The sequence below is a fragment of the Mus caroli genome, unplaced genomic scaffold (genome assembly GCF_978045245.1).
Source record: "Mus caroli unplaced genomic scaffold, Mus_caroli_1 scaffold_11, whole genome shotgun sequence".
Taxonomy (NCBI): Eukaryota; Metazoa; Chordata; class Mammalia; order Rodentia; family Muridae; genus Mus; species Mus caroli.
Window position 1 is genome coordinate 108,795,746 of NW_028227266.1, and position 285,723 is coordinate 109,081,468.

Consider the following 285,723-nt stretch of genomic DNA (forward strand, 5'->3'; position numbering starts at 1 on the left):
CTGTACTCTGTACACACATACACTCATATATATATATATACATTTGTATATGTGTGTGTATATATATGTCTTAGGGTTTTACTGCTGTGAACAGACACCATGACCAAGGCAACTCTTATAAAAATCAACATTTAATTGGGGCTGGCTTACAGGTTCAGAGGTTCAGTCCATTATCATCAAGGAGGGAGCATGACAGTATCCAGGCAGGCATGGCGCAGGAGGAGCTGAGAGTTCTATGTCTTCATCCAAAGGCGGCTAGTGGAAGACTGACTTTCAGGCAACTAGGATGAGGATCTTATGCCCACACCCACAGTGACACACCCATTCCAACAAGGCCACACCTTCAGATGGTGCCACTCCCTGGTCCAAGGATATACAAACCATCGCATTCCACTCCCTGGTCCCCATAGACTTGTTCAAAAACATGAGTCTATGGGGGCCATACTTAAACATAGCATAATGGAAAATGCATTTAGTCCAACTTTCAAAGTCCTCATAGTCTATAGCAGTTGCAACAGTGTTAAAAGTCCAAAGTTCAAGGTCTCTTCTGAGATTCATCCAACTTAATTAACTGTAATCCCCAAAGTAAATCAGGAAACCAGCTGGGCAAACTCCAAACTCTGCATCTCCATGGCTGATGTCAAAGCGGTCTTCAGATAGCCACTCCTTTTTCATCTTTGTTGACTGCAACAAACTGCTTTCTCCTGGGCTGGTTCCACTCCCTGTTAGCAGCTTTTCTCAGCATGTATCCCAAGGCTCTGGTATCTTTAACATCTTTGAGTCTCCAAGGCAATTTCAATGTTACAGCTTCTTGTTTCAGTGTCTGGGATTCCACTTGATCTTTTGGACGCCTCCTAAGGGCTGGCATCACTTTTCCATCTCTGCCCTCTGTAGCCCTCTAAGCTCAGGTTGATCTACTCCACTATGGCTGCTGTTCTTGGTGATCATCTCATGGTACTGACATCTCCAATACACTGGGGTGTTCCATTCCAACTAGGCTTCACCAATAGCCTCTCATAGGCTCTCTTCACAGTGCCTAGCCTCAAATCCTTTGCATGACCCCTTCAGTCCTGGGCCATCAACTACAGCCTAGGCTTCACCTTCTCCAATGGCCTTCCCTGGCCTCTCACAGTGCTAAGCCTCAGCTTCTCTCCATGATCCCTTCATTCCTTCACAAGCAGTACCACCAGAGTGACTCTTACACATTACCAAGACCAGCCGCAGCATGAGGTACAACCTTGGCTATCTCTGGAACACAGCTTCTTTGTGCTCCCAGAAAACAATTTCCAGAAGATTTCACCTCAGTGATGCTGGTCTCTTCTTAATCACTGCTAATTCCTTAGTTCCAGCTAACCAGCAACAATTTTCGCAGTAGTTCCTTCCATTCTTAACTCTAGAGCCAGAGCCACATGGCTGAAGCTGCTGAGTTCTGCTACTTGCAGGAACTTTCTGTTTTCTAATTCCTTCACTGCCTAAGCTTGGCTCTCCTGGATCTTTCTCTGTAGATTGGCCTTGAACGCAGAGATCAGCGTGCCTGTCTCCTGGGATTAAAGGTGTGTACCACTATGCCTAGATTTAATTTAGCTGGGTAGGATTTTGCCCCAAGGTCCCACTCCCTTAATCTGTTATCTCCTAGAACACAGAATTTTGTTCCATTTCACTTCCTGGTACCTCTTTAATACTCGAACCATATATTTTATATTTTTCCTTTCTAAGCTTGCTATGCTTGTTCAAACTTCTCTTCATAAGATTTAACCAGAGAACAAAGTCTCTGCTGAGATTTTTTGAAACTTCCTTTGTCAGTGCAATTAAACTGAGTCTCTTCGCCTTAGCTTCATGGCAGACTTTTCAGGCAAGGGCAAAAAGTAGCCACATTCTTCACCAAAATACCACAAAATCAGTCTTTATGCCACATTCTGAAATTCTTCTCCTTTGAAATCTCTTGGGCCAGGTCAACCCAGTTCAAATTACTCCCAGCAACAGTCTTCCATATTCCTACTAGGATGACCCATTAAGCGTCATTTAAAGCATTCCACTGCTTTCCAAATCCAAAGTCCCAAAATCCACATTCTTTCAAATAAAAGCTTGGTCAGGCCTATCACAGCAACACCCCACTCCTGGTACCAACTTCTGTCTTAGTTAGGGTTTTACTGCTGTGAACAGACACCATGACCAAGGCAAGTCTTATAAAAAACAACATTTAATTGGGGCTGGCTTACAGGTTCAGTCCATTGTCATCAAGGTGGGAGTATGGCAGTATCCAGGCAGGCATGACGTAGGAGGAGCTGAGAGTTCTGTCTTCATCCAAAGGCTGCTAGTTGAAGACTGACTTCCAGGCAACTAGGGTGAGGATCTTATGCCCACACCCACAGTGACACACCCATTCCAACAAGACCACACCTTCAGATGGTGCCACTCCCTGATCCAAGGATATACAAACCATCACAATATATATATATATATATATATATATACACACACACACACACACTTTAAAAAAAAAAAGGAATGTCATGTTAAGAGATCTCCCTGGGGCTGGAGAGATGGCTCAGTGGTTAAGAGCACTAACTACTCTTCCAAAGGTCCTGAGTTCAAATTTCAGCAACCACATGATGGCTCACAACCATCTGTAATGTGATCTGACGGCCTCTCTGGTGTGTCTGAAGACAGCTGCAGGGTACTTAGACATAATAAATAAATAAATCTTAAAAAAAAAAAAAAAAGAAATCCCCCTGGGTTTTATTTCTTTTTTTTTTTTCTTTTTTTTTTTTTTTTTTTTTTTTTTTGGTTTTTCGAGCCAAGGTTTCTCTGTTGTAGCCCTGGCTGTCCTGGAACTCACTCTGTAGACCAGGCTGGCCTCGAACTCAGAAATCCGCCTGCTTCTGCCTCCCGAGTGCTGAGATTAAAGGTGTGCGCCACCACTCCCGGCTGGGTTTTATTTCTTTGTGGTGGCCTTCAGCATACACTTTAATACTGAACTATACTAGCAGACTCTCTTCTTTTTGGTTTTTGTTGTTGTTGTTGTTTTGTTTTTCTTTTTTTTTTTAATTTATTTTATATATATGAGTACACTGTAGCTGTCTTCAAACACACCAGAAGAAGGCATCAGATCCCATTACAGATGGTTGTGAGCCTCCATGTGGTTGTTGGGAATTGAACTCAGGACCTCTAGAAGAGCAGTCAGTGCTCTTAACCACTGAGCCATCTCTCCAGCCCGTTTTTTTGTTTTAGAGACAGGGTTTCTCTGTATAGCCCTGGCTGTGTAGACCAGGCTGGCCTCGAACTCAGAAATCCTCCTGCCTCTGCCTCCGAGTGCTGGGATTAAAGGCATGCGCCACCACCGCCCAGCCTAGCAGGCTCTTAAATGCAGGCTGGTTAGGCTCCAGTCTCACCTTTTAGATTGGTTGGGCGATAGAGCTATATTGGCATCCTCACACCTGGACCTGCCTCTTTCCTCCACCACCCTCCCTTCTTTTCAGACTAGAGATTACCCCAGAATCTCAGTCAAGCTACTTATGTGCCTTAATCACCAAGCCACATTCCCCAGCCCTTTTGATTCTGAGACAGGGTATCACTGTATGGTAGACCAGGCTGACCTTGAACTTAGAGAACTTCCAGTGTAGGGAATGGAAGAAGTCCTGAGTAACTGTGTACTATTGACACAGGCAAGGACAAGGACTCAGCTCCATGGAAGTGGCAGAGCCTTAACCTGGGTGAAGACTCGACAGAAATGCCAGAGCTTTCCTCAAGGGAACAAATATGAGTGTACATGAACAATGTCCAGTGAATGCAAAGACTAGCAACTGCAGCTTCCCCTAGATGTTTATAGCCTCAGAGGTCTCCTGCCAAGACTAGCCAACCCTTCTCCCCTTCCCCCGTGCTGTACCTAATAAACATGCTGAGTTTCCAGAACCCTGCCTCATTTCAGCTTCCCTGTACCTAAGTATGTATGCCTATTTTCATTCCCACCCTGCTTCTAGTCAGGGTTCCAGGCCCCAGGCTGAGTGGCATGTGGTACACCTACCTTCTGCCTCCCTGGTGCTGGAATTAAAAGACGTGCCACACCTGCCTGTTCCCTTCACCCCCACCCCCATGAAGTGTCAAGCTATTTACCATTCTTAGTGCTTACTGGCTTCTGAAAACAGTATAGAATTAGCCACTTGCTCTTTGCCCCATTGTCACAGACAGAGCCCAGCAGCTGTTCCTGCAGTGCTGACAGATCCAGCACAGCATCTGGAAGGCTGCTGTTTTTGTATTTTCAAAAACTGTTATGGTATACATATATGACATTTGGGAGGTGCAGGGGATATATGCACGTGCCACAGCATACTGTGGAGCTCAAAGAACAAGTTGTGAGGCTTGTTCTTTCCTTCTACCTTTATGTGGGCTCCAGTGATGAGCTCGAGTCGTAAGGCTTGTGTGAGAAGTACCTACCTACCCACTGAGCCATTTCTCTGGCCCTCATGCTTTAAATGCATGACAGGTTCAAAGCCCAGACATTGAGGTTTTTGTTTTGTCGTCATTGCCATTTTTACTTGTAGAGAAGCGTGTTTCTCACCCCGTTACCTATACTTCATGAGGACAGTTCTCCTGCTCCTTGAGACATGTTACTTTATGGGTTGTGAAGGCCAAATTGACTCTGCTTATTTCTGGATGTGTAACTGGGCAACATCATAAGACACTATGTTAAAAAAAAAAAAAAGAAAAAGATAGGCCTGACAGATAGAGACACAATAGTGGATTTAACTTGGTGTTTGCGTATGTTCAAAACAAAAGCACAAGTCCTCAGAGCAGACCTGCACAGTAAATGATGTGCAGGACACATGAAAATGAATACACACCTGGGTTCAGTGTCACAAAGCTACAGAGAATCAAGGATGAGAAAACCTTGCCAGGCATGGTGACACATACCTCTGGTTCCAGTCCTCAGGTGGCAGAGGCAAGTGGAACTCTGTGAGTTCATGGACTCATGAGCTCTAAGACTGTGAAGAGACCCCGCCGCAATAACCAAAAGAGTTGAGTCACAGTTTAAGCAGAAATTTAGTTAGCAAAGCTAAGCAAAAACAGTACTCCAGGGCTGGTGAGATGGCTCAGTGGGTAAGAGCACCCGACTGCTCTTCCAAAGGTCCGAAGTTCAAATCCCAGGAACCACATGGTGGCTCACAACCATCCTGTACTGGCTATTTTTGTGTCAACTTGACACAGCTGGAGTTATCACAGAGAAAGGAGCTTCAGTTGAGGAAATGCCTCCATGAGATCCAACTGTAAGGCATTTTCTCAATTAGTGATCAAGGGGGAAAGGCCCCTTGTGGGTGGGACCATCCCTGAGCTGGTAGTCTTGGGTTCTATAAGGGAGTAAGCTGAGCAAGCCAGGGGAGGCAAGCCAGTAAAGAACATCCCTCCATGGCCTCTGCATCAGCTCCTGCTCCCTGACCTGTCTGAGTTCCAGTCCTGACTTCCTTTGGTGATGAACAGCAGCATGGAAGTGTAAGCCAAATAAACCCTTTCCTCCCCAACTTGCTTCTTGGTCATGATGTTTGTGCAGGAATAGAATCCCTGACTAAGACACACCCATAATGAGATCTGACTCCCTGAAGACAGCTACAGTGTATTTACATGTAATAAATAAATAAATAAATAAATAACTCTTTAAAAAAAATTCTCCAATGAGAGTGAGCTGCCTCAAGACAGAACAGCGTGTGGGTTGTATGTTATGACCTTAGAAAAAAGAGTTGAGGGGGGGGGATGGTATGGGGAACTTTTGGGATAGCATTGGAAATGTAAGTGAGGAAAATACCTAATAAAAATATTAAAAAAGATAGGCCGGGCGTGGTGGCGCACGCCTTTAATCCCAGCACTCGGGAGGCAGAGGCAGGTGGATTTCTGAGTTCGAGGCCAGCCTGGTCTACAAAGTGAGCTCCAGGACAGCCAGAGCTATACAGAGAAACCCTGTCTCGAAAAACCAAAAAAACAAACAAACAAAATATTAAAAAAGAAAAAAAGAAAAGAAAAAAGATTTGAGATTGCTGCGCAGGTTGCCAAACTTGGCAACCTAAGTTTTGTCCCCAGAACTCGCATGGTATAAGGAGAGAGCCATCCAAATCTTAGCCTCTTGTAAAGTGTGCACCAAAATGCCCATGTGCATTTTCATAAGTAGGTGGTATGCTCATAGGAGTAAGGTGACACATGTAAGGGTGGAAGGAGAGAACCAGCTCTACAAAATTGTCCTCTTACAAGCATACCGTGGCCCACCCACATATGCACACACATCATGTACACACACAGTAGTAAGACTTTTAGGGCAGGAGACATGGCTCAGTGGTTAAGAGCACTGACTGCTCTTCCTGAGGTCCTGAGTTCAATTCCCAGCAACAACATGGTAGCTCAAAACCATCTGTAATGGGATCCAATGCACTCTCTGGTGTGTCTGAAGATAGCTACAGTGTACACACATTAATTAATTAATTAATTAATTAAAAACGCTTCTAAGTGAAAAAAGACATAAATTTGAAGAGAATACAATAGAAGAGACAAAAGGAGGAAATGAAAAACAGGTAAAAATGATAAGATGTGCAAGAGGGCATAACTGTATCAAAACATATGTATGGGCCAGTGAGATGGCTCAGGGTACAGATACTTTCAGAACCATTCCAGTGACCTGAATTAAATCTCTGGATCCTATGTGAAGGGAAAAATGGAAAATTAACTTCACAAAGTTGTCTTATACATTTGTGCCATGTGTGTTCATGCCAAAACACATAATACACACACACAAAACTAACCAAGCAAGCAGCCAACAAACAAACAAACAAAAACCCAGGTATTTATGAGCAAGATACAGTAGAAATTTGCCTATAATAGTAGCAGTTATTTCAAAGGCCATGGTGAAAGGACACTTGAGTCAGGAATTTAAGCCAGCCTTGGTAACAAAATGATACTCAGTCTTAAAAAAAATTATTATCTAAGGTGGTGGTGGCATATGCCATTAATCCTAGCACTTGGGATGCAGAGATAGCAGGAAGATATCTAAGTTCAAGGCCAGTCTGGTCTATGGAACAAGTTTCAGGACTGCCTGGGCTATACAGGGAAACCCTGACTTAACTTACCAAAAATAGATAGATAGATGCCTGACCCTAAACCAAAAGGTTTAAATTTTTTTTTTTTTTTTTTTTTTGGTTTTTCGAGACAGGGTTTCTCTGTGTAGCCCTGGCTGTCCTGGCACTCACTTTGTAGACCAGGCTGGCCTCGAACTCAGAAATCCGCCTGCCTCTGCCTCCCGAGTGCTGGGATTAAAGGCGTGCGCCACCACGCCCGGCTCAAAAGGTTTAAATTTTAATGCCACTTATTCAGGGTACTTAGTGCCCAGCCTCTCAAGAAAATATCTGGGGGCTGGAGAGATGACTCAGCCAGTGGTTAAGAGCACTGACTGCGGGCTGGTGAGATGGCTCAGTGGGTAAGAGCACCCGACTGCTCTTCCGAAGGTCCAGAGTTCAAATCCCAGCAACCACATGGTGGCTCACAACCATCCGTAACGAGATCTGGCGCCCTCTTCTGGAGTGTCTGAAGACAGCTATAGTGTACTTACATATAATAAATAAATAAAATCTTTAAAAAAAAAAAATCTTTAAAAAAAAAAAAAAAAAAAGAGCACTGACTGCTCTTCCAGAGGTCCCGAGTTCAAATCCCAGCAACCATCCGTAATGAGATCTGATGCCCTCTTCTGGTGTGTCTGAAGACAGTTACAGTGTACACATATAAAACAGCTACAGTAAGCGGAGCGTGGTGGAGCACGCCTTTAATCCAGCACTCAGGGGGCAGAGGCAGGCTGATTTCTGAGTTCAAGGCCAGCCTGGTCTACAAAGTGAGTTCCAGGACAGCCAGGGCTACACAGAGAAACCCTGTCTCAAAAAACCAAACCAAACCAAAACAAAAGAGCTACAGTGTACTTACATATAATAAATGAATAAATCTTTAAAAAAATGTTGTAGGGTTTGTGTATGTTTATATATATTTATGTATGTGTGTATGTATGTATGTGTCTATGTCTATGTATATATGTAAGCAGAATGTTTTAAGGTCTTTTAGCCTTTTTAATTTGTTTTCTTTTTGAGTGTATAAATATGTAGGCATGCACCTTTCATGCTATGGCATGCATGTGGGGATCTGAGGAAACTCCAAGAGTCAGTTCTCTTCTACATGGATTCTAGACATTGAATTCAGGTTATCAGCAACCTTACCAGTTATCTCACGGATAGTCTTTTTTTTTAAAAAAAAGATTTATTTTTTTATTATATGTAAGTACACTATAGCTGTCTTCAGACACCAGAAGAGGGAATCAGGTCTTGTTACAGATGGTTGTGAGCCACCATGTAGTTGCTGGGATTTGAACCTAGGACCTCTGGAAGAGCAGTCAGTGTTCTTAACTGCTGAGCCATCTCACCAGCCCTCCCAGATAGTATTACATAAATATTGAAATTTTGACTTTTTAACCATCTGTTTATGAAGCTCAGGCTGGATTCACATTCTTTCCGTGATTACATGATTACACTTGTATTCCCATAGTTGTAGCTAAACTACAGATAACATGCATAACTTAGTGATAAAATAGGTACACACACACACACCAATTTAGAGGAGAAAATGGTTATTTTATCTAACAATTCCCGTTTAGTGTCTATTGTTGAAAGGGAACCACAGTACTAGGAGCTTGAGACAGCTGGTCAAGGGCAAAAGGAATGAATTTATAGTTGCTACCTTGTACTCAGTACCTTGGTTTCTGTACTGTTATATAGTTAAGGATTTCCACTGCCTAGGATACATGGTTCCAAATTACTGTAAGTTGTGTGAAGTTGACAAGGCTAACCATCACATATGGGAATGTACTCATGAATGTATATAGAGGTTCATTTTTTGACATTGTTGTAGATTGAATTTAGGCCTCATGCTTTGTAGCATGCACTCTACCACTCTACCACTTTCTTAAAATTGCTTTTATAAGCCGGGCATTGGTGGCACACGCCTTTAATCCCAGCACTTGGGAGGCAGAGGCAGGTGGATTTCTGAGTTTGAGGCCAGCCTGGTCTACAAAGTGAGTTCCAGGACAGCCAGGGCTATACAGAGAAACCCTGTCTCGAATGAATAAATAAATAAATACATAAATACATAAAATTGCTTTTAGTTGACTTGCCATGATGCCATATTCTTTTTTTTTTTTTAAAGATTTATTTATTTATTATATGTAAGTACACTGTAGCTGTCTTCAGACACTCCAGAAGAGAGCGCCAGATCTCGTTACGGATGGTTGTGAGCCACCATGTGGTTGCTGGGATTTGAACTCTGGACCTTCGGAAGAGCGATTGGGTGCTCTTACCCACTGAGCCATCTCCCCAGCCCCCGCCATATTCTTTTTAATCCAAAACAACAAAAATTATATTGCTTTATCACGTGGTCACTCCTGTGATCATGTGGAGGTCAGATGTTAGGAGTCAGCATTCCATCAGGGATGCAGGGATTGAGCTCAGATTGTTCTGCCTGGCCGCATACACCTTCATCCAGTGAGTCATCTAGCTGGTTTAATACCTTTGGGATCTTTCTGGATTTTTTTTTTTTTTTTTTTTTTTAAATTTATTTTACGTATATGAGTACACTGTAGTTGTCTTCACACACACCAGAAGAGGGCATCAGATCCCATTACAGATGGTTGTGAGCCACCATGTGAACTCAGGACCTCTGGAAGAGCAGTCAGTGCTCTTAACCACTGAGCCATCTCTCCAGCCCAAGTATCCAGCCCAAAGCATGTACTTTGATATCTTTTTTTTTTTTTTTCCGAGACAGGGTTTCTCTGTGTTGCCCTGGCTGTCCTGGAACTCACTCTGTAGACCAGGCTGGACTCAGAAATCCGCCTGCCTCTGCCTCCCGAGGTATTTTGATATCTTGTCTGCAAATTATTTTGGCAAATTTTCACTCTTATGTGGGAGAATATGGAGTAAGACAAGGTTGGATTCTTTAAATTTTTGGAAATAGGGTTTCTTTGTGTGGCTTTGGCTGACCTGGAGTTCACTCTGTATACCAGGCTGGCCTCAAATTCACAGAGATCAGCCTGACTCTGCCTCCCAAGTGCTGGGACTAAAGGTGTGCGCCACCACTGCCCGGCTAAATGAATCTTTAAATTACTTGCCACACTTTTTGTGGGAGCTTGATATGGCCTTGCCCAACAGATAATGTAGATCACCAAGCTATTAATCACTACCAATTACCAGCTTTCTGGATGAAAGAATATTTACACTTTTTCCATTGGAAAGACAATCTTCTGTGCTTAACATTCCTGGTTTCTTTGGAGATTTGTGGGTACAAGGACCTTCAAGCTGTGCTCCAACATTACACTATGCCCAAGTAAAAACCTTGGAACCTCTCTCTGGGGTCTGTCTCATGTATACTAGGCTGGCCTTACACTAGCTATATACCTAGGTTGGTCTTGAATGCCTCATCCTTCTGCCTCTAGTTCTCCAGTGCTGGGATTACAGGCACATGCCAACATACTCTACTTTCTTTTTTATTTATTTATTTATTTATTTATTTATTTATTTATTATATGTAAGTACACTGTAGCTGTCTTCAGACACTCCAGAAGAGGGCGCCAGATCTCGTTTCGGATGGTTGTGAGCCACCATGTGGTTGCTGGGATTTGAACTCTGGACCTTCAGAAGAGCAGTCGGGTGCTCTTACCCACTGAGCCATCTCGCCAGCCCCCTACTCTACTTTCTTGTTTGTTTGTTTTGTTTTGTTTCAAGACAGGGTTTCTCTGTATAGTCCTGGCTGTCCTGGAACTCACTTTGTAGACCAGGCTGACCTCGAACTCAGAAATCTTCCTGCCTCTGCCTCCCAAGTGCTGGGATTAAAGGCGTGCGCCACCATTGCTTTTTTTTTTTTTTTAAAGATTTATTTATTTATTAGATGTAAGCACACTTTACCTGTCTTCAGACACTCCAGAAGAGGGCGTCAGATCTCATTATGGATGGTTGTGAGCCATCATGTGGTTGCTGGGATTTGAACTCATGACCTTTGGAAGAGCAGTCAGTGCTCTTACCCGCTGAGCCATCTCACCAGCCCCATACTCTACTTTCTAGAAAATATATTTTATTGAATTTGTGTAGTTGTGAACGTTCATGAACCTATATGTTAGCATATGTGTTGGTACACTAGTGTGGAAGTTAGAGGACAACTTGAGGGAGTCTGTCTTTCCTTCCACCATGGTACTCAGGTCATCAGATATGGCAGCAAGAGCCTTTAGCCACTGAGCCATCTGTCTACAATACCCTCCCTCCCAAGTTTCACTTTTAATTATTTCAAGTATTTTTGTTGTTATTGTTGTTTCAGTTAGCCTTTGTATCACCATGCAGCCACAGCTGACCTTGAATTTAATTTCAGTGACCTTCCTGTCACACACACCTCTTGCTACCACACCTGGTGTTAATTTTTATTTGGAGACAAAGTTGTAGTCATTTGCCCACATTGACCTTGAACTCACTTTGTGGCCCAAGGTTCACTGCAGCCTTCAATCTTATTACTTCAGCCTCATGAGTAATTGGGGTTACAGCTCTGTATAATAAGGTCTGTGCCTTACCATAGATACATACATGTATGTATGAATGGCTGTGTTGCCTTCACAATGCAGTTCAGAACCCCTGGAACTGGAGTTACAGGAGGTTATGAGCCACTGTTTAGATGTTAGGAATTGAACTAGGTTCTGGTAGAAGAGCTTATCTCAGTTATCTGATTGCTCTTCTGAAGGTCCTGAGTTCAAATCCCAGAAACCACATGGTGGCTCGCAACCATCCATAATGAGATTTGATGCCCTCTTCTGGAGTGTCTGAAGACAGCTACAGTGTACTTACATATAATAATAAATCTTTGTGGCCGGGCGTGATGGTACACGCCTTTAATCCCAGCACTCCAGGGGCAGAGGCAGGTGAATTTCTGAGTTCCAGGCCAGCCTGGTCTACAAAGTGAGTTCCAGGACAGCCAAGGCTACACAGAGAAACCCTGTCTCAAAAAACCAAAAAAAAAAAAAAAAAAAAAGAAAAAGAAAAGAAAAAAATCTTTGTGAGTGAGTGGGGTTGGACTTCAATTCCCAACAACCATGTGATGGCTCACAACCATCTGTATAGCTACAGTGTACTCATATACATAAGATAAATTCTTAAAAAAAAAATGACAGGATCTCACTTCAGGCTGGCTACTAGCTCACAAAGATCTGCCTGCTCTGTGTCCTTGTGCTGGAATTAAAGGCCTGAGCCACTATGATATGGCAATTTATGTGAGTTTTTTTTTTTTTTTTTTTGAGACAGGGTTTCTCTGTATAGCCTTGGCTGTCCTGGAACTCACTCTGTAGAACAGGCTGGCCTCGAACTCTGAAATCTGCCTGTCTCTGCCTCCCAAGTGCTGGGATTAAAGGCATGGGCCACCATTGCCCAGCTGTGTGAGTGTTTTTTTGCTTTTGGTTCGGTTTATTTGGTTTTATGAGACAGTCTATCTACATAGCTCTGGCTATCCTGGTATTCAATCTGCTTATCTCTGACTCTGAGTGGTGGGATTAGAGGCATTTGCCACTATATTGAGCATTTTAATTTTTTTTTCTTCGAGACAGGGTTTCTCTGTGTAGCCCTGGCTGTCCTGGAACTCACTCTGTAGACCAGGCTGGCCTCGAACTCAGAAATCTGCCTGCCTCTGCCTCCCAAGTGCTGGGATTAAAGGGGTGTACCACCACCGCCCAACATTCGTATGCATTTTTATGTCTCTATTGTACTATCAACAAAGAACACAGTGTACTTGAAAGGGATGTTTACTTCAGATATAATTTCTGGGTTATTCAGTTATAATTTCTGGCTCGGCAGTTAAGAAGAACACTTGTTCTTCCAAAGGACATGGGTCTGATTCCCAGCACCCACATGGAAGCTTACAACCATCTCTATGTAACTCCATTTCTAGCTGATGCCCTCTGCTAACTTTCATGGGCACTAAGCACCCATGTGGTACACAGGCGCATATGGGAAAACAAAAGATTTATACACATATAAAACCAAACTAGACTCTACCATCTGGCACTAGTTATTTAACTTCTCTATGATTGTTGTTCCATTTTGTCCATGATTCATTTTTCTTATTTGCAATAAGTGTGCTTAGTGCAAATCATGGCACAGAAATCCACAGTGCTTTACAAACACCAGCTATAGTAGTTCTAGTTACACTCCGCAGCGGCATAATTCCCTTTTTTGATACCAAAATTTTTCTTCCTTTTTTTATTTAGAAGATATATATTTTTATTTGTATGAACACACTCTAGCTGTCTTCAGACACACACCAGAAGAGGGCATTGAATCCCATTACAGATGGTTGTGAGCCATCATGTGGTTGCTGGGAATTGAACTCAGGACCTCTAGAAGAGCAGTCAGTGCTCTTAACCGCTGAGCCATCTCTCCAGCCATTTTTTTATTTTATTTTATTTTATTTTATTTTTTTATTTTTTGGTTTTTCGAGACAGGGTTTCTCTGTGTCACCCTGGCTGTCCTGGCACTCACTTTGTAGACCAGGCTGGCCTCGAACTCAGAAATCCGCCTGCCTCTGCCTCCCGAGTGCTGGGATTAAAGGCGTGCGCCACCACGCCCGGCATTTATTTTATTTTATTTTATTTTATTTTTTGGTTTTTTTCGAGACAGGGTTTCTCTGTATTGCTCTGGCTGTCCTGGAACTCACTCTGTAGACCAGGCTGTCCTTGAATTCAGAAATCCGCCTGCTTCTGCCTCCTGCCTTTTATCTTTTTAAAAGAACTTAAAAAAATTATTATTAAATGTAAATACACTGTAGCTGTCTGTGTTCAGACACATCAGAAGAGGGCGTCAGATCTCATTAAGGGTGGTTGTGACCCACCTTGTGGTTGCTGGGATTTGAAATCAGGACCTTCGGAAGAGCAGTCAGTGCTCTTAACCGCTGAGCCATCTCTCCAGGTCCTTAAAACAACTTTTTTTTTTTTTTTTTGGTTTTTCGAGACAGGGTTTCTCTGTGTAGCCCTGGCTGTTCTGGAACTCACTTTGTAGACTAGGCTGGCCTCGAAATCCGCCTGCCTCTGCCTCTGGAGTGCTGGGATTAAAGGGACGCGCCACCATGCCCGGCTTTAAAAGAACTTTTAAATTACATGCATGCATTTACTTTATGTTGCTTATGTTTGTGGGTGTGAATGTGCCATGACAAGCATGTCATTCCAGGCTGCCTGTGGGAGTCAGAGGACAAGGTGGTCGGTTCTCTCCTTCCATTGTTCCAGAATTGAACTTAGGTCCTCACTATTGGCATTACTCGCTGAGCCATTTCACTGCCCTGCTCCATTTTGTTGTTGAGACAGGGTCTCTGTATGTAGTCTTGGAACTCACTATGTTAACAAGCTGGCCTAAAACTCAGCGACCTCCTGAGTGCTAGGATTACTATCACCCAGAATTAGGTATGGGTGATGTATGTGTGCCACAGTACACAGTCAGGGTATAACTTCGTGAAGAATTTCACCTTCCACTTTTATGAGAGTTCTGGGTTCCAACTCAGGTTGCCAAGCTTTTAAGAACTGAGCCAAATACATAACCTGAGAGGACTAGTCTCTTGTTTGTTCAGGCAGGGTTTCCTGTAGCCCTGGTTGTCCTGGCTTTCAAGCTGTATGCACATTAGGCAGGCCTGGAACTCAGAAAACCTCCTGTTTCCCTGCACACTACCCCTTCCAGACTATCTCCATTTTTTTTTAAAAGGTCTATAAACTCATCACACCTCCTCACTTGGAGCTTCGTGATCATATCATGTTCACGTTTCCAATACAGCCAATACATTGTTTACAATATAAACTTTCAGCCTTCATATAGCCTTCGAATGTAGATAAAGCGTCCAGTTCCCAACGCCGATGATAAAATAAAAACACCAGGTTGAAGAGAGAGCTACAAAAAAACCGTTGGGTAATTGTGATCACCTGTTCACTCAGGGACTGGTTTTCTGGATGAAAACCAGTTTTTAGTGATGAATTTGAGAGTGCGAATCAAAAGGAAGATAATGTCCAGGCCTAGCTGTTAGCTAGGCCGACCAGGCAGAAGCCATCTGATGTGGTTAATGAAGCCCCAAGGAAGACTAGGTCTTTAATGCAGATCCCCAAACCTTCGCGGCCTCCGGGACTAGCAGGAATTGCTTACTAGCGCTGGGGGGAGGGGGAGGGAGGCTCGGCTCGCACTGCACATCCTAGACGGCTTTCTCCAGCAGATACAGAACCCCCTTGAGATTGTTTTTTTTATTTATTTATTTATTTTTTTTATTATATGTAAGTACACTGTAGCTGTCTTCAGACACTCCAGAAGAGGGCGCCAGATCTCGTTAGGGATGGTTGTGAGCCACCATGTGGTTGCTGGGATTTGAACTCTGGACCTTCGGAAGAGCAGTCGGGTGCTCTTACCCACTGAGCAATCTCACCAGTCCCCCCCTTGAGATTGTTAACTGCCTAACGAATAGACAAACGGGGCCCGGGAGAGTCATTCGTAGGGTTTACCAACAGCCGAGGCTGAGGCTCAGTTCCGAGAGACCAGAGGAAAAGGCGGGCAGCCTCTGTCTATAGCGGACTACCGGCGTGCTGCGCATGCGTACGCCCGCTCTCAGCGCTGGTTCGTTGCAGCTTCAGGGTCCAGAAGGGGCGTGGCCGCGCCTCGGCGCCGGAAGAGGGTTGGCTGGGCGGGGCTAGGAGGAGGAGGAGGTGGCATCTGCGCGCGCGCGCGCGGGTGCGAACGGGAAACGCCGCGAGGGCCAGGCTAGGCCGGGCGGTAGACACGACGGACGGTGACTATGGCCGCGACAGCGGGTGGCGGTCCGGGAGCAGCAGCAGGCGCTGTGGGTGCAGGAGGTGCGGCGGCGGCCTCCGGGCTGGCCGTGTACCGGAGGAAGGACGGGGGCCCGGCCAGCAAGTTTTGGGAGAGCCCGGACACGGTGTCCCAGCTAGATTCGGTGCGAGTCTGGCTGGGCAAGCACTACAAGAAGGTGGGTTCGCGCGCGCCCGTGGGGACCGAGGAGCCACGCGAAGGGGGCTGATGGTGGCTGCCCGCTTTGCATGCCTGGGGCCGCCCCTCCCCCCCCCCTCCGCGCGCCACGAGGGACAACAAAGGCCGTCTAGGCGCTTGCCACGCCCCCGCGGGCGACTAGGCACGCGGCGACCTGGCCCCAGCTGCTAGCTCTCTGGGGCCCACGCACTCGCGTGGGAAGCCCCATCTCACTCTCTCTTATGTGCAGGAGAGGTGGAGCTGGACAGAGTCGCAGAGCGTGTGTTTCTGTTCTTTTGTTAGCTGCCTTAGGTGTGTGAACAAAGAGCCCATCCTAATAAAAGTATCTTGAACTTTTGTTTAGAGGCCAGTTGTTGAGCGGCTAGGTAACTGAGGGCTTGCTACCCTGTGTGGATTAGTAGGGGACCTTGGATGACTGGCCTTGTGGATTAATGTAGGTTTAAACCTTGTATTGTACGATTGATATAGGACTATTAAAAGTGTTGGTTTTCCACTTCATTGTACTTTAGGTGGTGTGTAGGGATGTGAGTCAAGCGAGAGCTTAGTTTTTATCATCTATATTTTTTTGCAATGTTAATTTTTGGGGGAAAAATCTTGTGTTTCCCGTACTTTAGAACGCAAATTCTGCTGAGTCAGTTGTTTTACGAAGTCGTGAATTAACCCTTTGTTGATACTTTTAAAAAATTACAACTGTTTACTTTGGAGGGGTACACACAACTCCTGTTTGCATGTCCACTTAAGCAAATCGATTCTCCTCGAACACCATACTGGTCCAGGAATTGAACTTAGATCTTTTTTTTTTTTTTTTTTTTTTCGGAGACAGGGTTTCTCTGTATAGCCCTGGCTGTCCTGGAAATCACTTTGTAGACCAGGCTGACCTCGAACTCAGAAATCAGCCTGCCTCTGCCTCCGGAGCGCTGGGATTAAAGGCTTGCGCCACCGCCGCCCTGCTTGACTTTAGATCTTGATGCTTGTGACAAGTGCTTTTACCCATGTGTTTCCACCTCACTGGCCCCAATAATACCTCTAGTAAAATTTCACCTTTATATAAGTGTTGAAGAATGAATCCCTTAGTTGATATGATGAAACATCCAAAACACTTCCTCTACTCTTAAATTAAGTAGTAGTGGTTACCCCATTGCGGACCCAGAATGGGTGTTGAGATTTGCAAGTCTGAAAATGCAACTCCATGTCCTAGCTCATAGTTGACATTTAACTGTCTCACCTTTCTTAATAGTTGTTTAGTGTTTGTTGAATGAATGAATAGTTAAACTAGGACCTGGGGATTTAAATCAGTTTGTAGAGTGTTTGTTTAGCATGGGTTAGGTCTAGAGTTTGAACCCCAGCACCCAGCAGAGAGCCACCAAAACCAGGCATCGGTGGCTCTCTGCTGCAGTCTTTTGAGAGGTGTGAGCGAGATCAGAAGTTCAAGGCCATCCTTTGTTAGGTAAGAAGGTTAAGACAAGCCTCAAGTACCAATATGGAACTCTGTCTTAAAAAACTAAAAAGGGACAAACTAGTCTGAACCATTTCATTCAGTGTCTGCAGCTTAGTGAAGCCTGATGGGCTTGACAGGGATCTTGGGTTGCTTTGGTAATACACTGGTGTTTTCAGAAGTGGTCATGTTGCTAAGGCTTTGAAGTCAGAAATAGAGTTGACTCATTTCTGCTTGGTGTACCCTACACTGTGTCCTCTTCCTCCTCTCCCTGCTCGCCCGTTTCTGACACCATCTCACTATTTAGTCCAGACTAGCCTCAGACTTAGAAAGAGCTGCCTGCCTGTCTTCGCCTAGGATTGTAGGCATGGGCCACACACTGGTTCATTAATTATTTCTATTGCATGTTACAGTGTATTTAGGACACACAAAGGTAAAGGTTTCTTTGTGTGCAGAACGTGCATGTCAGTGTCCACAGAGGCCAGCAGAGGGCGTCTCATTCCTTGGAACCGGATGTAAACTGCATGATCCGGGTGCTGGGACCTGAACTCTGGTCTTTGGGAAGAGCAGTGAGCAGTCTTTTATCTTCTGAGCCATCTTCAGCACTAGAACAGAAATTTAAATATCAACAATTAATATGAAGCAAATGAGACATGAAAGGTCCCTTTTCTTTCTGCCTGGGCTACATAAGACTTCACTTCCAAAAACAAAACAAAAAACCAAAACTCACTGCTCCGCAGCCCCAGAGCTCTTTTTGTGGGCGAGCATGGTCTTCAGTGCCTTGCAGATCCTGCTTTCAAGTCTAGAGTTCTGGGATTATGAGGACTCCAAAAAAGTTTTGTTTTTAGTTTCTCTGTGTGGTGGTTTTGCCAGCATGCATGTCTCTGTACCACAGTTTGCCTGGTGCATGTATAATCTAGAAGAGAGCTTTGGATCATCTGGACCATGGTTTTGAGCTGCCATGGAGTGCTGGGAATCGAATGTAGGTACTCTGGAAGAGCAGCCATGGACTCAAGTGCTGAGCCTTCCCTCCAGCTCTATCAAAGGTTTTGTAGTTAATTCATTAGTTACACTTCCCTTGTCACAAAACTACTTCCTGTCTTTACCATTGGTTTTCCTTTTTTTTAATGATTTATTTATTTTTACTTTATGTGTATTGTTTTATAACTTGCATGTATGTCTCTGTGAGGGTGTTGAATCTTCTAGTACTGTAGATATAGATGTGAGCTGCCACTCTGGTGCTGGCGATTGAATTTAGGTCCTTTGCGAAAGCATCTTAACCACGGAGCCAGCTCTCCAGCCTGGTGTGTCATGGGTGATTTTCCTGCATGTATGTCTGTGTACTCCATACATGACTGGTATCCTCAGGCCTGAAGAGGTGGTAGGATCTCTAACTGGAGTTAACAGACATTTCTGAACTGTCATTTGGGTGCTGGTAAGAGCATATAGTCTTAATTGCTGAGCCATCTCGTTAGCATTTATGCTCTGCCTTTAAGTCTGTACATGATGTGATTTTATGATTCTTTATAGTGGAGAATGGACTTTGTACACCTAAACTGTGGTGCTATGGCACTGTTACGTAGTAAGTACTAGGAACTAACGTAACATCTCTTCCTCTCCAGCATTAGCTGTACCGGGTTTTAAATCCATGTCTTTCTTTATCTTGCAGTACGTTCATGCAGATGCTCCTACCAATAAAACACTAGCTGGACTGGTGGTGCAGCTTCTACAGTTCCAAGAAGATGCCTTTGGGAAGCATGTCACCAACCCAGCTTTCACCAAACTACCTGTAAGTGCATGAACTTGTTCGTAGGCATCTCCAGTTTCTGTACTTTTAGGTGTTGCTTTTAGTTGATTTCCCTTACTATTGCCGGGCAATATAGGGAGAAGGGAGAACAACTTGTACAGAGGAGGTTTTTGTTTGTTTGTTTGTTTGGTTGGTTGGTTGGTATTTTGAGACAGGGTTTCTCTGTGCAGCCCTGGCTGTCCTGGAACTCACTCTATAGACCAGGCTGGCCTTGAGCTCAGAAATCCGCCTGCCTCTGCCTCTGGGAAAGGCGTGCCCCACCACGCCCTGCTTGTTTGTTTTTGAGACATCGGTCTCACAGAGCCCAGGGCTGGCGTGCAGCTGTCTGTATTAGAGGCTAGCTGTGAACTGTTCCTTTACTTCCTGAGCTGGGATTAGTGGAGTGTGCTGTCATCTTCAGCTTAGTGGTGGAATTCTTTCGGGCTGTGCCATTTAATGTCTTTTATATTCTGCAACAATCATGGAGAAGTAATATTTTTCTGCTATGGTTGCTCTTTGCTGTGTGGTCTATACTGATACTTGTCTGTTAAAGTACTCTATGTGTCTATGTGTGTGTGAATTAAAAATTTTAAATTTATTTACTTGTGTGTGCTTGTATGTGTATGGACACATGCCTGACACAGCAGGCTTGTAAAGGTCAGGCCAGCTCCCAGGAGTCGATTTTCCCCACAGGGAGCAAACTGCTTGGTAGTAAGCGCCTTGACATGCTACCTTCCTTCTCTACCACATGAAGTATGTTTATTAATTTACACGGAGGAAAACATTGAACAGGATGAGTGTCCTCGGCAGTCAGATAACTGGAATACTCTATTGAAGAGCCACAGCAAAGAATGCTTATACAGAATTGGAGACCCTTTTTTTTTTTTTTTTTAAATTGGAGACCTTTTGTTCTTTCTGGTTTTAAGCCTAGGGCCTTGTGCATACTAAGCAAGTTCTGTAACAGTCTGTGACTGGTTCACACTAAAGGTCTGTGATACTTTCTATACTTGTAAAATTATATCAAGGGACAGTGAGGTGGCCGAGCAGATGAAAGCACTTGCTACCCTGCTCTGATAGCCCAGAGTTCCATCTTTGGAACCTGCACAGGGGAAGGAAAGAACACAGTCTCTTAAATCCTCCTTTATGTTAGCGCTTGTGTGCCCTCCCACAAAATAAGTAAATACAGTGTTGTGTTGTGTTGTGTTTTGTTTTTCACACAGGATTTCTCAATGTTACTAGCCCTGGCTATTCTGGACTCACTTTGTAGACCTCCAACTCACAGAGATCCGCTTGCCTCTGACTCCCAAGCGCTGGAATTAAAGTCATACACCACCATTTCCAGCTAATAAATACAAATTTTGTCAATTAAAAATTTTTTAAATGACTATACTTTTAATTTTTATGTACATGTGTGTGTTTCTTTGCGAGGTATGCACATAGTGTATGTGCATATATGCAGGCAAAATGACATACACAAAATAAATCTAATATATATAGCAACATAATATTCAGTGTAGTTTATCAAATGTCACATGATTTAGAGTAAAATCTGTGCATATGTAAAGTACTTTTTGTTTCTGAGACAGTCTCTAGCTATGGCTGTTATAAAGCTTTTTATTAGGTTTTGATTTTGTCTGGTATAATGTCTAGTATAAAGATACACACCTTTAATCCCAGCACTTGGGAGGCTGGGGCAGTTGGATCTCTGAATTCAGGGCCAGCTTGGTCTATATAGTGAGTTCCAGGACAGCCAGGGCTGCACAGTGACACCCTGTCTTAGAAACAAAAACAAAAATCAGATGTGTTTCTTTTCCTCTCACAGTCAGCGTTTTCTCAAATGAAAGTTTTCTGGTTTGTGATTCTTAAAAGGAAGCTGCATGAGAAAGACAGTTAACAGTGTCAGTACTTTATTTTTGGTTTTTATTTTTTTGAGACACAGTTTCTGTTTTGTAGCCTGGCTGTTGTAGAACTCACTCTAAATCGGGCTGGCCTATGCCTTGAGTGCTGGGTTTAAAATTGTGCATCACTGCTAGGTTCCTTCCTGCCAACTATTTATTTACTTTTTTTTTTTTAACATTTATTTACTTATTATAAGTACACTGTAGCCGTCTACAGACACTCCAGAAGAGGGTGTCAGAACTTATTACTACAGGTGGTTGTGAGTCACCATGTGGTTGCTGGGATTTGAACTCAGGACTCAGGACCTTCGGAAGAGCAGTCAGTGTTTGCCTGCTGAGCCATCTCTCCAGTCCCCTATTTACTTACTTCTAAAAGTCTTAAACATTTTTAATTATTTTATATACCCGTGTGTCTGAGTGTATGTCTGTGTGCTTGACTGCAGGGTTTATCGAAATGAGAGGAGAGCCTCGGACTCCTAGACCTGGCATTTTAGTTGTGAGTCACCATTTGGGTATTGATAACCTCAAAAGTAGTGAGTGCTGAGCCTCATTCCAGCTTACTAAATGGGATTTTATTTTATTTACTTGTATATTTCCTTTTGGTTATTTTAAATAGGATTTCTTCCTGCCCATCTGTAAATATAATTTTAAAGGTAAAACCACCTTTCTTTTAGCTTGTTTTGGTAGCTCATTCCTCTGTCTCCTCAGTACTTAGGAGATGGAGGCAGAAAGATTAAAGTTGAAAGTCAATTTCAGCTGCATTGCTCATTTGAGGCCAACATGAGCTACATGTGAGCCTGTTTCTTAAAAAAGGAAGCTGGGCAGTGGTGGCACATGCCTTTAATTTCAGCACTCAGGAGGCAGAGACAGGCGAGTTTCTGAGTTTTAGTCCAGTGTGGTCCACAGAGTGAGTTCCAAGATAGCCATGGCTACATAGAAAAACCCTGTCTCAAGAAAAGAAAACCACAAATAAGATAAAAGTAAAAGATAGCACTATGAGCTAGCCCTTGTGGTTGGAGTGTATAATCCAGGTTACTAGGAGGCTGAAGTAAAAGTTTTAAGGCTTCCTTGGGCTTCAGAGTGAGCTTGAGATTAGCTAGGGTACCTGGACACCAGACCTAAAAAGGAGGCCTGGCAGCATAGTTGACTGGTAGAACTTTTTCTTAGCAGATAGGAGTTTTTAAGCATAACACGAATGATGTTATCAGAACCTTCCTTTTCTTATTCTTTTGTGCAATTTGTGGTTTTTAGGCAAAATGTTTCATGGATTTCAAAGCTGGAGGCACCTTGTGTCACATTCTTGGGGCAGCTTACAAGTACAAAAATGAACAGGGCTGGTAAGTGTTAATTCATTTCTGTTTTGATGTGATGATGATACTTATGTGAAGTCATTCTTTTTATGTAGAGGATTCTGTAGGAATATTCCTGTTAATGACAAGGTAAGGCCTTTTTTTTTTTCTTTTTAATAAGTTTCACTATTTCAGTTTAAGATTCTTTTTCTCAAGTCAGGTGTGGTGGTGTGAACCTTTCATCCCAGCACTTGAGGCAGAGCCAGACAGATCTCTGTAACAACCCCCTCAGACAAAAGCAAAACTGTCTTTCTTAGGGAAATAGTCTGTTTTGGTTTTGGGTACTAGAGATTGAATTGAGGGCCTTGTGCATGCTGGGAGTGTGTCCCTAGCTACAAGGAAATTATGTGCACACACACACTTAGGATAGTTTGGTTGTTTATTTTTTGTTATTGTTTTCAGATGGGGTCTCTAGTAGCCTAAACCCCGCTGTGTAGAGCAGACTGGCTGAGTGGGAGTGCTTTGTAATTTAATTGCACACTTGTGAAGAATTGTACAACTTCTTGTCAGAAGTGGAGTGCCGAGAGGCTTATATATCTGCATGTGGCAACATTTCTTTCTCTCTTTTTTAATGAGCTATTTCTAATGAAATAGCCTTTGTAACACAAACAAATATCAGTTGTTTTTTTCTTTAAGATTTATTTATTATATGTAAGTACACTGTAGCTGTCTTCAGACACTCCAGAAGAGGGCATCAGATTTTGTTAGAGATGGTTGTAAGCCACCATGTGGTTGCTGGGATTTGAACTTGGGACCTTCAGAAGAGCAGTTGGCGACCTTAACCACTGAGCCATCTCGCCAGCCCCGCAAAATTTCTTTCTTTTTTTTTTTTTTTAAGATTTATTTATTGATTATATGTAAGTACACTGTAGTTGTCTTCAGACACTCCAGAAGAGGGAGTCAGATCTCGTTACGGATGGTTGTGAGCCACCATGTGGTTGCTGGGATTTGAACTCTGGACCTTCAGAAGAGCAGTCGGGTGCTCTTACCTGTTGAGCCATCTCACCAGCCTCCCCCGAAAAATTTCTTAGTAACTTGGATTTCTTCTGAAGGATAGAGTTGACTTTTTTGTTTGTTTTTCGAGACAGGGTTTCTCTGTATAGCCCTGGCTGTCCTGGAACTCACTTTGTAGACCAGGCTGGCCTCAAACTCAGAAATCCGCCTGCCTCTGCCTCCTGAGTGCTGGAATTAAAGGTGTGCGCCACCACGCCCAGTTTAGAGTTGACTTCTTTTAAAAAAAAAAAAATCTTGGGCTGGAGAGATGGCTCAGAAGAGAGCACTGACTGCTCTTCTGGATGTCCTATGCTCAATTCCTAGCAAACACATGGTGGCTCACAGCCATCTGTAGTGGGGATCCAATACCGTATTTTGATGTGTCTGAAGATAGCTATAGTGTACTCCTATAGATTAAAAAGAAAAATGTCTTACTTTAAAAGTTGTATTACATTTTTGGGTTGGAGAGATGGCTCAGAGGTTAAGAGCACTCACTGACTGTTCTTCCAGAGGTCCTGAGTTCAATTCCCAGCAACCACACAGTGGCTCACAGCTATCCAATGCCCTCTTCTCATGTTTCTGAAGACAGCTACAGTGTACTCACATACACACAATAAATGTAATGTTCTCTTCTGGCATGCAGGTAAACGTGCAGATAGATCACACAGATACATAAAATAGACAAATGTTTAAAAGTTTTATTATATTTTTATATATTTACATATGGCCATGTGCCTGCCGTGGTGCACTTGTGGAGGGCAGAAGACAATCTGGGAGTCAGTTGTCTTCCACCACATGGGTTTCAGGGCTTGAAGGCCGTTCTTTAGGCTTGGTGCCAAATCCTAAATCTACTGAACATCTTCTATGGCTCAAAGTTAATGTCTGACATTGTTAGCTGAAAAATACCAAAGGGAATTCTTTTTACTGTGTATATAATTGTATGTATGTGTGAGATAAAATATGATTATTTGATATGTGACTATAATATGATGTTTAAGTGAGGGAAATTGGGTTTTAATTGTGCTGGAGGTAGGGTATTGAACATATTCCTTTGCTATGCTATACAAAGGATCTCCTGTGTTCTACGCCCCCTAGTCTTATTGACATTAGCATATCCGTAACTTTAAATATTTTTATTTTATTCTTTTCAAGCTGGATGATGAGTTCACAAGTATTTAATTTTTCAATTTTTCTAGGGTCTGGAGATACGGGTCAGTGGGTAAAGGCAGTTTACCTAACTGACAACCTGCATTCAGTCTCCAGAACCTACAGGGTAGGAGAAAACTGAGTCCTGCTACTTGTCCACCAGCCCTCACATGTGTGTTGTGGCCTGAGCTGCCCAACACACAGGGGCACACAAAGGAAATACATGCAAGAACAACAAAAAGTAGAAATCTAAAATAATTTCGTAGTAAATATTTCAACTTCATAAGACAGATTTAATGACGTTTTCAGTTTGAATGAAATTATAGACTATTGATTTACTTATTAATTAATTAATATTAATTTATGTGCCTATAATCCTAGCATGTGCGAGGTCAGAGGCCACCCATCCGAACTGTCCCATGTTGCAGACCACCTCATGCTCTTTTTGTCTTCATTGATGGACTCCTAGGCTCTGCTTCCATTTTAGTTTTTTGTTCTGCAAATTTGGTGCACTTACCATTCTATTTATTTATTTATTTATTTGACTGTTGTGTTTATACCATGACTCAAAGAAAAAAAAAGTGTATCCTGTCTCAAAAAACATGTATGTATATAATATACACACAGATGACATCCTGTGTGCAGTGGGCTCCCTCTGTTCATCTGGATGTGACTCAGCTTTCCAGGTGTGAGGGGTAACTACGCGCTGAGCCATCTTTCTGGTCCCTCTTATTTACATTTTTGTAATACTCATAAGCATTGCAAATGTTCCTTAGTTCTTTTTCTGTCTTTCATCCATGTTTTGATTTTGGGTTCTTTGGAGATGGATACAGATGAAGACTGGAGTGCCAGGGTGTGTGTGTGTGTCTCTGTGTGTGTCTCTGTGTGTGTCTCTGTGTGTGTCTCTGTGTGTGTTGGGTGTTGCAGGGGTCACAGTTCTGAGATGGATAAAGATGAGGACTGCAGTGCTGGTGTGTGAGGTCGAGGAGTTTGAGGCAGACAGTTAGTTTTGGGGGTTTTTGTTTGTTTGTTTTGTTTTTGTTTTATTTTTTTTGTCAACCTGACACAAGCTAGAATTATCTGAAAAGAAGAAACCTTCATTGAGAAAATACCCCTTTTTTATTGGCCTATAGTAATCCTGTAGGGCATTTTTTTTTTTAATTGATGTGGAAAGGCCCAGCCCACTTTGGGGACAGTCTAGAGGTGAAGAGGTGACAAAAAAATAAGAAAGCAAACTAAGCCATAGGGACCTGAGCAAACCATAGGAAACAAGCCCTGGTCTCAGCTTCAGCTCCTGCATTGGACTCTAAAGCTAAACCCACACTTTCACTCATCGATGAACCCCTTATATCCCGATCTCTTTACTGCTGCAGACTCAGCATGCTTACCTAGTGCTCTACTGCTAAGCCACACCCCTTCCATCCCCCTCTGCTTAAAAAATATATTTTTAATGTTTCTAGTCTAACACACACACACTGCAGGCTAGGCATTGAACTTAAGCCACCAGGGCACATTCTTGGGATTGTTGGGATTATAGTCCTGAGCTACCAGGTTCAGCCTCATTAACATTTCTGCCAATGATTTTATTATTTTATTTTATTTTATTTTTTGGTTTTTCGAGACAGGGTTTCTCTGTATAGCCCTGGCTGTCCTGGAACTCACTTTGTAGACCAGGTTGGCCTCGAACTCAGAAATCTGCCTGCCTCTGCCTCTCAAGTCCCAAGTGCTGGGATTAAAGACATGCGCCACCACGCCCGGTGCCAGTGATTTTAAAGAGTTCTGTTTCTCAAGTATCCCGTTATCTTTTTCTTTTCCTTTTCCTTTTTCTTTTTCTTTACATCTAAGTACACTGTAGCTGCCTTCAGACCCACCAGAAGAGGGTGTCAGATCTCATTACAGATGGTTGTGAGTCACCATGTGGTTGCTGGGAATTGAACTCAGGACCTTTGGAAGAGCAGTCAGTGCTCTTAACCACTGAGCCATCCCACCCCCCCCCTTTTTTCTTTTATAATCTTTGTAATTAAGATCTAGTTTTGTTCTGTTGCTGTGTTTTAGCTACCATTATACTGCTGTGAAGAGACACCATGACTAAGGCAACTCTATAGAAAACATTTGAATCGGGGCTTGCATGCTTATCATGGGAAGTAGACAGACAGGGTGCTAGAGCAGTCTAGCTGAGAGCTTTACATCCTGATTGTCAGGCAGCTGGTGCAGAGCGTCACTGGGCCTGGTATAGTCTTTTAAAACCTTAAAACCCATAGATACCCAATGGCACACCCTCTCCAGCAGTTATTTCACTAGCTGGGGACCTAGAATTCAAACATAGCCTGTGGGTGCTTTTCTCATTGAGCCACAATACAGTGGTTAAATCCTCGAGCCAGAGTGAATTTGGAAATGGTTGGGAAAGGTTTATTTGTTATACATTACTAGAGCATAGCCATGGGCTAATCTGATTTGAGCTATCTCTGAATTCTTCAGTGACTGTAGGCAGTCAGGTGACTCCTGATGCTGATAGGGCAGATGGGATGATATCTCACTGCAGTTTTAGTCTCTCTTCTTTGATGGATCGGGATATTAAGTTTTTTCATGTTGGCCATTTGTATGCTCCTTCCATTTGGGTCTTTTCCCATTTTAAATTTAGATTTTTATTTCAGTTCTTCATCATAAACTCTTTATATTAACCTCATCAGATATTCAATCTCTATTTTCTCTTTTTTTGTTGTTTTTGTTTTTGTTTTTTTTTTTTTTAAGATTTATTTATTTATTATATGTAAGTACACTGTAGCTGTCTTCAGACACTCCAGAGGAGGGCGCCAGATCTCGTTGTGGATGGTTGTGAGCCACCATGTGGTTGCTGGGATTTGAACTCTGGACCTTCGGAAGAGCAGTCGGGTGCTCTTACCCACTGAGCCATCTCACCAGCCCCTGTTTTTGTTTTTTTAAAACAGGGTTTCTCTGTGTAGCCCTGGCTGTCCTGGAACTCACTTTGTAGATCAGGCTGGTCTTGAATTCAGAAATCCACCTGCCATTAGAAAAATGATCCTAAGATCATTTTTATTTATGACAGCTAAATTTGTTTTGCTTTTTAAATTTCCTTTCTGTTTGGTTTTTTGTTGTTGTTTTAAATAAATGTAGTCTGTAACTTCATTTGTAGCTCAGGCTGACCTGAATTGGCAATACCAATCTTTTCGGTTTTTTGAGACAGGGTTTCTCTGTGTAGCCCTGGCTGTCCTGGAACTCACTCTGTAGACCAGACTGGCCTCGAACTCAGAAATCTGCCTGCCTCTGCCTCCCAAGTGCTGGGATTAAAGGCGTGCGCCACCATCACCCGGCCTTCAATCTCTATTTTCAAACAGTGCTCCAAGATGTCTGTCCTGGCACTGGTTTATAATCTCAGTGTGGGGATAGAAGGATGAGGAGGAGGTTAAGGATCAGCAGCCAAATGGTGATGTTGAGGCCAGCTTGGAACATATATAATCTGTTTCCAGGAACATAGTTCTCTGGATTGTCATCCATGAGGAGTGGTCATCTGCAACTTGTCTTTCTAGCACCAAGATAGTTGAGATCTTTTAAGTTGTAAGGAGTGTATCTCCTAAACAGCATACTTTAAATGTTGCTTTCTTCTCCCTGTGTGAATACCTGTTTCTAGGATGCGTCTCTAGGCTTTTCCCACCCTTTGTTTCCCCGATAACCCACCCTTTGGGTTTTAAGGTCTCATACCTTACCATTATCATTGGAAATTCCTTATTGATTTTGATCACCACCACTACCCAGTTTTAGTGAATTTTGTGTTTTACCTTCTAAAGCTTGACTGTAGAACCTTTTATGGATCTACTTTTTTTTTTTTTTTTTTTTTTTTTTTTTGGTTTTTCGAGACAGGGTTTCTCTGTGTAGCCCTGGCTGTCCTGGCACTCACTTTGTAGACCAGGCTGGCCTCGAACTCAGAAATCCGCCTGCCTCTGCCTCTCGAGTGCTGGGATTAAAGGCGTGCGCCACCACGCCCGGCTTGGATCTACTTTTATGGTAGCTGTTTCCTGGGATAAGAATGCTGTCTCTGGCAGGGCAGTGGGGCAGATTTCTGAATTCCAGGCCAGCCTGGTCTAAAGAGTGAGTTCAGGATAGGCAGGGTTACACATAGAAACCCTGTCTTGAAAAAGTCAAAAAAAAAAAAAATGCTGTCTCTGAGGACTCTTTCATTATTGATTCCTGCATTAACTTTTCTTTTTTAAAGATTTTACTTATTTATTCTATGTATATGTATACACTGTAGCTGTGCAGATGGTTGTGAGCTTTCATGTGGTTATTGGGAATTCAATTTCGGACCTCTCTTGACTCCAGTCAACCTTGCTCGCTCCAGCCGGCCCCTGCATTAATTTTTCAAACACTAGAGATACATACATGCTTGGGAATTTGCTGGAATTAAGAATATAATTTTAGCATGGTTTATTGAAAAATTAACATTTTATTTTTTTATTTATGTATTATGTATGTATTCTGGGGTTATATATATAGGTCTCTGGGGTGTATATACATGTGAGTGTAGGTGCCTATAGAGCCTGAAGAGAGCACCAGATCCCCTGGAGCTGGAGTGACAGGCATTTGTGAGCCACCTGATCTGGGTGTTTAACCAGGCCGAAGAGATTAGCATAGTTTTCATCTTCCTTTGCAGAGTTGTGAACCATTGTTTTATTTGACTTCCACATATGTGCTGTGGCACCCATTTGTGTGGTCATACTTTCTGTCTTATAAAATAACTAAAATTTCTTTTTGTTTTTCTGAGATAGGGTGTTTTGTTGTTTTATTCTATGTAAGTACACTGTAGCTGTTTTCAGACACACCAGAAGAGAGCATCAGATCTGATTACAGATGGTTGTGAGCCACCATGTGGTTGCTGGGATTTGAACTCATTGCTCCTAACTGCTGAGACACCTCTCCAGATCCGTGTTTTGTTGTTTTTGGTTTTGATTTTTTTGTTTTTGTTTTTGTTTTTCGAGACAGGGATTCTCTGTGTAGCCCTGGCTGTCCTGGAACTCACTCTGTAGACCATTCTGGCCTCGAACTCAGAAGTCCGCCTGCCTCTGCCTCCCAAGCATTGGGACTAAAGGCGTGCGCCACCAGGCCCGGCTCTGGTTTTGATTTTTATAGTGTTAGCTGGTCTGAGACTCACAGATTCGCCTGCCTCTGCCTCCTTAGTACTGTGATTGCAGGCATGTCCCACCATGCCCAGCAGCACAGTAACTAAAATTCTTGTGTGTGTGTTCATGGGCTCAGGCATCATCCATGGAGACGTAAGAGGACAACTTTTGGAGTCTGCTCACCTACCATGAGGACACTAGAGCTAGAACTCAGGCTGTCAGCCTTATCAGCCAGCATCTTCACGGCTAAGCCATTTTGCCAGCCATAAACAATAGTGTGTGTGTGTGTGTGTGTGTGTGTGTGTGAGAGAGAGAGAGAGAGAGTGTGTGTGTGTGTGTGAGAGAGAGAGAGAGAGAGAGAGAGAGAGAGTGTGTGTGTGTGTGTGTGTGTGTGTGTGTGTGGTGAGTGAACTTTTCTATTTTTCTATGTTTGCATATGTGATTCCATGTCATTAAATCTGTGGAATAGTAGTCGGGCAGAGGCAAGCGGATTTCTGAGTTCAAGGCCAGCCTGGCCTACAGAGTGAGTTCCAGGACAGCCAGGCTACACAGAGAAACCCTGACTCAAAAAACAAAAACAACAACAAAAAAAATCTGTGGGATAGCATTACTTTACATTTCTTCCCTTGTAGTACTTGGGGTTGGATCCAGTCCCTTTTATATGATAGGTAAGCATTGTATCACAAGCCATGTCCCCAGCCTTGAGAACTACTTTTCTATATTATGTGATGTATCTTAGACTGAAGGAAAATAGGAATTCATAACATTGGCACATTGTTTTGACTGGGGTATATCTTTACAGAAAATTTAGCCATTTTTTTTTAACATGTGTGTGTGTGTCTGTGTGTATCTGTCTGTGTGTACGTCAGGACAATTTGGGAGTCTGATATTTTCTTCCACTGTGAATTCTAGGGATGGATGACTCATCTTTGGGGTTAGCTTTCTAAACCTTTTAAATTCATTTAAGTTAAGTTCCACAATGAAATTTCCACTTATAAGGCTGAAGATAAACTTAGTAAAGCTTTTTTTTCTGTTAGGCGGAGATTTGATCTTCAGAACCCATCCCGAATGGATCGTAATGTTGAAATGTTCATGAACATTGAGAAAACATTGGTACAGGTAAGTTGGAGACTTAGACCTTGTTGTCTCTGTCCCATTCCCTCCTTTGCCTCATCTTTCCTCTTTCCCATCTGTCATGTTTAATCCCAGGTCAGCCTAAAATTTCTGCCTCAGGAGTCCCTATTCCTAAATTTAGATGCATAAGTCACTACCTCAACCTAAAAGTTTAATTTACCCTAATATACTTCTAATTCTTTTTTTTTTTTTAAGATTTATTTATTTATTATATGTAAGTACACTGTAGTTGTCTTCAGACACTCCAGAAGAGGGAGTCAGATCTCATTACGGATGGTTGTGAGCCACCATGTGGTTGCTGGGATTTGAACTCCAGACCTTTGGAAGAGCAGTCTGGTGCTCTTACCCACTGAGCCATCTCACCAGACCCAGCTGGTACTCTTAACCACTGAGATGTTTCTCTACCTCAGCTTCTTGAGAAAGAATCTCTTAGTGAACCTGGACCATAGCTGTTTTGGTTAGTGTATGGCAGGAAAGCTCCTTGAATGCTAGCTTGTCTCTTACACATTGGAGACATCAGTTTGAACTACAGATGTGTGCCATCACTCTCAGCTCTGTGTGAACACTGAACATTCAGAACCAACTCCTTATACTTATTCAGCACTTGACCCATTGAACCATCACGCTGACCAGCTGACCTACCTTCCTTCCTACCCCCCCCTTCCTACCTCCCCTCCCTTCCTTTCTTCCTTTACTGTGGTGTGAGAATTGAGATAGTCTCACCATGAAGCTCCAGCTGTCTTGGAACTCAACAGAGATCAGCCTTCCTCTGCCTCCTGAATGTCAAGATTAATGGCCTACTGTCTCTGACCTTGCTGTATTTTAGCAATAATTTCATTCAAATGATTATCAGAATCCTTTGTCTAGCTGCAGAAGGGATCTGGGGATGATTTTAAGTAGCCTGCTGAGCCATCTAGGTTTTATTTTGAGATAAGATATCATATTGTTTATGATCTGGCCAAGCATGGGGGGACAAACCTTTACTCTCGCAGTCATGGAGGCAGAGAGAGCTGGATCTCTGAGTTTGAGGTCAGCCTGGTCTACAGAGAAAAATCCATGGCTTCATAGAGAAACGCTGTCCCCCCTCCCCCCCCCCCCCAAAAAAAAAAGGTTGTTTTGTATGTTAAGAAATGCAGGTTTTGGGACTGGAGAGCTGGCTCAGTGGTTAAGAGCAGTGACTACTCATCCAGAGCTCCTGAGTTCAATTCCCACACCCACATGGTGGTGGCTCACTGTCACCTGTAGTGCAATTCAATGCTATCTTCTGCTGTGTCTGAGGACAGCTACACTGTACTCATATAAAATAAATAAATCTTTTATAAAAAGAAAGAAATGTAGGTTTAAATATCAACTTTAGCCATTAAGCTGACGGGGGGGTGGTAGTGGATTTTTGGAGGGGAAACTAGGAAAGGGGATAACATTTGAAATGTAAATAAAGAAAATATCTAATACAAAAAGAAAATAGCTGGGCAGTGGTGGCACACGCCTTTAAACCCAGCAATTGGGAGGCAGGGACAGGCGGATTTCTGAGTTCGAGACCAGACTGGTATACAGAGAGAGTTCCAGGACAGTCAGGGCTACACAGAGAAACCCTGTCTCGAAAAACAAAAAAGAAAAAAAAAGATAATCAATGATGACCATGAACTATGAGATGGCTAAATGGGGAAAGGCACTTGATGGCCTATATGGCAGAAACATGCTTGTCTGATGACTACATGTGTGCCCTGGTGCACACTCTCCGCATGCAGTTAACATAATAAATATGCTATAAGAATGATGACCGTCAGTGGACATCATCTCAAGATCATTTGAATTTCAAAGTCTGTCTTTTTGTTTTCTCAGAACAACTGTCTGACTAGACCAAACATCTACCTCATTCCAGACATTGATTTGAAGTTGGCTAACAAGTTGAAAGATATCATCAAACGGCATCAGGTAATAGACACGATTGCTTTAGTGTGGTGGTAGTAAGCCTTTAATAAGTGCCAGAATTTGCCCTTTGTACGTGTCTACCTTGAAGGAAGGATTTCTCAGAGTTCCCGTGTACCCTGATGGGGACATTCAGTATTTACTGGGATGAGTTTAGGACAGTCTTAGATTTTGCTTAAATAGTTAAAAGTGGCCCAGCCGGGCGTGGTGGCGCACGCCTTTAATCCCAGCACTTGGGAGGCAGAGGCAGGCGGATTTCTGAGTTCGAGCCCAGCCTGGTCTACAGAGTGAGTTCCAGGACAGCCAGGACTACACAGAGAAACCCTGTCTCGAAAAACCAAAAAAAAAAAAAAAAAAAAAAAAAGTGGCCCATATAACCTGTTAGTCAGAATGTAGGAAGTCCTGATAGTCTGTTCGCCCCCCCCACCCCCACCTGGCAACTAGTTGTATATTTTATTTTCTTTTTTAAGATGAGTGGAAAAAATCTGTCTTCCAGGCAAGAATGATAGCGCGTGCCTGTAGACTGCTTGAGAGGCTATCGAGGCAGCGTAGCAAGACTTTCAATAAGAAAACTGCTCCCTGAAGCTAGTGCTTTATCTTATTTATTTCATTTTAAGCTGAGCTTTTCTTGTTGTTGTTATTGTTTCCTGCAATGTTGGTTTCACCACAGTGATACCTATGACAAGTGAGGATATCTAGGTACAAGAGCATTTTCTGCAAAATGTCACTTATGTGACAGGGTTTCCCTAAGCTCCAGAATTGTTGGTTCAGAAGCCTCATGAAATACCTTCTTTTTCCTGCTGTAAAAAAATGTGTCTTAGCTCTAAGTAAATACCTTACATGCCTTAGAAGCAAATAGTTTTCATGTAGATAAAGCTCTTTGTAATTATAGATGTTGTAGACTTTCTCTCACAAGTAACATACTTTTTTGCTTTTTCTTTCTTTTTTTTTTTGGTTTTTCGAGACAGGGTTTCTCTGTATAGCTCTGGCTGTCCTGGAACTCACTCTGTAGACCAGGCTGGCCTTGAACTCAGAAATCTGCCCACCTCTGCCTCCCAAGTGCTGGCATTAAAGGTGTGTGCCACCACTGCCCGGCGTAACATACTTTCCAAAGACAGAAATATAGTTTATGTCTTAGTTAGGGTTTCATTGCTCTGAAGAGACACCATGATCACGTCAACTCTTATAAATAACAAGATTTAATTTAGGCTGGCTTACAGGTTCAGTAGTTCAGTTCATTATCATCAAGAAGAGAGCATGACAATTTTGAGGTAGGCATGGCACTGAAGGAACTGAGAGTTTATTCTCTTGTTTCAAAGGAGTCTAGAAGACTGGCTCTCACATGGTTAGGAGGAGGGTCTCATTGCCCAGACCCACAAGTGACACACTTCCTCCAACAAGGCCACATCGTATAGTGCCACTCCCTGGGTCAAGCATATTCAAACCTCCACACTATAGTATTATGTAATGTTTAAATAGTACAGTGTGTTGTCAGGTGGGGCTTGGATGTCCTCGTCCTGGGAGACTTAAGTACTACTACTTTTGTTGTTGTTGTGTTTTTTTGTTTTTGTTTTGGTTCTGGTTTTAGGAGACAGGGTTTCTCTTGTGTAGCCCTGGCTGTCCTGGAACTCACTTTGTAGACCAGGCTGGCCTCGAACTCAGAAATCCACCTGCCTCTGCCTCCCGAGTGCTGGGATTAAAGGCGTGTGCAGTACTACTGCTTTTAACCAATCAACCTTTTCTCTCTTGGAGTGTTTGTTATGTGATAGTCACATGGACTTTAACTTCCTATGCTTGTAAAGGGCCTGCTTGTTCTTGCTTTTTAGCTGAAATTAGGAATTATTTCTACAAATATTTCTAGAGGCACTGCTTATTTTTGTAATGTTTATTATGGCTTGCTTATTTATTAAATAAGGTGTAGTGATTACTTTCCAAGGATACTCTTGAAAGAGATACTAGATTTTCTAGTTGGTTTCATAAACTCTGCAAGATGCTGCCAGAGTTCAAAACCAGGACTTCATATAATGCTTGCCTCTTGTATTGAGTTTTAACTTACTCTAGCTCTGGTGTCATAGCACTGTAGGGAGTCACTAGTAATACACTGTTCTTGAACAGTAGTCATCACAACTTCAGTGGAACTTTTTTTTTAAAGATTTATTTATTATATGTAAGTACACTGTAGCTGTCTTCAGACACTCTAGAAGAGGGCGCCAGATCTCGTTACGGATGGTTGTGAGCCACCATGTGGTTGCTGGGATTTGAATTCTGGACCTTCGGAAGAGCAGTCAGGTGCTCTTACCCACTGAGCCATCTCACCAGCCCCCGGAACTTTTTTTTTTTTTTTAATTTTTTTTTATTACGTATTTTCCTCAATTACATTTCCAATGCTATCCCAAAAGTCCCCCATACCCCTCCCCCCCCCCACTTCCCTACCCACCTATTCCCACTTTTTGGCCCTGGTGTTCCCCTGTTACTGGGGCATATAAAGTTTGCGTGTCCAGTGGGCCTCTCTTTCCAGTGATGGCCGACTAGGCCATCTTTTGATACATATGCAGCTAGAGTCAAGTCAGTGGAACATTTTAAATGAGTTAATGGCTAACACTGAAACAATCAATGAATCTATTAGAGGCAGGGTTTTACTATGTAGTTCTGGCTGCCTTGGGATTAACTGTGTAGAACAGATTGGCATTAAACTCACTGAACTCTCTCTGCCTCTGGAGTAATAGGGAAATAAAAGGCTTGTGTTATGGAACCAGACTTAGTAATTTTAAATGTTTGTACATAAGAGTACCTGTTGAGACTAGAAGAGGACCGGACGTAGTGGTGCACTCCTTTAGTCCCAGCACTTGGGAGGCAGAGGCAGAAGCAGGCAGATTTCTGAGTTTGAGGCCAGCCTGGTCTACAGAGTGAGTTCCAGGACAGCCAGGGCTACACAGAGAAACCCTGTCTTGAAAAAAAAGAGAGAGAGGAGAGACTAGAAGAGCGCATCAGGTTTCCTGGAATTGCTCATACAAGGATGCTGGGAACTAAGGTCCTTTGCAAACTTAGTTGAACTCAGGATTTGAACAGCAGAGGGTGCTCATCACCCCTGAGGCATCTTGCTTGCCCAACAAAAATATTTTTTAAAGGTTTATTTATTATATGTAAGTACACTGTAGCTGTCAGGCACACCAGAAGAGGGCATTGAATCGCATTACAGATGGTTGTGAGCCACCATGTTGTTGCTGGGATTTGAAGATTTGAACCTTTGGAAGAACAGTCAGTCTTAGCCACTGAGCTGTCTCTCCAGCCCCCACAACTTCGGATCAGACTCCTTTTTTTTTTTTTTTAAAGATTTATTTATTATTATATTTAAGTACACTGTAGCTATCTTTAGACAAACCAGAAGAGGGCATCAGATCTCCATACAGGAGGTTGTGAGCCACCATGTGATTGCTGGGATTTGAACTCAGGACCTTCGGAAGAGCAGTCAGTGCTCTTAAGCCCTGAGCCATCTCTCCAGAGACAATTCTTTGTTGTTGTTGTTGTTTTGTTTGTTTTTTGAAACAGGGTTTCTCTGTATAGTTCTGGCTGTCCTGGAACTCACTCTGTTTATCAGGCTGGCCTCGAACTCAGAAGTCTGCCTGCCTCTGCCTCCCAATGTTTCCAGGCGTGCACCACCACTGCCTGGGTGACAAAATTCTTAAGAGAGAACTATTAGTTTATTATTCCTCTTCAGGATGCAGAGGCAGCTCAGGGGTTAAGAGCACTTTTTGCTATTGGTTTTTGGGGTGGGGTGGGTTGGGGTGGGTTTTTTGTTTGTTTGTTTTTGTTTTTGTTTTTGTTTTTTAGACAAGGTTTCTCTGTATCCCTGGCTGTCCTGGAACTCACCCTGTTTACCAGGCTAGCCTCGAACTCAGAAATCTGCCTGCCTCTGTCTCCCAAGTGTTGGGATTAAAGGCGTGTGCCAACATGCCCAGCACTTGTTGCTGTTGTTGAGGACCTGGATTCAGTCCTCTGCAGTCACACAGCAGCTCACAGCCATCTGCAGCTCTAGTTCTAGTTCATTTGAAGTTTTCATCTGACTTCTGTAGGCATCAGGAACATGTAGTGGAAAGACAAACACAGGCAGAGCATTCACATACATAAAGTAAATCTTTTTTAAAGAATCGTGGTGTAGAAAGATTACTCAATTCCTAGCCATCACAACAATTTACTACCTCTGTTTCTTCAGTTCTTGGGGATCTAACACCCTCTTCTGTCTCCCTGGGCACCAGGTGATCAGGTGGTATACCACCATACACGCTGGCAAAACCCCGATAAACATAAAATTTATTACTCCACTTCACAGATGATATGCACCGAATGACTTGCTATGTCATCTGAGTAGTAGAGCTGAGAGTCAAATGCCGTAGTGACAGGCTCCCTGTCCACTTCTGCACATTGGCTCACACTTACTGGCTGTGGATATTCCTTTCCCACACTCTGACAGCCATTCAGAAATGAGAACCCAGTGAGTCTGAAATTCTTACTTAGGAGGCTCATAACTGCTTTAGGTAGTTCTAAAGATTTTTATTTATTTTTTTTAAAGATCTATTTATTTATTATATGTAAGTAAACTGTAGCTGTCTTCAGACACACCAGAAGAGGGAGTCAGACCTCATTACAGATGGTTGTGAGCCACCATGTGGTTGCTGAGATTTGAACTCAGGACCTTCGGAAGAGCAGTCAGTGCTCTTAACCAACCGCTGAGCCATCTCTCCAGCCCCTCTAAAGTTTTTATATTTTAGTTTTCTACAGATAAAGTGGCGGTATGTTTGTTTGGAATAATGAGTAAATACTCATTTTTTAAGGAGAAATGTAGAGGGTGCCTTGAGTTTCTACTTGAATACTTGACTTTTTCTTGTTTGTGTGGTATCAAGAATGAGCATTTGCTAGTCTAAATGGTTTTCTTGCCATGTGCCTTATTTTTATGTTATTTATTTGCTTTGCAGGGGACATTTACTGATGAGAAGTCAAAAGCTTCCCACCATATTTATCCATATCCTTCCTCACAAGAGGATGGTAAGTTAACTAACTGTTGGTTGTAAGCTCTTTAACACATACTTCGTACCGTAGGGTATAAATAATGTAGGCTTCTAAAAAATAATAAGTACACCACCATTTAACATAGAGTTCTTTGTTTTCTTTAACGTATCACTTAGCTGATATGTTACTCTGAGATTGGACCACTTGATTCTTTTAGAAAGTGAGGCTCAACCTCTGCTGTTCAGTATTCTAACCAGTTAGATTTTTTTAAAATGTAGCACCAATTTTATAATGTTGATGTTTGCTGTGAACTGATAAAATGCAGGGATATCTGAGACAGAAGATTTTTGACTGCCACAGAGTTGAACAAACTCTGGTTAGATAACTCTAAATGAGGCAGGGTTCCATATACATCAGGCTGGCCTTGAACTCTGCGTAGCCAGAGACCTTTATGCCCTCAGCTCCTGAATGTTGAGAGTGTGTGCTGTTGGGTATAGGGGTAGGACTCATTACCCAGTCGCTGAGCTACCTTCCCAGCTGTTCTCTCTCCACTATGCACCCCAACTTTTTTTCCCTCAGTTTTAAAATTTGTTTGGTGTGTTATATGCATACACGTGGGAACCCTTGTGCCACAGTTAACTTCTAGAGGCCAGAGGACATAGACAGCTTATGTGAATTGGTTTGGTATGTAGAGGGTCCTGTGATTCAAAGTGAAGTCAGTTGCATTGGCAAGAGTATGGAATGACTGAGCCATCTCATTGTCCCAAATGTTTCCAGCCTTAAATCTGAACCCTTAACATTAAAATGGTGGGGTTTTTTTCTCTATTATTATTGGAAGGATCTCACAATGTAGCTCATGTTGGCTTTGAATTGATTAGGGTTATTTTTGTTTTATTTTATTTTATTTTATTTTATTTATTTATTTATTTATTCATTTTTGAGACAGGGTTTCTCTGTATAGCCCTGGCTGTCCTCGAACTCAGAAATCCGCCTGCCTCTGCCTCCCAACTGCTGGGATTAAAGGCTTGGGCCACCACCACCCGGCTGATTCCTATTCATAAATCCCTGAGACTGACTCACTTTGGTTTGTCTCCTCTCTTTGATTTGATAGTTCAAGTGATCTATTGTCAGCTTCTTTCATTTTGTGTTTGAATACACCTGTTAATAGTTAATTTTTTGGGCAGTGGTAGCACACACCTTTAATCTCAGCACTTGGGAGGCAGAGGCAGGCATGTGTCTCTCTGAGAGTACAAGGCCAGTCTGTTCTACAGAGTTTCAGAACAGTCAGGGCTACACAAGAAACCTTGTCCATCCCCCAAAAAAAGGAAAAAGAAAAGAAAGAAAAGGAGAAAAAGAAAAGAAAGAAAATGGTTCACTTTTATCATTGATTGTCTTTTCTGTTAATGTGTTAGGGTGGTTTCTTCTTGTTTTAATTTTCTGATTTTTGTTTAAGACAAGGTCTTGCCATATAGCCATGGCTATCTTGGATCTTGGTATTTTAAATTTCTTTCGTGGCCCTTTTGATTTGGTTTGGTTGGTTGTTTGTTTTTGTTTTGTTTTGGTGTTTTGGTTTTTGCTATTCTAAATTGGTTTCTCTGTGTGACCTTGACTGTCCTGGAGCTCGTGCTTTTGATTACCAGGCTGGCGTAGTCTTTGGGGATAAATTCAGGGGACCTAAGTCAGTTTTCACTAGTTTTAGAACCCAGAGGTTCGTGGTGGTTCAGTGTTTAAAGCCATTTGTTGCCAAGGCTGGTAACCTGAGTTCCTTCCCTGGGACCCACATGGTAGAAGGCAAGACCCAGCACCCATGTCTGTGAGTAGTTGCTTTTGGACCTGTAGTAGGATCACACAGTGGGAAGTTCCACATATATGGTCAGGCAGTCAGAGATAGACATTCTTCGTTTACATTTATGTTTGGTTGCTTCTAGAGGCAATGTTTGTGTAACTTTGGCGGTCCTAGTACTAGCTCTGTAAACTATGCTGGCCTACATCTCAGAGATCTATCTGCCTCAGCCTCTCCCTTTGGTGGGATCAAAGGGATACCACCACCTGACCCTCAGGATTTATTTTTAATTGCTTATGTCTGCATGGAAATATTTGCAAGTGAATGCAGGTGCCTTTAGAGGCCAAAAGAAGAGGGTATCTGGTCCCCTAGAGCTGAAATTACATGGGGTTGTTGTGAGCTGCCTGATGGGAATTCTGGAAACTGAACTCTTGTCCCTTGGGCCCCCTGCCCCTCAGTCCCTCACCATCTTGTATCAGTTTTTCATAATGGAATTACAGCTCCATGTTTAGTTGCAAGATGAGGTGGATAGTGAGCTTCAGAGCCTGCCTTTCTCCACTCACCCAGTCCTGTGAATTGGCACGCACCACTACACACACCTTAGTGTGGTTACTTTCTAGGTTAGACTTTTTCATTTTACCTTTTTTTTTTTTTTTGGTTTTTTCGAGACAGGGTTTCTCTGTGTAGCCCTGGCTGTCCTGGAACTCACTTTGTAGACCAGGCTGAACTCGAACTCAGAAATCCGCCTGCCTCTGCCTCCCGAATGCTGGGATTAAAGGCATGCGCCACCACACCCGGCTTATTTTACTTTTTGTGTATGAATGTTTTGCCTGCATGCACGTATGTACATCTTATGTGTGCTTGTTGTTTTCCTTGGAACTTGGTTATCGATGATTGTGAGCCGGTTTATCTGTGCTAGGAATTGAGCCTGGGTTATTTGCAAATTCAGCATGTACTCCTGTCTCCTGGCTTTTTATCTAAGTACTGGTGGCTCTTTATTGACTGGCCATCGCTCCAGCTCCAGCTCCAGCTCCAGCAAGGGCCCTTTAATCTGACAAGCGGGTTTTCAGTTTGAAAGCTTAAAGTTTGGAGCATTAGCTCCTCCTGCAGAGGACCAGAGTCTGGGTGTCAGTAGCTACAAGTATCAAGTCTCAGCTGGCTATAGCCGTAGTTCCCGGCCACCTGACAACCTGTCTGAGCTCTGGGTTCCTGTTGTATACATATATGACATTTGGGGGCACTCATAGACATAAAATTAAATATACATATATATTTTAATCCTAACTAAATTGAGGTCCTGTTTTGATGATTTTCTTTCAGAGGAGTGGCTGAGGCCAGTGATGAGGAGAGACAAGCAGGTGCTGGTGCACTGGGGTTTCTACCCAGACAGGTAAGTAATCCTGTTTTGTGATTATTCATGTTGGTCTTGATAATTGCATATGCCTACAGATTGTGAGGATAAAAATCTATTAGCATTCCCATCCATCCGTTTGTTTGTTTGTTTGTTTGTTTGTTTGTTTGTTTGTTTTTTGAGACAGGGTTTCTCTGTGTAGTCCAGGCTGTCCTGGAACTCACTCTGTAGACCAGGCTGGCCTCAAACTCACAGAGATCCTCATGTCTCTGCTTCTGCCTCCCAAGTGCTGGGATTAGAGGCAAGTATTACCACCTATCTACTACTGTTTCCCCAGGGTTGGAATTAAAAGCATTTTCTGTTCCTTTTTATATTCTGCCTATCTGTGTCTCCCCCACGCCCTCCCAGGAGTGGGTGAGGGATTGACTCCAGGTCTTTACACTAAGGCTAAGGCTCAAGTGCTTTACACCTGCAGCAACTTTATCTTTTTAATACTAACGCTGTTTAACGTTCAGATAAGTACATATAATCTACTTATGAAATGCAGTGTGATGTTCTAATGAAATTTGCAGGTGTACAATATTTACTGAGAAAATTAGGGTAATTCATGTTTCTATTTCTTTTCTGTTACTCCCTGATTGAAGCCTTTAGGATCTTGTCTTCACATATGCTGTGGCATAAAGATTTATGTCAGCCAGGAGTGGTGGCCACGCCTTTAAAGAAGCATAGAGTTTGAGGCATGCTTGGCCTACAAGGCTACACAGAGAAACTCTGTCTCAAAAATACAAGACAAAAAACGATGTGAGATACATATACCACATATGTATAGGAGAGTTCTTTATTTTCACGGTACTTGGCCTATGACTGTATGCTTGTATGCCAGAGCATTGTGGTGTAAGGGGTGTGCTGAAGTGGAGCTGACAGCCAGGAAACAGAGACATACCAGAAGTTGCAAGGCCAAGATGTCCCTGTCGGGGTATACTGCTGAACATCAGTTTCTGTCTTCTAGTCTGCCTGTCCTAATATCTCATTCAAGTATGAATTCAGTGAATTGATCATTGATAGTTAAAACTTCTTCATGGCCCAGTTAGATCCCGTGGACCTTGTAGGGGAGACTTCATATTTGAAGCACAATGTAATTTCAGTCATCTCAAAGAGAAAGATTTATTTGCCAAAGGGATCTCTTATCATGTTACTAATCCTTTAATTAAGATGTATGTCTTTAAGAAAGGAATTTTGGGGACTGGGGAGTTGGCTCATAAATGAATTCTTACTGATCTTGAAGAGAATCCAAGTTAGGTTCTCAGAGCGCGCGTCACTCCGTGACGTGAGTTACAGGGGATCCTCCTTCCTTCCCGCCTCCATGGGCGTCAGACATGTGCATGGTGTACATTCACAGGAAATGAGTCAATTTTAAAAGTCTTTTTATTGGTTCTTTGTACATTTCACATCATGTATCCCAATCCCATTCATCCTCTCCACTCATGCCTTCTTATCTGCCTTCCTTCATTGTAACTCTTCCCAAAAGAAACAGCAAAACATTTCCTTGTGGAAGCTATCGTGTGTCTCAAAGTATACTCTTCTGTTCATACATCTTTACTTGCAAATATTCATTATAATAGTTATTGGTCTGGTTCAAAGCCCCTGGCTTCTGCTATAGATCAGTACTGATCCTCACAGGGACTCCTGTCAGATGTCCTGTTGTCCCCCTGTGTCACGGAGCTCCTGTAGCTTTGGATCTGCAGGACTGCCCCGTTCACACTCTCCAGTAGTTCATATATTGTGTAGATGCATTGGGTTGGGTCAGCTTAAAGCCCTGCATCCTGACCTGGGTGGTGGCTGAGTTGTTCAACCCACCAGCATTCCCTCACCCACAGTACCAGGGTGAGCTCTGCAGCACTGCCCCAGCTAGTTCACTCAGTGCCAAAGCTGGCCTTCTCTCTTGCTCTTACGCCCTTGGGTTCATGCCAGCAGGGCCAACTCTACTCTGCTACCCAGGCAAAACATAGGGCCTGCTTCCTTCCCAAATGAGGGACAGGCCCAGCTCTTTCAGCTGTCTCAGATGTTGAGGAAATGAGGCCATCTCTATCCCATGGCAGGGGCCAGCTCTCCTGCTCTTATGCCCTTAGTATTTTTTTAAAGATGATTTTCTTCTTAATGTTTATGACAAATGAATTTTGATCTTTTCAAAAAGCTATGCATGTTAAGTATTATGAATAAGATCATTTTATGTCTAATTCTGATTTTCTTGTCAGAGAGTACATTGCTGTTTGCCTCTCTCCCCAGTGGCTTTTTGGTTTTGGTTTGAAGTAAAATCTCTTATGCAGATAAGCTTTGAACTAGTAGCCCTTTTGCCTAAGCCTCTAGAACTTCTGGGATTATATATGCCTGTGCCCTTGGCGCCCCCTCTTACCTATTTTACCCCCGTTTCATTTTTTTTTTCTTTTTTCTTTTTTAAGATTTATTTATTATATGTAATATAATATATTACATATAATATTATATGTAATATAATAATATATTATATGTAATATAATATGTAATATAATAAAATAAAAAGAGCCACCCTTTTTATTTTTTTTAAAGGATATACATCTTTTATGTATATGAGTACTCTGTTTGCATGCACACCAGAAGAGGGAGTCAGATACCATTACAAATGTTTATGAGCCAGCATGTGGGTGCTGGGAATTGAACTCAGGACCTCTGGAAGAACAAACAGTGCTCTTAACCACTGAGCTGTTTCTCCAGCCAATGCCACCTCTGTTTTTGTGTTTTGTTTTGTTTTGTTTGTTTGTTTGTTTTTTTAGGTTTTTGGAGACAGGGTTTCTCTGTAGCCTTGGCTACAAAGAACTCACTTTGTAGACCAGGCTGGCCTCGAACTCAGAAATCTGCCTGCCTCTGCCTCCCAAGTGCTGGGGTTAAAGGTGTGCGCCACCACGCCCGGCTTTTTTTTTTTAAGCCTTTTTTTTTTTTTTTAAAGATTTACTTATTTATTATATGTAAGTACACTGTAGCTGTCTTCAGACACTCCAGAAGAGGGCGCCAGATCTCATTACGGATGGTTGTGAGCCACCATGTGGTTGCTGGGATTTGAACTCTGGACCTTCAGAAGAGCAGTTGGGTGCTCTTACCCACTGAGCCATCTCACCAGCCCTTTTTTAAGCCTTCTAATTACATTGTAGCTATCAGAGAAAAGGAGTTTGTGCTTTGAAATGCCTGGATTGAGCCTCAGATTTATGGCAGGCTATTAAACCATAGGATTGACAGTTATTCTGGGTTTTAATCTGAGATGCTCTCCATAGTCTTGGGTTTTGACAAATACTTGGTTCTCAGTATGTGGTGTAGTTTGCAGGCTCAGTGGATCTTTTAGGAGGTGGGCAGTTGGTGTTCATTTGAAGGATTTGCTTGGTTTCTCTCTGGGTCTCTTTGTCCTGTCTGTGTCCTTGTGAACAAACCTCTACTGCACATTCCAGCTGCTTTGACCTCTATTGTTTCATCCATGTGATTGTGTACTGGACTCTTAAATCCATGAGCCAAAAAACCCCAAAAACTAAAACTTTGTTTCACAAGTTTTTTTTGTCAAGAATACCTGCCCAGCATCTAATTTTCTTTTCTCTTCTCTTCTCTTCTCTTCTCTTCTCTTCTCTTCTCTTCTCTTCTCTTCTCTTCTCTTCTCTTCTCTTCTCTTCTCTTCTCTTCTTCTCTTTTCTAGATTTATTTATTTATTTTATGTATGTGAGTACACTGTAGCTATACAGATGGTTGTGAGCCTTCATATGATTGTTGGGGATTGCATTTTAGGACCTCTGCTTGCTCCGGTCAACCCTGCTCTCTCAGTCCCTACTCACTCGGACCCAAAGATTTATATATTATTATACATAAGTACACTGTAGCTGTCTTCTGCCACACCAGAAGAGGGCATCAGATCTCATTACAGGTGGTTGTGAGCCACCATGTGGTCCAGCATCTAATTTTCTAATGATGCAGGTCCTTCCTTCTCAAGGCTTGATCCCATTTTCAGTTTTGTTAGTAACTATGGCCTGTTACATTTACAATCAAAACTTCGAAAGAATATAAAATTACACCCCCCCCCCCCGTTATGGTAATTTTTGCTTAGTATATTACTTAATAGGCCAAGAGGTTTTCCCCCTGAATCTTATATTTAACTGTTAAGCAAATTTATGAGATGTGTGGATGTCTGTGTACATGCATATTCACGGAAGTACTCAATCTAGAGGACTGCTGGTTCCAAGGTGCTTTTGAATTTAACCCATATTAATAGCCATCATACAAATACTTGATTTGAGTGTCCCTTGGTTTTCTGTTCATGTCATGTTAGAGATCAAACTCAAAGCCTTATACATTGGTCATTTCACTTAGTGTTATAATTTTATTGGGCAGTATAGTAACTTTAACAATCAGTTTTGGGGATGGCTTTAATGATTGCAGCACTGAGTTGTTGCCTGCTGATGAGGATGTCTGAGGTGGGAGCTTGAGAAAAGATGGTTCCTGTGGCTGTGGTGACCGTGGTGAATGTTGGAGCCTGTGAGGAGCAGCAGACAGGAAGTGCATTCTGACTTAGTGGAATCTTCCACATACACCACTGCATCCTGTAACCTGAGAGAGGAGTAAGAAGACAGTATGGGAGCCTAGAGGAAGGCCAGATTGTGAGACCTTGGCAAATGTGTTGGCTGCTTTTGTGTACACTTGACACAAGTTGGAGTCATCAGAGGGAAAGGGGCCTCAGTTGAGGTAATGTCTCCATGAGATCCAGCTGTAAGGCAGTGTTTTCAATTAGTCATCGGTATGAAATAGTGCAGCCAAAAAGCAGGGGGGATTGGAGGGGCTGGCGAGATGACTCAGTGGCTGAAGGTCCTGAGTTCAAATCCCAGCAACCACATGGCGGCTCACAACCATCCATAATGACATCTGATGCCCTCTTATGCGTCTGAAGACAGCTACAGTGTACTTAATGAAATAATAAATCTTTGGGCCAGAGTAGGCGAGTTGACCAGATCAAGCAGAGGTCCTAAAAATTCAATTCCCAACAACCACATGAAAGCTCACAACCATCTGTACAGCTACACTGTACTCACATAGAGAGTGCAGCCTATTGTGAGTGATGCCATCCTGGACTGGCAGTCCAAGCCATGTAAAGCAAACCGGGAAGCAGTACCCTCTGCATCAGCTCCTGCCTCCAGGTTCCAGCCCTGCTTGAGTTCCTGTCCTGACTTCCTCCAATGATGAGTTATGATCTGGAAATATAAGCTGGGTAAATTCTTCCTTCCCCAACTTGCTTTTAGGTCTTGGTGTTTTCATCATGGCAGTAGAAACCCTGACTAACACAGAAACCAATGTTTTTGTGAGGACTTTGACTTTCTTTTTTTTTTTTTTGATTGATTTATTTATTTATTATATGTAAGTACTGTAGCTGTCTTCAGACACCCCAGAAGAGGGCGCCAGATCTTGTTATGGATGGTTGTGAGCCACCATGTGGTTGCTGGGAGTTGAACTCTGGACCTTCGGAAGAGCAGTCGGGTGCTCTTACCCACTGAGCCATCTCACCAGCCCGACTTTGACTTTCAATCTTAGTAGTTTGGAGTCTGTCCTAGTTTCTTTATATTGCTATCTCTTTATGTCCTTGGCCAAGAGCAACTTGGCAAGAAAATGTTTATTTGGTTCTGTTATCGAAGGTGAAGCCAAACTAGGAACAAGGAGATAGAAACTGAAGTAGAGAGCATGAAGGAATGCTGGTTACTGGCAGCATGCTTTTTTGTCATATAGCCCAAACCTACCTGCCCAGTGGTGGTACCACCCACAGTGGGCTGGGTGCTCTACATTATTTACTAATCAACAAAACATGTTGCCACCTTGCCTATATGCCAGTCTGATGGAGTATTTTCTCAATTGAGGTTCCCTCATTCCAGATGACCCTTTTCTTGTGTCAAATAGTCTTAAACAAAACAAAGACCAACCAGCTCAGAGTTGTTGGGAATTTTTGAGTTGTAGAACGCTGTAGTAAACTTTTGAAAAGATTATTCTGTTGGTATGGGAAAACTTCAGTTCTTGGGAAAGCAGGGGGCAGGGTTAAAATGAGTGTGGAGGAATGAGAGGAGTGGAGACGCAAGGGTGTCTGACTGACTCTGAATGTACTTTGAAGGCACACTTGGAACTTTGAGTGGGCTTGGTTTGGAACAGTTACTACATATGAGCCTAGGGGATGTAGAACTGCCTGTGGGATTTCGAGTTTCAGATTCACTTACAGTACATGTACGATGTAAGACTTAAAAATGTAGTATGACTTTGAAAACCTGACCACCAAGAGGAGAATTTTTCTTTTATATTAATGAAAACATTTTATTTATTTATTTGATATATATGATGAGTAAGTACACTGTAGCTGTTTTCAGACACACTAGAAGAGGGTAGAGGATCCCATTACAGATGGTTGTGAGGCACCATGTGGTTGCTGGGAATTCAACTCAGGTCCTTTGGAAGAGCAATCAGTATTCTTTTTTTTTTTTTTTTTTTTTTTTGGTTTTTTTGAGACAGGGTTTCTCTGTATATCCCTGGCTGTCCTGGAACTCACTTTGTAGACTAGGCTGGCCTCGAACTCAGAAATCTGCCTGCTTCTGCCTCCCAAGTGCTGGGATTAAAGGCGTGCGCCACCACCGCCCGCAGCAATCAGTATTCTTAACCACTGAGCCAATTCTACAGCCCCAAGAATTTTCTTAAAGGTATTCCTTCATTCTTTAATATCAAAGATATTGTTAATATTTAATGTTTGTGTTAACTATGATGGTTAATGTGGCCTAGCAATGGAGACTGAAGGGCTAAGGGCTGGGTATGACAGAAAACAAATACCTGGTAGTAGTAATGACGAGAAGGCTGCGTTTTTGAGCAGTGGGCAGCGTCTATTTAGAATTCTTTTTAACTAATTCAGGCAATTTTTGGTTTGATTCAGTTTTATTGACAGTGATGAAAGAAAGGTGTATTTTTTAAAGCACTGTTACTGTGTGTCTGTATAATGTGTGTAAGGGTGGGTGCACTCATGCCATGCACGTATGGCGGACAAAGGACACTTGGCAAAGTCAGTTCTCCTACTTGTGCATGAGTTCTAGGATGTGAACTCTGTCAGGCTTGTGTGGCAACTTCTTTTATCCATGATTCTAGACGATCAATTTATTTTAAAAAATTTAATAATATTTGTAATATATATCCTTAGTGCTTGAATGGTCTTTCTAATCAAGAGATTTGGCTTTAATTTGTTTACTTGTTTAATTGCTTTATAGCTATGACACTTGGGTCCACAGTAATGATGTTGATGCTGAAATTGAAGATGCACCAATCCCAGAAAAGCCCTGGAAGGTAATGGCTATGTAAAAAAGAAGTTACTCTTGGCTGGGCATAGTGGTGCAAACCTTTAACCCCAGCACTAGGAGGCAGAAGCTGCCAGATCTCTGAATTCAAGGCCAGCATGGTCTACATACTCAGTTCCAAGACAACAGCCTTGTAGAGAGTCCCTGTTCTAGGAAATGTGTTGACTAGGCACACATATGATGCATAGACATAACGTGTATGTAAAATACTCATAATAATATACATAAATAAATAATATAAATAACTGTCATTCTCTACAATAAAGTAATTTGGTTTTGGAAAGCTGTTGTCACTCTGGCTTATGTTGTCCCTAAGATTACTATGCAGTCACTGCTGCCCTTGATTTTGTAATGGTCATCCTGCCTCAGTCCCATTAGTATTCAAGAGTAAGCCCATGCCCAGATACAACTGTATTTTTTTTAAAGATATATAATGGTGTTCTCCTTTTAATGTCTTCAACTCAAGAACATATCTGTGACCCTGACGACATTGTATTAAGGTGTTAGGAGTTAAATGTGTGCAGTGCTTGAGAAGAACCCAGTGCCAAGTCGGAATGTGAGAAATGGGGGTGTCAAGTTCAGCCTGTATGGAGAGGTCTTGAGGATGTGTGACCTCTCTCAACTCTGTTCCCCCCACTGTGTCTGAGCCACCATCACAAAGACGGCGCACTCGGGGACTATAGTAGAAGATAAATTCTTTGTTTTATTTCTTTTGTTTTATTCACTCAGGATTTCTCTGTGTAGCCTTGGCTGTCCTGGAACACCATTTGTAGACCAGACTGGCCTCAAATTTAAGAGAGATCCACCTGCCTGTGTCTCCTAAATTCTAGGATTAAAGGCGAGTACCACCACCAACTGCTAAGAAATGTCTTTCAAAAGTTGCTGTGAACTGGACGTTTGTTCATTCACAGTAATGATGTTTATTGCTGCCCTTTCCCCCTAGAAACAAAAACATTTTTAAAAAGATTTGTTTATTTTACATGTGTGTGCTCTTATCTGCATGCCAGAAGAGGACATTCAGATCTCATTACGGGTGGTTGTGAGCCACCGTGTAGTTGGTGGGATTTGAACTCAGGACCTTTGGAAGAATAGTCAGTGCTCTTAATCACTGAGCCATCTCTCCAGCCCCCTTAATTTTAATTTTTTGTTTGTTTGGTTTGGCCTCTGCCTCCCAAGTGCTGGGATTAAAGGCGGGTGCCACCACTGCCCAGCAATTTTAGTTTCTTAAGAAATTAAAAGCATAGCTTTTAATTAGTAAAGCAAACTTCATTTTTTAAAAAAAAAGTATAACTTGAGGACCTGGGCGTGGTAATGCATACCTTTGGCACACTCCTTTAATCCCATACTTGGGAGGCAGAATCAGGTGGATCTCTTGAGTTCTAGGCTAATCTGGGCTACAGAACTAGTTGCAATATAGTCAGGACTACACATAGAAACTGCCTTGACAAAACAAAAACAAAAACAAATGTGATTTCAGAAAACAGTATTTTAAAATGTATAGTAACAAGAGCTAGTTACCCGAAGTCCACATTCTCCTGTCTTTCCAGCGCCTACAGCAACAGCGTTCTGTGCCCAGTCCCTGTGACTTCACTATTTTTTGCAAGGTTATTGCCGTTGTTGTCAGCATCAGTTTCTCCCCACACTTCACAAAGGCTTTTAGACATGAGCTGTGCCATTGGAGACACAGGCTTAGCAGATGACCTTGCAGATCTTCTGTGGTTCCTCTTTCACTCTGTTATCTTTCATCTTTCCCCATTACAAAAACTGAGCAGTTGCTGGGCGAGGCAAGGCAGTGGTGCTCCCTTGTAGTCCTCTGTGCTCATTTGTAGTCCGCTTGTAGTCCTCGGCACTCCTGAGTCAGAGGCAGGTGGATCTCTTGAGTTTGAGGCAGCTGGTTGACACTCAGAATTCTAGACCAGTCAGTGGTACATAGTGAGACTATGTAAAACAAACAAACAAACAAAAAGATAATTAAAAAAACAAAACAAATCTTCTAGCTTTCTGTGTTTGTAATTCTGCCCTAATTGCACATGAGAGAATATAGACTGCAAGATTAATAGAAGGTCATATTTATGTAGGATTGACTTTGTAGTATAGCTTTTTGGGGGACACCCATGCTCTTTAAGCAGACCCAATAAACTTACTGGTTCCACAAATTGATCTTTGGTGGGATCATGTTGGTTTGTTGTTGTTATCCTACAAAGAGGGGGTAGATTCTTGTTTCCCCTGGTAACGCCCCTGCCTGAAACAAGTCCATCTATTGGCTGCCCAATCACAATTTATATTCAGTGTTGAAGGAAGCATTATAGGGGTAATTGCTAGTTTTCCCTTTCATTTCATTACAAACAAGCACTCTCTCCCCTCACCCCTCTCTCTGTAGCTTTAGGTGTGACTTAGAGGAGGAAATGGTCTAATACTGAATCATAAGTGTGTCAATTTGATACGGTTCTAGGTTCACGTAAAATGGATTTTGGACACCGACGTTTTCAATGAATGGATGAATGAAGAGGATTACGAAGTGGATGAGAACAGAAAGCCAGTGAGCTTTCGTCAACGAATTTCAACAAAGAATGAAGAGGTATTTCACTTGGCACTATTTCTAGAACACTGGTTGCTTTTGCTCTTTCTAAATATTTTCTTTCTTGATAATCTACACTTACACACTGTGGGCCATCACCTAAGGTGTCCATGTATGAATTATTGAATGACTTAGCAGCCATCTGTTGGCATCTTCCGAGAGAGGAGGGGGTATCTTAGGGAGATCGTAGCTGACTTTTCCAGCAGATACAAGGTAACTTTTTAGATTAATTTCTCAGTGTATCTGGGTGGTACAGCATGTGTGTGTATGTGAGCATGTAGTGTCTGGATGCCAGAATAGGCCTGCTGGGAATCGAACCCTGCGGCAGCCAGTGCTCTTCACCACTGTCCTGCCTCACCAGCTCTTGGTTTTTGTTTTTTATTTTATGTGCATTGGTGTTGTGCCCACATGTATGTCTATGTGAGGGTTCTAGAACCCCTAGAACTAGAGTTATAGACAATTGTCAGCTACCATGTGGGTACCAGCCCCTTGTTTTACTTTTTAATGCATTTTAAAATTTAGCCATCAAAGCAATAATAACTTTCATGTTTTAAAATAATACCATGTGATAGCTTAACTTATCTACCAGTTTTTCTTAGAAAAACCAGTGTCTTTATTTAACTTTAGTGTAAACACAATGCTACAAAATACTGGTCTTAAAATATTTTGAGAATCAAAGTGCTTCAGTTTTTTATGACAGTAGGGGATTTAGCATTTAACGTTTGTATTACTATTAAGTCCAAGTCCTTATTTGTAAGAAAATACCACAATGAAACATATTACTTATATGCTACACTAAAATTTTTTTGGTTAAATGAAGTTCAAGTTCTGATTATTGACTCGTGATTCCCATAAAAAGCAGGATTTGTGCTAGACCTGGTGGTGGTGCATGCCGTGAATCCCAGCTCTCGGGTGGCAGAGGCAGGCAGATAGGGCTGTGTGGTTTTGAGGCCAGCCTGGTCTGCATAGCAATTTCAGACCAGCTGCAGTTACATAGTGAGACCCTGTCTCTACAAATAAAACCACAACTTTTTGGCTACATGCGTCACTAGAGTAAGAATTTGGGCCAAGAAGATAGCCTTTTGTAAATTGGAGGTTTATGGCAGTTCAGTGAAGAGACCTGTGATTCTAAGATCACAGGTGCTGGGATTAAAGGCGTGAACCACCACTGCCCGGCTGGCAATACCAATCTAAGTCTTCCCAGTGCTGGGAATGCAGGTCTATTTCCCCAAACTTGGCTTGTTCTTTTTTGTTTTATGTTTTCTTGGACATTTATATTTGTATCTGCATGTATATATGTTAAACCATTAACTGAAAATAGAGAGATTTCATGTTTTTACACCTGTACTCTTAATACTAAAACATCTTTGTCACACTGTATGTTGCAAGATTTTATTTATTTTTTTAATTTTTAAAAATACTTGGAGCCGGGTGTGGTGTTTAATCCCAACACTCGGGAGGCAGAGGCAGGCGGATTTCTGAGTTCTAGCCCAGCCTGGTCTACAAAGTGAGTTCCAGGACAGCCAGGGCTATACAGAGAAACCCTTTCTCAAAAAACAAACAAACAAACAAACAAAATATATATATATATGATTTGTGTTTTATTTTTTCCACACAATGTTTTTCTGTTTATCCCTGGCTGTTCTTGAACTCACTCTGTAGACCAGACTGGCTTCCTAAGTGCCAGGTTTAAAGGTGCTAACACCCCCTCTCCTGAAGCTGTTGGGCTATTTTATAAATGCCACTTTAGACAGGATCATTTGATCTTGTAATTTCTTTTTTTTTTTTTAAAGATTTATTTATTTATTATATGTAAGTACACTGTAGTTGTCTTCTGACACTCCAGAAGAGGGCATCAGATTTCGTTACAGATGGTTGTGAGCCACCATGTGGTTGCTGGGATTTGAACTCTGGACCTTCGGAAGAGCAGTCGGTGCTCTTAACCACTGAGCCATCTCACCAGCCCGAGCTTGTAATTTCTTATTTCAGTAGCATGTTTCATATATTAGTAGTTACTGAAATGCTTTTCCCATCTGAGAACACAAATGTTGAACAGGGTTCAGCTGTGAGGTGAGTGATTTTGAGGATGTGTTGGGTTAGGATTAGCATTTCAGTTTTGCTGTATTGCTGGGACACTAACTAGGACAGTAGTTCTCACCTGTGGCCCTTTAATACAACGAACTCCTCCTGTTGTAGTGACGCCCCCCAGCCATAAAATTCTATTTGTTGCTACTTCTTAACTCCAGCTGTTTTGCTGGTGTTTAGTGTTTTTTACTTGTTTTGTTATGAATTGTAATATAAAGTTATCTATTTTTGAAACAACCCCATGAAGGGGTTGTTAACCCTGCAAAGGGATTGCAGCTTACAGGTTGAGCCTGGCTGACCTAGATGGTCAGGAATGGTTCTTTATGCTGGTAATGGTGCTTGTTTTGTGGCTTCCTTTGCTCTGATGCAGAAATTGGGCAGGAAAGTCGTCCTGGACTTGGGTTTGTAGAAACTGACGAGTGGATAAGCTTGCCTGACACTTACTTTCATTTTCTTCTCCCTAGCCAGTCAGAAGTCCAGAAAGGAGAGACAGAAAAGCCTCTGCCAACGCTCGGAAGAGGAAACCTTCCCCTTCTCCTCCTCCTCCCACAGCCACAGAGTCCCGCAAGAAGAGCGGGAAGAAAGGGTAAGATGTTTGTAGCTTGATCAGAAGTCAAGGAGCGAAACTTGGAACAGCTTTCCTAGGATTTTCCCAGCAACCACATGGTGGCTCACAACCATCTGTAGTGGGATCTGATGCCCTCTTCTGGTGTGTCCAAAGACAGCGACAGTGTACTTATCATATGTATAAGACAAATAAAATCTTTTAAAAAAAAATGAAAGAAAGAAAGGAATTCCTTGAATACAGCCTTTCCCCTTGTACTTACATGTTGAAAAGGTGGGAAGTAAGGTGTTTCAGGAGTGATGTTCTGAACCATGTGTGGTGGCGCATGTCTCTTATCTTGCCATTTAGGAAGCAGGGGTGATAGTACTGCTTCAGTCTAGCCTACTCTAGAAAACATGTTCTAGTGTAGCCTGAGCTCAATTCCAAGACACACAGTTATTGTCCCTATTGGATCTGACCACCTCTCCCATTTCTGATTAAACTTAGGACAGAAGTGATAGAACCTGGAACTATTAAACTGTTGAATGCTCTGACAAGCCTGACCATTTTGTAGTAACAGTTTGAATTTGTAATTGAATAGATTACTGATAATATAAAATGAAACTTCAATGCTTTATACAATGCCTGAAGTTTATACTTACAGTGTGGGTAATATTTGGTGAATTCTATTATTATAAATAGATATTTGATAATTTCAGACTTCCGTTCTTTAACATATACATTTGTTTATTTTGTTTTTTGTTTGTATGGTTTTTTTTTTGTTTTGTTTTTTTGTTTTGTTTTTCATTTTCAAGACAGGGTTTCTCACATAGCCCTGGCTGTCCTAGAACTGTAGCCCTAAACTCAGAGATCCATCTGCCTCTGCCTCTCTGCCTCTGCCTCGTGAATGCTGAGATTAAAGATGAGCCTATTTTTGTTTGATTGATTATTGGTAACTGTTTTCTGCTTTCTTTTTTCTTTCTCTCTCTCTCTCTTTTTTTAATTTTGCTTTGGTTTTGGTTTTTTGTTTGTTTTGTGGTGGAGGTATGAGGAGTAATTTGAGATGATGGCTCTGTGTAGGTCCTGGAACTTTCTCTACAGACCAGACTGGCTTCATACTCACACAGATGTGCCTGTGTTTCACTGAGGACATGTGCCACCACCGCCCAGCCTATGCTGTTTTGTTTTTGTTTTTGAGGCTGGTCTCTATGTAGTCCTATGTGTCCTGTACCTCACTAGGTAGACAGATAGGCCTCACACTCAAAAGACATCTATCTGCCTCTGGATAAAACAAGCTAGATTCATTTGAGAAGAAGAAACATAAATTAATTAATTAATTAAACCTAATTAATTCCCTACTCTACGGACAAGCCTGATATGGGAGGGCTCCACTCCCTGTATGTGGCACCACCTCTAGACTGGATGGTCCTGAGTGTTACAGCAGTGCTGCTGAGCAGAGCAGTAAGCAGCTCCCCCCCACGTCCTTTGTTCCGTCTCTGCCTCCAAGGTGTTCCCTTTGCCTGCCATGTATTCTCTTTTCTTTTTTAAATTTATTTTATTTTTTATTTTTGAGACAGTTTCTGTAGCCCTGTGTTTGTGTAGCCCTGGTAGTGTTGGAATTGGTTAGGTAAATCAGGCTTGCTGCCTTGAACTCTTGGCGATTCTCCTGCTCCTGCTTACAGAGTGCTGATATTAAACGTGTGTGCTAGAACTGCCTAGCTTCTCCTTGGTACTTTTGTTAATTTGTGCATCTATATGTTGGTTAAAACAACCTTGTTGTATTCCTGAGGTGGCTAATAGTCCATATATAGAGTTCTTCTGCCCACCATCCTGAGTGCTTCAGTTAGAGTCACATGCCACCACACCCTTTTCTTTTCTTTTCTTTTTTTTGAGACAGGGTTTCTCTGTGTAGCCCTGGCCCTGGCTGTCCTGGAACTCACTCTGTAGACCAGGCTGGCCTAGAACTCAGAAAATTGCCTGCTCTGCCTCCCAAGTGCTGGGATTAAAGGTGTGCGCCACTACCGCCAGGCTTGTCTTTATTTTAATTCTCAACCATATTGTTAGTTTTACAAATGCTAACTATCCAGAGAAAGCAATGGCATTTTTCATAAGGAACATGAGGACTTTTTAACACTCAAATGATAACCTCAAGAAAATATAGCTGTCCATATCTTACAACACTTTTTCATTTTATCGCTTCTAGGCTAATTGAATGCTGTGTTTCCTCAGCAGGAGTTCTTTCACTATACTGATTGAGACTCCTCATATGAGCAGTAGGATGACTGTCCTATTTTACGTACTAATCACTTAGAGTTTGAGGCTCTTTGGATGTTACTTGAGTCAAGTATTTAATTTGCTTGATTATTTCTTGTTTTTAAAAGTGTTTCTGAGTATAAATAATAGTTTAGATAGAACTTGATACATTTTGCTAAAAGTATCTATAATTGGCATTTTTCTATCCCATATATATTAGACAAGCTAGCCTTTATGGGAAACGTAGAAGTCAGAAGGAAGAAGATGAACAAGAAGATCTTACCAAGGACATGGAAGACCCCACACCTGTACCTAACATAGAGGAAGTGGTTCTCCCTAAGAATGGTTGGTATTCTTTCAACAAACCTGGTGTTTGCTATCCCTTCACCATGAAAACAAGTAATGTCATGTTCTGAATATGCAGTTTTTTCTTACAGTTTTTTGAAATAGCATCTCCCCATGTAGCTTCGGCTGTCCTGAAACTCACATGTAGATGCAAATTAGTGTGGAACTCAGATCTAGCTGTGTCCACCTCTACCTCCTGAATGCTGGAATTAAAGGCTTCTACCACAACACCCATAACACATAGTTCTTAACTTTCCAATATAAATAGATTTTCCCTTTATCTGTTTTAAAAATTCTTATTTCGCACTTTACGTACGGGCCATGTTGTGGTTAGTGTGTATGTATATGACTTTTTATTTAGAAGACACACCAATCAAACAGGTACATACACTTAAAATTGTCCTTTTTGTAGTGTTGTCAATCTGTCAATCCAAAATCTTCAGGAGTCTTAGGTAGCAATACCCTATGTTTGAAGAAGCCTGATCTTTATGCTTGTTTTGAAAACTAAAAATAAAGTGAGAGCTGGGATTAAGAGTTCAGTGGTGGAATGCTCACCGAGTACAGTGATGCGGAACCCGGATAGCCCTGATGTTTACTACACAAACACTCGGTAGAAGAGACAGCATTGCATTTGCCCCTTCACCCCCTCTGTTGACCCGTGAACTTTCTGCATTTGTGGAATGGAGTTACATCGCTAGTTGATTGATCGTAGATTGGGCAGGTGGTTTAATGTCTTGAGGTTTTACTCAAGGTGAGGCTAGAGCTACACTGGCTTGTGATATGCATCTGTGTTTTATTCATGTTCTATCATGTCATTTTTCATTTTGTTTAGTTTATATCTATATGTATGTATGCTGCACAGACCTTAGGAAGCCAGAAGAGGGTGTCCCATCCCTTCTGATTGGAGTTATTCTAATCCACTTGGCCCTTTACTGAGTAGCCATCGCTTGAGCTCCTCGCCGTATATTCTTAAAATCAGTGTGACTGTTTCTTCTAATACATGATTCTGTTGGTTTTTTTTTTCCCCTTCTAGTAAACCCAAAGAAGGACAGTGAAAACACACCTGTTAAAGGAGGCACGGTGGCAGATCTAGGTAAAGACCCTAGATACAAACGTTCTCTCTCCTGACTGTGTCATCTCCTTAAATACTGTGTTATTTCACAGTATTTCAGACTGTTTCTTTCATTTGCTTTGTTTACTGCTCTTCAAGATTAACCAATTGCCTTCTGTATTGTCATGCTTTAGGGTCCTATCATGAGCCATTGTTTGCCGTTCTCCAAGTGACGTGCACCTCACAGTGTGTGGTGTTTACTCAAAAAGTAGCGTTAACTTGGCAGTATTGTTCCTTCACTTGAAAATAGTTATCAGCTGAGTTTTCAAGAAATAACCCTAATGAAAATACAGTTTGCAGTATGCCTCTGTGTCTGGGCCTGTTCGTGCAGGTGTTTGATTATGAGAGGGTCAGAACGACTCATAGTACAAGTTCTTATTTATTATTGAGTGTATGATGCACTTGCAGGCATAAATGTGGCAGTTCAGGTGTTGATGCAGAAGACAGCCCTTGTATTCCACTATCCTTTCACAGTGGAACTCGGGGTGGATTGACCCTGAGTGCTCTAATTGTGGAACCTTTCCCCAGCTTTTTTCATTTCATCTTTTCATGTTATATTTCTTGGCTTGCTCCACAGTGGTGCATGTTTCTGTCTTAGTGTCTAAAGTGTAACAGAGCGTTTCTACTGACAGCATATCAAAGAAGATAACAGACATAGTGTGAAAATGTTTCTGTTTTATTTTGATGCTATTATCAGATCTTGTTATTTTGCCTTCCATATATTAATTTTTCTCTTTCACAACTGATAATTGCTAATTCAAAGGCCAGAAAGAGAAAACCTAGTTATAAGTAGGCTTTATTTCTCCTGTTGCATGGATAATGTGGAAGGTTATAAAACTTGATGTTCTTCGCTGTGAAATTCTGCGAAACAATGATGGCAATTTGTAATTTATTTTCCTAGGTTATTTTGGGTTTTTTGGTTTGTTTGTCTTAAGTCATTTTGTGTTTGGATTTCTGGGTGGGCTGGAACTCACTATGTATCTACCAGGTTGGCCTGAAACTCTTCTAGTTGCTGTGTTCAAAGTGTGTACCACTATGCCCCTAAGGGTTTTTTGTTGTTGGTTTGTTTTTTTATTTGTTTTGAGTCAGGTTCTCTGTGTAACCTTAGCTGTCCTGAAACTCACAATGTGGAACAGGCAGGCTTCAAACTCAGAGATCTGCCTGCCTTTGCCTCCTGAGCTCTGTCATTAAAGGTGTGGCCACCATACCTGGCTGGCATAAATCTTTATTTCAGAGCATACATGCAGGAGTTGCCTATGTGAAGAGATCTTAAAGGCTCTGGACACAGTTAATAGAAAAGAAATAGTAACATAGATTACCCTAATTTTCTTAGTACATATTGTACACTTGTATCAAAACATACCACTTCACTTGGACACTCTAGCTGAAGCTGCCGTTGCTGTCCTTTGGAGAGTTAGTTTCTTTGAATATTAACATACCACTTCACTTGGACACTCTAGCTGAAGATGCCGTTGCTGTCCTTTGGAGAGTTAGTTTCTTTGAATATTAACATACCACTTCACTTGGACACTCTAGCTGAAGCTGCTGTTGCTGTCCTTTGGAGAGTTAGTTTCTTTGAATATTAACATACCACTTCACTTGGACACTATAGCTGAAGCTGCTGTTGCTGTCCTTTGGAGAGTTAGTTTCTTTGAATATTAACATACCACTTCACTTGGACACTATAGCTGAAGCTGCCGTTGCTGTCCTTTGGAGAGTTAGTTTCTTTGAATATTAACATACCACTTCACTTGGACACTATAGCTGAAGCTGCTGTTGCTGTCCTTTGGAGAGTTAGTTTCTTTGAATATTAACATACCACTTCACTTGGACACTATAGCTGAAGCTGCCGTTGCTGTCCTTTGGAGAGTTAGTTTCTTTGAATATTAACATACCACTTCACTTGGACACTCTAGCTGAAGCTGCTGTTGCTGTCCTTTGGAGAGTTAGTTTCTTTGAATATTAACATACCACTTCACTTGGACACTATAGCTGAAGCTGCCGTTGCTGTCCTTTGGAGAGTTAGTTTCTTTGAATATTAACATACCACTTCACTTGGACACTATAGCTGAGGCTGCTGTTGCTGTCCTTTGGAGAGTTAGTTTCTTTGAATATTAACATACCACTTCACTTGGACACTATAGCTGAAGCTGCCGTTGCTGTCCTTTGGAGAGTTAGTTTCTTTGAATATTAACATACCACTTCACTTGGACACTATAGCTGAAGCTGCTGTTGCTGTCCTTTGGAGAGTTAGTTTCTTTGAATATTAACATACCACTTCACTTGGACACTATAGCTGAAGCTGCTGTTGCTGTCCTTTGGAGAGTTAGTTTCTTTGAATATTAACATACCACTTCACTTGGACACTATAGCTGAGGCTGCTGTTGCTGTCCTTTGGAGAGTTAGTTTCTTTGAATATTAACATACCACTTCACTTGGACACTATAGCTGAAGCTGCCGTTGCTGTCCTTTGGAGAGTTAGTTTCTTTGAATATTAACATACCACTTCACTTGGACACTATAGCTGAAGCTGCCGTTGCTGTCCTTTGGAGAGTTAGTTTCTTTGAATATTAACATACCACTTCACTTGGACACTATAGCTGAAGCTGCCGTTGCTGTCCTTTGGAGAGTTAGTTTCTTTGAATATTAACATACCACTTCACTTGGACACTATAGCTGAAGCTGCCGTTGCTGTCCTTTGGAGAGTTAGTTTCTTTGAATATTAACATACCACTTCACTTGGACACTCTAGCTGAAGCTGCTGTTGCTGTCCTTTGGAGAGTTAGTTTCTTTGAATATTAACATACCACTTCACTTGGACACTATAGCTGAAGCTGCCGTTGCTGTCCTTTGGAGAGTTAGTTTCTTTGAATATTAACATACCACTTCACTTGGACACTATAGCTGAAGCTGCCGTTGCTGTCCTTTGGAGAGTTAGTTTCTTTGAATATTAACATACCACTTCACTTGGACACTCTAGCTGAAGCTGCTGTTGCTGTCCTTTGGAGAGTTAGTTTCTTTGAATATTGCTGTCCTGCTTCATTTCTATCTCATTGTAATATGAACCTTGATGCCAAGGGCATTTTGACCTATTAAGTGTATTTTTCTCAAGTTTAATAATTTTTATTGATGTGTATGTGGCTGAATGTATGTCTGTGTACCATGTGTACAGTGCCCTCAGATTTAAACAGTGCCTGTCACATTCCCTGGGACTAGAGTTACAGACGACTGTCAGCTGCTGTGTGCTTGCTTCAGATATAACCCGAGTATTCTGAGTGCTCTGAATCACTGAGCCGTCTCTGCCACCCCTCAAGGGCACATGATTCCCTTCTGCTATATAGTTATATAAATTTATATTATTTCTTTTATGTTTGAGGAGTTGGAAAAAAGCAAAAAAAAAAAAAGCAAATTGGTATGGTTTGCCCACTCAGAGAACCATAGCACAGTTTTTTAATAGCATGAATTAGGATCCAAGATAAGGATGTCTCTCATGTGATGTCAGTTTCTGTGAGGTGTCAGGACTTGTCTTAGTTACTCAGATGTGTCAAAGAATGGTTTTCTGGGAGGGGCGGGGGGTGGCTTAAACCCACGTGCATGCAAGGCATCCTGTAACTAGCTCTGTAGACCAGAGATCCGTCTTCTGTTTCCCCAGGGCTGGGAATAAGGATGTGTGCCGCCATCACTTTTGTTTGTTTCGTTTTGTTGTTGTGGGTGGCAGTGGTGGTGGTTTTTTGTTGTTGTTTTTGGTTTGCTTCTCTTCTCTTCTCTTCTCTTCTCTTCTCTTCTCTTCTCTTCTCTTCTCTTCTCTTCTCTTCTCTTCTCTTCTCTTCAGATGCTGTTGTCCCTGAGTTATCTGGATTTCATTTTGTTGACTGGCCTTGAACTCATAAGATATTGGCCAGCTTCTGTTTCCCTTGTGGTTAAAGGTGTGAGCTCCCATGCCTGGCTACATCAGATACTTTTGTGCATTTCCTTTTTTATATTTTATTGTAATTTTTATTTAAGTGATTTTTGTATATGATTTCATTTCTGTTCATCACTCTGTAGACCAGGCTGGCCTAGAACTCAGAGATCTTCCTGCCTCTTTCTCCCAAGTGCTTTGATTAATGGTGTACACCACCACCTTCTGGCTTTGCTTAAAATTTAAATAAGAAAAAAAATTTTTTTTGATAAATATTTGACTACCTGTATTGATATAGACCATGTGTGTTCAGTGCCCTTAGAAGTTAGAAAAGGGTTAATGGATAGTTGTGATCCACCATCTGGGTGCTGGTAACTGAACCTAGGTCCTCTGCAATAATACAAAGTTCTTTACTGCAGAGCCAGCCCTTGATTTCCCTAATGCATTTTCTATAGGTTTTTCTTATTCTATAATCAACACTCAGGTCATAGACCTGCTGTCATCAGTAGGCATGTACTTTTTGTTGTCAAGTAGCCCACATTGGCCTCAAATTTGGAATCTACCCATCTCTTCACAATACTGGGGTCAGAGACCTGGGCCACCGCGTCTCCTTTAGTCACTAATACTTTTCCTCGGCTTTACCCATCCCAGGAGACCGGTTCTTCATCACATCTCTTACAAGATCTTGTTATCAGCCGGGCAGTGGTGGCGCACGGCTTTAATCTCAGCACTTGAGAGGCAGAGGCAGGTAGATTTCTGAGTTCAAGGCCAGCCTGGTCTACAGAGTGAGTTCCAGGACAGCCAGGGCTACACAAAGAAACCCTGTCTCGAAAATCCTAAACCAAAACAAAACAAAAAAGATCTTGTTATTAATAAGATCTTTATTGTGATACCAGCATTATAACTGTAGAAATTATGAACTTACCATTTATTTAAAAGTTGGTATGACCATTTGTCTCTCTCCATTCACATAGAATGACTATTTCTTTATTTTGAATTTGTTAGTAATGCCTATTATTTATTTTCTCTGTCGAGTACCAGTTTTGTAAAGTGTAAAGATTCTGCATAACTCAAAAAGCAAAAGTGATCATTAAAACAACTTGTTTTAATTTTGCAGATGAGCAGGATGAAGAAGCAGTTACAACAGGAGGAAAGGTAAAAAGTTTATTTAGGCCTGAAATGAGAGAAGATTCTTAGTCATGTGCACTGAGCAGAAGCTGAACTGTGTATGTTCAGATTGGCCTCAAACTGACCTGTGTCCCAGGATGTCCTTGAACTATTGATCACCCAGTTTGTCCCTCCTGACTACTGTTCACTGTACCTGAGGGGCTTGCACATGCACTAGGCATGACCTGGTCCCCCAGTCCATCCCTTGTCTTGTAGCATTTCAATTTCTTGATCAGGCTTGTGCGTACACTCCTGTACCTAGTTAGTTTTGGTTTTGGTGTTTTGATTTTGGTTTTGGTTTTGGTTGTTTTTTGTTTCTGTTTTTGATTTTCTCAAGTGTTTCAAACTTTCCAGTTGGCCTTGGCCTTGAACTTCATGGCTGTCTTTCAGGATGCTAAGATTGCTGTCATTAACTACCACATACAGTTACATTTCTTTATCCAGTTAAGTTTCATACTCCCTGATAATAATTATATTGGGGGAGGATAATTTTGGTTTTGTTCTTGTTTTTTTTGGGGGGGGGGGTTATTGTGGTGGTATGGTTTGGTTTTTTGTTGTTGCTGTTGTTGTTTTGTTTTGTCTTGTTTTGAGACGGGGCTTGTCCATCATGTAGTCCTGGCTGTTTGTGAACTTGCTTTGTAGACCAGGCTGGCCTGAAACTCACAGATCCTCCTGCCTCTGCCTCAGAGTGGTAGGAGTGACATGTGTCACCACCACCTGGCAATCCTTGTATTTCTTAGTCAGAAGTCTCAGTGAAAACAGCCTTAGCATTTTCCAGGACCACCTCACAGGGTATAACCCTTAGTCCCGTCCTCTCCCTGTTTACAGAGTAGCAATCATAGCCGACTGTGCTGGTTCAGATTAGTACTATAGGTGCCTAGCCTTGACTTTGTTACCTTCCTGCTGTTTGTAAGGGTGTAGTATAGACTGCAGCTGAAGTTGGCTGTTGATACTTTTAATCTTTCTTGGGCAATGTTACTGGTCACTGATCCTGAAAGCATTAGATGACAAGTAGGGTTGGCTGCTTCTTTAAAAAAAAAAAGCAGGTGGGCTTAATTTCAGTCCCACTTGTATGTTTAGCTATTAATGGTTATCATAATATTTTATTACTGGTTTTAATTTTTTTGAGATAGCATTTCACCCTTCACCCCCCTGCTTCTACGTGATTAGAGGCATGTACCTCCATGCCTGGCAGAAAGCAAAATTTCTTGGAATGACTTTTTACTTCCTAAGTCTGTTTGTAATAGAAATGTTACAAAGTAATGTTTAACATTACATATTTTTGTTTTATGCATTTATGGGAAGATTTTAACATGTCATAATTTAACTATTTTTTGAAAGGTGGATTGTTTTTGTTTGTTGATTGTTTGTTTTTTGTTTTGAAGCAGGATCTCTACATAGCCCTATTTGTCCTTGAGCTCACTGTGTAGACTGGGCTAGCCTGGAACTCACAGAGATCCCAATCTGCCTTCCAAGAGTTGGGATTAAAGGCCCAATAGGGTTTGTTTTTGAAAGCCCGAGTCTTGTGAATCTTGGGCTTTTCTCATTCACTGTGTGACTCAAGCTGACATTGGACTCATCCGAAATCGTGAGCACAGGTTCTCTAGGTGATGTTACCATACCAAACTCATGTAACTAAAGTTAAAAGAATCAGATACGTGTTGGCCTTGGCAGAGTCAGGGCTAGCCTGGTATACATTCTGAGGTTCCAGGACAACCAGACCTATACAGTGAAGGACCTCTTCTCCCTCGAAAAGAATCAGTGGATTCTTCAATAAACTTTTGTTTTCTGGTTGGGTTCATTGCAATCACTGGCTTTTATTAAGGAAATACTGATTTTTTTATTACATTTTCTACATGTGTATACTCATGTCTGCCATGTCACGTGTGTCTGTACGTTAGAGAACAACTTTCATGGGTAGAGCCTCTCTTCCCACTATGAGGCTTCCAGGACTCAAATTCTTGGTGGCAGGCATTTTTTCCTTGTTCCAAGGGGAAAAACTTAGGTCATAATTGATTCATCAGACATAGTTTAACCAAACCCAAATATAAGCACATTAATACTGAGAATATTTTTGTTAGCTTCCTTCTTTTGAGGAATCGGTTTTGTTAATGGATAATAATTTCTCCACCATACTATCCAGTACTTTCTGCTTGTACATCAAATTTCATTTTTTAAAGGTAGTTTTATTTATTTATTTATTTATTTATTTATTTATTTATGTGTAAGTACACTCTAGCTGTCCTTAAGTACACTCTAGCTGTCCTCAGACGCACCAGAAGAGGGCATCAGATTTCGTTACAGCTGGTTGTGAGCCCCTATGTGGTTGCTGGGAATTGAACTCAGGACCTCTGGAAGAACAGTCAGTGCTCTCAACCTCTGAACCATCTCTCCAGCCCCCCTTTTTTTTTTAAAGATTTATCATTATATGTAAGTACAGACTTCAGATGCACCAGAAGAGGGTGTGAAATCTCATTATGGGTGGTTGTGAGCCACCATGTGGATGGTGGGATTTGAACTCAGAACCTTCAGAAGAACAGTTGGTGCTCTTAACCACTGAGCCAGCTCGCCTGCTTGCTTGCTTGCTTGCTTGCCTTCCTTCCTTCTCTCTCTCTCTCTCTCTCTCTCTCTCTCTCTCTCTCTCTCTCTTGTTTTTTGAGACAGGGTTTTTCTGTTAACAACAGAGAATTTAAGGCTCTCATGAAGTTAACTCAGACTCGGCTGGCCTCTAACTCACAGAGATTCCCTTGCCTCTTCTTCCTGGGTGCTGGAATAAACGGCTTAATACACTGCTGCCTTACAATTTTCACCTGTTTAAAAATTGATCTTACTTTACTTATTGTGTTTGTGGGTACACTCAAGACATGTAGGTTACATAATGAGGGTCAGAGGACAAATTGTTACAGTCACTACTTAGGGTTGAACTCAGGTTCCAGGCATAGAGACAAACCCCTTTGCCCACTGAGCCTTCTCACCAGCCCATAAAAATTCATCTTAGGAATATACTGACATGTACTGGCATGTTAAGTAGTATGGCCCAGGAAATTTTGGTCAAATCAAGGTTAAAAAAAAATCAGTCTCTGGAAAGAATATAGATTCAAAATATTTAGAAAAACATTTCATAACTTTAAAAATTATAAGTAATGGGCTGAGGAGATGGCTCAGTTTGTGAAGTAACTGCTGCTTAAGTTCCAATCCCCAGCACCCACAGCAGAGCCTCATGGGGCAGCAGTAATGGGACCTGAATTCCAGATCTGGGGTTGGGGTAGTGGAGGTTTTTCTACCCACAAAGCTCATCCATTGCCCATTCACCACAGTCAGATCAGGGCCTCTCAGGTTCATTCAGTGACCATTGCTCAAGAATGAGCCACACATTGATAGAGGAAGATACTTTATGTAAATTTTGTGCTTAGACACATACCTGCTCACACTCACAGCATTTATATAAATATGTGCATATTTACACACATGTACACACACTAAAAGTTGATAATTGGCCAAGAACTTTACTGTGTAGAACATAGTAACAGAGTTTTATTATGTAGAAATGTTAACAAATTCAGAAATTTCTTCTGCCTCCTACATTCTGGGATTAAAGATACCATGCTACCATGCCAAGCTTCCGTAATATTCTTGATTAAAAACCATTTATTCTAGTCATGAATAGAAGCTTTAAGCTATCTTTTGAAGGTGTGATCTATCTTACTGGAAATGGCTTGTCCGGTGGCTTAGCTAACGAAAGCAGTAGCTCTACAACTCCCAGACCCACTGAAAGGTAGAGGGGCGGAGCTAGCAATGCATTGACCTCTGACCTCGACCTTCCACTCCTGCTAACAAGGAAAAAGGAACCCAAAAAAGAAAGTAAAGGGCAACAATTATAAAACATCTGCGAATGTGAATATAACTTACAGTGTGTAGTCTGTGGTCAGGTTTGCTCTGAGAAGAGATATCAGTAAAAGAATTTCTAATGCAGTTGAACAATTTCATTTTAAACTGGTAGGATTGGAACAGGGTCTAAGTATGTAACACAGGCTATGGATAGAGTATGTGTGCCTGCAATTGTGAGAGAAAAAGTTGGAGGACTGGGTCTCTTCTGACATGTGGGGCCTTCCCTCCGTAGCCCTAGTTGTCCTTGAACTCCCTGTGTACATAAAGCTGGCCTCAGACTCATAAATGCTCCTGCCTGGGTCTTTACAGTTGCTGAGATGAAAGGGCTATCACAAAACTCAGTTTTAATAGCCAAGTAACTTCTAGTATAGGCCCTTTAGCTGTGCTTCCTGGACATGTGATGTGTTTATAATTCAATGCTTCTGTGTATTTTTCTTTTTGTACAGAAATATTCAGTAGTTGCTATTTTAACTCTTGCATCATTATGAGGAATTAATGAGTTAAGGTATATAGGGCTATTCGTAGGTACTCTTACTTAGTATTTAGAATAAAAGCAATCTTTATGTTATGTTAGTATCCTTACTTGTAGTTGAGATTTGTGACCCTGAAACTGTATGGTCACAGTTGTCATCACTATTGTGAAGGGCTTCAGAGTCTTCAGGGGTTAAGAGCACTGGCTGCTCTCCCAGAGGATTCAGCTTTGATTCCCAACACCCATGGGTTAACACTCAAAACTCCTCTCACCCTGATAGACACTGAATGCATGTCCCACATGCCAGCATACACTTACTGTAACGATTAAAAAATTAAAAATCTCTTGTGAAGAGAGATTTGATACATGTATCAATTCTTGAATGAACTAGTGTTACTTTTATATGATAATTAATATTTGTCATTAGTTAATTTTAGCATTCTATTTGATAAGGGAAAAGTACAGTTGTTTTCAGCTCTCCACTTTTATTCTGTTAGAAATAAATGTTTATACTTGAGAATTGTTTTCTTAGTCCTTCAGATTGGATGTTACCTTTCATTGACCTCTGTTGTGTGTGATTTGTCTGTTCTCGCTGTGAACAACACATTGTTTTTTTAGGAAGATGAAGATCCCAGCAAAGGTGATCCAAGTCGCTCAGTTGACCCGGGTGAAGACAACGTGACAGAACAGACCAATCACATCATTATTCCCAGCTATGCATCCTGGTTTGATTATAATTGGTAAGTGGGATTTTAACACCTTAAGCATGGTACAAAGGGGTGGAAACACTTAACCGTCCCATCAGATCTGCGTTTACCGTCTTCCCAGTCTCCCCAATAGACAGCATGGGCAGCTATCTTTATAAGCATGCTCTTCTTACTGTGTTACCATGCAGTGGTGCTCAACCTGTGAGTCCTTCAACCCCCTTTGGGGGTTGCATATCAGATATTTATATTATGATTGATAATAGTAACAAAATTATACTTAAGAAGTAACAGTGAAATACTGTTAGGGTTGCGGATTGCCACAAGATGACAGCCTAGTGTTTAGAAACCTCAATAGCTATGATGGCTGACTTCATCATCGTGTTGCTGAACTCAGTAGTCGAATTTTCTGCTATACAGCTTCCAAAGGTCTTTTCATTTTGAGCCTTTTTATTTTCCTAGTGTTATGAAAATGGATGCTGACATTTATAATGTAGTTTGAGACTGGGTCTTGTGCTTTACTGCATACTAACACCAGACTTCTGTCAGTCTTGACTGTATCAGCTGTTGGTGTTACAGATCTGAACCAATGTTCCTAGAAAACTCTATCACTTATAAAGCTTTAAGGGTGTTATTTTCCTCTCATACGTAAAGAACGTTGTCTAGTACAACCAGTCTTATCAGCCGGCAGCTTCTTAGCTTTCCTTTGAGAAGTGAGGAGTGTATTAGCTCTGCTGTAGGGTTCAATGCTCTTTCAAAACCATCTGCCTCCTTCTTTTCTTACAGTATTCACGTCATTGAACGGCGCGCACTTCCTGAGTTCTTTAATGGAAAGAACAAATCCAAGACCCCTGAAATGTGAGCCCAGTGGTTTATAAAACTTCCTATGTTCACAGCATGAGTTTGTTGGTTTGGTTTGATGTCTAAGTGTTTTGTCTACGTGTGTATGTGAACCACGTGTGTGCAGTGCCTGTGAGGGACAGAAGAGAGACTTGAGGCTGGAGCTGTAGAAGCTTACGAGCAAACCTGGGTCATCTGCAAGACCAGCAGCAAGTCCATGAGCCCTCTCCCCACAATTCCCACTGGTTGTTTTTGCTTTTTGTTTCTTTTAATTTGCAAATTCGTGAGTACCACTAAAAAATCATTCATTTTCCACCATCTTAACTTCAAAGTAATTTTTAATATTTTTTTCTTCCTAAATTTCAGATTATGTGTATGTCAGTCCTAGCACTTAAATATTGAATGTAATAAATGGTGTTTACTAGTGGTTTCTCATAATAGCTTTTAATTATTTCTATGTGTGTTAGGATTTGCATACATTCTCATATAATGATATGGCAGGTAATAAATCTTTATCTTCCTGATAGATTATTAATTACAAGCTTATTATAGGATTATTCAGCTGCACTTGAACTGAGTTAAGTTTTCTAAAGCATTAGCTTTTGATTTTGGATTAGAAATAAACAGGAAGGAGTTTGCTCTTCAGGAAGTATATCTGTCTACTCTTTGTGAGCTGTTGTATGTATGTATTTAAATTCTTGTTTGTTTGCTTGTTTCTTTGCCCTTTTATTTTGTAAAAAAGGGTCTTGCTGTGTACATTAGGTGAGCTCACAGTGATGTGCATTCCTCTTTCCTGAGTGCAGGGATCAAAGTGTATTATCAGGCCTAGCTGTCCTTCATGGAACAGTAATCTTTTTCTGTTGCTAGCATGTAGTGCCATGATATGATTGTTTCGCAGTTACCCTGTTTTAGAGGAGAACTGACTTAAATAGTATTCCATGTAAAGTATAGCATAGGCAACAATAAATATACTCTCTTTGTATTTTTCTATGTTAATTAGGGATTTTGTGTCTTGATGTCAGAGATAGTGCTTGCTAACCTAATACCGATGTATTGGAGTCACCTAAATCCAGATTGGACTTTCAAAACCTGTATTGATTTTTTTTCCATGTTTTTAAATATTTAAGGGTTTGGAGAGTCATCTCTTTTAAAATTAGACTTTTCTATTTTAGCCTTTTTCATCTTGTAACTGAGTCATTTTTATCCATGCGTGTTCAGTAGTCTTTTTGCTCTTACATAGTTGCCCTTGTTTGTTTTCAGACTTTTCTTTTGCTTTTTAGCTAAAAAAATTGTTGGTAGATGTCATGATCCTTAACACTCTGTAAGACAAGTTTGTGACCAAAGTCCTCCAGTATGCCGTAGAATCTGCTGTGACGATTTTCCTAAGTTTCCTTTGTGCTCTTGTCTTGCCCTGCATTGATCTCTGTGGTCGTGGTCTGACGAGGGCATATTGCTGTGTCAGAGCAAAGTTCTTCAATGAGAAGTGAGAGTATTCAGAGATCGAGATAACAGAGCTGAGATGTTGAGTTTTGGCTGAATCATTGTCTAGCCCCCAGTTCAAGACAACAGTGCTTTGTGTGTCAGTGTCCTTGAGTAAATGAACAGGTGGACTTTATCTTATAGAGTGATTTGGAGTATTAGGTAAGCTCCTTTGCACACGGTATGGAGAACACTGCTTAGCAACCAAGACCAGATGTTCACGTTACATTGGCTGTATACTTGTTTTGCATCTTACTCATTATGAATTTATTTGAATTGTTGATATTTGGTACATTGTCAGTGTTGTTGCATATTACTGTCTTTTGGGGTGGGGGCTATAGTTGTCAAGAATTTTTACTTTGGGCTTCGGTAATATTTTACCCAAAGATGTATGTCTACATTATAAATTTTGCCCTTGTATTTTAGATACTTGGCATATCGAAATTTTATGATTGACACATACCGTCTAAACCCTCAAGAATATTTAACCAGTACTGCTTGCCGACGAAACCTGACTGGAGATGTGTGTGCTGTGATGAGGTAAAAATGTTTGACTTCTGTCCTGTACTGTAGGTGCTTAAAGATGCATTACTGCTTTTATATCTAGCCAATTTTGTATTTTAAGTTCTTATTATTCCTACTTACCTGCATCATGTGTGCAAGGGTTAAGCTTGCAGTTAGAGAAATGCATCAGCTCTCCTGAGCAGGCACCAGCGGAGAGGCAGTTAGGAACAGCCTGACGTGACTTCTGGGGAAGGAATTGGATTTTCTGAAAAAGCTTACCTTTATGACCAATTTAACTGGGAGCTCATTCTTACAGGGATTCTGTGTTTTTTTATAATCTGTGTTTCATAGATTATCTGTTTTTTTTTTTTTTTTTTAGGTTTTTCGAGACAGGGTTTCTCTGTATAGCCCTGGCTGTCCTGGCACTCACTTTGTAGACCAGGCTGGCCTCGAACTCAGAAATCCGCCTGCCTCTGCCTCCCGAGTGCTGGGATTAAAGGCGTGCGCCACCACGCCCGGCTATATCTTTTATGGCCAGATTATAAAATAACAAGGGATTTGGGTGGGAGTATATATACCATCCCAGAACAATATTTAAATTTGGGTTTTATTCTCTGTATTGGGTCAGAGAATCAATTCTTTCATCTTGGAACAGAGAGGATTTATTCTGTATTTCCTGCATTAAGAGAACTATTATTTGATGGCCATGGTGGTATATGCCTTTAATCCCAGCCCTGGAATGACAGACAAGCAGAGTTCCTTACAGTGAGTTGCCAGAGCTACACAGTAGTACTACCTCAAGATGGAACCAAGCACCCATAGCCATCATTTGACGTTGTCTTCAGGTTGTGTGTTCTCACTAACACAGTGCTAACATACTTGGCTGTTTGCAGCCTGCAGAGAAAATCTTCTCGTCCTTCTGTTTTGTTTCTTAAGTGCACTTTTGTGGATTCACAGATGAAAGTTAGTCACAGTATTATAATTTTAAAAGTTTTCATCTTTCAGGGTTCATGCCTTCTTAGAGCAGTGGGGTCTTGTTAACTACCAAGTTGACCCAGAGAGTCGACCCATGGCAATGGGGCCTCCTCCCACCCCTCACTTCAATGTGTTAGCTGACACACCCTCTGGGCTTGTGCCGCTGCATCTTCGATCACCTCAGGTAAGTTAGTGGTGACTGCTCTGTCCCAGTGCTGCTGCCGACCAGTAGGTTTCTGATGGCTTGTTTTGTTTTTCATTTCTCCTAGTGTTTAAGGTAATATTGTGTCATCAATTGGTAAGACCTTCTGCTAGGAAATTAGCACATTTATTAACACTTTGCCATCAGTGTCACTAGGCAGTAAGCAGGTCATACAGAGAGTTGTCATTAAGTCTGTGTCTGGGAAGTGGGCATTAAAAACCCTTATTCAAAACTTTACTCATGATTTCAGAAGGAGACATGCATTGTTTTGAAAAGATTACTGTGGCAAAAAACAATAATAGGACATTCATACTGTATTTCCTCTTCATTGACAAAGAGAATATATCATTAGCAGAAAAATTGCCTATCTTCTCTGATTTAAAGATTGCATCAGAATTAACTGGTTTTTTGTTTTGTTTTGTTTGTTTTCCAAATTGAATTTATTGCAGTTTACCATAGAAGTATACTTAAAATTTTTTTGTCCTTTCTTTTTGTGGAAACTTGCCTAAAGTGGTTATTTTGATAAATTTTCATATTTGAGACATTGCTATGTAATTTGGACTCCTGGAACTCACTCTATAGACTAGATAGATCTCAGTTAACATCCACCTGCCTCTGAATCAAAGGCGAGTGCCAGCATGCCCAGCTGATTAAGATGATCAGCCAGTCTGAAGTAATTTTTAGATAACTTGTACACCTTTGCATTTAAACAGTAAATCCAGTCATTTTGTCATCTGCCTCACAGGTCCCTGCTGCTCAACAGATGTTAAATTTTCCTGAGAAGAACAAGGAAAAACCAATTGATTTGCAGAACTTTGGTCTTCGAACTGACATTTACTCCAAGAAAACACTGGCAAAGGTAAAGGCTTGTGAACCCACCATAGCCTCCTGCTCGATTGTCTGCTTTCTCTTACAGCACATCCAGTGTCCGATAGACAGCAAGGTGTCTGCTCGGGTCTGGCGTCCTTTCAGCAGTCACTTGTATGATTAGCAGATAGATACTGTATTAAGTAATCCATGGATTTAACAATAAGATCTTTTTAGATGTTAAGAAGTGTGTAAATTTTTACTCGCTAGATAACTATGGACAGGGTTTTGTGAGGGCACTGCAAGTTGAAAAGTAAATGAAAGCATATAGTAAGAATAGTGACCTTGTGAGCACCTCCAGCGATCCACCCAACTATTGAGATTACAGAGCAGGCTAAGCAGAAAGAACAAAGTACTGGAGGCCTGTCAGCAATCAGAAGGACTCATTTATATGAGTGAAAGAGAAAAAAGTAAGGAAGAGGATTGATAATTGGCTGTGTAATGGCTAATATTATTCAAGAAGTGATAAAAATATTTACATTCAGAGAGTGACATGGTGGCTTAGCATTTCACGGTAGTTGTGACCAAGCCTGACCACCTGAATTCAGATCCCCAGCAAACACAGAAACCCTGATGTGATAGCACCTTCTGTCAACAAGAAAGACAGGAGAATACCCATGAAGGTAGCAGGTCCACTAGCCTGGAGGAGGCTACACAGAGGCACACAGTAAAAGGGACATTGCCAAAACCATGGTGTAAACTGACGGCCCACACCCAAGGTTGTCCTCTTACTTTAAAAATATACACACACATTATGCTCCTCATTCAAAAATAAGCATAGTTTTAAAACTATGATAAAAGCAAAACAAGGAGGGTAAAGATATAACTGAGAAAGAGGGCTGGAGAAATGGCCAAGAGGTTAACAGCACTGACTGCTCTTCCAGAGGTCCTGAGTCCAGCTCTCAGTATCACAACCACCTGTTATGGGATCTGCTTCCCTCTTTTGCTGTGTCTGATGACAGCGACATTGTATTCACATCAAATAAGTAAATAAATCTTTAAAAGAAAATAAAAGTAATTGAATTTAAAGTCATGAAACACGCTTGATGTTACATTAGGTTTAAATGTCAGAGGACAAAGAATATTATATTGTAAAGTAATTAAAAACCCATTTGGATCTGTATTAAGTAATCCATGGATTTAACAATAAGATCTTTTTAGATGTTAAGAAGTCTGTAAATTTTTACTAGCAATTGCCAAACACCACACAAAATTCCTCAGTATGAAAAGAAATGAGCTCAGATAGACTTACATTGGAATCAGCAATGGCTCACAGTAGGACAACATTCCAAATATGCCTGCCTTTCTGAACTACCTGGCGTGTGCCGTTGGCTCCGTCTTTAGACTCTTCAATAGCTCAGCATGTTTCTCTGACAGTTTGGCTACTGCCTTCATTTGGGCTTCCTTATTCTTTTTGTTTGTTTTTATTTTTTTGAGACAGGGTTTCTCTGTGTAGCCCTGGCTGTCCTGGAACTCACTTTGTAGACCAGGCTGGCCTCAAACTCAGAAATCCGCCTGCCTCTGCCTCCCGAGTGCTGGGATTAAAGGCGTGCGCCACCACTGCCTGGCTGGGCTTCCTTATTCTTTTTTTTTTTTTTAATTTATCTATTTATTATATGTAAGTACACTGTAGTTTGTCTTCAGACATCCCAGAATAGGGCATCAGATCTCATTACAGATGGTTGTGAGCTATCAATCATGTGGTTGTTGGGATTTGAACTCACAACCTTCAGAAGAGCAGTCAATGCTTTGATTGAGTCTACAGAAACCAGAAGAGATTCTGGATGCTCTTGAACTGAAGTAGAAGATGGTTGTGAGCTATCATGTGGGTGCTGGAATTGAAGGTATGTGCTCGAGAGTGCTCTTATATTCTGTCATCTCTCCAGCCCTGTTTATTTTATGTACCTGAGTGTATGCACATTTTTGCACTATGTTTCTGTGGCATCCAGAAGAGGTCATTAGATCAGATCAAAGTGGAGTTACAAGCACTAACTACCGTGTGGAAGACTAGCCCTTTCAGTTATAATTTACCAAAGCATTTTATAACTGAAATAAATGAATAAAGTGTACTTGAAAGGCTGATACATGAATCAAATACTGAACAATTTTTTTTTTTTTTTTTTTTTTTGCTCTGTGCAGTGACATACCATTTGATATTTTCACAAAATACAAGTAGTAACAGTAAGTTTTTAGTTCCATGATGTGTGGATGTGAGAGAAAAAGAACTACATGTTATAAAAGTTTGTACATTTTATGTGATATGGAAAAATATTAATTGAAAATAGACTGACAAAATTTTAGTTAATGTTCTAAGTCTTATACAGCTATTTAAAGAAGTATAATTGTGAAATTATATATAGTCATATGTTCAATGGTACAAATATAATCTTAACTTGTATGTGGTGACTAATCCTTGTACCTAAGTGTTCTTGGACATAAAAACAAAAATACAGGAGCAACCATAGGATTATGTAAAAAATTAACAACATAGAATAAATTTTTGGTTTGGTTAAAATTTGTTTTCTTCAATCAATAGAATAGTGAAAGAGAAAATCCATTCCTAGAACTTGTCATATAGACTCAAGCTTGGTACCCCAGCACTCAGCAGGCTGATTGTCCTGCATATGAGACTAACAAAGTCAGGTCTACTCTCAAAAGCACCAAGAAACAAAGATGCTGAGAGATGGCTCAGCAGGTGAACTTTCTTAAAAGTCATTGTTCTGTGTAGCTCTGGAGAATCAAACTCAGGCTGTCAGACGTGGAAGGGAGAGCCTTCACCCTCTGAGCCATCTGGCTGGTTTGTAGGTTGGTTTTGTATAACTATGAATGATTTATCTTATTAATGCATTTTAGAATTGTATATCTAACTTATAAAGTTGAAATAAACTGTGACTAATGAAAACAAGATATTTAAGCACGCCAGACTTTGTGTTGAAGTTGAAGTCTTTGAATGTTTAGTTATTGGGGGACTCCTCTTGGTGATCAGTTCTGTGAGCTTAAAGAAATCCCACCTGAGCCTCATTTGCATACATTTGTGACCAAGTAAATAATGTCTGACTTTGTTTCTTTAGAGTAAAGGTGCTAGTGCGGGAAGGGAGTGGACAGAACAGGAGACCCTTCTTCTCCTCGAGGTAAGCTGACAGTGACAGTGGCCCTTGCTCACAGCTGATGCCTGTCAATTTCTTCTTGCTCTGGGGGAGTTTTGTTACTATTAATCTTTTCTAGTCTAGCCTTTTTGTATTGGTTTTAATCAGGTAGCTCTTTGTATGGTCCCATCTCATAATCAGAACTCTTGACTAGCCCTATCTGTCATAGATGGTAATTCAATAAGAGTGTGTGCTTCATCTCACAAGTAAACATAGCTTGTTATTTAGTGTTATAAGGAGAAATTACTGTACTTTAGGTGAAAAATGCAGCAGTTCCGTCTGCACACTGATGTTGTAAATGACCTCCACATCTACCTTTAAGATTAGTGGATGGGGCTGGAGAGATGGCTAACACATTAAAGGACAGACTCACAACCAAAAATATGAGTGGATAGTAAATACAGAATGAGGTAAGAATTCCTGAGCTACAGTTTACCCTGTGCAGGCTGAAGAGAACTGCTATATCTGTAAACAGTACGTTTTCTTTGCTGCAGGTGGATCCTATGTTGGGGTTGCCTTTTCTTTTAGGCAGGAGGCAGGGATTATCAACATGTTTATGTTGATTCCTTACCTGAGCAGCATTGTTTACTAGTAACATCACCCATAAAAGCAGTTCATGTAGAGCAAACACTAGCTTAAAAGGCAGGTTTCCAGGTATATACCCTCTAATCCTAGCATTTGAAGATTGCAAGTCCTATGCCTTCCATGATTAGATAGGACAACTTAAAAACCTTCAATGAAAAAACATCTTGCATGCATGTAAACACACACATTTTATGGTCTTGCACACTCGTAGTTCCCGTATTCAAGAGGGTAGACCATTTAGACTGTATAGGATGCTTTGCCTCAGAACCCAGTGCAAGTTTCTGTCTGTCCTTTCCTATTTGCACCTTGGCCTACAGTGTACACAGTGAGAATCCTTTTCTCCAACCTTCATAACTGTTAAAAAAAAAATTCATTTCTGTGATGTAGGCCATCAGGTAAGACAGTTTTGAATAGAAGGGCTGGTGACAGCACTCTTCATTAATCACGACAGTAGGAGAAAGAAATGAGGTAGCCAGGGGCTTTGTTTTTGTTAGTGTGTTTCACATGTGTGGGGGCCATAAAGATGTCATGGAAGGCAGTTCTTCCCTTATGGGGACCAAGGATGGAACTCAAGTGCACAGGCTTGGCTGCAAGTTCTTTAACCAGCTGAGCAAAATGCCTGGCTTTTCATTCAGTGTGATGTCCAGACATTGTAGCTACTCAGTGAGTTCCAGCTTCCAGAAGATGCCCTGTGTCCAAATCAGGTGGAGACCAATACTGGAGTATATAACCTGACTGATATTTGTCTCTGTGCACATGCGTAGGCATTCCTATTCACATGTCCTCACGATGAAGCTTCAGAACAGTATGAATTGAATTTTGACTAAACAAAATTTAGATTTGTCCCTAAGGGTTGCTTTATTGGGGATTGTTTCTAAAAATATTTCTGGCTATTTTTGAGACTGGCATTGTTTGTTTTGAGACCCTGTTTCTTTTCATAGCCCTGACTCTCCTGATACCCACTATGTATACCATTTTGCTCTCAAAGTCAGATATTTGCCTGTCTCTGCTTCCCGGTACCTAAGAATTAATCCATGTTCCACCATATTCAGCCTTGGTTTTATTTTTAAATCAATTTAAATTCCTTTATTAAAGCATAATTCCTTGGTAAAAATATGGAAGACAATGCCTTTGTTTATATTTATCTTTTTTATAAGCGATATTTGAATTATAATATCAAGATTTAAAATAATCAAAGGTAGAATGTATAGCAGAAAAAAGAATATAGTTTGTAGTGTGTTTTAGAAATATAAGCTAATATGTTTGCTGTTGTTTTTGTTTTAATGTTTATTGATGTTTTGCTTGTATGTATGTTTGTGTTAGGGTATCAGAAACCCTAGAACTGGATTTATAGGTAGGTGTGAGCTGCCATGTGGATACTGTGTGAATTGATCCCATTTCCTCTAGAATAGCAGCCAGAGCTGTTAATTGCTCTCTGGCCTCTGTATTTGTTTGTTTGTTTGTTTGAAGTTACTGTATAAGGTCAAAATGGAAATGCTTAATTAGAAACATCAAAATTATATGCAACTCGGGAAATATATCATCTCGTCAGATTTTTTTTTTTTTTTTTTTTTTTTTTTTTTTTTGGTTTTTCAAGACAGGGTTTCTCTGTATAGCCCTGGCTGTCCTGGAACTCACTTTGTAGACCAGGCTGGCCTCGAACTCAGAAATCCGCCTGCCTCTGCCTCCCGAGTGCTGGGATTAAAGGCAAGCGCAACCATGCCCAGCTCTCGTCAGATTTTTATCTGCACTGTGTGAGGAGATCTTTTATTTTAAAACTTGTCTCTGTGGAAGTTTTCCCCTCTGAATGTTGGCTCTTCAAATAAGAATGTAGTTCATCTTTGGCAAATATATTAGAGCTTCTGTTGCTGTGAAGGGACACCATGACTAAGCAACTTTTAGAGGGAAAACGTTTAATTGGAGCTGAATTTCCAAGGTTTACATCCATTATTGTCATAACAAGAAGCATGGTGGCATGCAGGACACATATGGTGCTGGAGAAGGAGCTGAGAGAGCTCTCTATCCTCGGGCAATAGAATGAGACTGCCAAACCAGGGCTAGCTTTAATATAAGACACCCAAAGCCCTCCTCCACAGTGATAAACTTCTTCCAACAAGGCCCCACCTCCAATCGTGCTGCTCTCTAAGGACCAAGCGTTAAAACACATGTGTCTATGGGAGCCAAATAACCAACAGAGCAGATAATACTTTCGTTTTTAAACATTTGAATGTCATGACTGGGAGTTACCTCAGTGGTAGCTTGTTGGATTTTGAGTTCTAGTGATAGGAAAAAAATATTTCCCTGAATATAATGTTTCATTATTGGTGTGTTAGCAGGATAGTTAGATTTCTTTTCTGTGATAATCTAGGTTCTTGTGATCGATAATAAATTTTTGTTGGTACTTTGATTTAGCAGTGTAATAGGTACTACAGATCAAGATAATTTTCATTAAGGAAATCACCAGTGAGGCACATACGGCCAAAAATATGCACGTACAGTTTACAGTGCAACACACATGCACAGCAGAGTCTCTGTGCAGACTTAGATAAAGGGTAGTTGCCTTGGAACAGCATGGGTGCAAGGGTGAGGTGGCTCGTTGTGTTAAGTACCGAAGTAACTGTACATCTTCGAGACAGCTTAGAGTGGTGTTTGAGTTCTGATGAACTCCTCAGCCTCAGGAAGAGGAAGTGTGGTTGCTTTGATTTTTTTTTTTTGTTTGTTTTGATAGATAGATAGATAGATAGATAGATATTGATGAACTGTGAAGTTAATGAAGGTAAGAGAGAGAACTTGTTTAACTTAAACATTCTCCAAATTTGTAATAGGTAAGGAAAAGCTTTTACCTAGGACACACAAAGTTCTGTTCAGATCCCAGATCCCCTCCCCTACCACCACCACCCCCAAAAAGAGCATGGTAGGAAATAGCATTAGCAAACCCTAAAAGGTTAAGAAAAGTTATTTTGGGCCGGGCGATGGTGGCACACGCCTTTAATCCCAGCACTTGGGAGGCAGAGGCAGGCGGATTTCTGAGTTCGAGGCCAGCCTGGTCTACAGAGTGAGTTCCAGGACAGCCAGGGCTACACAGAGAAACCCTGTCTCGAAAAACCAAAAAAAAGAAAAGTTATTTTGGTCTTTACATTTCCTTACTATATTTTCTGTATCTAACCATATGCATTCATAACCATAATTAGTTTTTGGTTTTGTTTGGAATGTTTTTCAGGAATTTTACAAAAAGTCTAAATTTTATGACTCAGTCTGTTTTGTCCTCTCAATCTTTTACTATTAGTCTAAATTTTTATTAAAAATACACTGTCTTGGGGACTGGAGAGATGGCTTAGTGGTTAAGAGCACTGACTGATCTTTCAGAAGTCATGAGTTGTATTCCCAGCCACATGGTGGCTCACAACCATCTGTAATGAGATCTGATGCCCTCTTCTGGTGTGTGTGAAGACAGCTATAGTGTGTTCATATAAATAAATAAATCTTTTAAAAATACACACACACACACACACTGTCTTGTAGACCTTGGTGTGTTTGTATGTATACATGATTTATGTGGAGTGCAGGACAACATGGGAGTCTGCTTTCTCCTAGCATTATTTGGGCTACTAAACAGTGACTTCACCTCTCTGCCTTCTTTCTTTCCCTCTTTTTGATAAGTTATGATTCAGCTTGAAAGAATTGATGATAGAACGCCATCTAGTGAAGCAGCTGTCTGTCTCTCTCCTTCCTGTCTGTCTTTACATTCTGTCTCTTTGAGTCATGTTGGTCTTATACATAATTTACTCTATTTTTATTTCATCTTAATACCGTTTGAAATATTTTTCCAATTTAAAATTGTCCACTGCTATTTGAGAAATATAAGCGTTGTTTTTGTTTTCTGTTACACTTTTAGCCCATAATTAGATATTTAGTGGTAATTAACTACCACCCAGAGTAGGTTCTTTGGAAGTTTTATAGTAGACAATATTGATCCAGTTAAAAAACTGTTTTATAATATGAAAGTATTATATTAATTTTTTTGTTGCCTGATTGACAACTTATTACAAGGTCAGCTGTTATGTTACCTTTTTATCTTTTTGGTTTTTCAAGACAGGGTTTCTCTGTGTAGCCCTGGCTGTCCTGGAACTCACTCTGTAGACCAGGCTGGCCTCGAACTCAGAAATCCGCCTGCCTCTGCCTCTCGAGTGCTGGGATTAAAGGTGTGCGCCACCACGCCCGGCTCTACCTTTTTATCTTAATGTACAAATAATCATTTATGTTAGTAGTTTGAAGTAGCATCTTGTCCACTCTGTTATCTTTAAAACTTGTGTCTCATTTATAGAGGGCTGGGGTTGAAAGGCATGTGCCACAACAACTAGATCACTAACCAAAATTTTTTTAGAAATACTATTGGCAGAATCTTGGCAAGTCTGGTTTCGCATGCCTTTTATAGAGCAGTAGAGCCTGTAAGCCAGTTTAAGACCTGTCTGTATCACATAGTGAGACCCTGTCACACAGAAGCACAATAAAGAGCACTGCCTTCATTTTTCTTCTTTTCTGTATTACTTCCTTGTTATTTGATATTAACGATCTATTTCTGTCTTCACTTAGGCTCTGGAGATGTACAAGGATGATTGGAATAAAGTCTCAGAACATGTTGGAAGTCGTACTCAGGACGAATGCATCCTCCACTTTTTGAGGCTTCCCATTGAGGACCCATACCTTGAAAATTCAGATGCTTCTCTTGGGCCACTAGCTTACCAGCCTGTCCCTTTCAGCCAGTCGGGAAACCCAGTGATGAGTACTGTTGCCTTTTTAGCATCTGTTGTTGACCCTCGTGTAGCATCTGCTGCAGCAAAAGCAGCTTTGGGTATGTACTTCTTGCGGAAGCTCCCTCTCCAGCACTAAAGTCTGGCCTCATATTTAAATATTACTAGATCTGCCTCAGGTGTATAAACTCTATGCTACATAGGCGCGAGGATCTGAGTTTGGATCTCCAAAGCCCATGTAAAAGGTGCAAGTTCCAGGATAGGCTTATAGCATTTCTCCTGGGAGATAGAAATAGATGGTCTCACTAGTCATCCTGTCGGAGATGAAGGGCGAACTGGTAGAAGCTTTTTGATGTCAGCCTCTAGTCTGTAGATAGGCCTACTGGACTGAGCCAGCAGACTTACACCCAGACACAAGCTCACTCCCGCACATACATACAAGAATATCAGCTGTGTTAATTCATGTTTCTGTTTTATAAATCATAAAAACAAGTCACAAAGATAATGTGCTTCATAAAAATTAATGTATGGCTGGGCGTGGTGGCGCATGCCTTTAATCCCAGCACTCGGGAGGCAGAGGATTTCTGAGTTTGAGGCCAGCCTGGTCTACAAAGTGAGTTCCAGGACAGCCAGGGCTACACAGAGAAACCCTGTCTCAAAAAAAAAAAAAATGTATGAAAATACAGTTTGTAAGAACATTGTTTTTCTTTGACTTTTTAAAGTCTATTTGTGTGTGTGATCACCATGATAGATCTTGAAAGGTCAGGGGATTAGCAGTGGGATGCTGATCTCTCTCCTACTACAAGTGTCTCATGAATTGGATTGTCTGCCTGGCCAAAAGTGTCCATTCAGGCTAAACCTTGTTTCTGGCCTATAGAATATTTGTAGAATTATAGGAGCATCTAGATATGTTGGCATACACCTATGAAATGCAGCTTTTGGGAGGAAGAAGCAAAAGAGTCACGAGTTTGAGGTTCAGCTTGGACTACAGTGGATCTTGTCTCAATCAACATACATGTACATCCACATTGTTTTCACACATGTATAAAGGAAAATAAGTGTTTTGTGACATTAGGATATTGGTGGAGCTATAGAATGGAAGCTGCTTAATATTTTTGCAATATATTAATTTTAATTTTTTATGTTATAGGATTTATTTTTTTTAAGATTTATTTATTTATTGTATGTAAGTACACTGTAGCTGTCTTCAGACACTCCAGAAGAGGGCGTCAGATCTCGTTACGGATGGTTGTGAGCCACCATGTGTTTGCTGGGATTTGAACTCTGGACCTTTGGAAGAGCAGTCGGGTGCTCTTACCCACTGAGCCATCTCAGCAGCCCTAGGATTTATATTTTTAAGGTTGTTTGATCCATGGTGTTTTTACAGTTACCAGTCTAGCCAGCAGGGTGGTAAAATTATGACTGAAATTTTAGTTGTTACTAATAGATCTCTACACATATTTTTAAAGTATAATGAAGAAGGTATTATAATGCTTTGGATATAATCCTGGAGAAATGATTGGATTGATTCATTTTATATTTTGCCTCAATGAGCTCACTGTAAACAAACTGATGCTATTGTGCCAGATTGTATAAGTCACACATAGGAGCAAATATCTATGCAAAATTAAGGTATTTTCTCTGTGATCTTGGATCAGAGGAGTTTTCTCGTGTCCGAGAAGAAGTGCCCCTGGAATTGGTTGAAGCACATGTCAAGAAAGTACAGGAAGCCGCAAGAGCCTCTGGGAAGGTGGACCCCACCTATGGCTTGGAGAGCAGCTGTATTGCTGGCACAGGGCCTGACGAGCCAGAGAAGCTTGGTGAGTCACTGCTGCGTGCAACATTCGCTTTATAGATGCTTGTATTTCCTGTCAGTATGTAAAATTACAGGGTTTGCTTACACCTAAGCAGTCAAAACGATCAATATAACATGCCTCTAAGATTTAGTACATGATATTTTTCTCCTCATATTTTTGTGGGGTGGACAAGGGGGGATTGGTGCCGAGAAAGCAAGAGCTAAGTACGGTACCTGGTAACCAAGCCGCATCCGTTACTAAGTACATGCGGCTGATGGTGTGTATATATGTCTGTGTGTGTGTGTGATATATGTAGTGTTAGTACATGCTTGTAACCATGCGTAGGTACACGGAGGCCAGAAGACCAGACATTTCTTCCCAGTACCATTATGCAACCTACTGTTAATCTAAGGCCTCCGTATAATATGTAAGTGTCTAAGTAAAGGACATTTAGTTTTTAAGTTACTTTTGTTTAATTATTTTAAATTAGATTGTAGGCAAAATGGTTTTGTGGACCTGAAGTAGGTTGCATGTATTTTGTAGAGATAAAGATGTTTTTCTTAAGTAACTACCTTAAGAGAGTGAAGATCAGTGTTGTTTTGTTTTTTTTTAAGATCAGTTTTTTAAAAATATGTATTTTTTAAATATATATTTATGTTTGTGTGTGCAAGTGAGTGCAGGTGCCAGTAGATTACAGAAAGACAGTGTAGGAGCCCTTGGAGTAGGCATTACAAGCAGATTTGAGCCACCCAGTGTGGGTTTTGGGAACTAAAAACTCTGATACATTGAAAGAGTGATGAGTGCTCTTAACCACTTTGCCATCTCTTCACTTCTCCCAGCATCCATCTTTACCATTCCTCTGTGGCCCGGGTGCAGTAGCACCACACTCACTGTGCCCATGCCACATGCTCCTCCCTCAGTCAGACTTGGTGGTGCCACTCCCCACTGAGCCATCTTACCAGTTTCTGTCCTTTTTGAAGGACACAACTTTCATCAAGAGGATGGAATGAGTGAGTAGTCAGTGGGCACTGAAGGTCTGTCTGGTCTGTCAGACATCTTATCGTAAATCCTGTTTATATTCTTGGTCTCAAGTCTTTACTATTTACAGCTTTATTCCTAGAGAATCTTTAGCATGTTGATGTGTTTTGGCAAACAGGATGAACAGGAAGATTGACAGTTAGCAGATTGTTCAGTAAGCTCCTGAACAATCTTGTGTAAGTCTTAAGTCTGTCTTCACGTGGACAAGGGGCCAACTCGATCCGTTCAAGAGGGTTAAGGAGTGTTAGTGACAAGGCCGGGCAGCTGGATCACTGAGTTTAAAGCCAGCCCAGTCTAAATGTCTTCCAGATAGTTTATAACTAGCCCTGGAACCATTAAGGACTTGGTAAGATTTTAGTGACATTTTCTGTTTAGCCTTCTCTGATCTTATCAACTTAGTAGGTCTTCGTATGTTTTGAGACAAGGTCTCATTATGTGGACAATCCTGGCCTTGGATTCACAGATCCACCTGCCTCTGGCTCTGCCTCTGGAGTGCTGTGATTAAAGGTGTGGGCCGGCACCCCAAGCCAAAAGCCCCAGTTTAAAATCTGAACTAAGATCAGAGCATTACTGATCATTCTCTTTCTCCTTTTTCATCTCACCTTCTGGTCTTAGTAATAGAAGCCCTGTATCTTAAGTGAAGTTCTGTATACTTTTAAATTGCTTTCATCACATAGATGCAATTAAACAACATATGTTAAGTATGATTTTGGCTGGGTTTTAGATGTTGTAAGATATGGAATATTTAGAATTTTGAGAATTTTTTTCTATGTTCAGTATTTTGTTTTCCAATTTATCCATGTGTTATAAGAGCCAAGAAGCTGTTTGTTTAATCTACTCCTTAAAATATGTTCTGTGTGATTACAATCCAGTTTAGGTACCCATTCTTAATGGACAGCTTGGATCATTGCCTTTGTCTCTTACTTAAAGCATCTATGTACACTCTTCCATGCTTCCTAGAGTTCTGATACAGATTTTTAACTACAGTGTTCCTGGGCATATATTTGGATTAGGTGACATAGCAAGACCATGGACCACATCACCAGCTTTGCCCTTGATGGTATCTTCCTCAGATTTGTTCTTCAGATCTGGAACACTGACATTCTCCAACTTTACACATTCTTTCTCATTTGTAAATTTGGGTGTAAACAAATCCTGTGGTTAGCAGTGTGTTAGGATATGTAGTTTCCCCCAAAGCTTGTGTGTCAGTTTTTACTTGACTTGCAACTTTACCTGGTGTGAGAGTCCTTCCTGATGAGTGAGTATGCAATGTCACTTCTGTGAGCTTGCCTTTTCTGGGCCTCACTTAAGTATAGTCTCTTTGCTATTTCTGGACCAATCCATGAAAGAGCTAATTTTGGCTTCTGCTCAGATTCCTTTTGGTTCTCATTTCTGCTTATTTTGCACACGAATGCTTTATTAGCTGTTTTGCATGTGCTTTCTCCCATTTGGTTACTCATTGCTTTTTGGTTTTTGGAGAAAAGATTTTAAACCCACAGAGCTTTCTCTGGTTCTCCCTCCCCAGTATTTCAGTTAAAGGTGTATACACACCTCCCTGGCTTTCTTGGAGACTTTTGTTTTATTGTTTTGTTTAGATTTATTTTATTCTGTGAATATGTGATTTTGCTTGTATGTCTATATGTGCACCTCCTGCATGCCTAGTGCCCTGACACAACAGAAGAGGACACTGGATTACCTGTACCTGGAGTTATGGATGGTTTTGAGCCACCGCATCAGTGCTGGGAATGGAACCATCTCCTCTATAAGAGTATCACCAGCTCGTCCTTTTGAAAATGCAGTGATTTTTTTTTTTTTTAATAGAGTTAACATCATACTTTTTTTTGTTTTATTTATGCTATAACGTCATTTGGTATCTTTTGTGGTTATTCTCTGTTGTCATTTCTACACTGCTACCATATACTTATTTTCTTTTAACTTGAAATTTTCTTAAAAATAATGAATCTTGCTCATTTTTTGACACTTCAGATCCAGTTCTCCTACCCTAACATACCTCACTCCTATCTTTATGCCCTCGTTTTAAAAAAAATAGTTTTATGCCCTCATTTTAAAAAAAAAATACTGTTTTATCTATCTTTCGATCAAATATGTAGCTGACCTCAGTGTAGCACACCTTTAATCTCAGTTCTGGGGAGGCAGACAAGCAAATATGTGTGACTTTTGGCCAGACTGGCTACATAGTCAACTTCTAGGCCAACCATGGCTACATAGTGAGATCTTGTCCTTTAAAAAAATAAAAAGCACAAATAAGCAACACATAAGCCCCTAAGTCCAAATTAGTGCTGTTGCTCCGGGCTGGGTTGAACATTGACTTGGAACCAAACCGATTATGGTTTTGGGCAACCCTGTGCAAGGATTAGAGGGTACTCTCTGCTTCTTCCACCTTGATTTGACCAGGGTTTAACTTTTTGACAGTGATTATGTGTTGATGAGACGTCTCCATTCAAGTCCTGGTTCTAGAGTTTTCATGATTTGGTGCTACTTCTGGCACTGTGTGCTTGTGTCTTTGGGCAGGTAGCTGCTATTTGAGCATTATTCTGGAAAAAAGGAGATTGGTGGATTCATGTTCCAAAACTAGACAACGGTTTTCCTAATTAATAGCTTTGAGCATTGTTTTTCTTAAAAACAATCCAGTTTAAAGTGTTAAAATCCTCTTATTGCTGATAAATACTTGCTTTTACAGTAGTGTAATATAAAAATTTAATCTATAGAGTGTTTAAGAGTTTTTGCCTGAACTGGTTGGTAAAGGCAGGCACATCTGAGTTCAAGGCCAATCTGATCTATAGATCGAGCTCCAGAACAGCCAGGGCTACACAGGGAGACCTTATCTCAAAAAACCAAAAAAACCAAGTGTTTGCCTTTGCCTGCCTTTTTTTGTTTGTTTGTTTTAAACAATATTCATTTTCTATAACATTATCTGCCTACTACACCCCCATCCCAGAGATTGACTTTAGATCATATTCTTCCTCCAATTCTAGCAGCAAAAACCTTAGTTTTAAAAAAAATCATGTTATGTAAAATAAAGATTCTCTTAGCTCATTCCTGTGAAACTGTACTAGGTATTTCCTAGGTAGTCTAGAGCAACATTATCACCCTTTTTCCGTCTCTTGAATTGGGGCCACATATATACAATTACTGCTATTTTGACTATATGTGCTTTCTTTTTCATGGTTCCTTCGTCATTTGTCCCTCCGTGGCTGAGGCAGGTCAGACCCTGTGTGCTGTGGCAGACTCGGTGACTTTTGCTCTCACTGGCCCGAGTTAGGTCCTCTTATGGTTTCAGCAAATGCAGACCTGAGCAGTGTTTTTATAGTGCGTTACTGATTATGCACACATTAAATATCTGTTAGATAAAATGAGTTACATTTACTCTGTAACATTTCCAATTATTATGTATAGAAAATATATCCTTATATACAGAAAAATCCATGTGAGCATAGTGCGTTTGCTCAAGTAAAAATCATTATGATCAACAGCACTAGATTAAGAAAAAATAGTAACATCATTTCAGCCATAATTGACAGTGTTACTCTCATGCTTTTATACTTACTTGTCAACTATGTGTTATTTATGTCTGACTTCTTTAGAAACCAGGTTACTATTTATATATACAAAATTGGAAAAACATTTCAGATGTTTTACAATACACTGATTTTTACCTATTTCCATATTATTTTTATTCTTTCATTTGTAGAAGGATCTGAAGAAGAGAAGATGGAAACAGATGCTGATGGTCAGCAGCCTGAAAAGGTAAAGGCTACTCAGATATCTCTTTAGCAAAAGTAATACAGCACCTTCTACCCATGCTGGTTTTCAGATTCTGTGATGTGTCAAGTCAAGTCCAGTTCAGGGGACTACCAGTGGGTTTTTTACTTGACTTACAGTCTAGCAGAGCTTAGTGTCACTAGTTCCCTCCACAGCCCGTCCTCTTTGCCCCACTTGTAGCCTGGTGCCTGAGGAAGCTAGAAGAGGGCTTCTCTGGGATAGGGTTACAGGGGGTGTAAGCTGCAAAGTGGACACTAGGAATCCCTCCTGGGTCTTCTGTACAGTAGCCAGTTTCCTTGATTGTTGAGCCATCTCTCCAGCCTCTCCAGTTTAACTATTAAAATAGCCTCATCAAGTCCGTGGTAGTGTGACTTTCTGTAGTCTGTCTAAGGTCACAGAAATTGCAGAATACTCAGATGTTGAACCATTGAGAAGGTCTTCAGTCACCAAAGCAAATCACTCTTCTGTGGTGTTGCTGTGTTACTAAAGCCATCAGTAAGTGGCTTGACAAATCATTTCATCACGGTTTCCTCTGCCAGTGATCATCAAGTGCTCCCAGCCCTTTAAAACAACTAATTGAGGGCTGGAGTGGTCACACTTGTCACTTGGCTCACCGGAACCCACATAAATGCCCAGTGCCTATGATAGCCTGTCTTAGTAAGGGTTTCTATTCCTGCACAAACATCATGACCAAGAAGCAAGTTGGAGAGGAAAGGGTTTATTCAGCTTATACTTCCACACTGCTGTTTATCACCAAAGGAAGTCAGGACTGGAACTCAAGCAGGTCAGGAAGCAGGAGCTGATGCAGAGGCCATGGAGGGATGTTTACTGGCTTGCATCCCCTGGTTTGCTCGGCCTGCTCTCTTATAGAACCCAAGACTGCCAGCACAGGGATAGTACCACCCACAATGGGCCCTCCAACCCTTAGTCAGTAATTGAGAAATGCCTTACAGTTGGATCTCATGGATGCATTTCTTCAACTGAATGCATCAATCTCCTTTCTCTGTGATAACTCCAGCTTCTGTCAAGTTGACACAAAACCAGCCTACATTAGCCTATCTGTAGTTTTAGCCTCAGAAGGCAGAGAGATTGGATCCCCAAGCAAAATGACTTAAGAAACCCCACTTCATTGAATAATGTGGAAGAGTGATGGGAGTTGATTATTAATGTCATCCACAGGCCTCTGTGCACATATATGTTCTACAAACATACATGCACATACATGTATGTCATACTCATGAAAATGGGGGGAGCAGTAAATTTACTGTGTGTGCATGTGTGTGTGGCACTTAATGTTTTTTTTTTAATCAATAAACAATATTGTTTAGCTACTTTGATATTCCTTGGGTATTATAGTAGCAGAGGTTGCAGGAACATCAGGCACTATGTGCTTGAGTTGTATCTCATGAAGACCCAAGATTCCAGTTGGTTACAAATAAGTATCTCAGAATTAGTCTCTTTAGGTCTGCCTTACCTGACCCTTCCAAATCTAGTCTATTGCTTGCCAACAACCATGATCCTGTTGTTAGCTTCAGATGGGTTCAGTCCTGACAGGCTGCCTGCTTACCTCTGCTCTCTTGTTGTACGGCTTTTAGGCAGAAAACAAAGTGGAAAATGAATCGGATGAAGGTGATAAAATACAAGATCGAGAGAATGAAAAAAACAGTGAGAAGGAACAAGATAGTGACGTCAGTGAGGATGTCAAGCCAGGTGACTTGGGCCGGAGCTTGGTTTAGTGTTAATTCTTTTAACTGTACAAAGGCAATAGAGAAGTTCTGGTCATTGGTACAGAAATACCCTCTCCTTCTTTAAAGATGTCTTATTATTTTTTAAGAACAACTTTTTTTAATTGTTAGTAGTATTTGTGGAATATGCTTATTTGACAATCTCCAGGTCCCAAACAGTAGACGGAAAGAACCACCTTCCACCAAGTGCTTGCCATATGTGTGCTCCCAAGTAAAAAAATGCAACGGAAACATTTAAAAAGAAAAATCAGCCAGTTGTGTTGTTGCACGCCTTTAATCCCAGCACTCAGGAGGCAGAGGCAGGCGGATTTCTGAGTTCGAGGCCAGTCTGGTCTACAGACTGAGTTCCAGGACAGCCAGGGCTATACAGAGAAACCCTGTCTCGAAAAACCAAAAAAAAAAAAACCAAAAGACAGTGTAACCCAGGTTGTCCTCAAACTCAGAGATGTTATGCATCGACTCCCGGGGTATGTTTAAGTTCTTGAGATTGACTTTATTCTCTGTTCGTGGGTGTTTCCTGTGTGCATGTCTATGTACCACATTGTGCGTGTTTATTTACCACCTGTCTGCATTGCCCTTGGAGGCCAGAAGTGAGTGTTGGACCCTTGGAACTAGAGTTCTTGACAATTGTATGAGCTTGACATAAGGTGCTGACATTCAGTCGAGCTGTGGCCCTGGGAAGGACTGCCAGTTAATACTCTTGACCACTTTGAGATAGTCTCGTGACTGTTGTTTTAAGAGAGTGCCTTGAATAGCCCAAGCTGACCTGAAATTTGCTTTGTAGCTGATGCTGGTTTTGAACTGCTGATCTTCCTGCCACTTCTTCCCAAGTAGGAGAATTGTAGGCTTTTGCCACTATGCTGACATTTTTTAATGACTTTGGATTTACGGTGAAGGGAAATAATTGAGCCTACAGTATTTTACACACTGTACCACTGGGCCAAATTCATGGTCCTGCTTGGTGGTTTCTTTTTTAATTTTTAAGGCTGACTATTACTGAGTTGACCAAGCTAGCCTTAAGTTGAGTCTATAATTTAGGCAGTCTTTGTCCTTGCTGTCCTTTAGTCTAAGCCTCTAGAAAAGCTGACTTTTCAGTCCTCCAGAGTACAAAGGTTAAAGGTTCGATACCATCATGATTCTCGGGTTTATTTAACAGTTAGATACCAGTGCTTATTCTGGTATCTACTTTTTCTCTCTCTTCGTTTGACAGTTAAGCAAATTGTTGACTGATACTTAGATTCCTTTGTCCTTTGGTCTGTGTTTGTGTCTGTCTCTATTCTCTTGTGTTTATTATCGCCCTTGTTCTTTTGGAGAGGTGTCATGTCACTCCATCTGTCCAAATCATGCCACTTTATTCTGTCTGTTGCAGTAACAACCTATCATGTCTGTCTCAGACTTGTGGTATACTATTTCCCTGTCTGGTTTTGTTCAGACTTAGGGGTGGTCCTCAGATCATTCTGCTGCCCGTTGAACAGATATATGAGTCTTAGGCTGTATGTTTCTCCCAGGTTACCACTTATATCCAAAGGAGCTATCCTGAGAAAAATGACACAGAGACAAAGTGTGTCACTTCCAAAATATCCTCATGGACGCATACCTAAATGCAGGGGGTGATTCACTGAAACTCTTTAAACAGTAGAAAAGGGTGTTGGAATCTCTATAACGTCAGCCCTGGTTTATCATGTGGGAGAAATGGTTAAGATGGGTCACTAAGGCAGTTACACTCTAATGAAGCTTTTTTAAAAATAATTTTCAGAAGAAAAGGAGAATGAAGAGAACAAAGAGCTCACTGATACATGTAAAGAAAGAGAAAGCGATGCTGGGAAGAAGAAAGTGGAACACGAGATTTCGGAAGGAAACGTTGCCACAGCCGCAGCAGCTGCTCTGGCCTCAGCTGCTACTAAAGCCAAGGTTTGCCCTTACAGCCCCTTCCCATGCTGCATGGAGCCATGAATGGTCCCATTGTTTTAGTTAATTGGGAACATTGAGTATAGAGAGCCTGCCTCCCAGCAGGATGGCTGTGCTGTGAATGGCATTTCTAGGTTAAGAAATCCCCATGCTGTACCGACCAGGGTGTTGAGAGTAGATCCGGTCCTGTGGGGGATGGGTTTTCATTCATTGTTGTCTTTAGCTTTGTGAAGGCCACCAGTGGAAGGAATAGTTTGAATTTTCCCCCTTAGGGTCTCATTTATCTTTTCATTTTTAGTTTGTCTGTGAAAACTGTCTGTGGAACCAGTGTTCCAATAATTTTTACCAGATTGAAATATTTATGATTTTTAAGACAAAATCTTCTTTTTTGTATAAATACTTCATCCTGACATTACAGACTGAAAAGAGAGAACCTAAAATAGCTGCTTCTTCTTGAATTTGCCAGCTTTTCTGGGGGTGTTTTTTTTCTATTTATAACAGAGTATCGGCTGCACTGCATATTTAAGAAGACAGGAAAATGTTATTTTCCCACGCTTAGTGTTAATTTAGCATTTTAAAACATTCTAAAGATGAATATATGAAAATTTTTAAATTTTATATCCATTCTTCCTGAGTGGTTTCCTTCCATTATAATTTACCAGATTTCAAGAACCAGTAGTTTCTGGAGCATTCCTAATCAAATCTTTTGGGCATTACCTCACACATGAGTGCAAGTGTTCTTTCAAACCACTCTGCTAGTGTGCATACTTAATCTGTTGAAGCTGTGAGGTATGATTCATAGCAAATTTCCAGGTAAATCAATTCTCTGGAGTTTGTGGTCCCCTGACGCAGGTGGAGAGAAGTCCTGGAGGAATTCTTCCCAGAGACATCCTTACAAGCCACAGCAGGACTCAGGACTCATGTCAACCCAGGCACATGTCTGCCTTTACTGTAATACCTGAACATCCTGCATATTTATTCTTGCACATATTTTTCCAAGAAAAATAGCTTTCTTGGCTTTTTGGTTTTTGGAGATAGGGTTTCTCTGTGTAATAGAGCCCTGGCTGTCCTGGACTCTCTTACATAGACCAGGCTGGCCTCGAACTTACAGAGATCCAGCTGCTTCTACCTCCCCAATGCTGGGACTAAAGTCATGCACTAATCATGCTGTGCTCAAAGATACTTTTAAATCTATATTATTGCTTTTTCTCTTACCCTTTTTACCCCAACCTGCCTCTACCTCCGGATTCCAGGATTAAAGGCGTGTACCACCACGCCTAGCATTCTTGTGATTTTTGAGGCATGGTTGTACATAGAAGCACTAATATAGGTGAGATCTGTTGTCTCCCTTTCCTCTGATTTTGTCCCGTCATTGTAAAGTTTTCTCTTTTCATGCCTTCCTGTCGTATTATTGGTACATCGCCTCCTTGCCTCTGAACTGTGTTGAGTTTTGCTTGTTTGTATTATTTTGAGACAGGATATCACTGTGTAGCTTTGGTGACCCATTTGCCTCTGAATGCTGGGGTTATGTGTGCTCCACAATGCTCAGATGTGTATGAATTCTTACTTGTACATAATATCTCTAAGAAAGAACTATTTTATCAGCAATAGACTCGAGGCTACAAGAGCTTCCCCCTTCCTTTGTCTGCAGGCCTGTTGTTGCCTTTGCTGATCTTCAATTCCTTAATCTTGGTTTTCCCTGACTTTTCTGGTACCAATCTGAAATAGCCCTTTCACTCTTGTGCTAGCGACCAGCCCCGGGTCCTCTCCTAATCCTTCCCCATTTCCACTACTCCATTACCTACAATGCAACTGACATGTTCTTTTGTGTTTGTTTTTGTTAATTTTTGTTTGTTTTTAATTTTTAATCATGTATATCTGTGTGTGTGTGTGTGTGTGTATGTGTGTGTGTGTGTGTGTGTGTGTATGCCTCATAGAGGCCAGAGGCATTGCCTCTCCTGACATGGGAGATAAATATGTCGTTTTGATCCACCTGCTGTGGGTGTGGAAATTGAATTAGGCTCTGGGGAAGAGCAGTACACAATCCTAACTGTTGCGCTCGCTCTCTTAACAATTGGGTTGGATGGGGTTTTTTTTGTTTTTTGTTTTCCCGTGGGTGTTTTGCCTGTGTGTGCATCTGTATCATGTTTGTGCTTGGGGTTTGCTGAAAGTAGGGCAGGATATCTGGTCCCTGGAATTGGACGTTGGTGACCTGCTGCTATGCAGGCGTTTGCCATCAAATTCAGGTCCTCTGCAAGAGCAGCCAGTGCTCCTAATCATTGAGTCATCTCTTTTTAAGTATTTACAGTGAAATAAGTAGGGCAGATATCAGCTTTCAGCTCGGAAGGGTTTATGAGTGATCTCACCCATGTGAGTAGCTCCAGAAACACACGGTCACGGCTCTCCGGTAGCTTCCACGTGTCCCTTAGGTTTAATGCATTTGAGGGTCAGATGAAGTCCTTACATAATTGGTTCTCTCCTTTCTTCAGATAGGCCTTGGGTATCAAGATCAGGCCATCAGACACACTTCATCACTCAGGGAGCCATTTCGCAGGCTCATTTTGTCCTTATACCTTCATATAAATATAATCTCATATTAGAAATAAGATTTTAAAGTTCACTTCTCATAAACATACAGATTAAGGAACACTTTCTGCTTGGTTTTTCGTTTGTTTTTGTTCTTTATTCTACAATTCAGAGTCACACTCCAGGCTGGTCTTCCACTCAAAGTTCACCTGCTACTGGTCCTTGACTAAAGGCGTACATCACCACTCCTGGCTTCCGGTGTTCAATATTAAAGTTAGTTTCCCTTTAAATCTGTGACAGTATTGCAAAGTTTCTGCTGTCTAGCTTTCATGTTTGAGTTTACTTCCTTATAGTGGGGTCTGATCGCGCTCACAGCACATAGTCATTTTTTTGTGCTGCATAGTAATCAGGGGGCAAAGTATTCACTTAAATTACTATAATTAGCCAAGCTTCACAAAGCATTCCAAGTTTCTCTTACTCTTACTTTGTTCTGCTGTGTCTATAAACAGCTTTGTTATTCAGTGTTTGTCACCCTCACATGCAGAGGTAATTAGAGTCTCGGCATCAACAGACGGGTTACTTCTGGCTTTTCAACACCCTCATTGCTGTGTGGAACCCTTCAGGAACATAACCGTTTTTTGCATTTCGTCTACCGCTGAGCTGCTCTGGGCCACACCAGCAGTAGTGTTGTGTGCCTGTGTGCAGGCATTTTGCACATAGCTAGGTGCTCTGGGTTTCCATCCATCTGCGTATTGACACTTAGAATGAGGGGACCTGACAATTACTTTAGAGATCAATTAGAAACCTCGACCCAGAGGTTTCTTAGAAAGAATATATTCATCTTATTGAATTTTCTTAAATTCTCTCACATTCTTAAAATCGCTATCTATTTACTTCAGTTTCTTCTAACCTAATTCCACAGACTAAAATGGTAAGCATAGATTTGTGTTCATGGAAACTGGTCAACAGAGAGACATTTTCTCACTCCTCAAGCATACATCATTGCTGCTGCGTATGTCACAGGTGTTCCTGTATATACTTAAATGGGTTGAATTTTGGATGTCATAGCTCTATTTAACACGCTGTGCACAGGTGGCAAGAAAAGGTTGGTCTGTTGGACCACCTCTGCAGCTAGTCACTTTCCTTCTTACATCCACACATTGGAAACCATGCTCTAAACTAAGTCGATTTCATTTTCCTTCATCATCTTTTGTGATTTTTTTTTACTGGATTCATATCTCTTCTGTGGACACAACCCCAACCTACTCATATCAGGTTTTAGTCTTGAACAGTTGGATGCTTCTTCTGGTCCCCCTGTGCAGACCCCTGGTCACACTCTCACTGGGTTTGTCATAATGTGTATGTAGCCTAAGTAATAGGATTGTTTTTTTTCTCTCTACATTGTCTAGAACATGCCTTTCATTTTCATAAGCGTGTACAGGAAGGAAAGCTTTTTCAATTCTTGGCTTCAGAAAGATGTGTTTATTACCCTGCATTGACTAGCTACCGTTCATGCCTCTAGCTTGAATTTCATCATACCTCAAGTTTTTGAAGCCATACTCTTAACTCTTCATAAACCTGTTTTTTTTTTTTTTCCTTTTTTTTAAAAAGATACCCGATCTCTTTTGTTCTTCTTGTTCTTCTTTTTTTTTTGGACACAGAGTTCCTCTGTATAGCCCTAGCTGTCCTGGAACTCACTTTGTAGACCAGGCTGGCCTCAAACTCAGAAATCCGCCTGCCTCTGCCTCCCAAGTGCTGGGATTAAAGGGGTGCGCCACCACGCCTGGCTCTTGTTCTTTTTTCTTATTGCATGTATGTATGTATATGCATGTATATTTCTAAATGTAATCTTTTCATATCAGCTAAACAAGCATGAATAGTTAGTTGTTCAACCAGTAGACAAGCTTCGGCCCTAGACAAAGAACCACAAAATCATTTTAAATGGAGGCTTTTTTTGCTTTTTAACTTGTTTCTTGTGTATGGGTGAGCTGCTGTTTTGAAAAAGACATCTTTTTTTTTTCTTTTTCTTTTTTTTTTATTAGGTACTTTCTTCATTCACATCTCCAGTGCTGTACAGTTCCTATTTAGTAATATATGGGGATGCCTTCAATTCCTACGTAAATCTCAAGGAGACAGAATATTTTCTGCCAAAACCTATAGTTTTCAGTAATATTCACATAAAAATGGGACTATAAGTTTGTGATACTGGTCCTCTCATAAGATGGGTTGCTGGTGGCTGTATGACAGACCTAAGGAGGAAATTGACATCTTTTTGTAGCTTTTCAATTTTGTGTCATATACATGGGGTTTTGGGTTTTTTCTTCCTTCCTTCCTTCCTTCCTTCCTTCCTTCCTTCCTTCCTTCCTTTCTTTCTTTCTTGTTTATTTATTTCAAAAATAGATATTATGAACCTCTAAGATTAAAGAGGATTTGCAGGCCCGAATACCTGAGTCCCCTGTTAAAATAAGAGCTTTCTAAATCTGCCCTCCCAGTCAGCTGTGGTACCCGGGCACCTGCTGTCATAGGCACCCACTCAATAATGAAGTAAAAGTTATATATTTAAACCAAATCATACAGTATATAATACTTAAAATGATAACCAACTTGAGATGTTTGAAAGTGCATTTGGGTCATTCGTGTATGTCATGAAAGACTCAGTGTACTGCTATAGGAATGGGACGTCAGCTTTTACTTGAATTTCCTACCTACTTAGACAGTCTCCATCACTTGTACATGAGACTAGATTGTTGTTATCTGCAAGAGAATCACAGTTAATTCCCGAGAGATTACTCAGTGGTTAGTAACACTTACTGCTCTTGTGGAGGACCTAAGTTTAGTTCCCAGTACCCACTTTGGGTGGCAAACAAGTACCTGAAACTCCAGGTGTAGAAAATCTGATGCCTTCATCTGTACCAATGCTAGTGTGCACCTGCACAGACTCAGAAGCACATACACACAATTTTTGATGAAGAAATGATCACCTGGGTGTATGATACACATCTTTAATCCTAGCACTTGAGGCAGAAACATGTGAATCTCAGAATTCAAGGGTAGCCTAGTCTACAGACTGATTTCCATGATGGTCAGGGATACACAGAGAAACCCTGTCTCAAGAAATCAATAAAATAGTCTTTAAAGCATAATAAAGCTATCATATCTCAAATTTAAGAAGCCTGTCTTAAATGCATATTAACTCTTAGGCTCTATAGGAAATAAAGAGGTGAGAGAGCCTTCCGTACATATTGTTCAATTTGTGTACAGATAAGAATACAAATTTAGCTTGTAATGATAAAGAGATGGCAAAATATGCTTTAGAATTTGTTGTAGGCTAATCATTGCCCGTAGTCGAAGTCTGCCTGAGTAGGGTAATACGGTACTTTATTCTCTGTACTGCTTAATAGTCAGGAAGCATGAATCCAGCTCATGGTTGTGCCCAGGGCAGTGGACTCATTCAGAGTGACTTCCTGTCTGCTCCTGTGCTTGTATGTGTAGCTCTGGATGCTATCTTCAAGCTTAGGGTGAAATACTTTCTCACCCCACATGCTTTGCTTAACATAGGAAAGTTTTTGCATTAGGGTGTTGGGTGCTAAAGAAAAAGATGCTTATCTTTCATAGCAAGGACGGATGGTGAGAACAGATGTGAGGGAAATATCTTGGTTGCTCTTGTTAGCTCATCCTGGGTCTCAGTTGAGGTCTGTAGGTAGATGTGTAGATATATGGGTAGGTGTAGCTTACCAGGAATCTTTGTTTTGGTGGGCATAATAATGCACACTTTTAATTTCAGCACTTGGGAGATAGAAGAATGTGAATTATAGGGCATCCTGGTCTATAGAGTAAGTTTCAGGACAGCTTGTGCTGCAAAAACAACAAAACAACAGCTGTAAGATGTCTGTGTGTTACAGAGCCACTGTTTAGATAGACAGCCTCTGCTCCTTGGCAGAAGAGTGTACCCTAGGGGTTGCCTCTAATTCTTGACTCAAGACTGGGCCCTGTACAAGCAAGTTAAGAACCTCATGGGCCATAAGAGTGGGATGTCAAATACATATTTATCTGCTGTTTTATAACTTAGGGGCAAATAGGCCATTATTATCTTGTTTTAACCAAAAGTCTCAAGAGTTGTATAGACTTCTGTCCTATTTCTCCCATGAAATATGAATCTGACTCTGTTAAACTAGCGGGTCAGTTTGCTTCCTTTTAGGGCTCATTCCTTCTGAGCTTTCCCAACACAGTTACTTTAAGACTTTTTTTTTTTTTAACATGATTGGTTTCATTTATTTAAGTAGTAATAAATCATTTTAATTTTTTTTACTTTTGGAATTAAATATGAATATGAAGTTGCTTATTTTTCTTCTAAAGACTTAATGCAGATGTTCTCTTGAGTCTTAAATGTTGCATAATTGAAAATACAGACTTTATACATTGGTTCCATAGTGTGGAGATCATATGACAGTTTGTGAGAGTGGATTCTCTCCATCTTGTGCTTTCTAAAGGTTGGTTTCAGTATTTCAGGTTTAAAAAAACTAAGTACCTTTACCCACTGAGCCATTTTGATGTCTCCTTTAAAAACATCAGGCTGGTTTTGCCACCCCGCACCTTGGGAGAGTCTTACTTTTTAAATTTTTTGCTTGTTTGTTCTATGTCTATAAAAACCAGAAAATTTATATGATAGAACCAAGGGGTATTGTATTATTACTTTCTACTGAAATAAGTCTTTGGAAAAATCAAAGTAGACTAAATCTCAACTTTCTTAAATCTCAATTTTCTTAAATAATTTGAGTGGTCTTTGCCCTTAGCACCTGGCGGCTGTTGAAGAGAGAAAGATCAAGTCCCTGGTAGCTCTCTTGGTTGAAACACAGATGAAGAAACTAGAGATCAAACTTCGACATTTTGAAGAGCTGGAGACTATTATGGACAGAGAGAAAGAGGCTGTAAGTAAGAGGAATTTGCACGGGGATGTTTTGAAGATTAAAACTGATGTGCTCTTCAGAGATAGAAGTTACATAGTATAAGGGGGGCTTGTTCCATTGGTCTCTAGATATTTTGTTATTTCCTGTATTTGAACTAGTGATTATAAATAATGGTTTTTGTGTCTGCTTTGTATGTCTTGGGTGTGAACATGCTTCTTATTAAAATTTCCCTTTTATACAAGTTGATTCTTTTTTTGTTTTGGGGTTTTTTTTGCTTGTTTGTTTGTTTGTTTGTTTGTTGTTTGTTTTCGAGAAAGGGTTTCTCTGTGTAGCTCTGGCTGTCCTGGAACTCACTCTGTAGACCTTCTTTTCTTGATTTTCCTGTTTTTAATATACAGGCCCATTTTTCTACAATGTCCTCCTTCCATTTGACCTTTGACTGTATCTCTGTTGCTCCTCCTTCCCTCTTCTGTAAGTTGACCGGTAGGTAGCTGGAATAGGTGGATGCTGAGCCTCAAGCAGCATTTGTCAATGCTGCTTCCTTCTATTGAATGTACATGAGTGCCTTGCTGTACATAGGCTCCGGCTGAGCACACTCATAGGAAATCTTGTATTCGTGGGCTGTTAGCCTTTGGAACTTGCTCCTTATGTCAGTCCCTGTATAGATGAACTTATATTCTAATTTATCTTCTGAGAAGTCGTTAACAGAACTAGAAATATAAACATATTCATTATTTTGATTTTCCTTGTTGAAGAATCCAACAGTGATGCTGGCCAATCAGTGCTGTTGGCCTTTCCTACAGGCAAGACTGGAGCCTGGGCAGGCAACATAAAAACCTTTCCTGAGCCATAGAGTGGGATGTCAAATACATATTTATCTGCTGTTTTATAACTTAGGGACAAATAGGCCACTATTATCTTGTTTTAACCAAAAGTCTCAAGAGTTGTATAGATTTCTGTCCTATTTCTCCTGTGAAATATGAATCTGACTCTGTTAAACTAGCGGGTCAGTTTGCTTCCTTTTAGGGCTCATTCCTTCTGAGCTTTCCCAACACAGTTGCTTTAAGACTTTTTCTTTTATTAACATGATTGGTTTCATTTATCTAAGTAGCAGTAAATCGTTTTAATTTTTTTTACTTTAGAATTAAATGAGTATGAAGTTGCTTGTTTTTCTTCTAAAGACTTAAAGCAGATGTGGGCTACACTAGTAAGTATGGTAGCAAAGGGTCCTGATCAGAAATTACATGTTTCCTTTCGAAAGACACAAGGAATGACCACTAGGATGAGCTAGGGACTGGGTCAGAGTCTAGGCCGTCTGGAAGAGTAATCGCTTTGTCTGCTATTTTTTATTGTGGGAGATGATCACAGCTGAGAAACTGAGGCGGATTTAAAAGGAGCCCTTATGAGGCAGTATTTAGATCAGAAGCCTTCCAAGTGAAGGAAGTAGTAATTTTCCAGATGTATTTTTGAAGGGAAAACTTTACTAGTAAGTTTTAAAAGATTTGTTGTGATTTGTGATTTCATAATCTCCAGGGGACTTATGTTTAACTTTTCTTTCTTTCTTTTTTTTCTAATAAGATATTTTTTCCTCTTATTTGAATATGTGTTTTGTCAAATGCATGTTTGCACTGTGTGCATGATGTGCCCAAAGAGACCAGGAGAGAGGGATGAATCATCCCCAGAAACTTGAGTTGCAGATGGCTGTGAGCTGCCATGTAGGTGCTCACAGTAGAACCAGGAGCCTCTGGTGGAGCAGCCAGTGGACTTGACCTGGGAGCTGTCTCTCCAGCCCCTTTGTTTCTTATTTCCCATAATTTAATTTATGTTTATACTGCCCTTAATAATTTAGCCTACTTTTGGCTTGGACACCAGTACATTGCATTGTTTGTGTCTGTGCGACTTAGAAATCCATGCATCACTCACATGTTCCTTTATTCTTTCAGAGACAGGGTTTCTCTGTGTAGCCCTGGATATCCAGGATCTCACTCTGTAGACCAGGCTGGCCTCGAACTCACAGAGATCCACCTGCCTCTGCTTCACAAGTGCTGGGATAAAGATATGCTCCCCGCCCAGCTCACAGGTTCCTTTCTAAAGAACCCTGCAACAAGACCAGAAGGATAGTTAGTGAGAATGGTGTAGACTCAGCTTGAAACACACGTGGAACACGTGTGGAAACACGAAGCATAGTTCCTTTCTTTTTCTTCAGTCTGATGGGCTGGTTACGTGTGTGTGTGTGTGTGTGTGTGTGTGTGTGTGTGTGTGTGTGTTTATAGTCACCAACTATTGAAACAAAAACTGCTCATTAACTCTAGTTCTGAGGCTCCAGTCCCCAGCTGATACTTGAATACTTGGCAGTACGTGTGGCTGAGGTTCTGTCAGAGTCCCCCTGCCATTTTTTTCGCCCCCTCCTCTTGCTTTACCCTAATAGAGGCAGGGAGAAGAGCTTTGTCTGAGCTTCAGCAACCCTTGCAGCTGTGTTTATGTTGAGGATCTGAAGGCTGAGGAAGGCTCTGTTGTGGGCTTCCCTTGGATGACACTGTCCAGAGGTACCTAACCCGCATCCGGGTCGCCAACACTTTACTTACATGAGTGATTTGTGTTGTTTTTTCTCCTGTATTCCTAGGAAATGGGTGACAGAATAAATCAGGTACCCGTAGGGTAGATCCTCACATTGCTAGGAACACCTATAATTCCAGCCTTCCTGAGATTCAGGCAGGAGACTCAGGAGCCAAGGTCATCTTCATCTACATAGCACTTTGAGGCTGGCCTGGAACTGCATAGCCTTCTGTCTCCAAAAAACCAAAATAACCAAAATTATAGGATAACTTAAGATCCTTTTAATATTTCCTTGTAATTGTATTATATTTAGACAGCACTTGTGAGGGGAAGTGGGAAAGAGATTCATGCATTACAGGCTGGCCTTGAATTTGAACTTGAGATACTCCTGTCCCAGCCTTCTGGGTACTGAAAGTCAGTTCTGTCCTTACTTTGCACGGCCTCTGGCTTTTGAAGCAAATCTTCTATCTCCTGAGCCAGCTCACTAGCTCAACCTTTACTTTTATTCGTTTATCTTAGAAATAGGGTCTTACTTCTGTAACTCTGACTAGCTTGAAACTCTATATAAAGCAGATGGGTCTTGAACTCACAGATCTGCCTTCTTACTCTCCACAGACTGTTAAAGTCAGTTTTCTCTTTGATGGGATCAAACTTACATCAACACATTTGTATTAGATGCCCTTACACACAGGGCGTCTCACTGTGTCTTAATTAGTTTTTCTAAGCTTTGACAATAAGAGTAAATAGATATTTAGTTGTTTTTTTTAAAGGTATTAATAAATACATAAATAGGTACAAGATGTCTCTGTGGTCATAAATGCAAATGAATTCCCCTTGTCCCAGCCTTCAAGCTCTAAGATTATAGGGCGTACATATACCACAGCTCTGAGCTTCATAGAACCATGTTAAGTAGACAAGGCCAGTGATTCCTGAATCTCAAATGTTGCGACCAAAGAGAGTCTTCCAAAAGTTTTCTTCTGCCTACCTACCATATATGGTCTGAATGGTACATGCCTTCACATACACTAAAGATTAAGGAAGTCAGTGGGAAGCCTGACATGGCACTTGGAAGGCAGAGGGAGGCTGATATCTGTAAGTTCGAGGCCAACCTGGTTCTCAAAAGAAAATTCCCAAGACAGCCAGAGCTACACAGAGAAACTCTATCTCCAGGAAAAAAAAAAAAAACAAAAAACAAAAAGGGAAATATGTGGGCAGCTTTCTAGTTTTGAGAATAGAGATGGGGTTTTACAACTGTCACCGTTTTATATATAAATTTAATAAATAATATATCGCCCTAAGTAGGTATGCCCATTCTAGCACTATCCCTTCTCTGATGGTACCAGTATCTTCCTACACCCTGCCTCCCAACTGGTGTTATCCACTTTGTCTCTGTGGATGTGCTTATTCTTGATGGTTCACATAAGTGGAGTGATTAAAACGTGACCTTTTCTGTCAAAAGGTTTTCCATGCATGACATGTGTCATAAAATATACATAACATTGTTCCTAGAGGTAGTCACTATTAGCCTGGTATTTTCCAGAACATTCTCATTGTGTTTATACATAGAGCATTTGTATGTATGTACTTCAGAATATTTTCTGTTGGAAATTGATTTTCGTCCCACTCAGATTCTGATCTAACTATATATCAAAAAGAATGTTTTACTGACTAGCTTTGTGCCCACAGATGAACAATTTACTGGGACACATTTTCAGATGTCAAATCATAGCTCAGTGGCTGGATACATTTAAGATATGCCTTAACACCACCAACTTTTGTACCCATTCTTCCAGATTATCATGAATGTTAATTTTTTGGGTTTTTTTTTTTTTTTTTTTTTTTTTTTTTGGTGGTGGTTTTGTTGTTGTTAATATACAAAATAGTGAATTTCATTTTCACAGATTTTTATGTACATGGATCATTGGTTTGGCTCAGCCATCCGCATATCCTACTTTCCAGTGTTCCTTTCATCCCTGCTTCGCAGGAACGTTCACATCAAGTCTTCTACATATCAGATAAGCTTACGCTGTTGTCTCTATTTAAGCCTAGCCTGTTTTACTCGTAATGAGTAAACATTTTTATAGCCCTGTAAAACTGCACTGTGAATACAGCACATTTTCTTTGAACTGTTCACCTGTTGATGGACATCTAGGCTGATTACATGCCATAGATGTTTCGAATAGTCTTGTAAGACCCGTGAGTGTGGGAATCTGTGTGGTGTAAATTTGGATGTATGTACCTGGGTCCTTTTGTAAGTATTTTTATATTTTGGAGAACTCCATACTGATTTCTATAGTGACTACACTAGCTTTTATTTCTACCAATAATTTGTTTGTCTTGCTTTTTTAATTTTGTTTTCTTTATTTTTTTATGGTATTTTAAGTTTGTTTGTTTTTTTGAAAGAAGATTTCTTCTCTGTGTAACCCTGGTTGTCCTGGAAGACTCTGTAGACCAGGTTACCTTGAATTCAAAGCTCTGCCTGCCTCTGCTTCCTGAGTGCTGAGTTTGTCAGCACATGTCCCCCCACACATACACTGCCGACTTAGATTTTGTTTTGCTTTGTTTTTGAGGTAGTGCTCATTCAGTTGTGAAAGCTGACCCCAGGCTTCATCTGCCTCAGCTTCTTAAATGCTGGGCTTAGATTCATGAGCTACCACACGTGGCCGAATTTGTATCTTTATTTTCTTTTTACAGTTTATGAGTTTCTAGCCTTTTGGAGGTGGGGTTTCAAGATAAGATTTTTGTATATGTGTAGCCCTGTCTTGGCCTGGAATTTACTGTTTAGAACAGGCTGCCCATGAGATCTGTCTGCTTCGCAAGTTCTGGGATTAGACATGTACCACTATTCTCAGCTAAGTTTCTAGTCTTAACTTAAGCTCACCATTTTAATTTTTTTAAAATTTATTTATTATATGTAAGTACACTGTAGCTGTCTTCAGACACGGCAGAAGAGGGCATCAGATCTCATTACAGATGGTTGTGAGCCACCATGTGGTTGCTGGGGATTGAACTCAGGACCTTCAGAGGAGCAGTCAGTGTTCTTAACCACTGAGCCATCTCTGCAGCCCCTCAGTTTTTTTTAAACAATGAAAAAGAGAGGCTCATGATTGGTTCACCTGTGTCTGGGTATCGAGCTTCCCCAGAACTACTGGAACAGCCTTTTCTTTTTCTCTTTTCTCACTTGTGTCTTTGCACCTTTGTCAAATACTAGGTAGCTGTGTGGGTTTATACATATAGTCATATGATTTGATTTGATTTTAAAAAGTGAACTGTCGGGGATATTGATAAGGTCAAGATGTCTCAGCCTTTAAAATCTGCTGCTTCTGCCTTAAAACAGACATGAACATAGAGCGTTTGGGAGTCCAGAGCCAGTTGGGAACTGCAATCTGGGTCCTAACTCTCACCTCAGGGGACTCATTTGTCCTACATTAAAGCTTTGGCTTTAAACTGGGTTTTCTTTTCAGGTGTATGTATGTGTATTTAATCACTTGCCTTTTTTCACTTACTTTTTTGTTACATAATTACTTCCTTTTAATTACTTTAAGAAACCAAGAAGGGTGAGGCCAGGACATTGCTGTGATGGGGGTCTAGCCTGGATTATAAGAGAGACCCAGTCAGAAGCCTTGTTCCACACACACACACACACACACACACACACACACACACCCAAAAATAAAACAGAATAAATAAAATGACAGCAGTGTTTACAAATAATTATTATAACTGAGGGTAGGTGGTTTTGTTTTTCTGGTGGTGATAATGGGTTTTGATGCAGGGTCTACATGCTGTCTTCAAACTGAGAATTCTGCTGCTTAAATCTCAAGGAATAGGACTACAGATTCATTCCACTACATTTGACTTCTTTTCACTTTCCTTTTCTAAGAGGGTTTTGTGGTTGGTTGGTTGGTTTTTTCTTACATTGAAGCCATCAATTAATTTAAGCTACCAAAGAAATGCTAGTTAAGGCAAAATAGAGTGAGACCACAGATTAGAGACAGCATTCCAGTACTATGCCTGTAACTGGTAGGTAATTACCTCCTTCATTTTTTTTAAAGAATTATTTATTTTATGTATATGAGTACACTACATTGTAGCTGTCTTCAGACACTTCAGAAGAGGGCATCAGATCCCATTACAGATGGTTGTGAAGCCACCGTGTGGTTGCTGGGAACTGAACTCAGGACCTCTGGAAGAGCAGTCAGTGCTCTTAAACGCTGAGCCATCTCTCCAGCCCCAGTTTTATTTCTTTTTGTGGCATTTGAATCCAAACCCAGGACTTTATGCACATGCTTTGCCACTGAACTATAATATGAACAATATGCCATATTCCTGCCCTCAATATTGAAATGCTTATATCTTTCAGGTTCCATAAAAATTTTTATTTAGTCAAAGTATGTGAATTTGTCACTTAGTGTAATTTTAGCTAAGATTTGCTTTGCCATACCATTCAGATATTCCATATAGGAAAACAAAAAATATGTATGCACCTAGGGTTATGTTACCTATGACATTTTATATTCTAAAATAGACAGTGATCAGATGGCTCATATCCAGAAGGCAGTGCCTGGGAGGCTTCAGCAGGCTTACATACTCCCTTTGACGAACAAGCAGCAAACTTTTTAAAAATTTATTTGGGCTGGAGAGATGGCTCAGCGGTTAAGAGCACTGACTGCTCTTCCAAAGGTCCTGAGTTCAAATCCCAGCAACCACAGGTGGCTCACAACCATCCTAATGAGATCTGATGCCCTCTTCTGAGTGTCTGAAGACAGCTATAGTGTACTTAGATATAATAATAAAGAAATCTTAAAAAAAAAAAAAAAGATTTATTTCATGTATGTGAGTACACTGTCGCTGTCCACAGATAAACCAGAAGAGGGCATCGGATCCCATTACAGATTGTTTGAGCCATCATGTGGTTGCTGGGAATTGGACTCAGGACCTCTGGAAGAGTAGTCAGTGCTCTTAACCGCTGAGCCATCTTTCCAGGCCCCCCCCCCCCCACCTTTTTTTTTCTTTAAAATCTAGGGAAGTATTTTTAACCTTTGCAAGCCCAGCTAGGCATGTTGAGGCATGTCTTTAACCCCTACACTTGGGAGGCAGAGGCAAGCAGATTTCTCGCCAGCAGTCCTATGAGACTCTTGTCTTCAAGTAAATAAATAAAATAGTACCAATGGGCTTACCCAGAGACAGTGGCGCATGGCTCTTGTCCCAGCTATGTGAAAGCTTAGAAGAGGATCATTTGATCCAGGAATGCAGCAGCAGCCTGAATGACATGGCTATATACCGTCTCTAGTACTGTTCATAATAATTAATCTCATACTATTAATGATAATAGTTGATAAAGATGATAGTGAGGAAGGAGGGAGAGATGAAAACCTCCCAGCCTGTCAGAAGTAGGCCCAAAGGTCATTTGCTCCAATGCTGAACGGTACAAGGAAAAACGTATTTTAGACTAAACGTAGGGACATTCCTGGTAAGGGGTCTCTTGTAGCATGGTGTGGATGGAACTCAGACTTAAATGTTCTACTTGTCATATAATCCTGAGAAGCCTCTTGCTAGCATGTTTTTCTGCTTCCTTTATTACAGCTAGAACAACAGAGACAGCAGTTGCTTACTGAGCGTCAGAACTTCCACATGGAACAGTTGAAATATGCTGAACTACGAGCCCGGCAGCAGATGGAGCAGCAGCAGCAGCACGGCCAGACACCTCAGCAGGCGCACCAGCACACAGGAGGGCCGGCCATGGCCCCACTTGGAGCCACAGGCCACCCTGGCATGATGCCGCATCAGCAGCCCCCTCCCTACCCCCTGATGCACCATCAGATGCCGCCACCCCATCCTCCCCAACCAGGTAAGAGGAAAGCTGTGCTAACAGGACACATATGTCCACCTTACAACACAGATCATCCTGGAAAATGCCAAGGAATCATTTTCTCACAAAACCATTTTCAGTAACAAAAAATCATAGTCAAGTGTGTTCTATTGTTACCATCACATAAATCCAGCCAGTTATTTCCAATAACCTCTCTACAAGATACTCTTTTCCTTTGGGTTCATTAGTCTCTGAATCAGCACTGTATCCCAGAGTGTCTTAAGAATGTAACTGTATGCTACGCAGAGTGAGCGTGCCTATTGTCTTAAAATTCATAAGGCAGAAGCTGCCTGATTCTGAGTTCCAGGTCAGTTTGGGGCACAGAATGAGACCCTGGCTACTGAGCCCTAGCACCAGGTTGGAAAAAGTATTCTTAGATGCGGTACATATTGCATCTGTTCAGGAAAACGTGCAAGATACAATGAACTTTTCAAGACTCATTCATTACCTTTCTACCATTTTTAATATATTCTCATGGATATGAGATAATTGGATACCATCTTCTTCATAGTTGTCCTATAAACTTGTATCATTTTTACAAGTATACTTTTTTTTTAACCTCAGTCATAAACGTTTCCTAGATCCAGAGCTTCTCGAAATAAAATGCAAATCTTCTCTCCAACGTGGTCAAAGGGAGGGATTGAAGATAAATAGCAAGCCTTTGAAGTCTCAGAAAGCACTAACACCTGAGTTCTAACACATGAATTCTTCATAAAACAGATTTCTGAGTCCTCTTCTAGAAGTTACCAATCATATTTGCTTGTAGAAGCCATAGTTGAATACACTTATGATCTAACAGCTTATTTTATCAATGTGAGTCTTACTGACAGGCCAAAGTATACCTTGGTTAATTAGTTAATTAACTAGTTTTAAATTAAAAAAAAAAGTAGCTACAACTGGGCATGGTCATACAGGTCTTTAATCCCAGCACCCACAAGGCAGAGGCAGGAGGATTTCTGAGTTCAAGGCCAGTCTTGTCTAGTTTGAGGACAGCCAGGGCTATGTAGAGACACCCTGACTCAAAAACAAACAAATGGGACTGGAGGACGATGGCTCAGTGGTTACAAGCACTAGCTGCTCTTCCAGAGGACCCAGGTTGGCCTGTGGCCATACCACCTTAATAGTATAAAGGCCACTCAAGTTCATTTCAGACCTTTGCACAGACTTAAATGTTGCCAAAACATCACACATATATAGGAATATAAGTGTTTTTAAGGACTTGTAGTGACTAGGGGAAAATTTTGACTTTTCACATGTGGGCACACACACCTAAAAATTTACACTAGGGATTCTATCCTCATCAGGTTTTTCCATTGACTTTAATGTTTCTGGAGATCGTCTTTAAAATCTGACACAGGATACTTTCCAGCCAGCTCTCTGAATACTTCAGTGAATCTTAAAATCTCTGCATAAGAGCGTCATTTTGTCTAGTGTTAGGTTTTTAAAATATACATATCCTGCAATGTCACTTTCCAAGCACAGCGATTATTTCAAGACATAGGTGCTATGCTGGGTGCCAGGCTCTGGCCATAGTCTCAGCTGCTGTTGGTGGTGCACTGCCTGTTCTGCCCACATCAGTCTTATTCCTCAGGGTCCTTGCTCTGCAGTTAAGGACCTGATCCAGGGCATGGCCACCTAGCCAAGGAGCCAGGATTCTCACTGTGCTACCAGGGGCTGAGAGGCCTTCACAGAGGACCTTAGATGCAAGCTCTTCCTAGTGAGGGAGTACCAGCAAGTTTGTAATAAAGTCACCTTTACAAGACAGGTCGTTTTTGTCTTCACTTTCTCACCAAAATAGGCTTTTCCACATCAAATATGTAATGGAAAGGATCATTCATTGTGAGAGGGTAATTTTGTAATTTGTACCAAGCTGTTTTCATGTAATTTTGTGTACACACACAGGGCTGCACGATAGTTCAGTAAGGTTCCTAAGTTGTCTTCTGACCCCCTGCGTTCTTTGTTTAATGCCTCTCCCTGCAGTCATACAAATCACATACATAAATACTAAGATATGAAGTAGTGTAGATTTGAGAGAACATAACATACAAATTGTGTTACCTTGGTGAGTTTAATAGAGATTATAACCTTGGTAGCAGTCTTCATGTTCTTCATTTCTGGCTTTCCCACGATGCAACCCTCAGCACTTCCAGACATAGTTTATTGGTTGTAATGGTAGTGATTTTTTTCTGGCTTTCTTCATACCGTCTGATGTGTGTGTATGCTGTTATGAGTGACGGCGTCCTTCTGTTTGCTCTTCGGTGTTCATCTGTTCCCACTCTTGATTTGTGAATTCTTTTGGTGACGGTTGGATTGCTTTTCAAACATAAGTCATATGAGTACCTAATTCAGCTGTCAACCAACAGAAGCATGTTTGTTAGCTAGCATCTGCACACATTTCTATTGTACACTATTGTATGTATTGGATTGAGAAGAGTTATAAAATACGCATATGTTCATATTAGTAGATGATGCCAAAATGTTTCTAGAACTTTAGGCCTGTTTAAACTCTTATCCTATGAATATAGTCATTTTCTGTTTGGCAATTTTGTTTTGTTTTGTTTTTGTTTTGGGTTTTTTGCTTAAATCTCTGTTAGTAAAATTAACAACAGCATCCAAAGTTGGTGGTGTGTCTACAATCCCTGTATTCGGGAAGCAAGTTTTTTGTTACAAGTTCTGTGCTAGCCAGAGGTACATAACAAATTAACCTCTAAGCAGATGGACAAACAGCCAGGCAGACAGGTTGGGTTGTCTGCACTTATGACCCCCAGTATTCCGTAGATATACTGGAGATTTCACTATTAATTCAAGGGCAGGGAAGACTACATAATAAAACTTGTCTTTAAAGAGGAAAAGGAAGCTGATTGGTGGCCCACGCCTTTAACCCCAGCACCCGGGAGGCAGAGGCAGATGGATCTGAGTTTGAAGCCAGTCTACAGAGTGGATTCCACAATGGCCACAGTTACACAGAAAGACTGACTCACACACACACACACACCCAAAAAAAGAAAAAAGTGAGGACTAGAGAGATGGCTCAGCAGTTAAGAGCACAGACTGCTCTTCCAGCGGTCCTGAGTTCAAATCCCAGCAACCACATGGTGGCTCACAACCATCTGTAATGGGATCTGATGCCCTCTTCTGGTCTGGTGTTTGTGAAGAGAGCATTGGTGTATTCATATACATACAATAAATTAGCCTTTTTGTGGTTTTTTTTTTTTTTTTTTTTTTGGTTTTTGAGACAGGGTCTCTCTGTGTAGCCATGTCTGTCCTGGAACTCACTCTGTAGACTAGGCTACCTGCCTCTGCCTCCTGAGTGCTGGGATTAAAGACGTGCGCCACCACGCCCAGCTTAATTTTTTTTTTTTTTTTAAAGTGAATCTGGCTGGCACACACACTTAACACCAGCATTCAGGAGGCAAAAGCAAGAGATCTGTTGAGTTTGAAGCCTGCATGGTCTGTTCCAAAATTACACAGAGAAACACTATCTCCAATCCAAAATAAAAAAGAAAGCAACAAAGCTGGTGAGTTTTGTGCTTAGCCTCAGCCAATCCACTTTTGTTGTTTTATTTATTTGTTTTGGTCAGATTCTTGATGTATGTATAGCCCCAACTGGTCTGAAACTCAAAAAGATCTGCCTGCCTCTGCCAGACTATCTCAATGCGTTTCTCTCTCTCTCTCTCTCTCACTCTGTGTGTGTGTGTGTGTGTGTGTGTGTGTGTGTGGTTTTTGGAGACAGGGTTTCTCTGTGTAGGCCTGGCTGTCCTGGAACTCACTTTGTAGACGTGTGTGTGTGTGTGTGTGTGTGTGTGTGTGTGTGTGTGTGTGGTTTTTGGAGACAGGGTTTCTCTGTGTAGGCCTGGCTGTCCTGGAACTCACTTTGTAGACCAGGCTGGCCTCGAACTCAGAAATCCACCTGCCTCTGCCTCCCAAGTGCTGGGACTAAATGCGTGCGCCACCACTGCCCGGCTCTCAATGTGTTTCAAATGAAGCTGGTGAGGTAAAGACTGTCTTCTCTCTCTGGTTTATCAGTGGTACAATGTGAGACCTGTAAGCAAGTCTGTACTGTCTTGTTATCAACATGACAAACAACAGTCACTTTGGAAGAGGACCTTCCGTTGAGGAATTGCTTAGATCCTGCTGGCTTGTAGGCAGGCCCGTGTTGCATTGTCTTGCTTTCTGGTTGATATGGAAGGGCTTAGCCCACTGTGGACAGCACCATTCTTTGGGCAGGCGGCCCCTGGCTCTACAAGAACACTAGCTGAGCAGGAGCCAGAGAGCGAGCCTGTTAGCAACATTCCTCCGTGGTTGATGCTTGATGATTCGCCATTCAACTACTGCGATAATTTTTGTTGAAATAACTATTTTCTTCTCCTAGTGGGCTTTGCTTGTAGTTTATCTCAGAAACACAAGACTAATTAACACAAAGACCCTTTCAACTAACACTTTCTGAGTGAAAGTTTGCAGATGAGCTGGGCACAATGATACATGACAGCTCTAGGGAGTCAGGTAGGTTGCCAGTCTGGGCTACATGGCAAATTCTAGGCCAGCCATGGTTTCAAAATGACCTTTCTCACCACTGCTACTAGTAATAATAGTAGTTGTAGTTGTGGTAAGGTCTGGTCATTCAGAAAGCAGAGTGTTCAAAGCCTATGCTTCCTAATAGGAATGTAACTCCCCAAACCAGAAAAAGACAAAAATAATCACAGGTCACAGCATTTACGTTAGGACTCGAGGGCAGCTGTCAGGTAACTGGGACGTGTTTGGTATTGGCCAGAGTGTATGTGGTGTGAATGGGCAGGAAAACCTTATGTTGGTTGGCCGTGAATGTGGGAGAAAGGAGTCAAGACAGACGTGTTGCTGAGTGAAGCTTCTTAGAGGAAGTTTACTTCCTATGCAACCATGAATACCCTAGGTCAGGTTCCAATACCTACAACAACCCAATCACTGGGGGAGCCAGGACAGAAGGCTCACTGGGGCTTGGTGGATACCATCACAGCTGAAAAGCATAAACTACAGGTTCAGAAGAGAGGGTGGTCGGGTGCGCACACGCACACATACACCAGAACTGTCCATCAATGATGACAGGACCCATTGGAGTAGGAGTTCATTCAGGTGTGAAAGCCCACACCTGTAATCCATCTCTTGGGAGGTAGAGGCAGGAGGACCAGCCACACCTGTAAAAGTGAAATTACTGTTCATTGATGTAAGCCTCCTAGGCTGAGGACAGGTGGAGGGCTGATTGTCCAGTAGCTGATACCCACTTGATAAGCAGCACCTCTATGCCGATTGCATATGTAATCTTGTTTCCCCAGACTTTGCATGGCAACTGTGTATCCCAAGATGTATTTTCCATAACAAGCAACAACAATAAAAACACAAATTATATGTAGTAGTACATAATGTGTTTGCTTTTATTTTGTGTCCGGAGGTTTGATTTACATGTGTGTGCACCACCTGTGTGTGTGCCTTGCCTCTCCTGGAACTAGAGTCATAGGTGGCTGTGAGCCAACAAGTACGTGTTGGGAATCAAACTCCGGTCTTCTGAAGAACAGCCAAGTTATCTTAACTGCTCAGTCATCTCCATCCCCTATTTTTATTATGTTTAGTTATGTGTGTGTCTGTGTGTGTGCAGGTGTTAGGGTGAATGCAGGTACCCTTGGAGGCTAGAGCCAGAGGCTTTGGATACTCTGCAGCTGTAGTCAGAGGCAGTTACCGGCCACCAAGTTGGTGCTTGGGTTCTCTGGAAGAGCAGTGTGTTCTCTTAAACACTGAGCTGTGTCTCCACCCCAAAGGATTTCTGCTGTACATCTATTTTTACCGTACTTTACATTTGCTGAATTTGTTTAATAAGAGAGTGCTGAGCCGGGTGTGGTGGTGCATGCCTTTAATCCCAGCACTCGGGAGGCAGAGGCAGGCGGATTTCTTAGTTCGAGGCCAGCCTGGTCTACAGAGTGAGTTCCAGGACAGCCAGGGCTGCACAGAGAAACTCTTTCTCAAAAAAACAAAAGAGTGCTGCAGTTCATCATCTCCCCTGAAGTTGTAGATGGCACCTAACGGTTTCTGAACTTCTGGGGCTGGAGAGATGGGCTGGTGGCTAAGAGCACTGGCTGCTCTCCCAGAGGACCAGGTTCAATTCCCAGCACACACATTGCAACTTCCACCTTTCTGTAATTCCAGTTCTGGGGCTTCTGACATCCTTAGACAGACATGTGGAGGCAAAATCATGAACATAAGATAAAACTAAATTACTATATATATTTTTAAATTAGTAGGCTATTTGTTGAGAAAAGAAAAACCTTTACAAAAACATACTGCTTCTACCTGTAATACACTACAAGCTAAGTAGTCATTTTATTTGTTGTTAAAGATTTCTTTATTTTTATGTTTCTTAAAGGTAATTCTCTGCACCATGTGGTTTCCAGGTGTGGAACTTAGCCATCAGCCCTCACAACAGACCGCTTACTTACTGAGGCACCTCATTGGCCCAGTACGGAGTCTTGACTGAGTCATTTTTTGGTGTTGCTAACTGCTTGACTTTGGTATGTACAAATACATGAACAGCCACAGTCAAGTCTAGCCTGTTAGGTAACCAGTACAGTGGGCCTTGGGCACACCGGCCTAACATGCCCAAGGCCCTGCAGTTTGTCTATAGCATCACCAAAAAAGAAAGTAATGAGTGTAGTCTGGTGAAAAATTGTTATTTCTATAAAATATTATTTCAATAACAAAAGTAGGATATTTCTTTCTGTTGAGGCACTAATCACTTAGCTTATTGTGTTTCATTTTCTTGAAATAAAAACCAAAATGATCTTAATGTAGCCCAAAGCAGCTACATTAGCTGTCCATGGTCTTCCATGCTCAGGCTCATGCCTTTCCCTGACCTTGCTAATGGAAAAGAAGCCTCTGAGGACCCTGGACTTCCCCTCACTCGGCTCCAACTGTGTTCTCCTGGGGCCTCAGCCAGAGGGTGTCTGCCCAGTTAGACCTCATATTGCTCACAGAGGCAGAAGTGGGTGTTTTAACCTCTGGAGGTAGAGCTGCAGGTGGTTGGGTTCGCAGTAGCCAGTATGAATATTGTGACCTGTGTTTGGGTCCTCTTGAAGAGTACTGGGTGCTCTTAACTGCTGCACCATCTCTCTAAAGCAGCCCTATTTTCTCAATTAAACCCACTAAATACAGTATTCAAGAACATAGTACTATGGACTCAGCTCCATACTGAAAAGGAAGGAGAAATGGCTCATCACACTGGACTCCTTTTGTAGTCTGTGGCACCTTAACCTTTCTGATAACAAAGCTGCCATGCCACTCTCCGGAGTAGCAGGTTGCCTCACAAGGATCAGTAAGGCTCAGTCCTTAACAAAGAGCAGGCGCCCCCAGGAAGCAAGTGGCTGTGGGGAAGAAGTCTCTGAGGATCCCGGGCTTCCCCTTGCTTGGCCGAAGTTGTGTTACTTCCGTTGTCCTGGGGCCTGAGCCAGAGGGTGTCTGCCCATAGTGAGAAATGGATGGAGGACACACCGCTTAAGACTAGATGGTCACGGTTCCCTTTCCTAGTGTCTTTCTCTGTTCTCACCTTACCCTTCCAGTGAGTAAAAATACGATCTTAGCTAATGTCCCATTAGACATGATAGGTGTAAGGCTTTAGTACGAGATCTAATAAACATGAGAGTGAGGGTTTTTCTACTAGCTAAACCTAATTTTAGCAAGCCTTTCCATTTCCCAGGCTTCAGATGCCTGCTGTTTAAAAACTGTTTGTATGTAGGTCAGACTCCACCATCCCATGCTTTGCCACTGCTGTTTTGAAGCTTGCTCGCTGTCTGCCCTCCCTCCACTCCTCCTTCTCCCACCTCAGAAATTGAAGTGTGTGTGGTGTTGTTTAATGAACTATGTACACATTTTATTTAGCAATGTCTTCTTGATATTTCAGGTTTATGGGAGTTGTACTTCAATCTTATAAAAATTAGCAAGAATATATTGACTGTTTTTTTGTTTTAAGTAATGATACTTGTGTCAAGTAGCCCCACCCCCCAAAGAAAAGGATCTTTAGATTTCAGGTAGACAAAACATTGATTTTTGTCTTTATTCCAGTCCTCTTAATTCCTTTTTCACATTTGATGTTTTCTACATCACCTTTGTGGATCTGTAGAGATGGCTCAGCTTGTAAACTGCTTGCTAGTGCAAGCAGGAGGACCTCCTTTGGTTCTAGTATTTATGTAACTGCCTCGTCTGGCACCGCACACTTAGAGTTCCAGGGCTGGGCAGGTGCAGATGGAATCCCTAGGGTTTTCTGGCCATCAGTCTAGTTGAAGCTCGGAAGCAGAAGTAATTGTTTTACTCTAACCTTTTTGCTGCCACCCACTTCCAATGAGAATGGCTTCGCAGTCCTATCTATGGTGATAGAAGGGAGAAGATTATTCTCAGATTTCGGGTTTCATAGGACATCTCAGCACGGGCTGGAAGTGGGCTGGCCTTGTTCACGTGTGCAGTGGTGCAAGTGCAATCACAATGTGGAGCCAGGCAAGCTCCATCGTCAGACCTAGCTCCTCATTCCCGTGCTTTACACTGCTCAGTAAGAAAGGGGGAGAGGTCAAGTGAGATTGAATGCATTTGTGCTATAAAGCTCTTAAAATACTGGAGCATAGTAGCATCTAGAACACGTTTTGCACACATTTGCTGTGACGTAATAGAAGATTGGGCTGAGCTATAACTCAGTAGAGAGTTCATGTGTGTGAAGACTCAATGTCATCCCAAACACTATAAAACCAGGCCTCAAAACACATAAAAACTCACACTTGTAATCTCAGCACTCAAAAAGTAGAATCAGGAATATCAGTTTAAGGTCATGCTCAGCTACAAAAGAGAATGTGGGTCTAGCCTGGAATACATATGAGATCCTGTCTCTTAAAAAGTACAAGTTTATTCTCGCTGTCTGAAGATGAGGGCTCTGAGTGAAGCTATGTCTGTGTTCCTTCTAAACTGACATTGCTCTGCTTGCAGCCCTCTGTGTTTCTATCCTACCCTATTACTGCGCGCTCTTTCTCGGATATTTGCCAGTAGATCTAGGATCTCTTGGGAGGTTTAATGATCTCCTCAGTGCATAGTCACACCTGCACTGCCAACCAGTCCGCTACACACTGAATATCAACCCAACACTTGAAGAGAGAGTTTTTCAACTTTTTTTTTTGGTTCTCCATATATGCATTTTTAGACATTTCCAGGAGCTAGAGAGATGGCTTAGTGATTATGAACCCTGACTCCCTGACTGATCTTCTAGAGGACCAAAGTTCAATTCCCATCACCCACATGGAGTTCACAACTGTCTATAACTTCATATGCAGGGAATCTGTTATCCTCACACACGGATAGATGCAAGCAAAACACCAATGCTCATGAAAGAAAAATTAAAAATTTAAAGACATTTTCCAATACTCACACACTTTTTATTTCAAAATTGAGGGTTATTGATGTTCCACTGTAAAAAGGTGCTTAACTGAGTTCTTTAAAAGACTAAAGGAGGGGGCTGGTGAGATGGCTCAGTGGGTAAGAGCACCCGACTGCTCTTCCGAAGGTCCAGAGTTCAAATCCCAGCAACCACATGGTGGCTCACAACCATCCGCAACGAGATCTGGCGCCCTCTTCTGGAATGTCTGAAGACAGCTACAGTGTACTTACATATAATAAATAAAATCTTAAAAAAAAAAAAAAAAGACTAAAGGAAATGCTGCTCACTTGTAGTTGCAACACTTGGGCTTAGCAGGAAGCAGAAGCAGGCAGATCTCTGAGCTCAAGGCCTATGTGTTCTGTCTACTCAGTTCTAGGCTGCCTGGGGTTACATAGTAAGACCCTATCTCAAATAAATAAGTGAATAGATAAATAGAAATCTTATGGATGTGATAGAATGAGGACTTTCTTATCAAGTGTTTCGTTTGGGCAGAGTATTATGTATGAAGAGAACTGGACCTTGAGTCAGATGGCTTGAATTTGTTATATGATTTTCCCTGCTTTGTCCATAAAGAAAGCTTTGAAGCCATTCATAGTGGCATATACCTGTATTCTATCCTTCAAGTGGTTGAGGCAAGAGTATCATCACAAGTTCAAGGCCAACCTGGACTGTAGACCCTGTATAAAATACAAATTGCTTTATGACTTTTCTGAGCTTCATTGTACTCCCTGTAAGATAATATTGTAGGCTGGAGAGGTGGCTCAGCAGTAAAGACACTGACTGCTCTTCCAGAGGTCCTGAATTCAATTCCTAGCAACCACATGGTGGCTCACAACCATCTGTAATGGGATCTGATGCCCTCTTCTCGAGTGTCTGAAGACAGTGTACACACATACATAAAAATAATAATCTTGGCTCTTGGTCCTCATTTGCTTTCTGGTTTTTTTTTGTTGTTGTTTTTTTGTTTTTTTTTTTAAATTTTAATAAGTGACAATTGCCTTTTTTTTAAGATTTATTTATTATATGTAAGTACACTGTAGCTGTCTTCAGACCCTCCAGAAGAGGGCGCCAGATCTCATTACAGATGGTTGTGAGCCACCATGTGGTTGCTGGGATTTGAACTCTGGACCTTCGGAAGAGCAGTCGGGTGCTCTTACCCACTGAGCCATCTCACCAGCCCTTTTTTTTTTCTTTTTTTTTTTTTTTTTTTTAAATTTTAATAAGTGACAGTTGCCTTTTTTTTTTAAAGATTTATTTATTTATTTATTATATGCTTTCTGTTGTGATAAAACACCATGAATAAAAGCAACTGGAGGAGGAAAGGCTTGGCCCTCATAACCGTAGTCAACGCTGAGGGAAGTCAGGGCAGAGAATAAAATAGTGCTAGATCATAACAAAACCATGCAGTTGAGGGTTTATTCTGTACAGTCTTGGGAAACCAAGTAACTTGCCTTGAAACGGGTATCCAGAAGAGGTAAAGAAGGGAGGCCGTGGTTACTCTGCTATACTTTGCCTAGTGTCTTTCTCTGTTCTCACCTTACCCTTCCAGTGAGTAAAAATACGATCTTTTTTCTTTTTCTTTCAGGGTTTCTCTGTGTAGCCCTGGCTGTCCTGGCACTCACTCTGTAGACCAAGCTGGCCTTTTAACTCAGAAATCCGCCTGCCTCTGCCTCCCGAGTGCTGGGATTAAAGGTGTGCACCACCACGCCCAACTGGGTGTTGTTCTCTTACCTCTTGGCTGAGTCTATGGATTCAGCAGACCTTACTTGAGAGTTGGTGTGAAACTGAACATGATAAATGATCCTATACAGTTTGTTCTGTCATTACCTTATGATGGCTCTGTCTTTGTGACGATGAAGCTCATAGGCTCAGAAGAGTCCTCTTTCTAAGGCTCTGTCACAGCCATGCTTGATAGAAGAGTCAGCATGAAGATGGGTAAGGACTGTGTTACTCTAAAGCTGGTTTCCCTTTATCATGTGACCAGAAGTGTTCCTCTCCTAGCTAGATTTCTGTACTTTTGAGTCCAAACGTGAGCTTTCTACTTACATCTGTGACTGTTTGCATACTACAATGGCAAGTTGAATGCATGTAACGTCACTCAATAGCAGAATCTAAGTACTTACTTACTGAGTCTTCAAAGGCAAATGTATCGGTGTGTAAGTAAATCAGACATTATTTGTTCTGTCTCCCATCATTAATGTAAAGACACTGAGAAGAGATGAAATTGTCTGTCATTTATCTTATTCTCCCACCTCAGCCCAATCCCATGTGTGATTTTACCAGGCCAGTGCTTCATGGACTCCCTCAGGGATCCTCCAGGTCAGGGGAAGGTAGACCTTTGAAAGTCCTTTCTGATGTCTGGCCTGCGCCAGGCATTGGATGCGATGTGATATGTGATAAGCCACGGCTCATTTAGAGTAACCATAGTGAGTCTGCTCTTTGCCTGATGCTCTCTCAGAACTACTCCCATTTGTGCTTGTTTGAAGCAAAAAGCTTGCTTGCTTTTTGAGATGGACTCATGTATTTTAGATTGGTGTCATACCCATTCTGTCTAGCCAGTGGTGACTTTGAAATCTTACTTCTACCTCCCAGATCCTAGGGTTATAGGTATATGCCACAACACTATTTGTGTGGTGCTGGGGGCTGAGCTCACAACCTCTTGCCTTGAGGGAAATATCTTTTACTTTTTTTTTTAATTTATGTATTTATTTATTTATTTATTATATGTGAGTATACTGTTGATGTCTTCAGACACACCAAAAGAGGGCATCAGATCCCATTACAGATGGATGTGAGACACCCTGTGGATGCTGGGAATTGAACTCAGGACCTCTAGAAGACCAGTCAGTGCTCTTAACCGCTGAGCCATCTCTCCAGCCCAAGGGAAGCATTCTTACCAGTCGGAATTCATGATCTAGTTGAGCCATGGCCTCAGCCCTGTAATTCATTCTCAATAGTAACTACCTTTCCTATACTAAAGTTGAGAAGTCAGTCAGTGATCTTTCCTCAGTTAAGTGTTTCTTCTACAAAAAAATGAATAAAAAGCTGATCGTCAGGGTGCTTGCCTCAAGTCTGGCTGTCCAAGTTCAGTCCTCAGAGCTCACACACATAACTTGCTCCTACCAGTTCTCCTCTAGCCTCCATACTTGTACCATGGCGTATTTGTACATCCACATGCTAAATAAGTCTTTATGTGTCTGTGTTCTACAGTCATGGACATTGAGTTGGTGCCTACCCCCACACACACACACACCCTACCCCCGTGCATGAATACTTACAGTGCTTTACATCTCTTTCCTCAGGTCAAATACCAGGCCCTGGCTCCATGATGCCTGGGCAGCCCATGCCAGGTCGCATGATCCCTGCTGTGGCAGCCAACATTCACTCTACTGGGAGTGGCCCTACCCCTCCTGGTATGCCTCCAATGCCCGGAAACATCTTAGGACCCCGGGTACCCCTCACAGCACCAAACGGCATGTGTAAGTAGCACAGTGGGAAGACATTACCCCAGCATCCTGCTTTGGAAGCTACAGATAAGGGAGAAATGCTTTCTTCATGAGATGTAGCAAGCCATAGACAGTCTAGCCTGCAACAGTGAGTTGTGGGAGAAAACGTTTTGGTGTGAACACTCAGGTTGTGTACTCAGTACTGAGATCTGTGGGGAAGCCACTGATTCTGTCACTCATGATTAAACCTGACTAGTTTGAATTTCATCTGACATGCATAGTTCCTGGCTGTTCTTTCCCCTACAAGAACTTTTATGCTGTGGAATTAAAGGTGGTAAGTAGGGAAAAAGTGAAGTCCAACCAGACCTAGTCCAATTAAAGGGTACACTCCTTTAACCCCAGTGCTCAGGAGCAGAGATGCTTGCGAGGCCGTCCTGGTGCATATATATGGAGCTCCAGGTTAGCCAAGGCTACATAGTAAGACTCTCTCTTAGAGGGGGGGGGGTGGGGAGGGAGGGAGGAGAGAGGGAGAGAAATAGAAAGAGTGAATGAATGAGAATGAATGTGAGAATGAGAGAATTGGTTTAAAGACAGGAGTCAGCTCTTGTAGCTATTCTTGATACTTTGGTAGTTCCTGCATAGACTTGAAATGAGATGGTTTAGGAACTGCAAAGAAAGAATACCAGGTAAAGAGGTGCTAGCGACATTCAGTAGCATCCCTCTGAGCTTGTGTTGGGAGCTCAGGTCATTTCTCCCATAAGCCCTCCCCCTACCCCAGCCCAAGCCTTGACCTCCACAGAGTTACATGAGAGGCTGTGATCTCCAGCTAGGTAGAAATGCTCAGTGAGAAGGATCCAGCCATAAGCTCTGATTCCTTAAGATCCTGTATGTGGCCAGAAATTAGCTCCTGTTCACAAAACAATAAATGACAAGAATCCTCTGCCTGCTGGGCAGAGGCAGGCAGATTTCTGAGTTTGAGGTCAGCCTGTTCTACAGAGTAAATTCAAGGACAGCCAGTGCTACACAGAGAATCTCTGTCTCAGAAGAGAAAAAGAAAAAAGAAGAAGAAGAAAAAAAACATAATCCTTGACTGCCTACATGAGCTTTAATTAGGAGAATGAGTGAATGAAAAAACTTTGATAGGACTGTTCGTCTCTTATTGATGAAATGTAACCAATAGCCTTAAGCACTGCTATACTATGACTTCCTGCTATAATGGACTGAGTTCTAGAACAATGATCCAAAATACACTCTGTTTTGTTTTGATTTGTTTTTTAAGTTGGATAAATGTCAGCAAAAACTATAAGCTATAACTGGTGGGATGTCTCAGCAGGTCAGGACTCTTGCACCCAAATCTGACATCATGAGTTTGATCCCTGGGGACCTGCATCATGGAGGAAAGAACTGATTCTCACAAGTTGTCTTTTAACTTTAACACACGCTCTCGCACCAGCAAGCCATGTGCACGCGTGCACACACACACACACACACACACACACACACACATGCAACAGCTACAACAGGGAACTTCAAAATCCTTGGAATGCACTGTAATACTCCAGGAGACTTCTTGCAGAGAAGGTGGCTTCATGCAGAGAAGCATGTGAATCCCAGAGGCTGAGACAAAGTCGATACACAGAAGAATGTCTTACATTAACTGAATTTATAGAATCTGGCCCATATGAAAAGTTATCTCCCTTGAGCTTGTGGTCAGATAGCATAGTAGAGTGGGTAACAAAATCACCTCCCAGGCAAGGCTGAGTTGGCTTTCCAAGAGAGCAGGCCCAGGTTGTCCTCTCTTTGTCATCAGACCATGACACTGGACTTGCAGACACTTGTCTGCTCGGTTTTGACTTTCAGATTCTATTCTGAAGGGCCCTCGAAGGAGTCCCTTGAGAATCCATGTGGAATCCATGTATCAGGAGTGGTCTTTAAAGAATCTGGCCTTCTGACTTGGCTCTTGGACTCTGCATGAGTAGCTTCCTGTCCTCAGGACGTGGGATCTTCTACTCAGAGATCACAAAGGGAGGAGATGATTGGATTCAGAAAGCTTTCAAACGCTGTAGAGATTTGATAAAAACCTCATGGGAATATAGACGGGTGAATTCCTGATTAGTGTAGCTGGGCTTTAATTATTTGTTTGATATGTTTTCATTTCTGGCAAGAGCTAGAGGTTTTAACGTCTTAGATTAAATGATCTCTAGGGTTCCTTTGTACACTAAAGCAGCTAGAGTTGAAATAGAAAAGAACCCCAGACACTCAGGCTAATTGTTCCCTTCAGGACCTGACCTAGTTTGGGCCAGAAATCCAAGGATGGCAGTTGAAGGCCTCCTAAGAGTACCCAGCTTGTCAGCAGCTGCCTCAGTGGGGTTCTATGGCTCTGGTAGAAACAGCTAATCAGCAAGAAGTTATTGATATCTCTCCTGTGCCCAGCTAGGATAGACACCATGGAATAAAGAAAGAGTTACAGAACTAGCCCATGAAGGCTCTGATTATTTAATGGAGAAACACAATTAGAACAATTAGAATACAATAAAATGTAAACATAATTAACATAAATGTCTGGAGTGGTTCTTGAAATGAGTGGTCCTTGGAGAAGGGTGGGTGAACTCCGACATGCCCCTCCTCTCTCTTAGGCTAGGGTGAGCAACTTCAGCAGCAGTCGGCCGGCTTCTATGCACTTGACCTGTGAACAAGCCTATGAACCAGTATTGCTTTCCTGCTGCAAACAAAGTTACTTCCTGAGGATGGTGGTGGTGCATGTCTTTAATGCTAGCATAATGGCTGAGGCAGGCAGATCTCTGAATTGGAGGCTAGTCTGGTCTGCACAGCAAATTCCAGACCAGACCAGACCACATGGCAAAATCTTGTCCCAAAAAAGGAAAAAAAAATCCTTTCTGTTCCCGTTAAGTGGACTTTCCCAACCGTCCCCTTGTTTCCAGCAATGACGAGTTACCTTGAATGTGTTTGCAGATCCTCCTCCACCACAGCAGCAGCAGCCGCCTCCTCCTGCAGATGGGGTCCCTCCACCTCCTGCTCCAGGCCCACCCGCCTCGGCCACTCCCTAGCCTGGAAGATACAGGAGCCTCCACAGCCACCACAAGCTGGAATGGGGATGGCAGGACTTGTGTCTCAGCTTCCTTGGTTTTCTTGCAGGATTTTTTTTCACAACCCCAAGCACAAGTCCCATGTCTCTCCACTCCCTGATACTTCTTGTGTCAGGTCCTTAGTTGATACTCATTGGAAAGCCTGTGGTGACTGGTGTGCTCTGGTCATTTAAAAAGTACCATGTGTCTCCCCTGTCCCAGTGTGACAGGTGTTGGCAGGTGGTCTGCAGGTCCTGTTGTGTTGACATTAGTATTCTCTCTCTCTCTCTCTCTCTCTCTCTCTCTCTCTCTCTCTCTCTCTCTGCTTTGTCTAAGGCTTCAATGTATAATCCTCTATAATTATTGTCCTTTCTTCCTTTGTTATGGTTGTTTTTTAAGGAAAGTATCCTAAGTTAATAGAAACCAAAAAAATGGTAATGGGCAGAAAGAGATAGCCACAGAGGGATACACCTTAAGGCATTATAAGTGACCTTATTTCTGCTTATCTGAGCTAAGAGTGGTGCTACTGATAAAGTCCCTGAGACTTGTCACACATAAATGCACCAAGATGAGAAGAGCTGGGGAGAGAGGGGTATCCTTTTGATTTAATTTCCTGGTGAGGACCATGAAGGATGTCACTGTGCCTGGAAGAACACTCCACTGTACCTAGTATGTGATAGATAGCAAGGAGCACAGCGTTACAACAAGCCCCCCCCCCTTCCTTCTCCCGCCATTCTGGTTGTCTGTGCAGGAGATTTGCAGGATTGGAACAAGATGGTTGTTTTCCCAAGGGCAGCGTGAGCTTTCAGAGTTGGGGTTTGGGGAGGCATTTGCTGGGTTTCCCCAGTCTAACAAAGATAAAGGGTCTGGGGCCCTACCTACAAACCTTTAGGAATCCTTTCCAAACCTCCCAACCTTCCCCAAATACATAGGGCTTACCCTCGCCGCCCCAATGAATGTTCCAGACAAACGTTACATGTTTTTTAAACCTTCCTATAAGAAAGGAAAAAATGTAAAATGGGTTAAGTAGATTATGTTAAACATTTTATCTCATGCAGCTTGGTTGGGGTGGGGGTACAGATCCCTAAACTACCTCTTGCTGTAGCCAGGGTGATGGGGTTCTTAAGCAAGCGGCACTGAGGTGCAGAACGGGAGTGGGAATGCTCACACGGGATGAGCAGCCTCCTGGACCTCACATTCCATCTGTTGTCACAGGGTTATGGAGACTGTGCTGATGGCACAAGGACCTCACTTGGCTCCAGAGTGCAAGGCTGTAAGGTTTGAGTGCCATCCCAGAGGAATTGCCACCAAAAAAAGCCTTAATCTGAGCCTGTATCTACCCCTGCTGATGAACAACTAGATGGGTTTTGGTTTTGCCAGCTTCTTTCCTCCCTCCCTCCCTCCCTCCCTTCTGTCTTTCCATTAGTAACAAAAGGGTGTTTTTGGCAGAACTTTAAGTGGCAGTTTCATTCTTGAGAGTGCAAGGTAGAGCACCTTATGGGTGTATTTTCTATGTGTGTTTTAAAGCTTTATGTATGAGAGCTATAGGTAGGCATTTCTTAACAAAAAAACCTACAGTTGAGATTTGCCTTTAAGACTCTTGGTTTGCCTCTAACCAGGAGCCCGCATCACCGCCAGGGTCCTGGAGCTAGAGCTAAGGACTCCAGAGTCTTGGGGTGGAAATGGAGATGCGCTTGTTCCCTGGGTGCTTGTTTTTCTCATTTGCCTCCAGGAAAACCCCAGTGTCTTCTGACTGCAGCCAGGGTTGCCCTCCTTCCCTCCATTCTCTCCCAAAGTAAACTGACTCCAGCACTTGCCTTCTCCCCCAAGTCCTAGTGGAAAGACAGGACTCCGGTTGTCTGTAACCTGGGGTCTGTGATGTGATCACTTCCCAGTTTTGAGAGATGCAAGTGGGAATAATTTTACATTGTTAATAATCTATAGAACCTAAGTTCAACACAGCTCTTTCCATGACTGTCAGTTAGGTATCATTCCTGTAATAACACCCATCCAGTTTTATGAGGGGCGGGCTTGGATACTGTGTGGTTTTTGTACAAATGTGTTTCTCAGTGTTGGTTTTTGGGTTTTGTTGGGTTTTTTTGTTTTTGTTTTTTTTTTAGGTTTTGTTTTAATGAGGGAAAGGAGCTTTGAGAGTTTGGGAGAAAATGAATGAAAGTGGCTTAATGTCCCTCGTTTTCATTGAATAAATGAAATACCATTTATGAATTCTAGTCCCATTCTCTGCATTCATCCATTCATTTCTAGTGTGTCCTGTAAAGAAAGAGTACTCAGTCTCACTGGGCCTGGTTAGATCTTGAAATGCCATTGCTCAGGGCCTTTACACGGTGCTTCAGTGTGAATGGATGCCTTCCCGTTCATTCAAAGAAAGATGAGGAGAGGCTCTCCAGAAGGACGGTAACCTAACGGACATCCTGCCTCCTCCCGGGGGAATAGCCCTAGTGAGCCAGAGTTAGTCAGGTAACCCGAGCTCTTATCAGCCTGATGACATAAGTTCAATCCCTTGGCTACCCACATAGTGGGAGAGAACTGACTCCCAAGAATTGTCCTCAGGCCTTCACATGCACACTAGTATTACATACATATATATTTATATGGGTTTTATTTTTAAGATAGAGTCTCACTGTTGTACCGTCTTGTCTGGCCTGGAACTCACTATACAGATCAGTCCAGTCTTGCACTAACAGACATCCATCTGCCTCTTGAATACTACAATTAAAAACAAATACCACCACATCTGGCTTTAAATTTTTTCTTCTTAAAAAGGTTATGTAGGGGCTGGTGAGATGGCTCAGTGGGTAAGAGCACCCGACTGCTCTTCCGAAGGTCCGGAGTTCAAATCCTAGCAACCACATGGTGGCTCACAACCATCTGTAATGAGATCTGACTCCCTCTTCTGGAATGTCTGAAGACAGCTACAGTGTACTTACATATAATAATAATAATAAAAAAAAAAGTTATGTAGTAGTATGAAACTCTACAAATCCTTTTTAGGACATTTTAGCCAATAAAAATAGGAGATCGTGCTATGTTTGAAGTGTATAGCCTTACATACAAGTGTATCACAGCTGTAAATAAAGTAGCCAGGCTGTGCCACCAGAATAGCGGCATTTCGCATAGGGCAAGCATCCTTGAAGAAAATTTACAGTATCCCGATGGCAGAAAAGGCATTGTGGTACAAGCAAGACCTATCCAAAAAGTTTTTTTTCCTGGAGAAAACTGAGAATGTAAAATCTGAACTGAGTGGCCTATAATTTCTGTATGCTATCCTGAATTCAGTTCCTAGTGTGAGCTGCAGCATGGACTCTGATGTGCTGCCTATAGAATCCTGGGGCTGGGGAGGGATTAGACTTTATTAATCCTGGGAACGTGTATCTATCATAAAGGGCAGAGACGAATGGATCTCTTGTGACCCCACCTAGGGCTACATAGTGAGGTGGAGGAGGACTTAAGTCCTGATTGTGACAGAGACCTTATACCAGGTTGCTATAAAGAATGGTTGATGAGCCCGATAGTAGTGCCTCGTACCTTTAATCTCAGCAGGAATGGAGAGACAGGCGAATCTCCAGAACAGCCAAGGCTACACATCTGGGAAAAAGCAGAAGAAAGAATGGATAACGGGGGCCAGGCGTGGTTGGCATGGTAGACTTCTTTTATAGCTTTTGCATTTTCAAAGGGCTGAAGACCACTGATAGTGGCCTAGCTGTGGTAACACTTTAATCCCAGCACTGGCAGGCAGATCTCTGAGTTTGAGGACAGCCAGAGCTACACAGATAATCTCTGTCCAGGGGATGTAGGGGTGGCTAATGAGAGGGAAAATTTAGTGAACCCGTTACAATTAATACCCTTGTATCTTCTGGGACCAGCCGACTCTGTTCTGACTCCTGGGAAAACCAGGGGGTTCCTGAGTTTGCTTTTCTGCTATGCAGAAATTAGAGGTAGCCGGTTGTGGTGGCACACGCTGGTAGGATTTGCTGAAGGAGGCAGAGGCAGGAGGTTCAAGGCCAGCCTGGGCTACACATTTAAAAAAAAAAAAAAAGAAAGAAATTTGGAGGTAATCCTTAACCACTTGTCCACGCCCCCCACCTCTGCCAAGCTTTTGAATGCTCTTGTAGCTTCATGGAGAGCAGCCATGTAGCCTGTGCTGACAGTAGCTTTGCCCTCCGTAGGAAAGACCACCTGCCCTAAAGATAGTTTGTGAAAACCTTAGCAAAGTAGTGACAGTACCGTAGGCACCTGACAGTAAGGGAACTAGATCTTTCTCCTTCCCTAGCTGCCTGTGGTCTGCTCTCCTACGGTCACACGGAGCAGGTGTGGGGCTGAGAGGTCGTGAGTCTGGCTTGGCCTTGACACTGACAGACTTCTGATAGCCATCTGGATTGTAGCATCCCTGCCTCCATGTCCACTCACTTGCTGTTCATTGAAACAGACCTTCATGTATCCCAGGACAACCTTCAGCTTCTGATCTTCCTGCATCTACTGACCCATGTGCCACCCAGCTAAGGGTCATCTTACTCTGCAACATCTTCAGGGTTCCTGAGAAGGCAGCAGGTGTCATCTGCATTAGTTGAGTTGTTTTCTCCCAACTGTCCTGGCTTTAGAGTTAGTTAATAAATTCAAAATCCCTTTGCATCATAATAACAAACCATTGCCTGGCAAAATAACCACACACACACCCCAGGTTTGTGATAACCCTTTTCTGAAATGAGAACACTCAGTCTCTGTGAGGAAAGTTTTGTCAACACAAAAGCCCTTTAGCCCGTCCCTTCCTACCAGAATGGTGTGAGTAGACCTATTCCTAGTAGCCCATTCTGCACCCCACCCCCCCACAAAAGCAACCGGTTGTCTCCATGCCTAAGATCAGAAGCTTGATCATTCTGTGATGGTCGTTACTAACAGCTAGGCATACCTGTACTCCTGGAACGTGGGAGGTAGAGACAGGAGGTTTAGGAATTTAAGGTTGGCTTCCGTTCTGTAAAGATTGTTGCCAACCTGGGTTATGAGGGAAGGTCTCAAGGGGCTGAAGCATTAAATGCCCAGGTAAAAGTGGATGCTGGGCTGGGTAAGGAGACAAGGCTTCTGTTGTCCTACTCTGCGTCCTGCTCCTTCTTTTGAAATGCAAGAAAGGAAATGAGGGTCTGTAGAGCACACGCAGCTGTAAATAAACAGTTGCACACGCAACTGTTTGTAGCAACAGTTCCAGCGCTTCTGCCTCTTCTGACGTCTTGGATACCAGGTGTGGGTGTTGTGCAGATACTTGCAAGCAAAACACCCATGCACATAATTTTAAAGGGTGAAATAAGAAGCCTCCATATTCAGATGAATACAGCTTTTAAAAGGAAAGCCAAAATTTCAATATGTTGGTGTTTATACTGAGGATTTAAAGTCAAATTGATGTTCTCCATCCAGACCAAATTCTGTGTGGCCCATGGTATGGGAGCAGTGGTGGTAGCATCAGTGAAGCAGGTGTCTTTTCTGCACTTAAGGGTGTGTACGGCAGTCATGGAAATGGTCTTTATGGCTCGCTTGGCTTTGGAGACAAATTAGCAAAACAGTAGAAAAGAGGCATGAAGAAGCCATTGCCATACAAAGCATGTGTAGCGCCCAGATGGCACATGATGTGAATAGAGGACACGTGAAAGCTATAGATAGGCAGTGGTGGTTTCCTTGTTCTAGTTCTCATATCACTTCTTAAGCCTTCATGCACGCACACGCCATACATTTGACACTGCTTCCCAGATCCTTTCAAGCTGGAGTCTCCAGTGACTAACTTCGGGGACACACAGAATAGATGCTAAATCTTGCTCTTCTCGACACAGAATGAGCTTTTACCGTTGGATTTATAGGCATTGCCCAATTACTCTGTTCTCAATGTTAGGGAGGAGCAGAAGGCCAGAGGTCTGCTTGCTTGCTTGCTTGCTTGCTTAGTACCAAATTGGTGCTGGATATATAGCTCACTGACATCACTTTACTTGCATGCACAAGGCCCTGGGTTCAGTTTCAGACAACTTAAACAAAATTGAAAAAAGTGGTAGCAGAATTTCTCTCCAGGGAGGGGAGAAAATAGTTGAGGAAGGAAGGATTTCACATTCACTTGTTTGTTCTACTGATCAAAACAGAATTTAAAACGATAGTTACAGGTGGGAAATAGGGTAGATAGAAGGATTTGGTTGGTTAGTTGGTTCTAGACAGGGATTACAGACATAAGCTACCATAACCAGCAAATACAGTTATTTTGCAGTACTAGGAATTGAACCTGAAGTCTCACTCATTTTAGGCAAGTGCTCTCCCTAACTCTTAGTGTTTTACCATAAGTAGGAAAAGACATTTTATCGTGACCATGCCCTAGCGTGAAAGGACTTACATAGGATCTCCTGCGTGGTAAGAACTTCCACCAACATCCACTTTGGACAACTACCACCCAAGAATGGAAGAGAGAAATAGGTATTATATCTGGGTAGGCAAGCCCCCTCTTGACTGGAACTCCAAACTAGGACACGTATGTCTGGTTGCCACTCTCTAGATGTCATACAGACCCTACATAGCCACCTCCAAGCCAGGATATAATAGCTGCTGGAATTTTGTCAGCCTTGAGGGGAGACTATAAGCTGCAACCATACTTGTAAGAGAAAAGGAGTGTTGAAGAAGACAGGTAGGAGACAGATTAAATGATGGTCCTCCATCTTGTTCATATTTGGTCTCTGACAGAAACGAGACTATCAGCACCAGCATCGCCCCATGCCCTTGGACTGAGCTGAACATGATCATTTAGGTCGATAATAAAACATCAAGAAGCAGGCTATCTGGAGGCGGGGAAAGCCAGGTGACTAAGCTGTAGTTCTGCCTCCCTTCCAACAGGTCTCCCAGTAAGCAGTGAACCTGGGTTAGGAACAGAGACCTCTCTCCACGTTGCATGTGCACCTGGCAGTGATCTAGACCTCTTGGTTTAACCAGGAACTTGGGTTTGGGTAGTACTGGTCACCTGCAGAAGGCCGCCCTGGATTTAGAAAATGCAAGGTGGAGTCCAAATACTGAGGACCGGTCTCACCCCTTGCCCGATAATACGTTGGGTGGACCTGGCTGTGCAAGATTTAAACTAATGGCTTTGGCTGTGGACAGATTAGGTCTGATCCGATTAGAGCCTAGGCCGTAGTATTCGCCTCCTTGCCAGGCTCTGTCGATGTTCTCCCTGCTCTCAGAAGAAGACTTAGAGACGGACTGGAGAACCTTCCCGACACCGAATTCTGGATTGGCACCCGACAGTCCGTGCCCCGGGCTCTGCTCTCTCCACACTGGGGGCGCGGGCTTCCGCCCCCTGTGGCCCTTCCGAGCCCCGCCCCGAGCCTGCGGGTGTCGGAGCCCGCGACGTCCCCGCCTCCCCTGCGCGCGCGTGGCGGGTGGGTTCCTCGCAGGTCCGCGGCCCAGCGCGCTCAGCACTGGAAGCGCAGGCGGGCCCCGTGGGCTGCGGCCGGTGCACCTGTCGGCTTCCCCCAGTGGCTCTGCTGCCGCCCCTGCGCGCCGCGCTAGCACCGCTCTCCACGTCCCGTGCTTAGAGGGGTCTGTGTGCCTTGGCGAGGAAGACCGAGAGGGGCCGGCGTCAACGCGACGTGCTGCGGGGCGGGCGGAGTGGGGGCGGCGCCGAACGCGGCAGCGGCAGCGGCAGCGGCGGCGCGGGAGGCGGGGAGGCGCGGCGCTCGGAGGACAGCGGCTGACGGCGGCATGCGGCGGCTCATGCTGCCCACCGTGGGCTGAGGCGGCCGCAGACGGGCGGCAGGCGCAGCGGCCGGGCAAGCCGAGGGCGCAGCCAAGCCGCGCGCACCGCGCACAGCGGCAGGGGCTCCGCGCAATGGGCCGAGCTGGAGGCGGGGGCCCGGACTGGGGGCCGCCGCCAGTGCTGCTGCTTCTGGGGGTCACGCTGGTGCTCACCGCTGGGGCCGTACCGGGTAGGTACCCTCCCGGCCCGGGACCCCAGCCAGCCCCTTGCGCCCCACCCCATGCCAGGGTCTCGCTGGCTTCAGGTCCAGGTGGAGTCCCCAAGCCCTGACAAGGGGGCGGGGCACTGCCTGGCCTACAGCCCGGGACCCGGCGGGAAAGGGGAGGAGGAGAGGACCTGTAGGGGGTGGAGGACACAGGCCAACGGGGAGCCCCACACAGGCAGCCCCATAGCCTGTGAACAGACAGCAGGGTGGGCTAGGGTGGGGGTGGGGTCTTGAGGTAGGGGCGGGGTCTGATCGGGGGCGGGGGCCTAGATGCGATTTGTGGGCGAGGCTGCGGGACGAGGCGGGGTCCGGAAGATGAGGCAAGGATGAGCCAAAGTTGGGGGAGTACCCTGACCTCGTCTCGCAGACTGCGGGTGCTATTTGGGGCGGGAAACCATAGGCAATGTGTATTTACCAAGCTTGGGAGGCAGATTCAGGGGCGGGCCTTAGAAATGGGGCGTGGCCTTAGAAACCAAAGCAATGTCCCAGGGTGGACCTAGGTCTACAGGATCTCCCTCAGCCTCTCACCCGGACTTGTCACCTTGACACCCTGCCCCTTGCCCTCCCTCCCACAGCACGGGAAGCAGGCAGTGCGATCGAGGCTGAAGAGCTGGTGAGGAGCAGCCTGGCATGGGAGTCGCGTGCCAATGACACGCGGGAGGAAGCCGGCCTGCCAGCAGCTGGGGAAGATGAGACCTCGTGGACAGAGCCGGGCAGTGAGATGGCTGCGGTGGGCCCTGGGGTTGGGCCAGAGGAGGCACTAGAGGCTTCGGCTGCAGTGACTGGCACTGCCTGGCTAGAGGCAGATGGCCCAGGCCTGGGTGGAGTGACTGCAGAGGCTGGCAGTGGCGACGCCCAGACCCTTCCAGCTACGCTCCAGGCTCCTGATGAGGCCCTTGGGTCATCTACAATGCCCCCTGCCATCCCTGAGGCTACTGAAACCAGTGGACCTCCCTCCCCTACTGACCATGATAAGCCTAGTGTAGGCCCTGAACTCCCTAAAGAGATCCCCTTGGAGGTTTGGCTGAACCTGGGAGGCAGCACACCAGAGCCCACTTTTCCCCTTCAGGGCACTCTAGAGATCCAACCAGCCTCAGATATAATTGACATTGATTACTTTGAAGGATTGGATAGTGAGGGTCGTGGTGCAGACATGGGCAGCTTCCCGGGGTCACCAGGAACCTCAGAAAATCACCCTGATACCGAAGGAGAGACCCCTTCCTGGAGCCTGCTTGATTTATATGATGACTTCACCCCTTTTGATGAGTCTGATTTCTACCCCACCACATCCTTCTATGATGATTTGGAAGAGGAAGAAGAAGAAGAGGAGGATAAGGATACAGTAGGAGGTGGAGACCTGGAAGATGAAAATGACCTTCTCCTGCCCTCTCAAAAGCCTGGTGTGGGGCCTGGGACAGGACAGCCCACCAACCGGTGGCATGCTGTTCCTCCACAGCATACTCTGGGGATGGTACCTGGCAGCAGCATCTCTCTTAGGCCCCGCCCCGGAGATCCAGGCAAGGACCTGGCCTCAGGAGAAAATGGCACAGAGTGCCGAGTTGGCTTCGTCAGGCACAATGGCTCCTGCCGGTCAGTCTGTGACCTCTTCCCGAGTTACTGTCACAACGGCGGCCAGTGCTACCTGGTGGAGAACATAGGGGCTTTCTGCAGGTAAGGGAGTGAAAGATGTCCAGGGGCCTGAGCAATGTGATGGGACAGACTCAGCCAATGGGCATTCGAGAGGCATGACTTCCCAGATGAGGTACATTCACAGGATTCCCAGGTTTGCTAAGAGCCAGGCACATAGGGTGCACACCAGTAATCCTACACTGGGGAGGCTGAGTCAGGACAATTGTGAATTTGAAGCCAACATGGGCTACATAGTCACAAAAAAAAAGTTATTTGTGATCTTGCCACCAGGACTCAGAAGTAATATTTGTCTGTAAAGGCTATGTGAAGGGATTCCTCCTGGGCTGTGGAAAGCAGCCCTACGACTGAAGGGAGGACACCTGGAACCCTGCTGCCAAGTTAAAATGGCTCCTAAGTGTTCCTTAGCCAGAAACCTGGATGTCTCTGAAGGGGGTGTGGGTGTGTAAAGTCAATGTGCACCCCTAGGCCATCCCCAAGAGCAGCCACACACAGGTGAGGTCAAGCTGAAACTTTTCAGGAAACCTTGCCAGCAGGCGATGGTTTTGGTTTTGGGTGGCAGCTTTCTTCCATTGGTGACCGCCTGTCCTGGGTTAGTAAGTCCGTAATGTTTTCAAAGATAAGAGTGTAGAGATCTCCAAGAACGTTGTCAGAAGCTACCATCCCACACCTCATCAGTAATTTCTCGGTCACCTCACCTCTGGGGATGGACTCACAGGGAGAGATTTGCCTGATGGAGACCATGACTTGTGGAAGATCCTAGGTCAAGGGTGGTCTGGGGGCGCTTTAAGAACTTTAAAAGCTTTTGTTTGGTTTGGTTTGATTTTGGGTTGTTTGTTTGTTTGTTTGTTTGTTTGTTTGTTTTAGACAGGGTTTCTCTGTGTAGCCCTGGCTGTCCTGGAACTCACTCTGTAGACCATGCTGGCCTCAAACTCAGAAATTCCTCCACCTCTGCCTCCCAAGTGCTGGGATTAAAGACATGCGCCACCACTGCCCGGCAAGAAGAGCATACTCTTGTTCTCACTGACCTCTGAGGAGCATTCCTACCCTCTATAGATCTCCTTTTTTTTTTTTTTTCTTTGTTTGTTTGTTTGGCTGGTTGGTTTTGTCTTTCAAGACAGGGTTTCTCTCAATAAATCCCTGGCTGTACTGGAACTGGCTCTGAAGACCAGGCTGACCTCCAATTCAGAGATCAGCCTGCCACTGCCTCCTGAGTGCTGGGATTAAAGGCGTGCGCCATCACTAGCCTTCGCCCCCCACCCCATTGTTTTTTTTTTTTTTTTAGATTTATTTTATTTATTATATGTAAATACACTATAGCTGTCTTCAGACACCAGAAGAGGGAATCAGGTCTTGTTACAGACAGTTGTGAGCCACCATGTGGTTGCTGGGACCTGAACCAGGACCTCTGGAAGAGCAGTCAGTGCTCTTATCCACTGAGCCATCTCTCCAGCCCCTTGTTTTTTATTTTTATACATTTATTTTGAAACAAGGTCTCACTGTATGGCCCTAGCTGGGGCTACTTCACAGAGGAGACTGGCCTCGAACTCATAGAGATCTGTCTGTCTGTCTGCCTCTGAATGCTGGGCTTTAGGTGTCCACTACCATGTCCAGCCCTTTCTTGTTGTTCTTAAAAGACAGGGTCTTATGTGGTCTAGGCTGACCTTGAACTCCCTAACTTCCCCCTTCCACCTCCGAAGTGCTAGGATCTCATGCCTAAGTCACACCCAGTTTTAAATGTCTCCCTGTTTATGTTCTGTAAGAAGTACTTAAGATTTTCCTGTAGCACCTTGGCATTGAAACTTGAGTTCCAGTTGTGTCTGATGTCATTTTCTAGGATCAGCCCTAGAGGATGTGACCACAGAGCTCTGGGTGGAGTTGTGCACCCATCCCCAACAGTAATTCCTTTAATCACAAAACTCTGGTGATGGAGGGACATAGTAACTAGTGCCTGTGATCCCAGCACTGGAGAGGCAGAGTCAGAGGAAATAGGAGTTCAAGGCTAGCCTAAGCTACATTACGAGTTTGAAGCCACCAGGAGTTACGTGAGATCCTGACTCCAAACAGATTGTGATAGTCTTAGAAAGAACTTGCCAGTTAGTTAAAGACCACCAAAAATGTAAAAGACCCTGTGAAGTTTGTACTCTCTTTGATCTGGGGAACTGTGGCCATGACTTCAGGCTAGGAATAGCAAGCGGTCTCTGCAAAACCATCTTTCATCCTACCGGAGGCTGACATTTTTTACCTTCAAAGTGATCTTCCCAGCACAGTGTGTGGAATCCAGAGCCTCTGGAGAGCTGGGGAAGCAGTGGAGCCTCCCCGCACTCTCGGGGAATTCACTAACAGGAGAAAGACTGCCTTCCTGGACAGCCTGCCGAGCTGCTGTCTCCAACGGGGGGGGGGGGGGGGGGCTTCCCACACGGCCCAAGCCAAGTCCCCTTGCTCAGCTCCTATTCCGAGATCACACACAGACCTCTGTCCCCAGGCCTCTCTTCAGCTTTGCACACCCAGGCCTGGCGGCTGCTCCCAAACTGTTTTACATTCTGTTCACAGAAGACTGCTGAGTCTTTGGTTGCAGACTGCAGCATGTCTTTGTCTCCGTCACCCTGACCCACTGCAGGGAGAGGATCTGAGCTATGGCAGAACTTTTCTAGAACACTGGGTGAGAGGGGCCCCACATAGAGGGGTCTGCATTCCCTGGCAACCTCAGACGGATCGTCTGTACCTCCCATCTCAGAGAGATTCAGCTGGAAAACAAAAATTCCTTATTTGGCACATCTCCCCACCCTGTTTTGGGTGTGAGGGAGCCATCTCGCTAGCACATAATTTCCTCGTCTCTGGGCCCCTTTCTCTAGTCTGTCATTCACCCGAGGTTCATGTCCTCCCTCCTTTGCCTGCCTCTGTATCCTTCCACGTCTCTCTCTCTTTGAAGCAGCCTGGTTCCCATGGAAACAGCAATGTCATTGGAAGAGTTGGAGCCTGGGAATGTCCCCAAGGGCAAGAGAAAGTCACTCAACAAAAGAACGAAAACCCACCCAGAGGGGTTGACTCTCGCTATGCTGGCAGGGGGTTCTCACAATCCTAAGAAGGTTTAGGGGCAGAACCTTTGCAGGGGTAAGAAGGGGATATCCACCCATCTCTGTCTGTCAGGTCCCGTCTTTTTGGTGTCATAGGAGCTGAATGGGATAGAGGCTACCATGTGCGGGGCAGGTTCCAGTATTTCACACCACCATCTATCTTGCACCCAATGCCAGGGCGGGCAGAATTCTGGGCATCTCTGCAATGCATTCTGTCCCCGCCCCGTCACCTACCAGTCAGTTTCTCTGCTTTGCTCATTTATTTATATCCCAGGCTTTGGAACACCTGGCCCATTTCACAGAACACCTGTAACTAACACTGGGGTGAAGACGGGGATGAGGTCTGTTCAGACTGGGGCTGCCGCAGTCCCGCAGTTGGTCCTCAGAGCAGGCTATTGAGTTGAGTGTTGTTGGCATCAGAGCCGGGCTCTTGCTGTGGCCAGGACCGCCTGCCCCATCACCTGAGTGCCTCTGTGTCCTTGTAGGTGTAACACCCAGGACTACATCTGGCACAAGGGGATGCGCTGTGAGTCCATCATCACCGACTTCCAGGTGATGTGCGTGGCCGTTGGCTCGGCTGCTCTCGTGCTTCTCCTCCTGTTCATGATGACTGTGTTCTTTGCCAAGAAGCTCTATCTGCTCAAGACTGAGAATACCAAGCTGCGGAGGACCAAGTAAGTCTGTACTCGCAGCCCTCGTCAGCAGAGGCACGGCCCAGGCCCAGGGTTCTCGGACGGGGTCTGGCACCTGTTCTCTAGCCCTTTGGCTCATGCTAAAAAGTTCACTGAGTTATTTATTCATACGTAGAACATGCTGGGTAAAGAAAGCCTGGGGGCTGTGTAACTGCCAGCCATGTGCCAGCACCTAAAACCCAGGGAAGAGTGCTAAAGAGAGGGCTGCCAGCATATGCCCTGTCCCTAAGTAAATCACCACACTTGCTCTGCCTGTCTGTACCTGCTTCCCTGGCCCTTGACACCCACAAATCAGTATAGAGTAACGCCATCCCTTTTAAATCTGTTATCATTTAATACCAGCTCCCCCTCGTCAGTGGATAAGGAGGGGATGTTAGGCTACACTGCATTGCCTCTTAAAAGCTACCCCCTTAGGCTAGGGCTAGTTAGTCTAGTTGCCTCCAGTGGTGCTCAAAACTACCACTTGATCCACTACCACATAAACAAACGGGCTATGACAGCATAGCCCAGCACTCAGAAAAGGTGGAAGCCAGATGGCCAGAAGTTCAAGGTCATTCTCAGTCAAGTAGGGAGGCTGAGGCTAGCCTGAGCTATGTGGGACCCTTCATCCCCTTGAGCCACTCCCCATGTACTAGTCCACTAGTCCCCATCGTTCACTCTCACCTTTTGAGAGTGAAGCGCCAGTCTGCAGTAGTCCCTTTGGTCATTGCCCGCTCTCACCTATAGGAGCGATCCATTTTACACGTAATTAAGTTGTACCCATTTACATACACGAGTGTAGGCTCATGCACACTTGCACACGTATGCCACACAAACACTGGTCAACAACCCATGCTCCAAACAGAATGGAATTTGGCATTGACGAGCAATCAGAGTTAACTTCCTGAACTGTGTATTTTAAGGACCACGCAGGAATACAGGGTCTCATTTTTTGGCTCTTGAACTGTGCCAACTGCACATCCAAGCGATGACCCACACTTACCGTGAAGTCCACACCTTCAACACTCAACATGCAACCATATGCGCTAGGAAAAGACTCCGCTGATGATGAAGAAAAGTAAAAACATTTTTTAAAGTGTCACAGGGGTCTCAAAAGGAGACTAGCCCCCAGGACCCAAGAGAATTTATACAGCCTGGTCTCAGTTTCCTCTCATCTTCCGATATTAATCCCGCTGGCAGGAGACTCCCTACAGAGAATGTAGCTGAAGGACTTTCTCTGGGTCCTGGGGAAAGACAAAACACCAAGTGTTGCTCCTGTGCTGGGTAAAGACATGCAGTGTGCAGACAGCAGCAACCCTGTGACCGTCCAGCTAACCGCAATGGGACTGAAAGGGCCCCTCCTCTATTGTCCCTGTGCATTGAGGCAGGGACATAAATTGTGCACGTGATTGCTCCAGAGTAATACAAGCCACGACCTTTGGCTCCTCACTCCATGGCTACAGGGCAGCAATGAGTGTGAAGGGAGTGGGGACACAGGGCCACTTCAGTCAGGGCAGCTGGTGGTGGTGGGTGCCTGAGAAGGAGCATTACTGCTCTGAGGATGCCACGTGCACTCGGTCCTGCAGATAGTGCGGCGCTTATTGATTCTAAGATACACATTCCTTCTCACATATTAGCATCTCTGAAATTGGATTGTGTCTTACAATTGCTGGCATCATGAAATCACTGTTGGCCAGATGGTTGTCTTGATGCAGTTGTAATTGCCTGGCATGCACAAACACGGTCATAGCTGTTCATATCGTTGGCAGTTCTTTAAAGTCCCACTGTGCCGCTTCCGGTTAAGAGTCCCAGGGGATGAGAGAGTGTTGGCCGGGTTTAAGTGGCTGAAGTTTACTCCCAGGGGCAAGTCCAGTCCTGGTGCATCTTACTCTCCTCATGGTGTAATTTAGTACCTGATCCCAACGTTGAAGCATCACTGCTGGGATTTGGCAATGATGGCTTGACTTACATTTTCCCTTCCCTCTTCTGTCCTTCTAGCAAATTCCGGACCCCATCTGAGCTCCACAATGACAACTTCTCCCTCTCCACCATTGCCGAGGGCTCTCATCCAAATGTAAGGAAATTTTGCGACACTCCCCGTGTCTCCTCCCCCCATGCCCGTGCCTTGGCTCACTATGATAACATTGTCTGTCAGGTAACTTATCTTCCTCACATCTCCCCTTTTGCATGCCTCTGCCCCTGCCTCCCACCCCCACCCTGTCCCCTTGCCCTGTCTCAGAGTAGGCAGTCACCAAACAGCTTTGAAGATCAGCTTAGGGCAACCCAGTGGTGCAGGGAATCAACTGTCAGGTGATTCTCTGACAGTCGGAGTTACAGGTCCTAGAACGGCTCATGATCTGAAGCTTCACCTGTGCTGGAGAATTTCCTGGTGGTTACTGCCCCTTGGGATAGGCAGAGAATCCTGCCACTTGGTACTTTCTGGGGCTCCTAACAGCTAGCCGACTTACACGTGCCCCTTGGAGCCAAGACAAGCACAGAAACTGTTAGAACCGTTAGTCTAGGGACAATTCTGATCTGAGTGGGGGGGTGGGGGAATCTTGGTTTATTTGTTTGTTTTTCTAAGACAGATGCTCACCGTGTGACTAACATTGAATGTTCAGGGCACCCCCCCCCCCACCACACACACACACACTTTTATCTCCCAGTTCCTGAACATGGAAACATGAGCCACCACCATGACTGACTTGCTGGCCCCAAACTTGCTATGTAGCTTACGATGGGTTTAAAATCCTGATCCTCCTACTGTCTCCTAAACATTGTGATTCCAGGTGTGTGTACCATGCCTCAATTCTAATTCTGTTCTTAGAAGGATAAGTCCATAATATCAGTTGAACCCCCGCCTCCCCCCAAAGGTCACCATAACCATGTTCTAAAGACACTGGCTAACCGACTAGCCTGAGCAGTGTAATATAGGATACTGTCAGAGAACCATTTTTGGGGAAAGTCGGGGGTGTCCTGGAACTAACTTTGTAGACCAGGCTGACCTCAAACTCAAAAATCCACCTGCCTCTGCCTGCTGAGTGCTGGGATTACATGCAGGGACCACCACCACCCAGCTCAGAGGATCTTAAAATAAGGCAGGAGCCATCTGAACCAAATTATATCATAACTAGATTCAATAATTTTGCACACAATGCAGGCTCCACACTTCCGGATGAGCACTTTATCAATATAGAGATCTGTTACATGAATTGGGAACCACCTGGGAGGCTCCTGACCCAAGCACTGGTGTTGGAGCAGAGCTTTGAAAAGCTCTGTGATTAGAACTTAGGAAGTCAGGGCTCTTTGCTCCTTAATATTCTAGACCCATTCTGTCCAGAGGCTCCTCCCATAGGTTAAGAATGTTTCCTATTCTGAAGCTGATACTGATCTGTGCTGACTCACACTTAGGAAGCTAAGGCAGGGGGATTGTTATTAGTTCAATCACTTGAGACTTTGTCTGAAAAATAAAGAAAGAGGGTTTGAAGCCAACTTGGACCACATACTGAGATCCTGTCTCAAAAACAAACAAAAATGAACATCATCAAAAGCTCCGGGAAGGTGGCTTAGTCCATGAAGTACCGTCAGTTTGGGTTTATGGCTCTCTAGAGAATGATGGTCTGTACAGGGTCTTGTGGTTCCTCGGCTACACCCGCCATCTTGTATGCATAGGGCAGCAGAGGTAACCAGTATGGAGTTGGTCCTGCTTGATAGTGGAAGCGGCTTCAGGAAGGTTGCTGCTTCAGGCAGCTTCAGAACCGCTGACTCCTTCCTTTCTGAAAGGGGCAGGAAGTCTGCATGAGCCTGCCCAAAGAGCAGCTCTTGGCTGGACTAGCCTGCCCAAAGAGCAGCTCTTGGCTGGACTCCGGAGTGAGTTCCATAGTTCATATGAAAACAGCAGAGAGCAGGCCAGCTGCCTTGGACCCTGTAAGACGGGGCTGTGAAGATGGCTGTCACAGCAGTCGGGCCAGCCCTCAGGGAAGTGGCAGGACCAGGCTGAGCTGGTCTCCTGGCTCCTCTTGGATCTTAAAGGTAATTTTCAGCTGAGGGTTAACACCAGAGATCGACCTGTGGCCCCTATATGCATATGCACACTACATACACATGTGCACACCTACACACACACACACACACCATCCTCCCCTGAGCTTGAGCCCAGGAGAGTCATTTTCTCTTGCATGTGTGTATCTAGGTGTGTCTACAGTTTCACTGTGGAGGTCAGCGGATAACTTGAGGGAGTTAGTTCTCTCCTTCCACCTCATGACTTCCCGGGATCACATTCCACCCATGCTGGAGAGCATGTGGGATGGTCCAAGCAAAGCTTGTGAATAAAGTCACCCGAAACCCACAGGCAGACTGCCCAGCCCCCAGCCACCTCTTGTTCCTTACCATTCTAACCAGAGGGGATGCCTAGGCCCTCTGAAGACCAGAGAGGGTTTCTAGGAGTTCTGTTTATCTGGGTTTTTCCCTCACAGTCCCCCTTAGTGCCTTTGTCTCCTGCTTAAATCTCTCCTGCTTTCCAGATAGCCCATCCCTTAAAGGTTTGCATCTGAGCCAGGCCTGAGCCCACATAACTCCTGGGCATAGAGTGCCCATATGGCTGGAGTGGAGCACTGGGAACAGGGGTCCACAGTGGTTCTCAGGATGTCTGCCAAGTATCTGTCCTGTTCCCTCGTGGCCAGGTGCATCTGCCAACCCAAAGACAGATGGCCTGTCTGCTGTGGCTTCGGTGACCTTGCGATTAACAGGATCAGCTCTGGGGGAGACAGTTGGGCTGAAAGAACCCCACCTTGGGTTAGACACTCCCTTCCATTTCCTTTCCAGAGGGTCTATAACTTGTTTGAGGTCTCTGATGGGATTCCTCTGCTCCATACTTTCAGGACCTGCTTCTCTTCTCCCGGCCTAGACAGCAGGTTTCTCTATAGCTTAGATTGGCTTTGAATTTACTATCTTCCTGCCCTAGCCCTCCACGTAGCTGGGATCACAGGCCTGCATCACCAGGACTGGCTGGCAGTCCCTGAGCCCTAGAGGTGGCTTGCCCACCTTTGTGATGTTAGAGCTCTAAAAGTCACTCTCTCCTCTATGTACCCTGAAGAGCATGTGTTGAAGGTGAGAGGCTCTCTCAAGGAATCTGAAACCTGGTTCCTGTAAGAGGAGAGGTGACTACAGGCCTACTGTGCTTTCCTGGCCCTACTATGTGTTCCTCAGCTTTTCAGACCATCCTTCCTTTTTTGGAGGGTTGGGAGTCAGGGGAAGGGTCTCTTGCATTCTGGGAAAGCACCGAGCTGTATCTCTTGCCCCCATCTTGAACGTAGAAAGTGTAAATCAAGAATGAGCCATTATGTGATAGCACATTCCTGTAATGCCAGTACTTGAAAGGGCTGAGGCAGAAGATCATGAGGTCTGCCTGAGCTACATACCAAGTTCAAAACTAGCCTGGCCAGCACAGTAAGACCTGTCCAAAAAACTAAGAAATAAGCAGGCAAAAAAAAAAAAAAAAAAAAAAAAAAAAAAAAAAGTAAGGGTTGTTTTTAGGAAGTGTAGCATGGTGCAATTCTGAAATTTGAAACAAATTTGTAAAAACAAGAATATTAGGATCTCAGGTTCATTCCTGGCCACCTAAGCTCAAGACCAGTTTAGCCTACATGTTTCCCTGCCTCAAACACAAACAGGGCTGGCAAAATGTCTCAGCAAGTGCAGGTGCTTGCCCCAAGCCTGATGACCAGAGTTTGATCCCCAGAAATCATGTGGTTGAAAGAGAGAACCAAGCCCAACAAGTTGTCCTCCGACCGTGGCACTGTGCCCCACGTGCATGCATAATCAGCAATTTACTTCTGAAGAGTTTAAACAAACGGGAGCAAGAAAGCTGGCTTGGGAGGTCAGAGCTTGATGCACAGTCCTGAGGACTGATGTTCGGACCCCTGCATTCCCACAGCAAGCAGAGCTGCTCACCTGCAGTCATGCTCACCTGCAGCCCTGCTCACCAGCAGTCATGCTCACCTGCAGCCCTGCTCACCTGCAGTCATGCTCACCTGCATCCACACCTGCAATTGTAACTCCAAGGGAAGCAGAGACAGGAGGATGGCTGGGACTTGCCGCCTTCTACTTTAGCTGAGAAAACAGGAGCCCTGGGTCTGGCCCCTGCCCCCCAAAAATAGGTGGAGAGTGATAACCGAGGAGCCATGGTGCCCTCTCTGTCCATCACAAACATACAGCATGGTAATTCACACAGACACATACAGATAACAAAGGAAATAGCTTCAAAACAACTAATCTAGGGGCAATACTGACTGCCTCAAATTCCAGCACTCAGTGGCAGAAGCAGGTAGATCTCTCTCCATGAGTTCTAGGCCATCTGGTCCTACATAGTGAGTTCCAGGACAGCCAGGGCCACATCGAGACCCTATCTTAAAACAAAGCAAAAAAGTCATTTAAAAAAAAAAATCTATCTAGCCGGGCGGTGGTGGCTCACGCCTTTAATCCCAGCACTTGGGAGGCAGAGGCAGGCAGATTTCTGAGTTTGAGGCCAGCCTAGTCTACATAGTGAGTTCGAGGACAGCCAGGGCTACACAGAGAAACCCTGTCTCGGAAAAAAAAAAAAATCTCTCTAGTGAGATGAGCATCTTCTTTCCCCTTTAAGAAGTCCGTGTGAGTTTATGTGCACCCTGCGCTTGCTAGTACCCGGGAGGCCAGAGAGTGTGGGATACTCCAGAACTGGATGTGGGTGCTGGGAACCGAACCTGGGTCCTCTGGGAGACACGGTAAGCGCTCTACCACTGAGCTGCCTGTCTAGCCCCGTCTCTACCATTCTTGGTGACCACGATGCTGTTTAGTCAACAGAGTCTGAACCATGAAAATGACCAGGGAAGCTGGCGCCAAGGCTTGCCCTGACTGTCATCCTCCCTCCCATGGTCTTTCTGGGACAGGATGAGGCAGGGGTTGCCGCAACAGCCTCTGACAGCTCAGAATGTAGAGTCAGAGGCCAGTGCTGGGGTGGGCTTCCCGTAAATCCTTAAGGGGCAAATGCAGCTCAAGGTCAGGTCCATGTTCTGGACACAGGTGTACCTGCAAAGTGTGTCTCGAACTGTCAGCTTGAGTATGGGCTGTCAGAACGTGGGAGGCCGCTGAGCTGACTGGAGGAGGCACTGGGGCCTGGCTTGAGCAAGTGCCTTCTGAATTAGTGTCTCTAGCAGGTACAGTTCTGATGGCCTGAGGCCCATGTCTTTAGCTTCTAGTTGACTATGAGAGAAGTCACCATAGACCTGTGCATGCCCCACTGGGGACACTGACAAGCCATCTTGCCTCACCAGGGTTTCTTGTGAGAACATTTATACACGCGAGACTTTGGATCCGTAGTCAAGTATTTAAAGGCTCATTTTCTTAGGCTGGAAAGATATCTTGGGGGATAACAGGTGCTGCTCTTACAGAAGACCCAAGTTCAATTCCCCAGCACCCATATTGGCAGCTTGTAACTGCCATTAACTCGAGTTTCAGGGGACCCTGAGGCCTCTGACTTCTGCAGTTACCTCCTCCACTCAGGAACACATACCCACACACAGATCCACAGATGAGCACACATATACATGATTAAAATCAATAAGTCTTTACTGGAAAAATCTGTAAAAAAGAAATAGCCTGGTATGGCAGCATGCACCTTTCATGCCAACACTAGTGGGTAGTACCAGTCAGATCTTGGTGAGACTAGCCTGGTCTACATAATAAGTTCTGGGCCAGCAAGGGCTACCTACATAGTAAGACCCTGTCCATAAATAAATCAGTAAATGGACCAGTTTCTTCCCCACTTCTCTTTGTGAGAAAGGCCTGAATGGCCTGAAGTAAACTTACTCATAATCTGGACCACCTGTGTCTGCCTTCCTGTCTGTACATAGGACAGTCTGGTCTTGAACTTGTTGTAGAGCCATGGCTAACTCTGACTTTCCAGCCCTCCTGCCTCTGTTTCCCGACTGATGGATCCTTTGAACTGGACCCATGCTTTCAGGAGGGAGACTTTCCTCAGAGGCAGCTGCTCTTCAGCCCCTTATACTCCTCTGTCTCATTCCAAACTTAGCATCGCTATCTTTGCTCCGACCCGCTCCCAGCCACCTAGGAGAGCTTGCTTGGCACGACTGCTCTGATCCTTTATATGTTGTCTGTCTTCCCAAAACTCCCCCCAACTCTCTCCTCTTCCAGGATGACCCCAGCGCTCCCCACAAAATCCAGGACCCTCTCAAGTCCCGCCTGAAGGAGGAAGAGTCCTTTAACATCCAGAACTCCATGTCACCCAAACTTGAGGGTGGCAAAGGAGACCAGGATGACTTGGGGGTGAGCTGTCTGCAGAATAACCTAACCTGAGACTGAGGAAGAAGAGAGGAAAGGGGGGTGGGGGAGGGGAGGACTGTTGTCTCCTCTCGGGCAGAGTCGGCTTCTCGTAACCATTTGTTAAGCTTTTCTTTTTCTGATCTCATGGCATGCTCTGATGTGTTTTGTAGGAGGGGGAAACACTTAAAATAAGCAAAGAAACCGAGCAGGATTGCATATATCGGATGGTTCTTGTCTGTGCTCTCTGTACGTTGCTTCTGCAGCTGTGATTTCTAAACCTCTGCTGGCACTCAGCTGACCTTTTTGTTTTGTACTTTGACCCACCTTTTTTTGGAATACCAAGTTAAAAAAAAAAAGTTCTTGAAATAAAACTTTTTAAAAAGCTGTCCACTTCCTTAGTGCCGTGGCCTCCTGTCTGCTCGACGTCGTCAGTTCTGAGACTTCGCCAAGGTTTGTTCAGTTCCCCTACCCTGACTCCCTAGCCTCCCGAAACAGGTCCACAACCATCCGTAACTGAGGTTCCACAAGATTGCACACCTTATTCTGCCCTCTTCTAGCACCAGGCATGTACACAGAACACATGCAAGCAAGCACAATGCTTATACACATCAAATAAATACTCTTCAATTTTACCTTAGACAGGGCTTCTCTGTGCAGCCCTAGCTATCCTGGAACTCACTCTGTAGACCAGGCTGGTCTCCAACTTAGAGATCCTCCTGCCTCTGTCTCCCAAATGCTGGGATTAACCCTGAGTGCTGGGATTAAAGGCATGCACCTCCACTGCCTAAATACGTTTTTAAAAAAACGAAATGTCCTCGAAAAAAAAAAAATGAAATGTTTGAAATCTTGGCAGGGGTGGTGCCTCATCATTGGCTGCCATAGCAAACAGGACAGACATACCTCGGACAGCAGGAGTGTGCTTTCTCACAGATCCGAGGGTGAAGGTGCCAAAAGAGTTGGTGTCTCTTGAGCCCTCTTCTCCTGCCTTGCCCACAGATAGCTGTGTTCTACGCGTGCTCCCTGGGCCATCTTGAAGAACATGCATGAAAAGAGGGCATAGCACAGGACCATCCTCCAAGCCAAGTAGCCATCGTTTTCCGAGTTCAGCTGTGTCCATTCAAAACAGAGCATCCCAGCTGGGCTTACTGTCTGTTTATAGCCACCAAAGAGAGGCGGAGTGGCACAGCTGCTGCCTCTTGTATGCAACTCTGCCCTAATTGCACACAGTCTCAGGGAGGGGCTAGGGCATATATGGCGGCGGGGAACAGGGGAAGGGGCTCCATCCATGCCAGTGTGGGGAGAGTCAAAATTCCTACTGGGTAAAGACTCCCATGCAGCCTTTGCGAGGGCGGGGGCGGGAGACACCCACACTCCAGTGAGTAGCCCCTCACCCATGCTCTGTAGCCAAGAGCCCCATAATCTCACTGGGTTTTCCAAAGTGAACTTGAAGGATCTGCCCTGTGGTTTGTCTTCCAGGCCTTAGGAGGAATAGACTTTACTTACATTTCCCCCCAGAAGGAATCTTAGCAGCGGAGGGAATGTCACTCACATCTTTCTGCCGTCTTTGTTTTGTTTTGGGGGGGATAGGGTCTCATGTAGAAACCTGCTAGGGTCAGCTTTGAACTCCTGATCTCCCCTCTACTTTCCAAGTGCTGGGATTACACGAGTGTTCGAGCACACCTGGCTCTTTCTGGCTTTTTTTTTTTTTTTTTTTTTTTTCATGTATATGAGTACACTGTAGCTGTCTTCAGACACACCAGAAGAGGGCATCAGATTCCATTATAGGTGGTTGTGAGCCACCATGTGGTTGCTGGGAATTGAACTCAGGACCTCTGGAAGAGCAGTCAGTGCTCTTAACGGCTGAGCCATCTCTCCAGACCTCTTTCTGGCTTTTTTAAAGACAGGCTCTAAGGGAATGAGGCCCCCTGTGAACTCTGGATTTAGCCCTAACTATCTCTTCAAAGGCTTTCCCTCCAACTACCATCACTTTGGAGGATGAGGATTCAGTATATGACCTTTTTGTGGAGAGAGGGACACAGTTTAATCCATAATATTCTGCTTCGTCTACTGTTCAAGACTGTATAGCCATGCATAGTGTTGCAAGCCTTTGATCCCAGTACATGCCTGTAATCCTAGCCCTCAGGAAGCCAGGAGAGTTCCAGGCTAGCCTACTCTACATGGTGAAACCCTGTCTCCAAAAGAACAATAAACTGAACAAAAATACGTATTCTTTCCTAAATAAGCCTTGTTTGCTTTGAGCAGTATGAATGAAATTAACAAGAAAAAGTAACAGGATCTCTACTTCGGGAAGTTGCGATCAGTCGGTAAAGTGCTTGCTGCACAAACATGAAGGCCTGAGTTTGAATCCCTAGCACCCATGTAAAAAGCTAGGCATGGTAGTCCTCTGTAATCCCAGGGCTGAGGAGACAGTCCCAAAGGCAAACTAAACTGTCCAGCCAGTCTAGCAGGAAGCTATGAGTTCTAGGTTCCCCGAGAGACCCTGTCTTTAAAAATAAGGTGAAGAGTGTGTGAGGAAGAAACCCATTATCTGTGTCTGAGGAATGGATGAGTGTGCCCTTATACACCACACACACAGAGAAATACCTGAGAAATCGACCCAAATCGCACAGTGTGTCTGTCTGTAATAGACTCGTGGGAAGAGTTCGAGAAAGAGATTCAAAGTGGACATTGAAGGGCCAGTGAGACGGCTCACCTGGGTAAAGGGGCTTGCTGCCAAGTCAGTGGATCTGAGTAGTAGACTTTGAGTAACAGGAGACATTTGTCAGTGGAACAAGAGAAGAGCCCCCCACCCCCACCCCCCAAGGCAGAGGCAAGCCATTGAGGAAAGCAGAGCTGTGTCAACAGATTGTGTGGGAAGGAGTTCAGGTGACAGGGCTGAAAAGGACCCCTGAGGACAAATGGCAAAGACTCAGTCATCACAGGACTGAGCGGTCTGATTTGCTTCCTAAGAAGTCGCCTGGAGGCCGGGCTCCAGGCACAGGCCTGTAATCCCAGCTACTTAGTAAGCGGGAGGAGAATCACATGGTCTAGAGCTTCGAGGGCTAGCGAGCCGGCTCAAGGCTTGCCTAGGCAACAAACCAGACAGACCCCTGCCATGTCAGTGAACAGTGAAAGCAGCCCGGGATACCGATGGGCTCAGTGCCGCCAGGGAGGCTGGCTCAGCCCACGACCCTGGGTTCAGTCCCCAGCACTGCCAAAGCTGACAAAGGACAGAGGAGTGAATCGATTGTGCCGATTCAGGCACTGAACGAGGATGGATTTAAGAAAGTGAGCGGTTTAAACAGACAAGTTTACTGACAAGGGGGGAATTTTCTAGAACTTCTTGCCTGTATTCGATTTGATTCCAAATACTGGAAGTGTATTTCTGTTGCTACTTCTGGCTGCTTCTCCTTGGTTTCTTCTGTCAGGTATATTTAACATTTTTCTATTTGCTTCTATTTCATCTGGTCTCATCTCTTTGGTTTTGTTTGTTTGTTTGTTTGTTTGTTTTGTTTTGAAAGATTTATTTTATATATATATATATATATATATATATATATATATATACTGTTGCTCTTTTCAGACACAGCAGAAGAGGGCTTCGGATTCCTTTACAGATGGTTGTGAGCCACCATGTGGTTTCTGGGAATTGAACTCAGGACCTCTGGAAAAGCAGTCAGTGCTCTTAACCATTGAGCCATTTCTCCAGCCTTGTCTCTTTGTTTTGAGACAGGGTCTCATGCAGCCCAGGCTAGACTAGAACTCCTGATTACAGGGCTGGCGATGTTGGTGGTAGAATACTTTTTGTTTTTTTGTCATACACAGAGCACTGGGTGAAATTCTAAATACCTCGTGAACTATGTATGTCAGGTCCTTATAATCCTAGCACAAAGCAGAAGGAAGCAGAAAGCTCAGAAGTTCAGAGTCATCCTAAGCTACATAATGAGCCAGCCTGGGCTACATGAGACCTTTTCTCACAATAAATGCAAACAAACAGAAACAAGTACCAGCCATACAGTGTGCACTACCACACTCAGCCTTACTTTTTACTGCATTTGAAGAACTGATTAGAACGTCTTCAGACCTGGGAGGGGTTCCTTTCTGACTCGTTGGTCACTTCTGTTGAGATACCTAGTGGGGCTGGAGTTCTGGGATCACATTAAATCCTGGTGGATGCGTCCCTGCAAGGCTACCTTTGGTAACTCTTTAGCCTCCAGGGACTGCCCTCTGCAGTCTCCACCCCGAACAGACGGACAGTGTAGACCAGCACTCCACCTTTGATAGACTGTGGATACAACTACTGGTCCCAGCCACCCTGCAAGACTTTCAGAAACCGTCTGGGTTGTGCCAGCCACCTAATGACCCACAGGGGCAGATCTGATGACTGAGCCCACCTGTCTGGGTGCCTGCCCTCTCTGGATGTCAGCCTGGTGTCTCCTTAACACCCTGCTTGCTCTTTGATATGTGTCCACTGTTTGGTGTACAGTTTTGTGTTTAGAGGAAGAGGTAGTGATCCAATGACCTAGTCTCCTACTGACCGGCAACAGAAGTCCTATGTTCCCAACTTGAACTCCTGCCCGGGTAGAGTTCCGTGAAGTCTGCTGTCATTACCAGACAGTGCTGAGTATTGAATGGAACAATTTCTTGACCATATTTCTTTTTTTTTTTAAGATTTATGTATTTATTATATGTAAGTACACTGCAGCTGTCTGTAGACACACCAGAAGAGGGCGTCAGATCTCATTACAGATGGTTGTGAGCCACCATGTGGTTGCTGGGATTTGAACTCAGGACCTTTGGAAGAACAGTCAGTAGCCCCTTAACCCCTGAGCCATCTCTCCAGCTCCTTGACCATATTTCTTATCTAATTGGGTTGGCCGGGGTGGGGGTGGGGGGGCCAGGGGTGCAGCTGATGTGGCTTGTCTGGGATTTATGGAGTAGTCTCTGAACTAGAGGGCCTTCCTTCTGAGGTTAAACACCTCTTGATTCTTTCACACACACACACACACACACACAAACAGTCGATGATGAGAAATTATATGTATTTGCATTTGTATATGCAGATTTTCTAAGTACTGCATTTTGTTGTGCTTTTCCCACGACCATATTAGGAAATGTGTCTCAAAGACCTGGCTGCGCCCTCAGGAGAGCCAGGAAAACCCCGATTGAAGTGGAAGCAGGAAAGAGTAGAGGCCTGTTCGGGAGAGCCACCACATGCTGTCAGGAGTCTGTGTGACAAAGGGGCTGAGTGTTGGAGTCGGATGTATTGATTTCTATCTATGCCTGCCTTCTTTCCTGCCAGGGTTTTTGTGTTGCTCAATGACTGTGATCCAAAGGGTGGCCAGCGTCTCTGGGGACTCTATGCCCCTGCACAGAGGTTACTTAACTCAGCCCCTCTTCATCCTGGCGTTTTCAGACAGCACCCACTTCTCTCTGTTCTCTCTGTTCCACACTAGAGCCTGTCCTGGATCTTCTCTCCAAGGAAAGGCTAGGCCAGGGGAGCTGGCTCACCCCACTGATGGAGCTTCCTGGACAAGCCTGGCAATTTGGGTTCAATTCCCAAAACTCACCCAAAGTTGGAAACAGAGCCAGTCCCACAGGGTTATCCTCTGATGTCCACACGTGTGCCATAACAGCACGGATGTCCACACACTTGGATCATGGACACAAACAAACACACAATAATAATAGGTTTTTTTTTTTTATTGGACAGACTGGGGTTGGGGAGATGACTGTAGGTAACATGCTAGCTGTGCAAGCGAGAGGATCTGAGTTCGAAGCCCCAGCACACACATAAAAAGCCAAGCTTAGCAGCATGAGTGCCTATAATCCCAGTGCCTGATACAAAAGAAACTCAAGGTGATAGTGTTGATGTTATAAAGGACTTACTAATAGGTTAGCTTAGGAGACTAGGAGACACCAAACCACACAAGGGATATATATATTATAGCTAAAGGGATGCCACCTCCAAAGTACCCAGAAGATAAGCAGTCTGCCACCAGGCCAGTTAATGTTTGCTCTCCAGGACTGACAAGTGGGACAGCATGAACTTTATTTATTTATTTATTTATTTATTTGGTTTTTCGAGACAGGGTTTCTCTGTATAGCCCGGGCTGTCCTGGAACTCACTTTGTAGACCAGGCTGGCCTCGAACTCAGAAATCCGCCTGCCTCTGCCTCCCCAGTGCTGGGATTAAAGGCATGCGCCACCACACCCGGCTGGAACAGCATGAACTTACACCCAGCCCCCTTCCCACACAAAGACAGACTTCTAACAGGCAGCTCAAATGGCAGTCTGGGCGCACACTGTCCTGAAGTTCTGGTCCACCATTAAGTCTTCTGTGTGCTTGTCAGGAAGAAAATGATTCTGCCAGGTAGGCAAGACGGTCCTGGGTAACAACTGCTCAGTTGTATGCAGTATGCAGTGTCTTTGCTGTATAAACCTCCCGTCTGCCTAAGTGGCCAGATTCATAGTCTCCTTCTCTGTTTAAATTGTTCAGAATGAAGTGCATTCCTTTAGCCCCAGCACTCTTGGGGTAGAGACAGGTGGATTTCTATGAGTTGAAGGTCAGCTTGGTCTACATAGTGAATTCCAGAACAGCCAGGACTACATAGAGAGACCCTGCCTCAAAAAAGAAGAAAAGAGCTGGGCGTGGTGGCGCACGCCTTTAATCCCAGCACTCGGGAGGCAGAGGCAGGCGGATTTCTGAGTTCGAGGCCAGCCTGGTCTACAAAGTGAGTGCCAGGACAGCCAGGGCTACACAGAGAAACCCTGTCTCGAAAAACCAAAAAAAAAAAAAAAAAAAAAAAAAAAAAAAAAAAAAAAAAAAAAAAAAGAAGAAAAGGAGGAATCAGTCAGCAGTGGTGGGGCACAGCTTTAACCCCAGCACTTGGGAGACAGAAGCAGGTGAATCTGTGAGTTCCAGGCTAGCCCAGTCTACAGAGTGAGTTCCAGGACAACCCTGAGAAACCTTGTTCTGAGAAACCTTAGAAAGAGAAGGGGGAGGGAAGGGGAGGGGAGGGGAGGGGAGGGGAGGGGAGGGGAGGGGAGGGGAGGGGAGGGGAGGGGAGGGGAGGGGGGAGTGGAGGGAAAAGGGAAGAGAAAAGGGAAGGGAAAGGGGAAGGGAAAAGGGAAGGGAAAAAGGAAGGGAAAAGGGGAGGGAAGAGGGAAGGGAAATGGGAAGGGAAAAGAGAAGGGAAAAGGGAAAAGAAAAGGGAAGGGAAAAAGGGAAGGGAAGGGAAAAAAGGGAAGAGAAAAAAGGAAGGGAAGGGAAAAAAAGGAAGGGAAGGGAAAAAAGGGAAGGGAAGGGAAGGGAAGGGAAGGGAAGGGAAGGGAAGGGAAGGGAAGGGAAGGGAAGGGAAGGGAAGGGAAGGGAAGGGAAGGGAAGGGAAGGGAAGGGAAGGGAAGGAAATTGTTCCAATTATAACCTGGGGAGGGACCTGAGAGCTTTAGGGATGGAAGATAGTGTTTGTGGACACATGAGCCTAAGGTGTACATAAGTTAGTGATGTCTCTTCTACCATGGCTAGCACCTTTGAGCAGCAGGCACAGGCAGTTGTGAGAGAGCCCTCAGTAAAAAGCTGAAAGAACGGACTCCTTGCTTTCCTGAGTGGGTGGGGTGATTTCTCACTGCATCGTGTGGAGGAGAGGCACAAGCCAGAGGATCCCAGGGTCCTCCTGAGCAGCCAGCCGCGTTGCCTGGTCCATCAGTGAGTTTCTAGGCTCCATGGGAGACACTGCCTCAAACAAAGAGGAAGAGTGGTAGAGAAGGCGCGTGAATGACAGCCCTGTGACTTCTACAGCCGCATCCCCAGGCATCCACACCCACAAGCACACACCACAACAAGGAAGAAGAGACTGGAAATGTGGGAGACAGACACTATGGGAGGAGTCCTTGAAAGGTGCAGCCTGGCTGGTCGGGTGGACCTTTGAAGGATATATGCACCACTGGCTCTTGGTCTACTTCACACCAATACCAGTACATTGCCATGAGCTCCCACCACCATGCTTCCCCACCATGGTGGACTGGAATTGCTTTGAAAACTTCAGGGATTCCCAGTAAGCACTCTGCTCACAGGAATGCAGAACTAGCTAATATAGACTGTTTCCAACAAGCCTGTGTTCATGCCTATTCAAATTTTCGTAGCTGCCAGCAGCTGTTCTGACATCGCTTTTTATTTTTACATCTGTGTGTGTGTGTGCTTGTATGCATATGTGTGCAGCAGACCGTGAAGGTCAGAGAATAACTTCCTGGAGTCAGTTCCCTCCCTCTACTCTGCAGATTCTGGGGATCATACTCAGGTCATCAGGCTTAATAGCAAGTGCCTTTATCCACTGAGCCAGCGTGCATGAGACCTAGGTTTGGTCCCCTGCACTGCATAAAACTGGGCATGATGGAGCTTGCCTATATTCCCAGCATTTGGGAGATGGAGACAGAAGGATCAGAAGTAAATTCAAGGCCATCCTTGGCTCCAAAAAGAACTCATGGCCAGCCTGGCCTGCATGAGTTCCTCTGTCAAACACAGAACAAGCCGGGCATGGTGGCGCACGCCTTTAATCCCAGCACTTGGGAGGCAGAGGCAGGTGGATTTCTGAGTTCAAGGCTAGCCTGGTCTATAAAGTGAGTTCCAGGACAGCTAGGGCTATACAGAAAAACCCTGTCTCGAAAAACCAAAAAAAGAAAAAAAACAAAACAAAACACACACAGAGAACAAAAAAATCAAGTTCAGGTTGGCCTCCAACCTCCAAATCATTCTTTTTTTAAAGATTATATTTGGGGCTGGAGAGATGGCTCAGTGGTTAAGAGTGCTGACTGCTCTTCCAGAGGACCTGAGTTCAATTCCCAGCAACCACATAGTGGCTCACAACCATCTGTGATGGGATCTGATGCCCTCTTCTGGTGTGTCTGAAGAGAGTGACAGTGTACTCACATATATAAAAATAAATAACTCTTTAAAAATATATATTTATTAAATTATGTGTATATGCATGGGTGTGTGCTGTGCTTTAGTCCAGTGCCTGTGGGAGCCAAGGAGGGTGTTGAGTCCTTCAGACTAGAGTTACAGGTAGCTGTGGGCTGCCTCATATAGGGACTAGAAACAGCTCTGATCCTCTGCAAGGACAGAACACTCTTAACTGCTGAGCCATCACTCCAGCCCCTGGTCCCTAAGGCCACACGGCCTAATAATATTATTGTCTATGGGCCAAGCATTCAAACCCATGAATCTATAGGGGCCATGCCTACTCAAACCACCAAAGGCTGCTTTCACTTTGGGACAATTATGAATGCTGCTGTAAGCACTCATATGCAATGCTTTTGTTCTGGTTTTATTCTTGCAGTGCTGGGGACTGAACAAGGAGCCTCAGCAAGAGGCAAGAGCTCTCCAGCCTGGTCTACAGAGTGAGTTCCAGGACAGCCAAGGCTACACAGAGAAACCCTGTCTCAAAAACAAACAAACAAACAAACAAACAAACAAAAGAGGCAAGAGCTCTACCACTGCAGAACAATAATGTTCTCACATGATAACTTCCATAATTGTGCGAGAGCGCGTCTGCACTCATGTCAATGTTTAACATTGGGAGCAACAGCCAGACAGTTCTCAAAGTGGCAGCACTATTTCATGTCCCTACCAGCAGTGTATTAGGGTCCCAACGTTACCTACCAAACAGTAGTTACTGTCTCTCTCTTTCTCACTCTAGTCATCCTTGTGAATGTGAAACATGACTGTCATTGAACTTCCGCTAGTGGGGATCAGATCCAGAGTGTCCCATGCTGGACAAGCACTGTAACAATGAGAGAGAGAGAGACGGCCCCAGCTCCTCACTAGTTTGTTTGTTTGTTGTTTTTGTTTTTTCGAGACAGGGTTTCTCTGTGTAGCCCTGGCTGTCCTAGAACTCACTCTGTAGACCAGGCTGGCCTCGAACTCAGCAATCCACCTGCCTCTGCCTCCGGAGTGCTGGGATTAAAGGCGTGCGCCACCACACCTGGCTGATTTTTCTTTTGAAATGTTTTTACTTGGGAGCACACGTGTGGGAAGCACTTGGGAGGAGGTGGTTCTTTCCGTCTACTGTTTGCGACCTGCGGATTGAACCTGAGTTGTGATGTTTAACACGAAGCACCTGTATGCCCGAGGCCATCTGACCAACCCTAATTCTATACAGTTGTGTTTCACACAACATGAGGCCGTATTGAGAAAGCTTACGGGTTTATCACCATTGCATTCTGTGATGCACTGACTTTGGTAGCACTATGAGTGGCACAACTGTCTCCATCTGATGGCGTTATGGTTTGGGTATGAGTCATTCTTTCTAAACGACTCATGGGCGGATGTCTTGTTCCCCATCAGGGAATCCAATCACTGAGATGTTATTCTGGGACACGGATGTTGGCAGAGCTCGCCAAGCATACACTAAGCCCTTGGGTTCAGTCCCTAGGATAGCATACACTGCACATGGTAGCACAGGCTACGTGAAACACTGCCTTAAAAAATATAGGTGGTGCCGGGCGTGGTGGCACATGCCTTTAATCCCAGCACTTGGGAGGCAGAGGCAGGCGAATTTCTGAGTTCGAGGCCAGCCTGGTCTACAGAGTGAGTTCCAGGACAGCCAGGGCTACACAGAGAAACCATGTCTCAAAAAAAAAAAAATTAGAAAAGTCAGGCATTGTGGTACACACCTATAATTCTAACACTTGAAGATAGAGGCAGGAGACCCAGAAGTTCAAGGCCATGCTCAGCTATGTAGTTAAGTTTCAGGCCAGCCTGGTTGGAAAGACCTTGTCTCTTAAATACCTTAAAAATGAAACAAGAGAGAGAGAGATGTGATTTTATCAAGATGGCTCTGATCAATGGGCTGACTTATCAATAGAGTACTTAAAGAAAAAAAAAAGCAGAGTCTCTATAGCATGTAGCTCTGGCTGTCCTGGAATTATGGAATTTGCTATATAGAACAGGCTGGCCTTGAACTCACAGAGCTCCACCTGCCTCTGCCTCTCAAGCATGTGCTGATAGAATCTTTTCTCTTTTTTCCTTAATTTTACGTGTATGGTGTTTTGCCAACCTGTATGTGTGGTCAGCGTGTGCATGCCCCGTGTCTGTGGAGGCCTGGAGAGGGTGTCAGATCTCCTGGAACTGGAATTATAGACCATTGTGAACCATGTGGGTTCTGGGAATTGAACCCAGATCCTCTGGACAAAGAGCCAGTGCTCTTAACCACTGAGCCACCTCCCCAGCCGTAGGGTGGGACTTTGCTAGAGGAAGTACCTCCTGAGGTGTACCCTTCCCCTCCTCTCACCTCTTCCTGGCATCCCTGCAGATGCAAGGCTGAGTACTGACCATGAGCACGCCAGGCAAGCCCTCTACCAACTGAGCCACACCCCCAGCTTGTTCCTTCCTTTTTCTCAGGTATTTGGTCTCAGCAACCAAAAACTGAGTAGCACCATGGCTTTGCCCATTTTATCTCCCGTTGCTATGGCTACATCAGCTTTCCTATGGTTAGTGTTTGCAGATGTATATTCCTCTAGTCTTTTTTTTTTTTTTTAAACGTTCAGCCCTTCCTGTATCTTTTTACTGCAGACATTTTTCTTGTAAACAACATATGGCTGGTTTTACTGGTGTGGAAATATTTTTTGTTTAATGGAAACATTCCATCATTAATATTATGCCACTAATGAATTTGGATTTGCATACTCATTGTGCCACGCACTTTATCTTCTGGGTTCCTAGTCGTCCTCCTTCTCACAACAGTTCTTAGATTGATTTTCTTAATTCCATTTTTTAAAAAATGTTGTCATCTGGTAGGATGGCTCAGAGGTAAAGGTCCTAGCCTCGAAGCCTGAGGCCTTGAACCTGATCCCTGAGCAGCATCTGAGAGAGAGAGAGAGAGAGAGAGAGAGAGAGAGAGAGAGAGAGAGACAGCTCCTGGAAATTGTCCTCTGACGTCTGTATTCTTGCTGTGGTGCAAGAGAGAGAGACAGAGAGAGAGAGAGACAGACAAAGAGAGAGACAGAGACAGAGAGACAGAGACAGAGACAGAGAGAGACAGAGAGACAGGGGGAGGGGAGGAGGGAGGGAGAGAGAGAGTGAAAGAGAGAAAGAGAAGGGAGAGAAGGAGGGAGGGAGGAAAGGAAGAGACAGAAAAGGAAGGAAATTATGTTTTTTAAAAAAGATTTATTTATGCACACCAAAAGAGGGCATCAGATCCCATTACAGATGGTTGTGAGCCATCATGTGGTTGCCGGGAATTGAACTCAGGACCTCTGGAAGATCAGCCACTGCTCTTAACTGCTGAGCCATCTCTCCGGTCCCCCAAAGATGGAATTTTAAAATCATTCCACATTTTGCCACTGTGGATTTGAAAGTTATTGTTTCTCAGTTTTCTGAGAAAGATCAGGTTTGAAAGTTACTCTGAGTTAACCCAGATTACCTCGGGCCGAGTTTTCTTTCTGGAGACATGGGAGGGACTGTTATGTGCGGATGCAGTTCGGTTTATTAGCTCTGCCTCAACAGCTCGGGCATTTGGTGGTTTGCGGAGGATCTCAGGTAGCCAAGGTTGGCTTCTACCTCCCTATGCAGCAGAGGATGGTCTGGGACTTCTGATCCTCCTGTATCTGCCTCCCCCATATAGAAGTTAAAGAATGCACTGCTGACATCTGCCTTATGAGGTTCTGGGGATGGAGCCCAGAACTTTGTGCGTGCTAGGCAAGACTCTACCAACTGAGCTATATCCGCAGCCCAGGCTTGAACATTTAATATGTGACTACTGCAACCGAGCAGCTGAATTTGTGTATTTATTTATTTAGATGCAGGACATCAGTCACTGTGTAGTCTAAGACGGGCTTGAATCCCCAAACCTCCTGTTTCTGTCACCCTGTTTTAGGACTACAGGCATAGCCAGCCATGCCCAGCCCTGGATTTTGAATAGTTTTATTTAAATTATACATACACATGCAGATGGCAGCTCCCATATTGCATACATAGCATAGCTCTAGAGATTATGTGCCCATTTCTTGTCAGCATCTGATTGTCCTTGGACCATGAAGGCAATTCTTTTTTTGTTTGTTTGGTTTTTTTATTTTTGAGACAGGGTTTCTCTGCGTAGCCCTGGCTGTCCTGGAACTCACTCTGTAGACCAGACTGGCCTCGAACTCAGAGATCCACCTGTCTTTGCCTCCCAAGTGCTGGGATTAAAGGCCTGCGCCACCAATGCCCGGCCCGAAGGCAATTCTTGATATCTTACAAGTGATTTGGCTTAGATTTTTAAATTTTATTTTTATTATATTTTATTTATATGTGTGCATGTATGCAAGTGGATGTCAGCGTCTGCTCTCTCCTTCTACCATGTGGCTCCCAAGGATCGAACTCAGGTTTGGTGTCAAAACTTTACCCACTGAGCTGTCTCACAACCAGCTAGTCTAGCGATTTGCCGTAAACATGATCATGTAACCCTGTTCGTAAAAGAGACATGAGTTCAACCAGCTCTGCTCCCAGGTTTCTTACTATTTGAAGCTACATCATTTTAACTTCCGTGAGTCTCGGGTTCCCTCTACTAGTCACAGGCTCTCCCAATCAGATTGCTTTTTAAACTTTAGTTTATTTTTAAGTATGGGGGTTTTGTTGACATGTGTCTGAGCATCACATGCATGCAGTACCCGAGCATGCCAGAAGAGGGCGACAGATCCCCTAGAACTAGAGCTACAGAGTTTTAGACCTGCCCTGTGGGTACTGGTAATGGAACCTGGATCCTCTGGAAGAGCAACCAGTGCTCTTAACTGCTGAGCCATCTCTTGGCTCCCCAACCAGATTCCTTCATAGTACTTTATCAGTACTGGGTATCTGTGTGTACCAGTGAGTGTTTGTGCAGTGTATTTATGTATGTGTGCGACTCTCCCCTGTCTGTGAACACGTGGAAGCTAGAAGTCAATGTTTGATATCCTTCACCTTATTTTTGAGGTAGGATGTCTTACTGAGCTTGGGGCTTGCTGTTCTAGCTAAACAAGCTGACAAGCTGGCTGCAGGGATCCTCTTGTCTCTGTAGCCTATTCCTGTAGTTATAGATGGGAAACACCACAGCCAGATTTTATGTGGGTCCTGGGGATCTGAACCGACACCCCCATGCTTGCCCAGTAAGCAGTTTACCTAGTGAGCCATCTACCCAGCTCCAAAGCCCTTTGAAAGGATTTTAACACATAGTAACACATAGTAAATAGAATATTTACTATAATATAAGGCAGGCACAATTTAGAATAATCTACAACTACGAACTCACTTAATCCTTTTACCTACCATGTGTGACAATGGCTTTAATCACCCCCACCTTACAGAGGAAGAAGCCAGGAAAACATAAATGGTTTCCTGTGAGCCAGACACAGAAACTCATGCTTAGCAGTCCTCAGTACTCAGGGCACTGAGGCAGAAAGATCTGTTGACCTTGGAGTGTGAGACCAGCCAGGGGGAAAAAGAGAGACCTACATCTCATACAGGAGGGACACTGTTGAGAGTGTAGCTCAACCGGTGGATCGCCTGCCCAGCGTGCATGAAGCCCTAGGCTCCATCCCTAGCATGGTGTAAACTGTGCCCTTGAAATGAGCCTATAATACCAGGACTCAGTGGGTAGGGACTGATAGATCAGAAGTTCATAGCTCGATTGAAGACAGCCTTGGGTACCTGAGACCCTGTCTCAGAACTGGGGTTCAGGTTGGTACCCATAAATCCCACTGCCTCTTTCTGGCTGTTTTCCTCACTGGTTAACTTGCTTTCCATCTGACTTCCATAGAAGAATGGCTTTTGAGATCGAATTCTTCACTAGGTACTCAGTAGGTAGCCGTCTTTGTGGAATGAATGACTTTCAGGCAGAGGTTTGCTTGTTTGCACCCATCACTCCTATCCTGGAAGCAGGCTGAGCCTTCCTTGGGAGGCAGTGATAGGGACCTGTGACATGGTCATCTCTTCCCTGGGCCTTTCATAATATCCTTCCCTTGGGCTCCAGAGGGAGGCCTGTGCTAAGGTCTCCAGAGCCCTTTGTTTGGGTTCGCCCTTTCTCCTGCTGGGTGCTGCTGGTCCCCTGTGGAAGCAGAGCTGGCCTTCCTTCTTGGCAGTCCTGGTGTTCATTTGATGTTTCCGAGGCCAGGCCCAGCGGGTGGCCGGGTTTCTGCTGTTAATCACACAGCCCTCTGGGGCCCATCCACGTGGCTGGCTTTGAGGGTCAGCCAGAGCTCTGGTGGGAACCGCTCACTGCTCTAATTGGCTCTCTCTTGGGAGGCAGCAGACCCTGGGTCTCCCTTGTCTTTACTCTGGCGACAGTTTCACCCTCTCAAGGAGGACAGCAGGCTTCCTGGTGCAGCTGGTTCTGTGGCCAGCCTGGGCAGAAGTTCACTCTTGTTCTACAGAAAACCCGGGGCAGCCTGGGTCCTCGCCCAAGGCCATGACAAGGCCAAGCGAGGTTGCCAGGAGTAACCTTCAGAAAGCCCAATGACACAGCTCTGCTCACTACTCGTTGGCAACTAGAATGAGTTCCCACAGGAAAAGGACTTTCCCTCTGCTCCCCTTGGCCACCCAGGCCCTGCCAAACATCCAACACAGGGCTCTGGCTTTTGGTGTTCACCAAAAGACATCCATGTAAAGACAGCCACATACTCCAGAATCCCTGCAAACCTACAAGCCAGGGGTGACCAGAGCAGACTTGTATCCCCGTTGGCACAGCATGGCATGCACGTTTCTCGGACCATCCCTCACCTTTCCCTTCCTGTACAACTGAAAGAGTGTCAGACGCCATTGGGGCTTCATTTCAGAGGGCCCGGCAACATGTCGTCCATCCTCCAGACTCCAAGAGCCTCTCAGAGCAAGGATGAGCTAGTCCCAGTCACCTGTTTGTGGTTCACATCACTGCTGTGAAGTCCCAACATTTATGGGCCTGGTTCAGTTGGACTTACTCTAGCAAAAATGTCCAGGGTCCTCCCTCCAAAGCCCAACCTGTTTTCTTATTTCTATTGTCACATGTGTGTGTTATGTGCACATGTGTGTACATGTACAAAATCCAGAAGGGAATCCTACCCTATCACTCTACTTTACTCCTTTGAGACATGGCCTCTCACTAAACCTAGAACTTACTATTTTGATTAGACTGGCTGTCCAGCAAGTGCCGGCAATCCTCCTGTCCCAACTTCTCATAGCACTGGGCTTACAGACTTTTGTAACCATCCTTGGATTTTTTTTTTTTTCCTGAGACAGAGTCTTACTACATAGCCCTGGCTGGCCTGGATCTTACTATGTAGACCAGGCTGGTAAAAGAGCTCTGACTGTCTCCGAGTGTTGGGATTGAGGTGTGCAGCACCACGCCTTCTCCTGTGCTGCCGGGGATGCACACCCAGGCCCTCATGCTTGCATGGCACTAGCTCTTAGCCACTGAGCTATGTCTCCACCTGTTCTTCAACAGTGATGTCTCCCAGCTGAGCATAAACTATTGCTCAGGGGACGACTTGACTGGCCCCTGCAGTATCCTAGGTGTTCGAATGGACTTTGAGCTCAAAGGGGTTGCTGTTCTCTGATTTCTTGAGCTCAGAGGAGCTTGAGGCCCTCCCTAACACTTACAGAAAAAAAAAAACTGCATATGGAGGTTGATATTTGAAAGTTAACAACAGCACAACAAACTTCTACTGAAAACCTTCACAGTGACTTGAAAAGCGCTCTCTCTCTGTGTGTGTGTGTGTGTGTGTGTGTGATTTTGTTTTTAATTATGTGGGTGTGGATGGGTATCCTAGTTTGATTTCTCCGTTGCTGTGATAAAACAGCAAGACCAAACCAACTTACTGGTTACAGTCCATGGCTGCCGGAAGCCAAGACCAGGAACGTAAGCCTGTCAGGAACCTGGAGGCAGGAACTGAAGCAGAGACCATGGACGAATGCTGTTTATTGACTTGCTTCTTATGCCTGACTCAGCCTGCTTTCTTTTCTTTTCTTCTCTTTTCTTCTTTTTTTAAAGATTTATTTATTTATTATATGTGAGTACACTGTAGCTGTCTTCAGACACCCCAGAAGAGGGCGCCAGATCTTATTACAGCTGGTTGCTAGGATTTGAACTTAGGACCTTCAGAAGAACAGTCGGTGCTCTTAACTGCTGAGCCATCTCTCCTGTCCCTCAGCCTGCTTTCTTTTGCCATCCAGGACTATTGCTCAGGGAACAACTCTACTGTCCCCTGCAGTATCCTAGGTGTTCCTCAGAGAGCTTGGCCCTACCGCACCAATCATTAATCAAACAAATGCAGCTGGGGGGTTGTGATGACCACCTTTGATCCCAGCACTCAGGAGGCAGATTTCTGTCAGTTCCAGTCCAGCTTGGTCTACAGAGGCAATTCCAGGACAGCCAGGCAGGGCTACATGGAAAAACCATGTCTTGAAAAAAAAAAAAAGAAGAAGAAGAAGAAGAAGGAAAAAAGGAGACTTGTCCACAGACCAGTCGGATGAGTTTTCCTCTTCTCTAATGACCCTACTTGTATTAAGTTAAAAAACAAAACAAAACTAGCCAGCCCTGTGGGTATATGCAAATGAGTGTTGGTGCCCATGACGTCCAGACCACTGGATGCCTCTGGAGCTGCGTTTAGGAGCTGTTGTGAGCTGCTCAAAATGGGTCCTAGGAAATCCTCTGTAAGAACAGTGCCCTCTCTTAAGTGAGGAGCCATCTCCCAGCCCCTGTGTTTCTGTTTGCATTTACTGACCTCAGCTGCAGAAAGGTCTAGGAACCCACCTTCCCTCCCTACCCTCACCAGAGTCCCCTGAGCTCCTCATTCTGGCTCTTCTTGCAATACTTGAGGAACCCCTCAGGAATCCACACTAGACACCAGAGTCCACATGTTTCACATCTGTGTCTAGCCCCCTGGCCTCCCCTCAGAACCTGTCCTTAAGGAAGCAGTTTTGAGGCCTTCAGGACAAATGACATTGGGTTTCTTTTGTGGCAAGTGTGGATTACAAGAGGGAATGATTCCCAAGTGGGAGTCCTTTGGCCTTGAGGTTCCCATAACGAGATTCAGGGCCCTTCTTGCCAGGGCCTGAAGGCCTAGCTGACTCAGCAGCACCTTGTATCTTTATTGCCTCCATCTGAGCTAATACCCACTGAGTGCCCGATGTCATAGAAGGTACTGTTCTATTTGTTCTGTGGGCCTTTGAGGTCCAAGGCTGGGACCTGACTTGTAAAAACTAAGCATCTCATTTCTAACATGTTAAGATCATCTTCAAGACCCTAACTGTCTTCGGCAATCACCTGGAAGGTCATTGTAAGTGCCGCCTGCCACCTGTCGCCTGTCCCTCTGTTCAGTTTATATCTGCAAGCCCCAGAACCTGGCTGGTTCTTCTAGTGTCACATTCCTCTCTGGCTCTGTCCCCAGAGTGCTTGCTAGTTAATGATGCCCAACGCAGGCTAATGGTGGCAGGGAGCTCGGAGTGTGAACCGCACTTTGTAAACTGCGAAGTTCCTGGCTCTCTCTCTCTCTCTCTCTTTTTTTTCCTCTCTACTTAAAAAACTGTTTATAAGTGTTTTGCCTGTGTGCATATATATGCATCGTGAGCAGGCCTGGGATTTGATTCCCTCTTCTGACCTTCTCAGGCACCAGGTATGTATGTGGAGGACATGCATACATGCAGGCAAAACATGCACACATGAGAAAAATAAATCTTTTTCAGAACGCTGTAGTGTCTGCATATAACTTTAATGCATCCTCTAATATACTGAAATTTTGTTGCATTATTTGTTTACACTGTATGTGATTGTGTGTGCGGGTGCATGCACACCCATGCACCATGACACACGTGTGGAGACAGAGGACAAGTTGCAGGTGAGAGTTCTCGCCTTCCACTCTATGGGTCCTGGGGATCGAGGTCAGCTCATGAAGCTTGGCAGCTTTACCTGCTGAGTTCTGAGTTCTTTTTTTTTTTCTGGTTTTTCGAGACAGGGCTCCCCTGTATAGTCCTGGTCATCCTGGAACTCACTCTGTAGACCAGGCTGGCCTCGAACTCAGAAATCCACCTGCCTCTGCCTCCCAAGTGCTGGGATTAAAGGCGTGCGCCACCACTGCCTGGCCCCGCTGAGTTCTTACCTGAGTTCTGGTCTACTTGATGAGAATCTGCCAAAACAAACAAACAAACAAACAAAAAACAAAAACAAAACAACAACAAACAAACCAAAAAACTCACGAGCTGTTGGTGGTGGCGCTTGCCTGGAACCCCAACTTCAGGAGAGTGAAGTAGGGTGACTGCTTATTCAAGACCAGTCTGGGTTCCACTGTATGCTGATGTCTCAAAAATTATCTTTTTCTCTTTTCTTTTTTCCAAATTCTTTTTTTTTTTTTTTTTTTTTTTTTTTTGGTTTTTCGAGACAGGGTTTCTCTGTGTAGCCCTGGCTGTCCTGGAACTCACTTTGTAGACCAGGCTGGCCTCGAACTCAGAAATCCGCCTGCCTCTGCCTCCCAAGTGCTGGGATTAAAGGCGTGCGCCACCACGCCCGGCTCCTTTTTTCCAAATTCTTATTAGTCATCTTTCTCACTGTGTTTCCATGGGTATGGGTAGGAAGAGGAGGGACTGCTGTGTCCCAGGGTGTCCAGATGCCACTCCAAGAATCTTAGTGTTACAGTTTATTTAGACAAAGGCCTTATTTGATGATGCTCAGTGAAACACATGCCTTTATTATCTTTATTCAGGGTGGATTCCATGGGTTTATTTGCATACACTTTATTCCTGGTGAACCAGGGGAAAATGAAAACCATTGGCTAGGAGTTTACAGTACTGTGAAGGCCTCATGTGTATGGAGAGGCGTGCCAGGAATCCCAAGTACTCGTTGGGAGGTTTCTTTTCTAGAAGAAAGGAAGTTGAACTTGTTCACCGGCTGAGTCTGACTACTTGACCTTCCTCAGGTAGAGGGTATGAGGAGTCAGGATCCTCAGACCAAGTCAGAGAAGGGGGAATCCGGATGGGAAAGAGAAAGTGGAAACTTTGTGCAGAGCTCAGAGGAGCTATCTGGTCCTGTTAGACTGCAACCTTATTTAGCAGGGTTTCCCCCGCAACCAGCCAGATGTATAAATAAGACATGTCATTTCTAATATAGTTTAAAGCTTAGGCCTTTGGCTGGGGCAGTCTCACAGTTCCTGTTTAAACTTAACCCTTTCTCAGCTCTGGTCTGTATTTGTTCCTTTCTGTGTTTGCTCCCGAACTCCCCCCTCTCCCCATGTGACCCATCACCAGTCCTGGTTCTGGTGTTTCTAGGGGACACATTTCAGATGTGAGTGATGATTCCAAGTTCAGATCTCATCCACTCTTATGGTCATCGGGGTGGTCAGGATCATGGACGTGTGGTCCCAAGGTCTCTCTTTTTTGATATCTCTTGGCCAGAACCAGGTCACCAAGTTGGAACCTACTAGGGATGACTGGGGTCAGGGTGGGGGACTAGTTTGTTTAGGTGTCAAACGTTAGTGTGAAGACCAGTTCGGACACTCTGGAGTGCCTGGATTGACTCTTGAATATCTTGGTTAGAGATTTCAGCTAAGAGGTCAGTTTCGACCTTTGGGAGGACTCAAGAGGGCCACCCAAACATTATCTCATAGGACTTGACTCCATCTATATAGTGGGTATTTCTAACCGTAAGAAGGGTGAAGGGAAGGATGGCTACCCAGTAATTGCCAGTTTCCAGGGTCAATTTAGTCAAGGTTTCTTTCTTTCTTTTTGGTTTTTCGAGACAGGGTTTCTCTATATAGCCCTGGCTGTCCTGGAACTCACTTTGTAGACCAGGCTGTCCTCGAACTCAGAAATCTGCCTGCCTCTGCCTCCCGAGTGCTGGGATTAAAGGCGTGTGCCACCATGCCTGGCATTAGTCAAGGTTTCTTTAACTATTCTACCTGACCTAAACTCTAGGGACAAAATACACAGTGACATTTTCAGTTTATCTCTAATGCCGTAGACAAGGTTCAACTGACCTGAGAGGTGAATACTGGACCATTGTCTGTCTGATCCAGCATTGTTGGAGTCACAAACTAGGGAATCAATTCTGAGTTTTTTTTTTCTTTTTTTTAAGATTTATTTATTTATTTATTTATTTCATGTATGTAAGTACACTGTTACTCTCTTTAGACACACCAGAAAAGGGTATCAGATGCCATAACAGATGGTTGTAAGCCACGGGAATTGAACTCAGGACCTCTGGAAGAGCAGTCAGTGCTCTTAACCGCTGAGCCATCCCTCTAGCCCCTTCTATGAGTTCTTTATTTACTGTTTGCATTGTTTCCTTTTTGGTTGGAAATGTCTCCATCCGTCCCGAGAAGGAATCTATAAAAACTAAAAGATATTTGTAACTGAATTTTCCCAGTCTTACCTCTGTGAAGTCCATTTCCCAGTAGACTCCTGGTGAGGTACCCTCTTTTCTTTGTGGCATATTTAGTTCTAGGAGCTAGGCTTGTCACTTGACAAGAATGGCATCTGACGCCAATGTCCTGCAATTCCTTAGTCAGGCCTGGAATACAAAACTTGGGAGATATTTTTATTTATTCCCAGGTATGTGTAGGTGTGGAGTTTTTTTGGCCAAAGTTCTGCCACTGTCCATGGTAGAATCTTCCACCGGCTGTGTGTCACCATCCATCCTTGGTGTAGGTTTGGGGCAGGAGTTGACAGGCCTGATTGTCTTCTTTGGGTTGCTCAGGCAGGATTGGATCTGGGAGGGCCACTGGTGAAGGAAGGTAAGAAAGGTTGCTTGGCTGCCTCTTAGGCCATCAAGTCTGATTTTCAATTTCTGATGCTCTCTGGGGTTTGTCCCTTTTGATGTTTGAGACAATGTATAATAGCCAATTTCTTTTTTTTTTTTTTTTTTTTTTTTTTTTGGTTTTTCGAGACAGGGTTTCTCTGTGTAGCCCTGGCTGTCCTGGAACTCACTTTGTAGACCAGGCTGGCCTCGAACTCAGAAATCCGCCTGCCTCTGCCTCCCGAGTGCTGGGATTAAAGGCGTGCGCCACCACGCCCGGCTAATAGCCAATTTCTTTGAGAGCCAGAGGGCAGCCAGGAGGTCTAAGATTTCTTGTTTATTTTTAATTGTTTTTCCTTCAGCAGTTAACAGTCCCCTTTCATGGTATATATGAACATGAACATATGCAATGGTTAATGCATGTTGACTATCAGCATAGATATTAGCCATTTTGTCCTTACCTAATTTAAGCACCTCATTGAGGGCTGTTAGCTCTGCCCTCTGGGATGACATCCCACTAGGGAGGGGACACACCCATAACAGCTTGTTCAAGTCCACCACTGCCACTTCGGCATACCTGGTACCATCTTCTATGAACCTGCTCTGTTAGTGAATGTGGTGATGCCCACATTGGGCCAGGGTTGATCGGTTATGGCTATGTCCTGTGTATGTGTTGCAGGGTTTCCAGCCATGTACTGGTGAATTTTTCCAGGGCTGGGTTAGGTAGCAGGTGGCAGAGTTCAAAGAGGTGCTGGGAGGAAAGGGTACTCAGGGTGGTTAAGTAAGAGAGAGTGATAGTGAGACAATCGAGCATTTGAGACTCCCCCATTAAAGTCTGGCAATAATTTTTGAGTGCCTCCATACCCTCAGGTGTGGGGTTCCCAATCCAAGCTGGAAAGATACTGTCATGATCTCAAGGGTCCTCAGAGTATCTACGATTATATCCTGGAACTAATTTGTGGGCCTCACATCCAATGTGGTCCTGTTCCTCTGTGGTAAAGAGGGTCTGAAGGAGTTGTTGGGTGAAGTAGAAACTTAAAGGTTCTTTGGAAAGTCGGTTGGATGGTGTTTTGCTGGGGCAAACACATGAGAAAATGTTTAGCTGAAGTGAACGCAGGTGAAAGACTAAGACTCGTAAAAGAATGTTTCACTAAAACAGAAACAAGAAAAAAGATGTTCTACTAAAACAAGCATGTAAAAAGACACAGGATAAAAGATTCTTTGCTAACACACATATCTGCCTTTCATTATGTAGCTGAGCGACACTTGTTGGGACTCCATAGAGAGAAATACACCAAAAAACTTCTAGTGGTATACTACAGTTTCTTGCCCCTTCTTTGGACTTGGGTATGATTGATGAGTGATGTCAACTGAGACAGTCACAAGTATTGAGGCAAGACACGTGCTGAGGCAAGACCTGTAGAAGACACGAGATGTTTAGAGGATGATGGAGCTGAGCTAGACTTATTTATAGAGCTAGCTGTGCAACGCTTGTTAGTCTCATGTCTTCGCTGATCTTTTCTTCCCTGAGAAAGACACAGCGAAAAACTTCTCCTGGCATCCCTACTGATCCCTTCTGCTGACTTGTGGAGAGACTGAGGCCTGACTGGGTTTACCCCTGCTGATTCCTGTCTGCTATCCTGACTCTACCAAACTAGACTATTGGTATATCCATCCATAAAGTGTTTTTCAGTAGACTGAGCTGTCATAGCTGACCTGTGAACTAAACTGCCGATTTCCAGCAACACAGAGGTGAGTTACTCCAAAAAAATAAAAAACCTTTCTAAACATGTTCACTTCCCCCATACCCTTTCTTTCCCACTACCTCTGGTAGTTGGTAGACTACAAGAGAGGTTAAAATGTTAAAAAATCATTAAAAATGGGGCTGGTGAGATGGCTCAGTGGGTAAGAGCACCCGACTGCTCTTCTAAAGGTCCAGAGTTCAAATCCCAGCAACCACATGGTGGCTCACAACCATCCGTAACGAGATCTGGCGCCCTCTTCTGGAGTGTCTGAAGACAGCTACAGTGTACTTACATATAATAAATAAATAAATCTTTAAAAAAAATCATTAAAAATGGATGGTGGCCATGGAAGTCAGAATCCGCTACTGCTAAGGAGTGTGTAACAACTCACCTGCCGAATCACTAGCCCTGAAAATGGATGGCGCCCATACCTGGCCGTCGCCGGCAGTGGCAGGGGGCGGGGGGGGGGAGAAAGAAAATAAATCAATAAAAATAAAGTCTAAAAAATTAAAGTTACTGTTGGGTGTCTTCCCAGCTGGGCTGGTAAACCATGAAAGGTCTCCCTCCCTCAGGGATAGGTGGGGCAATGGTGTGCAGAGGGAAAGCTGGGGTTGAAGGGCTGATGAGGGCTTTCAGTCAGGTTTGGGGCTGGCTAGTGAGGAGAGAAGATGGGGGTGGGGATTGGCCAGTCCCCAGGCAGTGGTAGGATCTTGAGAGGCTGACAATATAGGGGTTGGTGACAAGTTCTCCTCCTCTGGTAGAGACAGGATTGGTGGGTCCTGCTTGAGACAGTCACAGACAACCGCAGCAACAGCTGTGACTATCTCTTCAGTTCACCTAAACTGATCCTGGAAATTTCTGGTAAGGGCAGAAGCCTTTTCCTTCTCAGTAGGTTCAGGGAGAGGGGCAATAAGGTTTTTCTATCATTTGAAGAGAGGTGGTCAGGTAGAAGAAAACGCCTGGCCATGACATAGGGAACCTGGACACCTGAGAACTTTAGCCTGTATGGGGAGAATGCATGAATCAGAGGAACCCTCTCTCAGAGGCAGCTAATGCCAAAAAAGGCCATTCAAATGCAGAGTGTGAAGTTTCTGGGGAAATACTTGGGCGCCTCAAATGGCAGCAGCCTTCTGAAAATCCTTAAAGTTGTTTAGAATCACTTCAAGAGGAGGATCTAGGGTGGAGGAGGATTGTCCCATAGTAAGAGTCAAAAGTTAGACAGAGAAGAAAGATACCAAACAAACAAACAAGCAAAGTAAAAGATAAACACAGACAAAGCGGGATTTCAAAGACAGACAGATTGCTGTGGGACCAAGTTCAAAGGGGTGGATTGTAATCCATCCCCCCTTGCCAAGTGGAGAATGAGGGATCCGGGCTCCTCACTTGAAGAGCAATACTGTGTCCAGCTTCGCTTCTTTGAGTCACCAGAGGTCTAGACCATACCAGAAACAAGACCAAACCAAGAAAAAGAAACTTACCTCCTCACAGAGGGTCCGGCCGTCTTGGTAGTGTTCACTCTCAGTATCTGAGGGGTGGCCAAGGGTAGGGGGAGATCTATATGGTCAAGGAATTGCCACACGAGTGGTTACTCGAACTCTGGTCTCAGTTAAGACGGAATAGTTTCATATCAAACACACACCCCAGGACTGATCGATCGATTGATCAATCAGGCCGCACCATAGATTCAGAAGCTAAGACTGAAACCCCAAAAGTTCCCAGGGCCAGTTTCTAAAGGCAAAAACCTCAATGAGCTCATGTGCAGAAAGAGCTGCAGGGTTGCTGGCTCTTTTTTTTTTTTTTTTTTTTTTTTTTTTAGATTTGTTTATTTATTATATGTAAGTTCACTGTAGCTGTCTTCAGACACTCCAGAAGAGGGCGCCAGATCTCGTTGCGGATGGTTGTGAGCCACCATGTGGTTGCTGGGATTTGAACTCTGGACCTTCGGAAGAGCAGTCGGGTGCTCTTACCCACTGAGCCATCTCACCAGCCCAGGGTTGCTGGCTCTTATTCAAGCCATTTTGACAGTTCAGACATAACTGTTTAAGCTGACCTTTAATTTGATTGGTGCTAAGTGGAGTCTCTGGTTGTGAAGTTTCTTAAGAAAAACAGAGCTCGGCTGGGGAGATGGTGCAGGGGTTAAGAGCACTGGCTGCTCTTCCAGAGGACCGGGTCTCAATTTCCACCAGCCACAAGGCAGCTCACAACTGTTTGTAACTCCCAGTCCAGGGGATCCAACACCCTCACACAGCTACACATGCAGTCAAATCACCAATGTACATAAAATTGATGATGATGATGATAATAATAATTAAAGGATAACAAACCTCATAGGAGGATGCATGGTCAACTTGACCCTGTTCTGAGTCAAACTATTTTCTGTGTCAGCAATGATATGAAGTGCTCGGCAGGGATGGAACAGAATGTCTACGGCTGTGCTAGGGGAGCTGCAGTTGTCTGGCTCGACTGGAAGAGTGGCCGATATGACACTGCTCTGTTTTGTTTGGTTGGTTTGTTTGGTTTATCGTTGTTGTTCCTATAAACAAACACGTCTTCAAAACCAATTTGTTACATTTTTAAATTAATGTTATTCTTTGTGGGTTATTAATTAATTCACTTATTTATTTATTTATTTCAAGACAGGGTTTCTCTGTGTAGCCCTGGCTGTCCTGGAACTGACCCTGTAGACCAGGCTGGCCTCAAAATTATAGATTCACCTGACCCTGCCTCCCAAGTGCTGGGATTAAAGACATGTCCCCACCATCTGGCTTTGTTGGTTTTGTTTGTTTGTTGGCTGGTTTTTGCTTTTTTGTTCTATTGGATTTTTGTTTTTCTTTTTTTTTTTAAAGATTTATTTATTTATTATGTATATGAGTACACTGTAGCTGTCTTCAGACACCCCAGAAGAGGGCATCAGCTCTCATTACAGATGGTTGTGAACCACCATGTAGTTACTGGAATTTGAACCCAGGACCTTCGGAAGAGCAGTCAGTGCTCTTAACCACTGAGCCATCTCACCAGTCCTTGTTTTTCTTTTGAAACAGAGTCTCACTATATAGCTTTAGCTGGCCTGGGATTTCCTATGTAGGCCACGCTGGCCTTGAACTCACAGAGGTTTGCTGGCCTCTGTCTTTCCAGTGCTAGAATTAAAGGTGTTTTTCGCCGTGTTTGGCTGTTTTGTGAAACAAGCTCTCACTTCATAGCCCAGGCTGATCTTGAACTCCTCAATCTTCTGCCTCTGCCTCCCAGGTGCTGACACGATAGGCGTGTGCCACCATATCTAGCTTTAAAAAATTATTTTGCCTCAGTTTTATTTATAGAAATAGCACAGACCACCAGCCATCTGCACACAGTGAGAAATGGTCACAGACCATCTGTCTTTCCACCGGTAGGCAGAGGCCTTTACTGTAGGCCTTCACAGGAGCCTGGGAACCTTTGGGAGCCTGCGCTAGAGTCAGCTTTAGGTCCAAAGTAGGCCCCAAAATGGCATTGCTGGTGACAATGACCTAAATGTTGGGGTTCAGGAATCACCACACAAACCATGTAAATACTGATCTCTCTAGATTGCTGTCTGCACGCAGGTGAGGGCAGGTGGAAGATAAGGCTGGAGCCTGTGATTGGAAAAAGAAGGTGGGCTGAGAGTTTAGAGATGGGACAGAAAGACAGAGAGACAGAGAGGAGAGACAGAGAGGAGGAGACAAGATAGAACCTATAGGAGAGAAAGATGAACCTGATGTTATGTGGCTTGAAAGAGTCACAGGTAGCTATGGATGTCAGAGAAGGACAATAGAGTATTATAGGGCACATTTGCCCCATCTAGGTGTGCAGCTTGTGTCTATATCAATTGAGGTTTGAGTTCTTTGTGTGTGCACTTTGGGGATTGAGAATTTACTGTTATAAATCTGACTGATAACTTACAAGCCTCTGGAGTCTTCTTTATTCGGGGCTCGGATTGAGAGCAAGTCTTGGCAGACCAGCTGCAGGGACAGATGACTAAGAATGAAAGCGAACCAGAAAAAACTGGGCAGACCTCTGCTTGGGGATGGCCTTGGGGGTGGGGAGACCTTCATTGCTGGTGAGTAGCCAGCATTTGCATGGGTTGTTTTAAATAATTGCATGCTACAGATCTCAGTTAAGCAAGAATAGTTTATTGAACACACATCCCAAGACTGATCAATCAGGGCCACAAAAATGACTCGGGACCAGTCTGTTCTCAGGGCTGGTTTATAAAGGAGCCCCACCCCAGCCCCACCCCACCCCACCCCACCCCCACCCCTGCAAAAACCAGAATTAACTTGTATGCAGGTGCAGGAAGTGCTGCCCTGTGGTCGGCCCCGACTCAAGCCATTTTAGACATAACAGTTCATATTGACCTTTATTTGATGGGTCCTACACGAAGCTTTGTGGAATTTCTTAAGATTAACAAGCCTCATACAGAACATAACAGGGTATGCAATCAGCATGGCCCTTCTCTGAGTTGAGTTATTTTTCTGTGTCATTGACTGGCAGGCATATTACAGCAACAATATGAAATAGCTGACAGGTCTGGAACAAACTGGCCACAGCTGTGCTGGAGGGGTGGGGCCTCAAGAGTAAACAGGATAGTTATTGGATAAACAGAAGCCCAAATCCAGCATTCCTCAGAAATCTCATAAGGCCTGATTCTCTTCGCCAATACCTTGCTCCCTTAATCTGCTCCCTCAGGTAAGTCATTCCAGCGGCCTGTGTCAGCCCGTGATCCCCAGCCTGCTGTCCTAAAATCCCCTTGCTTTTCTGACATTTGCTTCTCTCTGCCCTCCAAGAGATACATTGGCAGTTTGATCCCCCATAAACCTTTCCTTCTGCCCTAGAATTGTCCAGTTCCCTGGATTCACTGTGTGCTCACTTAGAGCAGAACTGAAGATGCACCCGGCAGTGGTGACGCATGCCTTTAATCCCAGCACTTGGGAGGCAGAGGCAGGTAGATTTCTGGGTTCGAGGCCAGCCTGGTCTACAAAGTGAGTTTCAGGAGAGCCAGGGCTACACAAACAAACCCTGTCTCAAAAAAAAAAAAAAAAAGAAAAGAAAAGAAAAGAAAAGAAAAGAAAAGAAAAGAAAAAGAACTGAAGATGCAGTCCCAGCCTTGGCTTAGGCCTTGGCCTGTGGTTGGCAGAGTCTAAGACCTTTGGCTACGTAACCACGAACTGTTCCCAAGGTTGATGGCATTTCTGTGCCATTTGAGTACTGGATGGGTGTGGTATGAAGACTTGGACCACGTATTCACAGTAACCTGTGGCTCCTGATGGCCTTGGTACTGAAAAATATGTTTGATTTTTTTTTTTTTTTGAAACAGAGACTCATATAGCCTACCTAGGCTGATCTCAGACTTGCCATGTAGCTAAAGATGATTCTGAACTATTGACACTCCTGTCCCCCCTCCTCTGGAGTGCTAGAATTCTAGGTGAGTGCCTCATATTTATCTTTCTTTCTTTTTATTTATTTATTTATTTTTGGTTTTCTGAGACAGGGTTTCTCTGTGTAGCCCTGGCTGTCCTGGAACTCACTTTGTAGACCAGGCTGGCCTCGAACTCAGAAATCCACCTGCCTCTGCCTCCCGAGTGCTGGGATTAAAGGCATGCGCTTATCTTTCTTTATTTTCCTTTTAATTCATTGACTTAAAAGAAAATCATTTGTCTTAAATTACTAACTCCTCCTTCACTAAATACATTGGCTCCCAGGCATCCTGAAGCCCTGACCCCTGGTGACTTATACTTCATTTCCGACGTATGGGCCTGTGGTGCTTCACACACACTTCACAGTTTCCATGCCCCATTGCCAGCTGTTCCCTGAAGGGTCTCAGGATACTACATCCCACCCACCCCTACCCTTCTCCACTCCCCTGTCTCTCCTGCCTACTTATCAACACCCTGTAACTTGACTTCCTAGTCTGGCAGAGAAGTGAGTCTCTTTGTGACCACAATGTGTTATTTCTTCATGCTACAGGGATGTCTGTCCCTCTGATGGTACCTGCCAGTCTCAGTCATAAGCTGGGTTTTATCTGAGTTTCCTAAAAGAATCAATGAGACAAGAGAGACCCTGTGAACACCCAATCCAACTGAATATCCTTTGTTGCTTGAAGAAAAATCCAGGACTCCAGGAGAGGGAGGCAGAACCCTTGGCCAGGATACACTGGGTGTGGCTGGGGCTCTCAAGTATCCTATGGCTCTCTCTCATGGGACAAGATGAGTCCTCAGACCCACCTGTGCCATTCAAGCCCTGATTCAGAGCTCGTATTCTGACCACTTCAGCATCAGGGACAATCATACTTGGTTGTTGGGCAGCTTGGCAGGGGCAGCAGCCCTCTGTGATGAGATGCAGTTGGCACCAGAGTGTGGGACAAAGGACTAGCTTGGCAGAGAATCAGACAGTCCCTTCTGCCACCAGCTCCGGCTTTCCGCTGGGGATACGTAAGAGGATTAGGGCTCAGAACTCTGGACAAGGGGCTTTTATTCATGGGACTAAATTTTCATTGGCTTGCAAAACCCAAGTGAATGGGGAGGCTCTGACCTGTGGTCTCTTTAGGGAGCACGGGGAGCCCTGCCCCCATTGGATGGATCTACCCCTACCACATCTGTCTAAGGTCAAAGCTTCAGGGCCCAGGGGGGCAACCTCTCCTTGCCATAAAACAGCAATTTACACTCCGGCAGGAGATTTCCCAAGTCAACAGTGGCTTATGAGGGAATCAAAGTCCTGAAATGTTAGGGCAGATGGGAGGCATGTTGCCACCATTCCACCTTCTGAACGTTTGTCCTGGAAAAATGAGTTCCAGAAAGGGATTGGAAAGTCTCTGGGCTTGAGTACCTGCGCAGGTACCAGAATGAGGAAGGAAAGGAACTGGGGGCTGCCTGGAGCGGGCTTTGTCCCCTGCCTGGTGCTGGGGCTGATCTGTGTCCACGGTGGGTGCTCTACCAACCCTAGCAGCCTTGGTTCCTGGAGCGATACAGCATGTGCTTATGGGTAATCTTTCTCTCAGCGTCATGGCTTTGCGTGTTGGATGCACCATTTCTTGCCGCGTGTCCACAGCTCTAGTGAGCAACTGACAAACATTTGATTTGCTTCCACCCTTTTTTTTTTTTTTTTTTTCCGAGACAGGATTTCTCTGTGTAGCCCTGGCTGTCCTGGAACTCACTCTGTAGACCAGGCTGGCCTCGAACTCAGAAATCCACCTGCCTCTGCCTCCCAAGTGCTGGGATTAAAGACATGCGCCACCACTGACTGCCCCACTTACTTCCACTTTTTATCTATTACAAACAAATGTTATGGACAGTTTCATACAAATCTTATTTATATAAAATTTTATGGTAAGAAGTATAGAAGATTATGCTGCAAAATGTTTTGTTGTTGTTCCGGTTGTTGCTTAGCTCTGACTGTCCTAGAACTCATTCTATAGACCAGGCTAGACCTACCTGCCTCTGCCTCCTGACTAAAGTCCTGAGAAACCACACCTGGCTTTTGTTGTTGTTTTCATTGAGACAGGGTTTCTCTGTGTAGCCCTGCCTGTCCTGGAACTCACACTGTCCACCCGTCTCTGCCTCCCAAGTGCTGGATTAAAAACATGCACCACCTTTCCTGACTTGTTCTTTTGAGACAGGATCTCAAATAGCCTAGGCTTGCCTCAAACTTACTCTATGTAGCCCAGGATGACCTTGAGGCCCTGATTCTCTGGCCTCCATTTCCTAAACACTGGACCACCACACCTCATCTTGCAAAGTTTCATTTATTTGTTTGTTTATGTGTACCTGTGTTTGTGAGTGCCACAGCCTTGTGTGGAGGTCTGAGGGCTACTTTCAGGAATGAGTTCTCTTCTTCTTTTGTAGTTTCTACAGATCCAGTTCAGGTCAGAAGGCTTACTGGCAAGTACCTGTAGCCACTGGGTCATCTCTCCATTCCTGTAAAAATAAATAAATTACATAAATAATCAATTAAGATCTTTCATATTTGCTTTAGTTTTTTTAACTTTAATTTTTCTGGGCTCTGAACTGCTGTGTGTGTTTTTTTTTTAAGATTTTTATTTTTATTTATTTATTTATTTTGGTTTTTCGAGACAGGGTTTCTCTGTATAGCCCTGGTTGTCCTGGAACTCACTTTGTAGACCAGGCTGGCCTCGAACTCAGAAATCTGCCTGCCTCTGCCTCCCAAGTGCTGGGATTAAAGGCGTGCGCCACCACGCCCGGCTTTTTATTTTAAGATTTTTATTGTTATGTGTATGAGCATACTGTCACTGTCTTCAGACATACCAGAAGAGAGTATCTGATCCCAATTTTTTTAAAGATTTATTTATTTATTATATGTAAGTACACTGTAGCTGTCTTCAGACACTCCAGAAGAAGGCATCAGATTTTGTTATGGATGGATGTGAGCCACCATGTGGTTGCTGGGAATTGAACTCAGGACCTCTGGAAGATCAGTCAGAGCTCTTAATGGCTGAGCCATCTCTCCAGCTCTGCTTTAGTTTTTTGTTTTGGTTTGGTTTGGTTTTTTTAAAGAAAGTAATATGAAGTACATCTCAGCGATAGAGTACATGCTTAGCACAGAAAGGGAGGGAGGGATGGAGCGAGGAAGGAGATGCACAAGAAATTAAATCCCATGATGCTTTGTGTCCTCGCTCTAACCACGGACCAGACCTTAAGGTTGATTCTTCTTGTAGTTAACAAATTCTGTTCAAAACAATGTATACAGTGGGGACTCAGCCATGAACCTGGACTGTCTAGTGTTGTCAGTATGATAAATGCTTACAAAGAAAATACAGCAGAGAAGCGGTTGCAGGGGTGGTAGGGGACTCCGTGGCTGGAAGTTTGGGACAAGGCAAACAAAAGGCTTTAGTTTCTATGGCTGCATAAGATACAACTCACAGACCTGTTGGCTCAAACACAACAACCTGTTCTTACCCATCCCGGGGCCTATGTGGGGCCTCTCAGCTGGGGACTTCCCCAAGATCCTGATCACATGAGAAATGGTCCTGGGATCCTCCCTTTGACATTACGGACCAGGACCAGACAATCGGCACAGTATCTCAGCATCTCTCGCTGACTCCCCATGGTCTTTACAGGAGATCTCTCCAGCAGAGCAGATTCAAGGCCAGACTTTTCTCCAAGCCATCAGGGCTCCACCTTGATGCATCTGTGAGCATGAAGCAGGGATGACTGCCTTTTACCACACAGCTTCAACGATCACACGATCACACGTGTCATCTCTGCTGCGATTTTCTCTAAGCACTTAGAGAATGTTGCCACACTCCGTGGTGCAGTCTGTAATCCAAGCTCCTTGGATGGCTGAGAAGGAGGACCACAGGTTCAAGACCTACCTGGACGACTTACTGAGATTCTTTTCCAAAATAAAAAGTTAAAAGAAAGGTTAGGAATAGCTCAGCTCTCAACTGTAGGGCATTTTCCTTGTATGGATGAAACCTTGATTCAGTCTCCATTAATGAAAAGTGTATGTGTGTGTGTGTGTGTGTGTGTGTGTGTGTGTGGCATGAGACATGAGTCCATTCATTATCTCTCAGTTGTGAGACAAAGATGTAGATTTTTCTATGACCTGTTGGCACAAACACTCTGTTTTTATATCTAGATTAACACTCATTCTTTTTTTGTTTGTTTTTTTTTTAATTTGTTTTTTGTTTTTTCTCTTTCTTTCTTTTTTCCCTTTTCTTTTTCTTTTTTTCTTTCTTTTCTTTATTTTTGTTTGTTTGTTTGGGTTTTTCAAGACAGGCTTTCTCTGTGTAGCCCTGGCTGTCCTGGAACTCATTTGTAGACCAGGCTGGCCTTAAATTTAGAAATCTGCCTGCCTCTGCCTCCCCAGTGCTGGGACTAAAGGTGTGCGCCACCACACCCAGCTTCTTTTCTTCCTTCCTTTCTTCCTTCCTCCCTCCCTCCCTCCCTCTCTCTCTCTCTCTTTCTTTCTTTCTCTCTCTCTTTCTTTCTTTTTTTTTTTTTTTGAGACAGGATTTCTCTGTATAGTCCTGGATGTACTAGAATTTTCTTTGTAGGCCTAACTGGCCTTGAACTCACAGAGATCCACGGAATACCTCTGCCTCCCGAGTGCTGGGGTTAAAGGTGTGCACCACCCGCCATGTCTGGCTTCAATACCTGTTCTTAATCTATGTTAAAACCTTTCTTGAGGTTGAAGAGATGGTTCAGCCATTAAGAGCATTCAACCTGGAGGTCCCTGGAAGACAGTGTTTTGGATGGCAGTTGGGAGGACAGGGGACCTTGATTCAATTTTTTTTTAAAGATTTATTTATTATTATATCTAAGTACACTGTAGCTGTCTTCAGACACACCAGAAGAGAATGTCAGATCTCATCACGGATGGTTGCGAGCCACCATGTGGTTGCTGGGATTTGAACTCTGGACCTTCGGAAGAGCAGTCAGTGCTCTTAACCCCTGAGCCATCTCTCCAGCCCCCTTGATTCAATTTGGTTTTTGTTTGTTTGTTTGTTGGGACAGGTCCTCTCTCTATGTAGCCCTGGCTGGACTGGAAGTGTAGACCAGGCCAACCCTGAACTCATAGAGATCTGTCAGCCTCTATCTCTGGATTTAAAGGTGTATGACATTGTACCAGGCTAAGCCCTGTATTCTTGACCACACCAGTCCGAAGTGGAGTCGCCAGAACCTACACAAAAAGTCAGGTGTGGTGGAATATGCTTTGTAATCCCAGCGATGGCAAGAAGCAAGGTAGAAATAGGTGGCTCCTGGGGCCACTGGCCAGCTAGTCTGATGGCCTGGTGAAGTTCCAGGCCAGTGAGAGACTGTCTCAAACAAAAGGCAGGTGGCACCTGGGCTTATTCTTTGATCTTCAAATGATAGAGAGAGCCAATTCCCAGAGTTATTCTCTTTCCTCCACATGCACACCCTTGGCAGGAGCATGCTCACAACCATCCCCATAAATAAACAAGTAAGAAAAATTATTAAAATATAAAATTAGGGGGGCTGATGAGATGGCTCAGTGGTTAAGAGCAGTGACTGCTCTTCCAAGGTACTGATTTCAAATCCCAGCAACCACATGGTGGCTCACAACCATCTGTAACGAGATCTGACTCCCTCTTCTGGAGTGTCTGAAGACAGCTACAGTGTACTTACATATAATAAATAAATAAATAAATAAATAAATAAATAAATAAATAAATAAATTTTTATACACACACACACATATATATATATACACACACACATATAATTAGATGATATTTTAAAGGCCACTGTCTGCTATATAGTGAATTTGAGGCCATTCCTGATCTATGTCAAATCGTGTCTCAATAAACAAACTGGTGGGCATGAGGGCACACACCTTTAACCCCATCACTCTGGAGGCAGAGGTAGGCTGATCTTTGGGAGTTCAAAGCTAGACTGGTCTACCTACCTAGCAATTTCTAGGCTAGCCAGGGCAACACAGTGAGACTCTGTCTCAAAAAAAAAAAAAAAAAAAAAGTCTACCAACATTAAAACTAAATGACAAACTACCTACAATTTTGATTGGTTTTCTTATTTTAGTAAATTTAAATAGATTTTCCTGAATTAGCTGGGCAGTGGTGGCGCATGCCTTTAATCCCAGCACTTGGGATGCAGAGGCAGGCAGATTTCTGAGTTCAAGGCCAGCCTGGTCTACAGAGTGAGTTCCAGGACAGCCAGGGCTACACAGAGAAACCCTGTCTCAAAAGACCAAAGCTAATAATAATAATAATAATAATAATAATAATTTATTTACTCTATGAACTTATGTCTTAAGGTTAGCAGTTCTCAGCCAGTGGGTCTTGAGTCTTGACCTCTTTGGGGGGGTCACATATCAGGAACCCTGCATATCAGATATTGACATTATGATTCATAATAGCAAAATTATAGATATGAAGTAATAACAGAATAATATTATGGTTGAGGGTCACCACAGCATGAGGAAATGAATCAAGGGTGACAGCATTAGGAAGGTTGAGAACCACTGTCTTAGGACCATTTCAAGGAAATAGATGTCTTTATTTCTTTTCACAGGACTTCATCTGGCATAACTTGGCCCCAGACTCACTACATTGCTAAAAGATCTTCCTGCCTTCAGCACCCACATGCTGGGATTACATGTGCCCAGCACTAAGTTCAGTTTTTAGGACTTGCTGCTAGGAAGTCTTGCATGCTAAGCTAGCAGTCTACCAACTGAGCTATATAGACCCCAAGACCGGGTTTTTCTATTTGTCATGAGGTTGGATGGAACCTCTTCCAGAGGTTCTTAATCAACTCCCAGCATCCACATGGTGGCTCACAACCATCTGTAATGAGATCTGGTACCCTCTTCTGACCCGTAGGCATACATGCAGGCAGAACGTTATATGCATAACAAATACATAAATCCTTTTTTTTTTTTTTTTTTTTTTTTTTGGTTTTTCGAGACAGGGTTTCTCTGTATAGCCCTAGCTTGTCCTGGAACTCACTTTGTAGACCAGGTTGGCCTCGAACTCAGAAATCCACCTGCCTCTGCCTCCCGAGTGCTGGGATTAAAGGCGTGTGCCACCACACCCGGCCAAATCCTTTTTTTTTAAGTATGGGGAATGGAGTGGATAGTATGTGATGTTGAATTACTTGTAGAAACGTTTTGAGGCTATAGGAAACACAACTCTTGTAGCTCAAGTTTCAAAAACGTTTCTGGGCTTAAAACCCTGGGTGAGACAACAGAGCAGAAGTAGAAATACGTTTACCAGAACCTATTTCCTAAGCCTGGAAGGCCAATATGGTCAAGTGCCATCTGGACATAGCTTAATAGCACCTAGACTTTGACAAGGACAAAAAGTCAATAGACGACGAAAATGTTCTGACAGAGCTATTACAGGAGTCAGAAAAGCCCCTAGAAATTGTCACCATGGCCTCTTATCAAGATAGCCAAAGCCTTCAACTCCCTTACCAGCTTCTGCCTCCAAACGTCCGAACTCCTCGTAGGAGGCCGCTACAGATGGCGTGCTTAGTTTCAGGGCTTAGAGCGGTGGCAGGCTCTCAGCGCAGAAGGGCTTAAGCAGCATCTGATGTTAGATAGCACTGTTCTTCGAAATGCTCTGGCAGCTGCCGGCCCCTCCTGCCTCCCCTGCGCCTGGGCCAGTGGCCACCAGCTCCTCTGAGCCCTGCTTCCGAAAAGCCCATTCATAGCCTTCTTTCTCAAGGTCTCATCTCAACCCTGACTTCCCTGTCTACACAAAGCCACCCTTTCTTCTCAGGGACCCAGGTGGCAGTTGAGACTGTACATAATGACTCTTCTTTCTTGTGGCCCCAGAAAGCCCCCCAAAGGGCAGCCCAGACGGAAGATCTGCTTTGTCCGCGGGTGGTGTCGAGGAGTCAGATGAGGGTACTTTATCTTCATTCTAGCCAGAATGGGGCAGGGCAGCAGCCCAGAGCTAACAGACACATTACAGACCAACCCTCCTGATACAGGCAAGGCTCTTTTCTCTCAGCCAACGCAGTGAAGATTCCCACCTTCCCCGTGGGCATGAGTGGGTGGGAGGGCTTACTCTCCAGGTCTCAGACTCACGTGCCTTTGCTCCCTGACCTCTGCTGGCTACTAATGAACGCCACTCTCAGCTTTCCATGGGTTTCTCAGGATCCTGTCGTTTTCTGAACCTTTCACTGTCTCCACCAGGCAGGATTCAGTGCCTCCTGGCTTCCGGTTCCACCTCCTCTACTGTAAGGTAGACCACCCGCGCTGTTGGCTTCAAGGCCGTCAGAGCTACACACTCACTCCATTTCTCCCATCTCCTCTTCAGCAGGACACACAAGTCTCTGCCTTTGTTTCCGATCCACACTACCTCAGAGCCTCTTGTCATCTCAGCAGTGACTGTGTGTTCTGCCTCTCACGTCAGCACGAGTGCCATGAGCCCCCAGGCTGCAGCAGACAGTACCTCACGGCAGGCAATCAGCACAACTGCCACTGCCGCTCACCCACGATGTGACAAAAACAGGTAGAGAAAGGATTCCAGGGCTGGAGAGTCAGCTTAGTCAGTAAAGCGCTTGCTTGCTTTGCAGACATAACGGACCTGAGTTCGATCCCCAGTGTTCACATGATCCCAGGGCTGGCAAAGTAGAGACAGATGGGTCAGTGGAGTTCTCTTCAGCCAGCCTACTGTAACTGGCAAGCCTAAGATCCTGTTAGAAACTCCGTCTCAACTGGATGGCTCAGTGGATAAAGGTGCCTGCTGCCAAGCCTGACGACCTGAGTCGGATCCCCCAGGACCCTCATCGTAAAGGGAGACAACTGACTCCTGTAAGATAAGCTGCCTTCTGACCTCTACACCAAATGTGAGGTACACTTGCCTTCCCCGCCCAGTAAATAGGTGTATGTAATTTTTAAAATTTAAGAAATCTTGTCTTGGGCCGGACGTGGTGTTGCGCGCCTTTAATCCCAGAACTCGGGAGGCAGAGGCAGGCGGATTTCTGAGTTCGAGGCCAGCCTGGTCTACAAAGTGAGTTCCAGGACAGCCAGGGCTATACAGAGAAACCCTGTCTCGAAAAACCAAAAAAAAAAAAATCTTGTCTTAAAAAACAAAGAAACAGAAAAACCAAACAAGGTCCTGGGCTAGTGAGATGCTCAGCAGGTGTAGTGGTTTGACTGAAAATGGCTCCATAAACTCATTGGGAGCGGCATTATTGGAGGTGTGGCCTTGTTAGAGTGGGTGTGGCCTCGATGGAGTGGGTGCGGCCTTGAGGGAGTGGGTGTGGCCTTGCTGGAGGAGGAGTGTCACTGGGGATGAGCTCTGAGGTTTTCCCCAATGGCATGCTTCCTGCTACCTGAGGACCCAGGTGTAGAGCAAGCTACTTCTCCAGTACCATGTCTGTCTGTGTCCCACCATGCTTTCTGTAGTGTTGACAGTGAACTAAACCTCTGAGCTATTAGCTGCTTTCCTTTATGAGTTGTCATGGTCATGGTGGCTCTTCAAGACAGCAATAAAAATCCTGACAAGACAGCGGGCCAGGGTGCTTGCCACCAAATCTGACTCCCGGAATTTGACCTCTGAGATCCACATGGAGGACTCCTAAAATTTGTTCTCTGGCTTCCACACATTACCACGGTACATCCACATCAACCTGTAAGGGATTGGTCTGGTGCCGCTTGTATTCAAATGATAAATTCTGTACCCTAAGATCTGGTTGCCCCAGTCAGGAACAAGGAAATTCTTAAGTATACCAGCTTTTGGTGTATAAACCTTGCCCTCAAAGTTATCCCTGATTGGCTAATAAAGATGCCTACAGCCTGGGCTGGGCAGAAGAGAGGGGACTTAGCAAAGGTTCCTAGCCTTGGGGTCTCAGAGAGAGGATGTAGAAGAAGAAGGAGGAGGTTGCCATGGGGTAGGGAGGATGGTGAGCACATAGCCACAAGGGCTAGCCTGATGAAGCAGGAACAGCCCAAAGGGAACATACGGCAAGTAATATCTCGGGGATCAAGACAGCAAAGCACACAGAGAAACCCTGTCTTGAATTAAAAAAAAAAAAAAAAAAGACAGCGAAGCAAACACAATATCTTAGAGGGTTGATATCTGCCCTGCTCTAGTGCTTTAAGGCTTATCATAAAATATAAAGGCTTTTATGTCATTTATTTGGGAACTAAATGATATAAGTGGGGTATTTACCAAGTAATATTTACTACAACATCCACCCCTCTAAAAGGTAATAAAAATTTAAGAAAAAAAATTTGCTGAGCAGTGGTGGCACACACCTTTAATCCCAGCACTTGGGAGGTAGAGGCAGGCAGATTTCTGAGTTCAAGACCAGCCTGGTCTAAAGAGTGAGTTCCAGGACAGCAAGAGCTATACAGAGAAACCCTGTCTCGAAAAACCAAAATAAATAAATAAATAAATAAATAAAATATAATGCTCATCTGTCCTATGGGGTACACAGTGGGGTACACAGTTCTGGGAGATTCCCTGCCAGCTTTCCCCAGAACTCCGCAGTGTCCAGTTTGAGCACAGGACCCTGCCCAGGCCTTTCCTGCTTCTAGCTCACTCCAGAGCTTCCTTCCACGTTCCTTTCCCCTTAAACCATCACTTGGGGAAGCCTGGCGAAAACTGTTCCTCTCCATTCTCTGGAATTCTCTCTCCTGCCTGTTCTCCTCCGACGTTAGCAAACTGACCTTGTTTCCTTCCTTCATTATTTTTTTTAAAGATTTATTTATTATATATTATTATACAGTAAGTACACTGTAGCTGTCTTCAGACACTCCAGAAGAGGGAGTCAAATCTCATTACGGATGGTTGTGAGCCACCATGTGGTTGCTGGGATTTGAACCTCGGACCTTCGGAAGAGCAGTCGGGTGCTCTTACCCACTGAGCCATCTCACCAGCCCCCTCCTTCCTTCATTATTATGTTTATGTTTTTTTTTTAACTTTATCTCTTCATTTTATTTGTGTGTATATACTATCACTGCCTTCAGACACACCAGAAGAGGGCATCGGATCCCATTACAGATGGCTGTGAGCCACCATGTGGTTGCTGGGAATTGAACTCAGGACCTCTGGACCATGTTTATGTATTACAGGTATTCAAGCTCCAACAATATACTAATGAGAAAAAGAGACAAACCCTGCCTGCCCTCTGGGGCTGGAGAGCCAGCTCAGCAGTAAAGAGCACTCTTCCAGAGCTGCTCTTCCCTAGAAGCTAAGTTTCATGCCTAGCACGCATGTCAGTCAGGTTACTCTCCTCTCTAATTCCAGCTCCAGGGACCCAGGGGATCCGGTGCCTCTGGTACACACACACACACACACACACACACACACACACACACACACACACACACACACACACACACACATCTTTATTTAAAAAGAGACGAGCTAAGAGAGCTGTGTGGTTGTCCCTGGGAGTCGCATATGACCTCTGTTCTATCAAGCCTCAGGATTTGTTAACCCGGCAGCATTAGCGAATGTCTGCTGCCCTCTGGTGGGCATGTAAGAAATGGCCCAACTTTCTTCCAGCTCTCTCCCTTAGCCAGCTGTGGTTTATAAGTTCACCTTCAGCTCCATCCCAGACAGATGGCAGAAGCAAATGCTGTGCCCAGGAGGCAAACAACGTGACGACACCGAGTGTTTGTCAGAGAGGTGAATTCAAGGGCACAGTCATGAGAGGAAAGGCTTTGAAGTTGACAAGGCCCAAGGCCTGGACTAGATGCTTTAGTAGTAGTCCTCCTGTTTCTTTTCCTCCCTCTCCCCTCCTCCTCCTCCTCCTCCTCATTATTTTCAGCATGAGCAGGGTCTCATTGTGTATCTGTAGCTGGTATGTCATTCTATGTAGACCAGGATGGACTGAGACTCACAGGGATCCACCTAGTGCTGCCTCTTCAATGCTAGGATTAAAGGCATTCCTGACCTATCTGCCTATTTTGTTTCTTTTTAAATTTAATTTAATTTAATTTTTTGGTTTTTTCGAGACAGGGTTTCTCTGTGTAACCCTGGCTGTCCTGGAACTCACTCTGTAGACCAGGCTGGCCTCAAACTCAGAAATTTGCCTGCCTCTGCCTCCCAAGTGCTGGGATTAAAGGCGTGTGCCACCACTCCCGGCAGGGGCGCCTATTTTGTTTCTTGAAGATTTAATTGTATGTATGTATTTTGCCTGTATCTAAGTTTGTGCACCACTTGTGTGCCTGTGCCTGTGGAGGTCAGAAAAGGAGACAGCAGGAGTGTCAGATCCCCTAGGCATAATGTGAATGCTGGTCCTAGGCCATCTGGAAGGGCATCCAGCTCTTATACCTAGAGCCGTGTCTTTAGCCTCTATCATCATCATCATCATCTTTTTTTTTTGTTCCCTTTATTATTACTGTTGTTGTTCTTGTTCTTGTTACTTTTTTTTTTCCAAGACAACATTTCTCTTTGTGTAGCTAGCTGTCCTGAAACTTGTGTTGTAGACCAGGCTGGTCTCAAACTCACAAAGATCTGCCTCCTGAGTACTAGGATTAAAGGTGTGTGTGTGTGTGTGTGTGTGTGTGTGTGTGTGTGTGTGTCACTGCCACCCAGGCCCATTTATCATTTTCTAATGTGTCTGCATACGTCAATGTATCTGCCGTGAGTGTAGACACTTGAAGAGGCCAGAAAAGAGAACCAGATCCCGTGGAGGTGATACCACACACAGGGGTGAGTGCTGCGAACTGAGTTTATGGCCTTGGGAAACAGCAAGTGTCTTAGTTGGTGAGCTACCTGTCTAACCCCCAGAACCATCTCTGAGTTTGAAAGACTGGAGCTAAGGGGTTGGGGAAGTGAAGACATTTGTTTGTTTTGTGGTTGTGATTTTTTTTTTCTTTTTCAAGACAGGGTTTCTCTGTGCAGCCCTGGCTTTCTGGGAACTTGCTCTGTAGACCAGGCTGGAGATCCTTCTGAGTTCAGGGATTAAAGACATGCACCACCACTGCCCAGATGACACTTAGATTTCTTAGGACAGCATACCCGAGAAGACACTGGGACACAGAGAGAGCCTGGAGTCTGCAGAGGGCAGCTCTCAAGTGTTCAGGATAGGAAGATGCTCCCCAAAGCCAGGGAAAGAAGCCCAGAAAGACTAAGGGGGCAGAACTAGGAGGAAATTCTTTCAATCTAATAAATTGAAGCTATGAAGAACCTGCAACTATCATCTTATTTCATGATGAAAACCTAACAGTTTTCACTTAAAATAAACAAGACAAGAGCCAGGCGTGGTGGCGCTCGCCTTTAATCCCAGCACTGGGGAGACAGAGGTAGGCGGACTCTTGAGTTCGAGGCCAGCCTGGTCTACAAAGTGAGTTCCAGGACAGCCAGGGCTATACAGAGAAACCCTGTCTCAAAAGACCAAAAATAAAAATAAAAATAAAAGAAACAAGACAAGAATGTATGTGTTTTCACCATTTCCAGCCCATGTCCTTAAGTAAGAAAATAAATAAAAGGTACATAGGTGAGAAAGAAAGACATAAAATTATTCTACTTACTGACACTATAGTCATTTACTCAGAAAATTCAATGGAGCCTTTTAAAAGCTACAAGAATTAACGGGTTTAGCAAGGATGAGGGGTAAATCAAAACACACAAATGAAAACACGTATAACTAGGGGTGTACTTGCCCAGCATATGGGAGACTTCCTAGCAGCTCACATACAAAAAAAGCAAAACACTGGAGCTAGAGAGATGGCTCCCTGGATAGAGATATTTACTATGAAAGTCTGGTGCCCTGAGTTTAATCCTCAAGCCCATGTAAAGGTAGGAGAGAGCTGATATCGTCAAGTTGTCCTGTGACCTCCACATGTACTTGGTGGCACACACCCAGACGACCACCATCATCATCAACATCATCATCACTATCAAAATTGTGCCAGACCTAGAATCAAATTCATTTAACCACCGCACTAGAGGTGAAGAAGCAGGCAAATACAAGGCTGGCCTGGCTTACATAACAAGTTCTGGCCTAACCAGAACTACATAGTGAGACTGTTTCAAAAACAAAAATTGAGCAGGGCAGGGTGGCTCACGCCTTTAATCCCAGCACTTGGAAGGCAGAAGCAGGCGGATTTCTGAGTTTAAGGCCAGCCTGGTCTACAGAGTGAGTTCCAGGACGGCCAGGGCTGTACAGGAAACCCTGTTTGGAAAAACCAAAACCAAACCAAACCAAAACGAAACAAAAAAACAAAACAAAAAAAATCAAGGCAATTGTATTTTGCATATTATTGATAATGTAAAAGAAATTGAATAAGCCAGGCATGGTGGCGCACGCCTTTATCCTAGCACTTGGGAGGCAGAGACAGGCAGATTTCTGAGTTTGAGGCCAGCTTGGTCTACAGAGTAAGTTCCAGGAAAGCCAAGGATGTACAAAGAAACCCTGTCTCAAAAAACAAAACAAAAACAAAAACAAAAAAAGGAAAGAAAGAAAAGAAAAAAGAAATTGAAAAGAAAAAGTACTATTTATGGTAGGGCATGGTAATCCCAGCTCTCAGGAGGCAAAGGAAGGTGGCTCTCTATGAGTTCCTGGTCTATAATAGTAAGTTCCAAGCCATCCAGGGCTACACAGTAAGACCTTTTCCCAAAACAAAAACAAACAAACATCTATGATAGTTTAGAAACATAAAATAAGCTTGACAAAAAATAAAATAAACTTGACAAATCTGTGAAAGTCATGAAGTCTGGAACTACAAAATATTTAAGATGACCTCAATGAATAGAAGAGAGAGACAGAGACAGAGAGACACACACACAGTGAGAGAGAGACATAGACAGAGAGAGAGACAGAGAGACAGAGAGAGAGAACTATAGTCCTAGTACAGGGTGCACTCAGGTCGGATGGCTGCAAGTTCAAGGCCAGTCTAAGCTACCTAATGAGTACCAGATCAGCTAAGTCTACACAGCCAGGCCCTACCTTTAAAAGCCAAGAAGTAAGTAAAAGGAGAAAACACTAGCAAGGCTGCAGGGATGGTTTATTAGTTAGAAGAGATTACTGGGGTTACAGAGGACTAGGGTTTAGCTCCCAGCACCCACAATGTACAGCTACAACTGCCTGTAACTCCAGCTCCCAGGGCTCTGAGTCTTGTCTCTGTGGGCACTGGCACTCATGTGTATATACCCACACCCATAAACAAAATAAAACCTTTAAAAACAAGAGACAAAGAACAAAACAAACAAAGACCTGGTCGATTAGTTTGATAGTTTGTGATATTATTTATGTTCTGAAAAAGTGTAATAAAAACAAACAAACAAAACTAGGCCTTTAGGCCCAGGCTTGAGAATGGGACCTTTGTGACTCAATGCTCTAAGGCATGCTAATCATAAAACAAATAGTGACATTCCTCCACCCACCTGCTTCCTGGGTTCAGGGAGTGTTCAAAGAAAGTCAATCTGACCGCTCCTGGAACCCGCTATACAAATGTGCTATTGTTAGGGGCTCACAGAAACTGTCTTGAGAAATAACCCACACAATTACCAGGTATTCCTTGTGATTCTTGTGACTTTACACTTCCTCGTGACTCTTAACTGGTATTTTTGGTATTTTCCAACAACGCCCTTCCAACCCCCTTGAGTTGTGGTTTCTTCCTTTAAATACCCCCTTACCCAGATACTCGGGGCCCACAGTCCTCTACCCCTGCAGGGTGTACGACTGTGGGCCCCAGAGCGCGCCTGGAATAAAAGTCCTCTTGCAGTTTGCATCAAGACCGTTTCTTGTGAGTGATTTGGGTTGTCGCCTCTCCTGAGTCAGAAAGTGGGGGAGTCCTCACATTGTGGGTCTTTCATTTCAACAGAACAGATGCCTCGCTGTGAGCATCAGGCCAACTCCTGAAGTCAGTTCTCTCTCTCTCTCTCTCTCTCTCTCTCTCTCTCTCTCTCTCTCTCCTTCTCTCTTTCTCTCTCTCGATTATTAGGGGCTGAAGAGGTGGCTCAGTTACCACATGATGGCTCACAACCATGTAACTCCATACCCAGGGAATCCGATAGATGCCTTCTTCCAGACTCTGAAGGCACTAGGCATTCATGTGGGCAAAACATCCACACACATGAAATAAAATAAATCTTTTAATCTTAAATGTCATTTATTGTTGTACGTGAAAATGTGAACGTGGGTGCCCATGTGCCACGGCATCCTTGTGGAGATCAGAGGACAACTTTCAGAAATCAGATTCTCTCTCCTTTGTGGGTCTGGGGCACACACTCAGGGCATCAGACTTGCAAGCCCTTTCACCTGAGGAACCACCTCAGCCCCAGAGATTGCTTTTCTTTCTCACTACCAGCAAGCCCAGACAGCCCTTTTGTTTTGTTTCTTTGAGACAAGGTCTTGCCAAGTATCCTTGACTGTCTTGGAACTCACTATGTAGACCAAACTGACCTCAAACTCACAGAGATCCTCCTGCTTCTGTCTCCTGAATGCTGTGTGCTCCACTAGGCCCTGCTCAAGAGCCCATTTTTGGCTGTAAGATCTAACTCATCTTGACTCAGAGAGGTCAGCCTTGGCTTCCATCACACATGCAGAGCTTCAGAGCTGCCATCTTGTTCCTGTTTGTTTGTTTGTTTGTTTTTTGTTTTGTTTTTGTTTTTTGAGACAGGGTTTCTCTGTGTAGCCCTGGCTGTCCTGGATCTCACTCTGTAGACCAGGCTGGCCTAGAACTCAGAAATCTGCCTGCCTCTGCCTCCCAAGCACTGGGATTAAAGGTGTGTGCCACCACGGGCTGGCTTGTTCCTTATCTTAATCTTGTAGTTTTTGCAAAAATATCTAGGCCAATTACTGACCCTTTCACACACAGCTGTGTTTAGTTTTGAGTTTACCAAAAACATTGCTCCATTTACATTTTACCTTATTATATATAAAGAAAAGGCAAACAAATCTCCGAAAAACAAACAAACAAAACAACAACAAAAAACCGGGAAATTTACTTAAACTTCACACACTTTCCCCAAATCCTCTTAACTCTCTTTTGGCAACAGCTAGCTCAGGAATACAGGAATACAGGAAGCTTTACATTGGTTAATGATTTTTTTTCCTGGGGATCGGAGGGACTCCTTAGGTTAGAACAAAACCACATGATTTAAGCAGGACCCTCAGGGAAGACCTCCGAGATAAAATGAGAACTGAACCAAACACGTGGAGTGGCTTCACATCAGCTGGATATCTGGGGGGAGAATCCTTCCAGAAAGCAGAGCTTCTCTGCATCCCCCGAGGATGGGCACGCAGGTGTATCCCCACCATACCATTTTTTTTAAAGTATTAGTGCCAGGCATAGATATACATGCCTTTAATTCCAGCACCCAGAAATCACAGGCAGGTCTGTGAGTTTGAGGCCAGCCTGGTCTACCTAGCAAGTTTCAGAATAGCCAGGACTACATAGACTCTGTCTCAAGGAAAAAAAAATGTATGGGTGTTTTGCTTACATGTACATGACCAGTGCCTAAAATGGCCAGAAGACACTCAAACACCTGGAATGGGGATGGCAGACAGCTGTGAGCTGCCATGTGGGTATTGGGAATTGAACCTGGGTCCTTTGGAAGAGTAAGCAGTGCTCTTAATTGCTGAGCCATCTCTCCTGCCCCAATCACAATTTCTTAGTGAAGGCACCTCTGACAACTACCTTTATTTCAAATCTCTAGCCAGTCTTGCTTTTCTCTACAGTACCTACAGAGATCAGGTGCAGTTGTATTTCCTTTTATTCCTTTCTAATTCTGCCTTTTGAGTTTATAATTATACCATCCCCTTTCCTGTTTCTCCCTCCAAACCCTTCCATATCCCTCTCCTGGCTCTTTTTGACATTCATGGCTGATGTTTTTTCATTGTTTTTACATAACTGTATGTCTCTGTATATAACCTCAATATACAGAGGTTATATTGTATAACCTGTATATTCTATTATTTCTATTAACTCTGTATATTCTATTATTTCATTTATTTGTTTATTTGTTGTGTTTTTGGGGTTTTTTTTTTTTGTTGTTGTTGTTGTTTTTGAGACAGGGTTTCTGTGTAGATCTGGCTGTCCTAGAATTTGGTCTGTAGATCAGGCTGGCCTCAAATTCAGAGATCTGACTGCTGAAATTAAAGGTAAGTGCCACCACCACTAGCTTATATTTCTTTCTTCCTCCTCCTCCTCCTTTTTTTTTTTTTTTTTTTTTTGTTTGTTTGCTTGCTTGTTTTTTCGAGATGGGGTTTCTGTGTTCGCCTGGCTAGCCTGGATTCACTTTGTAGACCAGGATGGCCACATACTGCCAGAGATCTGCTCGCCTCTGCCTCCTGAACACTAGGATTAAAGGTGTGCCCCATAACACCCAGTTCCATTATTTTTATTTTTTAGAGGTAGTTCCACAAAGCCGACTTGCTGGCAATCCTCCTGCCTAAGCCTCTTGACAGCTGAGATCACAGATGTTGGCAGCATGCTTTTTAATGTTGTTTTTTGATGCTAGGAAAGAACTCTTCAACTGACCTGTATCCCTCTGGCTTTCCTTTTTTGTTTTTTTTATTTTTTAGCAGAAGGCCAAGGTGCGCCTTGCTCATTTAAAATAAAACTATACATACGTTTTGATGGTATGTATGGGTGCACCACTTTTATGCTTGGTGCCCTTGGAGGCCAGAAGAGGCTATCAGATTCCCCAGGACTGTAGTTACAGAGGGTTATAAGTTGCCAAGTGGATAATGAGAATCAAATTAGGATCCTCTAAAATTTTCTGAGTTCCCTTAAATTTTTTGTGTATGTTGTGTGTGCATGTGCTGCAGAGCCCAGAAGAGGGCGTCGGGTCCCCTGGAGCTGGAGTTACAAGTAGAGCAACCCAATGCAGGTTGGTCTTCGGAGGGAGGAAGAAGAGCGCTTATTTCCTGAGCCATCTCTTTGGCCTCCTGGCTTCTGCTTTATACAAAAAGCTCTTCAGGATGTAATTCTGTGCTAGTAAGTTTTGTTCTTTCTTTTTGCGAAGATCCTGCCAACATTTCTCTATAATATGTTCCATGTATCTAGCCCAAGTTTGTAAGCAATTCACTAGGAAGACGTGGAGCGACTAAGACCCGGAGGTGCGGTGGGAGGGGGAGCAACGGAAAGAGAAAGCTCGCCTGCTCGTGCTAAAGCGTGAGGGAGCACCAGCACTGGGTGGACCCGCATCTACTGAGAGCAGCACAATGGTTCATTGCCCGAATGAGATCGCTCTATGGCTCAGCTTTACGAGCATACGTGCTCACGCGCTTGCGCAGCAGCATCACAACCTCAAGCCTGATTGGCTGACGCGGGTCCGGCAGCGAGATCACGCATGCGCACTTTCTCGCGCGCGAGCATGGTCTTGTGGGTGCTGTTCTTGGACCTTCGTTCTTTCTGTAGAACCATAATTTTTATCCCAGTTCACAATGTTTCCGGAACTCAACAACCTTCTCAGCACCACCCCAGACAAAACCGAGCAGGTAAGATGTCGCGCGGACCGGAAGAGGGCAGGTCCCGGGAGCGTGCAGGATTGCATCCGGGACGCTGCGCGGTGGAGTAGGCGCGTCTGCCGTAAACCGAGGGCATCTGGGAGTTGTAGTCTGGAGAGGGCTCGCCGAGGCTGCAGTCGCATTCCTGGGCCTTTGGAAGATGGGTTTCTGGACTATCTTGCGTGTTCGTTTCCAGCCCCAGGACCTTGTACTCTGTGCCACACTGGCGCCCAAAGATGGTTGCAGAGCAGGCCCTAGAGGAGATCCTTTTACCTGCCCTGAGTCTCCTTCCACCCTGGAACATTTTACAGGTTGCACGGAACACTGCTTGCACTCTTCCTAGTTCTGATGATATCCGGTTGCAAAAAGGCCTCAGCATATTCCGTCCCCTCTGTTTTTCCTAGCCTCCTCACTCTCCATGGAACCTCGAAATGTCTTTCACATTTTCACTTAGGGGTTACCTCTCCCAGGAGTATATCTGTTTTATTCTGTAATTTGCAGCAAACACACCACATATGGAAAGCTTTAAATAGATCCTTGAGGAGTTTGGTTGTTTGGTTGGGTTTTTGTTTTTGTTTTTTTTTTTTTTGAGACAGGGTTTATCAGTGTAGCTCTGGCTGTCCTGGAACTCACTCTGTAGACCAGGCTAGGCCTTGAACTCAGAAATCTGCCTGCCTCTGCCTCCCAAGTGCTGGGATCAAAGGTGTGCCGCCACCACTGCCCTGCGATCCTTCTGGGTTTTAATTGCCTAACAGTTCTTGACTGTTCAGACCTCCAGTTCTGACTACTTTCCTAGTTGCTAGGGCATTTCCCAGGTCCAGAGTGACAGCAGGAAGTGACCACTTTGGGTGGGAAAGGTGTTTCAAGGCCAGGCAGTGTGATTTGGCATTTTATATGGGGGGAGGGAGGGGAGGGACAGAACTGAAACCCAGAGACATTAGACAGGTTTGCCCTAGGTTGGTACAGCATTGAGGTGGTGTGTGACAGCCCTTGATCCCAATGTTGTCTGTTACTTACAGAACTACAGCAGGTAGGTAGACAATGCAGAGACCATCTTCATAGGGCTTTCCAGCGATTGCTGTGATAAGAGTCCAGTCGGAACCACAGTCACTGGGAGATCTTTGTTATCAGAGGCCTTGTCAAGAATTGGGCCAGGGGATAGAACAGTGGATATAGGGCTTGGCACCAAGTATAGAAGTGGAATTTGGGTTTCAAGAACCCACGTCAAAGCCAGGTAGGCAAGAGGACACCTGTCATCCCAGTGCTAAAGAGGCAGAGGTGGGATCCCTGGGGCAAGCTGGCTGGCTGCATTAGTTCAGATTGCCTAGTCATTAAGAGTCCCTACCTTGATAAATTGGAAGAATGGAAAGCGGCTGAAGAAGACACTCAGCACCCACTTCAAGTCTCCCCACACGTGTGCCTGCACACACATGTCCATGCACATGCAGACACAGATACCACAAAACCAAAACCGTTTTTTTCCCTCCTCTTTTCACTGTTACAGATACAGACACCAGGGAGCATCTTAGGGCCAAAGACACTACTTAAAACATCTTACAATGTGTGTGTGGTAGAAGGGGCAACAACAGGCAGATCTCTGTGAGTTCTAGGCCAGCCTAGAACAGCCTATAGGGTGAGTTCCTGCCTCAAAACAGACAGAACAAAATAACTCTGTTTCAAGATGGTCTGACTTGAGCATATCAGGCTGGTATCTTTTGTTCCTTTGTTTTTGCTTTTGTTTCTTATGTCTATGTAGCCATGCTGGCTTGAAACTCACTGTGTAGACTAGACTAATCTCGGGCTCACAGAGTCCTGCCACCCTCTGTCTCTCAGGTGCTGGGATGAAAGGAACCACAGTCTGCTCAGTCTGGCCTTTGATTCACAATCCTGTTGCCTCAGCCTTCCAAGTTCTGGATGGGAGACCTTTTCTGAAGGCCCTTTCTACTCCTTGGAAACCAGAGATAAAGGACAAAGGCATGTTTTCTTTTAATCTAATTCTCCTTAAGACTGGTTCCTGAGTTACTAAGCCAAGCAGTGGCAACAAAGGTGTCTGTCTCTCTCTCCCTCTCTCTCTCTCTCTCTCTCTCTCTCTCTCTTTCTCTCTCTCTCTGCCATTAACATCAGTTTAGTACCTTGAGGAGGCAATTATAGTCTGGTCGGCGCAGAGCCAGCCCTTACAGGTCACTGAGTTCCAGAAGGGTCTGGTGAAATCTCTACATCCTTTTCTGGGGTGCTAGCCAAAGTCTCTTCCAGGTTACCAATGGTTTTCTCCAACGTTGCTGCAGATGTTTCAGCAAACAGCTGGGGCCTCAGCCTCCTTCAACTCCTCCTCCAAAGCTTTGATCTCTTCTTGGTGCTCGCCCTCCTTGGTGGAATACTCCTCTGGGGCTATCAGCCTCAGAGGGCCTGCTCCATGATTCGAAACTCCTCCTCCAGCGGCCTGGCTTGCCTCCCAGCCACCTCAGCTCTCCTCTGAGTGACCCAGCTCTCCTTCCAGGGTCACCAGCTTCCTGACCACCTCATGTGTGCAGCCGGGGACCTCCGTGTTGGACTTTGGCCCCCTTCAGCTGAACCTCCAGCCTCTCCTATCTTTTCTTCATCTTTCGTAGCCCGGCTTTCAATGTCCTTCCTCTCTTGCTCTCATCACATGCTTTCCGGTCTCTTCAGGCTTTCGCAGGGCTGTAGCCGGGCACTGACTGACTGTAGCTGCGCCTGACTCCTCCTCTAGAAGCTGAGCAGTGCTTAAAGGAGGCCACATCTGCTTCGTTCTCAGTGGCCTTCTTCTCAGCCCGCTCCAGTTTCTCCTGGGCGTTCTTCACATACATTTCCCACCTCACCTTCTATCTCTTTTTGCTTTTTCCAGAGGGCAACATCTGTTGCTCTCATCCAGCTGCCTGGATCGGTCCTTGGCTTGCCTGTGGGCCTCCGCCTGCTCAGCGAGGTGATGGTATTATCCTTGTCCAGTTTCAGCATCTGCATCTTCTTTTGGATGGCACCCCTGTTGGGCAGGCAGGCCGTGAAGTCTGTGTAAATTGGACTGGTTTTGAGCACGGAACACATGAGCCACCGAACACATGGGCTCTTCCCTACTTTTGACTTAAGAGGCTGAGCTGTGCGTGCCCATTGTGTCTAACATGGCTCACAACTTTACTCTCTCATGACTCTAATTAGTGGTTTTCTTTTAATTTTTTAACAACTTGGTTTTTTAATTTTTAATTATGTATACCCATGTTTGTCTGAATATGAATGCAGGTGTCTGCAGAGGTTAGAGATGTTGTTGCATCTTTCTGGAGCTATAGAGTTATAAGCAGTGTGAGCTGCCTAGAGCAAATGCAGTCCCCTGTAGGAGTAGATTATACGCTTAGCTTGTAAGTCATCTCTCCAGCCTTGATTTTCTTCAGTTTTTAATTGTCATGTGTATGCATGTGTTCCCACATTTGTGTGTGTGTGAATGTAGTTGCACACATGCCCAGGTGTGTGTGTGGTAGTCATTTCTCTTGTTTTGAGACTGTTGTTCACTGCGTACACTAGCTGGCCATAGAACTTGTAAAGATTCCATCTTTGCCTCCTGTCTCTCTGCGTAAGTTCTTAGCTTACACTTATTCACTGCTGGGTCTGACTTTACTTAAGTTCTGGGGATTCAAACTCGGGCCCTCATTATTGCACAGCGAGTGGTTTATCCACCAAGCCATCTCCTCTGCTCTGATGTTTATTCATTTTTGGGTTAACTTAGTATGTATGCCATTATTTTGTCTTTTTTTTTTTTTTCCCAGAGCTGAGGACTGAACCCAGGGCCTTGCGCTTGCTAGGCAAGCGCTCTACCACTGAGCTAAATCCCCCAACCCCTTAAAAATCTTTTTTTGTTGTTGTTGGTTTATTTTGTTTTTTGTTTTTTGAGACAGGATTTCTCTGTACAGCCCTGGCTGTCCTGGAACTCACTTTGTAGACCAGGCTGGCCTTGAACTCAGAAATCCGCCTGCCTCTGCCTCCTGAGTGCTGGGATTAAAGGCATGTGCCACCACGTATGTATGTCATTAACAAACAGCTGTTCAAGTGTCGAAATGTCCATAACTGACTAGCTTTCTCTGTTGGGGCTCAGCTCTAACTTGCCTTGTGCTCTCCTCTACTTTCAGGGGACGCTGACTCTCCTCTGTGACGCTAAGACAGATGGCAGCTTCCTCGTGCACCACTTCCTTTCCTTCTACCTGAAAGGTATGTGACTCCTGGTGCTGTGGAGAAGGACCCCCAGGTCTGCAGAGATGGCTCTGAGGTTTGGAGCACCAGTTACTCTCTCAGAGGACTCAGGTTTAATTCCCAGCACCCACGTGGTGGCTCACAACCATCTGGAACTTCAAAATAAAACAAAAATCAGTAATTATCTAGCCAGGCATTTGGTGGTGCACACCTTTAGTCCCAGCACTTGGGAGGCAGAGGCAGGTGGATCTCTGAGTTTGAGGTCATCCTGGTCTACATTGTGAGTTCCAGGACAGCCAGGGCTACACAAAGAAACTCTGTCTTGGGAAAGCAAAACCAAAAACAAACAAACAAACAAAAAACAACAATAAAAAAAAATGGAAACTCAGAACAGCTAAGAAAGTAGAGAAGAAAAACCCTAAGGAAGCAACGGGGAAAACATCGATTGTCTTGGCTTTGGTGTTTGGGTAATCAATAAGCTATCCTGTTAGGTACCGAGTGATGGGGGCATCATTACACCCTGCCCAAGAATGCCGTGTGCCCATCTGATCTACAGCCTGCCTTCCCTTTTTCTCCACCTCCCCCTCTCCATCCACTGTGGAGGAGCCACCACCTCTCTGAGGTCCTTGTGTGGCTTCCTGACCCAGTTGTTGTTTCTTAGTTGTTATGTGTTTAGTCTCAGTTTCTCCAACCCTTGTGACATTTTGCCATCGCAATAGCTGCTTCCTAGAGAATACTGCGTTTTACATTAGGAAAGAGACTAGGAAGTCTCTCCCTCCATTTTGGGGTGGTGCTATTACTGTGAGACTGAGTCTCCTGTAGCCCATGCTAGCCTTGAGTTTTCTGTGTGGCTGAGGATGACCCTGAATTTCAGGTGTGTGCCACCGTGCCTGGCCCTATTCAGTGCTGGGGATCCAACTCAGTGCTTTATGAGTACTCGGTAAGTACTTGATCAGCTTAGCTGTTTTTCCAGCACAGACTCATCCATCATTAGCTCCTCCCTGAGGATGCCCCGTTCCAGCCGTGATAATGAGGCAGGCCTTTGCCTGGTACACTAATTTACAGCTTCAAAGGATTATATTCTCAAGTAATGTGATTTTCAGCCTAGAAAAACCAAATAATCTATAGATACACTATTAGAATGAATAAGGCTCAGTTAATTAGCTAGATACACTTTTTTTTTTTTTTTTTTTTTTGGTTTTTCGAGGCAGGGTTTCTCTGTGTAGCCCTGGCTGTCCTGGCACTCACTTTGTAGACCAGGCTGGCCTCGAACTCAGAAATCCGCCTGCCTCTGCCTCCCGAGTGCTGGGATTAAAGGCGTGCGCCACCACGCCCGGCTCGCTAGATACACTATTAGAATGAATAAGGCTCAGTTAATTAGCTAGAGTTTCTCAGAGTTTAATTCCTGGTCTTATGAGACTATTTGTCAATTGTATTCCTGTGTATAAGCAGTAAACACACAGCAATGTTGGGAAACAGACACAATTTACAAAAGAACAAAGTTAAGAAACCCACGAGCTGCAGAGGTAGGTGCGTTTGGTAACATGCTTGAGGTCCTGAGTTCAGATCTCACCTGGGTGTGGTGCAGACCTGTAACCACAGCACTAGGCAGAGAGGGAGAGAGTCAGTTAGGTTCCTGGAAGCTCAATGGTTAGCCCAGCTGAATCAGTGAGCTTCAATTCAGTGAGAGACAGGTCTCCATTAATAAGGTGGAGAACGGTTGAACGTGACACCTGATGCTCGTCTCTGGCCTCTACACACATGCACAGACTCACACAAACATGAATGAACACACACACACACACTCACACACTCACACAGAGTACTTAGGGGCCAGCGAGATAGCTCAGTTGGTAAACAGCACTGGCTACACCCGCCTGATGATCTGAGCTCAGTCCCATCACCCACATGGCAGAAGGGAGTCCTCTGTCTTCCATACTCACACCGGGGTACATGTGCACAGCCCTCCTTCCCCCAAGCAAACAAACAAACAAATAAATAAAACAACCGAACACAAGCTGGGGGTATGACTTAGTGCAGGACTGAGTTTAACCCCCAGTTCTAGAAAACAAAAGGGGAAGAGGACATCTTGGCTTGGTACGATGGATCAGGGGGGAAAAGTACTTGTCACACAAGCATGGCGACCCGAGTTCAGCATTTGGAACCTGTGTGCAGGTGGACGGAGAGAAGCAACTCCACAAACTCGTCCTCTGGCTTCTGTGCATACACATTACACGTACACATGATAAGTTTTTGCATCTTAGAGACTTGGGGTTGTAGCTCAGTTTATAGAATGTCTGCTTAATGTACATGAAGCCCAGGGTTGAGTTTCCAGTATCATAGCCAGGGCTACATAGAGAAATCCCATCTCAAAAAACCAAAATAACAAAACAAAGCAAAACAAAAAATAGAGTTCAAAGTTGTCCTGGCTTATACAGGGAGTTGAAGACCAGCACGTGCTACCCGAGACGCTGTCTCAGAGAGAGAGGGTGAGGAGGTGCGTCTTACTGAAGTCAAACACAGTTTATATCAGCGTGCAAGCCCTCGTCTCGGCCTTCCTCATAGCTCCTGTCTCCAGAGGATTGAAATAGTTATGTCTAGTTGTTGGAAGAGGATTTGTTTAAAAAGTCATTTATTTTGTTTTTTAGCTAATTGTAAAGTCTGCTTTGTGGCACTCGTCCAGTCCTTCAGCCATTACAATATTGTGGGACAGAAACTGGTAAGTGTTTCGGCCCTCTGTGGTGACATCCCCTCAAAGGAGCATGTGTCACGCGTGGGCTAGGGCTGGGACTTTCTTCTTCTTCTTCTTTTTTTTTTTTTTTATTTTTTGAGACAGGGTTTCTCTGTGCAGTCCTGTCCTGGAACTCACTCTATAGACCAGGCTGGCCTCAAACTCAGAAATCCACTGGCCTCTGCCTCCCAAGTGCTGGGATTACAGGCATGTGCCACCACTGCCTGGCTCAAGTTGGGCTTTTCTGCTTAGGTTGTGGAGAACCTAACAGGAAGGACTGAGGATAATTTGGGACTCTGAACCCCTTATCCAAAGGATGGGCATGTTTTATTGAAAGCATATAGAACCAGACCTAGTATTTGTAGTTGTAAGTGACTCAAACCCTTCTCCTGATTGTGGCCAGTTAAGATTTTCTTGCCTAGCTGAGTATGTTTTCACATGACTTTAATCCCAGCACTAGGAGGTAGAGGCAGGACACAAGATCTGGGCTGGGACTGCAGAGGTGGCTCCGTGGTTAGCACTCCTGTAGAGGACCTGAGTTAGGTTCCCAGCACCCCCGTCAGGCAGCTTACAGCCTCCTGAGGCAGCTGCACTTGCATGCAGAGACATTTACACATAACTAAAAAGTAAACATAATCTCAGCATTCAGGAAGCAGAGACAGGCCAGCCTGGTCTACAGATCTAGTTCCGGGACAGCTAGGGCTACACAGACACTCTGTCTTGGGAAAAAAAAAAAAAAAAAAAAAAGGTCAGAGTCATGTTCTACTGCATTTTGGGTCAAAGCTTGCTTGGGAGGATACCCAAGTCCTTGTTGCAAATATCAGAAAGCAGAGTGGAAACAGACAGGAACACTTGAGCGGGGTTTGGAGTATGTCTTGTACCCTCTTATTAGCTAGTATGTAGTTTCTCTGAAAGGCTCCCCATTCCCCAGAGGGCACAGCAATTCACTCTGCTCTTTGTCTCGTCTAGGGTGTCAGCTTGACAGCGGCTCGGGACAGAGGGCAGCTTGTGTTCCTGGAGGGCCTCAAGTCCTCTGTGGAAGTCCTCTTCCACTCTCAGGAGGAGCCTCACCCCCTGCAGTTTCTCAGGTCAGAACCATAGTGCTGGGATGGGGCAGGCAAGGGCTGCTGTGTTGTGTGGGAAGGCAGAAGTGGCTTCAGGGATCAGACTCTTTCCCTGTGTCCCTGTGTGTCAGATAGCCCCTGGCTGCCATCATGAAGCTGACGGTGGGTGGTGGTCCCCAGAGCTGTGGGAAGAGAAGAGAAGAGCCGGCAGTAGCTCAGTCGATAGTGTTTGCCTAGTGTGCGTGAAGCCCTGTGTTTGACACCCAGCACTCCATCAAACCAGCTGTCACGCATGGTAGGGAGCACTTGGGATGTGGAAACAGAAAGATCTGAGAATCAAGGTCACCCTGGGCTACATACTGAGTTCAAGGCCAGCCTGGAATTCATGAGACACTGTCTCAAAATAAAATAAGACACCCCCCCCCCATCTGCAGTGTGTGACTGATGAAAGCTTTGGTGGCTTTTCCCTGTGTTTCTAGGGAGGCTGGTGCAGGAAACCTGCAGTCACTGTATACGTTTATTCAGGACTCCTTGAAGCCTGCGGACAGTGAGGAGTCCCCATGGAAGTACCCAGTGCTGTTGGTGGACAACCTCAGTGTGCTGCTGAGCCTGGGCGTGGGGGCAGTCGCTGTGCTGGACTTCATGCAGTACTGCAGAGCCACGGTGTGCTGCGAACTAAAGGTACTGCCGAGACTGCTGTGGTCGCTGAGAACCCAGACTGTGCTCTGCTTTCTCTGTCTGTCTGCTCTGAGTTCCACTTTCCTCTGGTAGACCAGAAGTCCTTTGTTCTGCCCATTCTACTTTACTCTACTTGGCAATGCTGAATAATAAACCTCTCAAAAGTAAAGAGTGACTGGCACTGTGGGACCGTGCCCTAGTCCCTGCTGTGTGCCCTGTGGGTTCCTTAGCGAGTATTGAAGATTAGCTGAAGCCATGACTCATAACTTATATTTTCTTCCCTTATGGGTGAAAGTTCTGAGGATTGAACCTTAAACCTTTCACTGGAACTTATACTGTTTGTTTGTTTGTTTGTTTGTTTGTTTGTTTGTTTTTCAAGACAGGGTATCTCTGTGTAGCCCTGGCTGTCCTGGAACTCACTCTGTAGACCAGGCTGACCTCAAACTCATTGATCCGCCTGCCTCTGTCTCCCCAGTGTTGGGATTATAGGCATGCACCTCTATGGCCTGGCCTAAGATTCTTTTATTTTTAAGTGTGTGTGTGTGTGTGTGTGCCTGTGTGCCTGTGTGCCTGTGTGCCTGTGTATGTGCCTGTGCGTGTGTCTGTGCATGTGTGTGTGTGTGTTTGTGTAGTATGCGTACACACATGTTGCATAGGTGATTTTGGAGGCCAGAAGAGCTCACTGGATCCGTTGGAGCTGGAGTTGCATGCCTTTGTAAGCTGTAGGACATCGATGTTCAGAACTGAGCCTGGGTCCTCTGCAAGAACAGTCATATACTCTGACTGCTGAGCCATCTCTAGTCCTCATATCTGAACTTAAGAATTCTTTTTTTTATAATAGTAGCTTGGTGCCCATGGAGGCTGGAAGAGAGCACTGGATCCTCTGAGACCTGAGCCACAGACATTGCTGGGAATTGAACCTGGGTCCTCTGGAAGAGAAGAACAGTGCTCTTAACTACTGAACCATCCCTCCAGCCACCAATTCCCCCACTGAGCCATCCCTCCAGCCACCAATTCCCCCCACCCACCCCCCCTTAAAGGCAAGGTCTCACTATGTAGCCCTGGCTCTTCTGGAAACTCACTGTGTAGAACCAGGCTGCCTCTGCTTCTTGAGTACTAGGGTAAGAGGTGTGGGCTCCATACCTAGCTCACGTCTGCCTCTGTATGAAGGTGCTTGGGGTCCTGTGGGCTCCACCTCAGGTCACCATGCTTTCACAACCAGCACTTTACTACTGAGCCGTTTCTCTGGCCCCATAATTTTTAGTTTTTAGTTTCTTGCAGTCTGGGGAATTGAACCAGGGACTTGTGTATGCTGAACATGTGCTAAGTTAAGCTGTACCTCTAATCCCAACCTTTTACTTTTCCCCTCCATGGTTCCAAGGATCAAATCTAGGGCCTCTAGGGCCTCAAGCAGACTAGGCAAGTACTCTCCCATTGAACTGTATACCCCAAGATGCCACCTCTTGGTGGGGTAGACCCGCCGTTTCTGTTTGGTTAATTTTGCTCTGCCATCAGGACTCAGGTCAATGTGTCCTCCCTGGCTCTCCTTTGAGATCTCCCTGTCCCATGCCTCTCTCTCTGCTGGACTTGTCACCTTAGATTATCTGTCTGTCTCTAGAACCTAACTCTCTCTTCCATCCTGTATTATCTGGTATACAGTGAGTTCTTAGAAACTGTTGGCTGAATGGTGCATGGCAGAATGGTGCCAGTTAAGTGGAAAAAAAAAATTTTTCCCCCGAGGCAGGGTTTCTCTGTGTAGCCCTGGCTGTCTGTAGACCAGGCTGGGCTCGAACTCAGAGATCCACCTGCCTCTGCCTTCTGAGTGCTAGGATTAAAGATATGTACCATCACTGTCCAGCTAAATGAAAATGTAAAGATACTTAATTTGGTAGTGGGGGCAGGGGGACATGCCACAGACAGCTTTCAGGAGTCCCCTCTGTCCTGCTGTTCTGTGAGGTCTGGGGATTGACTCAGATCATTGGGTCGATGGCAGGTGCTTTCACCTGCTAAGTCATCTTGCTAGCCCCTGGTGGCGTGGTACTGAGGGACAGAGATGGAGCTCCTAGGATGAAGTTGGTTTTAGACGAATTGAGTTAGACTTTTAGGTTGGACTTTCAGGTGAAGATATGCAGTAGCTGATTGGAATTAGGGTCCTGGAGTCCCTTAGAGCTCTGTCTTATGAAGAAGCTCTTGGAGCAGCAGCAGGGGGGATGATCGGGTGTGGAGATGCGGAAGGCCTGGTGTCCTCTGACCCGGGTATCCATTTGATAAGGTTTCCTTCTTGTGTGTGATACAGGGAAACGTGGTAGCCCTTGTGCATGACACTGAGGGTGCTGCAGATGAGGGGAATGACATCCTGCTGAACGGCCTCAGCCATCAAAGCCACCTGATCCTACGGGCTGAGGGCCTGGCCACTGGATTCTGCAAGGACGTGCATGGGCAGGTAGGTGCACAGGCTGAGTTTTGTGTGTGTGAATTCACCAGGTAGCACAGAGACTCCTGGAGCAGGAAACGGTTTTTCTGGTGGTCTCGTCTGTGAATGTTAGGGTCCAAGAGTCACTGTGAAGGCCCCAGACTTAAGTAGTATGCTTGCTTACTTAATGTATAGGAGTACACTGTTGCTGTCTTCAGACACACCAGAAGAGGGCACCAGATCTCATTACAAATAGTTAAAGAGTCACCATGTGGTTGCTGGGAATTGAACTCAGGATCTCTGGAAAATCAGCCAGTGCTCTTAACCACTGAACCATCTCTGTAGTCCTTGTTATTGTTTTTCAAGACAGGGTTTCTCTGTGTAGCCCTGGTTGTCATGGAACTTATTCTGTAGACCAAGTTGGTTTTGAACTCCTTCCTCTGTCTCCTGAGTTCTGGGATTAAAAATATGTGCCACCACCTCCCCGGCTAATATGTTGATTTTCAAAATCAGTCTAGCTAACAAGCACAAAGCTATGTTTAGAAAGGAGACTAAAGGACTGGCGAGATGGCTCCACAGTTACGAGCATCTCTTGCTCTTTCAGGAGACCAGATTTAGTTCCCAGCACGGTATATTGGCTCACCCATCTGTAACTCCAGTTCCAGGGCATCTAACATGCCATCTAGACTCTCTGGGCACCAGGCACTCACATGGTCCACATGCAGATAAACATACATTCATACACATAAAATAAAAATAATATATTTTTTAAACACTAAAGAGTAGTTGTTGATTATATATAGCTTAGTGTTAGAGCAAGTGAATAGCATGTGCAGTGCCCCAGGTTCAAACCCTAGTTCTCAAGAATAAAACTAAACAGAAAGGAAAGGAGGGAAGTGGTAGACTTTTTCAACCTTTATTTTCCTATGAGAAGCAAGCAATATAGCTGCTGAAATGGAGAGGCAAGCCTTGATAATATTTACTGTAGAAGTTTCTCATTACCGTATGGCACGTTTGCCTGAGCTATCATAGAAGCTACATTGGAAGGTGACCAGGAGACCCAGTTGGATTCACAGTGGAGCAGGTACTTGGTGGTCATCTCTTCCTTAGTCCTTCTCTCTCTCTGCAGCTGAGCATCCTCTGGCGGAGGCCGTCAAAGTCCACAGCCCAGCGGGCTCGAAGTCTCACTTACCAATACAAGATACAGGACAAGAATGTGACCTTTTTTGCCAAAGGAATGTCTCCTGCTGTTCTCTGACCTGATTTGGGACAACTGAAGTGACTTTGGACAGTTAAGAAGCACCCTGGCAGCCAGGCGTGGTGGCGCACGCCTTTAATCCCAGCACTCGGGAGGCGGAGGCAGGCCGATTTCTGAGTTCGAGGCCAGCCTGGTCTACAGAGTGAGTTCCAGGACAGCCAAGGCTACACAGAGAAACCCTGTCTCGAAAAACCAAAAAAAAAAAAAAAAAAAAAAAGAAGCACCCTGGCTGAATGGTCCTTCAGACCTTTAGCACACTCTTTAGGCTCGACTGCAGCTCCACTGTGACCGAGGAGGATGGCGCTGTGAGGGTGTGCCCGCTTTGTCTCCAGGGTTCTGCTTAGGAAACACAGTGAGGAACTGCACGTGGCTTATGCTGAGAGAGGCTGCAAGGTGAACCCCAGCAGAGCCGACCTTTGGGGCATCCCACGTGACTCCAACCTCACCTGCCTGTTTTTGGAGGTTGTGCCATTAAGAGCCACTGTAGATAGAAGGAGGCAGTCAGGAGGTTGTCTTGAATGGCAGCCATCCTGGCTGACAGCTAGGACAATGATGGCAGAATAAAGAAGGTTCCCACACAGGCTTCCTGGAGGTTGTCTTTTTTATATTTCACTTCCCTTTTACATGGGTACTTTTCCTTGAAGTCCAGTGAGGAGTTGGGCTTGGAAATGGAGGTGAGGACACTCGGGGCTCAGAGCAGGCTGAGGACAATTGAGCTGGAACTGGACTCCAAAGCCGTACCTGCCAGCCTGCACTCATGGAGACCAGGGGCAGGTGTCCCCGCCCTCACCCTGCCCTCACCCACTGAGGGTGTAAACCTGCCTCTGTCTCTGCAACTTGGCCTGTATGCTGGAGTTGTAGCCATCAAAAGCATGGCACTGGGACCCTGAATAAGGGAGAGGGGAGTATGACTTTGAGAGGAGTAAGAAAGTGTCTTTGCTGCCTGGTTAGAAGGATCATGGTGAGTTACTGTAATGCACCTTTGAAGACAGTAGGGACAAGAGGAGGGAGGTCTTGGAACCAGTCTTTTTGGTGTGTGTCTGTGTCTGTGTGTGTGTCTGTGTGTTTTGGAGGGCAAATTGAGACAAGGTTTCTTCTATGTAGCCCTTGCTGGCCTGGAACTTGCTATGTAGACTAGGCTGGCCTTGAGCTCACAGCGATTCCCCTGCCTCTGTCTGCCTCCAGAATGCTGGGATTAGAGGTTACAGTACCATGTCTGATAAGAGAATGGAATATTTATCCCAGCGTCCTGAGATGATCCTGATCACGCCTCGTTCCATAGTAAAGGTCACCTCAGAGGGAATACAAGGAGGGGTCTCTCAAAATCCGTGCCTTGTTTTTACATGTAAATGAATCCACTAATAAAACTAAAAATTGCCGGGCGTGGTGGCGCACTCCTTTAATCCCAGCACTCGGGAGGCAGAGGCAGGCGGATTTTTGAGTTCGAGGCCAGCCTGGTCTACAAAGTGAGTGCCAGGACAGCCAGGGCTATACAGAGAAACCCTGTCTCGAAAAACAAAAAAAACAAAAAAAAAAAAAACTAAAAATTTTATGGATTGTGTGTGTATGTTCCTGTGTTGAATTCACAGCTTTGCATGTGTTCGGCAAGTGCTCTGTGACTGAATTATGCCCATAGTTTTTTTTTATATAGTTACTAATTTAAAAACCAGCTCAAGCCGGGTGGTGGTGGCGCACACCTTTAGTCCCAGCACTTGGGAGGCAGAGGCAGGCGGATTACTGAGTTTGAGGCCAGCCTGGTCTACAGAGTGAGTTCCAGGACAGCCAGCGCTACACAGAGAAACCCTGTCTGGGGGCGGGGGGGGGAACAAAACAACAGCTCAAAATAACATTGGAAAGGAGAAAGCGATATTCCCCTTCACCTTCTTTTTCCTTGCCCAGTGTAAGTGTTAACTTGAGTGTGGTGGTACATACCTTTAATCCCGAGGCAGAGTGAGGTAGAGATTATGAGTTTGAGGCCAGCCTAGTATACATAAGTTCTAGGCCAACCAGGGCTACAGAGTGTCTCAAAACAAAAACAGTTATTACATTTACTTGTGTGTGTGTGTGTATGTGTGTACATATATACATCATGTCACACATGGGGTGGTGGTCAGAGAACATTGGTCAGGAGTCAGTTTTCTCCTTCCATCTTGTGGGTTTCAGGGATCCAAACTCAGGTCACCAAGCTTGGCAGCAAGCACCCAATTAAGGCTGTCTCTATGGCCTCCTCTCAGTGACCTGTGTGCTGTGGTTCCTGCTGACCTTAGTCCCAGTTCTATTGCTGTGATGAGATACCATGACCAAGGCAACTCTTATAAAAGAAAACATTTTATTGGGGCTTGCAAATTGTTCCATTGGCTTATTCAATTATCATCACGGAGGGAGCATGGCAGCATGCATGGCTCTGGAGCAGTAACTGAGAGCTAAATCTTAGTCTGCAGGCAAAGTGTGTGTGTGTGTTAGGGGGGGAGGTAGAAGGGAGAGGAATATGGAGAGGGAGAGGAATATGGGGAGGGAGGGAGGGGAAGGGAGGGGCCGAGTGTTTGAAACCTCAAACTCACCCCCTGTGACACAACACTTCTTTGAGCCAGGCCACTGCCCCTAATCCTTCAAATCCTTTCAAACAGTTCTACTCCCTGGTGACTAAGCAATCAAAAGGGCCTCTGGGGCCATTCTTATTCAAACCTCCACAGGTGAGGAAAAGCAGGATTGGTCAGCGGAACCTTTCACTAACAGCCTCAGAAGTAAATCCCCAAAGCGCCTCATCACAGCAGGTAAAAGCAGCGCTCTCAGACACAGACTCCATCACCACCCCCAACTGCTGGAGAAAGTCAGTGGTCCAAGTGGAAGTGGAGTATTGTAGCCAGCATGTGGACCTCCCTGCAATAATCAACATCCCTGGAAGATGCTCCGTTTTTCAGGGAAAGTGTGCAGGGTCCTGGCGGCCAAAGAGAAAGCTATTTTGTTTTCTACACAGATTTCACTATGTAGGCCAGACTGGCCTTAAGTTCATAGCAGTACTCTTACCCCAGCCTCTTGAGTCAAGCTTGGGATTATAGACTTGGGCCAATATTTACTACTACTACTTCTTCTTCTTCTTCTTCTTCTTCTTCTTCTTCTTCTTCTTCTTCTTCTTCTTCTTCGATTTATTTATTTATTTTTATGTATATGTGTTGCGGCCTGCCCGTAGTCCACAACACGAAAGGTTCACTGAGAATGGCAGTTCACTGAAAAGAGAGGAATCTAGACGGGGCGGAAGAAACAATGGAGCCAAGACAAGATTCTGATCAAAGCTCAATTTTACTAATTCCAGACACTCAGTTATAAAGGAAGGGGGAGGGAACCCAACTTCCCGCCAAGTAACTCAGGGTCCAGTAGCAGGACGAACATGTGTGTGCCTCCAGGCAGCAAAGGCAGGTTCCAGCAGTGGGCGTGGCAGGACGAATGAGCCGGTAGCTCCACCCTTGAGCAGGCAGGTTCCAGGCTGGGGGAAGGGAGGCCACATATATGAGTATACACTGTAGCTGTACAGATAGTTGTGAGCCTTCATCTGGTTGTTAGGAATTGAATTTAGGACCTCTGCTCGATCCAGCCCAAAGATTTATATATTATTATACATAAGTACACTGTAGCTGTCTTCAGACGCACCAGAAGAAGGCGTCAAATCTTAATACATGTGGTTGTGAGCCACCATGTGGTTGCTGGGATTTGAACACAGAACCTTTGGAAGAGCAGGCAGTGCTTCTTACCCGCTGAGCCATCTCACCAGCCCTCCTTCTGGTCTTGAGACAGGTTCTTTCCATGGAGTCATGGCTGGCTTCGAGTTCACTAGGTAGCCCATGTTGGTCTCAAACTCTCAACTCTGTGTCCAGCTTCTTGACTGCCAGGCTAACAGGTTCATGTCACTCAGCTCTGATCCCATCCATTCATTTGTTTATTTATTGTCAGAGTCTCATTATGTCACTGCTGCTTGTCTGGGACTCTATTTAGACCAGGCAGGTCTCAAACTCACAGAGATCCACCTGCCTCTGCCTCCCAATTGCTGGAATTAAAGTCATGTGCATCTCAGCTATGTGATGTAATGTGAGTGCCTAGTGCTGGCAGAGGCAGAAGTGGGCATTGAATCCCCTGTAGCTGGAGGTGCAGATGGTTATAAGCAATGGATGGACCAAACCTGAGTTCTGTGCAAGAGCAAGCAAGTGCTCTTAACCACTGAGCTACCTCTGTAGCTTATTTTATTACTTTAAAATAGTTTAAGCTGGGCATGGTGGTGCAAGCCTTTGGGAGGCAGAGGTAGGCAGATCTATTAGTTTTAGGCCAACATGGTCTACCTAGTGAGCTTCAGGCCAGCCAGAGCTACACAGTGAAGCCCTGGGTCAGAAAACCAAAACATATATTGTAATCTCAAATTAATAAAAACTCAAAAGATTTTATTTTATCTTCTAGTTATCTGTATGCATGGGTGTCATGTGCAGGTGTCTGCTAAAGCCAGAAGAGGGCCCTTTAATCATCCTCTGGGGCAGAGGTTACAGTCAGTTGTGAGCAGCCTGAGATGGATGCTCAGAACAAAACTCAGGTCTGTGAGAGCAACTTGAGCTCCTAACTGGTGAGGCATCCTCTAGCCCCTGATTCCATCTGTTTGAAATGCCCAGAAAGAGAAGATCTATAGAGACAATGGATGATCTATAGAGACAGACAGATAATGGATTAGTCATATTTGGGGGCTGGGAATCGGAAATGGGGATTCATTTAACCTCTCTAGGCCTTACTTTCCTCATTTAAAAAGCTCCTATTTAATGGGTTCATTTTTATTACAAAGTTTTATTACATTTAATTTATTTCTGCTTATTTGAGTGTGTGTGTGTGTGTGTGTGTGTGTGTGTGTGTTTGTATGTGCCATAGCATATATGTGGAGGTCAGGTGACAGCCTGTCAGAGTTGATTCTCTTTTCTCTGCATCTCAGAGATCTAACTCAGGTCTTCAGGCTTAAAAGCACATATCTTTACCTGCTGAGCCATTTCAGTGGCCCAGTATTTTAATTAATTAATTAATTTTTGGTTTTTCGAGACAGGGTTTCTCTGTATAGCCATGGCTGTCCTGGAACTCACTTTGTAGACCAGGCTGGCCTCGAACTCAGAAATCCACCTGCCTCTGCCTCTGTCTCCCAAGTTCTGGGACTAAAGGCGTGTGCCACCACGCCCGGCTTATAATTTTTTTTTAAAGATTTTTCTTAAGTGTTTAATTATCTGCACGCATGTGTGTCTATAGAAGGCTATGAATGCATGTGCCTGCTGAGATATGAAGAGAATGTCTATCCAATCCCCTGGAGCTGGAGTTAGTTATGAAACAGCCAGGTGTTAGTGCTGTAGATTAAATTCAAGTTCTCTAAAGAGCAATACAAGCTCTTCCCTGCTATGGCATCTCCCAGCCCCTGGCTGCATTTGTCTGAAACTGGATCTATAGAGACATACAGAAGATTATTAGCTGTTTTTTTAAAAACTTGAATTTGTCTTGTTTGCTTATCTGTTCGTTTGGTTGGTTGGTTGGTTGGTTGGTGGTTGGTTAGTTAGTTGCTGAATGATCGCTTGGTTGTTTGGTTGGTTGGTTGAGACTGACTGAACCCTGGTTAGCCTTGAACTGGCATCTATCTTGCCTCTGCCTCTTGCATGCTGGAAATGTAGGTATGCATCATGATGCGTGGTGATCCATCTTATCACTTATGCATTTCCAATAAGTTCCAGATAATCTGATTATAGTTGGTGCATATAACAGTTCAGCCAAAGTTCAACCTGACTTCAGCTTGGTCCCCAGGAGAAACACATCCAAGTTTTTAAAAACTAAAAGGAAGTTGGGCTATGCTGGTACATGCCTTTAATCCCAGCATTAAGGTCTCTGAATTCAAGGCCAGCCTGGACTCCAGAGCAAGTTCCAGGATGGCCGGGGCTACATAGAGAAACCAAAAAACAAACAAAAAGCCAACGGTTACTAAATGTAACAGGAAGTCATCAAAAGTTTAACAATCCCAGTAGTTACATTTCTATCCTGTGTCTAGTGTTATATTTGATCTCAATTAATCTCAGAACAATCTTCAAAGTTAGAGAATAAGTCTATCTAACAAATGCAGGTACCTACCCCCAAAGCAGTGGTTCTTAACCTAGGGTGGTTGCATATCAGATATTTACATTATGATTCATAACAGTAACAAAATTACAGTTATAAAGTAGCAAGGAAATGATTTCATGGTTGGAGGTCACCGCAACACGAGGAAGTGGATCAAAGGGTCACAGCAGTAGGAAGGTTGAGAACCACTGCCCTAAAGAGAACATGAGCTGGACGTAGGATGCACAAGATTCCAGCACCCAGAAGGCAAGGGCAGACAGATCTGTGAGTTCAAGACCAGCCTGGTTTACATAGTGAGTTCTACAAGGGATATATCATGAGACCCTGGCTTTCAAAAAGAAAAATGTGATCGAAATTGGCAATATGATTAAGCAAAATGGCTGCCCCAGGACAAGCTGCTTGGTTTCAATTCCAGTTCTGATATAAGCTACAGCTCTGTGGCTGAGGGAATTTATTTAACCTCAGGAAATCTCAAATGACAAGCCAAGACCCAGGACATGATGGACACTGCCCTCTGAGGCTTTTGAAAGAAATTAAACCAGAACATGGACACAATAAAACGCCTTGATTCCAGTAAGTGGCAGTCACTGTAATTACTGTTACAGTCACTTAAAAATATTCAAACTCCCAATGCCGCATTGGTGTTCATCCAGTGTCTGCATTTTCTAGCAGGCTTTCACCATCTGTCACATACCAAGGATACAATACAATAATGTCCAGCCTATAAATTCCAGCACCCAGTCAGAAGAGGCAGGAGAATCACTGTAAATTCAAGGCCATTCATATTCTATAGCTATCTAGGGATATAGCTCCTTGGTAGAGTGCTGCCTAGCATTTGTGAGGGCCTAGGTTGAATCAACAGAGCTGCAAAAATAAACAAATAGAAATACTGCTCTTCCAGAGGACCCAGGTTCGTTTCCTAGCTTCCACATGGTACTCATAACCATCACAACATCCCAGGAGCAAGGGATCCAGCGCCCTCTTCTGACTGCTGACACATCATGCATGCACAAAGTGTACATGGAGGTAGAGCATCTATATGCATAACGTAAAATAACTTAATTTTGGGCTGGAGAGATGGCTCAGTAGTTAAGAGCACTGACTGCTCTTCCAGAGGTCCTGATTTTTTTTTTTTAAAGATTTATTTATTTATTATATGTAAGTACACTGTAGCTGTCTTCAGACACTCCAGAAGAGGGCGCCAGATCTTGTTACGGATGGTTGTGAGCCACCATGTGGTTGCTAGGATTTGAACTCTGGACCTTCGGAAGAGCAGTCGGGTGCTCTTACCCACTGAGCCATCTCACCCCAGAGGTCTTGATTTTAATTCCCAGCGATCACATGGTGGCTCACAACCATTTATAATGTGATCTGATGCCCTCTTCCAGCATGCAGGTATACATGAAGATAGAGCACTCATACATAAAATAAATAAATCTTTTTTTAAATTTTAAAGCTGGGCAGTGGTGGCGTACGCCTTTAATCCCAGCACTTGGGAGGCAGAGGCAGGCGGATTTCTGAGTTCCAGGCCAGTCTGGTCTACAAAGTGAGTTCAAAAATTATTTTTTGAAATTGTAATACTTTTTTTTTCTTGGCTTTTTGACAGAGGCTAGCCTGAAGCTCTCTATGTAGACTAGGCTGGCCTCCTGTTGTGCCTGTTTCATGAGCCCCAAAAGACCACCAAGGAGCCAATTCCGATGCAGTCTCATTCAGGTCTTTATTCAAGCTCGAGCTTGGGCCACTCCATCGTCACTGATGCAGCAGGACAGGAGGGTGAAGCCCCGAGCCTAGTTTCAAGCAAGCATGTATAGAAGCAAGCAAACAAGCGAGGGGGTGTATAACTTGGCACACATCTGGTTGGGGGGAGCTATCATTGGAACTTGTTGCCCTTTAAAATGATCGGCTGGGCTGAGCCCAAGTGGGCTCTTCTCTCCATGTTTCCTTTCCAACTTCTGGGTGCTGAGGCAGTGGGTATCTTCTTTATGGAGTCCTGCAGGACAAGCAATCCAAGTAGCTGGAGCTGAATGGCCCCAGGACCGTGCTTTTTACAAGCTCTTGTAAAAGGCCCAAGGCCTGCAGTGTGGCATCACCCAGGGGAGCCACCTTAAATGCAAAATCCCAGTTGAACCTTTTAGATCCAGCCTGTAATCTCAGCTACTGTGGAGGTTGAGACAGGAGAGTCCCATTCTAGGTCTACCTAGCAACTTAGGTGAGACTGTCTCAAAATAATAAGGCTTGAAAAAAGTGGGGTGTTGTTCAGTTGGCCGAATGCTTGGTCACCACAACACAGCCCTCAGGAGTACAGGGGAACGTATCTCAGTTACACAGGATGCAGTGTCTTGGCCACACTAGCCTGACAGCAAAGCGGGGCCTTGTGCACAAGTGTTTGGATTCTGTTCTGGCTGGTTTTTGTCAACTTGACACAAACTAGAGTCATCCGAGAAGAGAGAACCTCAGTGGAGAAAATGCCCCTGTCAGACTGTCCTGTAGGCAGGCCCATGGGGAATTTTCTTGATTGACAGTTCATTTTGAAGGGCCTAGCCCACTGTGGGTAAGGCTGCCTCTGAACAGGTAGTCCTGGGATGGATAAGGAAGGCTGAGTGTGATGTCACTTTTAATCCCAGTTCTAGGCAGGCAGATCTCTGTGTTCAAGGCCAGCCAGGGCTCTGGGGTCTGGAGCATAATCTGTTCCTTCATACTCTGTTTTAGTCCCTGTCTTGGCCTCCCTTCACGATGGACTATAAAACCTAAGTGAAATAAAGCCTTCCCCCCCCCCGTGTTAAATAAATAAATAAATAGTGCTGGGATTAAAGGCGTGCGCCACCACGCCCGGCTTGGGGGCCGACTCTTAGCAGAAGGTGGCTCTCACCTCGGCAGCCATCTCGAGCTTACAGGTGGTACTTTTCCACCCTGACCAGAGACTTGTTTTCCTAAGATATTTTTGCAAGAAGCCCACCACAGCTGAACACTCTGATAACATCTTGTTTTTCCCCTATATACCCTGGACTTGTGGTTAAGTGTCTCCAGCTGCCCTCCCCAGCTTGTGATTATATACCCATAGTTGCCTTCCAATAAACGAGACTTGATCAGATAGCCTGTGTTGTCTCCATTCTTCCAGTCTCTTGCCCCCTCAGTCCCCACTCTCTTTCTTGCAGACCCCATTGACTGGCCCATGGACTTAGTCAAGGCACAACTGTAACTTCTGCTTTCCTCCTGATTGGTGGCTGTTAGGGAGTGACCTGGAGACCAGTGATAGGTCAGGCTTGATGGTTAACTAGTTCAACCTTAGGTCAGCTTCTCTAAGATGGAGCCTGATGCCAAGATGGAGTTGGTCAGGTCTCTCCAACTTGGAGATCTGCCTGCCTCTGCCTTTGAAGTTCTGGGATTAAACTGTATGACTCTATATGTGGCTAAAATGAGATCTTTAAAAATAACAAAAGGATCTAGAGAGATGGCTTAGTGGAAGCAGCAAGTGCTCTTAAAATATAATTATACTATATACAATATAATTATATCACATATAATATAATTATATATAACTATATATATATATAGATATAGATATAGATAGATAGATTGAGTAAGTGTGGAGCCCTGTGGCCGGTGTGTGGGGACATGAGTTCACTTCCTCCCACACTAACCTCCTCTCCCCTCATTCCTAGGCAATCTTAGTGCAGAAGCCTTGCCTGTGTCTGTCCTCAGGCTTTGGGCTCTGTGGCTGCCCAGCCTGCCTGTGTTCTAATCGCCTGACCGGTCTGTCCCTGACCTTGACTTCTCAGGCAGACATAGGAAAAACCACTTTGCCCCCAGTGCTAGATATCAGACCCAAGGCCTAGGGCAGCAGTCAGCAGCTGTGCAGAAAAGCTACTTTGTATGGCTCCTGCTGGGTTCCGTGTCCTGGACTGCCTGGTGTAAAGGTGAGCCCCAGGCTAGCCATGGCAACATACCTCAAAAGGTTGGGTGGGGAAAGGGCAGGGTGTGGGAGTGACAGCCATTTCCTCTCTGGAGAGCTGACTGTCCTGCCGGCCCAGGGTTCAGCAGAAATCTGGTTTGCCTTAACTTTTCCCTGAGTGACTTTGTTGTGAGGTGGGTTTAGGGCCTTAGTCTTTTCAGGAACTTGGTTGTAAAAGAAAGCACTCAACCCTGTAGGGTCATAACAGGCTTAGTCGGAAAGTCTGATAGACTGTGCCGGAGAGGTGGCTCAGGATGTAGAGCGCTTCTCTAGGAGTCAGAGTGGTGGAAACAAAAATATGGTGCTGAACAGGGCTGGTGAGATGGCTCAGTGGGTAAGAGCACCCGACTGCTCTTCCGAAGGTCCAGAGTTCAAATCCCAGCAACCACATGGTGGCTCACAACCATCCGCAACGAGATCTGGCGCCCTCTTCTGGAGTGTCTGAAGACAGCTACAGTGTACTTAGATATAATAAATAAATCTTAAAAAAAAAAAAAAGAAAAAAAAATATGGTGCTGAACAAAGACACATAGAGGGAAAATAACTCAGCAAGGCAAGTTCTTTCACAAAAAAGGATGGGCTGGCGAGCGTACCAGGGCAGGCGAAAGTGTGTTTTAGTCTTTATTTTAATGCAGGTGGTGACTGTCTTTTCCCCATTGGCGGAAGTCCAACCTCAGAGTCTTTTGAGGTTAACTAGGTTTTAAAAGAATACGTGTAAAGGAAATTAAGAAAAAGGGGGAAGAGTTCTCTGTTCTAGGCTATCACATTCAAGAACTTGTGTGTGTGTGTGTGTGTTGTGAAAATAAAAGTTTTACCAGGTGGAGAGGATTAAAAGATTTTAATTATCTACATAAAAGTTTCACAAGGTGGGGAGACTTATGGAATATTAGTCCTTGGAGGGCAAGGCTACCTTTGATAAAAACAAATAAACAAGCAAACAAACGAAAAATGATTCTTCACAGTTGAGACCCTAGGCTTGGATTTCCAGAACTGCAAATGAACAGCCCTGAAAAGCTAAGTGGGGCTCAGCCACAGAGTATTCGTGTAACAGATGACTTGGGTTCAAGTTGAGCACCCAAAGCAAAAGCAGACACCCAGCAAATAAAACTGGAAAGATTTTACATTCTCACAAGGAAAGAGACGGCGGTCAGAGCCGGAGAAACCAGGGATGGAGAAGGAGATGCTCACTCCCAGGCTCCTGAGAGGGCAGACCTGGTACTTGAGGGATAAGGCTTGGAGGAAGTGACCTGAGGATGGAGCGGAGGGGGGATGGGCTTCCCTACCCTGCTTTCTACTGTTGCTTCTAATTTAAAAACAAAGAAAAGAAAAGGAAAAAACAATCTTTTATTTTCTTCGATTTTTAAAATAAGGTAGCCTTTGAACAATACACCCCTGGAACTCACCACGAGCTCACATCGGTTCTGCCTCAGACTCCTGAGTGCTGGGCTCACAAGCGTTGGCCACCAGTTCTGGTGTTTCAGTCTGCTTCTCTGTGCTATGATAAAACATGAACCCAAATCAACCTGGGGCTGAGGTGGGGGCCACAGAGATAGCTCCATAGTTAAAGACACTCGTTGCTCTAGCAGAGGACCAGAGATCTTTCCAGCAACTTCACAGGGGCTCACAACCGTAACTCCAGTTTTAGGGGGAGTTGAAGCCCACCTTAGGGAACCAGGAACGTCTCCACAGGCAGGCTTGAGGACAAATGGAAGCATAGCAACCAGGGTTGGGGCTGTTGCTAAGTGTTTGGAACCTCACTTTCCCCAAGGCCAAATGAGAGAGCACATACCATATGCTTAACTCAGCATTTACCAGGGCAGTCACTCAGCATAATCCGTTACATGTGCAAGTCGACTGGTGGCAGGTCAGAAGGTGGAAGAGACTCAGACACCCATAGTTCCTCCACGTGGGAATAAACACTGAGTATATATTTTCCACTTTACCCTATGCATTGTATTTTTAACAAAAATGGAATCATAACACCAGCTTGGTTTTGAACTAGCTTTCATTATAAGTGCTCATTTAACATCCTTGGTGTTGGAGGCTCCTATACCTAGTTCATCAACTGCATACACTTGCTATTTAGCTCAGTTGCTTCTAATCCCCTGGTTTGTTTGTTAGTTTTCTTTTTGATGCTGCTGGGGATCAAACCCAGGGCCCCTAGAGTCTCAGGCAAGCGCTCTACCACTGAGCCATACACCCAGCCCCGCTTCTAATCCTTTGGCACTATAAAGCATGGAACACGAGCTCTTGCGCATGTTCTGATCACTTCCCGCGGACGGTGATGCTGTCAAAACTCCCAAGTGTTACTAGCCACCTTTTTCCAGGCCACAGGCAACTCCAGTACTTCCTCTCGCAGTTGTGTGGCAGGGGACCACCAGGGGGCGAACCCGAGCCGCTGGCAGTGCCAGACTACGCATGCGCACGCCGCCGGGAGCACGTGTGGAGGGCGGCGGAGCGGGAGGGGAAAGGTAGGAGTTGAGAGGTGAAGGGGCGGGGAGCTGCGCGGGCGCCGGGCGGCCGGGAGGGAGAGGGCGGGCTCCAAACACCGGACCGCGGGCCAGGAGCGCGCAGGCCGTTCTCCGCCGCTCGGTCGCCGCCGCCCGGGAGCTGCCTCGCTGCCACAGGTACCTCAGCGCGCGTCTGCACGGTGCGGCTGGGCCCCGGCGCCGGCCTCGCGCCGCTCGTGCCCGGGAGTTCCGGGATGCGGGCGAGCCCGGGCAGGGGCGCGCGGGCGTGGGCGCTGTCCAGCAGCCCGAGGCGCGGCTCCGGAGACCGCAGTCTGGAGCGGGGGGCCGGACGGTCGCGCGTCCCCCTTCCCGACCGCGCCCCCGCCCGGGCCGAGCTGCCTGGGTCGCGATGGGTTCAGGCTGAGTGAGCTCAGGCAGGCAGGCTCGCCGCTGGAACCTGCTTTGGGGTTGTCTGGGGTTTCCAGGGTGAGGGCTAGACCCTGTGACTCAGTCCTGCCTCTTTCCGAAGATCCGATAGCCAGGCAACATGTAGATTCTCTGCTGGGCGTGCTCGGTTTCTGGTTTTATGTGTTGCTTAAACCTAAACTTTGCTCGCTTATGTTGCTCATGTTTACTTCCAAGGTGGTTTTGTTGCATCAGGGTTATAATGGGATAGCGCTAGCTGCAGCGAGTCTCGGGGGTCCACACTGCATCTCAGAAAGTTGTGCAGATGGAGGCGATGAAGAGGGCAGTGAGCCACAGGTGGCGGCGGGTGAGGGGTGGGAGTGGGGTCCTGGCGGTAGTCTTCCTTAGTTTAGCTTATTTATCTCTTATGGTGAAGGAAGCGATGAATAAATAAGTTCATGATGATCTTGCAGTAATTCTTGTGAAGTCGGCATAGGAACAGTCTTGAATGATGCGTTTGGGTGCGTTTGTAGAGTTTGCTTATGCAGTGTGCAGCCATCTCAAGGTGTGCTAAACATTAAAGCTTTTCTTAGAGTCAGGATCAAGTGTATCTAGTCAGTGCTGAATGCATTTTAGGTGTAGCTTGTGTGATGGGATGCTCAAGTGAAGATTGTATGTTATGAAGTATATGTTAATGTATTTCAGATCTAAAGGCTTTTTATATATTTGCAGTGTTTCTGCTTGGCACATATTTTGTTTTTTTGTTTTTTTTTTTAACGACCAACAGTAAATACAAGTATAAACATTATTCCTATACTCATCATTAAGTTACTTGGGGACAGGTGCCTAGGGCATTGGTCTACCACTGAGCAACACCTGTGGCTTTTTATTTTGAGTTGGGCTTCGTTGCCCTGGCTGACCACAAAGTTTCATCCTTCTGCCTCGGTTTCCTGACTATGTGGGATAGCAGATGTGTGTGCTCCGGCTCCTGCTCAGCACTCATTCTTTGGTCAGGTTGAAATGCAAGAGCTGGTTTTCCCTTACTTGAAACTCTGTTGGTGTTGAATACTCTCTTGTTACTGGGGGGGTGGGGGTGGGGGGAGTACCTCTCCAGATGTTTCCATGTGCTTTATAAGTCACTGGCTTGGGAACCCTACCCCCTACCACCCATTTAGATTACTGTCCTGAGGTGGGCACAAAACCTTTACTCTTAGTTTGTGGCTAGAACACAGAACCATAAAAATTGTGATTTGCCTGAGGCCATATGTAAGCTGCTTAACTGTCCTGTTGGGAAAGGGACCATGCCTGCCTTCTGTTTGTATTTGTTAATGTGGGTGGTTAGGGTTGCCACAGTTAAGGATCACTCTAGATGCTCCTCTCTGTGAGCCTAGAATTCATGTGCACTTTGCTCACTTTGACTGTCTGTATCCTTCTGTTGGCTGCGACAAGTACCGCATGTGTGGTTTTCATTCTCTCTCCCATGGAACCAGTTTCCAGGGTCATCCAGTGTGTGCACGGAGGATCAGGCCTTCAAACCGTGTCTTCCGGATTCTGCCGTACGAGCTCCTGACCCTGGAACTTACCACTGTCCTGAGTTGGCTAAAGAAACAAGATCTGGGTGACTTTAGCCACCTAAAGTGATCTTTGTGGGTAATATTTATGGAATTTTTCAAGGCTCTGGCTGTTGGGCACAGTGTTAGTTTATCTAAAGTTCCGTAATGAACAGATGAGACGATAGTGCTAGTCTGTGGGTGAATTTCAGGCAAGTGTTCTCACTGGCCAGTTAGGGGCTGTGCCTTTATGCGAACTTGTTTGCCCGACAACAGTCCGTGTTTTCCTGCAGATGTGCCCACTGGCTTCATAGTCTCTCTATTGTTCTCTTAGCAAATGGGAGGTGGTAGAGGAGGTGGTATGAGTGGAGGAAGCAGCCTGTGTCCAAGATGGCACATCTCAGTGCGGCACGGCTCTCTCTCCTCTTCCCCACTTGGCTTGTTAGACTTTTCTAATTTTTAATTTTTTAAAAAATTTGTGGAAAATAATACATAACATAAAATGTATAATTTTAATGATTAAATAGAGCAGTCAGGGATATTAAATATACTTACAGTGTTGTATAGCTGTCATTATTACCCATTTCCAGAACTTCTTAATTATTGTACACAGAAACTGTCCCCATTAAACAGTCCATATTTCCTGTGCCGCCTACTGCTGGCAACCTCTGTTGTACTCTTTTTTTTCTGTGAGCTTGCTTGTGATAAGTTCTTTCATCTGAGGAGAATTGTAATTATGCCTTTTAGATTATTTCACTTTTGTTTAATGTGTATGAATGTTTTGCTTTCATGTTTGTATGTGTACCATATGTATGCGTGGTGCCCTCAGAGGTCAGAAGAGGCTATCAGATCCCCTGGAACTGGAATTAGGAATGGTTGTGAACGACCATGTGTGTGTTGGAAGCCAAACCTGACAGTCTGCAAGAACAGGTACCTTTAACTGCTGAACGTGTTCCCTCCAGCCCCAGGTCTTTCTTTTGTGTCTGGTTTCTTTCACCTTGTTTTGAAGGTTCATTCATGTATTGTTTATTACATTTAATTCCTTTCTCAGATCAAATTATATTATTTTGTTTGTATAGCCACATTTTTTTTCAAGGGTTTCTGTTTATAGCCAGGGCTGTCCTGGAACTCATAGACTAGGCTGGCCTTGAACTCAGAGATCCACCTGCCTCTGCTTCCCAAGTGCTGGGATTACGGATGCTGCTATATAGCTACATTTTAAAAGAAATCTATCTTTCAATGAAGATTGGAGCTATTTCTACCTTTTGGCTATTAGGAATGGTGACTTCAGGAACATGAGTGTACAGTTAGTCAAAAGACTGACAATTAGGAGGAACACAAGTGTATAGATCTTTGGATTTTTATTTTTTTTTTTAGATTTATTTATTTATATGTACACACCCCAGAAGAGGGCATCAGATCTCATTACAGATGATTGTGAGCCACCACGTGGTTCCTGGGATTTGAATTCGGGACCTTCGGAAGAGCTGTCAGTACTCTTAACCGCTGAGCCATCTCTCCAGCCTGATCTTTGAATTCTTACTTTTAGTTCATTGCATGTTTTTTGTGTGCTATTTGGATATACAGTTGTCTGTCAGTATCCATAGGAGATTGGTTACAGGAACCCTTTTAGGCACTAAAATGTGTGAGTTTTTATGTGTATGGGTATATTGCTTGCATGCATGTCTGTGCACCACATACATGCAGTGCCCTGGAAGGCAGAGGGGCTGCTACATCTTTAGGAACTAGAGTCACAGATGGTCGTGAGCTCCCATGTGAGTGCTGGAAACAAGCCCTGGTCCTCTGTAAGAGCAGCCAGCACTCTCAACTGCTGACCCATGTCTCCACCCCCTAGGTTTATTTATAGTGTTTTTAATTACATGAAGGTGTTTGTGTCTGTATGTGGGTATGTTCTCATAGTGCAGAGGCGCTAGGAGCTGGAGCTGGAGTTACAGGCAGGTGTTTGTAAGCTGTCTAATGTAAGCACTGGGAACTCAGTAGTACACGCTTAGCAACTGGTGTAGCTCTGTATCCCTCTTTGTGTGGCTTTGAATTGTGTTGATCTCTCTTGTTGGGTCATAAAAGTTCTTTATATATTCTAGATGTTAATCCTCTGCTATATAAATGATTTGCAGATATTTTCTCCCCTTTTTTTTTCTTGGCTGTCCTGTGTTTTTGAAAAGGACCTGAGGTTTTGTTTGTTTGTTTGTTTGGTTGGTTTTTTGAGGCAGAGTTTCTCTGTATAGCCCTAGCTGTCCTGGAACTCTCTGTGTAGACCAGGCTGGCCTTGAACTTGGGGATCTGCATGTCTGTGCCTCCTGAGTGTTGGGATTATTGGAAAGGGCCACTGTACTCTGCAGCTGTGGTGCTGAGAGTTTTGAGGACTCCAGCCCCTAGAAAAGGAACGCTAGGTGAGCTGCTGCGTTGTGTCTTTCTTCCGAGTCACTCTCCACTCAGAGGCATCTTTTTGCATTCTTTGTGGTTAGAGTGGAACCTGTTCCTTCCACGCCACACTTGTAGTAAGGAATCTTGAAGTGGTAATGACAGAGCAAAGGCTCATCACATCTTCCATTTTGGGGATTAGGTTATAAGTTGTCTAGAGCCTTGGTGTCTTCTGTCAGAGCATATTACCAGCAGAAGTCAGGCAAAAGGTTTCTAGCTAGTGGACTTGATTCTGTTGGTATATGGCAGGTAGGGGTGTGGGTGGGGGACAGCCCTGGCCTTGCTTCTGCTAGCATGAGCTGAGGCTGAGGCACCCGTAAGGACCCAGCTGGATGGTTTTTCTGGCTTTCAGATAGATTCTCTGGGAGCTAGAGAGACCGCTCAGCGCTTCAGAGCACTTGTTGCTCCTGTAGAGGGTCGGAGTTTGGGACTCAGTGTCCACATCAGGCCATCACAACTACTCCAATTCCAGGGCGTTGGACACTGGACCTCTTTTGCTCCTTGGGCACCTGAATACATGCCCTTATACACATATGCAGATACACACATACACATCTAAGTGAGCATTTAAACAATTAGAATCGAGTTTTTCCTTGTTAGCAGAGATAAATCAGTTCAATCATCTTACTAATTATTCTTGACTAGGTCACAAAGGAATAAAAGGGGCCCTTTACGTGTTGTTACTCGATTGAGGAGATGATGGATCTGGCTGTGACAACCATCACAATCCACGAATACGACTAGTTCTTCCTTTAGTGCAGGTGTTGCTCTGCATCCCAGCCATGACTCGAGAATGTGGGAAATCCTCCTCCTTAGTGCTTGTGCTTCAGAGTCCCTGAAATCCACTTCATTCATTAACTGAAATGAAATTCCTTTCTATTTTCAGTACGGTTAGCTTGGTCTGTTGAAAATTCCTCCAGGTTATTTGTCTAGTTTTGATGCTTAGAGAAGCTAAATTTCTTGCCCTGAGCATTGCTGCTTTGCAAAATAAAACAAAAATATAACTTTTTCCTCCCTAAAGATTAAATTGTTTGTACTGGTGGACTAGTTTAGCTCGGTGGCCAGAGCTGCAGTGACTTTCCATCCTAGTCCAAAAGAGGTACCAGGTGCACCCAGGGAACACAAGGTGCCTCGGTGGTGACCTTCTCCCTCGAGGGAGTGCAGGCAGTAATGGGTGCTGACAGTGTCTAAAAGCGCCCAGAGCTGCAAATCCAACCACAGAAGCTCAGGAGGAGGCTGCTGCACCCACAGAAAAGCTTCCTTCATTAGTTTACAATTTTAGCCTTTAAAATGCAGAAATTTATTTACAGAACCTAAAATTGAAAAGTTGTAAGTGTGTGCACAGGAATAGTGTTCCTTTTCTTCCGCTCCTGTTACAGATCTTCTCCCTGGTGACAGAAGGACGATCTCATGTGTCCGTTCAGGGGTGTTTATGCATATACAGACAAACACTGAGTGTTTGGTTTTTTTTTTTTTTTTTTTTTGAGTTAGGGTTTCTTTATGTATCCTTGGCTGGCCTGGAACTCATTATGTAGACCAAGCTGACTTTGAACTCACAGACATCACCTGCCTCTGTCTTCCAAGTGCTGGAATTAAAGATGTGCACCACCATGGTCTGGCTTCCTTCTATCTTTAAAGTGTGTTCTGGGGATCAGACTCAGGCAAGTGCCTTACCTACTGAGCTGTCTTGCTAGACCTGTCTTGTAGATTGATATTTAAAATTATCATTATGCATTTTATATATTTTTTGCCTTTATATCTTTAATACATTTGGGGTTTATTTTAGTGTGAACTATAGTTTGAACTTAATTTTTTCCAGACGTGTATCCATTTGCAGAATACCTGTTGTTGAAGAAGCCATCTTTCTCTCAACTGCTTAAAATTTCTCATCATGTTCTATATGTGATATACTTTGCCACATGTACTTGTGGATCTGTTGACAGAGTTTTTTTTCTGTTCTAGAAATCTGAGTATTTAGGCGTTAGTACCCACTTTTAACTACTCTGTAATGTTTTGATATGTGGTAAACTTAGTAGTATATACATACATGCAGAAAAAAACACTCATACATATAAAATTAACTAAGTGAATCTAAAAACATGTTTTAAAAATTAAGCCCTATATATTTTATTTTATTTTATTTCATTTTAATTTACGTGTATGTGTGTTTTGAGACATGGTTTCCCTCTGTAGCCTTGGTTGTCTAGGAACTCACTCTGTACACCAGTCTAGCCTGGTCTTCTCCTTCCCAAACACTGAGATTAAAGGCATGCACTACCACCTGGCCAAATCCTACATGTTTTAGTGGGACTATGTTACATTTTTAGGTTAACGTAGGAAGAATAATTTCTTTGAGATAGTGCCTCACTATACAGTGCTGGCTGGCCTGGAATCCTCTGTGTAGACCAGACTAGCCTCCATCCAACTCGTTAGTCAGTCTGTGGGGCAGGAACTGCAGGTGTGCACCACCAACCACACCCAGTGTGTGATATTCTTGTGATACCAATCCTTACTGAGAATAGGGCATGGCTTCTCTTTGTTCAAACCTTATATGTTCCATAGAGAAACCTAAAGGTCTTTTTCTTTTGCTTTTTTAGTATTTTGAATTATTTATATCTTCTGCTTATTCATGATAGATGTAAAAGCATTGATTTATTTTTAAAATTTGCTGATTTATCGTGTGTGTGTGTGTGTGTGTGTGTGTGCACTCACATGTGCTACCATTGCTGAGTGTAGGTCAGAGGACAGTTTATCTCTCTTCACCAGGTGAAAGCCAGCTTAGGTCATCAGCTTAGTGGCAAACATTCACACCCACTGAACCATCTTGCCAGCCTGGCATGGATTTCCTAAATGTCAGTTCTCACTGACTTATCTGATCCTTTTACCAACTGTAAAAGATTTCAGTTGATTTTATTGGATTTTCTAGAGATGTAACATCTGCAATAATAAAGATGCAAACAAAACAAAACACCCTTTCCTTTTCAGTTACATGATTAGGGATGGGCTGATTTTGTCCATTTGGAGTGAGGCAGGCACCTGGATTAGTAAAACACCTCTGCCTGTGTCTGTGAGGTTTATTTCCAGAGAGGATTAACAAGGGGCTGGCCTGGGGTAGACAGGGCCCAAACTGAATCCAGGAGGAAGAGGAGAAAGCCTGCTACTTCAGACATTTTCCTTCCCTCTGCTTCTTGATCAGCATGATGAAGCTACATTGTTCCTTCATCCCTTTTCTGCCATTCCAGACCTCTGAAACTGAGCAGAGATAAATGATGCCTGAGTTCGAGGCCAGCCTGGTCTACAAAGTGAGTGCCAGGACAGCCAGGGCTACACAGAGAAACCCTGTCTCGAAAAAAACCAAAAAAAAAAAAAAAAAAAAATGATGCCTTTATGTCCATATTTTGTCACAGCCTCATTTCCCTGGGACCCATTTTCCCTGCTACTCAAACGTAGTTGCTGTGACACCGCGCCTTCTGGGTCTTTTGGAACTGATATGCTGGAGCTTTAACAGGCTTGGAGAGCTGGGAGTCGGGTGACACATGTCTGTATCCCAGAATCCCAGGCTGGTGGATCTTTGAGTTCGAGGCCAGCCTGGTCTATAGAGTGAGTTTCAGGATAGCCAGGGATATGCAGAAACTGTCTCAAAAGGGGTTGGAGCTGTGAGCTAGGGAAGTCCTATAGTGCTGCCTACAGAACTTAGCCCGTGATGCTGGTAAGAGCACATATGAGAATGCTGATACAAATATAGGCAGTAAGGACTGTGCTGAGGATTTTGGGTGGGAACAAGGACTCTGTTGAAATTAGACTAGAAGTCATTTATGTTACATTCTAGCAGAAAATGTGTCTACATTTTGCCCAGGCCTGATGCAGGCTTATATTCCCATCTCCCAAGGAAGACTGAGGCAGGACGATGGCAACTTACTGAGATTCTGTCTCCAAGTTTTTTAAAGAAGTAAAGAGAGAACTTGGGATTGGCTTAGTGGTCGAGTGCTGTGTGGTTCCTAGGTTCCATCTTTTTACCAGAAGAAGAGAAGAAATTATCTTTGTTTTGTCTGGGTCTGAGATTTTTGTGAGAGTAAGTTTAAGGATGGTAAATTAGTGGTGGGAGATGTAAGTCAACTTGTTGAATACTTGCCTAGTATCCCAAAGTTCTAGATTTGATCCCCAACACTACATAGATTGAGTATGGAGGCAAATGCCTGTCGTTCCAGGGACCAGGAGGTGGAGACTGGAGGATCAGAAAGGAGTTCAAGGTGATCATCAGGTACTTAGCAAGTGTGAGGCTCTTCTGGATTATAGAAAGACTGTCAAAAAAAAAAAAAAAAAAAAAAACGTGAGGGAAGGTGGGGTCTGTAGGTGTGGGGTGAAGGGGCGGAGAATGTGGGGTGATAGGAAGTGGGAACCATGAGGAAGTTCCAAGGCACTGCGGAATTCAGCTAGGGTGGTTTATAGTGGCAGTGGGAGGATAAAGCAGAACTGAAGGGTTTGGAAACCTTGCAGTATACTCAGAGAGAGCAGGAAAGCCTGGTAGGACTGTTAAGGAAACCAGACATAATAGTCTGCAGCAAAGCAGTAGCAAAGGCGCATTGAGAACGTCTCAGAAATCAGCCAGATTCTGCCTATAGCATCACGCTCAAGCACGGAAAGGCTTTAACTCATTAGAGAGACTGCTTTGGGAAGGGAGCCCTGGGATGCCCTGCTGCACAGGATTGCCTAGAGTTCTACTGGGGCTCTCAGTTAGAGGTCCCTGCAGCCATGGCTTGAGGGGCCCTAGCTAGTGCTTGAGTTGGCAGATCACAGTTTTTCAGAAATACAGAATATGAGTTACGGGGGTAGTGGAGGCTTCCACCCAAATTTTTCTCTTTTTCTTTTCTTTCTTTATTTTTTGTGTTTTTGCCATAGAAATCAGAGGGACAGTCTGTGGGAATCAGTTCTCACCTTTCACCATGTGGCTCCCAAGGACTGAATTCAGGTCATCATCTTGGCAGAGAGCCTTTATCCACTGAGCCATTGCTCCTTTAATCCTAGTACTAGGGAGGCAGAGGCAGGCAGATCTCTGAGTTCCAGGACGGCCAGGGCTACACTGTAAAACTCTGTCTCAAAAACAAACAAACAAACAAACAAACAATTCAAAAGCCCACAACCCCCCAAAATAGCAACAACAAAGGAAAACCTGAAAGATCAGAGTCAGGATCTCCATGGTTGGCCTTGAGGGTACGGTGAATATAGCTGTGAGTGGAGCTAGAGATGCAGTGGAGACCACAGGAAATCAGAGATGCCAAGAACCTGGAATGTATCCTAAGGAAAGTCATGGGAGTGAGCAGAGACAGCCTGAGAGAGAAGTCTTGTGGGCTGTGGCCAGCAAAACCATAGAAGCAAGTTGTTCTTTAAAGCAAATCACTTCCTGGTTTGATGCTATGGGGTTTGATATTTGGCCCTCCTCCTTTTCCGTACCACAGTTTATCCCTTTTAGAATTGGACTATTGGGGCTGGAGAGATGGCTTGGCAATTAAGAGTACTTAACTGTTTTTGCATAGGATGCAGGTTCGAGTCCCTGCTACTCACATAGTGACTCATAACTGTCCATAGCTCCAATTCTAGGGGATCTGACATAGGGGTTTCAGTATATTTTGAACATGTAATAAAAAGTGTGGCCTCATCAAAAAGATGTGCAGCCAGTAGATAGACATTTAACGCTTTTGTATGCAGGGTGTCCAACATAAGCAGATCTTTAATTTTAATTTACTGTTCCTGCTGTTATGGTTGGAAGATGAGCCAGATGTCAGGTGCAAATTTGGACAGCAAAATTAATAACCATTAGAATTGGGCAGGCGAGGGGTGGTGGAGATTTACCTGCCCTATTTGCCAGTTTACTATATGGTAAAAATGTTTCATCAGAATTAATTTGGCAACTCTAGGGCGTCAGATTGATGGCAATGCTTCCCCAAGAGCATGTGGTTGGGGCCTTTCCTAGACTTTTCTAGCTCTCACCAGATATAGGTAGACCCAGTGATTTGCCTTTCTGATATGCTCTCAGGTGCTGCTGTTAGTTTGGGGACCATTCTCTAAAATGTCATCGGTATAGGGAAGGAGTAAACAAAGTGTGGACAGCAGTTGGCTCAGTGGGTAAGGCACTGGCCACACAAGCCTGAGGACCTGACTTCAGCCTCGGGACCCGCACAAAGGTGAAAGGACAGAACTGAGTCCAGAACGTTGACTTCTGACCTCCTCATTTGATCCATGCTGTGTGTCTGTGTCCGTGTCCATCCCCTGTGCCGATCACGTGATGCTCTTGAGTACACATATACGTTTTAAAAATACCAGGTGGAGGGGGTTTTAGGCTGGGACATTTGTGAAAGACCGGATGGATGAAACACTCCCTCTATTAGTTTATTCAATTTATTGTAGTGTGTGTGTGTGCGCGTGTGCGTGCGTGCGCACATGAGCATATGTGGAGGTCAGGGGACAGTTTTGGAGAGCTGGTTCTCTCCTTCCACAGAGGGAGGGTTCCGAGGACAGAACTTAGTCAAGCTTGTGTTACCCTCTCACCATCTCACTGTTCCTGACTTTTATTCTGAAATGGTGTGGTTGCCTGTCTGCTGGCAGAGCTTCTGGTCTGCTTTGAATCACTCCTGGAAGGTGAGAGGTAGGTTTGTGGTACCAGTGGCTGGATAATTAGTATCTTATTGTTGCTTGATTTGGTTCATTTGTTATCCAGAAAGGTTTTTTTGTTTTGTTTTTGCTTTTTTGTTCTTTCAAGACCGTTTCTCTGTCTATTCCTGGCTGTCTTGGGATTTATTCTGTAGACCATGCTGACCTGGAACTCACAGATCTTCCTCCTGCCTCTGTCTCCTGAGTTCTATGACCAAAGGTGTGTGCCCCCATAGACCGGCTATCTAGTAAGTTTTTAAGCCTCTGTTTCTGTTTGAGACATTGTCTCATTGTAACCTACCAGACTAGTCTGAAACTGACAAAGTAGCTAAGGTTGGTCTTGAACTCCTGGTTCTCCTGCTTCTTCCTCCCAGGTGCTGGTATTATAAATCTTCATCCCCATGTTCCACTTTGGCCTTTTTTGTTTTTTTTTTGTTTTGTTTTGAGACAGGTTCCCACATAGCCCAGGCTGGCCTTGAACTCAGTGTGTAACTGAGGCTGGCTTTGAACTTAGGCCCTTGAACTCCCGATCCTCCTCCTACGTTTAAAATGCTGGGATTATAGCTGTGCACAATTTAGCACAGTAAGTTCTTATTGTACCAAGACTTGCTCTAGACACTGGTGTACAGTCATGGACAGGAATTTGCTTATAGTCTTTTCAGGGCACACAGCGCTCATAATTACAGTTTAAAATGTCTGAAAGAGAATAGGCTCTGTGAGAACTGGAGATGCATGCAGTCGTATGGAGAACATGTGGTCAGGAGAGCCATTTTTGTATAATGACCTGAGACCTGATCGATGTAAAAGAGCCAGCCTATAAAGAGAAGCAAAGCATCAGAGAGAACAGGATGTGCCAAGGCCTTGGTGGAAATGAGGCTGAAGAGGACAGAGTCAGGGAGGTGATGTGAGATGGAGTGGGGAGGATGGCTGTGCAGAGCCCCCGCAGACAGGGACAGATATCTGGGTTTCGTTCTGAGTGTGCAAGGATCAGCAGAGGACAAGAAGGGAGCAAAGGGAACAACTCAGCTGGAGAGTTGGTGGGGCTTGGAGAGGGGGACAGAGGGTTGAGAAAAGCCACCAAGTGCCTGTCTTAGGGGGTGCGTGTATGTGCATACAGGATGAGGAATGAGGTTAGAAAGCATGCTTGCTGTCTGTGAGGTAGGGAGTGCTCGTGAAATTCTGATGAGAGGTACAAATGATGCATCCGACGTGTTGTAACTCGAGATTGGCCTGACGTGAACCATTAGCTCACTTACAGGAGCAAGCTGAAGAGCAGTTTTAGTAGCGAGGTGATTGGTGGTCTCATAAACTGTAGCAGGAGAGAGACTTTTAAGAGTGAAAACAGCTAAGAATTCTACAGAAGTAAGTTTCTCTAATACAGGGAGTGTGGTGAGTGTGGCTACCCTGCCCAGAAGATCAGGGTTCTTACAAGTTGGAAGCAGTGTGTTCACTCGTTCTATGTGTCTGATGTATCTGTCTGTCTGTCTATCTCTCTGTCTCTCTGTTTCTCTCTCTCCATAGCCTCATTCAGTAGCTCTGGAAGTCTGGATCCTTCTGGTCCAGCCTCTTTGAGTACTAGGGTTACAGTCACTAGCCACCATGTTCCACCCCCATTTTGACAGGTCTCATTCCACAGTTGAGTTGCTTTGTGGCCTGCAGAGAGGCTGCATATCCTAGTGGGAGCACGTGGAAGAGCATACCTGTTTCCTTTATTACCAAGAAGCTAAAGAAAACGTAGAGAGGCCAGGGTCCCACGATCTCCTTCAAGAACCTGCCCCAGTGAATGGAAGACTTTCGGTTAGACCCCATCTCTCAAAGGCTACATCACTTCCCAATAGCACTGTCCTCAGACTCAGAATTACACACATAGGCCTTTGAGACACATTCAAGACCAAATTGTGGTTAAAAAAAAAAAATCAAATAAACAAAAAATTGGTCTCTCTGTTAGCTGTAAGTGCCTTCAAGGAAGAATTGCAGATAACCTGAGTTTGCTGATTGATACCAAATACAGTGAGATGGGACTGTCTGTAGTTAGGATACCACTGTTGGGTTATTCTGCTATTCATTGGATTCTGTAGGGTTCTGTGGCCTGCCCAGTATTTCTGGTGCTTGATTTTGCAACATGTAAATTTTACTCAGGAGTGTGTGTGTGAGGTTACATAGCTGAAATGCTATAGATAGTGAAATAAATGGTATTAAACTAGGAGAGGGACTAAGATCAGTTGGTAAAATACTTGTGTAAGAATGGGAACCCGAGGTCCATCTCTAGCCCCATGTAAAAAGCTGGGCGTTAGTGCTTGTAATTCTACCACTGGGAGACATAGTCAGGTAGATCTGTGGGGTCTAACTCCAGCTTGGTTCTATTTTGACCTAGCTAATGGGATGAACCACGAAAATAGTGTGTCAAGTGTTTACATTTGTATTTGGTGCAAGGTAATCGCCTAATAAACAGTGGTGGCCCTGGCACTGCAGCCCTGCAGTTTTGACTTTACTGCTGTTGTTACACTGTTGCTACTGTGTATTAAGTTACTTTGGGAAGAAGATACGAACTCAGGAAACAAAACAAAAGTCACTCCCTCACCACCCAGGAATAAAGCCTGTCTATATTTTGAAATTTAAAGTTTTCTTTTAGTAACATTGTAAACATAGGTTTATACATTTAAATAATTGTTCCTTTCCTTCCTCCCCTTTCTCCTTCCCTCCCTCCCTTTTCTTTTTTCATCCTATGTAGCCCAGATTGGTCTCAAAGTCTGTATGCAGTTAGAAAGTGACCTTGATCTCATCTGCTGCCACCATCTTCCCAAGTGAGGCCTATAGGCATGAGCCATCATGCTCAACAGTATTTCCTAGATACACACGTGCGCACAAGTGTGCACGCCTATGTGTGCCCGTGTGAATGTGTGTATACACGTGTGCGTGAGCAAGCACAGGCAGGCATGCATGTGTAAGTCTGAATGAGGGACACCTCTCAGGATTCAGTTTTCTCTTGCCACCTTGTAGGATCCCAGGATCTACTCATCATCATAAGGCCTGTGCAAGTATTTACCCTCTTGCCAGCCTGTAAAAACGTCACTGTTATAGTACTATGATTATAATGTTTTAGAATGTTTTTGTTATGGAACAGACTTGTCCTTTAATCACACAGGTGTTGTGGCACGCACCCAATTTTAAAGCTTGTCATAGAAGAGCCAATATATACAAGTAATGGTAACCAAATTGTGATCATGGTTGCTAAAAGAAAGAAAGAAAGAAAGAAAGAGATATTAGGTGTAAATCTAGCTCTTCCCAAAATGATGTACAGGTTTAATATAACTTTTACCCCAATCTGAGGCTCAGTGCTTAAGAGCATGTACTGCTCTTCCAGGGGACTAGAGCTCAGTTCTTAGCACCAGCAGCTCTGGATGCTGCTAGGCTGCATGGGTAACTACACGTGAATACATGTAACCCCCAACACATATACATGTGATTAAAAGTAAAATCTTTAAAAAATCCTGTAAGCCAGGCACAGTGGCATGAGGCCTGTAATTACAGTACTTGGAAGGCTGAGGCAGGATTGAGAATTCAAGGCAAATCTGGGCTTCCTATTTTCATGGATATAGACTGTTGACAAAATTATTCCAAAACATACTAATGTTTGAAGAGGCAAACAGGCTAGAATAGCTAAAAGAATGTGTTTTTTAAGCAAAGAGGGGTAAACAAAGGCAGGAGGATCAAGGCCAGTGTGATCTATATGGCAAGACACTGCCTCAGATAAACCAAAACTGGGGATGTAGCTCAGTGGTAGGATCCTTGTCTGGAATGACCAAGGTCCTGGGTTCAATCCCAGCACTGCAAAAAACAGACAAGAGAATGTCATGTGAAGAACCATTATCCATTTCAAGATTTAATACTTGCATCTGGGCATGGTGTACACGCCTTTAATCCCCACACTTGGAAGATAGAGACAGATGTATCTCCTGAGGTGGAGGCACACCTGGTCTCCCAGCCTAGCCACAAAGCAATGCAGTGAGATCCTATCTCAAAAAATGAACAAACAAAAAAGTTTGGTAGTTGTAGTAATGAAGAGCAGATCGCTGAGAAAGCAGTGAAGCCGTAAAGAGATGTGTGAACAGCCAGCTTGCTGGGAGGCGGCAGTGTAGTATGTTATGTTGCTCAGGCTGGCCTTGAACTCACAAACTCAAGAAATCTTGCTTCTGCCTCTTGAAAACAGATTATTGCCCATACATCTGACTGATCTTTAAGCCAAGCTGCTAAGGCAATTCAATGGGGAAGGAGGAAGTCTTCAACAGATGGTCCTAAAGTAAAGTGCTGTACTGTGAGCAGTTAAGGAGGGAGGGAGAGAGACGGACAGAAAATGAATAAATGAACCTAGATTTAAACTTTATAGTTTATCCAAAATGAGCTCAGATAGACCACACAGATTTAATGTAAAACTCACATTTTAGGAGAAAATTATTATAACCAAGTAGTACCACTTCTAAAAACTAATGTACTCCCCCAAATTAAATTCAGTTTTTAAAAAGCATGAAAGAATACTCTTTAGTGTACTGTTCACAATAGCTGGGGTGGGAAAAGGGCAGAAAACTACCTAGTAGTGTCTGTTAACTGCTGAACGGATAAGCACTATGTGACTTATGCGTTCAGTGATGTGTTTTGTTACTCAATGGTAAAACTGGATGGATTCCTGATAACTTACTAGCATTGTTCAGCCTTTAAAACTCTGGATGAAGAAGCCATTCACATAGACATTGGATGATCTCATTGTTTGAAATGCCCAGAACAGGCAAATCCCTGGAGACTGGAAGTGGTATGGTGGGCGTCAGGAAGGAAGTGCAAAGGCAACAGGGAACAGCAGCAAATAGGTATGGGGCTTTCCTTAGGAGTGAGGGAATGTCCTGGATTAATGGTAATGGTTGGTAATGGGATGGATTCAAGGTCAGGGGCACCCTGTCTCTCTGCTCTACTCACGCCCTTATCCTTTCAGGGGGGCCTTCTATCTTCTGAGCCCCCTGGTGTGGCTTGAGCTGGGCTGCTCCTCTCAGGGCGCCTGGCCAGTTCTGTCCTGTGCTAGCACTGTCTTTTTCTTTAAACAATTCTAATTTGGGCTTCTAATAACAGGCTCCTTTGGTTTTGCTTATATATATGGTCTTCCCCAAAGGCACGGGCAGAATTGTTTGTTTTTTGTTGTTGTCTTGTTTTGTTTTCAAAACAGGGTTTCTTTATGTAATCCTAGCCTTTCTGGAACTTGCTCTGTTGGACTAGGCCAGTCTGGTTTACCTCAGTGAAGTGTCTGTCTCAGAAATGGAACTCTGAGATCGATCCATCTGCCTCTGCATCCTGGCGTGTGCCACCATACCCAGCTTTTTTTTTTTTTTTTTTTTTAATAATTTTTATGTAACATGGTCTTCTTAGTCCCTCAGGGCAAGAGTGTCTCTTTAAATTCAGGGAGAAGGGCTGTAGATTTTTATCTGAAGCAACCTGTAACTGGGGCAGTGTAGGAAAAGCAGGTTGTTGGTTCAGGTTGGGTACGTTTTGCTTTGGAATAGCTTTGCGTTAACATTTGCACTGAGTGATAGAGTCCTCGCATCTCCTCTTCTAGGTTCAGGCAGGGGGGCTGCACCGTGAGCTAAAACTTGGGTTTGTTTTCCAGATGCTCTGAGAATTAGCAGTTAGTGTGAGTGATGTCAATGAAACATGTATTGGCTACAGAATGGCAGGGGATGTTAGCTTTAGTGTTTATCTCTTCCTAATCTAAGAGCTGCATTACAGAGGCTGGTCCCTTTCCTGGGTAGCTGATGTGTGTAGAAGAGAGGCCATAGGAGATAAAGATTAGAAACAGAATATCTAGGAAGGTTTGGACTTGGGAAACGTTTAAGGGAAGAGATTGGGGCAGCTGTTAAGGTAGCCTGTCTCCAGGGAGCCTCCTGCTAGTATGTGTCTGACAGGTGTACTTCTTTGTGTTCCCTTAGGAGCTGGAGGGGAGGGTAGAGGGATGCTGGAGCAAGAAGTTACTCCCTCAGGGTCTCTGTATGGGCCTCACGGTTGAACGGGTCCTTTTGCTGGCGACTTCAGTGGCCTGTCTTTTGAGGGTGAGCCACTTGATAGTGGAGCTTTTGTGAGTACTCTTTTTCTTGTATCAGCAGCACTCACCTGCTGCTTCAGTTCACTCCCAAGAGACCTACAGAGACTTCTTTTTATCCTCTTAGAGAAAATTCTTAGACTAGAAACTCAATGTGTGCCTTAAGTCTAGTGCTTCTAGGACGGTTCCTTTTGATTTGTGAAATAGTTACACTGTAGCTCCTTTTGTCTCTGGTTTCTGGTTATGGCACTTGAGGAGTCATCCTTATAGCCCGGTTGTCATCAGGGAGCTTAATCAAGCCCAGACACATGTCTGAGCAAGTTCCCAGTTACACAGACCAAGGAAACAGCAATGAGGAACAGACGTGAACTTGAACCTTAAACCCACTAGAGAACTGTACTAAGAAGAGAATTCTAAATGCTTCGGCTTTCTCTAAGAGTTTTCTATTTTGATTGGTTTAAAATTAGCAGCAAATAGCAAATTAACTTTAAGTTAGGACAAGAAAAAGGACTTATTGGAAGGCTATGGGGTGGCTTATAGACTGGAAACAAAAGTTGATGAGCCAGTCTTCAGAAAGGTCGGAAGCCAAAACAGCCTGGGGATCTTGGGAGCAGCCATCTCTGTGGGGTGAATAGGAACTACCGGTAATAGCCAGTTCCTCCTCCATTGTGCTCAGAAGCCAGTGTCCACAGAGTGAGGCCCCGCTGGTATGGCCAGAGTCAAGGTGGTGGACTTTGACTGATAGGCAGGCAGGCCCTGTGGACCTAGTAGGAGCCTGTGAGTTCCACTGGGCTGCTATTATTTTAAAAGGAGACAGCTGACAGCAGGCAGGAACAGTAGGGCTTATCTGTTCTTGCTCCTAAGGAGCAACTGTGGACCAAGAACAGAGACTGCAAGCCAGTCCTACTGCCTTTGTGTAAGTTGACTTTGATGACTGGTATTTCAGGGTCCTAAGCTTTTTGGTGTTTTGTGCTGAGGACAGATCCTACTGAACAGTCTTTATTAGTAATCTGTTCAGGAATGTGTTTGGGGGGTGTGCATTGCTTTGCCAAGGTTTTTCTAAGGCTTTCTCTAAGTCTGGCCTGTGCACAGAAGAGGACATGGAGGATGTTCAGAACTCATTTGGCAGAGCAGCTGAAGGTGCTGTCTGTTCTATAGGCATGCGTGCATATGCCCTTGGGGAGTGGTCTTTTACAAATGTCTGATACGGGGCTGGGATATGTGGGTCATGGGTAGCATTTGCTGGGCATTTGTAAGGCTAGCGAGGAAGTTCTCAGGCTTGTTTGGTTGGACTGAGAGTGATTCAGTATCAGAGAGCCATAGGACCTCACAGCCATGTTGTTTGTGACCAAGTGACCTATTGAGCCGGCACTCAATAGCCACTAAAGATCACTTGGAACAGTTGCTCCAAGTTCATCGTCTCATGCTGTTGTAAATTAAAGAGGTGGACTCTTGGAATTTGCAAAATAGAAACAAGCTTTATTAACAATTACAGAAAAGTAAGAAACTGAAAAAATATGAGAAATTAAGGAAAAGTGATAGAAACTCCTGAAAGAGGGGTTTTCTTTCTTTCTTTTTTTTTTTTTAAAGATTTATTTATTTATTATATGTAAGTACACTGTAGCTGTCTTCAGACACTCCAGAAGAGGGCGCCAGATCTCGTTACGGATGGTTGTGAGCCACCATGTGGTTGCTGGGATTTGAACTCTGGACCTTTGGAAGAGCAGTCGGGTGCTCTTACCCACTGAGCCATCTCACCAGCCCCCGAGGGGTTTTCAAGAGAGGAGGAAGCCACTGAACTTCATAGTAGAGAGGCTTACAGGGCTATGAGGAATACTAGATGAAGACCAAGGGGACTGCTGTGAGATTGGCTAGTTCTCTGGGCTACTGTGGGTGGAGCTGGGGGGGGGGGGTCCACAGGATCCACAAGTGTCCCCCTGGCCTGCCCCAGGAGTTAGGTTTGCAGTCACTGTCCATGTGCTGCCCTCAGTCAGGAGTGACTGAAGCCCCTCTCTGTCCATCAGCAGCTGTCAGTTACTCATACTGACTGTCTGCTTCCTGCTAGTCACTTAGCCTGTGTTCCTACCCTCCAGCCTCGCAGATGTCTTAAGTGCTGTTAATAAAACTAAGCAGTGTGTTCACATTTGAGGGATGGCAGAGCGCTGCGTCTTACCCCAGTCACCATGTGGAGCTGCAGTCTTTCCTGGTTTCCTCACGGTTAGCTCCTTGTCTGTGGGGTGCTCTGAGGTGGTTTCTGGGCAGGAGCTTCTTGTTAGATGCCATCCTTACTTAAAGTGCAGTCTGTTTTTATGATTAGCTGCATTAGAAATAAGACATTTGAAAGGATAATGGTGTTTTACATCTATTTCTCAATTGCTCCAGGGGTTGGGGTGGAAAGCTGGCTAAGAGCCCCATCTTATCTGTCTAGATTGGCTATCTCATACCCAACTATAAGCCCACTTACTTAACTTCCTCACTCTTCCAGACCGTGCTATGCTAACCCTTAATTTGCTTTTTAACACTAGCTTCTGTTCTCACTGCAACACAAATGAGGAACTTGGAGTTTTCACCGTGAGCTCCTTTCCCTTAGTTCCTACAGAGAGCTAGGTCCTGCATTGAGAGAGCAGTCACTTACAAAGGTGCCAAGGTTGTGCGTGTGCATATGCCTATTTGAGACTCGCATCTCCAGACTCTACATATTCTGAAACCAGGCTCTAGCCACATAACTGCCCCCTCCCCGTAGCAGTCCTGGTGTATAGAACCATGTACTTAGGGTTTTTTTTTTTTTTTTTAAATGTGCATTGGCATTTTGTTTGCATGTATGTCTGTGTGTGAGGGTCTTGGATCTCCTGGAAGTGGAGTGAGCTTCCATGTGAGTCCGGGAATTGAACCTGGGTCCTCAGGAAGAGCAGCCAGAGCTCTCTCCAACTCCCAAGTACTTAATGTTATATTCCTTTTCTCCTTCCTGGTTAGGTACCTGCAGATGATGTCTGCTGTCAGTGATATCCAGCATCTTCCGGGCTGATCCATGGTCACTTTCCGGGATGGCAGCAAGGTGACTTAGCCGAGGATGACCCTGACTGAAAGGCTTCGTGAGAAGATATCTCAGGCCTTCTACAACCATGGGCTACTCTGCGCATCCTATCCAATTCCCATCATCCTCTTCACAGGACTCTGCATCTTAGCCTGCTGGTATGCTTTCAGTTTGCCCCTTACGTGGTAGAACAGTGTGGGGTGACAGCTGACACTAAACCTAACTGTTGGAGCTCTTGGATGCTGTGTATTTTTATGTAGTGGGAACGTAGTAAGGATACTCACTAGAGCTGCATAGTAGAGAGTTCAAAGGCATTTTCCCTTTAGCGTTAGTTACTAGCAAGAGTCTGAGTACTGCAGGGTAAAGTGCGTTTGTTTGAACAACTCCTTGGACACCTTCTACGGGTTGTCTCAAACGCTTGCTTCTCTTGTCGTTTTCTCATGTTCGGATCCCTTGTTACTTGCTGCTGTATGGCAAGGTCTGTAGTAAAAGCCATGGGAACTTGTGTTTCTTTTCTTTCACAGGCCTCATAGAAGCCTGAAAACTGACTGTGACCTTGTAAAATGAGGGGCTTGATATAAGGTGGGCTCATGAAACCGTACAACATTTTCAGCTATGTGAAGAACCCACCTTGATATCATTTTCTCTAGGGAAAAAAATGTATTTTACAGGCTTGGGTGTGGCTCAAAGGTAGAGCTTTGTCTGGTGTGCTCAAAGCTCTAGGTTCAATCCCTAGCACAAAAAAAAAAAGGTTTTTCAGATTCACTGTATACAATGCTGTGCTGTAAGTCTGGCTAAGGCAGACCCTCCTGTTCCCAATGTGTTATAAATGACCCCAGACTTTTCCCTAATTTACAGTAAGAAAGATGAGTATCATGCATTGAGAGCTCCCTCCCTGGTGCCAAGTCAGGGATATAATTAAATTTCTCATTTCTCCTCACAGTACTTAGGAAACGGTCCAGTTATCGCTTCATTCCAGAAAAGGGCTGGGAGTTTAGTGACGTGCCTGGCCCATGTCACTGTCTCTGTTGCCTGCCTCTCTTCGTTCTGGCTCAGTGTACATTGGTGTTTAAAACCTACCTAACTGTATTGCATATTATAAAATACTTAGGATGACACATGCTGCATGATGAATTAGGAGTACTGTGAGGACTGCTGGCTATTAAAAAAAAAAACAAGCAAAAAGTCAAAATTCTCTGTTAACTGACCTCTTTAGTGTTTTATTTCTCTAGATCTCATTTAGAGGGTTAGGCAGGTTTTGAGACATACAGCGGTATCAGAACTATATGAAATCTTATAGGTTAAGGCAGGTTCTCAGACATGGGGTACTGTCAGAACCGTATGGAAGGTGGGCTAAACACAGTGGGCTTTCACTGATGAGGTTTCTGCTGTACCTAAGTTTGCTGCTGTCACAGGTCCCCATGCCTGGACACTACACACCGGGAAGCTCTAAGCTCTTTGCATTTGTGTGGACCGGGCTAGCTAGCCTGGAGCTCCCTGCCGTCGCCTGCCTCTGCCTCCCTTGTAGGGAGATTGGAGGTGTGTGCCACCACACTAAGACCCCAAAAATAATTTTTGAGGATGAACTGCTTCTGTGGCTTCTTCAGCAGCTTCTCCATATGGCAAGCTACCGGGGTGTCTTTAAAAAGTGCTCACTACATTCTTATTTATTCACTTGGTATGCTTGTGTAGAAGTCAAATGAAAACTCTATGTGCACCATGTGGGCCTGATAGACGGACTCAAGTCCATCCTGTCGGCAGGTGTTCTGCCCACAGAGCCACCTCAACAGCCTTAGCTGAATGGCTTTTGGCTTTATTTATTTATTTATTATATGTAAGTACACTGTAGCTGTCTTCAGACACACCAGAAGAGGGAGTCAGATCTCATTACGGATGGTTGTGAGCCACCATGTGGTTGCTGGGATTTGAACTATGGACCTTTGGAAGAGCAGTCGGGTGCCCTTACCTGCTGAGCCATCTCACCAGCCCCGGCTTTTGGCATCTTAACACATTTGGCATGAATAGCACACAGGCTGTACCGTCAAAAGGCTAACCAGATAGACCTCCTATAAAGTGCTAGTATCTCCACTCTGGAAGCACAGATCTGTTTTGAAGTCCAGGGCAATTTCTCACACTGATGCTGGAGGGGGAGCTTGAGAGTCAGAGGTTCAGTGGACTACTCATGGTGTCTATTTTACAGAGTGACACACTGCCACGCCTGTAGAACTATGGCTCCTTCACCTGTGTAGTACAGGATGCCCCCTAGGGAGTGGCTTTTGTAGTCATTGTTTCCTGGGTGCTTTACCATGTAGGGATTTGGAGGTAGTCTACTTTGTCTGAGCCATAATGTACAAATGCCCTTTCTTCTTTCCTTTCTCTCTGACAAGAACTCATTGAGATCTTGGACCTAGGCATACAAACCCCAATGTCATTTTCTATTCTGGGAAGTTTTTCTGTTGAAACAACTCCCTTTCTGTCATAGCCTTGAGGTGGCTAGAGGAAGCAAAGCATGGGTAGCAGCCAGCTTTTAGTAACTGTGTCAGATAGTCAGGCTCCACTCAACTGCTGCTCTTTATTCCTTAGGTGAGATTTGTTAAGACCCAAAGGACCGCTGCACTCGCTCTCTCTCCTGAGATCCAGTAGCGACCTGAACGACAGCAATGCAGCTGTGTTTACCCCGTTCGTTCATCACCAAGTCCCCTCTAAAAGGCACAGAGCAGGACTCAAGGGGTGCTGACTAATGAGGGCTGACGAATGCACCTTTCTCCATCAGGTTGAAGAATCAGGGCTTGAGAGGCTGTGTATACAGGAGTCAGGCTCCTCAGACAGCACCAGGGGTCTGATTTTCTTCTCTAAGCTGGTGTTGAGGCGTCAGTGAATGAGATCTGAGGATACTCCTTCAAATAGCCTGAGTGCTGAGCCTTGTAAGTGGGCTTTGGTAAATTCTCTGCTGTCTGGTTCCTAAGTGTAGTAACTGTTAACTCCATCCACTGGGAAAAGCTGATGAAACTTGTAGCAAATAGACATTGTAGCGAAAGTTGTATTTCTACTTCCTGGAGGTTAGGCTGCCAGGACCCAAGAGGGTGGCACAGCTCAGAGGCAGACTTTGCCTTAGACCTTGTGTGTGTGTGTGTGCGCGCACGTGCGCGTGCAAGAGAAGGGTAAGGGTACAGGACATCTAGCTCGGAGAGGGAGTTGGTGTCACGATGAAAGTGTATTAAGCCTCCCGAGGATGACAGCCTTGCAGGTATTTGAGAACAGATGTGGTCCCTTTCCCTCTTGCTTTTCCTTTCAGGAGAGTGACTGGCATCTTCAGCTGGGGCTGTGTATCTCAGCTGTAGTGGCCTGGACGCAACCCTTTTGTCCCTTTCTATCCACATCTCTGGTTGTTCCATGGTTACCTTTGCGGTCACACAATGGGCCATGTAACAGCTCGCCTCTTTGTCTGCTGAGACATTTATATGTTCTTTTCACACTAAGAAAAGGAAATCAGAGTAACTTAAGCCTGTCTGTGCTTATGGTTAGGTCAGCCAGAGTGGCTGAGATCAAAGTTACAAAGCACCCTGATCTCTGCTCTGAAGCCTGGACTCTGGAGGGGCCCAGAGGCCAGCTCCTTAGACCTTTCCATGACACTGCCCAGTTGAACATTCAAAGCAAGAACTTCCTCTTCTTCTGGTCTTACAGACTCTAAAACTAAAAAAACTAAAAAAAAAAAAAAACCAAAAAAACAAAAAACTCAAAACAGCCACAACAACTCCCCAAAGCTTGCAGGAATCACAGACTGCTTTATCACTCACAGTTTACTCAAGAAGAAAGGTAAGTAGGAGGAAAGCCCTTGAGGCTTCTGTACTCAACTCTCCCAGCTTCCTTATTAAAAGGAAAGACTGGGGACTGGAGAAATGGCTCAGTGGTTAAGAACACTGGCTGTTCTTCCAGAAGACATGAGTTCAATTCCCATCACTCACCTGTGTTGCACAGAAATACAAGCAAAATATATGTTCAGGCAAACATTCACACATAAAATAAAAATAAATAAATCTTGAAAATTTTAAAATAAAAATAAATTACCTTGTGGATAGACACAATAAGTTTAAACATAAGATCACAAAGAGACAGAAAATGCTATGCTAAAAAGAGATATTATATGCAAATAGTAACTGAAGGAGACCTAGAAGGGCTTTATTATTATCATATAATAAACTTCAAAGTTATAAATGGCAAGGGACATAAAAGTGATACCATTCCATAAAAGGAGGATATAATAGCAGTAAGTACACACAGCTGACCACAGAACCCCCAGACAGACTGTTTACAGTAATGGTGGTGATTTCAATCTACTTCACTAATGGATATGACATCCAGACAGGAGCCAGGCGTGTGTATGCCTGTAATCCCAACACTTAGAAGGTAAAGAGTTTAAGGTAGCCTCAACTGTGTAATAAATTCAAGGCCAGCCTAGGCTGCATGAAATTTACCTCAAAATAAACAAAAAAACCTCAAAAAGCAGCAACCAGCTAAGGTCACTAAGGAAACAGGTTCAACACAGTTGTTAGAGCAGTAAACATAAACAGAGCACTCCACCAGCAGCTAGAGTACACCTGTCATGATTACAGTGGAAATAAGCCAGAATAAGATCAGCAACAGAAAGAAAACAGGAACATTCACAGATCTGTAGAAATTAAGCCATCGAGTCAAAGAAATGAGAAGTTAAAGAATCCCTTGAGATGATGGAAATAAAATAACAGCACACTGCCAAACGAAACCAGAGGCTTAAAAACTTACTAGATACCTGGAGGTGCTGGTGCACACCTTTAACCCCAGCACTCGGGAGGGAGTGGCAGGTGGATCTCTCTGAGTTTGAGGCCAGCCTGGTCCACAGAGTGAATCCCAGGACAGCCAGAGCTACACAGAGAAACTCTATCTCAAAAATACAGAAAAAAAAATTGCAACACACCAAAATACAATATACTGTTAGCAGGTCTTTCTTGGGTCTCAGTTCTTCCCTGGGTGGCCCTGTCACCCTACACTGTAGGGAAATACCTGGAGCTGAAAGGACATAGTGTGTGGAAAACCTGTTTCTGGGCACCTATGGGCAGGAGCAGAGCATGTGCTTAACACGCCGGAGATAATAAAATGTATCGCTCAGGCCAGAGAGGCAAGGCACCGAGGCATCCTAACTGCCAGGGTGCCCAAGAGAAGCTAGCAGATGGACAGACAGACTGACTGGCTAAGGTGCCTCTGGAAGGGTGGACCATGAGATTGGTGACCTAAAGGACTGTGGTAGTTAGGTGACAGACAGGCACAAATGATGAATGTAGAACTCAAATTATCAGGAAGTTGTCAGTAACATGGAGTAACCTGGCCCTGATTCTTAGCTCTGAATCTGCACATAAACCCTCCGGTGTGGCTTGAGGTCTTCCCTGCTTCCTGCATGAGTCTCCCTCCCTCTTGCTCACTGCCAGCTAAAGCCCACCTGGTCTGTTTTTGCTCTCCAACTGCAATGTAAATTTTGAGAGCAGAGATCTTGTCTGCCTTGTGCATCTCTGGGCCTTGCACAATGTCTGGCCCTGAGTTCACGCTCAAATATTTGTTGAAAGAATAACTACTGAGAAAACAACCAGGCTGGTTGCCTGTTAGTGGTGACCCAGCTGCCAGGACACTGAGCAGTCGGGTAGCCATGTCCAGAAAGGAGGCAGAAGCAAATGTACAGATTTCTCCACCAAGGAAACTTCACTCTTGCCAGGTGCACAGCCCTGGGTTAGACATGTCCTGGACTGTAGGAGAGCAGCTCGAGAGGGCGGCAGGCCTTCATCTCCCAAAGATGCTTTCCTTCTCCTCAGTCTCTGACCCAGGTCATTCTATGTATCCTAAGCCATCCTGGAACTTACTATGTGGCCTAGGCTGGCTATGATCTTTTTGCATCTTACTGCTTCCCAAGTACTGGGATTATAAGCACATGGTATCACATGCAACCCCAAATATGCTTTGTTTCTTTCCTTTTTAAAAAAGATTTATTTACTTATTTTTCTTTTCTTTTCTTTCTTTTCTTTTCTCTTTTTTTCTCTCCAAGACAGGGTTTCTCTGTGTAGCTCTGGCTGTCCTAGAACTCATTCTGTAAACCAGACTGGCCTCAAACTCAGAAATCCACCTGCCTCTGCCTCCCAAGTGCTGGGATTAAAGGCATGTGCCGCCACTGCCTGGCTATTTATTTATTTTACGTATATGAGTACACTGTAGCTGTACTGATGGTTGTGAGCCATCATGTGGTTGCTGGGTATTTGAATTCAGGACCTCTCCTCGCTCTGTTTGACCCCGTTCGTTCCGGTCTAAAGATTTATTTATTATTATATCTAAGTGTGTAGAGCTGTCTTCAGACACACCACAAGAGTGCATCAGATCTCATTACAGATGGTTGTGAGCCACCATGTGGTTGCTGGAATTTGAACTCAGGACCTTCGGAAGAGCAGTCAGTGCTCTTAACCGCTGAGCCATCTCTTCAGTCCCCCAAATATGCTTTCATATTGTCTTTGTTTATAGTTCCATTTAAATAGTGTATTATTTTAAAGCCCACGACTTGGTTTGGGATTGGTTGGTAGCTGAATGATAACTTAATTGTTGTCTTCTCTATAAATGGAGACTTCCATTTTTATTATGGAGAATGCCTCCTACAGAGTAGTATTTATACAGCTAGTGTACACTTTAAGTGCTTAGACTTGTTCCTGGCGCGGGGCTGGAGATGTGGCTCAGCAGTTAGGACAACTCGCTGCTCTTCCAGAGGTCAAGGTTTGGTTCCCACACCCACATGGCTACCATGTGTAACTCCAGTTCCAGGGAATCTAGTGACCTCTTCTGGCTTCTGTAGGCACTTTGTGCATATGGTACATGGACATAAATGCTGGCAAAGTACACATGTGCATAAAATAGAAACAAATCTTTAAAAAATGATTTCTAGCACTTATGTAAGAAGTTCAAATATTATTTACCGTCTCCCTTGAGGTTCTGCCCACATGGCCTAAAATTAAAAGTAGATGGAGAAATACATGTGTATAAACCAAAACTCAAGAACTACAGACAACATCAGCATCACATGAAACAACCCAAACCACCCATCCATGCAGGCATGGTACTACACACCTATAAATCCCAGCATCTGGAAGGCTAAAGGATGTGGGTTCAAGGCCAGCTTGGACTTCGTAGGAAGATTGACTCTCAAAATAAATAATCAATAATCATAGTTTGTCTCCTTCCTTCTTTCCTTCGAAGCTGTGGTAAGCAAGATTACGTCTAGATTTTTTTATTTGAGATTTTTAAATTTTGGGTTGGAGAGATGGCTCAGTGGTTAAGAGCACCAACTGTTCTTCCGAAGGTTCTGAGTTCAAATCCCAGCAACCACACGGTGGCTCACAGCCATCTGTAATGGGATCTGACATCCTCTTCTGGTGTGTCTGAAGGCAGCTACAGTGTACTTACATATAATAATAAAATTAGTTCATAAATGCTTATTACACTTATTTAAAAAATTTTTATTTTTATATGTTTGCATGAGTGATTGCCACATGTTTAAGTGTCAAAGGAAGCCAGAAAAATCCCCTGGAGTTGAAGTTACAGATGAATGTGATCCAGTAAGTGCCAGGAACTGAACTCAGATCCTCTGGGAAAACAGAAAACATTCTGGCTGTTGAGCCATCTCTCCAGTGTTCATAGCTTTATTTTCAATAACGTCAATTAGAAACAGCCAAGTGTCCCTTGGCAGGGAAGTATACAACGTGTACAATAATATATTCATTCAGTGGAATACCACGTCCCTGTTATGTCAGGGATTTTACTATAGTGCTAGGAGATGAGCACAAGGCCTTAGAGATGCTAGGCGAGGACTCTACCACTGACTTACGTCTCCGTCTCTAATATGTGTCCATGTGCTTCACTGCTAGGCATTGGTAGCATGCACTTTTAATCCCAGCACTCAGGAGGCAGAGGCAGGCTGATCTCTGAGTTTGCAGCCAGCCTGGTCTACACAGAGAGTTCCAGGACAGCCAGGGCTACACAGAGAAACCCTGTCTCAAAAAAACCAAAAACAAAGAATTAGGCTCTGCATGTACTAACATATAGGACTATAACAGATACTTATATATATCGAACCATTTACAATAAAGTTCATAAATAGGATAGATAATTTATTTTATATTAAGTTAAAAAATAGGCAAAGCTGGGCTGACAAGACGGCTCAGTGGGTAAAGAGTGTTTGCTGCTAAGCCTGACAGCTCAATCCCCGGATTCCACATAGCACTAGGGATGAAAGAACGGCTTCTGCAAGCTGCTCTCTGACCCCAACACGTGCCTGGGAGGTGCACCCCACACTAAATAAACAAATGGACGGATGTGGGGCCCGCATGGTAGAACGTACACATAGATAGACATACGAGTCTCAGCACCAAAAACAAAAGAAAAGCAAAATGACTCGGCCGTCGAACTGTCTGTGTTGACGGCTGTGACCGGGACTGCCTTCTGAGCTTCTGGACACGTTCTGTAGCTTGATCTCGGTGGTGATTAGCTACAGAGTTAGCGTGGATGAAAGCTGTACATCTAACGTGTGTGTGTCATGCTGTATGTAAGTCACTTCCTCTGTGTCTGTCGTCTTGTTTTGAGGGTACCACCTCACAAGGCCTCAAATTTGCCTCCCTCTTACACAGTTTATTTCTGAATATTAAAAAAATTTAAGTGAAAGATGAAACAAAATAAAATACACATGTATTTCATAGCTTGCTGACATGAGGCCAGTTTCTTTACGTGTGATGGACCCATTAACCTGTGCTCAGCATGGGCTGAGTGATCCCCAGCCTCAGGGTGTCTTTCACAACTTTTATGATTTGTCCCTTTAAATAGAGCAGTTCCTCAGCTGTCAGAACCAGAATCTGTATCCTCTCCCCTAGTTTTTTGTTTTTTTTTTTTTAATCCTATGTCTGATTGATAAGACTTTGTGTTTAGCGTCTTGTCTAAAGTCTCAGAAAACGGTCAGCCAGCCTGTTCTACTAGTTGGGCTTCTTTGTAGGTTTTGTGGCTAAAATATGTTTGAAAATTCTGATCTTGATGATGTCTGAATTTCAGCGCTGAAATTCTGTGGTAAATAAAATGGGGGTTTCACACAGTTCTGGCAGCGGGGATGCACTTGGAATTGCAGTGGCTCCCGTGTCACCACCATCTCATAGACTCTGCCTCTCAGATGTCCTTATTCTTTCTCTCCTTTTCCTTCTCCCCAGCTACCCGCTGCTGAAGCTCCCCTTGCCTGGAACGGGACCTGTGGAATTCTCCACGCCTGTGAAGGGTTACTCGCCCCCGCCTGCGGACTCTGACCACAAACAAGGAGAGCCCAGCGAGCAGCCAGAGTGGGTAGGTGCTCGGGTTGTTACTGAGGAGAGCCCAAGCAGAGAGCTGATTGGTGGAGGCAGACTCTGCAAGTGACAGCAAGAGTGGTCAGCTTCAGACTAGTGACTTCACGTGCTCACCACTTGACAAAGGCACCCAAGTGTCTAGTTGTGCACTTAATGAGTAACCTTTATTGAAAGAAAACAATGGCGCACAAGTGTGAGCTCCCTAGAGAAACGAGGGGTCACCAGCTGGACCCAGATTCATCCCCGGCCTACTCACACACCATGTGCAGAGGCCAGCTGACAGGTCGTCCAGTCCTTGATCCTAGGTAGTCATGACCAGAGCATCCCTGGAGTGAGCCTAACTTTCTCAGATCAGTAAGGAATTTTTTTTCAATCTTCATAATCCAGTCAGGTGGTTTTAAAAGTACAGTTGTTGTTGTTGTTGTTTTAAACTAGAAGAAAAGTTGAAGGCCAAAGTACTTAAGTTCTCCAGTTACTTAATTTATAAGGGTCAATACCTGGTTAGAACTCGTTGCTCCCTCAGCCCTACTGGACTGGACTGTTGTCAGTTGATGGGCTCTGAGCTGAGCATTGATATGAGAAAGTCTAGTTGAAGGCCGAGACTTGGTATCCCACTCACTGTGACTTCTGCACTTGCTATTTGAAGCTCAGAAGCTCGGCCAGCTCATGTTTGGATCTTACCTACCATGGAAGGACAGTGTGCCTATCCTTCATGCTTGGGACAGAGCTCCTCTTCTCTACCTCCCACAGGATAGCACCTTCTTTCCACTTCCTTTCTGGTTACTGCCAGCTAACTAGTTAGGCATTTGACTCTCCTGTTGCTGAATTGTAACACCCCGGCATGACGGTGGTGTGGATGAGAAAGACACACCTGTGTGTACCGGGCCTCTGCCTCTGACCATCGGCATGAGTGGTCTGCAGCCAGCCGAAGCTGCTTGTGGGGTAGAGAGATGGTTCAGTGGGCTTCCCTGGTACTTTTCATTGATCTTGGATGTGACTGAGCTGGTGTGCAGTGCAGTACAGAAACAGTGGTAGTACACACCTTTAATCTCAGCGCTTGGAAGGCAGCAGCAGGCTGAATTCTTGTGAGTTCAAGGCCACCCTGGTCTGTAGAGTCAGTTTCAATACAAGCAGGGTCTGCACACAGAAACCCTGTCTCAAAAAAAAAAGGAAAAAAAAGTTGGGGTCTAAGAATTTTCGATTGTCAATGCTGGAACAGTTTTTGTATCACAATAAAGGAGTATTGATTTATATGCATATGCTTCTACTCTCAAATAAATGGTAAATACTTGGAAGTTTATCCTAAATCCACATAATTAACTGACTCAATAAAATAAATAGGGCTAGTAAGCAAATCGTTGGGCAGAAAAATTCATAATTCCCCCTTTTTTCTTTTTTCGTTTTCTTTTCTTTCTTTCTTTCTTTTCTTTTCTTTCTTTTTTTTTTTTTTCTTTTTTGAGACAAGGTTTAATGTTGCTTAGGTTGGCCTCAACCTGCTATGTAGCTGAACTCCTGATTCTTCTACATCTGCCTCTCAAGTACTGGAGGAAGGCATGTTCCACAATACCCGACTTCTCTCTTCCTTACGTGTGTGTGTGTGTGTGTGTGTGTAGAGACTTCCTTCCACAGAGCACAGGCAGGGAAGGGCGTGTGCAGTGGAGAACTTGACAGGCAAGTCCTCAAGAAGGTGATGGAGGGTAGAAAGAATGGCATTTGCCTCTGGGGTCTGCCAGATGTATAGATAGCCCTAGTCTACTGAGTAAAACATCAGGCAATCTCAACTGAGGGACACCCCCCAAAATACCTGACCAGCACTCACACCAAAACCAAGAAAAGTCTGAGAAACTGTCACAAGCTATGAGAAGCCTTTGGTGTCATGGTATGGCCTATGATTTTTAGAAGCTTCAGTCCCACTTTAGATGTCTCTGTTGCTTTGTGTCTTAGATGAGGCATAACATCTTGGCGGCAGCAGAGTGTGGTGGAAGAGCCTATTCATCTCATTGTGGCAGGAAGCAGAGGAAGAGGCAGAGAGGCAGGGGCATGTGTGCAAAGCAGGTGTCAGACTCCCTGGAGCTAGAGCTACACGTTTCCCAGCAGCCCCTACTACAGAGTCTCGTCATCTTACCAGGTCCTTGGTCTGAGTTCAGCCCACTCTGTATTAGACGTAGCATGACCTATGGCTTTGTAGGACTGGCACGGAATAGTTCCTTCTGGGCAGAGGGCTGTGCTTATAGAGAAAGAAAAACAAAGGAACAGCAGAGGTTTTGATTTCCCCATGTGGCCTTGGGCAAATGACTGTATACTTTTGCGCCTGAGTTTCCATATTTAAAACAAGGTGATAATTATGCCTGTGTTACACATTATCCTAAGGATTAAATGAGAGAATGCAGACTTAGTGCAATGCCTGGCCCACCATTAGCATTCAGCAAATGATTGTGGCTGTCATTGTATATTGGATCTGGCTGGCCTGAACAGAGAGGAGAAAAAGGTCTGTATGCTTGGACGGCTTGCAAGGTCACTAGGCGTGCTCCCAGGCCTTAGGCCTGCCCTTGGCTCCATGGTTCTTTCTTCAGGGCCCTGTGCTAACTGCCTTCCGCATGAGGACTCTGCTGGGCCTCTGCTTATATTGCCGTGCTGTAAATTTATGGTCACTCAAGGTTACATAAATGCCAATGTTTTATGCACCACAGATGCCCAAGAAAGGGTTCTTGTTGAGTAGGTAAAGACCAGGATTATTTAAGAGATGGTGAATGAGCCTACTATCTTATTTTGTGCACTGTGAGTGAGAAAGTTGGTGGCCCAAGTTGTTTCTGGGTTTTTGAGTTCAAATCTCCAATTGTGGAAGCCATTCCCTTAAAGGAACTAACTCAAGGACTTGAGAGATGACTCAGCAGGTAAGAGCACTTATCACTCTCACAGAGGCCTAGGTTTGGATCTCAGTGCCCACATGGTCACAACTATCCCAAACTCCAGTTCCAGGGCATCCAGTGCCCACTTCTGACCTCCTTGGTCATCAGGCACATAAGCAATACACATACGTACATGCAGACAAAACATTTATACATTTAAACACTGTTTGCTTTTAAAAAAGAATGTCACAGGCCTGGTATGGTAGCACATATCTTTAAGTCTAGCACTTGGGAGGCAGAGGCAGGCTGTGAATCTCTGTGAGTTCAAGGCCAATTGGTCTACAAAGCAAGTCCAGGATAGTCTGGCCTCTGTTACAGAGAGAAACCCTGTCTCAAATGCCCACCGTCCCCAAATGACACAGGAAAAATGGTGGTGAGGAGATCAATCTGAATGAGCTTGTAGGGACGAGTAGGCTGAGATGACACTGCCTGGGATGCCAGCTTGGTGTTCACCATTCCAGGGAATAATGCTCTCATCCTGATGCTCTTCTAGGTAGTTCATGAATGCGAAGCAGAAGGAAGGGACGTGACTGCTCCTAGGTACTGTGGAGGAGCAGGGTTAGTGTAGATAAAAGGGAGAGACTAGCCAGAGTCCAGAGTGACCCTGGGGGAAAGGAGGAGGGGGAGGGGAAGGGAAAAGAAGGGAAGCAGGTGCAGCAGCCAAGAGGGCAAAGGTAACCAAAATGGCAGCCCAGCCCCTGGAGTTGTGGAGTGGGGAATGGGCAACATATGCCAACCATGCCCTGTAACAGGTAGGGACTGAGGGATTCTGGGAGATCCTGGCAGCCAGGTCTTCTTTGGTATGTTAAATAGACACCTCAGCTGTTCGTCCAGGTTTGTAACATAACAGTTCACATCTGTTATTTTGACTGCCCTTCACAGGGACCCGTTCTGGGCTGGGTGGTTTATTCCCATTGGGAGAGCCCTCGTCTCATTCATGGCTTGAAGCCAGGGAGGGTGGTACTAGAATTTGAATCTAGGTTGTTCTGCTTACTTATGAAGGAAGAACTAAATTCAAAATAGAAGATGGGCTTCAAAAGGAGAAAAGCCTGAGGGCCTCAGCACTTGCATGCCAGCCCTGGAGCAGCTGTCTTGGTGACTGGGACCTGCCTACTTACGGAGTTGGGGATGCTGTGGCCCCAGTCCTCAGCAGGCCTTTATAAGAACCAATCTGGCAGGTTCCCAGAGGCATACAGGCTTGTTCCATGTCAGGCTTCTAAGCCAGCAATGTAGTGTTTGTGGTGGCAGCCTGAGCCTGGACACACAGAAGATGCAGGCAGAGATGCCTTTGTTCCCCAGGATCTCAGCTCTTCTCCCAAACTGCTTATGCTGGGCTGCTTCTCCGGAGTCAAAATTGTCTGAGATTTCCTGAGCTGGATGACTATACAGGAAGGGATAGCTCAGGGTCAGGCAGCTGTGGGTTTAATCTGGCTCTGCTCCCCATTGGTGTGTGACCTCAGACTCATGCCTGGGCTCTCCTTGCCTTGGTTCTGTTACCTTGGTATTTAGTTGAGGGTCTTTCACAATACTGCAGCCCAGGCTTCAGGAATCTCAGAATTCAACTCGGGGGGATTTGCTTCCACATGCATTCACATGGCTAATTGGTTGCAGGTTTCTTGCAAACTTTTTTTTTTTAAAGATTTATTTATTATATGTAAGTACACTGTAGCTGTCTTCAGACACACCAGAAGAGGGCATCAGATCTCATTACGGATGGTTGTGAGCCACCATGTGGTTGCTGGGATTTGAACTCAGCACCTTTGGAAGAGCGGTCGATGCTCTTAACTGCTGAGCCATCACTCCAGCCCTCTTGCAAACTTCTTAATTCCTTTCTAAAAGTTGGCTAAATGCCCTTTCTAGAATGGCTTACACGATGTCTTGTTTCACCAGGTGTTGGTACCAAAAGATGGGAGAGATTTATTATAATGTTTATAACCTAAATTCAAAGATGGCATCACTTTGGCTTGATTTGTGTCAGAAGCAAATCAGTTGATTAAGCATTCTTTTAAGGGGTGAGATTGCACAAGAACATGAGCCCAAGAAGGCCTGGCTTACTGGGGGCCAAATTAGAAGGCTGCCTTCCATTGTCTCCCTCTGTTCTACTGAAAGGTCTTTTGTTTGCTTGGGGACATCTGAGTTCTATGAACACTTCTGCATCCATTGTCACTCATGTAGGCTACCATTCCTATCTGTGTCCATACCTCTTTCTCACTTGAACATCAGGTAGGGAACTTACTTATTTAGTTTTCCTAGATAGGGTCTTACTTTGTAGCCCTGATTGTGCTGGAACTCACTCTTTAGACCAGGCTGGCTTCAAACTCAGGTCCCACCTGCCTCTGCCTCCCGAGTGCTGAGACTAAAGGTGTGCGCCTTCACCAGCCCAAGAAGGATTATGGAGGGAGCCCGTCCCCACAGAACGGGCTCACTGCACAAGGGATTGGCCACACCTCATCTTCACTTACATTTTAGTGCCTGCCTTCTTACCAACCTTGCTGTTCCTTCCCCGGAGGATCTCTGGTACTGTGGCCTGTGGTGCTGGAGAACGTCTATCCTCAGAGCAGCCCTTATCCAGTGTCTGTAGGAGCAATATGGAGTCCCTCCGCTCTACTTGCTCAGGCACTGTGAGGTCACTTGCTCAACACACCCTTTGCTGGCTCCCTCCCCTCCAGTTTCCTGTGTTTTTAAGATGAATTAGTATTTTCAGGGTCTGTTTCTAGAAGTTTCCAAACTGGTCTAAGGCTTGTGGATGGCTGCCCCTGTAAGAGAATATTGATGTCCAGAAGAGAGAACTGGAAGTCACATATTAAATGATGACTTGATGTATTTAATGACTGGGCTAAGACTTAGAAAGAACTTGAAGGATGTGGAGCACCTTCTGGGAAGGTTCACGTGGAAGTCGGTGGCTGACCCAAGAGCCACCCAGCAGAGAGCCCAGGTGAGACGAGGAATGAGTCTGCAGAGGAGGCCAACATGGCGTGTCTGCAAAGGCATCCGCCGGTGAATGAAAGCACAGGAGCTCTGGGCTACCCAGAGTTGGTGGGATGGCAAAGGAAAAAGCTGCCTAGGACAAATGGGATAACAACATGTTGTATAGAAACACGGTGGAGGGCTGGGCATGGTGGTGCACCTGTGTGATACCAGTACCCCGGAGTCAGAAGCACTTCTCATGCCATAGAGTTGGAGAGCTAGGCTTGAAAAATGTGTTTGTTGTTTTTGAAACAGCTGTGTAGCCTGGCTGGCCTGGAACTCACTGGTTAAACCAGGCTGGTCCTCAGACAGGGATGATCCTGCCTCTGCCTCTTAATTGTTCAGATTATATCATGCATCATCATATCCAGCCAAAAACTTGGCTTGATTTTTTTAAGCACACTACAGAGTAGTAACTCTGTCGATCAGTGTCTATATATCACTGAGACCTCTTGGAGCTTGTAGTCGGTGTAGCTAGCAGCTATGCTCTGGTAAAGGGCTAGACAGGAAGTGATTTAGGCTTGGTAGTATGATAGACCAGACATGTCTCTTGCAGACACAAAACTCTGTTATAATAGTATGGGCCAAGGACCAGTCGGGCTGTAATGGACATAGCTTTATTCCTGAAAACACAGAAGATGAATCTGAGCTTTGTGGGGAATAGGACATACTTTCCCGACACCTAACTCATTACTGTCTTCCTATAGCACGTGCTCAGTGCTTCCTTTCTACCCTGTCCTATTTCTTCTACAGTACGTGGGTGCCCCCGTGGCGTACATCCAACAGATATTTGTGAAGTCATCGGTGTCTCCCTGGCACAGAAATCTTCTGGCAGTCGATGTGTTCCGGTCACCTCTGTCCCGAGCATTCCAACTGGTGGAAGAGATCCGGAACCATGTGCTGAGAGACAGGTACTCCTCTCAGGGACTCCCAACTCCGAGTACCAAAGGGAGTTACATTATCAGTCAGCTTTGCAGTTCTCGGTGTCCTTGGGGGCCCTTTGACACTGCATCCTCACAACTCACAGAGTGAGTGTCAATGGGCCTGATGGTCCGGAGGTAGCTGAGCAATAGCTGACCCATGGCGCCTGCCTCTGTGCTCTGTTGAGATTAGCAAGCTCTACCTGGGGCTACCTTCTGGTACATGCTGGTTCAACAGACTGTCTATTGCCACCAGATTTTAGCCAGCTAATGACTTTGACGAGAATTTTGTGAACTAAAGCCCTAAATCTTTTTGCTCTCACTCTTGCCTACTAAAACTGTCTAAGGTGTTTAGTGGGGGAGTTTGCATGCTCTCACACGCTTGCCTTTCCAGGAAGGAGACAGCTTTAGGACTCCAGTGCATTCTGAGGGCTGCATAGATGCATGGTCTCCTTGTTGAATACTTGGAAGCATTTCCCTCAGCATCCTATCACCAGGCTCTTTGGAGATAGCAGGGAGAGAGAAAGCATTTAGGAACTCTATGACTGATGATTCCCCATAAGTGCAGTGGCTTGGCCCTATGCTGGCAGAAACAGCAGCAGCTTCCTCCATATTCTCCTTAGCTCAGGGACCAAGAGCCTGGAGGAGGTTTGCCTGCAGGTGACAGACCTGCTGCCAGGCCTCAGAAAACTCCGGAGCCTACTTCCCGAACATGGCTGCCTGCTGCTGTCCCCTGGGAACTTCTGGCAGAATGACTGGGAGAGATTCCATGCCGACCCTGACATCATTGGGACCATCCATCAGCATGAGCCCAAAACTCTACAGACATCAGCCACACTCAAAGGTACCCTCAGCACTCAGGAGCTAGAGAGATCTGTGTGCTCACTGTCTCTCCTTCAGCGGGGTGCTCCAATATATCAGGGGCTGCCTCTCGATTCTAAGAATAAGGGTAGAGAAGGGGTTCTGGGTAGCCCAGTTGCCACCCCATATCGGTGACTGTTATTCCTTTGTGGGTGCTTGCTTGTTCTGCCCACAGACTTGCTGTTTGGTGTTCCTGGGAAGTACAGTGGGGTGAGCCTCTACACAAGGAAAAGGATGGTCTCCTACACCATCACCCTGGTCTTCCAGCGCTACCATGCCAAGTAAGGTGCTCAGGTTCCCGTACTCTGCGGGAGACGTGGCCCTGAGTAGTTGCTTCTCTGACCAGCATGGCCCCAGGCCTCCTATTGAACTGTTTGTGTTCTTTATACCAAAGAATTTTATCTGATAATTTGAATGAGGGTGGCCTCTCAGGCCTGACTAAGAACAAGGGAATTGAGGCAGGTCTGACAATTCTCAGCCTGGTGTTTTCTTCTGGTTTCTTCCTAAGCCCTGGGCTGGTGGCCTCAGCTGACTACTGAGCTCCATCCATGCAGCCTCTGTCTTCTGAGTAGGCCATTGCAGGCAGCTCTCCACAAGTGGCTGGAGCCCCTGAGGCACCTCTGCTGTGCTCTTCTGGGCCTCTGGCACCTGGAACCATGTGATAGGTCAGGAAAGGAGGTCTGCAGCTTCATCATCCTTGTGGTACCTGTGGAGACTAGAAAGATGTTAAGACACCTCAGATGGGAGGAGACCCTGTGGGGCCCCTTCAGGGACTCTTTTATCTACAGGTTTCTGAGCAGCCTACGTGCCCGGCTCATGCTGCTGCACCCCAGCCCCAACTGCAGCCTCCGAGCAGAGAACCTGGTCCACGTGCACTTCAAAGAGGAGATTGGCATTGCTGAGCTCATCCCGCTCGTGACCACCTACATCATCCTGTTTGCCTACATCTACTTCTCCACACGTAGGTCGCAAGATGAGCTGCTCCATGACACCCACCTCCCCGCTGTCAGAAACGGCTTGGAGCCGAGAACATATCTGGCGGTCACTAAAGCTAAGGCTTCATTCCTTCCCCTATAGATTCTCAGGGGCTTCTGAGGAGAAGACACTTTGTGGGTTAGAGCTCCCCCAAGGTGTGCTATGTTCCTAAGACTGGAAGTGTTTCCTTGTCCTTTTCTTCCGGTTAAGCAGGGCCTGCCTCTCCCTCCCTTGACTGATGGCACATTCTATCTTAGGAGCCCAGTTAAGAAGGGTCCCAGGGGCTGGGGGAGGTACTGCCCTGATGTGTCCTCTCTGCTCTTTAGGCAAGATCGACATGGTCAAGTCCAAGTGGGGCCTCGCCCTGGCAGCCGTGGTCACAGTACTTAGCTCACTGCTCATGTCTGTGGGGCTCTGCACCCTCTTCGGCCTGACGCCCACACTCAATGGCGGGTAGGTCTCCCAGGGCCAGAGTGAGCCATCAAGCCCCTTGCACATCTGGGCCCTGTTGACCATTGTTGTTTATTGTTATGCAGTGTCTTTGCCTTATTATTTTTGACATTGAAGAGTACATTTTTCCCTCTTTAATCATGTATATATATATATATATGTGTGTGTGTGTGTGTGTGTGCGCCATGTCTTCTTTATATAGAACATATAGTTATATGCATATATGTGTTTGTACATATGTATACATACACATTGAGTGCTTTTAGATATTTATATTTGCATATGTATGGTATATATGTATATATGGATGTTATTTATATTTTAAACAATAACACTAATTTTTTAGATTTATTTTTATTATTTTTAATATGTTAGGGCATAGGAGACTATGCAGATGAGTAGAGGTGTCCCCAGAGCTCTGGCTATGGGGGTTGTGAGCTGCCCAGTATAGGTGTTGGGAACTGAACTTGGGTCCTCTGTAAGAGCAGCAAGCACTTTTTTTTGTTGTTTGGTTTTTTTGTTGTTGTTGGTTTTTCGAGACAGGGTTTCTCTGTGTAGCCCTGGCTGTCCTGGAACTCACTCTGTAGATCAGGCTGGCCTCAAACTCAGAAATCCACCTGCCTCTGCCTCCCAAGTGGGATTAAAGGCGTGCGCCACCACTGCCTGGCCTATAAGTTTTTGTTTGTTTGTTTGGTTGGTTTTTTTTTTTTAGCAGCAAGCACTTTTAACTACTGAATTGTCTCCTCAGCCTGCACACTGCTCTCCCAGGGCTTGTGTCCAGGGAGGTGCACAATAAAGAAACTTATGTGTCTTCCTCACTCTTAAGGGGGACTGGCAGGGTGGTTCAGTGAGTAAGGCATGTCCTGCCAAGCCTGATGGCTTGAGTTCAGTCCCTAGAATCTGTGATGGAAGAGAAAGGAGAGAACCAGCTCCCACAGGTTGTCTGTTGATCTCCACATGCATCGTGCACGTGATACACGTGTGCGTGCAATACATGTGTGCATGCGTGCGTACATACATACATACATACATGAATATAGTGAAAGTTAAAAAAAAAAAGATTTAAAGACGCAATGGAGTAAGTGTGGAGCCCTGTGGCCGGTGTGTGGGGACATGAGCTCACTTCCTCCCACACTAACCTCCTCTCCCCTCATTCCTAGGCAATCTTAGTGCAGAAGCCTTGCCTGTGTCTGTCCTCAGGCTTTGGGCTCTGAGGCTGCCCAGCCTGCCTGTGTTCCTAATCGCCTGGCCCGTCTGTCCCTGACCTTGACTTCTCAGGCAGACATAGGAAAAACCACTTTGCCCCCAGTGCTAGATATCAGACCCAAGGCCTAGGGCAGCAGTCAGCAGCTGTGTAGAAAAGCTACTTTGTATGGCTCCTGCTGGGTTCCGTGTCCTGGACTGCCTGATTCCTTTTCTGAGCCACTTTGAGAGCTTCAGGTACATGGATAAGGCTCAGCCAGCAGCCAGGTGCCCAAGGGGACAGTTACTCCTCTCAGAGATAGCTTCTCAGTAAAGGTGTAGGCTGCGGCTGTCCCTCCCATTTAGATGAATTATCTCGGCCTGGAGTGACAAATATGGAGCCCATGGTCATTTCATCAGCCATTGGAGTCTAGTGTGGAAGGGTCAAGAAAGCTGGGGTCTGGTAGTGGGGCACTGATGTTCTCTAGTAGGCTGCTTTTAGTTCCCCTTCTCTACTGGGTAGAAGAGACAAGAGACAGTAGCTGGCCCTTAGCAAAGCTTTGGAATCTGCCTAAGGGCCAAACCTGGGTTTACAAGGTGCCTTGTTGGATGAAGGTGCATTAGAGAGGGTTTCTTCCCTGTGCCACAGAAGCCCCTTGGCAGCTTCTATTATAAGCTGGAAGCCCCACAGCTTCCTCAGGGCTCAAGCCTGGTAAGAACTAAGCCTGTATTAGACCCCATCGTGCCACCATTCCTTCTGTCTTTTCTTCTGCTCCCCAGTGAGATATTCCCATACCTGGTGGTCGTTATTGGGCTAGAGAACGTGTTGGTGCTCACCAAGTCAGTGGTATCAACTCCAGTGGACCTCGAGGTGAAGCTTCGGATTGCACAAGGTAATACTGGGGTGATGGCCTTTTCCTCGTATATTTAGGCCCAAGGAGGTAAGGAGCCCTCAAACTGTATCTTTTAGGGCTGTGGTGATAGCTCAGTCAGTGGAGTGCACAAACGTGAGGACCTGAGTTCAATCTCCAGACCCATTTAAAGTCCAGGCACAGTGCAGCACCGTTGTAATCCCAATATTAGAGAGACAGATAGGTGGACCCTTAGCTGGCCTAACCTAATCGGTGAGCCTTGGGCCAATGAGAGACTGTCTCAAAATACAAGGTTCCTGCAGAATGATACCGATGTGACCTCTACACACACTTGCATACATATGCACCCGCACAGCCCTACAACAGAGTCTCTCACTGTGCAGCCTTGGTTGGCTTGGAGCTTGCCATGTAGACCAGGCTGGCCTCAAACTCATAGAGATCCATCTATCCTTACCTCCTGAGTGCTAGAAAAAAAGGTATGTGCCACCATGCCCTGCTAAGGGGAAATCCGTCTCTTGAGACACTTTATCCTAGGCCTGTGTCTGTGACAGTAAGCAGAGCTGACTGCATTCATTCCACCGTCCTCCAATGAACTTATGTGCTGTTAGACTCTGCCCTGGGTGTGGGGTTATGAAGCGATGAGGCAGAGTCTTGTGTGTAAATGCAGACTTGTTATGGCCACATAATCCTGAGGGCAGCATGAGAAGGAGTCTGTTAGCTCGGCCATTGCTCTGCTGGTCGGGAGTGGATATGGCTGTAGCTAAGAAGAAAGCCCTGGGCTTTCTCCTTGGGTCTTCTCATCTCATTGCCCTGGTTCTCCCTTGTTCTGCCACACCCCACCCTTCCTCTGTAGTCACTGCACATGGTGGTGTCTCCCTAGAGTCTGCCCATTGGGTGGGATGGCTGGCCAAATTCCGGACCCCCTCTCATGCTCTGTCCTTCCGAGAATGCCATGGTCGGGTATAGATGTGTAAAGCAGGCCAGCTCGCCACCCCTCAGTTTTTGGTTTCCCCATGCAGGCTTGAGTAGTGAGAGCTGGTCCATCATGAAGAATGCGGCGACCGAGCTGGGCATCATCCTCATTGGCTACTTCACCCTCGTGCCCGCTATCCAGGTAATACTCCAGGGCTGGCTTCACCTCCTAGCAGCCATATGGGGTGTGCGTGTGTGTGTGTGTACTCGTGGGTGTGTGTGGAGGGATCCTGTCATCTCATGCAAGCCTTTGATAGGTTCCATGTTGCTGTACCAGAGATCTCAGACCAGGGCAGGGGAAGAAGACCTAACTTCCAGCAAGTTCTGGCCCTTAACTAGGCCTAGGATGCAAGCCACCCCTTCCCTATGTTAGGGCAGAATTTCCCTTCTTTCTGTGGTAACTGGCAGACAAGCACATGAGCAAGTTAGGACTTGTGGAGAAAGGCTCTGTCCTGATGCCCTGCTGTCCTGACCATACCAGTCAGCTCCCAGTTTCCAGACCAGTAGCAGAAGAATGTTTTCCTTTGCCATTGCTGTGCTATGCCAATTCTGGGGCCTGTGCCTCCCAGGCTGAGAGCCACGCTCGCAGCCACCATGCCTCTTGTGTGTTCACTGCAGGAGTTCTGCCTCTTTGCTGTTGTGGGCCTGGTGTCTGACTTCTTCCTCCAGATGCTGTTCTTCACCACCGTCCTGTCGATCGACATTCGCCGGATGGAGGTAAGAGAGGCTGAATCTGTCTGCTTGGTGCTGACTTTGTTCAGAAGGTCTCTGAGTGAGCGAGCATGGCCCCAAGCAGAGGCAGCCTCGGAGCAACTTGGGGCCTGATCTCTGTGCACTCAACAGCTAGCAGACCTGAACAAGCGGCTGCCCCCTGAATCCTGCCTGCCCTCAGCCAAGCCTGTGGGGAGGCCAGCACGATATGAGAGACAGCAGGCTGTACGGCCATCCACGCCACACACCATCACATTGCAACCATCTTCCTTCCGAAACCTGCGGCTTCCCAAAAGGCTGCGTGTCATCTACTTCCTGGCCCGTACTCGCCTGGCCCAGCGCCTCATCATGGTACCTGTCAGCTTGCTCTGCCTTGCAAGGGGCAGCACTCAAACCCCAGGGGTGGCACTGCAGGGCCTTCCTGAGCTCTCTGACCAGGAACTCCTGGCCTGCCTGTTGGGGAAGCAGTGCCAGGATCAGCAGGGGATGAGCTGTCTCTAGAGGGACCAGGACAGGGACTCTCCAGGATAAAGCCACTTTGTGTGGTCAATGTTTTCCTGGCTAATCAGCCTCCGTGTAGCAGCAGAGAGCAGTGGGGTGTGCTGGCTGCTGAGGTGGCAGCTAACGGAGAGGGTGGGGGTGAACTGAGGCCCTTGAGAAGGTTTGCAGTAGCTTAGGCACCTGGGCCCTCTGGCCAAGCTGAGCAGGGAATAGTATCAGCTTTCTGGGCCCAGCGAAGAAGAGGTTGGGAAGTTCTGTCAAATTAAAGGGGTTCCAGTGGTTTCTGGCCTTGAAAACCCAGTTCTTAGCCATGGAAAGGGAACCAGGCCTCTGGTTCAGATGTTGGCAGGTGGTAGTGAGAGGACTTGGGGGAGTAAAAGGGAGTACAGATTGGGGGCCATGTCCTACCTGCACATCCAGGTCCTTCCAGTGTGTGAGACAAGACTGCTGGGGCCTGGGGCTGCCCATTGCCTACAAGGCCCTACTGAGCACCCGACACCCCACTGCAGGCTGGTACCGTTGTCTGGATTGGCATCCTGGTATACACAGACCCGGCAGGGCTGCGCACCTACCTTGCTGCCCAGGTGACAGAGCAGAGCCCACTGGGTGAGGGTTCCCTGGGCCCCATGCCTGTGCCTAGCGGAGTGCTGCCTGCCAGCCACCCGGACCCTGCATTCTCCATCTTCCCACCTGATGCTCCTAAACTGCCAGAGAACCAGACATTGCCAGGTGAGCTGCCTGAGCATGCTGGTCCAGCAGAGGGTGTCCATGACAGCCGAGCCCCAGAGGTAACTTGGGGGCCCGAGGATGAGGAGCTGTGGAGGAAATTGTCCTTCCGCCACTGGCCCACACTCTTCAACTACTACAACATCACACTGGCCAAAAGGTAAGCTGAGCTGTGCCAACTGCCCTCTTTTTTGGTGTCAGCTCACTATCCCCAGAGCATCTCCTTCTCCACTAGGTGAGAGAAAACTAGTGCGAATTCTGCATTGAGTTTGAAATAGTTGAAACCAGTTTATGGGGGCAGTGATACAGGAACCAGTGCTCCCAGCAGATATACTGGGAGGGTGGCCCGAGTCCTTGTTCTCAGGAGTGAAAGGGTGCTTGCCTCTCTTCCCCTTGGCAGAATGAGATGCGCTGATGGGTGCCAGGGTGCCATGTTGGAAAGTAGCGAGATTGGGGTGCCAGAGCTGCTTTGGGAGGGGACTGCAGGCAGTGAGTCTCCACTAGGAGGGCATCCCCACCGAGATGGGGCATCCCTGCCTACTCACAGGTACATCAGCCTGCTGCCTGTCATCCCTGTCACACTACACCTGAATCCACGGGAGGCTCTGGAGGGGCGACACCCTCAGGATGGTCGCAGTGCCTGGGCCCCACCAGAGCCTTTGCCCGCTGGCCTCTGGGAGTCCGGATCTAAGGGACCAGGTGGAACACAGACCCATGGTGACATTACCTTGTACAAGTAAGACCTCCCTCAGTGAGGCAAGAAGTGGGTCGGGGTGGAGCCGGGGTTGGGGTACACCCTGCTCATGCTTTTGCTGCCCCGCACAGGGTGGCCGCGCTTGGCCTAGCAGCGGGCATCGTCCTGGTGCTGCTGCTGCTCTGCCTCTACCGGGTGCTCTGCCCACGTAATTATGGGCAGCCGGGTGGTGGCCCCGGCAGGCGGAGGCGCGGGGAGCTGCCCTGCGATGACTACGGCTACGCACCGCCCGAGACGGAGATAGTGCCGCTGGTGCTGCGAGGTCACCTCATGGTGAGTGGGGTGGGAATCAGCGGACAGCAGCAGGTTGTCGCGGCCTTGGCCCTTGTCAACATAGCACCCTCACGCAGGACATCGAGTGTCTGGCTAGCGATGGGATGCTACTAGTGAGCTGCTGCCTGGCAGGCCAAGTCTGCGTGTGGGACGCCCAGACCGGGGACTGCCTCACGCGGATCCCGCGCCCGGGGTAAGTGTGGGTTGGCCCCGCCTTTGCCTGCTCTAGCAGGCTCCGCCCTCAGCTCAGACTTGTGTGCTCCTTGACCTGGCCAGGCCACGCCGGGATAGCTGCGGAGGTGGAGCTTTTGAGACTCAGGAGAACTGGGAAAGGCTGTCAGATGGAGGCAAGGCTAGCCCGGAAGAACCTGGGGACAGCCCTCCGCTGCGACGACGCCCTCGAGGGCCTCCAACGCCTTCTCTCTTTGGGGACCAGCCCGACCTCACCTGCTTAATCGACACCAACTTCTCGGTGCAGCTGCCCCCAGAGCCCACTCAGCCCGAGCCTCGGCACCGGGTGGGCTGTGGCCGCTCTAGAGACTCGGGTTATGACTTCAGCCGCCTGGTGCAGCGTGTGTACCAGGAGGAAGGCCTGGCTGCTGTGCGCATGCCGGCCCTGCGCCCACCCTCCCCTGGACCTCCCTTGCCCCAGGCCTCTCAAGAAGAGGGGACTGCACCCGAGAAGGGCTCCCCTCCTCTGGCCTGGACCCCCAGCACAGCGGGTTCCATCTGGAGCTTAGAGTTGCAAGGCAATCTCATCGTGGTTGGGCGGAGCAGCGGCCGGCTGGAGGTGGGCCGAGTGGCTGCCCACACAGAGTTGGGGGGTTCCCACGGGGAGTGGGTGCTCACAGCCTCTGTTTCCACAGGTGTGGGACGCCATTGAGGGGGTGCTCTGCTGCAGCAATGAGGAGATCTCCTCAGGCATCACAGCCCTTGTCTTCTTGGACAGGAGGTGAGTTATCTGGCTGCTTGCCTCAGCCCCATGTTCACCCAACCTGTGAGGGTCAGACCGCTCTCCGAGCGAGGCTTGAGGCCTCTTTGCTTGGTGTGGGGTTTGACCTATATTTATTCAGTCTCTGGTGATATGGTGGTTCACCTTAAAAAGGTGTCTTTGTAGTAGGGGCCAGGCATAGGCTAACGCAGAGCACACTGTTTTCGTTCTATCCGTCTAAGGCAGTGTCTCTCACTGGATGGTGAATACTGACCCCTCTGGCAGTATCACTCTTCATCTGCAGAAAATATGTTGGCAGAACGGTTGTTTTTTTTTTTTTTAATGAGGTTTCGGTTTGGATGCTATATTTTTTCTTTTTCTTTTCCTTTTGTCACATGTTCAGGGTTTTTGTTTTTTAAATAGGTATTTTGCTTACTTTTACATGTCTGTGCACTACATGTGAGTCTGGTGCTATAAATTCTAGACGAGGGTGTGTTGGGCAGGGCTCTGTAGACAGTTGTGAGCTGCCATGTGGGTGCTGTGAATTGAACCTGGGTGCTTTGGAAGAGCCAGCAGTGCTCGTAACCTCTGGACCATCTCTCCAGCCCTCATTTGGGTCCTCCTCAATTGCCCAGAAACTCACTTTATAGCCTAGACTGATCTTAAAGCAATCCTCTTGCCTCAGCCTCTCAAGGGTTAGGATCACATGAATGTTGTACAACTGGGTTCAGAACATCTTTCTTGTTAGAAGTCTGTTTGCTTGCTCTGTCCTCCTGTCCCTCTGCTGCTTGCCCCTCCTACCATCGTGGGCTTCTGCACACCAACTCTAGTTGGAGAAGAGGAATCCTCATTCCGGAGCTTTGGCCGTAACTGCATTTACAAGCTCAGTCTACCTGCCTACTCCATGATGGCTCGTCCACGGGTTCCTGGCAGTTGGCTTCACCATCCCAGCTAGAAGGGGGCCTTTGCTAGGGGTCAGGGGAGGAGGTATTGGGGAACTCTGGCTCTCTCCATTTTATCTGCTGCCATCTCTTCCTGCCACCACTGGGACTCCATTCTTCCCCCAGGCTAGCCTATCACGTCTGAGTGTGTTGGGAATCCTTCCCTACTGCTTGTTCTCCAGCTTTAGGAAGTGCCCACATCTCTAACCTTCAAAGTCCCTGACGACCATGCATCATAGAATTCCAGATAAGCCTTTTTGATGAACGTGATATGCACTGCCTTTTGCTGGGACAAGATTTCAGGATGCACCAGATTTGTGATTGTAGGAGCCACTGGCAAAGATTCCTGCCTGTGTCTGCAGCTTGTACCTAAGAATTCTTGGGAACAAAGAAAATCTTATGTGGATAAAGGACACAAGTAGACTATATACTTAGCAGGTTCAAGTTGACCTTTTCCCTTCCTCAGAACTGACCCAGTTCTGACTGAAAGCTCCAGAGGAGACTTCCCTCCATGTGCTGTCTTTTTAGGTTTATCTTATTGCTCTTTTTCCTGTGTGTGTAAGTGTGCACCATGAGCCTGGTGCCTATGGAGGTCAGCAAAGGGCATCAGATTCCCTGGAACTGGAGTTCCAGGAGATTGAGAGTTGCCATGTAGGCGCTGGGAACTGAAACCAGCTCCTCTACAAGAGCAGATGCTCTGAGAAGTGCTGAGCCATCTCTGCAGCCCTGGGTTTATATTGATTTACAAGTGTGGATGACACTCACCAGCTACCGCATTATGAATTATTAGCTCATTTAACATTTACAACCACTTTGAGGTGGGGACTGTTAAGCTCCATTTTACAGAAAGGCAAGGCTTAGAGGCTGAGCGGTAACTGGGCCCCTCAGCTTGAGCATCTTCTTATGGCACTTTGTGCATCCCTCCAAGCTACATAGTCTTTCCCATCCTTCTCTTCTAGGATCGTAGCTGCTCGGCTTAATGGTTCCCTTGATTTCTTTTCCTTGGAGACCCACACTTCCCTCAGCCCCCTGCAGTTCAGAGGTTAGTGGGCCTGAGGCCCGCAAGGCATTATGTATGTGGGTGGGGGAATATGCCTGCAAAATGCCTTTTTAAGATTCTCCTCACTGTGCTTGTCTCCTTAGGGACCCCAGGGCGAGGCAGTTCTCCTTCCTCATCTGTGTACAGCAGCAGCAACACAGTGACCTGTCATCGGACCCACACAGTTCCCTGTGCACACCAGAAGCCCATCACAGCCCTGAGAGCCGCTGCCGGGCGACTGGTGACAGGGAGCCAAGACCATACTCTAAGAGTGTGTATTGTTTATCTCTGGATACTGGTGAGCTGGAAAGGGGGTGAGGAGGAGGAGGAGGGACCAAGCTACAGGAGTCTTAGAGCAATGGTGGAAAGCATTCCTAGCTAAAACACAGACCTTGGAAAGTCCCCAAACCCAGAGCCTATGCTCTCTGTCCTAGGTCTTCCGACTGGATGACTCGTGTTGCCTCTTTACGCTGAAGGGCCACTCAGGGGCAATCACAGCTGTGTACATTGATCAGGTAAGGGACCTGTGGTGGGGCTGTGGGATTTGGCTCCTGGAACAGTAATGGGATGGGGACACTTTTGTTGATAAAGCCACATTACACTGTGACCAAGTTCCTTTGGGCCTCTTTTCCCAGACCATGGTACTGGCCAGTGGAGGACAAGATGGAGCCATCTGCCTGTGGGATGTACTAACAGGCAGCCGGGTCAGCCAAACATTTGCTCACCGTGGAGATGTTACCTCCCTCACTTGTACCACTTCCTGTGTCATTAGTAGTGGCCTGGATGACTTCATCAATATCTGGGACCGCAGCACAGGCATCAAGCTGTATTCCATTCAGCAGGTGAGGAGGCGGGGTACAGGTGTTGGTGTTTGGGGGATTGAACACCCCCAACATTGAAGACCTCTCCTGGCTTTGCCTGCAGGACCTGGGCTGTGGTGCAAGCTTGGGTGTCATCTCAGATAACCTTCTGGTGACCGGCGGCCAGGGCTGTGTCTCCTTTTGGGACCTAAACTATGGGGACCTGTTACAGACAGTCTACTTGGGCAAGAACAGTGAAGCCCAGCCTGCCCGGCAGATTTTGGTGCTGGACAATGCTGCCATTGTCTGCAACTTTGGCAGTGAGCTCAGCCTAGTGTATGTGCCCTCTGTGCTGGAGAAACTGGACTGAAGGCAGGTCAAGTACGCTACTCCCTTTCCCCCATCCCAAGGTGGGGCACAGGGGAATAGCAACTCTTTGGACCTAGACTGGAGGCAATAGCTGACTCTGAACTGTTGTCTCCTGACTGTAATAATAAAACTTTTTTAAAAAACCACATTTACCAGGGGCTGAAGTTCTTGTCATTCCACACTCCTCCTAGACCCTTCTCAGAGCTGTCCAAGAAATGTGGGATAGGAACAGCAAAGGGGGAGGGGTCTTTGGCACCTCTGAGGCAGCAGTAGGTGAACTCAAGACAATGGCCACAGAATAAGTTTATTATTTCAGTAGCCCAGGGCTGGAAAAATGTCAGGTTCCTCAAGGGAGCAGAGCCTGATCTGAGGCCTGCAGTGCATCTCCATCTGGTAGAGCTGAAGGCAGTAGGGATGGGAGGTGTAGTGTAAGGACCAGATAGGCAAAGCCTTTTCAGGTCTTGTTGAGTGTCCAGAGTGGATCCAGGAGGCTGAGGGGGTCATCCGTAGGCTGGGCAGCCCTTAGACCCTGCCCGTTGTGGGCCTGCAGAAAGTTCTGCTTGCTCATCCGCTGCTTTCCCCGTAAAGAACTGTCCAGTGAAAATGCTTCTGGAGTCAGAGAGGCCAACAGCTCCAGGGATGACGAGGGGGGCCCTAAGCTGGGGGCTTCAGGCACTGACGGCTCCTCCTCTGGCTGGGGGGCTTCAGGCAGAGGCGAAGAGAGGGGGGGAGGCGAGGAAGATGGGACAGGGGTAGACTCTGGAAGGCTAGCTGGTGGAAGACCTGGGGGTTCTACAAGGCCTGGGAGGCTGGCAGCTGGGGAATCCAAGCCACCTAGGGGCCGGATGCTGAGCTTGGCAATGGTAGCCTGAATGGAGCTGATGGGCACGTCTCCACCAAGGACCAGATCCTGGGAGTCCTGAGGAAGGTGGTTCTGAGAAGGGAGAGCTAGTGAGAAGGCTTTCACGGGCTTGTGACCATCCCAGCAGCCCTCAAGGAACTGCCCTCACCTTCTGGCTGATGTTCACACTGGCCACAGGCTTGCCAGGAGGAGGCACACCATGGCGCTGTAGGACCTGCTCCACATGTCTCATCAATGCCTCATGGCAGAACTTGAGGTGAAGCTAGAGACACGCATTTGGTCTTGTCAGCTGGGCAGGGCCATCCTCACCAAGGGCAAGCAAGACCCAGCTCAGCCCAACCCACCCACTCACTTTTTCCTGCAGCATGTGTTTCCTCTGCTGCCGCATCCGCCTCACCAGCTGGGGCAGCTCTGGAATCCCATTCCCAGCCTCCACCTCCTGCACGGCTGCATAGAGCAATGCAAAGGCTCCTGTGCGGCCCACCCCAGAGCTGTGACAACAAACAAGTATAAGTCCAGGCCAAGAGCCCACGGGGTACACAGCCTCACTCCCTCACTCCGGTACTGCCAGCTCCCTACCTGCAGTGTACGACAATGGGTGTGTGCAAGGGTCGCTGGTGCAAATAATGTGCATGCACCTCCTGGATGAAGCGCAGCAGATTGCCAGGGCTGTCTGGCAGGCCTCTGCAGGGAAAGGGCAGGTATGAAGCAGGCCTGATGTGAGGCCTTCATCCCTAAGCACCCAAGAAGTTTGACCTTGACCCCACCACCCAGAACAGTAAACGCACAACTCAGGCCAAGTAGGGAAGTGGAGGTGCACAAGAGAGCGCTTGAGGCTCTGATCCCGGAACTGCAGACTCAGCACTCGCTCCACATGGGTCTCGGTAGTACGAATACTGCTCAGTGCCACACTCAGGGCTCCATGCACCATGGGCTGGCCCCTCTCTGTGGGGAAGTAACGCGCCACCTTTTGCTGAAGGGTAGACAAGACAATTAAGGTTGGCTTTCCTGGACTCCCTGCCTCCCCACTCCGATTCCCTCCTAGATACCTATCTAGGCTCTTACCTTTTCCACCTCAGCCTCAGACACCAGCATGACAATGACTGACACTTTCTGTTCATGCACCATGAGCCAGAAATCTGCAGCTGTGCCAGGCAGCGGAGCCTGGGTGGCCACTAAGGGTGGACAGTATGGCGAGAGACCCTCCACACAGCTAGCATTAATATAATCATCTTTGCCTGAGCGCAGCACCACACGGTTACTGTCATAAGGCATGACATCCTGGTGCCGGTTCTTCAGGGAGTAGCAGCGGGCAATGGCAATGGATCGACCTCGGGCATCATGTTCCTGTGCCTCTTGCAACTCTCTCCAGATGCCATCCAGTGCTCCTGCATCCCCCAGCTGGCCCCGAAAGGCCTCCAGCTCCTGCTGCAACTGCTGCAGCCTCTCGGGATGTTCATAGGGGTCCTGCTCAATTAGCCGCAGGGCCTGTGGCCGACGGCCCTCAGCTGCATCTACCTTGGTAGGCTGTAGCAAGGGCTGCCCACCCCCAGGAGGCTGAGTACCTCCATGCTGGCTCTCAGGACTAGAAGACAGAAGGTCTGCAGCTGCAGCACCTCGACGCAAACAAGGTGGTGGCTCAGCTGTTGGAGGTCTTGAAGGTACTGGGCCAGGCCCTGGTGATGGGGCAGGTGAAGGCACCAAGTGGGGACTAGGGGTGGGCTGACTGGCTGGTGGGGGCCCTCGAATGGAGACAGGGGTTGCCTGAGGACCAAGGGGTCTAGGGGAAGGGGCAGGGCCATATGCCAGGGTGGGGTGAGGATGAGGGGGCCCAGGGCTGGGGAAAGGCAGAGCCCCTGAATGTGGGGGAAGAGGGTCTTGAGATGGGCCTGGATAGAGCTGGGTGTGCAGGGTGGGTGGTGGCTGTCCCAAGACACTAGGCTGAGAAGTAAAATGGTAGGGTGGTGGTGGTGGTGGTGGAAGAATCCCTGGGGCTTGAGATGGGAAGAGATGTGGATGCTGGAATGGAAGGGGCTGTTGTGTAGGTTGTGGCCCAAATGCTGGCCGTTGGGGCTGGGGCTGGGGCTGAGGCTGAGGCTGAGGCTGAGGCTGGGGCTGGGGCTGGGCCTGGGGCTGGGGCTGGGGCTGGGCCTGGGGCTGGGGCTGGGGCTGGGGCCTAGTCCTGGGGACTGGAAAGCCTGTGGGGATCCCAGGAGGAAACTGATGCTGTGGTAGAGGGCCTGTGAGGTGCTGCTTGGTCCCTATAGAATAAGTATAGGGTGCAGGCAGAGGCTGCTTGGTCCCTATAGAATAAGTATAGGGTGCAGGCAGAGGCTGCGGTTGGGGAACAGATTGGGGTACAGGCTGAGGCACTGGAAAGCAGGGCTGGGGAAGAGCAGGGGTAGGGTTTGGCCGTGGTGCCGTGTGGCTAGAGATAGGGGCTTGGACACTATCTACTGTGGTGGTAGCTGGCCGAACTGCCATGGCTAACTCGGGTCCTGAGAGCTGGGGAGGTGGAGCAGAGGGAAGACCTACAACTGGTTGGGGTGGCCCTACCCCTGCATAGGGACTGCTTACAATTCCATGCTGGGGAGAGGATCTGGGTACAAGGCCCAACTCTGATGTATAGGCAGGGGCTGGGTAGAGGACCGTTGCAGGTGCCATGGGAACTGCAGCCCTAGGCTGCATCAGTTGAGTGGGGCCTGAATAAGTTCCAGGGGGTAAGGGTCCTGAGAGATAGTGGGTTGCTGGGCCTGTGGAACTAGGGAAGGGGCCAGGAGAAAAGTGGAGAGGGGCAGTAGTTCCTAGGAATGGGTCAGGCAGCCGTGGGCCGACCATCATGTCAGGGGGCAAGCTGCGCAGCTCCTCAGGTGTGTCTCCAGCCTCCACTGCCTCCCCCTCCTCACGGCGGGACAGCAATGGTTTTGGGGCTGTAGGCCGAGGTGGTGGTGCCTTCTTCTTCAGCTCTCTAAGGGACAGGCAGGGAAGTAAGGCTAGCCTCCATAAGCCAGGCTGGCCTGGGCTCAACCTACAATGAAGCCTAAAGCCCACACCTACCTGTCCAGGAGCTGCTGGCGAGCGGCCTCTTGGGCACGACAGATGGATTGTGCCCGTTCCAGAAGGGTAGCCACCTTGCTTTCCAAGTCTGCATAAAAGTCCTTGCCTTCTTGGGACTTCTTCATCAGGTCCTCATAGGCCTCATAGGATGCTACCAGGGTCTGTAGTGTGGAGTTCCACCTTGGTAGGCAAAACAAAAAGCCAGATTGAGGCAAGCTATAGGGACAGAGCTCTGGATGGAGCTGCGGTAAGAACAAAGGCAGGTACTGACTTTTGGTCCAGCTCACTAAGCACCCGCCGTACAGCTGCATATTGCACGTTGGCCTCAGTCAGGGCACGGAGAACATTGTCCTGGGCGGCCAGGTTCTGCTCCAGGTACACCTTCAGCTGGTCATACTTCTTCAGCTGTTCCTCAAACAGTTTCTGAGGGAAGATGGGGACACCACCACCTAAGGAGAAGCCCGGAAACAGAGCCCTGTCTCGCTGCTCACCCAACCCACCTTCATCTCTGAGTGGTCAGTGGTGACCAGAGAAGCAGTGATGTCATCCTTCTGGATCAGCTCTCGGAGCTGCTGTTCCAAGGACACACGCTGGTCCCGCATCTCCTGCACCTTGGCGAGGATGCGCTTTAGGTTTTGCAGCACGGCTTTGTCCTCTGAGGGCGGCAGCAGTCAGTGAGATCAAAGAGACCCTAGTTCCAAGGCTTTCCCCATAGCAATGGGCGGGGCTTACCTGGGGTGAGGGCTGGTGTGGGTAGGGCAGCCCGCACCTGGTCCAGTGGTCCACTGAGCAGGCGCAAGTTACCAACGTGCAGGTTCATAGCACGATGCAGCTCACTGTTGGTGAAGGAAGCCTTTTCATGCACTTCCATGTACTTGGCCCATTCTCGCCTCACCTCTGCAAGCTCAGCCTTGGCAACAGAGGGGCCAGGGCCAGCCCCAGCCTGGCCCAGGGTCTCCTGCAATTTCTGCTCTTGCAGCTCATCTTCCTCCAGTAGATCCCTGATGTCCTTCAGGGAGGCCTCCACATCCGTGAACACCCCTGACAGCACTGAGGTATATTGAGGGTAACATTGAGGTAGGCAGACCAGGCACCACTCTGCCTTCTGCCCCCAAGACACTGAAATGCCCACTTAGATTAAAGCTTGTTTCCTAGCACCTGCTAAACCCCACAAACACAGGAAGTGATCCACAGAAACATGTGGGCGGGACATGCCCGGCCCAGGGCTTCACCAGCATCCTCGGTGGGGAGGCCTTGGCAGACGGCTTGCATGCTACCCCTGCATCTGTTTGCTGTGCTCTGCTCACCCTGCATAGACTGGACAAGGTTCTTAACAGTGTCAGGCCGGACGCTGAGTGCCGCACACTTTTCCATGAGCTGGGGGGGAATATGGTTGTAGGCATCCAAGTTGTCCACTGTCTCAGGGTCGAGCTGCATGGAGTCCATGAACTGACTAGGGAAGGAAGAGGGATGAAGACAGGATCGGGCGGGTGCTGGGCTGGCCCAGTTCCTTCCACATAGAGAGCCTGCTCGGTCCATCCCCTCCACTGGAACTAGACTGAAGACTCAGCAGAGAGAAAACTGTCACCTTTACCTCTCTAATACCACATGGCCTAGTAGGCTATGCCCAAGCACTGGTACAACTGGTGTCTCCACAGCACATTAACACCCACAGTCTAGATCCAGGCTCTGGGCAGGGAGGCGGGAAACCTGGTGTGTACACACCTCCCAACACTTGTCCCCCACTTACTCTAGGACCTCATTCTTATCTTCAATTTTGGCCAGCATTTCTCGAAGCAGTTTGGCCTTCTCCTCACTATGGAATAAACAGAGCAGTTGCTATTGACCTGTAGTTTTGAGAGACACCAAGACCCTTTGTGCCAAGGAAAGGGCCAGTCCCTCCTACACACCTGTAAAGCGATGAGGCCTCATGGGCAGCCATGGGTACCAACTTGGCAAAGATGTCAGGACCTGTAACAGCTGGATCTGTGGGGTTTACTGGCAAGGGCTTCACCAAGGGAGCTCCTAAGGGCAGGGAGCATCAGAGATCAGCCCACATGACAACTCAAGCAGCCCCCTCCCCATCCCATCTTCTGCCAAGCCCACTCCCAGCTTCCCCTCAGCTGTCACACCTTTCACAGGCTGAAGTGTATCCAGTGCTGGCACAGCCTCATGGTAGATAAAGTCATTGTCCTTCTTGGCAGAATTATATCTGAAGTCAGGAATGGGGAGGGGACAAATTACCAAGGACAACTAGATTCCCATGGCACTGTTAGCTTCCCCCCAAGAATACAAGGATAACCACCCTAGTTCCACACACTCACTTTCCCCCAATGACATCCATAGCAAAGCGAAGTGCATCTTGCACAGTGTCGGGCTGGCCCTGTGGAGCAGAGATAAGAAATAACCAAGGCCAGTGCTGAGATCTGTCAGGTCAGCTAGCTCTGCCTTCATGGCTCTGAAGGGCAGCCACATGTGTTCAGCTTTACCTTGGCCAACTTGATGGCTTCATTAAGCTTGTCCAGGGCACTCTGGAAGTAGGCCACCTGTGGAGGGCAAAACCTGGTCTGTCCTTTCCTGCTCAGGCCCTAAATGTTCCATGTCCCTACTTCATCCTACCTGATGATCACATCACTGACCATAAGACCAGCCCCTCAGGTAGCAGATGCCAGCCAAGCCAACAGCCCCCAAACAGCTCCACTGTAGCTTATACCTCCAAAGAGCTATCCTCCCTGTGGGGACCCCAGCATACCTCCTGAGACCCTTAAAAACAAGGGCTGCAAGGTGGTGATGGCTTGGCACATGGTGTGAGGAGGAAGACAAGGATGGGGACAGAGAGGACCAGCTCCAATATGATGTAAAGACGATCATAAAAGCCCAGAACAGATCCTCAGTGCACCCCCTTACCCACAGTCCACTCACCCGTTCCCCAAATTTCTGTTGCTCCTCAGCCTGCTTCCCCATGTGTAGCTGGGCAAAAAGGAATAGGCATCATGACTTGTCTCCTAGGCTACAGCCATCTGGCTCACTCCACACCCAGCAACCCCTCACCATACATGAGCCACAGCCGCAAAGTAGTAGATCTTCATTTGGACAAGTTTCTTCCAGTCTTTCTGGATACGGCCCAGCAGGGAGGCAGTATCAGGGTTTTCCAAGGCCCGGCATGCCTCCTTATAGTAATCTACCACCTAGGAGTTGGAATGAGTCCAGTTACCAAGGACCAGGGGCAAAGCAAACTGGGCATCCTCAGCCCTCTTCCTACCTGTGCGCTGATGCGGGCCACTAGAAAGCTCTTCCGGTTGTCCAACATGGACTTCTCCAATAGGCACTCCTGAGCCTGGCCCTGGAGCAACAAGTGCAGGTCACCTGAAGGTCCTTTCCTTCCTGGGAGCCAAGGGACAGACCAAAATATCTCCTCTCCTCTAGTCTCCCCCAGAATTAACACACTGCCAGATCTTCCTGAAACTCAAAAGACCCAACACCGGGCGGGGCCTCTTTCCTGCCTGTCCCTTACTACAGGCACATGGCTGGCTCATGATCTAGCTGGAACTGCCTCCTCCCTTAGTCATTTCTTCTCCAATTCAACTTAAAGTTAGGGGCGGTGGCTTATGATTAACCCCAAAAAGACAGAGGCTAGACGACTGGCCATGATTTTCAAGAAAGCATGGACTACACAGCAAGTTTCAGACCAGCCTGAGCTACAGAATACGACTCTATTTCAAAACAGAAACAAGAGCAATCCGGCTCCACCAGGCCCCTCCTGCTCACCAGCATGAGGTTGACATTGAGCGTAAGGATCTGGCGACTCATGTCCACACTGAAGGCCTGTGGGAAGTGTTCACGCAGGTAGGCAAAGGCGCCTGCTGCGCACTGGAAGTGGGTGCAGGAGACTTTCATGCCCTGGGAGGGAAGAGGTGTAAGATGCCACTTCCGAAGGGCAGGAAGCAATCAATCTCTGGTGGCTGAGCCCACACTGTCCCCGAGCCTCACCTCCTCAGACACCCGCTTGTCCATAGCCCCCAGCATGGAATGCAGTGCACCTAGAGAGGCAGGGGACACTTGGTTACGAGAGCCTGGGGATGCTTCCCAGGCCGCCCACTCGTGTGCTGAGGCTGAAGTCGAGGGGCACTGCTGTCATTCAGTCAGAGAAACAGGTCTGAGACCTGAGCAGTCAGTGCAAGGATTCCCGAGGAAGAACAATCACAAACCTAGCCAAATCTTTTCTCCGGTTATGTACCTGACTCGGGGTAAAGCAGGGAAGAGCCCCCATTCTTTCCCTCAGCCAACAGCACAGCTGACTTGAAGGGCAGTCTAAGGCCAGCTTTGACCTCCCTCCCTGAAGCAATCTGAAAGCCACTAATTGGGGAGTAGGGGTGATACTCTCAGACAAGAGAGGCCATGACTCCCTACTGGAGTAAGTACACAGCAACAACTTTTGTGACAGTCAGCCCAGCAGAGCAGCCCTTTAAACAGCGACGTGCCAGGGACCCAGAAATCAGCAGAAGTGCCTGTGTGCTATGGTAGAGGTGGGGGAGAGGTTAGAACCCAGGCATCTTCCTTTCATCCACCCATGGCTGTTTTGGCCATCTGACCTAATGAACTAAGACCCTGGCCTGGGAGGGCTTGGAGGAGGCCATGGAAGGACTAAGCAGCTCACCGAGGTTGTAGAGAATACAGGCCTGCTCGTACTTGATGTCTTCATGGGCCACAGACTTGCCTGAGAAGATCTCAGTCCTGCAGACATGCCAGTCATCTCAGAATCATACAGATGGTAAGAGCTGGCCTGGGCCCAAGGGTCAGGGGAGGGGACCAACCACCCCAGTATGAGACAGGCGTCTATGGGAGATCACACTAACCCATTCCCCATCTTGTGCAGCAAGGAGAGAAGAGAGGGGAAAGGATCAAGCCTATCACCCAGGCATCCCCGCTGTCCAAGTTCACATCTTCTAAGTTCTCATCTGCCCAGCCCAGTCTACCAGTGCTCACCAGGTGACAGCTACAGCAGCCTCCTGGCCTGAGCCCATGGGCACCCGACTCTGTAGGTAGTGTAGCTGGCCAAGGTACTTTCGAAGGACACTGCAGCCCTCAAAGTCCCGGGCAACGCGAATAGCATTCTGCGAAGTAGGATGGAAGAAAAAGGCTCACCATCATTAGAAAGAAAGCCCTCTCTATGCCCACAGTTATTGGATATACCATCCTGGCAGCCAAGGCTGGCAGACTGAGTCTGCCCCACATTTCTAGAAGACACTCTGTAATGTGCTTTGAATTTTTTTTTACTGTATTTAACTTTTTACTTTAAAAAATATTATTTTATGTGTATAGGTGTTTGGCCTACATGTATATGTACCACATGCATGTCTGGTGTCTGTGGATGCCAAGAGGGACTTGGCTTCCGTGGAACTGGAGTTAGATATGGCTGTAAGCTGCCATGTGAGTGCTGGGAATTGAAACTGAGTCCTCTAGAAGAACAGCAGTGCTTTCAAGGGCTGAGACATTGCTCCAGCTTGATCCGAAGTTCTTCATCTGAAACTGTATAGCTAGAGACACCCAGGTCAGCGGGGCAGGAAGATGCACAGCTGCATCCCGGGACCAGGAGGCACGGGTAGGAGCAACAGTTGTTTAAGGCCATTCTTGGCTACAAAGCAAGTTTGAAGTCAGCCTGAGTTACACGAGACCCTGCATCAAAAAATGATGTGTGGGAGGCCAGATATCCAAGACAAAGGAAAAAATCCTTGAATGTGCATACTAAACCACTTTCACAGCACTGTCAGATTAAAACCCCGGATGCCACAAGACTTCCCATTAAAGAAGGCTGTTTACATGAATTATGTCAAGGCTACTCACACAAGAAAACAGTCCACAGCTAAACTAAAGACAAAGGTTGCTAGGGATACACTAAGATTTCAATGACATGCTACTAGGCAAAAAAAAAAAAAAAAAAAAAAAAAAGTAACAGATGAATATAGTATGATCTTATTTCTGTAAAAGCATATGAAATGCAAATAAATATACAGACCAAAAGGGGGGAAAACCGGATGACTATACCTCAAAATGTTGACAGTGATTATCTACAGGTAGTGATGTGATTTCTGTGTGTATGTAGAGTGAATATATGCACACGTGTATGCTGGTACGTCTACCCAAGGTTGACATCAGGTATCTTCCACGATCACCCGCTACCTTGTCTTTTGAAACAGGGTCACTCAGGAAACCCAGAGCTCTCCAACTGGCTGGACTGGCTACTCATCTCCACTCCCCAAGTACTAGGGTTACAAATGTGCATGGCCACACCTGGTGTTTTATATGAATCTGGGGATCCAAACCCAAGTTCTCATGCTTGCATGCTTGGCATATAAACCAAATGAGCCCCGGCTTATCTTCTTTTGAATATACACACACACACACACACACACACACACACACACACACACACAAAGCAACAGAAATCAATGCCGCCTGATTTTAAATGAAAACCAAGTATTGTGTGTATTTGTTTAGAGATTTATTTTCAGAGGCAGAGGCAGAGAGGCAGAGAGGCAGAGAGGCAGAGAGGCAGAGAGGCAGAGAGGCAGAGAGGCAGAGAGGCAGAGAGGCAGAGAGGCAGAGAGGCAGAGGCAGAGGCAGGTAGAGAGGCAGAGAGGCAGAGGCAGAGGCAGGTAGAGCTTTCTGAGTTTAAGATTAGCCTGATGAGTTCCAGGCTAACTAGGGGCATGGGGTCACTATGTAGTCTTGCTTGCTATGTAGTCGGGAGCTCACTAGTAGACCAGGCTGGCCTTGAACTTGAAGTCACAGTGATCTGCCTGCCTTTGCTTCGGTTTTATTTTTTAGTTATGTGTATGTGGGTATGTGCATGTGCGTGCAGTTGCCCTCCAAAGCCAAAAAAGGGCATCAGTTCCCCCAGGGCTGGAATTCCAGGCTGATATGGGTGCTGAGAACCAATTGGAAGCAGTGTGAGCTCTAACCACTGAGCACCTTTCCAGCTCCACAAGTGTCTAAACTGAGAGCTGCCATGGACGTCTGCTGGCTCCGGTTGGCCTCCAACTCTAGCCACTAAGGATGGCCTTGACCTCTCTTCCTGTTTGTTTTTGGAGACAGGGTTTCTTTGTGGTGTGGCTGTCCTAGAACTCAGTGTAGACAAGACTAGCCTAGAATTCAGAGATCTGCTTGCCTCTGCCTCCCCAGTGCTAGGATTACAGACATGTGCCACCCCCACCCAGTGGCTTTTTGTTTTTTTAATGTGGGGTGGAGAAAGGGTGCCACCATGGCTGAGGCTCCCATTCAGCAGTCCTGCCTCTGTCTCCTGTACCTGGACTCAGAAGTGTGCACCGTCATGCTTGATAACAAGTGTTTCTCTCCCAGGGTTTCGTTGATATCTGACTGCCAACATCATCACTACTTAACAGACCCGCTATTAAGACAATGATGGCTTATACCTTTAATCCTAGCACTAAGAAAGAGGCAGCAAGACCTCTGTGGTTTCCATGCCAGTCTGGTCTACACAGCAATCTCCAGAATGGCCAGAACTACTGAGAAAACCTCATCTCAAATAACAACAAACAAAGAGAATAGGAGTTACTTAAACACAGCACTGAACTGCTGGGGTGCTCAGTGCGCGAACGTGCTTGGTGTGAAGCCTAATGGGCTGAGTTCGGTCCCCAGAACAGACTTTGCAAGTTGTCCTGTAATCGCCACATAGACGTCCCCCCTCTTCCAAACATGGCCCCCTTTCCCTCTTGAGTGTATATAAACACAAAATTTAAACAGGGTATCGTGAGATTTGCTCTACTAATTAAGATTGCAACTACGTGAATAATGACCAGGTAGAATCCAGTGTGGAATCACTAACCAAAGCAAAGAGTAACGTTTCAGGTAGGAGAAGATGTGAAACAGCAAATAGTGGAGGAGCTACACACTTGGAATCTCATGGGCCAGAAAAAAAGACAACGTAGAAAAGTAGAAAAAAATGTTTCAAATGAATGAAAATGTGGGCCAAAAAGGGAGATTCCCACTACCCCTCACATATAATATACCTAGATGAATGCCATATAGATTAAGACTTAAACTAAGCCGGGCATGGTGGCGCATGCCTTCACTCCTAGCACTCGGGAGGCAGAGGCAGGCAGATTTCTGAGTTTGAGGCCAGCCTGGTCTACAGAGTGAGTTCCAGGATAGCCAGGACTACACAGAGAAACCCTGTCTCAAAAAACCAAAACAAACAAACAAACAAACAAACAAAAAAGACTTAAGTTCAAAACAAAACAACAAAGCCAACCTCGGGGGTTTGGCAAAATGGCTGAGCTGGTAAGGGCTCTTGCCATCAAGTCTGAGGGTCTATGGTTGCCCACATGGTGGAAGGAGAGAGCCAACTCTTGCAAGTTTTCTTCTGACTTCCACACATGTCCACACATATACACATACATACTATAAGCAAATGTAATTTAAAAATTTTAAAATAAGAAAAAGATCCTTGGGCTGGTGAGATGGCTCAGTGGGTAAGAGCACCCGACTGCTCTTCCAAAGGTCCAGAGTTCAAATCCCAGCAACCACATGGTGGCTCACAACCATCCGTAACAAGATCTGGCGCCCTCTTCTGGAGTGTCTGAAGACAGCTGCAGTGTACTTATATATAATAAATAAATAAATCTTTAAAAAAAAAAAAAAAAAGAAAAAGATCCTTGAGTCCACATATAAAGGCATATGCCTATAATCCCAGCACTTGGAAGACAGAGGAGAGGATTTAGTCCACGATTAGGTTGGACTACATTACAAGTAGTTCCAGGCCAGCAAAAATACATGACAAAACCCTGTCTCAAAAACAAAAATAAGGACCAGCCAGGTCTCTTGGCTTTAATCTCAGTACTCAGAACACAGAGGCAGATCTCTGTGAGTCTGAAACTAGCCTGGTCTACACAGGACAGCCTGGTCTACACAGAGAAAACCAGTCTGAAACAAAGAACAATGGAGTATGTGGGTGCCCAGATGGTGGCACACATGAAGCTTGGGCCCGACCCCCAGCACCACAGAATCAGGTGGTGCACACCTGCCATCTTAGCACCCAAGAGGAGGAAGTGGGAAGGTCAAAACTTCAAGATCATCCTCAGCTGCATACAGTGTCTAGGCCTCTGTGGGTTACATGAGGTTATGTCTCAAAAATAGACCAGGTTGACAGCTAGGCAGCTAAAGACACTTGCTACCAAGCCTGAAGACATGAGTTCAATCCCCAGTACAGCAAAATAACTAAGTCTTAAACATAAAGGAATATAATGCCTATAGTCCCAGAACTTTTGGGACAGAAGCAAGACCAGCCTGAGCTACATTGAGATCCTATGTAAAAGAAAGTAAAATAAGCTCTCTTCTATCTGCTGCTTTTATAGACAGACAAACAAACAATCTGAAATCCAAATATGACCGCCACAGTAGAAGGCAGAGTTGTGTTGTGTTGTGTTTCTTTAAATCCTCTTCAGCAAACCAATTAAATTTGGCCCTACATAAAAATACTTCCTCCTACCTGTCTGAGTAACTCCAGCTTCTTTAGCTCCTCAGTGTAGGCTTCTGGGTTCTCTCCATAATTCTTCAGGACAAACTAGAGGGAGAAAAAAACCAAAAACTCTGTAAGCAGAATGAGCTGCAGAGCCGCTCTGAGTCTGAGGCAGCACAGATGCGGATTCTGACAGCCTCCTCTTCCTCTGGTCCAGTGAGAATGAAGACTACACCCTGGGCAAACACTTCATTCAAGCATCCTCTCTGCTGGAGTCTCAACTATAACCCGGAATTCAAATTGCAAATAGGCAAAAGGCAGCAAACAAGAGCAAGAGAACAAACCCTTCCCCACCAGCCCCTCCTGACAAGGAACGCATCAATGAAAAAAGTGCTCCATACTTTCCTCCACTCAAGAAAAGCCAGAGGGAGCGTGATGAGAAATGAGACAGTGCCCACAGTGGTGGCGCATGCCAGTAGGATTTGCTGAAGGAGGCAGAGGCAGGAAGATCACGAGTTCAAGAAATGAGCCAGCATGGAGTGGGATGTCAACCAAAAACACCAGCTGGAGAGACGGTTCAGCAGTTCAGAGAATAGGCTGATCTTCCAGAGGTTACGGGTTCAATTCCCACACCCACAGGGCAGCTCACAACCATCTCTAATTTCCATTCCAGGGGATCCAGTACCCTCTGCGGGCCTTCCCTCAAAACGTGGTGCAGAGATACACATTCAGGCAAAATAGTTGTACACATAAATAAAACATTAACTTAATACAAAATTAATTTAAATAATAACAAACAAACAAACAGCAGGGCTGGGGAGGCTCCCCTGTCTCCCAGGAAGGCCTGCGTTTGATCCCGAGTGCCTCATTACGCAGCCACGGTGGCTCACACTTGTGATCCCAGCACCCAGGATGGAGAGAGATCTGTTTCTCTCATACAGTGCTGGTGGGACTATAAATTAGTGTAGCCATTATAGGAATAAGTATGAAAACCCTTCCTGGGGACCTAGGTTCAACGTCCAGCAACTAACTACATGGTGGCCCAGAAATGTCTATTACTCCAATTCCAGAGGATCCAATGTCTTCTCACCTCAAAAGCCACCAGACACACATGTGGTACACAGATATACATACAGACAATCATAAACATGAAATTTAGTAAGTCTGAAGAAATAAAACAACTAAAACTAGGCACAGAAAGCTGGTTTAGTGATGACATCAGGTCCTTGCCGTAAAAGCCTGGTCGACCTAAATTTAATCCCCAGAACACAAAGGTAGCAAGCAAGAGAGGACGGCCATGAGCTGTCTGACCTCAGGCAGGAGCCTGGAGGCGAACTGAGAGCAAAGACCACAGAGGAACACCGCTGACTGACTAGATTAGATGCCCCTCGCTTGCTCAGCTTGCCTTTCTTTTCCTTCCTTCCAACAAAATTGGGTAAACTAAGCTGTTTCCAGGAGGCATGGCTTGTTGTGGATCTGGGCCTGATTTTTTATTGCTCTTACATGTAAAAGGTGTTAATATCACCTGCTACACCTGCCTCACAGATCTGTCATAAACACTCAGTCTAGATCCTAAACAGAAAAAGAGGATGCTCAACTGAAGATACACTTTATGATATGGCAAGACCTGTACTAAGACTCAGAACCATACGCTCTTCTCATATGGTAAGATGTTAATCTTTTCAAAATTATAAGATTCCATATCACAGCTGGTCATGGTAGTACAAGCCTTTAGTCCTAACACTAGTGATGCAGAGGCAGATGGACCTCTGAGTTAGAGGCCAACTTGGCCTACATAACAAGTTTCAGTCCGGCCAGAGCCACACCCTTTCTCAAAAATATTTGGTATAGCAGATAAGAGATGTGTGATTAGCATATGATCATTTGTATCACTGAAGGTCATTTAACACTGTCTGCTTCTAGAGGCTGCACTTGTCCTGAGCTGTTACTCTCTTCTTATAACAAATGATACAAAACTATGTCAAGAATGATCCCTGGAATGAGAATTCTGAATCATGCCATGGCTTGCAGGTTAGAGAAAAGGAAGATCGGTGACTAACAACAGGGGCAGTAGGACCGAGGCAGGCTTCCTGACACCAACCGTACTCTACCTCACAGTCTCTTCTATTAGCATGCTCACTTTCTGCATTACTCTTAATTTGATATAATGCCTTCAAATTTTGCCACGCTAATTAAAGCAATGAGCAAATAAAGCATTAGAGACATCACATGGAACTTGTTAAAGACTGAGTGTCTCACTGTTGTCTAGGCTGGGCTTTGACTCCTAGGCCCACAGGATTCTCCCACCCCAGCACTCTGTGGGGCTAGTACTACATGTGTGCACCCAAATCATCATATATGTCAGGTCATCACATATACTGTCTCTTCCTTCATTTTTAAAATTTCCATTTCCAAAGCTGAATCAAATCTAGGTCATTCCGTGGGCTGTACTAAAAAAAAAAATGCACAAAAAATTGAGTCGTACATACAATGCTGCTACTTTATACACGATCAGTTGCTGAATTTCAAATAAACAAAACTTTATTCACAAGGCAGAGTGTTGCCAAGTAAAGCTTTCAGCCCAGTCAAGTCTTCAAAGTCATGTCTTCAAGTCTGACAGGTCAAAGGTACAGGCATGAGAGCACACTCTTTAAAGCCTATCCTAGTCTGACTACACATAATTCTCAGACTCCTTCCACATCCCTTTTGATCAGTTGGCTGGTCTCTTCTGAACAGCATGAGTGAGGAAGAAGTAAGTAAGCTACAACTCCCAGAGGGTGCTAGCACTAGACTGATTTATTCAGCCAACACTCACAGGGCAGCGGCACACAGCTGGGAGAGCTGCCTTACTCCTACAGAAGCCCAGAAGGAAGAGGTGGGGACAAGGTCAGATATCAAGATCATCCTTGGCTATAGCAAACTCCATTTGCACTACAACTCTCTGTCTTAGAAAGGGAGTTGGGGCCAGGCAGTGGTGGCGCACACCTTTGATCCCAGCACTTGGGAGGCAGAGGCAGGCAGATTTCTGAGTTTGAGGCCAGCCTGGTCTACAGAGTGAGTTCCAAGACAGCCAGGGCTATATATATATATATATATATATATATATATATATATAATATAATATAATAATATATAATATATATTATATAATTAATATAATATATAATATAATATATAATATAATATAATATATAATATAATATTTTATATATATATATATATATATATATATATATATATATATATATATATAAACCCTGTCTTGAAAAACAAAAAGGGTGTGGGGGATGGGGGAGCTAGGTAGAGACAGTTGTTGGGAAAGTGCTTGTCACACAGCAAGCATGAGGGCTTGAGATCAATTCCCAGCACCCACATGAACAGCTGTACATAGCACCCCAACTCTAATCCCAGCAGCGCGGGAGATGATAGCGATCCCTGGGTTTGCTAGTCAGCTACCCTCCTCCACAAGCCCCAGGTACCAGTGAGAGACCCTATCTCAAAAACTAAGGTAGACAGCTCCTTAGGAACTATGCTTGAGGTTGGCCTCCAGCCAACATATACTTACATGTATAACCTGCAGACACACAAACATGTACACATACACACACCAAAGAATTGATTACTTTCTAAGAAAAGAATCTGGTCTAAATAAACTCTGAGTGAAATGTATACAAGCATCTGATGTTTGAAATTAAGTCAGGAAAGACTATGAACCATCCAGGTCATCGTAATGGGACCATTCTGCATTATAACAGAAGTAGAAAGACAGGTTCAGGCAGATCAAATGAGTCTTCTCATCTGTGATAAGACATAAACAGATCCACACCACAGATAACTGACAGTATTTTATATATTTTGTGTCCTCCACTGGTGAGCACAGGGGATCAGTAGGCTTCATTTCAGTTCTTCTCATTTACCTGTCCTGTGGGAATTCTAGAAGAGACAAAAATTCCTCAAAGCCAAAACACCGGATGTGACCAAGCTGAGCAGCAGGAAGAAGCTGGAGCATGCGCTTTCCTCAGAGCAAGTCAACTGACAGGACAAAGGACCGGACCCTGCTAAGCAGATGAGGGACTCGGAGGAAGCATGGCTTAGCATGAAGCAGGAACTCAAGAATGACCTGAGCAGGGCAGCGGTTGATATGGAAGTGGGAAAGCTCCCACAGAAGAGGACTGAGGAGTGAAGTTACAGAGGCAGGCTGCAGCGAGCTGGTGATATGCCTGACAGCAGACAGCTTTCCAGAGGCCTCTGATGGGAAATGAACATTTAGAGATCAGCCAGAGCGAGAGGAGAAACCAAATGGAGGCCCCATGGTGCCCAGAATGTATCAATCAAAGGCAAGCTCAACAAGGGCGGGATTCTCAGAATCACTGCCCTCCCAGGTCTGCATGGAGAACAAAAGAACAAGGGATGGATGGCTACACCACCTCAGGCTACGTGAGCCTGACTTCTGCTCCAACGTAGCTGCTTATGGATAGGTGCTTAGCAAAGAAGTGACTTTTAATATTAACAAGTGTGCCCAAATCATGCACTGGTAAAGAGCACAAGAGTCACCTTCATACGTTTCCAGTGAGTCAGTCCTCTGGGCCTCCAAAAGGGTAATATGGCACATAGGACGGATGATGTAGCTCACTGATGAAGGATTTGCCTCATTTGAACCCCTGGGTTCAATCCCTAGATCTGAAAAGAAAGCTGATGCGAAACAGCCCAAAGCCAGTGCTTGTCCACTAAGGGCTTATGTGAGCCCAAGTGCTAACCTAGTTTAGCACTGCAGTTCAAAACCGGCTTATACTTCTCCTTACTCCTATTTCACATGAAGGAAGGGAAGTCACATCCATTGGGAATGACAACAATACTGCTAAAAGAAAAACTAAGGGCTGGTGAGATGGCTCAGCAGGTAAGAGCTCTTCCAAAGGTCCTTAGTTCAAATCCCAGCAACCACATGGTGGCTCACAACCATCCGTAACAAGATCTGACTCCCTCTTCTGGAGTGTCTGAAGACAGGTACACTGTACTTACATGTAATAAATAAATAAATCTTAAAAAAAAAAAAAAAGAAAAACTAAGCTTACATTTAATGAAATTTATCTGAGCAAAAGCAAAGACATACTGATTTGTGAACAGGGCATTCTTCCAAAGAGCTGCTTCAGAACCTGCTGCCTACCCGAAAGCACAGAGAACAACTTAGTTAAGGTATCAACAACCGGTCAACAGTTACACCTCTATTAGTTAAATGTTTACAGGTTAGTTAACTGACTATAGGGCTTCCTGCCAACAACCAAAGCTAATGTCACTGAGATAACCCTACACTGGGCTGAGTGTACATGGGAGAGTACACAGGCCCAGAGTTCACTCCCTAGCACCACCAAACAACAACCAGAACCCTGTACTGTGTGGATCTTTTGGGTCCATGCAAGTGCCCAACACAAATCTCTTCAGATGGGCGCTCCTGTGCCTTGTAGATAGTTCGTTCTCTCTCTCTCCTCCCTCTCTCTCTCTCTCTCTCTCTCTCCCCCCTCTCTCTAAGATTTATTTACTAATTTTATGTCTATGAGCACTCTAGCTGCATGTATACCTGCATGCCAGAAGAGGGCATCAGATCCCACTATAGATGGCTATGGGCCACCATGTGGTTGCTGGGGAATGAACCCAGGACCTCTGGAAGAGCAGATAGTGCTCTTAACTGCTGACCCATCTCTCCAGGCCCAGGTATTTTTACTCTTTAAACTGCCCTAATTTTCAACTTTCCTCTACTACACAATGGATCTTTGTGATAAGGGGTAAGGGGCTGTATTATAGGGATATAATTCAGCGTCAAAATCCTTGCCAGGCAT

At 44.9% G+C, this 285,723-nt stretch overlaps 5 protein-coding genes, 1 non-coding gene and 1 pseudogene across 14 annotated transcripts in view; 4 read left to right on the top strand and 3 right to left on the bottom strand.

Annotated features, from left to right (window-relative positions):
* Positions 1–4,095: 4,095 nt before the first annotated feature.
* Positions 4,096–4,231, bottom strand: LOC115032011 (small nucleolar RNA SNORA43). The gene has a single exon (XR_003837660.1). It is a non-coding gene; the product is annotated as a small nucleolar RNA SNORA43 (small nucleolar RNA).
* Positions 4,232–15,754: 11,523 nt separating this feature from the next.
* Smarcc1 (SWI/SNF related BAF chromatin remodeling complex subunit C1) lies at positions 15,755–125,125 on the top strand. Of its 2 annotated transcripts, none has more exons than XM_021171250.3 (28): positions 15,755–16,050; positions 19,175–19,294; positions 22,441–22,526; positions 30,850–30,931; positions 32,789–32,881; positions 37,849–37,918; positions 40,986–41,055; positions 48,312–48,387; positions 50,851–50,976; positions 53,526–53,647; positions 56,079–56,203; positions 57,237–57,296; positions 62,333–62,370; positions 67,361–67,482; positions 68,233–68,304; positions 70,192–70,305; positions 71,275–71,428; positions 72,192–72,305; positions 75,385–75,444; positions 80,638–80,896; positions 82,454–82,615; positions 87,342–87,397; positions 89,008–89,122; positions 90,914–91,068; positions 98,385–98,519; positions 106,641–106,905; positions 119,665–119,841; positions 122,782–125,125. In XM_021171250.3, exons 1-28 carry the CDS (start codon positions 15,859–15,861, stop codon positions 122,874–122,876), a joined length of 3,315 nt encoding a protein of 1,104 aa, XP_021026909.1. In that variant the 5' UTR covers positions 15,755–15,858; the 3' UTR covers positions 122,877–125,125. The 2 variants fall into 2 exon arrangements, with proteins under 2 accessions (XP_021026909.1, XP_085684189.1); XM_085828063.1 differs by having other exon boundaries at positions 90,917–91,068.
* Positions 125,126–130,556: 5,431 nt separating this feature from the next.
* Cspg5 (chondroitin sulfate proteoglycan 5) lies at positions 130,557–144,989 on the top strand. 2 transcript variants are annotated; one of them, XM_021172684.2, is made up of 5 exons: positions 130,557–130,855; positions 131,467–132,562; positions 136,101–136,289; positions 138,285–138,441; positions 144,477–144,989. In XM_021172684.2, the coding sequence occupies exons 1-5, from the start codon at positions 130,759–130,761 to the stop codon at positions 144,636–144,638; spliced, it is 1,701 nt and encodes a 566-aa protein (XP_021028343.2). In that variant the 5' UTR covers positions 130,557–130,758; the 3' UTR covers positions 144,639–144,989. The 2 variants fall into 2 exon arrangements, with proteins under 2 accessions (XP_021028343.2, XP_021028344.2); XM_021172685.2 differs by having other exon boundaries at positions 130,558–130,855; positions 138,285–138,360.
* Positions 144,990–192,783: 47,794 nt separating this feature from the next.
* Positions 192,784–205,490, top strand: Elp6 (elongator acetyltransferase complex subunit 6). Of its 2 annotated transcripts, none has more exons than XM_021172771.3 (7): positions 192,784–192,923; positions 197,066–197,144; positions 199,775–199,845; positions 200,827–200,945; positions 201,401–201,602; positions 203,896–204,042; positions 205,142–205,490. In XM_021172771.3, exons 1-7 carry the CDS (start codon positions 192,870–192,872, stop codon positions 205,268–205,270), a joined length of 801 nt encoding a protein of 266 aa, XP_021028430.1. In that variant the 5' UTR covers positions 192,784–192,869; the 3' UTR covers positions 205,271–205,490. The 2 variants fall into 2 exon arrangements, with proteins under 2 accessions (XP_021028430.1, XP_029337053.1); XM_029481193.2 differs by lacking the exon at positions 192,784–192,923 and adding an exon at positions 193,037–193,243.
* On the bottom strand, positions 195,029–195,992 carry LOC110301390 (uncharacterized; annotated as a pseudogene).
* Positions 205,491–217,834: 12,344 nt separating the features above from the next.
* Scap (SREBF chaperone) lies at positions 217,835–266,640 on the top strand. Of its 6 annotated transcripts, XM_029481422.2 has the most exons (25): positions 217,835–217,969; positions 219,688–219,843; positions 220,577–220,677; positions 237,890–238,108; positions 247,208–247,337; positions 253,969–254,126; positions 254,759–254,979; positions 255,172–255,277; positions 255,785–255,957; positions 256,298–256,424; positions 258,384–258,496; positions 259,495–259,589; positions 260,066–260,164; positions 260,291–260,509; positions 261,169–261,545; positions 261,933–262,121; positions 262,211–262,412; positions 262,490–262,605; positions 262,689–263,202; positions 263,279–263,364; positions 265,244–265,326; positions 265,428–265,594; positions 265,758–265,838; positions 265,959–266,165; positions 266,248–266,640. In XM_029481422.2, the coding sequence occupies exons 4-25, from the start codon at positions 237,987–237,989 to the stop codon at positions 266,491–266,493; spliced, it is 3,831 nt and encodes a 1,276-aa protein (XP_029337282.1). In that variant the 5' UTR covers positions 217,835–217,969; positions 219,688–219,843; positions 220,577–220,677; positions 237,890–237,986; the 3' UTR covers positions 266,494–266,640. The 6 variants fall into 6 exon arrangements, with proteins under 6 accessions (XP_029337282.1, XP_085684190.1, XP_021026992.1 ...); XM_085828064.1 differs by lacking the exon at positions 220,577–220,677; XM_021171333.2 differs by lacking the exons at positions 219,688–219,843; positions 220,577–220,677.
* A 138-nt stretch (positions 266,641–266,778) lies between these two features.
* Positions 266,779–285,723, bottom strand: part of Ptpn23 (protein tyrosine phosphatase non-receptor type 23) — a 23,193-nt gene continuing 4,248 nt past the window's right edge. The window contains exons 2-25 of the mRNA XM_021172120.2: positions 279,920–279,994; positions 275,398–275,525; positions 275,069–275,145; positions 274,402–274,451; positions 274,180–274,311; positions 273,674–273,754; positions 273,468–273,599; positions 273,334–273,381; positions 272,901–272,957; positions 272,736–272,794; positions 272,544–272,623; positions 272,322–272,436; positions 272,162–272,227; positions 271,719–271,864; positions 271,144–271,461; positions 270,912–271,066; positions 270,683–270,834; positions 270,412–270,591; positions 268,420–270,322; positions 268,143–268,327; positions 267,934–268,038; positions 267,707–267,845; positions 267,503–267,616; positions 266,779–267,426 (exon numbers count right to left, since the gene is read on the bottom strand). Coding sequence (XP_021027779.1) covers positions 266,947–267,426; positions 267,503–267,616; positions 267,707–267,845; positions 267,934–268,038; positions 268,143–268,327; positions 268,420–270,322; positions 270,412–270,591; positions 270,683–270,834; positions 270,912–271,066; positions 271,144–271,461; positions 271,719–271,864; positions 272,162–272,227; positions 272,322–272,436; positions 272,544–272,623; positions 272,736–272,794; positions 272,901–272,957; positions 273,334–273,381; positions 273,468–273,599; positions 273,674–273,754; positions 274,180–274,311; positions 274,402–274,451; positions 275,069–275,145; positions 275,398–275,525; positions 279,920–279,994 — 4,977 coding nt within the window. The 3' untranslated portion in view covers positions 266,779–266,946. The remainder of the gene's footprint in view (positions 267,427–267,502; positions 267,617–267,706; positions 267,846–267,933; positions 268,039–268,142; positions 268,328–268,419; positions 270,323–270,411; positions 270,592–270,682; positions 270,835–270,911; positions 271,067–271,143; positions 271,462–271,718; positions 271,865–272,161; positions 272,228–272,321; positions 272,437–272,543; positions 272,624–272,735; positions 272,795–272,900; positions 272,958–273,333; positions 273,382–273,467; positions 273,600–273,673; positions 273,755–274,179; positions 274,312–274,401; positions 274,452–275,068; positions 275,146–275,397; positions 275,526–279,919; positions 279,995–285,723) is intronic.

What these genes read in the sequence shown, in the direction of transcription:
- Smarcc1 (XM_021171250.3), top strand. Translation starts at nt 15,859, where the DNA reads ATGGCCGCGACAGCGGGTGGCGGTCCGGGAGCAGCAGCAGGCGCTGTG. An exon ending in AAATCCAAGACCCCTGAAAT is followed by an intron (nt 68,305 to 70,191) that starts GTGAGCCCAGTG and finishes CTTGTATTTTAG; the next exon opens with ATACTTGGCATATCGAAATT. An exon ending in TGACGAGCCAGAGAAGCTTG is followed by an intron (nt 82,616 to 87,341) that starts GTGAGTCACTGC and finishes TTTCATTTGTAG; the next exon opens with AAGGATCTGAAGAAGAGAAG.
- Cspg5 (XM_021172684.2), top strand. Translation starts at nt 130,759, where the DNA reads ATGGGCCGAGCTGGAGGCGGGGGCCCGGACTGGGGGCCGCCGCCAGTG. An exon ending in ACCAAGCTGCGGAGGACCAA is followed by an intron (nt 136,290 to 138,284) that starts GTAAGTCTGTAC and finishes CTGTCCTTCTAG; the next exon opens with CAAATTCCGGACCCCATCTG. An exon ending in ATGATAACATTGTCTGTCAG is followed by an intron (nt 138,442 to 144,476) that starts GTAACTTATCTT and finishes CTCCTCTTCCAG; the next exon opens with GATGACCCCAGCGCTCCCCA.
- Elp6 (XM_029481193.2), top strand. Translation starts at nt 193,169, where the DNA reads ATGGTTGCAGAGCAGGCCCTAGAGGAGATCCTTTTACCTGCCCTGAGT. An exon ending in CACCCTGGAACATTTTACAG is followed by an intron (nt 193,244 to 197,065) that starts GTTGCACGGAAC and finishes CTCTACTTTCAG; the next exon opens with GGGACGCTGACTCTCCTCTG. An exon ending in ATATTGTGGGACAGAAACTG is followed by an intron (nt 199,846 to 200,826) that starts GTAAGTGTTTCG and finishes TGTCTCGTCTAG; the next exon opens with GGTGTCAGCTTGACAGCGGC.
- Scap (XM_029481422.2), top strand. Translation starts at nt 237,987, where the DNA reads ATGACCCTGACTGAAAGGCTTCGTGAGAAGATATCTCAGGCCTTCTAC. An exon ending in CTCTGCATCTTAGCCTGCTG is followed by an intron (nt 238,109 to 247,207) that starts GTATGCTTTCAG and finishes CCTTCTCCCCAG; the next exon opens with CTACCCGCTGCTGAAGCTCC. An exon ending in GGTGACATTACCTTGTACAA is followed by an intron (nt 262,122 to 262,210) that starts GTAAGACCTCCC and finishes TGCCCCGCACAG; the next exon opens with GGTGGCCGCGCTTGGCCTAG.